Source organism: Eumetopias jubatus, unplaced genomic scaffold (assembly GCF_037043125.1).
Source record: "Eumetopias jubatus isolate StellerSeaLion01/CBP00866 unplaced genomic scaffold, mEumJub1_p1.0 scaffold_15, whole genome shotgun sequence".
In the NCBI taxonomy this organism is placed as follows: Eukaryota; Metazoa; Chordata; class Mammalia; order Carnivora; family Otariidae; genus Eumetopias; species Eumetopias jubatus.
The window spans coordinates 91,199,359-91,402,809 of record NW_028274821.1 but is presented as its reverse complement, the minus strand read 5'-3'; the positions used below and the strand labels follow the sequence as shown (position 1 = coordinate 91,402,809).

The window sequence follows — 203,451 nt, the reverse complement described above, 5'->3', positions numbered from 1 at the left end:
ATGAATCCGTGCATGCATCATTCTCTCTCCATCTCTCAGCTTTCCTTTCTTCTCTGGGGCTGCGATCGCCAACACCGTCAGCCGTAGTCTTATCATCTTAGAAACACGGGTGGAAAGCAAGCCCCTTCCTCTGTAGTTTGAACAGGAAGCCCCAGAATGTCTCTGATTGGCCCAGCCCAGTCACAAGGCATCACCCCTGCACCAATCACTGTGGCCGGTGGGAGGGATATGGGTGTCTCATTGGCCAGGACTGCCCAAACCTCGAAGAGGCAGGGTTGAGTTTGGGGAGGAAAGAGCAGTTGTCACTACGTAGAGTAAGGCCACAGAGGTGTTTGGGCCACGGCTTCCACTTTCCAAGTGTCTTCTTATTGCCGCCTGAATATGCCGCGTTCTTTCCCGCTGGAAACCAAATCCCAGCCCCTGCCTTTGCCCTTCCTGTTCCCCATGTCCAGAACGTTCTTCTCTTCAGTCTCCTCCTTTGCAGCCCAGTTCTGCTTGCACCTCCTTCAGGAAGCCTTCCCAGATGCCCGCAATCCCTGGGGCCACCCATGCAGCCCTTGGAGTCTTTGTCAGCGGGCACTCAGCTGCTTCTCGATGGGATCAGCAACTACCTTTGGGTGGGAATGCTACGCGTCCTCTCATGGCACACACTGACCTCGGTGATGTGGCCGAATAAGCGAGAGCAGCTGCTAGAGCCTGGCAGTGTGCAGAGCCCCTACCCCCCGTGATGATACCTCAGGCAAGTGCAGGCGGGCTCAGCAAGCGGCGAGGGAGAAGAGGGGGTGCTGTGCTGGGCGGGCGGCAGCAGGGTCCAGGCTGCGGTCCCAGCACCAGCTAGCATTGGCTGTGTGACCCTGGGCACCTTTCTGGCCTTGGCTTAGAATGGCCACAGAATGAAGAATGCAACAAACATGAGCTGAGTCCACCCATCCCGGAACTTGAGGATGGACTGGGTGGTCCTCACCCTGGAGTTGGGGGTGCCCAGCTGGCCGCTGCGCCCCTGGGCCATCTTCCTCTGCCAGAAGAGCTCCCATTCTCTGCCACGCTGCGACTCCGTCGTTTTGGGGGGGAGATTGTGGAGCTCTTTCCCAGCCCAAGCTCCTTCCCAGGAGCTGCAGGCAGTTGAGGTGGCGGGAGTCCCGCTTGCAAACGCAGCGTGCCCCTGGCGCAGGGCAGTGCCCTGCTGGCCAACAACCCCACGACTCAGGCGCCCCTGCTCTTCCGGCGGAAGCAATTCACCAGATCGCCGCACGGTGGCGCTCTTGCCCCCTTTTCTTCCGGCGAAAACCTCTGACCCGTCAGTCCGTCCGTCCATCCATCCATCCACCCACCCACCTACCTATCTAATTACTGCTTAAATAACAAGAGTGATATATGATCAGAGTAGAAAGAAAAAAGTAAAAGAGTATTGATCTCCCCCTGATGTGTATTCTTTTAGTTTCTCTTTCTCCCCCTCCCTCTGACTCCGCCCCCCAGGCTCCCTCTCCCACTCTCCACAAATGCAAGTGTGCCTATAGTGTTTTTCAATTCAAACAAATCTTTACTGACCCTTTGCTGTTGAGTACCACACAGTCAGGCTATGCCTCCCCCAATCTGTGAGCTCCCCCGTTCTGCCTCCATGAATCTCATGATGGGGACGGGACACACCCTTTGGAAGACCATGAGGCCGGGTTCTGGGGTACACCCACTTCACAGGGCGGTGGGTTCGCCTCAGACAAGCAAGGAAGGAGGGGTGCTCTGCTCAGGCAGGGGGTGTGGGCGAGCAGCCTGAGGGCCTGCATTCCTGCCCTGTGCCTCCCAGCAACTCTGGCAGGGATGCCGAACAGGGCATGTGGGGACCCCGTTCCTAGGTTTAGGGAATAACAGACCACAGAGAAGCCCACCTGCTCTATCCATCCCAACAGTGACTTCTCACTGGGAACCGTCCTCAGAAAGTTTCCAACAATTCCCCTCGAGCAAATGTGAAACCCCATGCTGAGGACTGGAGAGGCAGGGGGACCACGGATCCCCCCAGTCAGCCATCTGAGGTTTCAGAAGGGGAAACTGAGGCCTGAAGAACCCTAAGAAGCAGAGCCAGGACTGGGACCCTGGCCTCCCAATCTTCTTGAAAGCCCTTGATAACGGGGACCATTGTTTTATCATTTCCAACCTTAGGTGTGTTACCTGTGTCTTGTAAAACATAACTCCAGAGAGGATGTCTAATTCTCCAGTCACTGGGGTGAAATGGAAGCATCGTACTGGCATCCAGACCTGGGACTGCAGCCTCGTCTTGACACCCACCAGCTGCAGGACCTCGAACAGGCACTCACCTCCCCCCTGGAGCCTCAGACATTACTTCTGTGAAATGGGGCTAAGGATAATGCTTTCTCGGGGTTGTTGTAGGTAGCAAATGAGCAAATACATGCAAAAACATTTATAAATGCTAATACACTCTATAGCTGTGAGTTATCATTTCTCAGCAGAAACGCATAATAGCTCGTGAGAGGAGTCTTCGATTTCTCTCTTTAATGAGACACAGTCAAGAGCAGCCTTAGCTGCTGGGGACATAAAAGAAGAAAAAAAAGAAAGAAAAACAGGGCAGTGTCAGCCTGATTGCTATCAGGTGGGCTGTGCTCATTTACATGGCAGGTTGATTATTAGTGAAACACCTGACATTTGGTTACTGCTCCGCCAACTCCCGATGACTTCTGAGTTCATGTCCCCCGGATGCTCGCAGGAAGCTCACTCAGAGGCTGCAGACAGGAGGACGGGACGAAAGCTTTGTGAGCATCTACCTGGGCCAGACAGGGTGCAGGGGCTTTACAAGCCTTGGCCCTTGAGTCTGTGGGAGCATTTTGCCACTTGGAATTACTGACCGGATGATGGGAAACTGAGAACCAACCCCAAGGTGCAGCTGGCACCATAGCCAAGTCCACCGATCCACTGGGATGGACCCCCCACTTTTACTCCCTAGTGTTTCCCCAATGCCATGCCTGGCACATCACAGGATCATTAAGGGTGGGATGCATGAATGCAAGTCTGTGCAAGCTGTGCGTGTGTGTGTGTGTGTGTGTGAATATATGTGTGTGTCCGCTAGCCAGCCTTAGGAGGGTGACGAGCTCCCAGGGGGTCCTCACCTCCCTAGTGAAGACCCAGCGAGGAACATCCCCTGCAAGTGATGGCCTTGCTGCTTCGGTAGAGGAGCCTGTCGAGGCTGCCAAGCAGGGAGAGGCCCTGTCTCCCCTGAGCAGCCTACCTGGCCCGGGGGGACTTGCTGCAGCCTCCAGACCCAGGAAGCAGGGAACATGGAAGCAGGGAGTCAGAGGAAAGATATTTGGGAGCAGGCACACACCTTTGCAGAGGACTAGAAATTCACACCCATCTGGGAAAGAGCCCACTCTCCATTGCTCATCCGCACTAGGAGCATCCTGCAGGCGACACAGCACAGAATCCACAAGAAAGAGGCTTTCAGCTCCTGGGATTTGCACTCAATTTACATATAATTTGCATATACTGGCCACCTTCACCGATTTCCAAGCTACCGTTTTATCGGAGCCCACTGAAGGACCAGGCTTTTTTTCCTCCTGTTGCTTCTTATCACCCCATGAGCCTTCAGAAAGGTGGCCTCCACCTAAGAAGGCGATCTAGATGCTGGGCAGAGGGGGGTGACCCAGTGCCCTTGTGACTCAGACAGTATGTCCTTGAAAGGTGGGATGTCCATGCATTTCTGCAAAATGAGTGGTTTGTAGATTAAAAAGGACACACACATGTCCTCCTTTGGAAAGCAGGAAAGGATTCTTTACAAACCATCCCAGATCCAGCCGTTTCACTTCTGGGCATACACCTGAAAGCATCCAAAGGAGGAACTCAACGAGCTATTTGTACTCATGTTCACAGCCAGAGTATTCACAGCCAAGCGGGGAAAGATACACACATGTGTATTGACGACAGGTACACCAATAAACATAGTCTATGGGGCACCTTGGTGGCTCAGTCGGTTAAGTGTCCAACTTTGGCTCAGGTCATGATCTCAGGGTCCTGGGATCGAGCCCCAAGTTGGGCTCCCTGCTCAGTAGGGGGTCTGCTTGAGGTTCTCTCCCTCTCCCTCTGCCCCTCCCCACCTCTCTAAAATAAATAAATCTCTTTTCTTTTTAAAAAATTTACTTATTTTTATTTAAATTCAATTAACATATAGTGTATTATTAGTTTCAGAAGTAGAGTTCAGTGATTCATCAGTCTTATATAACACCCAGTGCTCATTACAACCCATGCCTTCCTTCATGCCCATCACCCACTTACCCCAACTCGCCTCCAGCAACCTTCACTTTGTTTCCCATGGTTAACAGTCTCTTATGGTTTGTCTCCCTCTCTGATTTTGTCTTGTTTTATTTTTCCCTCCCTTCCCCTATGCACCTCTGTCTTGTTTCTTAAATTCTGCGTATGAGTGAAATCATAATTGTCTTTCTCTGATTGACTTATTTTGCTTAGCATAATGCCCTTAGTTCCCTCCACATCATTGCAAATGGCAAGTAAATAAATAAATCTTTAAAAAAATAAAAAAATAATCATGGTCTATCCATATGGTGGAATATTATTCAGCCTTCAGAGGAAGGAGATCCTGGCATACGTGACAACATGGTTGAGCCTGGGGGTCGTGAAGCTGAGCGAAACCAGCCAGACACAGGACACATCATCCTGTAGGATTCCATGCATCTGAGGGACCTACAGAAGTCAAGATCATAGAGATGGGAAGTAGGATGGCGGGTGCCGGGGGCTGGGGAAGAGGAAACGAGGAGTTCATGTTTACTGGGGACAGAGTTTCAGTTTTGCAAGATGAAGGAGTTCTGGAGAGAGATGGCGCTGATGGCAGCCCAACAATGTGAATATGCTTCCCACCGCTGAACTGGGCACTTGAAAGGGGTTAAGATGGTAAATGTTGTGTTATGTGCCTTTTGCCACAATTTACGGACAAGCCAGCCTGCTTAGCCCCTCGTTTCCACAGATGGGGAAAGTGGAGGTGCAGGGAGGTACGGACAGATCCGGAGTCCAGAGGACTTCATCATCTTGGGATGAGAATCACAGATTTTCCTTCACTGCCTTTTCCAATTACTTTTTGATCTTCAAATATTTTTTCAAGTTTTTATGATGAAAAATTTCAAACAGGAAAGCAAATGATAAGTATCTAATGGACACCTATATATCCACCACTGTTCTTCAACAGTAGTTATATTTGCCGAGTGTGGTTTATCTCTCTAGATGCATATGTATGTTTGTCTAAATACATTTTGTTCTGATAAAATATTCTGAAGGTGTATTACAGACATCATGATGCTTTACCCACAAATACTTGAGTGTGTATCCCTGAAAAACAGATTATTTCTTGCAACATCATGTAACTACAGTTATTGAATTATCAGTAATTCCCCAATCCCATCGAATATGCTGCCCATGTTCACATTTTTGCAGTTTCCCCCAATTTTCTTTTAGAGTTGCTCTTTCAGAATCAGGATCCTGCCCAGTTTCGAGCGCTATGTTTGCTTGTTTCTTTAGTCTCCTTTATGACACAACAACACCCACTATCCCTTTCTTTTGACATTGATTTTTGTTGTTGTTTTTGGGGTTTTCTTTTTCCCCTATAAGAGCCCAGACCAGTCTAATGGAGGGTCCTGCATTGTGGTTTTGTTTGATTCCTCATGACCTTCACCCCATGACGACTGGAAGTTGGGGCCAGGGCTTGAGTAGACTTTGGTGGGATGTTTTAGGATGGAGTCCCTTCACTGGAGGTTGCAAATGGTGATTCTTCGAATCCTACCATTCCTCCTATGTTTGTTATCTGGCATTTTTTTCCGTGAAGAAGAGCTTTCCTTCATAAAGTGTGAATGAACCACAGTTCTTCCAACAATGAGAACAGAAATGATTAACTTTTCCCGTTCGTTGCTGATTTTCCTCATAAAGTGTTGGCATAATTGGATCTTTTTGCTCTTCTCTCTTCTTTTTTACCCTTACTTTTGAGTATCGCTATAGAATCAGTGGTTTTTATTTATTCAACGTATTATTAAATTACAGGAATTCCTTTTTATGGTCAGTATATCAGTTTCTGAGGGCTTTTGTACCAAATGACCCCAACTAGGTGGCTTCAAACAACAGAAACTTATTCCTGCTGGTTCTAGAGGCTAGAAGTCTGAACTCAGTCATGTTTCTTTTTCTGTGAACTTTCTGTTCATGTGTTTTGCCCTTTTTTGGTATGAAATAATGGTGTTTTTTTTTTTAAAGATTCTTAAGAGTTCTCTGTACATATTAGGAAGCTTGTGCTATACGTTGCAAATATTTTCTCTTCCTCATTTATTTTCTGACTGCTTATTTTCTTCCTGCCATGCAAAAGATGTTTTGTTTTGTTTCCTCTGGGGAGGCTGTCTAATTTGTCAGCCTTTTCTTTTGCTGCTTCTGACTTTTTGGCCATTTTTAGAAAGGTCTTTTTTTTTTTTCACCCCCGAATACAAAAAATTCACTCATGCTGGGTTTTTTTTTTCTTTTCTTTTCTTTTCTTTCTTTCTTTTTTTTTAAGATTTTTTTATTTATTCATCTGAGAGAGAGTGAGCACGAGAGCATGAGCCAGGGAAGGGGCAGTGGGAGAGGGAGAAGCAGGCTTCCCGCTGAGCAGGGAGCCCAACACGGGGCTCGATCCCAGGATCCCAGGATCACGACCTGAGCAGGAGGCAGACACCCAACTGGCTGAGCCATCCAGGCACCCCTCATGCTGTTTTCTTCCAGCACTTGTATGGTTTCACTCTTGACACTTAGAGCTCTGGGTCCCTTAGGAGTTTATTCTTGCATAGGGTGTGAGTTAGGGATCTAAATTTATCATTTCCCAAATGATCACTGCATATTCTTCAGAGGAGGCACAACTAACATAGAACCTCTAATTGTGGATACATGTGCTTTGCGGGGCACGGGAGGGGGCAGGGTCTCATGGTGATCATGAGGCTAACATGGAACACTCTGGAATGTGGCCCTGCACGCTGCATTGCAAGGAGAGAAGAGAGGTGTGATGGGGATTTGCCCAAGGAGACAGCCAACCCACCATTTCAGTTAAATTAGCAGGCATTAAAGTCAAGATGAAACCTTTGACAATATTCAACAGACAACTCTCAAACTTTCAGGGGCCCTTCATTGCCTCCAGATAGAATTCAGGCTTCTTATTTAGCTCAAGGCCCTCCAATGCTGACTTTCTTATCTTCTATTTCACACATAGCTTACATCTGACCATTTATCAAGCAAACAGCCATAGGTGGTCTTGCTGGAATGCCTTTGCTCAAGCTGGGTCTTCCTCCTGTACTGCCCCTCTGCCCCATCACCATTTGGCAAATTCCTGATTGAACGAGAAGCAAAGCTCATAACCCACTCCCACCATGTAAGTTGCCCTCATTACTCTGAGTACAACCTCTTTGTCTGTAGCATTTTGCAGGTTGATCCTGGGCTGGACCTGATTCTGAGTCACAGTATGGTCAATCCCTCTCCCATCCCATCTGCTGGATTCTATGCTCCTTGAAAGCAGGCACAGGGGATTGAATAGTGTCCTCCCCCAAAATTCACGTCTACCTGGAACCTCAGAATGTGACCTTATTTGGAAAGAGGGTCTTTACAGGTGTAGTGCAGTATGGATGAAACCATACCGGCTGGATTAAAGTGGGCCTTAAATCCAATGATGGGTATCTTTGTAAGAAGAGAAGTGACATACAACAAGAAGAGGGCCATGTGGGGGCGCCTGGGGGGCTCAGTCGTTAAGCCTCTGCCTTCGGCTCAGGTCATGATCCCTGGATCCTGGGATCCAGCCCCTCCCAAGCAGGGAGGCTGCTGCTCCCTTTCCCACTCCCCCTGCTTGTGTTCCCTCTCTCGCTGTGTCTCCCTCTGTCAAATAAATAAATAAAATCTTTAAAAAGAAGAAGAAGAAGAAGAAGAAGAAGAAGAAGAAGAAGAAGAAGAGGGCCATTTGAAGACACCCAAGGAGAAGGTCACATGGAGACAGAAGCAGAGAAGTGAGTGACACAGTTACAAACCACAGAACGTCAAAGTCGGCCGCACCATCCCGAGGCAGGAGAGAGGCATGGAACGCACTTTCCATCAAAGCCTCCAGAATGAACCAAACCTGCCTACACCTTGACTTCAGCCTTCTGGCTTCCAGGACGGTGAGAGAATACATTTCTACTGTTCTCAGCCACCCCACTGGTGGTAATTTGTTAGGGCAGCTGAGGACACTCATACGGCAGGTAAGAGCAAAAACAATGTTTATTGACGCCCACACTGTGGCAGGTGCTCTGTGTCTCATGCTGGACTGTCCCAGCAACCCTCTGAATCAGGTGGTTAAGGTATGGGCGTCATCTCCATTCTCCGGGTGGAGAAACTGAACTTGCTCAGTGACTCATCCAGGCCACATGGCTGGGTTGTAGACCCAGGATCTGAGGGAGAAGCAGGCTTCCTGCGGAGCAGGGAGCCCGATGTGCGGCTCGATCCCAGGACCCTGGGACCATGACCTGAGCCGAAGGCGGACACTTAACTACTGAGCCACCCAGGTGCCCCTTGGAAAGGGCATTCTTAAACAAAACCTCAAAAACCCAAAGTGTAAGTCTCCAAAAGAAAAAAAAGGAGATGAATTTGATAACATCAGGATTAATGTCTCCTTTCCAATGAAGTACGATACAATTATTAGTATGATAACAGACTGGGGGAGATGTTGGGAATATCTGTAGCCGACAAGGGACACATTGCTAGAACAGAGGTGCTCCCACAAATCAACAAGGGAAAGATAGTAACTCTACCAACTCTACCGTGAAAATGGTAGAAAGATAAGGAAGAAACCCACAAGCTTAACAAGAATATGAAGAAACGCTCTATCTCACTGATAGAGGTAAATTAAAACAAGAACGTGTCACTATAGCCCTACTGTGCCGAAAAAATGAAAGAGCTAGTCAATGCCAAGTGTTGGCAGGGATGTGGGGACTTCTGTGGATTTCTAGTGGGGAGCAGACTGGGGCAGCCCTTCTGGGGAATAACTTGGTGGTAAGTCTGTGCAAAATTTTTGGAGGTGATGGGTATGTTTAGTACCTTGGTTGTGGCAATGGTATCATGGGTGTATGCATATGTCCACAGGCATCCAGATATGGACAATTACATGTGTGCAATTTTTTTTGTATATCAATTATACCCTAATAAAGCTAAAACAATTTCTCTAAAAACAACCAAAAAAAAAAAAAAAAAGTAAGCCCACCAGTTTTACTCCTAGATATGCATCCCAAAGAAATTCTCATTTGTATCCATAAGGGAACAAGGACAGTGATGTTTCTCACAGTGTTGTTTCTGATGGGACTGTGGGTGTCATTCCCTCGGAGAGTGGAGAGTAGATCAGGCTAGAGCTGCATCATTGAACAATTGTCAGCAGTTAGAAGCTACTGGCTAGATGAATACAAAGCAACGTTCATGGAGCTCCAAAACAATGGTGAGTGGGGAAAAAAGTAAGAAAGAGATTGCCATCTGAGACATAAACTATTCACATAAATTAAAAGTACATGCTTATATATGTATATAGTCATATACGTATGTAGTGTAGACATGTATCATCCTCGTCTTTTGGACACAGTGCTAGACAGCGAGGGGCTGCTGATGAGACCGGACTCCAGGGCTGTGGAGCCTCCCGCCAGAAACAGGGGCTTGGCCCTGCAGGAGACCTGGAGGCAGGTCACTGGCATGAGGCTGCCATACAGAAAGCTGAAAGCCGAAGCAAGAGGACCACGCAAACGGATGAAGGAGAAGTATTTTGAACTAGTGGAGTCCTTCCAAAGGCCTTCAGATCTCATTGCATCTGGGAGAATCCTGTAACCAAACTAGCATCGGCAAAAATAGTGGCTGCCTCATGGAACTTGGGAGGCCAGGGCGAATCTAGCCTCAGGGACTCTGAAAACTCAGGAGATAGCAAATTAGATTTCTTTTTCTGTCTCTGTCTCTGTCTCTGTGTAAGTCTTTTTCCATCTTTTGGCTGGATTTCTCTCAGAGTTGATGTAGGAGATGGGGAAGTAGAAGATCAGAGTTTCTTCATCCCAGTTTCATGACCCCAAGGGAAAGGCAACCTCTCTTTCAGCATCCATATATAGACCCAGGGAAGCACCCTGATTGGTCCAGCTCAAGTCACATGTCCAACGGCCAATCACTTTGGCTAGATGATGGGGATCTGGGATTGGCTAGGCTGGGCCCAGGTGCCTGTGGCTTGAGGGTGGTACTGTGGTTGCTCCAGGAAGGCAAGGGGGAGACTCTGCATAGACAAATGCCGTGGATGTCTATCATCTACACCAAGTCAGCACCACCTGCCAACATGGGCGCAGCTCATTTGTTTCTTGTCACGTTCAGGGAGGCGGACCATGACTGTTGGAGAAAGCCCAGCTGGGGAGCTCCTGCCACAAGGAGGCTCCAGGATGGCACCTGGAAGGTAGTGGTCTCATTAACAACTTTACGGCAAATGACAAAACTTAATCCCAGAAAAGGAGAAAATACCCAGGCAGCCCAAACTGAGAGTGGCAAGGGATGGTGGCCTCTGCCTGTGCTTTCTGGCCTCTTCTCTCAAGCCCCTGGTGGTCCATATCGAGAGAACAATTACCATTCTTCTTCCAGTCACTGCATAAACAGTAACAATGTGGTTATGGCCCCCTTGAGGGCCAGCAGCTGATGAGCTCCATGGATCATTGCTCCCTTCCACGGAGGAAAACATTCCAGCAGGATGAGGTCAGAGAGCCAAGGAATATTGGGGGTAGGGAGGGAGGTTCCTGGGTCAGAGCTCTGGAGCAGTGCCTGGCCCCTGACTCCACCCCTTAACCTGAGCACTCCAGTCACTGGCCTCAGAAATCTCCGACTGCACTTGGGTCCCTACGCTGGTATGAATGCAAAGGCAGTAGTCCGTTCCTGTGAAATGGTTTGTGGACTGGCAGGACTGGGAGAAACCAGATCCTTCCCATTCTCCCCCAAACTTTTCATCTCCACCCTAACTGACTATATTTGGGTGGCTACACAGAATTTAGCATGTGGTGGACCAGCTCCCGGGAGTGATGGATGCCGGCCATGAGCACAATTAACACAGTAACAAAAGTGACATTTATCGAAGTAGGTTTTACCCCAGTTATGTCTTAATGTCTCACTGATTCAACTTCAAATCCCCACTAGGTACGCATTATTATTCCCTATGTTGTGGATGAGGAAACGAACGCTAACTCAGTTGGTGCAATGGCAGAAACCTGCATTCAAACTTTGATCCATTTGAATCAAGATCTCTGGGCTTCCCCCCAATGCCTCCTTCACCACGTTAGACTGGTTGAATCCCCAGCTCAATGCCCACCTCCCTCATAAGCCAGCATGATTATAAAGGTTGTGCACTGCTCAGGGGCCCTCAGGAGGGTTCGGGGCGTGAGGGTAGGGGCTGAAATACACCCTGGGCTCTGCTCATAGCGGCTATGGGCCCAGAAGGGGTGTCTCTAATTCTCACAAAGGCACCGTATAAGCTAGCAGCAGCCCTACTTGGGACCACTCTGGGCCCCTCGGAATTCTGACAGCACCCACTATGCTGGCCACTCACACACCTGGCCCCTTAAATCATGGGCTGACTTGCATTGTGACCCAATTGGTTTCCATGACAAAACTTGTTATTCCCCTAAGTCATTCAGCATTTACTGCCTCCAGGCTCTTGCTTCCTTGGTGCTTTTGGCCTGAAATGCCCTTTTCCTTTCATCCACCTCTCCATTTCTATTTCAGAAAACGTACCTTTCCTTGAAAACCTAAGCAGATGCCCACTCCTTCAAAAAACCTTTCAAAATCCACCCCTAGACTCATCTCACCCTCGGCTCTCACTCTCTTTGTACCATAGTGCTTATGGCACCCGCCTCTGATGAAGAACATCACCTGTTGAGCACTTACTATGCGTGGGACTTGAATCCTCACTTCGGGAAGGCTATTATGCCCTTTTCACAGAGGAAGAAACTGAGGCTCAGAGGACTTCAAGACTAGTTAGGTTCACATACCTAAGAAGTAGGAGGAACGGAATTAAGGCTGCTTATTTTAAAAATGTCTGCTCTGATCAGGGTGGTTTCCCAGAGCTGTCGTGACCACGTTCCCAGTGTTAGCAAGGTGGGATTTTGCAAATATTCTGCAAAGGAAAGAAGGCTGCCCTGGTGCAGCTTTTCCCTCCTTGCCTGGATGAGCTGCCACTCCTCCAAAGCTCCAAGGCGGACCCTTCACCCACGCGGGCCCCAGTGGCTCTTTGGGAAACACGATGGCAGCTCTGTAGCGGGGCAGAGAGAGACCCTGGGGGGGGCAGCCAGGACTGCAAGTGCAGGAACGGCAGGAGGGAAAGCAGGAGGCACCCCAACCACACCCAGCTTGGCCACCTTGTTTACGCCTCTTGCACGGCCCCGCCCGCCGGGCCGGGCACGTGACCTCCGCCCCGCCCCTCGCTCCCTCGCGTGGCTCCTCCCGCCACGCCGGCCCTTCTTTTCTCCTCCTTCGGAGTCACAAGATCTCTCAGCGGCCCCCTTTCGGGATCCTTCCGCCCGTCCCCGCCCCCCTACCTTCCAAACTCTCCTGAGTCCTTTCCCGAACGGCTCGCATCATCAGTAATGAGCAGGAGGGCCTCTTCCGTCCAACCGGGCTGCCGGCCGCCGTCATCTGTCACTGGGGTCGAGAAGGAGGCGAGACCCAACTGGGCACTCTTTTTCGTGGCGGAGGCTGCAGCGACCGTGGACCTTTCACGACGGGGGGAGGTGCTGTACGTCCAAGATGGCGGCGCCCTGTAGGCTGGAGGAACTGTGAGGTAAACAGCTGAGGGGGAGGAGACGGTGGGTGAGTATGGGGGTGTCTCCCCCTCCCTTTCATGGGGGCTTCTCGGGGCAGCCCTGGCACCATGGCCCTGGTCTGCGAGGCCCCGAGGGACTGGGGCAAGGGGCTCACTTGCTGGAGAGGGAACCCCGGGAAGGGGTGTTCGGAGAGCTTACCCCTCCCTCTTATTACGCGCTATCTCTGGCGGGGCCCCGCAGAGCTGGCGAGTCCCTGGGGAGGAGAGGCGGGCCGGACCAGCACTTCGTTCCTCCTCGGCGGCCTAGGGGACGGCTGCACCCCCCGGGGCGCGGTGCTGAGGGCAGGGGTGAGGTGGGCCCCTTCGCCAGCCCCTCACTTGGTGGGGTGACAGTTTCTCTCGGGGTGCGGAGGGCAGGAGAGACAGCCTCGGCCGGAGGGGAAGGGCCTGTGGGGGGAGGGCGGCTGGCTCTGGGGCTTCAGGAGAGGGGTCAGCGGTGGGGAGGAGAATGAATGGAGGCTGCCTGTGGGCATCGAGGACTCGCCTGGACTCGGTGTCTCCACTGAAATTGGCAGGACTAGGGTGCCTCACTCCGGGTTTCCTTGTGGGTGTTTAATTGATGGTGAAAGACAGTTACCTTAAAGTCAGCAGAGGTGAACCTTAGAAACAGCAGAGCCACTCCTAGACGCTCATTCATTCATTTGAGGAACTGGGGGATGAAGAGCCCGCAGTCGGAGAGACCTTTTAGAATTAAAGCTCTTTGTGTTTTCTGTTAAAGAGTTTTGCTTCGTGTGTTTTGGATTTGGGGGTTGGGGAGCTTGGGAGGGGGCGCGGTCCCCCTAATAACAACAGCTCACGTTTATGGAGTACTCGTTATGGAAGTGCTTTGCAGTCATCATCTCCTTTAGTCCTTGCGACAAAGGGAAGAGGCAGCCTCTGTTAATACTTCCATTTCCCTGGTGAAGAAACTGAGGCCCAGAGAGATTAGGGTTACTTGCAAGGTCACACCTCTAGGATTATCTGAGCCAGGGCTGGAATTGGGGTCTAGGACTATGCTATGGGTTCCAAGACTGTGCTCCTGCCATTATTTATACTCACATTCATCTTTTTATACTTTCATTGATCTGTTATTTGACCAAAGCCAGCCTGTCATTCTAATTAAGTGATTAATCAGTTGGCCAGAGTTTGTGCACAAGTGCCTGTGTGTGTGTGTGTGTGTGTGTGTGTGTGTGTTTAATTTTGAAGAGGGGTACATTTGCTTGTATAGACGCATAGCTGTAGGTGCATATGCACTTTAGCCTTGTTTGGGATGGCAGTGTTGTGCTTGTAAATATGTTAGTCTAAATTAGGCTGGCAAGTATTTGATGCTTTTATAAAACTGATGCGTTTACTGCAGAAAGAAGGCTTACTAAAATCCTTGCTGTTTTTTTTTTATAGAAAGCATAGAAATAGCACTTCACTTTACATCGAGTAAGCTGTAAAAGTACTAAAATAGAATAATACTCTTCTGAGATACTTTGATTTATAATTTTGGGATCAACTTGGAGTCATCTGAATTCAAACATGCTGGCAAAGTGGAGCTGTAAATTTCAAGAAGCATTATAAAACTGAATCTTCTGGGAGCCCTTGATTTACTGAGCAACCACCTGTGATTCTTAAGTTGAACATTCCTGAGTAAACCTGGAATATGCAAATGTGAAAGCTGATTTAGGGTTATGCAGGGAAATGTACCTGTAACAGTCATGCATCAAGCAAATGAGGCTCCTCAGAAACACTGAAACATTCTTTGCTATTGCCCTGGGGAGCTGCAGAATCTTCCTCTAAACACCTGGTGTAAACTTAAGGGGTATTTATAGAAGATGTAAAATGAAAATATCCTCTTACTAAAGTTAATATCTTATCCAAAACACTCTTACATCACGTGCCTGGAAGGGTAGATGATGTAAGCTTTCTTCACTTCATGCATTTCCTGGTGTCATAAAGACTTGGTATGTTTCTAAATTCCTAGTTAGATTCTTAGGCGGCTCCCAGCCTTCTCACTTATCTCTGTTAAGTTGGAATGTCTCAAATCCTGTGACTCAGTTGTACTCTCTCTTGCTGGGCTAAGAGCAAAGACGTCCCATACTGCTACTGTTGTGGTGCAATCTGATGCCTTTTGTGCATGCTTGGTTTCAGTTGTGAGCTGAAACTGAAGAGTCTTACTAGGACAAATCAAATATATAACTGTTTATGTGGTGTTTACAGAATAATGAAATTGCCGGGAACAAGAGATCTCAAGCAGTAGTGTTCATCAGAACCTCCATGCACAGATGTCTAGCCTCACAGTAGGTGGACCTACATATTTGGTATTCAGGGATACCCTGGATATATATTTTGGAAGAAGTCATAGGTGATTCTGCTGTACACCAGAAGTTGAAGACCAGTGGCTTCAAGTATCAATTTGGCTATTTTTCCTTTAATGTATAATTTATAGCAGAGGCATTTCCTAAAATAGTCTCTCAACTCTGGTGTGGGTAGTGGTGGGTGAGTTTTGGGCTCTGACTTGATCTTGCAGCTCTTTTTTCACCATTTGTTAGGGTACAGGGATGCTCTTTTCCGGGTTCCAGAGCCATAGTGGAGTAAAATTAGCTTTTCCTGGAATTAATTGTATACTCTTGGATGCAAATGAGCCAAAGACAGCAACACATCAACCATTTTAAGCTTTCCTAAAAATCAAATAGTTTTTGACTTTTAACAAGCCATTGAAGTTCTCTGAGCTTCAGTTTCGTCATCTGTGAAATAAGAGAGTTGGATTGTGAATTAGAGGATTTCTGATAAATTTCTGGGATTTCAAGTCCTCCTGGGGCTTCAGCTAAACATTCTGACTAAATTGATTGAATCTAAGTGTTAATGGCTTTATAATAACTAAGCAAATTGGTGACTCTTAGCCTGACCTGTTGAGTGAAGACTTGTTTATCCTTTCCTTTATATCACATGATTTTTTAAAAGGTAATTCCCTCTAAGTTCATTATATTTTAAGTCTCTCTTTGGGAGATTAGTTTTATTTATATTAGTTTTGTTTGTCATGTAAGTAGCTGAAATTAAGCATGAAAGCAAAATGTACTCAATAACATTCAAACCTGTAGCTTTTTGCTTTAAAAAATATGTGTGTATAATTAGCATACATTCACACTTGAGTTTTTTCCCTCACTGCTTAGTATAATTTAGTTTGCATGACAGTACTAAATTTTGCCATTTAAATTGGTCTGAAAGAGGTCTACCATCAGCAATTTGAGATTATTCTTTTCTGATTTACTTTTTAAGCCTATAGTTACAAGAAATTAGTCATTTTTTAAAAAATTTTTTTTTAAGATTTTATTTATTTGACAGAGCACAAGCAGAGGGAGAGAGAGGGAGAAGCAGCCTCCCTGCTGAGCAAGGAGCCCGATGTGTGACTCGATCCCAGGACCCTGGGATCATGACTTGGGCTGAAGGCAGCCACTTAACAGACTGAGCCACCCAGGCGTCCCAAGAAATTAGTCACTTAATATCTAATGTCTGTGTTTTTTTTGGAGGGGGTGAATAAATAAAAAAAGAGTTCCCCCCCAAAAGGGTGAATACCTTTTTTTATATAAAAAAGGTATATGATGTTAAGACCTTGCTAGTTTCTTCTTGTCCCTTGTGCAGTGCTAACTTTTGTTCTGTCCAGGGAAGTAGCAAAAGGTAACAGATGAATGAATTCAGATTGTCATCTAACCGGTAAAATGCCTTAAAAACCTAGCTTTGATACAAAACAAGGCATGGTAGTTACTGGCCTAGAACTCACAGGTCACTTTCTAAAGTAAAGAGACCATGAAGTATTTGAGTAACGAGGGACAATTTTGTCTTTCTGTTGGTGATGGAAAGCCCAGTAGGGAGTGATAAGGAAGAACAGATGTAGTGACCTTAATGTCTGCATGCATTTGGTAAGACCTGTGTTACTTTGAATGGTTCACAGAGCACAGTAGCAAACATGGAGTGTATCCATTTTAAATTATGGAATGGTTTTTTTTTTTTTAAAGGTTTTATTTATTTATTTGGCAGAGAGATACAGAGAGAGCACAAGTAGGCAGAGAGGCAGGCAGAGGGAGAGGGAGAAGCAGGCTCCCCGCTGAGCAGGGAGCCCGATGCGGGGCTCGATCCCAGGACCCTGGGACCATGACCTGAGCCGAAGGCAGTCGCTTAACTGACTGAGCCACCCAGGCGCCCCTAAATTATGGAATGGTTTTATCAATGTTTCACATACAAGTTGTTACATGGAGACACTGCTAAGCCTTATGGACCCAGCAATAATACATTTTGTTTAGTAGCAATACTGTTATAATCAAGTTTATTTTTGGTACTTATGTGCCTAGCACTGTGCTAAGTGTTTGACATGCATGATCCCTGTGAACTCTTCCCACAGCCTTAAGAGACAGGATAGGGAGATGAGGAAACAGGCCTAAGGTCACTTACTCAGCTTCTGAGCTGGGATTTGAACCCTGTTGGTTGACTTCAGAGCCCAAACTTTTCATCTTTCACTTTGATAAACAACATGAACTGCTAATTGTAACTAATTCATAGGTCAGTGGTTCTTAACTTTTGGGGGGGCCTCAGTTCCCCTCTGAAGATCTGTGGAAAGTTTTGGATCAAGTATCCCTTCCTGTCCCATCACTACGAAACAGTTCATACAGATTCATTCAGGAGCTTTATGGACCTAGCTTGCCGCCCAACTGATTATTCTAGATAGATTGCTCCTCTTAAAAATGGATTTGGACTTTATTAAAAACAATTTTTTTTTAAACGGGTAGATAGGAAAGGCCCAAGCCTTTTAAAGATGGACCTGTGTGCTATTTGTGTTATAAGTCATTTTGTTAAAATTTTATATTGAAAGATTCTTTACACTTCCCTGGGAATTCAACCTTAAATGCCACATTTTTAAAAAATCAGAAGTGGAGATCTCAGGTATGGAACTTGCTAAATGCTTGTCAGGCCTGGCATTGGGTCTGTGCTGGTACCTTTAGCACCTGGCAGAATTCCACTGGGTTTTTTCCCAAGGTTTATGCACTATGTATTTTTTTCCCTTTGAACCCCAAAGTATTTATAAAATTATGTATTAAATATATGTTTTTAATGTTTCTTGGCATCATCCTTCTTCTTCCTGGACCAGTGGTTCTCAACCTTTAGTGGGCATCAGAATGACTCAGAAGACCCCACCCCCAGAGGTTCTGATTCAGAGGTGGTTCCAGGCCCAAGGGTCTGCATTTCTAACAAATCCCCAGGTGATGCTGCTGTTGCTGGTGTGAGGACCACATTTGAGAACCACTGTCCTAGACTATCAATCAAACCCTATGCCTTTATTCCCTAGGGTATTTCTATTTTAGTTCTATGAACTTGAAACTTGAAGAAATCTTAACAGTTTGCTCAGGTTTCTTTTAGGGGAAGCTCTGTAGAGTGACTCTTTGAAACATACATGGTATCTGTCTGACCTGTATTTTCTCAGTAAATAATTTTGTTCAGGCTAAAAGAAACATTATTTGTAGAAGAGATACATCTTACTGAAATCCAGCTCTGTCTCTACAGGCAAGTTCGGCAAGATTCACCTTTGAAATAGGGTATAAGCTTCAGCAAGTTGTCCTTCAAGGTCCCTAATGGCAAAAATTCTGAATGGCGAATCTGGAGCTCCCCTGCCCCAGTTCATGTGACCTTGAGAGGGCCTGCGGCTGCGAGACCGTGGAAGTCACCCACGACTACACATTTTGGCAGGTTTTGCCATCAGCTGCTTCACTCTGACATATAAAGTAGTGTTTCCTACCCCCTTCTCCTTCTGTATATCCGTGGGAAGAGGGAATCGGAGCTAGTATCTTATCCTTTTTGGATGCTTTTGTGCTAACGGTAGCTTTGTTCACTTGATAGAATATTGTCCTAAGAAATCACCTGAGACCGTTACTGAGCCAGAGCTGAACACAATAGTGTCTTAGTGTATGATTATTACTATTATCTTTGTTGTTAACATAATGGTGTAATGGTTCTCTTCTACTTGTACTTCACTTGATACTGAAATTGTCCATCTGTGACTGAACCCGTATCTGAATTGTCTTTGAATTTTTAGATGAAAAACCTGAGTAGAGACAGCAGGTTACGGCAAAGGGTATCTGCCTGCATGTATACGTCATATACAGGTGTGCATGAAATCACCTCAGGCGATGTGGTTTGCATTTCCGAGGAGTCCTAGGGTAGAAGGCCACACACAGTACTGGCCTTCCAAAAGTCTGAATGTTCAGCTGATATTTTCAGATAAAATACTTTCTAAAGGCATTTTCGGTGCCTGCCACTAGCATTTCATAAAGGGCTAGGAAGCTTTGAGCACTCTCACGGCTTGTAATGCATCTCGCCTGGGACAGAGAAATGTGAAAACATGTGTATGGGTCCTGCCAATGACAGCTGTCCGTGGCTGTTAAGCTGGAGTTCATGTGTAATCCTAGGTATATAAGCCATCTACCTATCTGCAAACACCTTAAGAATGAAATTAAGGTGAACTATGAAAACAAACTGACCTGTGCTCTTTCTCTTTAATCTCAAAATACTAACAGCACAGAGCCCTCTTCTTCTTCCTCAAACCTACCCTTTATTTATTTATTTGTTTGTTTGTTTATTTATTTATTTATTTTTTCCCAAAAAGACTTCTTGTAGGAAGTGCTATCACAGTGTTGCTTTTAGGTGAGAACACAGCTTTTGGGTCAGATATGAAAGAGGAAAAATCTAGATCCAGGGGGCATGTTTATTCTTTAATTTGGCTCTTGAAGTTAAGAATGTGGATTGACCCTGTTATGCTCTGACAGGTGCTTCCATCCACACCCCCTTTGGGGTACACATCTTTGAGGGGGGTCTTCTTCATTCCTCACTTCCTTTCAGAAGTTCACAGGTCACATCTCACTTGACTGACCTGAATGATTTTAGCTGGTAGTACTCCATCGGACAGGGTTTAAATATAAATAAATAAGTAAATAAACAGTTACAAATATAAATAATGGCAAGTAACCTTTGACAAGCCAGCATTAGATTGATGACAACTTATTACCATTAACCATTTTTTTGGCCTAGCGATAAAGAATTTAAGAAGTCTTAATGTTGAGCATTGGACAAAAAAAATTCCGATTTCCTGGGCCAGTCCCTTTGTCTAGGATAGTGATCTTGGCTGGGCGGCTATGAGAGCTCATCTTATATATATCCCAACTTTACCCTTGCCTTGGATATTCCTTTTCAGGTAAAAGATCCAACTAGGATTAATCATAACAGGACGTCTATATGTCTCACTGGACTGACAGCTGATGTTAAGGTTGTGAATATTAGAGGCCTCTGTGTTTTAATTCCAGTTCTTTTCTTGATTGACTGTGACCAGGCAGGCACTCCCCGTCTGAATGATTTGGCTGGCCTTTCTGAGAGGCCAGCCCACCTCCTAGCAGTGGACACACTTGGAATATGCCACTGAGGACCATTGGTGTTTAATGCCTAGAATGTGCTCCACAAGGAGATATAATTACCCGGTCATCTGGGGCACAAGATTTTAATTGTTAGAGAGTTGCTCCATCCATGAGTTCGACTTTGAGCATCATAGTATAGTGAAGGGCTTGTTGGCAAGCTTTCGCGTGCTAACTCACTAGACAGACGCAGTGTGTGAGGCTCAGCTTCCATACTCTACATCCCACCCTGGAACGACGACCAGAGAAGTTGGTGAAACCTTTGCTGGTTTGCACAGAGTATATTTGCCTCTTGAGTGCCAGGTGCTGCACTAGGCCCGGGGTGTCCACTGGGGGACCAAACAGATGGTCCCTGTCCTTGCGGAACTTACATCTAATGACCAGACGATACCTAAATATAGTTTGAATGGCCCACATTTTAAAGGCGAATTGGAGTGTATTTGTAGAGACTCATATTTAATATGAGATCATTTAGACAGAAAGTCTGGTAAAGAGGGGAAGAAGGTAGAGAAATGATAGCTGTCCACAAATATTTTATGCTTGTCCTGTGGAAGGGTCACATTAAGGTCACACTGTTTTGAAGGCAAGATTCAGTTTCATATGTTTATTTAAGAACTATTGTAACGGCTTCCATATTGTCAGCAAGTACCAGACACTGTGATAGTTGCTAGAGCTCTGGTACTGACTGAGCTACTATCTCTCCTTGTGTGTAGCTTCTGTTCTAGTGAGGGAGACGTGTTCAGTAACTAATTACGCTTATTTAATTGGGTTGTGGTAAGTGACACAAAGAAATAGAGGCTGCTAAGCAAATATAACAGGGGACCTGACCTAGTCTCGGGCACGGGAGTGGAGAGAAGTGAAAGCTTCTCTGATGGGGCAATTTTTTTTTTTAAAGGATTTTATCTATTCATTTGAGACACAGAGATACAGAGAGAGAGGAGAGAAAGCATGAGCAGGGAGAGAGGCAGAGGGAGAGGGAGAAGTAGGCTCCCCACTGAGCCAGGAGCCCGATGCGGGGCTTGATCCCAGGACCCCGGGATCATGACCTGAGCTGAAGGCAGACGCTCAACCATTTGAGCCACCCAGGCGCCCCCAATTTTTTTTTTTAAGATTGATTTATTTGAGAGAGAGTGAGAGAGTGCTAGTGCCTGCCCATGCATAAGTGGGAAGAGGAGAAGAGGGAGAGAGAATCTCAAGCAGACTCCTTGCTGAGCATGGAGCCTGACGTGGGGCTCAATCTCATGACCCTGAGATCACTACCTGAGCTGAAACCAAGAGTCGGTTGCTCAACCAGCTGAGCCACCCAGGCGTGATGGGGCAAATGTTTAAGCTGAGATTTTAGGGGTGAATGCTTAGTTTAGGAGTGGGGAGGTGAGAGGGGCAGGGCTGTAGGGAGGGAGGGGAAATATGGGGGGTTGGCGACCAGTTGTAGGCCCACTAAGTGCTTTGCACCCGGCACCGTTCCTGCTGTCGGGGCTTGTGTCCCAGGGCTTCTTGAGTGATGACTGTGCCCCGGGCTGCGCCAGGGCTCCAGGATGCATCGTCTCATGTAACCCCACACAGCCTTCTGAGGTAGAGGCCGCTATTCTTCTCACTTTCCAGATGAACTAATAAGGTCAGACGTTAGGCACCTGAGAGAAACTGCCACAAGTGGCCCAGCTAATATGTGGTAGAGCTGGGATTGTACCTCAGGACTCTAGGACTCGAGAGCCCATCCTGCCCATTTGTTTATAGCTTCAGTAAACAGACAGCTAACAAAAGGCAGAGATTACAAGTTCAGCACAATATAAAGAATTTTCCAGCAACCAGCTGTTCAGAAATGTAGACAGGGAGAGGCACGTGCACCCACTGTTGTAAGTGTTCATTCCTGTGGAAACTAGCTGGCCACCTGTCAGGGCTGGGGCAGGAAGGAGGTCGAACCAGGTGAACCCTAAACTCCCTCTGGGTGCATCTGGGATTTCACTTCATTGTAAGATTATTGTATACATTATATGTGTTTTTTCCCTTCAGTGACCATGAAAGACACCAGGTTGACAGCACTGGAAACCGAAGTACCGATTGTCCCCAGAACAGGTAAGGTATAAACTCAGTCCAGTTGGGGGGTTGGGGGGAAGACAGAAGGGAATCGTTCACCTGTACAGTTGTGTAGGTGTGTATGTGTTTGTTTGCAGTCAGGATTTAACAGTTCTCGTTTTAGCTACTTACTAGGAACTGGTCCTTCTGTGACATGAAGTAATTTTGTCAAATTACCCATGATTTATTAATTGCTTATTCAGTGCCAGACACTGTTAAGTGCTTTCTTTATACGTGTTACTCATTTTCTTTTTCACAGCCACACTTTTGATGTAGCCCCATTTTACAGATGAGGAATGGGGCTCTGAGATATTAGCTGAATTTCCTAAGGTTGTATAGCTGCACCTGTTGGATCTGTGACTCAGATCAGTTGTGTTCAGCAGCGAGGTTTGGTTTTTGCCACTAAATGAAATCGAAGACTTTGTGTTGGAGCGAGGCATTTGACTAGTGCAGAGGCTCTTAACCCTGGTTATGGAAATCCACTTGGATCTGTAAAAAAAACCAAATGTGCTCTCTTGGCCCCACCCCTTAACCTGTTTTGGAGTGGGGCCTGGGCTTCAGGATTTTATAAAGGTAATTCTAATGTACATCCTGGGCTGAGAACCCCTGAGCTAGGGAATTAACATTTATATCTTAACTTGGCTTTATTTATTCATTGTCTTAATTAGTGTTTTGGGGTGAACTATATGCTGTGACAATTTCTAGGAATTGGAGGATTCTCAAGGTCCCAGAATATATCCTTCATAAATATTGAGGCTTTGGCACTTTTGTGGATATGAACTTGGTCTTAGTGATGTGACTTATCACTGAGCTGTAATTTTGAGTTTACTGTAAGAGTGCCCAACGCAGCAGCATCGTGTGTCTGTGGGAAGGTGTGGGGAACATAGGGAAGCTGTTTGGTTTGCTCTCTGTGTGTGTTTAGCTCATGGGGTTCATGTAATGGCTTACTGGTTGCCAGTTACTATACTCTGTCACCGCCTGCCTCACCTTACCTCATAGGAATTGTGAAATAAAGTAGGGATTTTTACCTTCAAGATGGATGTCTGGTCACAGAAACTTGGTACAGCCTGTAAATTATTTAACAGGAAGGCAGAAGCAGCATTCTCTCACAAGTAGGGGGAGCTGAGTGTGACTTTTCATTTTCAACATTTTTGTGTGTACTTCACACTGTCCCTTCTTTAGAAGTCCGCAGAATGTGAATTTGAATCCAGTGTCAAGTGGTCGTGTTCGTATCATTGAGGCCCAAGCTGAATAACACACATTGTGAATTTCAAATTTTATTCCACATTTTTCAGTATTGCAGTTGTATGACATTTCAGTAGCTAGGTTTGTAAAGTTTGGAGTTTTAATGTAGAAAAATGACTTTGTTAGGACTAGCAGCCAGATTGCTCCTGTGGTCACCGTGTCACATGTGTAATGCTGAATAGATGCTCGTCTCCGGCTGCCTTAGGCAGTCCCATCACTAACCTTTATGGATAAAGCGAAATGTAATTTTAGGGAAGTTTCTGGGAGATTGTTTTCTAGAAGGAACCTGTATCTGGGATTCATAGGTTGGGCAAGCCTCACAGATCCTTTGTCTTTAGCTACTAATAATTGCTGGCGACCTGTAGCCATCATTTTGACAAGCTTTTTGTTTACATTTTTAACCTTCATAGACACAAAACTACAAGACATTGTCTTTCTAAAGTATTTTTGTAAGGTCTGTTTTGAAATTTGATTAGTGACTGTAAAATGTGTTAGGGGACTTCAGTTTTTCACTAACATTGTTTTCTTTATACTCTTTATATTCTTTATATTTGACTCGAAGATGATTTATCATGGATGTTGGTTGACTGTGATTTTGGACTTTTTCATGTCATAAAATTGAGGTGACAGGTTGACATTTTATTTTTTATTCTTCACGAGATGTGAAGTATTCCCAAATATGACTTTTTCTTGAAAGACTACTAATTAAGACTGTGAGTTAAACGCAGTTTTTTTTTTTAAGATTTTATTTATTTGACAGAGAGAGAGCAGAAGAGCATAAGCAGGGGAGAGAGGCAGAGGGAGAGGGAGAAGCAGGCTCTCCGCTGAGCAGGAAGCCTGATGTGGGACCTGATCCCAGGATCCTGGGATCATGACCTGAGCTGAAGGCAGTCGCTTAACCAACTGAGCCATCCAGGCACCCCTTAAATGCAGTTTTAAAAGGTTATTTTTGTTTGTAATAAATGTTACAAGACAATTCTATAAAATTTAGAATTAAAATATAATTTAATTTTTTTCTATTTAGCCATCTGTTATTAAAATTTTTATAAACATTTGGCTCAAAGAGTAATTACTCTTATTTGTAAAGTTATCTATCTAATCTACTTTTAATATTCATATTGTTAATTAACTTATTTAGCTATTTGAAAGTTCTTGATTGTTTTTGAACATAAAAGTCACATTGATCAACTAAAGAGCTTTTATTTTTCTAATTAGTATACATTTGTATTTAAACTGACAAGAGTTTCAACTTATAAAACATAAAACTTGGATGTTACAGCTAGAGTGTCTTACCTTTATTCAAAAGTGAATGTTCAGATTTTTAACAAATTCTAAACACATGCCTTGTCCACATTACAGACATCATGTAGGTTATGTATCATGGTAATGACACATAGTTGATCACACACACTGAGGGGTGCTAGAAATGCTGCTGAAGTAGGCAGCTGACAGTTTTAAGTTTCAAACATTCTAAAGACCAAAGCCAGATGTTGGCCAAATATGGAGACTAAAGTCAAACTTGGGTGAATCCCTGTTTTCCATGCATGTTGAGATCATACTAAGTATTCTGTTCGATTGAATCTGATGACCAGTTTTAAAGTTTCAACTTGGTTTTTTCAAAGGTGGTAACTAACAATCCCCCTATTGCTTTCCATTGGGTGGTCAGGAGAGACCTCTTAGAGATGGTGACATTTTGAGCAGAGACCTCACTGACAGTCAGCCATGCCAGGATCTGGGAGAGAGCATTCCAGGGAGAGAGGCAGCAGCAAGGGCAGAGGCCTTGAGCAGGAACCAGTTTACCTGGCTTTTGGGAGACGGGGACTAGATCTGAGAAATGATGAGGCAGAGTGGCGTGAAAGGAAGCGGACGGAGGCTGGGGGATTCACACCTGGCCAAAGCACGTGGAGCCTTTAGGCCACTCATGGGGTTCGGCTCTTATTTCCTCCGTGGGAAGCCATTGCATGATTCTAAACAGGAGAGGGATGGATTCGGATTTCCATATTTCAGAGTCTGTGGTGTTTTGGTGGCAAATGCATCACAGGGGAACAGGATGGGAGGTGATGGGGCTTGGACTGGGCCCAAAACAAAGGGGATATAGCAAAACCGGGGGGTTTGCTGACGGAGGGGGGGTAAGAGCTGTGGGGAAGTCGAGGACATCGCCTCAGTGTTTGCTTTAGCCTGATGGTCGTGTTTTCCTGAGATCCAGAAGACTGGCAGAGTGACAGAGTTTGGGGTGGGAGTGGTTCCCTGTGGAATAGCTGTAGCACTGTACTGTGGGACGCGGCCACTGAAGATGCCACTCACCTGAGTGGAATGCTGCTTTGGCATATAGGGTACAGAGCTGGACTAACCTAGGTATGGACTTTGGGCTTCTCCCGACTCCTGTGTTGTTTTTTTTTGTTTTGTTTTTTTAAAGATTAATTTATTTACTTGAGAGAGAGAGAGACAGAGAATAAGCAGGGGGAGAGGCAGAGGCAGAGGGAGAGGGAGAAGCAGAGCCCCTGCTCAGCTGGGAGCTGGACGTGGGGCTGGATCGCAGGACCTGGAGATCATGACCTGAGCCAAAGGCAGACGTTTAACTGTCTGAGCCACTCAGGCGCCCTGACTCCTGTGTTCCGTACTTGGTGATTTCCAGAACGGAAGAGAGGCTTCCACAGCTGAGCTGTAAGTTGATGCTGCCTGTGACTGTGGTGCTCACCTTCATGTGACTTTTCCTAGCCGGTCTTCCCCAGGCTAGAAAGTGTGTCTAACATGGGTGTGCCTCACCTGCCCCGACCACGTGCAGGTTGAGCTGGCCCCCTCCCCACTCGGTGCACCCACTGAGCCCTGCCCACTTTCTCCTCCCATATCCCTTCTCCACTGTGTGTGCTAAGTCACTCAGCACCCTGCATGTAGCCCCCTGAGAAATATTTGAATGAGTTTTAAAAGAAGAGATATTCCAATCATGGGAATGATTTCTAAAAGCTCATGATTAAATTCTTGGGAGGGCCTTTTTGAATGTCAGAATCCTTGAACTTGGAGCACTTACATGAGGAACCTCACGTGAAACCCAAGATTTATATTTTTTTGGGAGGATTAAAAAAATATGGTTGAAAAGTAGAATTTTAGAAAATTTAGAGAAAAATTTTAGAAAAGCTTTTGCCAGAAATGTACTAATGTGTTGTAGAATGAAACCGTATTTTTGGTTTCTATAAAGTATCTGGAAGGAGCAGGCTCCAGAAACCAGACTTTGACACCTAAAGTGACATTTAAAAACTGAAAAGCAAGCGAGGTAGCCTAAGCTGGTCAGCCCTGACTATGGCCAACTTGACTGGATGGGCGCCATCTTTGTTTGGAATTGGACTCCTGTCATGTGTTCTGGGCTGCCTAGATTTGGGGAACCATCTCTGATGTTACTGTCTTCTGAATATACAAAATATAAATTCAGAGTCTCACTAGATTGAGACTAGGTGGGTAGCAGTTTTACTGGAACAAAACCAAACTTAGGGACAAAAATGCTTTTAAACCTGAGAATCATTTGTGATTTATCTGAAGTAGAAAGGAATGTGAGGGCTAGCCAGATACATCTTGAAAGTGGTGGCCCCACGATTTTTACCTGTTTTCTTTTTGATAATATATGGGCACTGCTCAGGGAGTATTTATTTGTGCCGAGTGTATGCATATGGTCTCTAATTTAATTCTCTCCGTGGACAATAAATCCTGACAGGTTGGTATTTTCTTCACTTGTAAATTTAATTTAATCCAACTCACAAGGTGAAATTTGTGTCTATTTTCAGCTCTGAACTCTTTTACAAGAAAATCTTACCAGTTGTAAGCCCTTTGATATGGACTCCCTTTGTGATTTACCTATAAGATTTATATTCATAGGTGTGAGCCAGCAACTTCCTACATCATGATTAGCTATCAAAAATGCATGCAGACATTTTAATTGATTTTTTTTTTTTTTTTTTTGGCTCATGAACTTCTGATTCACCGAGAGCCAAATCAGTGGCTGTTGCTGGGTTGTAATTAAACAAGAGCATATATAATAGTTAATACTCTCCAGTTTCTGGGGCCATTGGAGTTTAAATTTGGCATTCTTGCAGGAGGAGCTTAACTCTTTAGTGGACTTTTTCTTTAGCATAATTTTTCCTTCCTTAGGTGCTTATTAAAATGCAAGTTCCTAAGCCCCAAGTCAGTGGTGGAACGGACCAGGAAATTGCGTTTCTAAGAGGCACCCCAGGTGGTCTGGGTCCACACTGAAGCAGGAGGGCTGCTACCCCAGCCACTCAGAGCAGCGCTGGAGGAAGCAACATGGCGACCAAGGACAGATGCAGCCATGGGCCTGGGAGTTGAGCCGTCTGAGTTCTGCTTTACCATGTGACCTTGGCAAAGTTACTTGTCCTTTCTGAGCCTCCATATTCTCATTTGTAATTGAGGGTATCTGCTTACCTCACAGAATTGCTGTGAGGATCAAAACCATGTCGCTTGATGTCACGTTGAAGGGCTCAGGGCTATGCAGTCGAGCAGATCTGGGTTTAAATTTCAGTTCTCTGGTTCTGCCTTTTGCTAGCTTTGTGACCCCAGGCAAATGGCTTCATTTCTGTTTCTCTCCCCGCAAAATGGGGACAGAAGAACCAACCGCATGATACTGGTCTAAAGACTGTATTCACTGATGTTTGTAAAAGATGTGCAGTTCCTGTCTCTTAAATGATCATTGGTTTTGCTTGTTTTTTAAAATATACCTTTAGACACCCGAGTGGAAAGAAAACCGATTGTAAATGTGGATAGTGATACCTGGAGAATGAGCTGTTTTTTTGTATATACAGATAAGGCAGTGGCTCCATCATCAGGAGGAATGGAGTCTTTGAAGGGGGCAGATTTGCCCTTGTGCCCCCACTTCATGCCTCTTGCCTGTGACCAATGGCATTTGAGTGTGACAGATGTCTGGGGGGAGGAGTTTATATGAAATATCAAGACGTGGTCCCTGGTTCAAATGAGGTATTGAAGTATTGAACGGATGGTCCTGTGACCTAACAAGCTAGACCAGCTTCTAGACATTGATGGGAGTGTCAAGAGGAAAATAGCATGTTTTTAGTTCTTCTGAAAATAGTTTGTCTACTTTTTATTTATTTATTTTTTGAAAGATTTTATTTATTTATTTGACAGAGAGCGAGACACAGCAGGGGGGAGTGGCTGGAGAAGCAGACTCCCCGCTGAGCAGGGAGCCCGAACTGGGGCTCGATCCCAGGACCCCGGAATCATGACCTGAGCCGAAGACAGACGCTTAAATGACTGAGCCACCCAGGCGCTCCTCATCTACTTTTTAGATGGATGATTTGAAACGTAAACATAATATTAGCCAGAACCAAAGGCAGAGTCAGAAGTAGAAATAAAAATAAAAAACTTTGCTTTGGTCCTGGCATTAAGTTGCCACGATGGTTCTCACTGGTAGCAGTGTTTCCCGTCTCTCTCCGGTGCTTGCATTCCATAGACCTCTTCTTCACAAATTTGTCAAATGTAGAATTATTCTCACACCCTAGCTTCTTTCATCATCAGAATTCTGGACAGGCTTTTCACTGCATTGAACATATGTGCTGGCTTCTCTTGCAGGTAATTTTTTATGGGAAGAAATGGGGCCATTTTGTCACACTGTGTGTCTTCCTTTTTCTCAGTCTGGTAGTGGCACCAATGGAGAGCCTGCAGAGTCGCTAGTGCACGTCCTGGACCTGGCGCAGCACAGTCGTGTAAGATAATGGCCCAGCAAGCGAATATCGGGGAGCTCCTGTCCATGCTGGACTCCCCCATGCTGAGTGTGCGTGATGATGTGACAGCTGTCTTTAAAGAGAACCTCAGCTCTGGTAAGCAGGGTCGTGCCCATTCTCACTCATCTGCGCATCAGAAGAGACTGACCTGGGGGTGACTGTAGTCTGCTGATGTTGGTTTTCATCTTCTAAGGAGAGTCTCCAAAACCACTGAGAAAAGAGCATCAATTGCCAGATTCACTCTCTGTGTGTGCTTTAAGCTTTTGATTGTGGAAATATTCAAATAGACACACAAACTTATTAAGTAAGAATTACATAATGAACCCATGACCCAGCTTCAAAGTTGCTGCCTTTTTGTTTCATCTCTCCTCCCTTGCTCCCCCCCACCACCCAAGTATTTTCAAGCAAATGCCATGCAGAAATCACATATGTGATTTCTGGTATAAAAATGCGTGACCTCTCCTTAATCAGAGAAACAGGAATTTCAACAGTACCTTTCTTTGCTTACTAGGTTGACAAAAATCAAATATTGATTACAGAATTGGGCACTGTTGGCAGGAGAATAAATTAGTATTCAGCCTTTTTGGAGTATCCATCACCCATTAAAAAGCATGTACCATGTGTCCCACTGACAAGAGTCTGTGTTTCATTATAGCGTTGAATGAAGCCTAGTGAAAACTGGGAAAACCCAAGTATCCTTCAGTAGGTGACTGGTTCACTGAGTCATGTAGAGCCGAGCAGTGGGGCTCCAGGTCAGTGAGGAGACTGAAGTAGGTCAGAGGTGGACATGGGAGGGTGTCTGCAACACTTTGTTAAGTGGAAGAAAACACACACACAGGCTGCGTGTAAGTGCGTGTCGGGGCTTTGTGTTCGCATGCGCACATGTGTGGTTATCCAAGTAGGAAAAGGTTTGAAAGGACGTGTACCAAACTCAAGGATGCTTGTCTCTGAAGAGTGGGTTGAGAGGCTGGTAGTGAGGAGGACTTTCATTTTATGTTCTTTCACATCATCTGAGTTGTTATCAGTGGACATGGTTACAATTTTATAACCAAAGAAGGCAATAAAAAAAGGAGATAGCATTTCTATGCTTTTACTGATATTTAGGCAGGTTAATTTGGTATTATCCTATTGTTAAACCTAAATAGATTGAAGGGTAGAAATAGAATGCTTCACATAACTTTGGGGAGCCACTTTCTGGATTTCATGACCGGCAGCCATTTGAGGTAAGTTTAGAATATTAAAGGAAATAGTTATTTCCCTTTCCTTTGTTCAGACCGTGGTCCGATGCTCGTAAACACCTTGGTGGACTATTACCTGGAAACCAATTCTCAGCCGGTATTGCACATCCTGACTACCTTGCAAGAGCCACATGACAAGGTAACTGCTGGAACGTAGTGCTGGGCCATTTGGTCTGGCCCCGGCCGGTGTGGCGGCCTCTGTGTGCACCCCTACCCCGTGCCGTATGTCCAGAGCATGCTCCTTCATCTTCTCCGTGCTGCAGATGATCCTGTTCCCAGATTGCAGCCACATGGAAAAAGAATTTATGGAACCCATGTGTCCTGCAAAGTTTACAAAATAAAATGTATTCTAGAGTTTATTTTTAAGCTTTTGTTGTTCCAAGAAATCTTATAATTCCAGTGCTGTCATTGTACAGTGACAGTTTGACACGTAAGGTGCCCATCTTTAAATCCATGCTTTGAATAGGATTTTGGACTTAATCAATTGTGGGAAAATCTATAGGTCCAGACAGCTGTGGGGCTAACTGATGAGTCCTGTTGCCCAGCACCAGGCGCTTGGAGCGCTCCTTAGTGTTTTATTTTTGTTGGTGGTAAATAGCTCACAAAACATTGTAGTTGCATACTTTGGTTAAGTGTTGAGTTTCTAAATGCTAGTGGCTTCAGTAAGATTTGAAGGCCTTGCCGTTGTGTGCCTTTTCCAGTATATCTTGTTCTGTTGTTTTCTGGGCTGAATTTTAACTTCTAGATTACCCGATTTATATTTGGGGCCAAACCATGTAGACTGGGCTATGGTAGCAATAAGCAGCTGCTACCCTCACAGCTTCAACAACCTGCCACAGGCTTAGGACCAGCAGTTTTTGGAAAAAGTGGCTTATTTGTACTTAATGAGACAGTCCATGAGTGAGTCTGCCCCTCACCCTCCTGGCCTGCACCTGTGTATCATGGGATCCTTTTTCAGGACTTGCCAGCTGGCTGCCCTCTCTCAGGCTAAATGCAGCAGTGTTTTGTGTGCCAATGTGGTTTTGATCTTTCGTTTGATCTCTTTACCTGGTTGGTCCTTGCTTCACGTCCGTGGAGACTCGAGGAACTGGCATACATCCTCGCTACCTCTGTTTGTGTCACCTGCTACGTTCTCATGAGAATTTCCCTTGTTTCCCTTGATTTCCTCCCCCCTCCCTCCTCCCCCCAGCCTTACTGAGACCTATTTCCCCTGTTCTTTTACGTGTTTAGCACCTCTTGGACAAAATGAATGACTGTATGGGCAGAGCCGCCTCTCGGCTGCCCGCACTGTCGCTGCTGGGGCACGTCATCAGGCTGCAGCCACCTTGGAAGCACAAACTCTCTCAAGCACCTCTTTTGCCTTCTTTACTCAAATGTCTCAAGGTACGATGTTTGCAAGGGTTTGAATGAAATGGCTTTGTGAATATTATTTCTGAAGTTCTGGGTAACTTTAAAGCAAGCAAGCTAGATTTGAACTCTGAGAATTTAGAAACTTTTAGTGTTTGGCTTTCCTCGAATGTCATGTCGTCCAGAGTTGGTACTTAGTAAATTCTCAGTGCATCCCGGTGACTGGCAGGTGGCTTTTGTCCAAGCAAATAAGGTTCAACGTGACATTATTCCCACCTCTTGGACTCCATCATTGTCCAGTCTTACCTCCGTTAAAACATCTGGTTTCTCTTTCAGGGAAGCCCAGATTCTCTTTTAGCTAGGAGAAAGATGGCTAACAGCTCTTTTTAACCATTCAGGACCACGTTCTTATTGCAGCCATAATTAAGGTTTTGTTGATACAAGGCCTCCTGAATCGCATTCTGCCTTTTGCACTCTAAATTTAGTGTATTTTTCTCCACAGTGAGTCAAAACCTAAGTAGAACTTTGTGGTTTAGTTTTCACAATGGCTTGCTGAAATACTCCAGGCTATTTGCTTAATCTGTTTTAATTCCTGGACTTCTTTCCTATCTATAAAATAAGAAAATGTGGTTAATATTAACTGCCTGTACCTCACAGAGACGCGAAAATACCCAGTAGCATTTGTCCCAGGATGGCAGTACCTCTGGATCATCTGATACAGCACCCTGCAAATTGATTTTTGTCTCTGCCAGCAAGGGTAACTGTTTCATTACCCCTAGAGGTGGGAGTCACATTGGTAGGGTATCATAAAAACATGCATTTAATGTTGAGAAAAAAACAGGAACAATTGGTACAACTTACTTTTTTTTAAGTGAATGGATTGGAGATAATATAACTCAATTTTGAAGCCACACAATTCAGTTCAGATTGTAAAACACTTTACTTTTCCAAAAGGGTAAGCTTTGGCAATTGCTCATGGAGCCATTGGTTAGAATAGTACCATAAGCAAAATTAGGGTTAGTCATTTTTACTGGAACTGGTTATGTGTTCTTGATTCTCCTGTCAATATTTTACGTTCTTCTTACTAGATGTCGGCCTTGACAAAAGGCTTAGTGCTTAACGTAAAAACTAAATCTATTTAAGGCTTTATTTCCAGACTCGAAGATTTTCTTTTTTTTAACAGTAATAATGAATGTCTTAGCCTGCGTGGTAGTCTTTTGATTAATATCTTCGTTCTTAAATCTGAATTCCAGTCACTTGGCAAACATTCACGATCTAATTGTGGGCCAGGTGAGCTTCTGTAGCTATCCAGAGTTGATTCATTATCCATTGGGTGTTAAGTATCTTCAATTAGCCTGAAGTTATATGACTTGATATTTAAACTATAGACATGGTCAGAGGTCACCATATCTTCTTTTATTTGCTGATCTATAAATGCTGCTACCAAGGTGAACTCTTAGGGAGATTTGTTAGCACTATGCTAATTTCTTCTTAAATTACACTTCTGTTGTAATCTTTTAAAAAATACTGAATTGCTTGACATTACTTGTGTAGTGTTTTTTAAATTGATTAACAAAAAGTAAATATTTTGAGGATTTGGTTGAATGAACAGAAACTGTCATGTTCCTTTGTTCTGTTAAAGGCATCTCGTCACGCTTCTGTGCCAAGTGCCATAGGCAGAGCGTCCCCAGGTCAGGTTGAAGTTTCTCTCCCAGATAGGTTTGTCTGGGGGCAGCAGAAGTGGTCTTTGCAGATTCATTATGGTCAAGTCTGATCAGTGTTGTTTCCCTCAAACCTGAGGGTGAGGAACCTGAGTCTATGAGGGGACCTCTAATTTGTGATGCCCTTAGCATTTAGAGCAGCCTCTTGGTGTGCTGCTAGTGCTAATTCTAAGGCTGTGCCTGACAGGTGTTCTTCCTGCTCAACCTTTCCTTCCACAGGTGGATACCGATGTCGTCGTCCTCACAACAGGTGTCTTAGTGTTGATAACCATGTTACCAATGATTCCACAGTCGGGGAAGCAGCACCTTCTTGATTTCTTTGATATTTTTGGCCGTCTTTCATCGTGGTGCCTGAAGAAACCAGGTAAAGATGTCCTTAACATACCTGTCATTCCCGGGCGCCTGGGTGGCTCAGTTGGTTAAGCGACTGCCTTCGGCTCAGGTCATGATCCTGGAGTCCCGGGATCGAGTCCCACATCGGGCTCCCTGCTCAGCAGGGAGTCTGCTTCTCCCTCTGACCCTCTTCCTTCTCGTGCTTTCTATCTCTCATTCTCTCTCTCAAATAAATAAATAAAATCTTTAAAAAAAAAAAACAAAAAAAAAAACATACCTGTCATTCCCTACCAGGTGAATGCTTTCATTAGTGATTGATAGGTCATGAGCTGTAAAGGAAAGACGTGTAGACTTTTGTAGCTGGAATGGGTGGGTTTCACCAGCCGGTTGCGGAGTGCCTTGGGTGTACTCACTGTAGGCATGACTATTAGATGCCTTCCTCATTCTGTTGGTTTAAGAGGATTAGTTTTCAGAGAAACTGGTAGGATGTAAAACTTCCTAATTGTCAGTAAATTTCAATCTATCAAAATACCTTCAATCCATGTGGTAGCAATACAGGACTAGGCTTGGGGCACCTTTTTGTCTTACTTTGCTGGTCTGTTGTGACAGAACACAAACCTCTGGTTCTGAGAACCTGTCTTTTGTATGGAGGAGGAGGGAAAATGCAGCGGGTCCTAATTAGTGTCCTCATTTTAAATGTGGTGGGATTTTTCCCCATACTGGCAGGGAGTCCAGCTCTATGAAAATGATTTCAAAGCTATAAGCACGTGATATTTGGAATCTTTTGGTAAGGCCAGCATGAGCTGTTCATGTTGAAAAGATGAAGTGTGTAAGCCGTGTCACACCAGGTACTGTAGCTTCCTGTACGGGATTAATAACAAGTGCAAGATCCATGTGATGCTGGTTATTTAGTAGGTTCTTCTGGGGAGGAAAGGAGTGGTCTGTCCATTATTATGGAGGAGCTGTACAGATCCGATGGACTTGGGGTTTTCCATGGGGTCTGGGTGAGGCTCGATGAACAAAGTGTTCAGTTTCTCCCACTCTCAGCTTCTTAAGCTAGTTTCTAGACAATAGTATTTTTACTCTTTAGTTACAAATCTGCATAACTAAGACTACACACGGATTTCAAAAGGATCTCTCACATTTGTTCTGTAAATATTTGAATGTTCTGCACCAAGCACTGTGCAAGGCACTAAGGGTACAGAGGTTAGTAAGACGGTGCAGTAAGAGTGTTCAAGAAACTCAAATTCATGCTAAACAGGACAGTGGAGAAGTATCATTACAAATTTTTGGGGGGCACCTGGCTGGCTCAGTTGGTAGAGCATGCAACTCTCGACATCAGGGTTGAGTTGGAGCCCCATGTGTGGCGTAGACTTTACTTAAATAGGGAGAGTGATTATCATGAGAAAGTTAGGTCAGTATTGTGAGAGTGTCGAGTGAAGACAGGAGCGTAGGATTGGATCCGTAGGGGCCTTTATGGGTCATTCTAAGTAGATTGGAGTTTATTCCAAGGCCGTAGGGAGCCACTGATGGATTTTAAATAGGAGTGTTTGGTGTGTTAAGATTTGCATTTTAGGAAAACACTCTTGCTATCTGTGGAGTGAGGTGGGAGCATTCGACCACGGGTCATGCTGGCAGCCACGTGCTCATGTTTTCTTTGCACAAATCCTCTTGTGTCTGGCTGAGTCTCCTGTCCATGATTTCCTGTTTTAGGCCACGTGACAGAAATCTATCTTGTCCATCTCCATGCCAGTGTTTATGCTCTCTTTCATCGCCTCTACGGAATGTACCCTTGCAACTTTGTCTCCTTTCTACGCTCTCACTACAGTATGAAGGAGAACTTGGACACTTTTGAAGAAGTGGTCAGGGTAAGTGAAGACTGCTCATTTGAGAGCCTACATACTGTGCGCACAGGCTGTGGTTGGGACCCACGTATTCAGTGGGAGACAGATTTTGAAAAGCAGTTCAGCTCTCCCCATAGCCCCAGGCCTAGGCAACCACTGATCTCCTTTCTGCCTTTGTAGACTTGCCTCTCCTGATGAGCATTTCACAGACATGGGATCATATAGTACGTGGTCTTTTGGGACTGATTTCTTTCACTTGGTGGAATGTTTCAGGGGTCATCCATGCTGTGTAGCAGATGTCAGGACTCCATTCCTTTTTATTGTCAAGTAATATTCCATTGTGGGGAGGTACCATAGAAATTAAGCCTTTTGTAATTTGTCAACCCAAACTCTTCTAGCCAATGATGGAGCACGTGCGAATTCACCCGGAATTAGTGACTGGATCCAAGGACCACGAACTGGACCCTCGAAGGTATAGAAATGAAGCTAGCGACTCAGAATTTTATAGCATCTCTTGACAGATTAATGTGCTGTAGGCGATGTCCCTACTGAGGTATTATTTGGGAATACAGGTTCTTCTACTTATAGAATCACTCTGTTTTGAAGGACTTGTACAGCTAGAACTTGGTTCAAGTCTGAAACATACTCCTCACAGAGAATTAACCATTCCTCCAGGGGAGCGGAGGCGGTTGCCGTGCAGACGCCGGCCCCGCAGAGCCCCAGGAAGGCGTCCAGCTTGGGGGTACTGGTGATCGGGGGTACCAGTGATTGCACGAGGCAGGCTGAGCAGCATGTAGTTGAAAACAACTGGGTTGTGGGAATTGCGGGTGTCGAGTGGGGAGCCTCCCCCTGCAGGTAGCCAGGCAACGGCCGGCCGGCCTGCAGGGGACCCTGAGCAGTCTCTAGGTTTATTCTGTGGAGGAAGTGCACCTGCCAGGCTTCCTATTTGAGGATGCCAGTCGTGGGGCAGGTGGAGCTAAGAAGGGATGAAGTTCTCTGCACAGAGCTGGGAGAAGCTCAGCTCCCTCCTCTGCCTTCCCTGGCTGGCAGCTAGGCCGATGCCCCCCCCAGCTGAGGATTGAACCCTTTTTGGGGATACCTGTCCACAGATAACTGACATTTAGGGATCTCCCACTGAAAAAGCTGGTTCATGCCTGATCTCACCTGACAAGCTCTCGCTGTGTCATACAGAGCCTCAGTTGGCTCAAAACAACTTTGTGTGAGAGAGATGGTATTTGGAGAGGTATACGAATTGTGCCTGTAAAGTGTAATAACATCATATGAGTACCTGGGCACACAGCCGCCGTCCAGCTTCTCAGCTGGAACATTGCTACACATCTTTCCCCCTGTTCCCTGTCCCACTTCAGAGAATCTCCTGTTCTTGCTTTTACGTTAATTGTTCTTTCTTTTTTGTAGAGTTTTACCACGTGTAACGTTATGCTTTGGAAAGCTAACTGGGAAGCCAAGCCAGGCTAAGGAAGGGGCAGTCCTATCACTATTAGACGAAGGTTCTCAGGAGGCGAGGGGAAGAGCCCAGTGTTTGCGTCTTCATCCGGCTTCCCTTCATTGAGGGTTTACAGGAGCCCCAGGGGTGGGGGGGTGTCAGTGGGCAAGGTCATTCACGAGTAAGACCTGAGACATAGAATGCTCACCCTAGTCAGAGCATCTCACAGGGCCTGTAGTGAGGCTGGCTTCTGGATGTGCTGCTGAAATGTGGCAGAGGACAAAGACTGCTCGTTTGCTGCTTCTCAGCTCATGGTGGCCCACTTCCAGGAGCAGGTCAGAGCAGCTTCCATCTGTGGAGCTGATCCAGGCGGAGAAGGGAGAGTAGGGCCTTCATCAGTGCTTACTCAGGACAGACTAAGTACAGACAACCTGTCCGGGCTGGGATCACCTGCACACTGCATCCCTCCGTTAAGAAGATAGTGCGGTGGGGAGGCTGGGAGGCTCAGTTGGTTAAGCGACTGCCTTTGGCTTGGGTCATGATCCCGGAGTCCTGGGATTGAGACCCACATCAGGCTCCCGGCTTAGCGGGGAGCCTGCTTCTCCCTCTGACCCTCTCCCCTCTCGTGCTGTTTCTCTCTCTCTCGAATAAATGAATGAATAAAAATCTTTAAAAAAAAATAAAAAAGATAGTGCGGTGGCAGTGGGGACGAGTGTGACAGCCTGCCATGTGCCTGTCTCTTGGCCTGCCTGTCGGATCTGTGCCTTGTGCACGGTGGTCTTCTGCATCTCTCCTGTGCAGGACTGCCCATTCCCTGTGTCTCCTGTCTCTTTTCTGGGTTTGCTTTTGTTTGTGTGGAGTGTACCCTCTAGTAGCTCTCAGAGAAAGGAAGCAGTTATGTGGCTGGGTACAGACTTCCGGTCCCCCTCATTCTGCAGCCTGAAGACGTTGTGCCAAGGCATCTTGCTGCCAATGTTGCTGTTGAAATCCAAAGCTCTTCTCATTTCGCATGTCTGTACTTGCCCTGTTTTTCTCTACGGGAGCCGTAGAGCCCTCTCTTCATTCTCCTCTTATTCCGACATTGCCTAGTCAGAATCTGTTCTTCTTTAATCTGGAAACTCTTATCTTCAGGCTCTAGGAAATTTTCTTTAGTTATCTCGTGTTTGATTTCCTTCCTTCCATTGTGTCTGTCTGTCTTTCTGGAATTGCTGGTATGTAGATGGGGACCTCCTAGAGTGTCCTCTGCTTTTCTTTGCTCTTCTGTTTTTTCTCTCTACTCTTTTGTTCTTTCTGAAGGTCTCCTCATCTTTAGCTTTTAATCCTGTTGTAAGTTTCCCTCCTAGAGCCATGTTCTTAGCATCTAAGAGTATTTTATAGGTCTCTGAATGCTCCTTCTTGTAGTAGCTTGTTTGGGGTTTCATGGGTGCAACCTCTCACATCCTCAAGAATGCTGAGAGCCGTTTGTTCCCCATGTAATCCATGGACTGCTGTTCTTTTGAAGTCTTCTAGGCTTTCTGCAAAGATCTGATATCTGCTTGTGTCTGGGTAGGGAGACCAAAAAGCTTTCTTCACAGGGGTGGGACTTGTCGCCTCTGAGCTTGCCGTGTGTGTGTGTGTGTGTGCGCATGCACGTGCGTGCCCACGGGTCTGAACGTCTGTTGGAGATCCTGATGTCAGTATCGTGTTCCTCCTATCGTGTCAGGTTTTGTAGAGAAGGATCTTCTAATCGCTAGTCTGGGGAGGGTCTGGCTGCTGCTGGAGGGAAGAGGCTAGTGGTGAGAGAGGTTAGTGGTCTTGGCATTCAGAATGTACATGCTCACTTAAATCCCTTGCTTGAATGGTACTCATATCCTCAACTATTTCTGGAGTAGCTCGGTCCCGAAAATCTGTTTTACTCTTTCCAGAGAATAGCCCAGATTTCTGCTGCCTGGGAGCATAGAGTCGGGGAGGAGACCCTGGGACTCTGACCCTCAAATAGTTTTCCCCCTGTCTTCCCCAGGCTAGCCATCCTCATCTACCTGTTGCTCATCTACAGTTCCAGAAGCACTTGAGGTGCGAAAATTCTTTAGCTTTTTAAGGATTCTGCTGTATAAGTCAGGGTGACTTTTAGCTTTGAAACAATGGGAGCTTAGGATTCTGCGTTCTTGGATTTGCTACATAGGTTGCCTCTGGCCTGTCTGCTTTCTAGTTTCAGGAGCCTGCAGTGCCGATCTGTCTTCCCCCATTCTTCTCCTTTTCATAGGTTTATATTTAAAAACAAACGAGTCCATACTGTAGATTTGGTGGATTTGGGAGGTTATACAATTGGATGCCTATGTTCAGTCTGTCAGACTAACTTGGAAGTCTCCCAGGCCAGCTTAGAGAGCCTCGCTTCCCATGGGTAGGCAGGGGTCATCTGGCTTTTGAAGAAAGCTCTAACACAAAAGACAAGAGACCAACATAGGGGCGCCTGGGTGGCTCAGTTAAGCGCCTGCCTTCGGCTCAGGTCATGATCCCAGGGTCCTGGGATCGAGCCCCACGTTGGGCTCCCTGTCAGCGGAGAGTCTGCTTCTCCCTCTGTCTTCCCCCCCACCCCAACTTGTGTGCTTGCTCTCTCTCCCTCAAATAAATAAAAGCTTTAAAAAAAAGCGGGGGGCGCCTGGGTGGCTCAGTCATTAAGCATCTACCTTCGGCTCAGGCTGTGATCCCAGGGTCCTGGGATTGAGTCCCACGTTGGGCTCCCTGCTCAGCGGGAAGCCTGCTTCTCCCTCTCTCACTCCCCCTGCTTGTGTCCCCTCTCTCACTGTGTCTCTCTCTCTGTCAAATAAATAAATAAAAATCTTAAAAAAAAAAAAAGACCAACATAAAGAGAAAATGGAGTTAGAAAGAAACTGATAATACAGAGAGAGGAGGAAAGTATCTGTAGTAGCCACTGAAATGGGGCATTTGAGCACATGTAGAGGTCACAGTGCCATGGGGGGGAACATTCAGAGACAAAAGCCTTGAAAATGAAAAATGAGAGCTGAAGTCAAGACTTTAACAAAAGAACTGGAAGATAAAGTTAAGACTATCTCAGAAAGCAGAATCAAAGGATAGAGATGAGTATTCTGGGCAGAGTGATAAGAAACTTAAAATACAGGAAGTCCAACATCCAAGAAAAAAGAGCTTTAGAAAGAGAGGAGAAGACTTTCTTGGGGGAAGAAATTGTAAAAGACATAATAGAAGAAAATTTCCAGTATAAGTGTGAAAAATACAAAGAAATATAACAATGGGAGGATTGAAGGACACGTGTTTCCAGATTGAAGGGTCTCACCTGGCGCCGAGCTTCTGTCAGTGAGAGAGAATGCTACCAAGTCTCAGTGTGGTGAATCTCAAAACACCAGGGATAAACCTTTCAGAGAGAGAAGACCAAAATGCTTAATAAGAACCAGGTCAGAATGGTATTAGCTTCTGAAACTGATTGAGACAAAAAGGTCTTCAACATAGAATTCTAGACCCAGCCAAACTGCCTGTCAAGTGTGACAGTTTTAAATATGCAAGGACTCACATTTACCTCTCATGGACCCCTGCTCATCTAACTACTGAGGCATGTGTTCCATCAAAATGAGAGTGGAATCTGGTGAGACAGAGTCCAGGAAACAAGGGGACTTGACTTAGGATCATGGTCACGGGAAGTCTTAAGGTAACACTGCACAGCAGCCCTCAGAACAAACCAGTCTCGACAGAAGTGGAAGAGAGAAGGCTCCAGAAGGGAGCTAGTGGGGGGTGGGGGAGGAATAATTCCAGTAGCTTATTTGCATATCGTTATGTAAAAATTATATCAGGCATTGTTTCAGAGCTGTTAGGGTAAGTTTAGGAAGAATTATAATAGAAACACAGAGGACTGAGGAAAAGAAACAAAAATCCAAACTCCAGGACAAACTAAATCTAACAGAAAAGGAAATCTTGTAGTACACTCTGGCTCAGTCATGCATAGTATTTGCATAGTCCTAATAATCATTGAAAACTGATTTTGAAGAAAATGAATCTATGATACACGTCTGTTGAGAGCATCAGGGAGGAGGGAGAAGGATATACGGAAGTGGCCTGCATCCTCACTGACTGTAATAGAAGTCAGTAGATGATGGGTACAATCTGTGTATCTGGAAATTCAGAGCGTAGGGCGTATTCTTTAAAAATATGCAGGCAGGGTACCAGTTCAGCCAACAGATCGGAAGCAGCTGCCAAAGTGGTTGAGGGGAATGGCATGGGAGGGACCTTTCAATTGACTTTTTAAACTACCGTATTTCATTAAATGCAAGATGCCATGGAGTACTTCTATTTTATGTCCGTCTGAGAAAGAAAAAAATGCCACAAAAACTAACACACACACCTGATTAGATATGACTTCCCAGTTTCAGAGACATTAAATGGGAAAAGTCCTTTTAAGAATCAAGGAAATAGCGTAAAAAAGTGCATATAAATCAGACATTTAATGTATTGCTACTGTATTGTGAGTTTCACTTTATTCTCTAAAAGCGTTGCTCCTGTGGGTACATAAGCATCCTGACCCTTGCTCTCACTTCATCCCTTGCTGGTTGTGTCGAGAATACTTGGGGAGGCTACCGCCCTTAACACACACAGGTACCCCAGGCAGTGAGCACCCATGCAGACCAGAGGTGCGGTGCTGATGTCAAAAGGCTTTTCCCTTAGGAATGCTGCCCATGCTCGAGGACTCTCTTGTTCTGTATTTGATATCATATTTTCAATATCTCAGATTGAATGATGAGTTTTCTAGAACAGTTGTGGAGGAGTAGATGTTTTGTTGGGGTAAACCCATGGCATGCCCTTAGTCCTGGGCTGTTTTTCTGTGAAATTTGGAACATGAAGATGAGAGTCTTGCTAGATTCCTACTTACTTAGAAACCTGGATAGCGAAATTATGTTGTCTCAAAAGTTTATACTTGAGCAGGTGCATGCTGTATTAATTACTAGGGCTTTTGTAGAACATTTGGCAAATACTAGAAAGGAAAAGAACATCACCCATAACTTCAGTTCTTTTAATTTGAACACTCAGTGTCGTCATCTCTCTCTGTGGGCATATCTCTGAGTAGTTTCGAATCCTTTATTCATTGAAGCTCATACCCTGACCATCTTACATCACTGAATCTTTGAAAACATGATTTTTTAAAATCAGCTTAGGAAGATATAGTTGACATACAATAAGATTCATCAGTGTTGTTGAGTTTTGACAAAAGTCACACTCATGATAAAGAATGTATCACTGCCCACAAGGTTCCTCTCTGTCCTTTGTGGTCAGTCTCCTTCCTGACACTTGGCAACCAGTGACCTGCTGAGAGCATGCTTTTTCATGATGGTGTAACAATTTTTCTTCTATAGAATATATCCCTTTGGTGTGACTTTGGGTTATTTCTTTTTTTCTGTGACAAGCTGTGCTGAGCATTGTTGTCTGTCTTGACGTATGTCGATTTCCACAGGCTAAATCTTAGAAGTGGAACTGTGGATCATATGACAGGAATCTTTGGCTGATTTAAAAAATGTCCTTGTGGGCTTTCTCTAGGTTTGAGTCTTTCTGCGCCATATTTCCTGTCTAGAGATGGATTAGAAGCCCCTAGGCTCTGATAGACTATAAATCCACCTCAGCTACCCGACATTTTCCAGGTCTCCCTGTTCTTTGATAACCTTTGTTCTGAGGGAGAAGTCCCCCTGGTGACTGCTTGGTGTAGTTTGTGCCCTTTTGAGGCTATGCCCAGTCATTTGTTGATGACATTTTCAGTTCAGGTTAGTTTCTGATAACCTGATATGACCATTTTAGACAGGGAAGGTAGAGGTTTGTAAAATGAATGGCTGATTCTTAATATACCAGTACTGTTTAATACTTGGGCTGGCAGGGTTCTGCCTTGTCCTTCGCTAATCCTAGTTCCATGCCTGGCTTTGCGTTAGCATTCTTAAGGGTTTGGTTGTTTGAGTAAATGGATTCCAACTTGCCTTTCTTAATTATCGTTGCCTCTTCCAGGTGGAAGAGATTAGAAACACATGATGTTGTAATAGAGTGTGCCAAAATCTCTCTGGACCCCGCAGAAGCCTCGTACGAAGACGGCGACTCCGTGTCCCCGCAGGTGTCCGCGCGCTTTCCTCATCGTGCGGCCGATGTGGCCGCCAGCCCTTATGTTGACACGCAGAATAGCTGTGGTAAGAGTGACCTCAGCACTTACCTGCTTCCCAGCTTCGTCTCTGGAAAGCATGGCTCATTTATGTCAACTTTATTTTCTTTTCCTGGGATAAGACTCACTGTCGCTCCTAGGAACTATTTGCCAAATATTGGAAATTAGAATTTGCCTCCAGTTTCTCCTGATTAACCCCTCTTTCAAGTTTAATTCAGAGCCTACCCGACAGTATGCCAGCGGACTTGGGGGTGGGTTTTTAACACAGAAAAAGGAATATGGACTTGAGGATTCAACTTCCCGGCAGCACCCCATCCGAGTCTTTCTATGTTTTAGGTGCTTGCAGTGGGGCCTCCAGGCTGTAGTACTCACTGATACAGTTTGAGTCTGGACAATTTAGAATTGGTTTCTGGAAAAGGCGGGCTTATCTGTAGGTAGTACCCATTAGAGGTGTCATCCAGGCCGGGCTGTTTCAAGTTATTCTGAAGCTTAACTTGACATTAAATCTTACTGAACTTGGGGAGCCTGAGTGGCTTAGTCAGTTGAGTGTTTGACTTGATTTAGGCTCAGGTTGTGATCTCAGGGTCCTGGGATTGAGCCGTGAGTTGGGTTCCACACTCAGTGGGAGTCTGCTTGAGATTCTTTCTCTCTTCCTCTCCTTCCCACTCTGCCCCTCCCCCCCAAAATAAATAAATAAAATCTTAAAAACAAAACAAAAAAACAACCTTACTGAACTATTTCCAAAGAGCATTTAAAGAGCCATTCAAATGTTACTTTGTCCCTGGGATGTCAAGAGTTCCCTGACATCGATAATTTGATAATATGAACATTATCGAACGGTTTAGAGGGCCATAATTTTTTTTTTTTCCAGAATAATCTAAAATCACACACTAATCTCACGTGCTCTTTCCCTTTCATTTTAGGGAGTGCTACCTCGACCCCTTATTCCAGCTCTTGGCTGATGTTGTTAAACATGCCCGGGCAGCCACCTCAGACTCTGAGTCCCCCATCGACACGGCTGTTGACTGAGCCGCCACAAGTATGGTGTTAAAGAGTGTGCCTGCTCGCTTTCCTGCTTGCTGGTGAAGCTGTTTGGGTTGGGATTTAGCATACGGTTGGGAAAATCTTACACTGCTCAATTTAGGAGTGGTTTTTAAGGGTACATGGTATTAGGAAGGTTAGTTACTATTGCCACTTGGGTTTCTCTTGGAGTCTAGATTTACAAAATGCATCTTGCCTCATTATAAAGTTTTAATATACCTTTTTCCATTCGCTCATGAATATAAGCCTTGGGGATGATTTGGTGTTAATTTCTTATTGCTGACATGCCTTATTAACTTCCCAGGCTACTCTTTGGAGCCCATCTATGGTTTGTGGTATGACCACTCCTCCAACTTCTCCTGGAAATGTCCCACCTGATCTGTCACACCCTTACAGTAAAGTCTTTGGTACAACTGGTATGTATGTCTGAGGTGGGATTCAGTTGGTTGGTCTGGGCCTGATGTGTATGACAAGGAACTGTCTCTTAGATCCAACAGTGAGTTTGGGGCTGCTTACAGTAGTCAACCTGTTTTCAACACTTCATGCAAAACCCTGGGGTTTTTAGAACCTAGGAAGTTCTAAACCCCCCCCTCCAAAAAAGATGGCTCAAGCTCCCTAGAAAGTTCACTCTAGCAGCTTTCTTCATTGTCCCAGGCAGGCTGAAAAAATTCAGAGTTTTTTAATAGGCTTGCTTGGTGATGGTGTATATGTTGTCCTTGCCTGTGAGCAGGTGGAAAAGGAACTCCTATGGGAACCCCAGCAACGTCTCCTCCTCCCGCCCCACTCTGCCACTCGGACGACTACGTGCACATTGCCCTCCGGCACGCCACAGCCACACCCCCCAAGAAGGTATGTGCAGGCATGTCTGCGCTCCCTCTGCCCCAGCATAGTGACCCGTGTGTGGCCTCACTTGGGGAAGGAAGCTTGTTATGTCAGATGGAATTTGGACCTGAGATGTGATGGGTTTGGAGCAGGGCAACTGATAATAGACTAGCCAGCAGCTCTCACAGTGTTATCTGCTTACCCCTGGGGCTCCAGAAGCCTTTCTGGGGACCCAGGAGCTTGACCGCTTTCATAGTAATACTAACCTCTTTGCCCTCCTGACCACGTTGGCGTTTGCTCTTATGGTGCAGAGCAGTGTGGCGGAGAAGGGCTGGCCCCCAGCGCAAATCAGGGCCGGCGCCAAATTGCCCGGGGCGCATCGCCTTCTTCCTTGACGTGTGTCTTCAGTTTAAAAGGATGAAAGATAAAAAGCCCAAAACACCGGTACCTTAAGAGTGTTCCGTGGAAAACAGTAAAAATGATTCATTTTATTCTATTGCGACCCTTGAGAACATACATGCTTAATATTCTTTGAGCTAAAGTAGGGGATCCATCACAAACCTTTGTGCCATGACTTGAGTTGATTGCTAGACCAGCTGCATTTTTCGTGAAGGAACAACTGACTGACAAACGATGCTTATTTAGACCCGGGTATGGGGCAGGCTACTGCTTACATGACCAGCTGTCACTTCAAAACAAACAACGGACGGTGTTTGCTGCTGATGGTAAAATTCAGGTTTCAGGTGAAATTAGAATATGAAAAACCCAATCTCCGTCACTGTGAGCTTGATAGTGTCCCCGAGACTTTTATGAAGAGGTTGAAAAGTCCTGGGGAGCTTGTTGAATAATCGAGTTTTTGATGTCATGTGGTGAGTATTTCCACACTGGGAAGCCCTGCCCAACGTGGCTGGCCAGGATCTTCTAAATGTCCAGTGTGCGATGTTCCAGAGCCGCCGTAGGTGAAAGGTGCATTCAGAGCACAGAGTACACCAGCGGTCTTGAACGCAGCATGAAAGGTGAAATGTCCTGGTTTCAGATTCCACACTATAACCTCTAAGAAATGACTCCTTGTCAAGTCGTCAAAGATTAAGTCTTTTTTAAACTACTTGACACTGGGGCTCAGAAGTTCCTTCATATACTTTAGCCAAAATAACATATTGCAACTGACTGAGTGCAGAGGCAGAGCTGAGCATCCAGCGTTCTTCCATTAGGCCAGACACGGAAGAGCTGGCACAAATGTAGAACAATTCCACTCTTCTCACTAAATTTGTTTTTATTGTCTTGGGAACTGTAGTTATTTTTCATAAGAATATATATCACTTATATTTATGGATAATGGGTTTGTTATTTTTAAGTGAATTGGTAAATATTTTTAAAACGTTTGTTTTGATTTCTAATGTAACTATCAGTAGTTAGAACCACATAAATAAAAGCTCAGGGGACTCTCGGTTTTTAAGACTAAGAAGGCACCCTGAGACCAAACAGTTTGAGAACCACTGAGCTGAACTTTAAACTCCTTTATAATGTTAAAGTTTTAGATTTTTAGGATATGTCTCTTACACAAGAGAATGCGTACACAATATTCTGCCTTGTGACGTAAATGGTACTATCTTTTCAGGAAGAGAAAACAGATTCAGCAAGGCCCTGTCTACACAGACAGCACCATCTTCCAAACGACAGAGGATTAGGTAAAGTCTCTGGGTAACCCTAGACCTTGCTTGTCTCCACTTGGGTTATGTGTGCAAATAAGAAAATTCAGGACCACCACAAAACGATGAAGCCCAGATATAATGAGGAGTAATTAATTCTAAAAACCAACCTAATAATAACATCAAAAAAAGCTTTTAAGCGATTGCAGTGAAGTACCTGTTACCTGTGTTTTGAGCTGGTCAGACTGTGGTGTTTATCTGATCTCTGAGATGTTAAGAATGGAGGATTTTATTTTTTGTGGGATTATGGTTTTTGGTCCCTTTGCTTAGACTCCTTGTGGTAGCCTCGCTTTCTGGGGTTGCTCCAGGGGAGAGCCGTTTCTAGCCTCCTCCCTTCACTCGGCAGGAAGAACCGTTATGGATGTCATCACCGCGGGGCAAGTGGTTTCACAGTTGTGGGGGTTACCTGTGTAGTTCTTTGACTTGAATTGTCTTTGTTTCTCTTTAGAAGAGCTACCTGGCAGCAAAGGTTCTGTCACTCTAAGTGACCTTCCAGGGTTTTTAGGGGACCTGGCCTCTGAAGAAGATAGCGTTGAGAAAGCTAGAGAAGAAGGTAGTGTGTGGGATTCCGGGCTTGTACAAGATTGCTGCGAGATGGAAAAGCTCTCACTGTGTCCTGAAGCCGGGATTTAGCGTCAACACTCCCAGGCTCGCTTGGTTTTTCTCCTCTTGGGGGAGGGAGGTGGGAGTTTTATTCTGGGTCCTGTGCAGGGAAAGGGGTGGCCCTTGGCAGCACACAGCCCCGCACGGCCCGGCCTTACCCAGATGGCCTGTTTACAGTGGTGTCTCTTGTCTCCCTCCCTCCTCTCAGCGGCGATATCTAAAGAACTCTCCGAGATCACGACGGCCGACACCGAGCCCCTGGTTCCTCGAGGAGGCTTTGACTCTCCCTTCTACCGGGACAGTCTTCCGGGCTGTCCTCGCAAGAACCATTCGGCCACCTCTGGTGCTCAGGGTGCCAATGTGAACCCCGAGCCTTTAAACTCCTCCCTGGACAAGCTTGGGCCTGACACACCAAAGCAAGCCTTTACTCCCATAGACCCACCCTGTGGAGGCGCCGACGAAAGCCCTGCTGGGAACAGGGAGCACCAGACTTCGCTGGAGACCAACATCCTCACTCCCAGCCCTTGTAAAATTCCACCTCAGAGGGGAGTGGGGTATGGAAGTGGGCAGCCTCCCCCTTATGATCATCTTTTTGAGGTGGCATTGCCAAAGACCGCCCATCATTTTGTCAGCAAGAAGACCAAGGAACTGTTAAAGAAAGCAAAAGGAAATGCAGAAGAAGACTATCCGCCCTCAACCTCCCCCGCGGAAGTCCTGGATAGACTGATCCAGCAGGGCGCAGATGCGCACAGCAAGGAGCTGAACAAGTAAGGCCCTGCCGCCACGTCTCTTCCCTCAACATTCCCTCAGGGTGAAGTCTGGCAGGTGCAGGGGACTCGTTCTCCACTCAGGGGGGCGGGGGGCTTCCCTCTGTCCTTCCAGTCGTTACCTTTGCACGCGTGTGGGGCTGTGCCATGTCTGCACTGGGCCGCCAGTCCCTGGCGCTGTCCTGCCAGGGCACTCAGGCGTGCTCACCCGTGCCCCGAGAACGTGAGGGTGAGGCTCTGGTACTCAGGGGACCTAGGAGTCTCTGTCCCAGTGTGTCCTTCTCCACCTGCAGGTTTGTTTTTTCTGTTTAGGTAACATGGCTCATCAGATGGAAAGTAAAGTCAGCAGCATTTCAGGGCAATCCGGGGGGCCTGCCCACCCTCCATGCCTGCACTTGCACACAGGATTGCCTCTGAGAGGCCTGTCTGAGCTGCTGTTCCAACCCTTCTACTCCTGCCCTTTTCACTGGTTCTCTAGGAGGGGGGCAAGGGCATCACCAGTTCCTGAGCTTGAATCCTCGGCTCTTGCTAAATAAGGCCTTGGTTTTAATTTTTCTTCAACGTAATAACCTCAGGTGGAATTTGACAGAGATTTCTCTCTTTGAGATTTGGTATAACGGGCTCAGGTACATTACCTCCTTTTTCCTTAAGCTTGGCTACCCCCCATGTATTTCGGTGCAGAGGGTTGAAAATAGCTGGCAGTCTGTTGATCACTCCGTCGCCTTGGTGAGCCGAGCAAAGATTGGCCCCGGCGCGAGCTCTGAGGGAGGGCATCCGCACCCTGAAGACTTGGTCATGCTCGGTGGGGGTGCCGGCCCTCCGTCCGATGCGCATTGCCTCCTCTAATTCCCCGTGGACCTGGGGATTGAAACTTTCTTACACAGTTGCTGCTTTTGACCGCAAGGAAGTGATCTGGCCTTGCGGCAATGCACAGTCCAGAGAAGGTTGTCCAGGCAAGCTTGGTAACTTTGTTCCCCCAAACCTTTCTTCCTAGGTTGTCTTTACCCAGCAAGTCTGTTGACTGGACCCACTTTGGAGGTAAAGTTGTTACTTGTGCTCCAGACCGGCCCGTGTGGATCCTGCGTGCTTGTCACCTTTTCTGTCCTCGAAGGAGGCGTGCCCTGTAGGAACAGGTTCCCCATTTGCTGCTGCTCTAGCCAGAGTCTGCTTGGCCCCTAATATCTCAAATGTTGCAAAGCCAGGATTTTCTACTTTTGAAAAGTGGCATATAGCAGGTGCCCGAGGCTGAAAACGCAGAAAGCACTGACCTCGTGCTGGGCTTTCTTAGAAAAGACGCCACGAGGTCGGTGGCTGGGGCTGTGCCTGGGGGAGGACACAGCATAGGAGGGAAGAGAGGAGCCTTGACTAACTGGGCATATGGTTTGGGTCTGTGGGAAAAGTCCGTGAAGCTCTCAGGAGCCCTCCTACATTCTAGCCTTTTGTGCTCCTTTAAAGGAGAGCTAGATAGTCGGTCCTCTTCCCCCTCTCCTGATGCATGACCGTTGCTGAGACCCAGGTGACTGTTTGCAGAAGGAGTGGTGGCTTGTTTCTGAGAGAATTGTGTTTCTTAGGCTAGCTAACCGTGGGAGGGTCTTGATGGAACCATCTGTAAAAGGCATCTCTGCCACCCTCCCTCTGCTTTAAAATCAGGCTCTCCTCCCTCAGATGAGATCCGCACCCTCCGTAACCAGTTGCTTTTACTGCACAACCAGTTACTCTATGAGCGTTTTAAGAGGCAGCAGCATGCTCTCCGGAACAGGCGGCTCCTCCGCAAGGTGATCAGGGCGGCGGCGCTGGAGGAACACAACGCTGCTATGGTGAGTGTCGCGGAGGCTGCAGGAGGGTGCATTTCGGTGTTTGTTGTTTGGTGTCAGCATGATTGTTGGTAAAGAGCAGCCACTGAGCCGGGGCCCAGTTTTTCAGTCCTAGCTCTGCTCTCCACTGCAGCTCGGGGTGGTCACTTGGTCTCTGCGGCTGATGGCACTGGCCGGGTCTCCGAATGGCCTTGCCGCCCTTGGAAACCATGGGACAAGTGATTTTTGTGTGTGTTTGTAATTGCCCATGATGATCACAGAGTCAGAGGCATTATTTTGTTTCTCTAAATACGAAACCAGCTCTCCTGAAGCTATTTTATGGCAAAAATCTTGTAGCACGGTGGAGAAGCCAGTCAGACCTGGAGGCTGAACCTTGGCTCTGCCACTTCTCACCTTAGGAAAGTAACTTAGCCTCTTGCAGCCTCTGTTACCCGTTCTGTAAAACATGAATAGTAACAGCACCCACTTTCTAACCATGGTGCCTAAAGAAGTCACATAACCACTTGCTCAGCGTCTGGGTAGGCAGCCAGTAAACGTTCCTCATTTTTAGTGACCTGGATGGATACCGTTTATTAGAGGTCTTATGCCAGCGCTGGTGGTTAGGACTTGGGAAGGTGTTGGGAGTAATTGGCGCCTGAGGAAAGTTCTTCTAGCAGCTTACGACCCATGTGCTGCTGTGAAATTGGTAACCCTTGCCCGCCAGTCAGGCTGGACAGTCATGAGCTGACGGATGCGGCGCCTGCGGTTACAGCTTCACGCCGTGTGGCTGTCGGCCTGGGTGACACTGGCACCTCCCCACCCGCATTGGAAGGCAGCTAAAATGATCACGTCTTTGGTCTCCGCTAGAAAGACCAGTTGAAGTTACAAGAGAAGGACATCCAGATCTGGAAGGTTAGCGTGCAGAAGGAGCAGGCCCGGTGCAGCCAGCTGCAGGAGCAGCGAGACACGATGGTGACCCAGCTCCACAGCCAGATCCGGCAGCTGCAGCACGACCGGGAGGAGTTCTACAACCAGAGCCAGGAGCTGCAGGTATGCGCGGGGGTGCCAGGCCCGGGCAGCCGGGAGAGGGCATGAAAGCGCCTAGCTCAGCCCGGCGGGATATGAAGGGCTTTTCTCTCTGACGCGGCGGCACACAGACGCATGTAGGGCAGAGGTTCCCCAGCTCTCGGGTTGTGTGTAGCTTCCATGGTGTTCGGTCACTTCCCTGGCAGTCTGCAGCCAAAAGAAACACCTGATGGTTGTGCTTATTAAGCAGATCTAAACACTTAGTATACGTCCGACAACTCAGCAGCTGCTTGCAAACAATACACCTAAATTTAAGGTTTTTTTTAGGTTTTGTTTTTAAACGACCACAATAACTTACCAGTGCTGTGTGTGTCCCAGTTGGGCACCACAGAGAAGCTCAGACCTTGGAGTCACATTGGACACTGACACTGGTATTCACTGGAGTCACATTGGACACTGACACTGGTATTCACATGGTGTTGGACACTGACACTGGTATTCACTGGAGTCACATTGGACACTGACACTGGTATTCACATGGTGATTTGTATCCCAGCAAACACCCGAACCCTGCTTTGTAGAACGACATATCTCACACACACACACACACACACACACACACACACACACACACACACACACACACACACACACACAAGCACGTCCGCCACTCACTATATAAACCGTCTCCAGTTCGCAGTTCACATGACGACCGACAGGTGTCACTGCGTTTCCCTCAAAAACTTAACATCTCCCCGTGGCACCCCTGTGAGTTGGCTGTGTAGCCCCGGGGCTCTTCGGTGCACAGTTTGGGGACAGCCGATGTAAGATCTTCTTGTTCTTTTGCTAAACAAATCAGGAACTCAGAAATCAGCCTTAACTTAATTTTTAAAACTAAGAAACTAAATCCCAGTGGCCCAAGAATAGTAGAGCAACTGAGAAGCTGGGCTTCCCCACTTGTCCGTGGGCCGACGGTCTGGCGCCCTGGCGGGGGCTGCTGTGTAACATCCCGGCATGTCTCCTTGTGCAGACGAAGCTGGAGGACTGCAGGAACATGATCGCAGAGCTGCGTCTGGAATTGAAGAAGGCCAACAGCAAGGTGTGCCACACCGAGCTGCTGCTCAGTCAGGTGTCCCAGAAGGTAAGAAACGGGCCAGGCTGGGCCTCTTCTCGCACCTCTTGCTGACGTCCTTCCATCAGACGGGCGAGTGCGTTACCTGTGTGCCTCCAGCTGCGGTTCCCAACCCGGAGCGAGGTGGCCTCCCCGCTCCACCCCCCAGGGGACAAGGGGCAATGTGTGGGGGCAGTTTTGGTGCTACTGACATCAAGTGGGCGGGGGCCTGGGTGCTGCTACCCAATCCACAATGCACAGGACAGGTTCCGCAGTGGAGAACTACCCAGCCTGCACCCGGGTCTGTGGGTGCACCCAGGGCACTCTTTCTTAAATCCTCATTTACATAAACATGGGAAGTTTGTTCACACAAAGCTCCTGAGCTAGGATCCCTCCCTTTTTGGGATTCACCGCACTCTGTACGGCTCAGTTACGAACAAGTGCATTTTCCTGGGCTTGAACCCTGGACCTTGTGTCCCTGCAGTGATGGTCACACACGCCCGTCCTCTGCAGGCGTTCTGGGGGTGGCCACTTTGTTGTAGCAAATCTCCGCGGCTTCCCTTTTGCACAGCACCATTTTGAAGTGCATTTCTGTCCGTTGTCGTTGCCTTTGGACGCCTTCCTCCCCACCAGCCGTTGTGTTCGGGGATTTGAAACCGTGGGAGTTTATTGTCCCCTAGCAGTGGAACCCGGAGTTGCTAGCAGGCCCCCGTGTATGCCCATCTGCCAGATGTGGGCTACGGGGACCCTCACTTTGCCCGCCCTGTGTTTTGGTTAGCTCTCAAACAGTGAGTCGGTCCAGCAGCAGATGGAGTTCTTGAACCGGCAGCTCTTGGTCCTTGGAGAGGTCAACGAGTTGTATCTGGAACAACTGCAGAGCAAACACTCAGACACCACAAAGGTATGTGGGGGCTCGGGGAGCGACACCCCGGGGCAGGGAGCCCGTAGGACACAGGCAGCGTGCCTGTCACGCCACATGGAATGTTTCCCGAGATGTGGCCTGGTGGATGAGCACACTCTTCAGCCGTCACGCAAGCTTGTTTCCCGTAGTTGGCTCGCTTTGAGATGAGGTCAGCGGTAAGGGAAAGCACCTCACGGTAATTGGTACAGAGTAGCTGATAAAGGGTTTGTCTTCTCTTACCGGGGCCGGCTGCAAGAGAGAGACAGAGAAAGAAAGGATAGGGAGCCAGTTCTGTTGAACATAACTCTCGGGACTGTGGGTATACACTAGTATACATATTTTTTCTTCCGTTTAATGTTGCATTTAATTTCAGCAGATGGTGGTTCAGTCCTGGCAACAAGGCCAGCATGGGGATGATCTTACACTAATTAGTGTCTCACCAGTGGTGTTGAGGCAGAAGTTTTATGTCACTTTATAAATACCCTCGGGTAATGTTAGTGAATGAGTTGGGAATGAGTTGGAATGGAATTTTAATAGTAAATGCTCAGATGCTGCCTGTCACTAACTTCTCCATCACACACAGGCTTTCTTTTTAGGATTTCTTGGGCTTGTGCTTTGTAAAGCTTTTTTGGTCAAATGTAGAAAGTAGTCTTAGAAGTAGAGACGTGTAATTTTCATAATAGAGTTACTCCTTATTTCTCAGCTCCTCTTAGCTCTCAGATTCAGACTCCCTTTAGAAGGATGTTAAATGTGGAACTTTCTAGAAACCAGCTAGCACTCATTTTGGAGGTTTAATGGGTGTGGAAAAGAATGAGGAGAAAATAGGCCAAAGAGACAGGAGAACCTCTGAAAATGCTGACTGAAACGCATTCCTCACATCTCCTGAGAGAAGGCAGCTGGGCCGGCCTCTTCAGCTGGAACACTTAAGACTCCTGGGGCCTCTTGGAGCCACCTGACCTCTTTGGGCCCTGTTTCACGGTCCCTGAATGGACGTGATGACCCTGACTTGTAGCAGTTAGGATGCCTATGGTTGTAAGCAGGAACAACAAATCCACTAACCCAGCTTAACAATAAGTTTTGCTATCTCACTTGACAAGAAGTCCCAAAGTAGGTGAGTTCCAGGTTGGCCAAGTCAGCGGTTTAGGGACAGCATCCAAGAGCCCAGTTCTGGGGCGCCTTACTGGCTCAGTCCATAGAGCATGCCCCTCTTTATTTAGAAATTTTTTAATATTGGGCGCCCAGGTGGCTTAGTCGGTTAAGGGACTGCCTTCGGCTCAGGTCATGATCCTGGAGTTCCAGGATCAGAGAGTCCTGCATTGGGTTTCCTGCTCAGCGGGGAGTCTGCTTCTCCCTCTGGCTCTCATTCTCTCTCTCTCTCAAATAAATCTTTAAAAAAAATTTTTTTTTAATATTTTAAAGTTTTTTTTAAATTTTTTTTTAAATTTATTTAGGTAATCTCTATTCCCCACGTGGGGCTTGAGCTCACAACCCTGACATCAAGAGTACGGACAGGAAGGAGCATGTGACTCTTGATCTCAGGGTTGTGAGTTCGAACCCATGTGGGGCATAGAGATTACTTAAAAAACAAAAACAAAACACCCAGTTTTTTCCACTCTTCTGCGCCACCTGACCTTTCCTGGCAACCTTGTCCCCCAGCTAGCTGTGCCGATGGTTGCAAGGTGTGTGCCGTAGGAATGGCAGTCACAGGTAGACACCATGATTTCCCCTGGAAGAGGAGAGGTCGCTTCCTGCGGGTCTCTCAGTGAGGAAACTTTGCCAGGAACCCTCCCCCAGACTTCCCACCCTTGCTGTTGGCCAAGATTGTGTCTTATGCCCATCCCTAGCTCAGTCATTGCCTTGAAACTGTCAGGATTTGCCCTTGGGCCTGGAGTCAGGCTTCCTCTTGTTCAGTCAAATGGGGGAGGCAGGGTGGTATCTGAGAATCAGGTTGAGCACGAGGGGGGGTGGGTAGGTGTTGGGTGTAACACCTTCTGCAGTAGTTGTGAGGGTTCATGGAGGCACATGGATGTTCCTAGTTCAGTAGCTGGTTTGAGTCTCTATAAAGAGCTACTGTCATTGATGACAAAGGCCCGGTTCGTTCACCTCACCTGTGCTGACGTCTGGAGCCCTTGAGCACAGCTAGAATGGCCACATGATCCGGTGCCCAGTCCTGAGCCTAACTCTGTGGAGTTCCACACCAGGAAAGCATTCCCTGGTCGTCTTCGAGGCAGGGACACCTCCATGGAAGCTCATCTCCTTGCTTTTTATGGTTTGTTTTCTATTCTTTTTTTTTTTTTTTAAGATTTTTTATTTAGTTGAAAGAGAGTGTGCAGGAGTGGAGGGTTTGTTATCTTTATTTTTTTTTTAAAGATTTTATTTATTTATTTGAGAGAGAGAGAATGAGAGACAGAGAGCACGAGAGGGAAGAGGGTCAGAGGGAGAAGCAGACTCCCTGCTGAGCGGGGAGCCCGATGTGGGACTCGATCCCAGGACTCCAGGATCATGACCTGAGCCGAAGGCAGTTGCTTAACGAACTGAGCCACCCAGGCGCCCGGTTTGTTATCTTTAAAAAAAAACAACAAACCTACGCTGTTTTATGTTACGTATACCTTACCACAGTGAAAACGCACAATACAAATGTAACACACGCTTGTTAGAAGAGTGTTATTTCCGTGTCTCTTCTGAGCACGAGTGCACACGTGCTCTGGGTATCCAGCTGGCTCAGTCTTTGGGCAGGCAGGCCGTCTGCCTGGCGTGGTCTGCGGGCTTCGGGGCGCCTGATCCACACGGGCAGTGTTGCCCGAGCAAGCCTGCCCCACTGCGCTGCGCCTGCTAGTTTTCCCTTGGTGTGAGGGGAGAAGAGTCTAAAAGAAAACAAATCACCTAAGACACCACTATGTTGAAATAACTGAATATTGGTATAGTTTCGTTTGGTGTTTGTGAATGTCAGTGTTTACATAGTTGGTCCTACTGTTCACGTGGTTTTATATGAAGTTTGCTTTTTTATCTTTTTACTGATACATAAACTGTAAGTTTACTAAAAACTTGTAGATATAAAATGTATTTTATGTTCTCACTTAACTGTTCTCCAGGCATTAGACTTAACAATGCTTCCAGTTTTTTGCTCTTCTAAACATGATACAATGATTATTTTTGTGCCAAAATGTCTAGTCGTGTTTCACATGATTTCCTCGGGGGCAGATTTCAAGGAGGGGTTGCTAGATGAATGCTTCTTGCCAGCTTACTTTGCAGAAAGTTGTACAAATTCAGATTTCCAGCAGCAGTGCCCCAAAGTGCCTTTTCAGTGCTTAGTGCCTTGCTTTCGCACAATGGAGGTAGCACACTTGTTTTCTTAGGGACTAACTCCGGCCCCTCTTGTAGGAGGTAGAAATGATGAAAGCTGCGTGTCGGAAAGAACTAGAAAAAAACAGAAGCCACCTTCTCCAGCAGAATCAGAGGCTCGATACCTCCCAGAAACGGATTTTGGAACTGGAATCTCACCTGGCCAAGAAAGACCACCTTCTTTTGGAGCAGAAGAAATATTTAGAAGATGTCAAAGTCCAGGCGAGGTAACTCTGGTGGGCACGGATTTCTGCAGTGGTGGGTTTTTTTTGTCAGTGGGGCTTCCTATATTCTGGGTGGTCTGTGTTTCAGAGGACAGCTGCAGGCTGCAGAGAGCAGGTATGAGGCTCAGAAAAGGATCACCCAAGTGTTTGAGTTGGAGATCTTAGATTTATATGGCAGATTGGAGAAGGACAGCCTCCTGAAGAAACTTGAAGAAGAGAAAGCAGAAGCAGCCGAAGCGGCAGAAGAAAGGTAGGAACAAAGAGGCGGGAGCTGCAGCCTTGTCCCTGAGCCGCCAGCCGCAGAACAGGGCCCGTGTCTCGGGCTGTGAGAAGCCGTCTCCACTGGCTTGGGCAGGGCCGCCCGGGGGTCTCTCTGCATCCCTGTCCTTGGCCCCAGATCACGGGATCGTGGTCACAGGAAGGGCTCACATGTGCGATCTCCATCTCCCATCCCTCGTTGAGACTCGGTTTCCCTTGCCGAGACCTCCCACTCAGGTTCCCCACTCAAAAGCACAGAGTTCAGTGTCTGCGTGAGCCAGTGTCGTTGCACGCCTCCCACACACGCAGGCACTGCCAATGTCGCCCCTCTTCTCCTCCCTGGATTTCTTACAGGCTTGCCTGTTGCAAGGACGGCTGCTCGGATTCCCTAACAGGGCACAGTGAAGACGCATCTGGCCACAACGGCGACACCAAGCACCCCCGACCTGGCGGCAGCGCGCGGGCCGGCGGTGCGAGTAGAGGGGGTGGAGCTGGCCGTGGTGGCAGCAGCAGCGAGCTTTCAACCCCGGAGAAACCCCCCATCCAGAGGGCCGGCCTCTTCAGCAGTCGGTGGGAAACTACTGTGGGAGAGTCTGCCACCAGCATCCCCACGACTGTCGGCTCCCTTCCCAGTTCAAAAAGCTTCCTGGGCATGAAGGCCCGAGAGTTATTTCGTAATAAGAGTGAGAGTCAGTGTGATGAGGACAGCGTGACCATCAGTAGCCTTTCTGAGACGCTAAAGACAGAACTGGGCAAAGACCCGGGTGCGGAAGCCAAGACCCCCCCGAACCTCGACGGCCCGCACCCCTCCCCCCCGAACCTGGACAGTGTTGGACAGCTGCACATCATGGACTACAACGAGACTCATCATGAACACAGCGAAGGATGACGGTCACTCAGTGTTAACTTGCAGGTTGCTGGCGTAGAACAGGAGGTGTGAATGCACGTTCCCAGGCTTCCCTGTCTCCAGGGTCTGGGTGGCTAGCTCACGCGGTGGAAATGGGATGGAGGTCCTTTTGACAGTTGACTGAACGCAGAACGGTTTTTGGATCTGGCATTGAAATGCCTCTTAACTTTCCCCTCAGCCCACTCCCCAGCCTGTCTTTCATTTACCCAGCGGTGTGGACTAATCCGAGGGCCGGTTTGCACTCCTCAGTAGCTTTATTTTCTTCCTTCCCCACAATGGTCGCACCCTTTGAACCTGGGCAATAGGAGGCCAAATTTAATCTTTGAGTCTAACACACCACTCTCTCCTTTCCTGAAACTCGGAGAATGGGTTGGCTCTCCGTTAGCCCAGGTAATTGGTGGTGTTGCAGGTAAGTCTGGTCTTGTCCCTTTCCACAGGGATGTAGCTTGCGAAGCTGGTCAACTTCATGTGGAAGCTTTTCACATGAGACTTTGTCACTGCTTTTTGGTTCTGAAGTGCAGCCTCTAAAGCAGCAGATCTAGAGAAACAATTGTTTATTCTCCCTTACGTTCTTTTGGCAGTTCTGATAAGCTTCCTAGAAAGTTCTGTGTGAACAAACGTCTGTTGTTAGAGGAGTCTGGAGCTGGCACCATGGAGACCATCCTTTTCCTTTGGGAATGCTCTGTCCCGCCTTCCCCGCTACCTCTTATTTATTTGGTGTTTGCTAGAAAGCTGGGACTGCTCTGACCAGGCTGGCGTAGGGGTGGTAAAACCCACTCTCTGCAGGAGGGGAGGTTGGTGGCTTGAGCAGTTGCCTGAGAAGCGCTTGTGGACGAGGAACTGCCCCTTGGGCAGGGCTGTGCCAGCTGAGCCTCGGGGTTCACCCCCCCCGCCTCGGTCTGTCTGCCTCTCTCCCTTCGTGTTTCCATGAGCCTCTCATCTATGTCAGCTTCTTGGTGATGCTGCTGCGGAAAGGCTCTGAAGGCCCAAAGAGTTTCTTCAGCATTTAAATGACCATTGCTTCTCAGGCTGGTAGAGCCACCTCGCCGTTGCTGATTCTAGACCACCAAAAAGGTAACAGCTTTCTCACACCAACCTAACTTTCCGGGGCCGGCCCTCCAGGGAGCTTGATGCTGCTCCCTTCCCACACATTAGTGGTGGCCGAGCAGTTCAGAGCAGAGTCCTGGCGAGCGTTGACAAAGGCGGTCTGATGTGCACCCTGGGCTGCCTGCACACGCTCAGGGGAGGTGACCCCAGCACAGCATCTGAAACTCAATACAGGCTCCAGAGGTAGATGCTAGAAGCCTAAGCGCTGTTGCTTAGTGTCCCAGCTGAGGCAAGGAGAGACCGGTAGGAAAGAGCCGATGAACTTGGTTTTTCTCTTTTTTATTCTTTTAGTTAAAAGTATACGAGGGGTTTCAGCCGTGAGGGGGGAAAAAGACGGACTGTAATGGTACGAAATCTTACTGCTTACAGAAGCTTCCAGCATGTGAGGGTGAAGGTCTTGTCTTTTAAGTGTTGCAGTAAACATTCTAGCACTCCTGACCAGAGGGGGCGAGGTCACGAGAGACACTGTCACCACCACTACACTGGCGCGAAGCCTCGTCCAGACGGGATCTTCAGTGTGCTTGACTGTGCCCGGCCCTGCCCGGCCGGGCAATGGCTGCTGGATGACCCGTGTGGACTAGCAATAACCACATGTGGTGAATTCAGCTTTGTCCAAAGGAGAGCTTAAAATCGAGTATGTCCTGTTTCCTAGTTCAGTTTTAGGAAAGGAAAACACGAGCAAATTCAGAAAGGAAGAAAATGTTAACTGGATTCCTACTGAAACCAGGTCAAAACGCTCACCCTTCCCCAGCCCGAGACACCTGTGCCACAGAACAAAGACACCAGGCGTTTAAATCAAAGCCTTTTTCCTGATTAACTGGCAAAGGCAGAGGCCAATGTAAAGAAAGAAAAAACATTTTTAAGAACTGAGAAGATTGTAAAAATACAGGGCAGAAGGGGGAGGCAGCGTGGTGAAGTGGGCTGTGGCCTGCGCTGGAGGCTCTGTGAGTAGGTCTCTGGGCCCAGGGCCCTTGGCACATCGCTCGGCCCAGCCGGCTGCTTAGCTCGACAACCATGGCCAGCCTAGGGGAGCTGCGCTCAGCTTCCTTTGCGTTCTAGGGGGCCGGGCTTTTTATTCAGCCAAGGCTGGGGGACTGAGGCCTGGATGCCTGTTGAAGTTACCCAGCCTAAACATTTAGGCTTTTATGTTGCAAAGGACTCAAGTCAATAGTAAGGTTTAGTTTGGTTTTAAAAACAATAAACCTGCCAGGGGCCAACAGGTCACCGATTGCGCAGCAGCGAGTCTTTTTAAGGACAGAAAGGTGATAGATAGTAGAGGGACACTACAGAGAGAATTCGAGCCTGGGAGCTGGCAAATGTATTAGAATAGTTACAGCATCAGGTCCAGCAGCTTGGGCAGGTCAGGCTTGCCTGCCTCAGAGCTGTGTGGCCAGTGTGCGTGACCTGCTCTGATCCCCACTCAACACTAACCAGGGTCAGCACAGGGCCTGGGGTTGCAATCTGCTTCTTGGGCAGCATGAAATTTGTTTTCAAAAGGAGCACTACAGTATCACGGGGGTGGTGGGGCCAGGTCGGGCCGAGTGGCAGCATGGTCTCCATAGAGAAAGCACGTTCCCGAGTCCACTGCAGGACGGAAGCACACGGGCCTCCCAGACAGGACTTTGAGGGATTTTTAAAAAGCTTTTGACAAAGGGTTCTGCCATAAAGTCTACAGAAATTGTTAGTGTAGCATTGGAAGAAGAAGTACCTAGTCACGAGTAAGAAAATAAATCCAAAGGCAGGAGACAGAGGTCGTTTCTTGGGTCAGGAGGTTTTTAAAGGCTTCCATGAGCCGAGTGCCAGGCCCAGCCGTGGGCAGCCAGTGGGCGGCCATGGCCTCCCTAGCTTGGTCAGCAGAGTGTTTCAGCTGCTGGGGATTCTTAACCAGGCTCCATGGGCGCAGAGAGAAGCGATAGGTCAACTGCTGTGTTTGCCTTGTGGAGGGGAAAGGGGCCAGCTCTTCCGAGCAGGGAATCTGGGAGCCGCTGACACGGATGGTGAGCCCACTGTGCAGCTCTGGCCCAAGAGGCTGACACATCACGGGGCAAAATCAGGACGACAGGACGCGAAACTCTAGACCCTGGGCTGTCCCCATTTGCCACAGCCCGTGTAGTTTCTAGAGGTTTTGTCACAAAAGGCCAAAGTCTTATGGTTGTGCAGAAGGGGGTGGCTGATACAGCGGCCGCGATGAGGGCATCCCCGTGAGCTGGGCTGTAGGGGTTCAGACTCACAGTTCCGAATGAAAACTTGGGTGTTTCTGTGTAGAGAATATAGCATGTGCTGTGACTAGCCAGTGGGAGTTTGTACCAAATACTAGAACATGCCACTTGAAGCCAGAAAGAATGGAAGAATGAGTGAGAGGAAGTGCCACGTGGAGCGCCAAGAGATGGGAGGAAGCTGTGCAGGTTAAGGAGAGTGTGGGCGGTGCGGAGGCTTGCTCCGGAGCCACGGTCCAGGCAGAGGGCCACCCCAGCCTCTCTCAGAGGGGTCCTAGGCCGAGCCCGATCCCACCCACGTCTCCTGCGGGGAAGAGAGGGGCTCATGGAATGACCCCCATCAGCGCAGCTACCTCTGCTCCTTTCCACTCTGGAGGTGTACGCTGGAAACTGATCTCCAGCCCCACCACATCTGTATGTGTTTCTGCCCAGACTTCTGTAACTCGAGCCCTCCCTTCCCTTCCCTACCCCTCCCCGGTGTGGCAGAGGAATTGGTTGCCCTCAATGACGCTTTTCTGTATAGGTGAAAGTAAGTGTAGGTCGGGGCCCGGCCCCAAGGCTGCTGCTGTGACCCTTGTCACCATGTGGCTCGTGTCCCCATCAGGACTCTCTGACGTGTGCAGGGAGAGTGGGTTCCCGTCTTTTCCATGCCGTCCTCCGGTCTGTACGTGCTCACCTGAGAGGAGAGGGGCTGTGGCAACCAGGGAAGCCTGCCCGGGGTAGTGAGCCCCTGCACCCACCACTGCAGAGGAGCCCTCTGCCCCCCTTCCCTTCCCTTCACCACCGAATTGTCCGTCTGGGATGAGTAGGCCAGTTGAACCGTTGGAATAGATGTTTTAGAGGAGACCCCTGAGAGTTTGAGACCCACCCCCCATCACCCCCTCCTCCCTTCCCCACCTCGCTACAGTGTTTGGACAGGAGGGTACGGCGCTGCTGGATGCAGCAGATACTCTGGCTGATCAAAGAGGCAGCCGGGCATTTTGCACTAGGAAGAATCAGTGATCACTTTTCAGAAGACTTCTATGGACCATAATAAGTATATTACGGAGGAACAGATTTTGTTAAGACGTAATCTAGTTTTGTAACTCAATTATGGATCAACCACATGTGGCTAACTTGCAGTTTAAAGGGATCCCATCAGTGAAAAAAAAGATTTTTTTTTAACTGACTGCTTTTAGTTAAATTTGAGAAAGTCCTCTTGTCAAAAGGTTTAAACCTTCCCGCCTTGATCTTAGAAGCATGTCAAACAATCCACGTCAGATGCCATAAACAAGAACTGCGAGAGAAAATGGTACAATCTTAGTAAATGGGAATTGGAATCAAAAGGGTTTGCTGTCCTTCTTAGAATGTTCTAAAATGTCAAGGCAGTTGCTTGTGTTTAACTGTGAACAAATAAAAATCTATTGTTTTGCACTATTCTGCTGTGTTGACATGAAGTGACTCACGCTGGCCTCTGAGGGGCTCACAGGTGAAGTAGGGACCCGTCCACGGATGCGGAAGCCTCCGGCCTGGCCTGGTTGGTCACCTCAGGTGGCTGGAGGAGGTGCTGACAAGTAGAATCTGGCTTTCGTCTCTCTAGGACCCTTTTTGTTCTAGCCCATTCTGTGGCCCACAGCCAGAGATCCTCCCTTTCTCTGCCTCGGATTCCTGCCTTCCCCCCCCGAGAGTGGCATGGTGGCATGGAGCAGGTGACGTGAGTCATCCCCACCCAGACTCTCCAAGCCGGACGGCCTAAAGGGACTGCACTGCTGTCCCACCTCGTGCTGGGAGTATGCTTGCCTCCCTACGGGTTGGCTGGCCGTTGGCTTTAATACAGTCCTTTTGGTGGCACCCAGGTGACACCGAGGTCATCGAGAGCTTACCGGTCATGTTCTGTGAGCGTGCCAGGGAGAAGGGCAGCCGGCACCCACCACCTTCCTTCCGTTACGTTGTCAGGGTTTTGGAGGAAGGCAGGAAACTACCTCAAACAATTGTTCGATCCAGCCTTGCCTCACCATCTCTTCCTTGGAACAGACATTTCCAGCTGCCCCTGCAAATCGGTGTGCTTTGCCCATGTTAATGGTGGAAGCAGCTCTTTGAGAGAAAGACTCAGAGGTGGCAGTTTTTGATTTCGTCTGGAAAATTCAGATGTCTATTCAGATTCCTGTCTGAACAGCTTCTAACTACGGAAGGCCAGTTACGAGCTGGTCTGTGGGTCTTTGGCATGAACCCCCCGAGGGCAAATGTCTATAGTGGTTGCTCTTTGCTCAAGGTTTTGCTTGTGAGGCTACTGGCCAGTGTCCTCTGAGGTCTCAGGGTAAATAAAGAAGGGGTAACTCCCAGGAAACCAAGCCAGGCAGAGAGGGGAGAACACTTTTTATTCTTGACGGTCGCCCCCGAGGAAGCAAGAACACAGAAGCTAAGTCGCCCCCTGTGAAGGGAAAAGCCAACAGTCAGTCAGAACTTCCAGCAAGCTCAAGAGCCAGAGACACATTCTGTAATGTCGGGGCCTTGACTGTGTTGTGAAAATCAGGAAACTGTCCTTGCACAGGAGCCATAAAATCAGAATTCTTCCGGTTTCTCTCATGGTCTCCCCTCTCCCAAGTAAAGGAGAGCAAAGGCAGGTTCGCTCCCCTTTGGGTTTTGGTTCAGAGACCTAATCACACTGAGGAAGTCCACCGTGCCGGCCCTCAGCATCCTGGCAGGCTGAGCAGCTGGACCTTGCAGGAGCTGAGCCTTGCCTACGGTTGCCGCTGTGGTGGGAAAGGAGCTGGCAGGCCTCCGGCTCAGCGGCTCGGCCCAGAAAGCCGGACCTGCAGCGTGGCCGGGCCTGGCAGGGTGCAGGCTGGCAGCTCCCAGAGCACCTGGGCAGGCTGGTGACCCCAGTTCTCAGCAGCCTCCCCGGGACACCTGCTCCCACCAACACCGGAAGTGGGGGTCCTCTTCATTGGCACAGAGCCTGACACTCAGAGGTGAGGAGAGCTTAGAAGTGAAAGTGAGAGAGGAAGAGAGGTTCTCAACAGTATATTGGGCAGGCCCCTCTGGGGTTCATCCGTGGTGGGGACTGTGGATGCCAAAGAATGGATCAGCCAGTGGAGACCAAGTTAAGTGACCAAGCACGCTACAGGACACAGCAGGTTGCCAGCTATGAGTTACAGTTGCCCACCAGGCGGTCTCCAGGGAGGTTTGAAACATCCTGTGTCATTCCCCCTACGTTTGGGGCTGTCTTTTGTAAGTCGCCTACATTTGTGCTTTCTTAACCGAGGCTGGGTGCCTGTGGTCCAGGAAGGGCGAGCAGCCACCCCGGTGGCTTCCTGGCGTGCCTGGGGCTCACTCACATGCTGCAGGGCTTTGCGGGGCAGCTTCTCTGAGTGGGCGATCCATTCTTTCATCAAGTCCAGGGTGATGGGGATGAGGCTGACGACACCTCCGTAGTGGTTCCTGGCCTCGTCACAGCTGAGGTGGTTCACCACGTCGTGAGGGTACCTGCAGGGCAGCAAGAGGGCTCCATCCAGGCCTGGGGCAGGCTCTAATCCTGGCCGCCCCTCAGAATCCCCTGGGGAGGCTTAGGGCCGCACGGGCCGAGCCGCACTCTCTACCGGACCGTGGTTCGGCGGGCTTGCGGCCCAGGAGCCCTGGCTAATCCAGGTGTGAGGGGCAGGACTCTTGAACCACTTGCCTTTGGTTGTAGAACCCCGGATCAGGGGCCGTGGAAACCTGCCGTAACTGCTCCAAAACCTGCTGGTTAGTCCCTCTGCCTCTTCACCCCGAAAACTAAACGGCGTGCTCCGGAACAGGGCACTCTGTGCTGAGGGCTCCCAGGGCACAGAATGAGGGAGCCGCACTGGCGGTACTGGGGCTTCTCCGTGGGCTTCTGGGAACACGTGCCCTGCGACGCCCCCTTCCCTTTGTCCGGTACCAGCTCCACCCTACCTGCGGCCTCAGCAGCCATCGTTTGCACTAAAACAGTTTGTGGGGTTGGCCCTTCCAGTAAGTCAGTGGGCCTGGGATTTCCCACCAGGTAAGGGGGTCTGGACAGTCGCCACAGGATCCACCCGCGGGGATGCACCTGCCCTGTCCGCAGACGCCTGCCTCTTCCTGCGGGTCGCCCCCTCTCCCTCCCCGCCCCGCTGCCCTCCATGCTCGGGCCGCTGGGGCCTCCGGAACAGGCCCAGAAGGGACTTACTTTGCTCTGAGGCTGCTCAGGTCGTTGCTTTGGCTAACCATGGACTTGCATTTCTCAAGCAGGTTGTTGGTGGCCGGGGTGCCGGAGTGGAGGGCTTCGAAGTGCTGACACAGCTTGTTCAGCTCTGCGCAGATGTCCAGGAACATGAGCAGAACGCGCCGGTCTGTGGAGTTGTTGCAGTAATGCTCCGTGTAGCTCTGCACCTGTGGGGGCCGCACGCTGGGCGCTCAGGAGGCGGAGTCACGGGGCAGACGCCAGTCACACTGAAGCGTCTGCATGCAGACGCCACTACCTACAGTCACGGTCACGGAGCGTCCCAGGCGCTGGGCCAAGCGCCGTGCAGGCTGGACCTCACAGCTCTCAACATGCTCATCTAAACCCCACGGGGCGCCACGCACCTCAGCCAACACCCAAAGCAAAGAGCGCCGCTCCCTGACCTTTCGGGACACAGTCCCACTCAGGCCCCACTGAGGAGCAAAGAGAAGGCACTAGAATTCTCTCAAGTTACCTTGTCCTGTGTTTCCAAGGTAGAGGAAGGAGGGACAAAGGGAGCCAGCAGAGGCATCACCCATAGAAGGTAGTCTGTACCTCACACCACACACTGACACCAACTCTAGGATGAAGATCTTAAATGCCAAAACAAAACAAAAGCTCTCCTGTGAACGTGTTCCAGATGCGGGAGTCGGGACGCCTTTCTCAAGTCATTAAAGGTGTTCAGAATGGTGAGACGGCTGAGCCACGTTCAACCCCTCTGCTTGGGGGGAATGGAGGTCCTTCCCGGGCAGGGGCTCTTCCTCTCTATCCAACTTCACCCCCCCGCCCCACCCCCATCACTGAATCTGAGGTCAGGCAAGGCGGGAGGCCTGGCCTCGGGCTGAGGAGAAACTGGCTCCGGTTTAGGCAGGATTCACTGGCCCATTTCCCCAACGCAGGCCCCACCCGTGGCAGGCCGGTGGCTGGGGACATCACCTCCCTCCTCTAGCAGCCAGAAAGTTCTAAGTCGAAACCAGGTTGCCTTTCTGTAGCTAGGGGATGTCCTCCCAAATGATCTGAGTGGTTCCAAGTCCAGCAGCTCTGGGGGGGCTCCGGCCACCTCCATATCTGCTACGGCACTGCGGAAGGTGAGGAGGGGCCTGCCCCGCGGTGTAACTACAACACAGCAGTCACTGGGCTACCGGGTGTGTGTGCTGGTTACCTCTGGATAACCCAGGCTCAGGGAGGGCAGGGTGAGGCCAAGAATCGAAGCTTCCCATAGAGAGTCAAACCCTGGGGCCGCTGTTTACCAAGAGCCTTTGCTGAACCTAAGACCAGAAGGCCACTCCCTTGTGCGGGTGAGGGGGGTGGGGGTGCGGGTCTCAGATGCTCCTTCCTGATAAACCTGTCCAGTGGCCTTGGAAGTCTGAGCCTTTGGGGAACGGGCTAGAAAAAGGATGTAGCTAATTGACTTCCAGATAGTTCAGGGGAAAGAGGCTATTTTCTGTAGGTTTAAAAAGTTTTCAAGTTAAAAAACCAGGAGAGGCTTTTACATATATTAGAAGAAAGGATTTTTTTGAAGGATTCCGGCAGGGTTGCTATTCCCTGTGGGCCCATGCACTTCTCCTAAGCAGTTCTGAGCTCTGGAGGCCGCACCCGCCCCATGCCCCCATGCCGTGAGCCACTGGCCTTCCACAAGCTGACTCGTGGGCCCGAGGCATGTGTGCAGTTGGAAGGGTCCCACCTATGTGTGCTGCTTCCTGGAAGGCGTGTTCGGTCTTTGGCAGAGCAAACTGGGATAGAGCTAACTCAGGAGGACACCGGGTTAAGTGAAAATGTGTGCAGACGGGGGTGGGGAGGGTGGGGGGGTGGAGCAATGTGCTTGGCACCTCGCTGTTTCTCAGATCCCAGTAGGACCTAACAGCTGGGACCACAGGCATCAGACGCTGGCTGAGAGTCTCCCTCATGATCTCCCTAAATCTGCACACTCCCTGGAGGTGCTCACTCTACAGAGTAGACCACTGGAGCACAGACAGGTGACTCCCAGCTGGAGGTCACAGAGGGCGTGTGGGGCTGAGCCGGGACCTGAACCCTGGCTGGCAGTCTCCAGCCCATGTTTGTAAGCACTTTGTTATTTACTCACATACCTGGGGAGGGGATGCCTGGCTCGTTCCACTAGTTAAGCTCCAAGTCCTGACTCTGGCACAAGGTGCTTGCCCCCTCTGGGCCTCAGTTTTATCTTTCAAGCAAGGTGTCACACAGGAATCTCTGGGCCCCGCAGGCCCCTGGGAGCCCGGCCGCCCGCCCGCCAGCCCACGGGGTGCCACCTGTCCGATGCTGGCGATGGGCCGGGTCTTGTCGTGGGCGTTCTCCCTGCAGTGCTCCAGAGCGGTGATGAAGGTGAGCTGTTGCTGCTGGAAGAGCCTGTACTTCTGCTCAATGTTTCGAAGAGACTCCTTCGCCTCATTCATTGTCTTCCTCAGCGGTCATTCACAGGAGGAGGGGGCTCTATGGGGAGGGAGAGTGCAGGGCTGAGGCGCTGGGCACAGACTGCAGGCCCAGCTCTGGAGCTCCAGACCAGCACGCCCAGGCCCCGCTTGGGTGAGAACCACACTCACTCCAGATGCCCCAGGCCATCCAAGACAGTAGAGCCTGACCCAGGTCCCTTTACCCTCCAAGGACACGTTCTTTGCCATCAACTGTGACTTCCTTGCCTCAAGTGTGGATACGGATTGCTCTGGTCCTCAGTTTCTCCAGACCTTGGACGGACGGACGGACACACACACACACACACACACACACACACACAGCCTCCATGCCTTCCTGCGCCGTCAGCAACAGAGGGGAGCACGGCATATGTCATAGAAAATAAAATCTGTGATTATCAGTTTGGACCAAATCATTTTAAAACATCTGCCTCTTTGCAATTGGTGGGAAAGTCTAAGGATTGTTTCCAGTGGGCCAAGCAGGGGAAGAGCCTGTACTGGATTGTCGAGTGCGAGAAGATGCAGTTTCCCTGCCCTGTGCTTGGGTCAGGAGCCCTGATCTCAGGCTGGCACATTCTCAGGGCAGGGGCTGGCCTGATGGGAAACATTAACGCCATGGGGAGTGCTCTCTTTTGGTGCCTCACAGACTGTCCCTGGTGTGTGGTTCAGGTAGTCCACAAGGCATCTAGAATCTTCTGTGAGCAGAGAAGGCTGTGGGTTCTGCTCTCTGTGACATCACAGTTTTGCTGAGCCTGTGCAAGATACCCAGGTCCCAGATTTACGGAACTCCAGAACTGGGAGACCTCAGTCGGTCAACTCCCCTTAACTCCCGGGGCGGGGGGGGTGGGGTGGGCAGCTGAAGTCCAGCGTGTCACAACAAGCTTGTCGTGGACACCCTAGGTCCCAGGCTTCCTGACATCTAACCAGAGTCCTCAAAGCTGTCCCAGCCGCCACGCCTCCACCACGAGACACCACCAGCACTTCATGTGCCCTGTGTGAGCGGGGGTCAGAGGCGGCTGAGCCAAGCTAGGGTCCAAGCGAGTTGCTGCAAGGGCTGGGGTGGGGCAGAAGACATTCCAGGCTTCCTGGCAGGCCCCAGGTGGAGGAGAGCAAGCCCAAGGGAGACGGAAGGCCATTTCTGCTGTGTCTCCCTCAGCATCCCGAGCCCATGGCAGGGCTGGAGCAGGGAGGGCATCTCCGTGGCAAGAAGAGGGATGAAAGGAAATGCCAAAACAGATGAGAAGGTGGCCTCCAGGACACGACGGGGGCAGCACAGCAGAGAACTTGGGGAGGGCTGGGAGCTGAGCCGCGACAGGATGCGCCCTGATAACGGCGCCCCATGAACCTCAGTGGGTGGAGGAGGACATGCAGCAGCAGCGCCCAGCGCCGCCGCCCGCCCCCCAGGAGCCACGGGGCCTGTTTGCTCACAGCAGCTGCAGCTCTATGGGGGTGGGCCTGGGCCAGGGCTGGGCTGGGCGCCCGTGTCCTCCCCACTCAGTCCCCTGCCCACTGTGGGCGAGCACAAAGGGGAGCCTGGGTTGTGGGGATGCAGTGGGGGCCCACTGTTTGTCAGACACCTGGAACCCCTGCCAAGGTCCCCCTACCCCCTGCCAGGCAGCAATGGCGGACGCGGTAAAGGGGGGCAGGGTTTTGGGTTGTGCCTCCAATGGTGCAGGCTTACCAGGCAGGTGAGGCACTCGGTGTGAAACTGAAGGGGGCACCACAAAGCCCAGCAATCGGGCCAGGTAAAAATATTTAACACACTATTTGAAGAAATAAAAGTCAACAGCAAAAAGTCCACAAAGTGCCTAAATTTTAAGTAAACACAGAATGGGATCCAGTGCGGGGCCTTGCTGTACAGGAGTCCGAGGCAAAAGGAACAAGTAATACTGATCCCATCTTTAAATTTTTAATAGTTTACTCTCAATGGTTTTTTTTTTTTTTTTTTTGCATTAGTTTTGATGTTTTTAAATGTTATTCGTCCTGATGGCAGGGGTTTTTGGCGCCCTTCACATTCTGCGCCAAGGCAACCACTTTACTTGCCTCACCTAGTTTGGGCCTGGGGCTTACAAGTGACGCGGGGGCTGAAGGCCTAGAAAAGTCGGAGCCCAGCACACAGCGGGGCTTCGGGGGAGGAACAGGGGCATGTGCTTTCAGTCTGGCCTTCCCCCATTAACGCTCGGGGCTGTGCTGGGTGGTTAAGAACCCAAGCCCGGGAGTCCTATAGTCCCGGCTTTAAATCCCGGTGCCGCCGCAGGGCGAGCCTCCGCGTCCTAACGTGCTATTGGGAGAGGACAGGGCCAGCCTCCCAGCCGTGGGGTGAGGACCGCGGCAGGTGGCAGGTGTGGCGCCCAGGCCCTGGAATGCGGCAGCGCCCGATTGTCGGGGCAGTGAAAGCAGCTGTGATTACACGGTGTGCACACAATCACGGGAGTGGGCCACGACAGGCACAGTGTGCACCCGGAAAGCAGCAGAGGCTGCTGAGGACTTGACCTCCCAGAGAGGAGAGGTGGGGAGGGTGGGGCAGAGGGGTGGGGACCCTGGCTAGAGGCTGAGAGGGGGTTATGTGGAATATTGTGAGCAAGCACAGAAGGCAGTGGACAGAGTAAGGCCGAGGGACCTAAGCATCAGACAAAGCTAGGAGAACCACTGAAGGCCAAAATAAGAAGCACGTCATGCGTTCATTCATTCATTCATTCATTCATTCATTCATTCATTCGGCAATGCCTCCCCTACGCCAGACACCATTCTGAGTGCTGGGCTATACACGGCATTGAACAAAATAGACAAGATCCCCTTCCCTGGAGGGACTTATCTTTCAGAGTGGGAGGCAGACAGTAAGGATGAGTGAATGAACCACGTTTTAGATAAGGGCACTGCTAAAGAGAAGAGGAAGCTGGGCAGTGGGTTGGGAGTGTCGGGATGAAGAGCTTCACAGTCTGCAAGAGGGTCCTCTGCAGGGGGTGGGTGGGTGCGGGGCAGGGCAAACTAGAGCCATGCTCCAGCCTTCAAGGAGATCCTGAACACCCACCCCAACCCTCCTAACAGCAGTTACTCTCTGTGGGGCCCTAGGAAAACCCCGGCCATGCCTTAAGTCCTCACCTATGAAGGTACCACGATTATCCCATGACAGATGACAAAGCTGAGGTTACCCAGCTAGGAGAAGTGAGCCAACCAGGATCTCCCACTCAGCTCTGCCTGACTTTATAAAGTCTGGGCTCTCGGATAGCTCCCTCTCCCTCTGTGATGGTCCATAGAGACAGACATGCCAGACATCAGATTGACCAGAGCTGGGAGTGGGTGGGTGGGGTGGAGGGGATACCAAAGGCCCGAAAAGCTGCTCAAACCCTCCTAGGGGTCATGCACTGGCTGGACCCCTGGGCCTCATTTCCACTCCCATGAGACTGTTCTCTGTTCCCCATCCCCTAAGGGGCCGCCCTATGTGTCTGACTCCCTGCCACCCTCCTGGGGCTTCCTGGGGCTGTCAAGTTCTCTAAGGTTATAGCCCTACCTCGGCTAGTGGCCCCAAGAGGCCCTGAGAGGAAAACTGACTTGGCTCTTGATCCTAGAGACTTGTGACATGCGAGCCAGGAATGCTGTAAGAAGAGCTGTAATAAGCTATCCAAAGTGTCCCTTGAACGAGAGTCACTGCAGCCAAATTAGTGTGGATGAAAGGCACAGGGTGCAGGCACTTCTCGATCTGGGGAGGAGGAAGGAAAAAATGATTACCCAATAGGTTTTAGGCTTTAATTGATTTGTATTTTTCCAGGCTGCTAAAGAAGATTAAATCATGGTATAAAAATCGCCTAAGGCTTAAAATAAATGAGGAGAAAGGCAAGTCATTTCAGAAATGTCCAGGAAGCAAACTGAACCTCTCCAGTGCAAATTGCGGGTTTGGTTGTTGTGTTCTTTGTTCAGGGGGAGGCAGCTTCCTTTTCTTCCCCAGCTGTCTTTGCAGTTGTCTTTGACAAGCCAACCAAGGTGTGCACGCTTTGAGGAAGCGGCTCTGAGGGGAAGAGGCAGAACTGCAGCCTTTTACATTGGAGGGCATGTCTCTGGACAAGTGGCTGGTGGTGACGGCTTTGGCTAGGAGTCAGACGTCAGCCCTGGCTCTGCCTTTGCTTAACAAGTGAACCTAGCCAAGAATTTTCCCCTTTCTGGGCCTCCGTTTATCCATCTGTAAAATCAGGGGGTTTGGATTAGAAGATCTTCAAGGGGACTTCTGATTTTAATGCTTCACGATCAACCCCTGATGAGGAAAGAGGCCCAGAAAAGGGAAAAGACTTTTGCCAGAAGTCATTCAGCCACAACCACCTTTCACCATTCTGATCCTCCAATTTCTCATCTGTAAAATGGGAATGAAGGTACTTATTTCTCAGGGCTGGTGCAAAGATTAAACGAGATAATATAACTAATAGTAACCCCTATGCATTGTGCACTTACTACATGCCAGTTACCAATACTTCAGGTGTATGAGCTCCTGGAATCCTTCCCTAATCCCCACTTCACAGGGGAGGAAAGTGAGGCAAAGAGCAGGCTCACAAGGCCAGGCGGAGCCAGGAGCTGAACTCGGGGCAATCTGTCCTGACAATGCCGGACGTCCTGTCCATAGTGTACAGACCCCATAGTTTTGTTAAGAACACTGAGGGCTCAAAACCAGGAGTAGCTAGCTCCTCCTAAAAATGGCAACAGACAGAAAGCTAGAGCTCCTAGTTCAGCGCTGTGTCTGATACCAGGCTGCCCTGTCCCACTGGGCACTGGCGCAACTCGAAGCGCTCCTTCCCCCCACCATGTCCCACCCGACCCGGGTCCGGCACCAGTCATTCCTTTCCCCCCAAACCCCAGGGTCTGGGTAGGGGTGGGCCCGCCCCCGCCCGCGCCCCCGCCCGCGCCCCCGGCCCGCTTTAACCTTGCTGGTCCTAGAGCGGCCTTCACTTACAGAGCGCTCTGTGGAGTGCCTCCGAGGCTGTGTGGGGCCCCGGAGGGGCGGGGAGGCCCTTCCCAGGGCTGGGGAGGCGGGTGGGTGGGGTGGGGAGGTCGACGAGAAGGGGCGGGGCCGCGGGCCCGATTGTTCCCGTGGGTGCCATAGCAATCGGGTCACGTGGCTGCCCCGCCCCGCCCCGTGAGCCTAGGCCTTCCCTCCCGCCCCAGGGACTCCCCTACTTTTTCAAACCGTTCCCCAACTTCTATTCATTTTAAAGATGGGGAAACTGAGGCCCAGAGAGCAGAACTGAGCCGGCCCTCAGAGCTCCCAACGCCCGGGTCGGGGTGCGATGGCGGAACCAGCTCAGGACCCGCCTCCCGTCCCCCCGGTTGGCGTCCCAGCACCGGGGGCCCTCCCGAGGCACCTCTGGTCCTAGAAGGCCACTGCTGGAGCGGCCTGAGGGGTCCCGCTGAGACGTGCAGACTGCGGAGCGAGACCCGCGCGCGGAAGCACGTGCCCCTCCCCGGCCCCGGCGGCTGGTCCCGCGGGCCGAGGAGCCGGGGACCAAGCCCAGCCCCAGCCTGGAGGGCCGGCGGGCGCGCGCTGATGACGCTGCGCGGCGGCCCTAGCGACGGCGGTCTCCAGGGAGCGGGCGCGCGCTGATGACGCGCGGCGCGCCGGCCCTAGCGACGGCGGTCTCCAGGGAGCGGGCGCGCTGCACCGCGGCATGGACGCGACCACCGCCCCGCACCACATACCCCCGGAAATGCCCCAGTACGGGGAGACGTACCACGTCTTCGAGCTGATGCAGGTGACCGAGGCGGCCCCGCCCTGTCGCGACACCGGGCGCCGGCCGGGAGCCTCCGTCGCGATAGGGTGCGCGGCGGCGACCCCGCAGCTGGGGGCTGTCCGACTCCTGTACCGCCGGGACCCCGAGGGATGACTCGGTCGGAGGACGCCCCGCGTCGCTGCCCCGCGGACCCAGGAGGGAGGAAAGGGGTCAGGCCACCTGGCCAGGATTTGGTCATGGCTCTGGGCCGGCCAGCTCAATGGCCTGGACCAAGTCCCCTTCTTTTCTCAGTTCCGGCAGCTGGCATTTGGGGGCCCTTCCCGCGCTGACAGCCCCCAGCCTGTCTGCAGTGTTCGTTTCTGAGCTGGGGAGTGTCCGCGTTCAAGGTGACATCACCGTCCCCTGAGATGGCTGCGACCCGGGACAGCAGCCCTGTGGCTTGGGCGGCAGCATTTCCCACATGGCCCTTCTTCATTAGGGCAGGAGTTCGGGGCTGCTCCCAACCTCTCATCCTGGGTGTCTGACTTGACTGGGCCCTCTCTCCCTGTGTGCGCTTTAGCAAAGCCCTGCCCCTACTGGTTGCCCTTCTGCACCTCCTGGAGAGAAAGGCTTTCAGGAGCTGGACTGAAAGAACTCTCTGTCGCTCAGAGGTTGTGAGGGCCAAAGGGAAGCTGGAGCCCAGTTTCCAGAGCATTTGCTCCTCCAGGTACACCCTATCACCAGAGGCACCACTGTGGTGACCCCTGTGCTCATTTGAGCCTCTGACCTGCACACCTGAGAGCAGACCTCAGACTCAGAAGTGTCACCATCTCTCCAGCAAACACATGCTTCCTTTGGAAAGTGTTAACTGGCAGAGGCAGGGAGAGAGAATTCTCTAAAACTGGGTGGCCAGTCTAAAAAGCAAATGGCCAGCTGAGTTGTAAGTCATCCGCTGGTGGGCAGGATGGGGCCAGCTCCTGGGGGCGCTGTGGTCTGCTCTAGAGAGCCTGCTGTATCTCAGAGTGATTTTTGGACGGAACAGTCTGCAGAAGCTTTTAGTTCAGTATTTCCAGTCCTTAGTCATTTGTGTGTGTTCCCTCCGTGGATCTTACCATTTTCATTACTTACACTTTTTATTTTAAAATAATTTTAGACCCACAGGATATTACCAAGATAGTACAGAGTTCTGATGTACCCCTCCCCAGCTCCCCCTACTAAGACCATCTAACGTCACTCCTTGACATTCACAGTCCTACAAGACAATTAACCAGATGGAGGCCTTATTTGGATTTCATCTGTTTTTACCTGCACTTCTTTCTTTTTCTGTCTGCACGGTTCTATGAGATGTTATCACATATATCGATTCATATAACCACCACCACAATTCCACTTTTGCTTAGTCATTTCTTTAAATCAACCTACTTAAAAAAAAAAATTCAACCTGTTTTACCTCCTCCTGAGCAATATCTTTGAAATCCTAGGTTTCCTAATACACAATAGATAAAACTGCTTAAAAGCAAAATTAAAAACACTCATCTGTAAACCAGCTAGCATCATCTCACGTTGTCTCCTCAGTGAGAGCTGACCAGAGGCCTCTGCCAGTCGGGCCCTCCGCCAGCTGGGGAAGCTGAGGCTCAGATAAGGGAAGGGACTTGCTGGTGAGGTGCAGAGCGGAGCTAGGACTTCTCACAGCTCCGAGCGCTCTACCCATCCACACGTCCTCTGCCCCCAAAGAGCAAACACCCCTCCCTGGTTGTCCCTGAAGGATGCTCCTTCCTGCACCAGCACAGCTCCTATTATCTACCCAGTTCCTTTCTGTGCCTCTTGTTCTGGAACCATGGAAGCTGGTTTTCCTCGGAATTAAATGGTCAGACTAGCCCAGGACTATTTAGATACTTGGCTGGTAAATACTCTGCCCCACCCCAGAGGGACACGGGTAGCAGTGATGGCCATGCCTCCCAGCAGTTATTGGCATTGGGCACCTACTGTGAGCGTGCCCAGCACCGGGACAAGGGTGAGGCAATAACAGCGAGCTGTAGGAGCATATGACAGGATTTATCTAGTGAGTGTGATCAGGAAGGTATGTTTCCATGGAGACCGGAGGACTCAGGGGGACAAGTGTTATAAGCTGAGGGAACAGCATTTGCTAAGGCTCTGAGGGGCACATGAACATGGTGCATGAGGAGAACTGAGAGAAGGCTGGTCTGGGAAGCACAAAGGGGCTGAGGGGAGAGGACCCTGGGCCCGCCTGCTCTGAGTCCAGGGGCAGTCCCTCCAGGTGCCTCCCCGGTGATACCCACACGACCCTTCCCTCATGCCTCTGCTCATGGGGACCCAGGCAGACAGCAGCTGGAGCAGGGGCTGGATCCCAAGTTGAAGGCGTGTTTGGTGGGTGTGGTGGAGAGATCAGGCCCCATAACCGGTATTGGTAGCAACCAGGGTTCTGGGCCACCTGAGCCCGAGCCCAGGGCTCTGGATGCCCACGCAGCTGTTAACCACCTGGGTGTCTGCCCTGTGCCCACAGAACATGCTGGAGCAACTCCTGATCCACCAGCCCAAGGACCCCATCCCGTTCATGATCAGTCACTTGCAACAAGACAATGATAATGGTGAGCATTCGAATGGGCCTCCTCCCCCTCCCCCTCCTCCTGCCTGACAGCTGTGAACCGCTCTGTCCTCCCTGTGTCTGAAGGGAGGGCTGGACAGGGTGGGGAGGGGTTTTGACAACTTGGGGTGGTGTCTGATTGAAAAATGCCTTAATTTCTTTGGGGGGCACAGCTTAAAATTTCTCTTGCCAAGTTATTAAAACGAAAACCTCCGAACGGCCCGTGGAATCAATTATTAATGCTCTCGCGGGTCCCATCTGATCTCGCCTGTTGGGTTTAAGCTCTGTGATGGCTCCACTTGTCAGGTGTAAATTTGGTTTCTGGTCTGCCTAGACAGGCAGCACTTGGGTCTTCCTGATGGTCTCATGACTGGTGCCCGTTAGTGAGTGCCAGAGTTCCCCCAAACCTTGGCCCAAGTGCAGGTCAGCTGGACCCAAAGCCACAGCTCAGAACCAGGGAGAAGGGAGGGGTGCTCCGTTCCACGGTCAATTTGCCAAGTGGAGGATCATTCCCGTCCTGTGTGAGCTGTCAGGGAGAACTGGTGTCTGGGAGCTTTGATGTTTCTTTCATCGGGGCACTGGCCGCTTTGAAGGAGATACCAGCACACCAGTGAAGTTAGCACTTGGCGCAGCTGAGAGGGGCAGAGGCTTGAGATGCCCCGCGGTGGGGTTCACACGCCTAAGATGAGAAAGGACGCTAAGCAGTTTAAAAAACAGCCACAAAGAAAGGTGGGAGGGAGGAGACCCCAGGCCTGCAGGTGCACCAGGCACAGCGGGCCTTTTCGGTGTGCCCCACCCCCAGATCCTGGCCCGTCTCAGGCTTGGCTGCAGAGCATCAGAGTGAGGGGCTGCTCGGGTCCCAGGCCATTTCACCAACCCAAGCAGAGTGGCTCGCAGAGGGCCCAGTTGTGCCCCTTTCTGAGCCTTTGGTCAGGGAGAATCGAAAATTGATGTTGGCTGTGAGTCCATTTGCCCCAGGTGGACATGGAGCTGTGAGCACGGAGGGCCAGGAGAACCATCTTCTCAAGCTGTCCATCTGGCCTCCTTGTGTTCCTGGTGGGGTTCACTGTGCCCCACAGAGACGCTTCTAAGAGACCTCCATTCTCTGATTGGCTGTTTATTACCTGGCATGGGGGTGCCTTCCTTCCTGGGGGTCCTGCTGCAGACTGCAGCTCACCAGCCGTGCCTCCCCCACGGGGCCTCCGTTTGCCGTTTGCTGGAGGCACAGGTGTCTGTCTGCCTTCCCACGTCCGCCACCCGAGTCTGGCCGGGGATCAGTGTTCCTGTTATCCAAGGACCACTTTCTCGTACTGCCACCACCCAGTAACAGCAAAACAAAGTGAAAGCAGAAGCAAAAGTACGGGAAAAACAAAGCAAAAGTAAAGTTAAAGTTGAAAGTAAAGTAAAAGTTAAATAGGAGCAAAGTAAGAGTGAATGTGACATGAAGGTGAGTTTGGTGAAGGGGCCCTTCCTGCCAGGCCACGTCAGGGGCCCTCCGGCCCACTGCGCTTCCCCACTCTTGCCAAGCAGCGAACGTGGCCCAGTCTGGGCCTCGGTACCCTCGTTCATACACCGGCCGTGCTTGGGTTACTGGGATGGAGGCCGGCGGGGCGCTGGCTGGTCCTGGTGCCTGGGCACAGGGAGGGCGGCTACGGGGCCTCTTCATCCTGCTGGTTTGAAACATTCTGCTTTGGGGTATGCGTGCCAGGCCACATGTTCTCCATCTCTGAGCCCCAGAGCTCAGCCAGCCCCCCAGCTGGAAATTCAAGAGCTGAAATGTGAGGCCAATTCTCATTATGCTTTCATTTTGCTCCTCTGTGTGCAGATTTGATTTTCAGTGTCAAATTGCCCACTTTACCAGCATCTTTCTGTTTTAGACTCAGGGCAGCCAACAACACTGGGGGCTGGCCTTACCGCCCCCCCTGCCGCCTCCACTCTCCCTTCATCCCCTTCCATCCTCCTTAGCAGCCCCTCCGTTCATTCATGGTCTGCTTTCCAAGGCCACCTGCCATGGAGCCTTGATTCCTTCTCCACACTACCCCCGCCCTGTTGCTCCCAACAGGGGTGAAGAACTCAGACCTGCCTCGTCTGGCTGTAGCTGGGGCTGGCCTCCTGGCCTCCTCAAGAGCTGGAGTCGGGGTTTTGGGCCCGATACTCTCTCAGGGAGTAGACGTATTGGATCCCAGTAACCACACTTTTGGGAGCCCTCCACTGCCTCTCCCAGGCCTTGGCTGGCCGCTCTTATGGTTGTTGGAACATCTTTGCCCTTTTTGCTCAAGTCCCAACCACTAAGTGAAGAGCAGAGAGGGACATCTGCGGGTCCCCCCACCTCCCGTGCCCAGGCTTCTGCCAACAAGTGAAGCAAAACATGGGGGAACGAGGGGAGGCTGGGCAAAAGAGCATGCTTTCATGAGTTTGTTTGGGGTGGAGGAAGCCAAGAACAGTTTAACCCCACCCTTGTGTGTTCTGGAAGAAGACAGTGGACAAGGGGAGGCCCTCTGAAGTCCAGTGAGCATTTCCACTGCCCTGGGTCAGTGAGTAAGGTTGTCTCACCTCCTTCCAGGGGCCTGTGTTTACTGGAAACTGGGCGCTCAGTGCTTCTGCTTACTGGGCATGATGTGGTGTGGGCAGTGGCTCACATGGCCAGTGGCTAGTGTAGAGGGAGAGAAGGCTCCAGACTCATCCCAGTGAACATGTACAGGAGGGAATGAGGGGAGCCCCCGGCACATGGCTGGCAGCCCCTTCGCCTCGAGAAAAGCAGATTTAGTACAAAGTGAGCATTTACAGTAGCCCTGGGCAATATTAAAGCAGGTGATGGTGTATATAATGGTATGTTGCGTTTTTTATCAAACGTTTGTCCAAGAAAGCTGTGTATTAGAGCTCCAATACCTAAGGGTTTTCTTGTGAATTTTAAATCATGCTCCTAGTTAAACCTCAAAAGGATCTGTGGATGGAAAGGTTTTTTGATTTCCTTTGAAGTGGTTTGAAGAAGTTGATTACTCTTGGCAGTCAAGCAGCCTTTTATGACACTGTTTATAAATAATTACTCATGAGCAGAGCTGGAGTTTCAAGGTGTTAGATTTTAAGAAACTAAAATTAATCACATAAATGTGTGCAAGAAATTAGGTGGGGAGAAAGGCCGTGAATGTTCCCCTTTTAAAGCATTTTCAGAGATGTGTACGATTTGGGTGCCACTTATTGGAGCCGGGAAGGGGAGGGTTTCCTCAGCAGCCTTTGAGCCCTGCAACTTTGTCAAGATGAACGCCTGCCTTGGGAGTCAACTCATTGCCCAGATGTTCTTGTCGAGGTGCAGCCCCTTCTCCTTGGGCTCCGCAGGCCCTGCGTCCCATTGGGTCTGGCCTGAGTTTTGAGGAGCTTGAGCAGAGGCCTGTGGCTAGAGTCCCAGAGAGGCCGCTGGGCAAAGGGCACGGGAGCCGGGCCAGTCCCCCTGCTGCTCCCTTCCTGTGGCTTTGGCCCGCAGAATATTGGAAGCTGTGTCCGCGAAGCACCCCAGCTGAACCTGCCTTGGAGAGGAAAGAGCATGCAGAGGTTTGCTGAGCTGGAGCGTGGCAGCATTAGCCCGGGCTGGAGGAGGCGCCCCTGGTGCTGCCTTGTCCACAGCCCTCCTGCCCCTACATCCCTGATTCACATCACCACCAACGGGAAAGACTTGGGGCTTCCAAGAAGCAAGTTCACACATCACTGGGGCTATGGACCAGGTTTATAAGTGTTTAGAAACGTAGGAAACAACAGTGCTCTAAAGCAATTAGTTGGGGACACATAAAAATCAAAGAAGCAATGGAAAGCCATGATATGTGTCCAGGCTGTCATGTTCTCGAGGAGAGGGCAGTGCCCCCGTCGGGGACGGGCACGGAGGCTAGCCGCTCCCCTTCTGTTTCCATCTAACGCACTCACCCGTGCTCCACCTTGCTTTGCTTGGCAGCATCCCTCCCCGTGCCGAGCAAGGACGAGGTGCTCCATGAGTGAATCAGTGAATCATCTGAAACCTTCCCTCCATGTTTTTCCTGAAAACGAGAAGGTGCTGTGCATCTGGACAAAGGTCTATATTTACACCCACTCAGCCTGGCTGAGTCATTGGTGTGCTGATGATTAAGTCATGGGCCAAATGGACACTAGCTCCTTCTCTGGGTCCAGTTCCAAACTAAAAGATCATGTGTGTCCTTTGTCCCCTGCTTGGACGAGGTCCCCTTCCAGTGGCCTGGCAGGAACGGGCTCTGCATATAGATATCAGAGGCTGAAGTAAGTGGGAGTATACACCTGTTCATCGTCCCCTTGGCTCAAGGGTCAGGCCAACAGCGGTGAGGGGATAGTTCTGCTTTCCCAACGTCCGTTCCGTGCTCCTGGTTCCCCGCATTTAGGGGTGGGGGTGCGGCATGGCTCAGTCAAGGTGGCACTCAGAGGAATCAGCATGGATTCATGTTTCCAGACACCACGTTCTGATTCCTGTTTTGACCCAAGATCACAAGCCTTCCAGCGCTTTTCCAAATCTGCTGGTCTGGCCTTTTCCAGTGGGCCAGCACCTACTCAGTTGTCCAGAAGCCGCTTTAGGAATTCTGTGGGGCCAACAACCTTCCCGAGACTTCGAGCCTGAAGTCTCCCATGGAAGCAAGCCATTTGCATAGAAATGCCCACATTTGAAAACAAAGACTTTTCCTATCTGGGGTTTTATAAATCTGGCCTATACATTCCAGGCTTTTCCCCATTATTTCCCTCTGTAAAATGATGGGGAATACAATTTGCTAAATAAAAAAAGCATATATATATATATAGCTTGAAAGATCTATTTACATAAAATACAGCTTTATTTGAGAGCGTGTCCCCAAGACAAAGTCCCTGTTTAAAATGCTTTATGGTGTTTGAAATCCCAATTGTTCCTGATATTTATTAGTTTGGCAAATAAGTTACCGTGTCCATGTCCCCTTGGAGACAGAAAAATAAACCATCTCAGTGATCACTTACTTCTCTAAACATAGAGAGTACATTCGATGGTGAGAGCATCTCAGAGCCCCTGGGTTACAAACGACCGTGTCACTAACAGAAAATGAAATCTGGGAGAGGAAGGGGATGAATGCCCCCTGAGCACCGCAGGCCCGGGGGGTTGCTCTGTCATAGCGGGCGGTGACATTCAAATCTTTCTCTTCCACAGTGCCGAAGATTGTGATATTAGGTCCACCCGCCTCGGGGAAAACAACCATAGTAAGTGCATCATATTAAGTGTTGTAATACCGTAATATCTCATTTACCTGCAGAGCTGGAATGAGGCTGCCCCTCAGTGGGTTTTGAACACCACTGAGCTTTGCTTCATTCTTCCCCTCTCCTGCTTCTTAACTTATTTTCTTATTACGAGAAGTGGCATGCACGCTAGTAGAAAACCTAGAAAGCTCAGAACACAAAAGTATCATCCCTCGGCCATCTAGGGGGGAGCATTATTTTGGCAGTTGGGATATACCTTCCAGGGTGTTCTCGGGCTGCACGGACACCATCCTCGCACACCCTTAGTTCACATCCTTAGCATACATTTCTAGAAGCAGAGCAGAGTCGAGAGACTTTTGACACGGACTCTTCAGAATCATTCTTAATGTTTTAATTATGAAATAGTTCAGTCCGAAAGGCATAGAAACTGCACTATAGATACTCACGTACCCGACTCCCAGATTTTACAGAATTTATCATTTGGCCATATTTGCTTTGATGATTCTCTCTCGACTTTAAAGGTACAGCAAATACCTCATCCCACCCCACCCTTCCTTGTCTTTCCTTGGAGACAACCCCAGTCCTGACGCTGATGCGTCTCCTCCTGCTGCAGTTTCAAAACTTGTGAAGTTGTAAGTGTCAAAACTTGTGAAAATTGCAGTTATCTGAGATGGAACTCTGTCTTTTAAGAGCCTGGCTAGTGAACATCAGTTACCTCGTCCTTGATGAGCTGACACTTCGCTTTATTCAGAAAAAGAATTAAGATGGCTGAGCCTTACCCAAGCTGACCTGCATCTGCTTTGCTCTGGTATCATTTATATCCTAGCATTCTGTCTGTCTCTCTGTCCACCCATCTGTCCATCCCTCTATCCTTCTGCTTGTCAGTCTCTAGTTTTTCTATTGTGCTTCTCAGGATCAGGCTGCCAGCTCTCACTCCGGTCTCCTGTTTCACTGTAGAAACCAGGGGCTCCCAAGGCTGGCAGCCAGAAGCATGACCAGGTGCTTTGGAAGATGCAGGTTCTGGACTTCCCTCCAGACCTGCCTGATCAGAATCTCCTGGGGAAAGGCCCAGGGAGCCTGTAGAAGCCGCTCCTGAGGTGGTAGCCTCTGCACTAGACAGACAGGCTTCCAAGCCATATTAAGGCCAAGTCAGGTCACTCAGGGTGAGGGGTCTCCTCGGCAAAGGGCCTTTGTCTTTGAGATGTTCGGCACTCTGGGCCCACTGCGCTTACCCCCAGTTCCAGCTCTGCCCTGGCCTCTGGCGAATTTGCTGTGTAGAGTTCCTGAAGCGTCGTGAACACAGACAACTCTCATCAAGGCCCAGCTTGGCTGAGGCAGTCGACTTTGCCTCCTGGTGAGGTCAGGGCCCACAGCGCTTGGCTGGTGTTTGACCTACAAGCCTTTTGGTGAATTCGCTATCCCTGCCTCTGACCGCTGCCTGGGGATACACAGACTCTAATTTTGCAGGAAGATGACACACAGTAAAATCCAGACAGAGCCCTAAAGGGCTGTCATCACTGACATCTGCCAACACGAGCAACAGAGAGAATTAAGGTTCATACTTGCCCTGGGGGACTTAAGGGCCTTCTGACTCATCCTGATGCTGAAATGGTCATCAGTATAATCTTGGCATTAAGAGCATTTTATTGCATTCTTATTCCCTAAAAGGTATTCATCCCTGTAGAGTATACATAGCCATTAACGAATGAAACATTAATTTGGCTAGACCAGGTCATGTCCCGATCTAAGGAAAAATGAACGAGTATGCCTGGGCCCCATGTTTAGGTCCTATCCCTCATTTCCTGTTGTAAACCTTCCGAGGCCCGCAGAGCTGGGACAGGCATGCCCAGGGCGGCTACACACCTGGCCTGTCTGTAGGTTTTCTAGTAGTCACTGGCTGCTGGAAGGAGAGAGGGCATTCAAGTGGCATTCTCGGGCTGGGAGGGACCCTAGGGGCTTGTCCCCCTTGGTGGCCTCCTTCCCCCCGGAAATCATTATGCTTCCAGCCTTTTCTAGTCGAATGTGGAAGGACCTGGGCATTTGAATGGAGTGCCCTCCATTACAGCTTTCCCTAAAACGCTCTTGTCCTCTTTCCTCTCTTCAGGCAATGTGGCTGTGCAAACATCTGAGCAGCAATCTCGTCACGGCGGAGAACCTGATAGCCAGAGAATTTTCCTCGCTGGATGAGGTTGCCGGGAAGCATTATCAGAAAATGAAGGTGGGACTGGCCCTGGGGGCTGGGGGGGGAGGGGTGGCGGGCAGGAAGGTGAGACGGGGTGACAGCTTCCACTGCTCCCCCCTCTCCCCACGCCCCCTGCTAGTTTCCATTTCCTTGTGGATTAAGTGAGGGAGATGCTAGGGTAAGATGAGGTAGAGGCACGGTGCGATGGAAGGGAGGAAACAGTTCTCAAGTAGGGTGCGTCCTGGTGGGGGTGGAGGCGAGGGCTTTGTGGCAGAAAGGATCATTCATAGAGCGAGGAAGCCGCTCTGTGCTGATGGAGTGACCTGGGCTCACTCCTTTCCAGGGTCAGCCCCATCACGTGGGTGCCCAGGGGCAGGGACTCCATCCACAGATGATGGAGCCCCCATCCAGACGGGCACGGGGTTTAAGGGCAGTCCTCCAGCTGTCTCTGCCATGGAAAGACCAGCATGCTGCACCTTGGGGCTTCCTCCTGCCGTCCGTGGTACTCTGTGGCACTCTGTGGTGCTAGGGCCGCCCTCCCTGTCCCCTCTGTCTCGCTTACACATAGCTGTGGGTGGCATCCCAGGGCATTGGGTGTTCTGTTCCTAAAATTTCACTAACCCCATATTTTAAAATTTTTTTAAATAGGAAATATAGAGCTTGATTATGCTGTTTCTCTTTAATACACACAGAAACTTCGAAATGTTTCTTCATAATCTCCTCTGGACTATAGGCGGATTTCTTAGTCCATTTGGGTGGCAATCACACACTACCCCAGACTGGGTGGCTCGGCAGCACAGGATTGATTTGTCCCAGTTATGGGGTCTGGGAGTCTGAGGTCATGCCTCCAGCAGAGGCAGTGTCTGGGGTAGGCCACCTGCTTGCTGTGTCCTCACGTGGTGGAGAGGGCAAGGGCGCTCTCTGGGGTCTCTTTTTTAAGGGCACTAATTAATCCCATTCACTAGGTTTCCGCTCTTATGACTGAATCACCTCCCCAATCACCCCCAGCACAATACTATCACCTCAAAGGTTAAGATTCAGCATATGCATTTGGGGGACACAGGCATTCAGACCACAGTAGCAGGGACGTGCCCTCTTGGGCATTCTTTATGGAGACTTTGGCTTCCTCCTGTTTGTAAGGGAAGCCGGCTGAGAAGGGTAGGAATCTCTGTGTTTGCTGAGTGCTTTCCAGGCCTCCCTCCTCACCTTGTAAGCTCCATGACTTCTGTGACCTCCATGCACAGTGTGGGCATGCCGGCCTCCCCGGCCTGTGGAGGTTAAGTAACGGCCCAGGGCTCAGGCAGATTCAGGCCTAACCCGGAGCCCGGCCAGCAGTTGAAGTGTGTGTGGGCAGGGGAGGGGGGCCACAGTGGTGCCTGAGGGCCGGATGGATGGAAGCAGCACCTTCCTCCTTGGCTCTGCAGCCAGAATTGGGCACCACCAGGGGCCACTCTCTGCCTCTTTGAGGCTCCTTCATCTTGTATTTCCATCCTGAGGTTTCTCTTCTGTCCTTCTTGGCCTCCACCCTGTTCCCTGCTTCCAGCCCCCAACAGAAGCAGTGCCAAGGCCTCAGGGAAGGGGCTCTGCCCAGGCCAGCTGGTCAGGTGTCCCCGGGGCCCGGGCAGCTCTGGTGAAGGGTGGTGGGCTTGGCAAGGCCACCGGGGCACCGACATGGCTGGGAGGGCCCTGGCAGGACGGGGGCAGTTCTCAGGGATGAGGCGTGGGACTCCCAACCCCAGGTTTGCCGGTTACCACAACCTGATGGAAGGAAGACCTCATTCAGCAAGGTCAGCCACTGCCACGGTGCACCGACTCTAAATATGCTCAATCCAGAACACTCCCTGCCCCCCATTGCCTGGTGGGGACTCTCAGGGGGAACAAGTGATGCCCCGCTTGCTCCCCGGCCCTGCAGTCTTGCAAGGAACTGGTGTGTGCTTATGGCTGGGGGGATACCAGCATTCGGGGTGGGAATACGGTTTTAGAAAGAAAGTGGTTATCTCATTTTCAGATAGCTTTTCGGGGCGGGGGAGGCAGGCTTATTTCTAGGGTAAAGATGCTTTTATCAGGTTTATCAAATTCAGCAGAGGGGAGGATTTTAAGGAAATTCCTCCTGGGTTTCATTACGCTAATTATCCGCATATTTCAGACCACATCGAAGTGCTTTCAAGGGTGTCTGGTTGGGGTTCCCTGGTTCGGAAGCACGGGGGAGGGAAGATGAAAGGCAAGGCCATCAGGAGTATGATCAAGGAGTAAAAGGTTCCGAAGAGCCGGCAGGGGTGCACGTCGGGCGGCTGCGTGTGGCCTGGCCACAGGTGGCTGTCGCCAGACATGGCCTCTCGTGAAGGGTCGTCTCTAAATCGCCTGCGGATCTGGAGCCTTTTACAGCTCTTTTTGCAAGTAGCGATAATACCTTCACATCCCTGATCTTCTCCTGCTCATCTCGGCTCTGCCCTCCTACTCGGAATTCTCTTGCGTTGCTGGTGTTAACCAAGACCACCTCATTTTAGGCATTTCCAGACGGTTCCCCAAATACTTCCTTGTCCCCTCCTGTGTGCCACGCACTCTTCCTGCAGTGCCATCCATGGGAGACCCAAAGGTGAACTCCTTCTCCTGGCCCCTGGGAACTCCGGGGGAGGTGGGGGTGTCCAAGCTAAGGGGCTCGGAGGCCTCGTGCCGTTGGCAGCTTGGCTAATGCACTCACCCCCCGAAGCATCCTCTGAGCAGTGACTGAGTCCCAGGCACTCGCTCGCGGCTGGAAGAGCGGACGGGCTGCAAGGTTCAGGGGCTCACACTTAGAAAACTCACTAGTCTTTCTTTGGTATCAGGTCTCCCTGAGCAGACACCTTTCTCGTGGTCCTCCAGCCCCTTGCCCACTCTGCCCGGCCTCAGGGCACTCTGGGTGTAACCTCGACAGGGTGTCTCTCGTCTCCTCTCCACCTTGACCAAGGCCACCTTCGTTCTCAGTTTATCCTGTTTTGTCGCGTCTTTTCCCTCATCTGCCCACTCTGATCCGCTCCCTAAGCCCGCCCCATTCGCTGTCACAAACGCTGGGTAGGGGAGCCCTGGGGGCAGCGTGGGGAGCAGGAGGGAGGCCCGCAGGAGCCCAGAGCACAGAAGTAAAGGAGGCTACTGCTGTCAGGTGCCGACCCTGCACTTGTACGAGCCTGAGAGTGAGGGCCTCCTTCGATTCTGGCCCAGGGCTTCTGGAAGCCTAACCCCAGGCCAGGACCCGCTGGAGTTTGGGAAAACCTAGTGCTATGGGTTTCTAACCACATAGGAAGTGGTAGGAAGAAGAGGTTCCCTGGTGAAAGGATATTTCTCTGCAGCAGGAGCTGGGTGTGATTGCTCTGGAATGTTTTAATTTCTAAAGAACTTTATTATTGAATCCCTGCAGGGAGAACACACACTCGAGAAACCACCTGGTCCAGAAGTTCTCAGTCTTTGTGGCACATGAGACTCGCCTGGGCCCTGCCAGACTCGATTAGTCTGAATCCCTGGGAGTGGGGCTGGAGTTTCAGACACTCCCTAGGGAATTCCACTGTGGCCCCGGGCCCCCAACCGCCACTCCCCTTTCCCATTGTGGTTGTTACTCTTACAGCACAATTATCGCCAAATCAGGGTTTCTTGGGCGTGCAGCTGTCGTATGAGGGCACCACAGCCTGTGTTTGTTGAATGAATAAGTGACCCAGGTTCTGAAGGCCGGTCAGGCAGGAAGGAGCCAGAGCTGGGTTCTTTCCAGCTCCAGTGTCATTTACTCCTTTCAGTTCTGTTGACAAAGTTAAAATCTGGTGGAGCCCAGTGCACCCAAGTGCCCAGCTGCCAGGGCCACCATTTTCTTTAACATCCAAGGGAAAGAACTTGTGCCGTCGCATCCTGCCTCCATCTACACACAGGGAGGGAGGGCTCTCCAGTGTCGCTGAGGATTTCTGGGGTTGCCCTGGTCCCATGGTGGCCTCCATCCTCTCCGGCCGTTCCCCCTCCAGCCGTGCCGCTCCATGTCCTCCTGTTCCGTGGCGCTGGAGCCCTCCCGCTGTCTCGTGTCCCCTGCCCGCCACTCCAGGCGGCGGCGTGAACGGGCCTTGCGGAAGGTTCAGGGTTGTGGAGGTTCTGCCTGCGGCCCACGAGGGGGGCCCATAAGCCCGAGGACCATTCTCCCTGTAAAGTTCATCGGCCTTTCCCACTGCAGGGTCTCTTCCGGGCCCCCCCCCCTCTGTGGGCCTGTCGCATGGCACGTGGTCAAGGGCGTGCCCTTCCTTCAAGGCCTCCTCTCCCATTCTCTCCCTCCTGCTGCCGCCTGTTGCCCGGGCCCTGCCTTTTCAGCACCGTGTGAGTGCCTTCCATCCAGACCTGCTCTGACAATCCTGGACACGGCAGGAACTTGGAAATGAGAGTTGTCTTTAAAGATTCTCTGACCAGTTCTTAAGTGAGCTCAAGTCCAAGTTCGGGCTCCCCACCCCCACCAGCAGCGCGTCTAGGAGGAAGAGGCCGGACTGGGCAGACCAGATCTCAACTGTTGCCCTCCCGACTCTGCTCCAGGTGGAAAGTCATACTGTAGATTAAAACGCCCTCTGCCTCTTGAGCAAGCGCCGCCCAAGGTGACACAGGGACAGTAGGGGCCCTGAGAGTGGGGCCTGGTGATGGGACCGCGCCAGCTTGTGTCATCCCAGTGAGGAAGCCCAGGTGTAAGAAGTGAAGGCAGGTGCCCCAGGGGGCAGAGCCAGGGTTCCACCTGCCACCATCCCTGGCTGCCTATGCACAGAAGCAAACCAGCGGGCCACTCAGTGGTGGACGGCACCTCCGAGGTCGGCAGATCAGTGGGCGTTGGGAGCTGGCCGGAGAAGAAAGGTCCACACAAGAGCCGATGCAGCCGATTCTGCCCTTGATGAGAAGAAAGCAGGGAGACGAGAGGCCAGGGCCCTGCATCTGATCTGGGCCTTCTCTGTGACCAGTGGGGTGTCACGGGGCTTTACCAGTTTGTCCCTGAGTCTCCCCACAAAGCCAGGCCTTGGGGGGCTGGGGTGGGAGAGCATGGCGGAGCTCTGGGAGGAGGGAGCCTGATTCCTACAAAGACAGTTTGGCAGGACTCTGAGAGGCGCCCCTGGAAGCCCCGCTGCTGACGTGACACATCAAAGCTGGCAGTGAGACAGCGCCAAGGCGGGGAGCAGCGGGGGGCACCCGGGATGGGCTGTGCTCAAAGTCATGGGCCTGTCCCCTGCCAGGCAGGCCCCCGGCGGGTGCTGTACCCCACCTGGACCTGTCTCCTTTCAACCCGTGTTCTTTGACTGGCTTGCACCTCCCCTACCCCCATCTCCTCCTCCACCTCCACCCCTGCCCGTCCCAAGACCTGTCTGAATGCTGCCTCCTGAATGGGTGTTATCAGGGACAGGAGACTAATCTCAAAGGGAAATGGGCCTCAGGATGGAAGCTGGCTCTGCCTGGGGTCGGGAGGGGACATGAGGGGACAGGAAAGAGCTGCTCCCTGTTGACCCCTTCCCTCACCAGCTGGGGGAAGTTTCCCAGGAGAGCTGGGAGGATAGGGCTGGGGCAGAAAGGCACCCTCCCATGTCGGGGAGGGCTCTTGGGTGCTTGAGTTTTGCTTCTAAGACAGGAGTTCTCCAGGTGTACTCCCCGGACCAGCAGCCTCAGCATCCCTACCTCGAGAGATCAGGAGGATCCGAGCGCACAGGAGCTGAGCCCCCTTGGGGACTGTTCCCCCACCCCCAGCTTCTCTGCCTGTGCCAGTGCCCTGTTCCCTGTCTCTGAATTGCTCTGTGGGGGAGCTGACCTAAGCCCATTCACTGAGACATGGCAAACATCCATAGTTAGAAGTGGTTGAGCACCCTCTGTTCCCCACACCCTCGCTGTCAGGACATAACAGATGTGAGGCATGGACACATTCTGCCACGTGCACCATTTCTCAGCCAGCCCGGACAGGGCACGGCCTGTTGGAGAGGCTCTGGTGTCCCGGCTCTGTCTCTCTAGGTGCTCCGACAGCCCTCCAGGCGGACATGACAGCATTCCCGAGGCAGGATCTGGTCTCCAAACCCTTACAGATGCTGGCTCTAGGATGAAAGATCCAGACTCTTCTCCAGTGTCACTAAAATGTCACCAGGGCCACCACTAGCCCTAAGGATACTTTGGGAAATTGCCCCGCCCCCCGCCACCAGGCTGACATGGTCCCACTCTGGGGTTCCCAGCCTGGGAAAAAGAGCGTAAGGTAGATTTCTTGCCACCTGGACCCGACACCTCTGTGTGCATCCAGTGCACACCCAAGGACCCTCATCTGCACCTCGCAGGAGCCCCTCCCCTCCTGGGGGCTGGTTCAGCCCTGACATAGCTGGGGATGTGCTGTCCGGGGCTGGCCTGGGAGTCTGCTTTGGCCAAGCATTGGGGTGTTTATGGAGAAGCACCAGCTTTTAGTGATCTTAGGTCAAGGGGACATGAGGGAGTGGGTTTTCCAGGCATCAGCTCTGGGGCATTCAAGGTTTTGTTAGAAAAATAAGACTTGAAAATTAGGATGTTGATTCTGGCCAGAGAAAGTTCAGAAGAGAGACAGAAGGTCGGCCATCCTTAACTTCCTATCTGCGCACCGCTCCCCCAACCCCACCTGCCTTTGCTGGGCCCAGGGAGAGCAGAGTGCTGAAGAGGCGGGGCTCTGGCTGCCCTGCATGGGTTCAGGTTCTGCCTCTGCTCCTCCCTGCTCCTATAACCCAGGGGAGGGGCTTCACCTCTCTGAGACTCAGTGTCTTTATCTGTAAAAAGGTGATAAAAATAGTACAGATTGTCCAGAGTTGTAAACATCGAATAATGTAGCTGGGCACAGTGCCCAGCACAAAGGGTATAATCAACAGGTCATTATTACTATTTATTGAATGTGTTCAGGAACATGAAGTTTCATTAACTCATCAGCTGGCAAGGGCATCCTATTTCCTTGGCGCTGACTTGAGGCTGGGGCAGAGGTGCGCTGGCCAATATTTAACAACCAGCTCTCTGGGGAAAAAAAGCCCATCTTTGCAGCATTCGCCCATTTCCGTGGTGTAAGTACTCCTACCATGGCTGATTTCAAGCTACCACCGTGAGGTCTCTGAGAGCCGAGTTGGGAAGAGATGGGCATCATGGCCCCCTCCTGCACACTGTCTGGGGTACAAAGATAGTAAGACTCGGTCCCTTCCCTCCAGGAACTTTGAGACTTCCTGGGGAGTTGGACATGTGAGCAGACCCCTGGAAGGCCTTGTGGTTAGAGCAATAACAGAGTTCGCCATTGAGGATTATGGCGACCCCCAGCCAAGCCTGGGGAGGGTCAAGGAGGGCTGCCTGCAGGCGGTGGCGCTTGGGCCAAGGCTCTGAGGGAGCGTGGAGTCACTCAGGAGGGGTGAGGGGAGCATCTGGGCGGGGGCACAGGATAAGCAAGTGTGGAGGTCGGTGTGCACGTGTGGTGGGGAGCTGTCAAAGGGGTGGTTGGTGTAGAATGAAGCTCAGGGTAGGGGTGGGGGCTGCAAGGTGGGCCCTGGCTTTACAGAGGCCCCTGGACATCAGTCAGGGCCTGGGAAACCTTTGTGTCCACACAGCCAGCTCCTCAGTGCTCAACCGAGCCCCCTGGCCTGCCAGTTACGTGTCCTTTTTGGCTCAGTATGCGAGTTGGGACCCTCATTCTGCATGTCGTCTTTCCTTTAGAAACTGTCCAGCACACAGCTCATCAAACTGATTCAAGAACGCCTGAAGGAGGGTGACTGCGTCAGGCAGGTAAGATCCCCTGTGCGCGGCGGCTCAGGGGCTCCCAGGGAGAGGGGCTCTGTCACCAGATAAAGGGAGGGTGAGGGGCGTGGGTTCAGGTCCTAGCACGGAACCTGCAGAAAAGGAGAAAACAGACAAACCAGATCTCAGTGAAGTTCAGTCTGTGGACATGGATTTCACCTTGGATGGAGCCAAATAACCAGGTGGAATCTGGGGTATCCATCAGGATCCCAGGACAAAGCTGGCCTGTCCCAAGGGGTGACAGGAGAGCCTTTAAGGAAAGGGTGGTTGTGGAAGTGGGGGGTAGTTGAGGCAACGCATAAGCACTGCTGAAGCACCTGAGACCAGCCCCACAGGGAGCTGGACACTCCTGGACCTGGAGGGGCAGAGGGAGAACTGGGGGGTACCCCAAACTCTCCTCTGCCATCCTCTGATCTCCTGCCATCACCCCGTTTGGCCAGACCCAATGAAGCCAGAGGGCAGTGTGTCCAGGTGAGGCAGTCCATTTGTGGAGGTCAGCCTCCTGGGGCACGGAGGGGGATGGAGGGGCAGAAAGCAGGCAACGGGAACCATGGGCACCCTGGGAGGGCTTTAGACGCACGGACTCCTTGGATCCTCAGAGGAACTCCGTTGGGTGGACCCCATGACTCCCTGATTTTACAGATGAGGAAACAGAGTTGGCTGTGCGATTTCCAAATATCTTCTCCTAGTCCACAGCTCGTCTTGGTGTCCTCAGATCAGTGGCTTTCACAGAGCAAACAGTTTTAATTTTAATGCAGTCCTATTTATCAATGATTTGAACATTTTAAAAGTATTCCATTTTCATTTATCTCTTGTGGGTTTTTTTTAAAGATTTTATTTATTTATTTGAGGGAGAGAATGAGAGAGAGAGAGAGAGAGCATGAGAGGGGGGGAGGGTCAGAGGGAGAAGCAGACTCCCTGCCGAGCAGGGAGCCCGATGCGGGACTCGATCCCGGGACTCCAGGATCATGACCTGAGCCGAAGGCAGTCACTTAACCAACTGAGCCACCCAGGCGCCCTATCTCTTGTGTTTTTAACGATATTTCTGTATAGCTTTTTCAAGCTATGATCTAGTAATAACGGTATACAGACTTACCTTTTCTCAGTCTGTTCAGAGTCACTTCTGTGCCATCTGGAGCAGGATGTCCAGTAGAGTCCCCTCCCCTCCTTGAGTGTATGTCCGCCCTGTGTCTTACTGTGTGTGGACACTGAAAACCCTGGCAGGCAGCCTTACCAGCTTTGCTCTTGGTCATCAAACCTATTTTAAAGAACTCAAGGAGAACCATCTGTTCTGTTTATCCAGGCATTTCCATTTCTGATGATCGCTCTTCGTTCACGACGCTGTGCATGGCCCCTTCTATCTGGAACTCTGGGCAGCTCTGACCCCAGTGAACTCTCACAGAATGTCTTTATTGCCTTCATTCTTGAAGCATATTTGTCCCTGGATTCAGAATTCTAGATCCCCAGCTCGCTCTTCTTACACATCGGTGTCCCACTTCCTTCCGGTCCATGTGATGTCTGGCAGAAGGGCAGCTGCCCAGACTCCTGCCCAAGTAGCGCGTCCCTTTCCCCCCTGGCTTCCTCTGACACTGTTCTCCCTGTTCTCAGTTTCCAGCAGTTTAATCACCATACGTGATTCATTCGGATTTATTCTTTTGGGGGTTTGTTGAGTTCCTTGAATTTGTAAGTTTACATTTTTCACCAAACTTGGGCAGTTTTTGGCCATTATTTCCTTCTGTGCCGTTCTCTCCCCCGTGTCCTGAGCCTCCAGGGCTGTGAGCACTAGCTCTGTGGTTCCCTCCATGGTCGCTGAGGCCCCATCCTCTGTTTCTTTCCCCTCTGTCATGGATCGGATGAGGTGCACTGAAGCGTCTTGAGGCTCACTGAGGCCTTCCTTTCCCGTCTCCATTCTCCTGTTGGGCCCATCCAGGGAGCTTTTAATTTGGATTGCTGTTTCTCAGTGTTCAAAATTCCACTTGGTTCTTCTTGCTGTCTTCTGTTTGTGAGACTTTCTATTTGTCCATGCATTTACTTGTTTGAGCTCCGTTGTTATTACTATGTCTTAATACCAACTCTGGTGGCTCAGTCGGTTGAGCATCCAAGTCTTGATCTCAGCTCAAGTCTTGATCTCAGGGTCATGAGTTCGAGCCCTGCATTGAGCTCCACACTGGGCGTGGAGCCTGCTTAAAAAACAGAACAAAACAACAGCTGCTTCAGAGTCTTTGGTAACTCCAACAACTGAGTCACGTCAGTGGTCACATCTGAGGTCTTTTACCATGTGAGCTGAGATTTTTCCTGGCAGTCCTTGTGTTGCATGATTTTGTATCCCAGACATTTTTCATCTTGTTGTGAGACTCCAACCTTGTGTAAATCCTATGGTGGATGTTGGTATTGTTGTCTTTGCAGACCACTGATTCATTTGGGCTCAGGCTGCAAGTTCCAGCCACCTTCTCTGTGTTGTGGTTCCCATCTTGCTTCTGTCTTCAAAGCCTTTGCAAGTTCTGTGCGGTGCTCCGCAGCTCTGTGCTGTGTGCGCCGCTCAGCGGGGCCTGGGCAGCAGTCTGTGCTCTGCTTCCTCTCTCAGTGTCTTTAGAAAGTTGTCTGGGTCACACCCTTGTACGCACAACTTGGGGGGAGCCCACGAGTCCATAACAGTTTCATTTGGTTGCTGGCCTGAGCTGCCCTCTCTGCCATTTCCATGGTAACCTCCAGTTCCCAGGTGCTCCTCTTTTTGGTCCTCGGGCCAGAAAGCTGGGACTTTGTTTCCCGCTCTGTCACAGGCTTCCTGAGACTGGGGCCATGTGGCAGGAGGGCAGAGAGAGGAGAAATGAATGGGGCTTTGCTCCATTCTCTGGGGACTGCAGGGGAGGGGCCCCTTGTCCCCTCAGAGCTGCCAGCACCTGCGGGCACCCTGTGTCGCTGGTGCTGCACCATGGTGGCCCGAAGCTAGGGTATGAGAAAAACTCACGGAGATCTCCCCCACCGTCTGACTGTAGGAGTGCCCTCTCCCGCTGCGTGAGCCGGACATGAGGGCCCCTCCTGGGCCTCTCTCGGTCCCCACCTGTCACCCACTGTCAGGTCTCAAGGCTGCCTGAAGCCCAGGCCGGGGCTGCTGGCTTGGTGGTATTTTGAATTCTGGTCTTCTTTCCTAATTCACCTACTACTGTGTACTTTTCTTTCTTTTTTTTTTTTTTTTAAGATTTTATTTATTTATTTATTTGAGAGAGAGAGCACATGAGAGGGGTGAGGGTCAGAGGGAGAAGCAGACTCCCCGCTGAGCAGGGAGCCCGATGCGGGACTCGATCCCGGGACTCCAGGATCATGACCTGAGCCGAAGGCAGTCGCTTAACCAACTGAGCCACCCAGGCGCCCCTACTGTATACTTTTCTGATTCCTCACGTGGCTGCCCCGTTGCTGCTGCCCCCGCATTCGAGCTGCTTTCCGTGGGAATGAGAAGGGTGGACTGTGCCCACTGTGTGTTCCTGCCCAGAACCACAGCCTGTGTGCTTACATTGTTTTAATATTCACCTACGTGTCCACGTCCACACTCTCCCTCTCTCTCTTGCTTAAAATTCATCGAGAGGCCCAAATCTGGGAAGATCCCCAGGCATCTCTCCAGAGTGCTGGTGAACAAGTAGCTCTTCTCGCAGGCTCGGGCGTCACCGTCCTCAGCCCTGTGAGTCTAAATCACAGGAGAGCCACAGATCAACCGTGGTCTGGGTTTCAGAGTCTGGTCTAAACAGTGTGTTTTCCTTCGACCTCGGGTTGTTCACGGTGAGATGATAGTCTCCCACTGCCCAGCACAGGCCGGTGCCCAAAGTGCAGAAGCCGTTCTAAATTGGGGGTAGGCAAATGTTCTGTCAAGGCCAGAGAGTAACTGTCCTAGGCTTTGTGGGCCATATGGTTTCATGTTGCAACTACTCAACTGTGATGTAACATGAAAGCAGCCATCACAGTGCATAGATGAAAGGGCATGGTTTGTCCCAATAAAACTTTATTTACTCAAATAGGCAGCAGGCCAGATTAGGCCCAGGAGCCATAGTTTCCTGACCCCTGTTCTAAATGATACTTCCATGTGGTCATACAAACACTTCTGCCCTTTCTCTTCAGTTCTGAATAAAAAACCAACTTTCCCCCTCGCTCACCACGGACCCCACCCCACATTCCCTCAGTTCCCCAGGCTCCCTATCCACTGTCCCGCCGATCTAGCCCGTCCTCTGGGATGGGGGCAGTGAGGTTTAGGGGTCATGTGGCCCAGTGAGCCAGGAGGAACTAAGGTCCTATAGGAGGAAAGTGAGGCAGGGCTTGGGCTCCATGTCCAGCCTGGAGGGGGGAGCCCTCACTCCTCCAGACCCAATTCCCACTCCCACCCCCGGCCCCTTGGGTTAAGTCTCAACAGAGGCCAGCCTCAACGTCTCCTTCCCAATAGGCCTGGGGCAGCCCTTTCTTGACCCAGTCCCTGTCCAGGTGCCAACCTGCTGCCCTCTGTCGAGGACCTCCCTCCCGCCCCACTCCCAGTGAAGTAAAGCCTCCTATCCCCACTCCCACCCCCACGTACAGAAAGCAAACTTCCACCTTCTAGCAGTGTTAGAAGAAAGGCCACTGAGCCATAGTCTCATTTTACGTCTTGTTGCCCATTCCCAAGCCCACCCCGCCCCCAGATGAGTGCCTGTTACAGGCACTGCATGGTCCTTGCTGCTGGGACCCTTCCCCTCTTGCCTCAGCCCCCCACAAGCAAGGTGGTCCCTTGGCCTTGAACTTACCACCTGCAGTGGGAGACAGCCTTGCATGGCCAAAGCAGGACCAGCTGTGAGAAGGGCCATGAGGGCCACTAACCAAGCCGGGAGAGCCAGGTTGTTCCAGAAGCCTCCAGAGATGGGGCTGGGGTGGTCTGTGGAGGGGATGGCAGGCAGAATGAGGCTCGGCCCCCCTCCATGCTCAGTTCAACCAACCTGTGATCAACTCTTCTTAAAACTGGCCCATCAATCGATCACCCTTTTGAAGGTTTCCTCACAGTGCTGGTCCCATTTGGCCAAATATCAGGTGTTACTCCTTTGGCATGAGTGTACCCAAGTCACCCAGACTGGAACCTGCCAGCAAGATGGGGCTACATTTAAAGGCAGAACCAGGGGGCACCTGGCTGATGCAGTAGAGCATGTGACTTTTGATCTCGGGGTCATGAGTTTGAGCCCCATGTTGGGTGTAGAGAGTACTTAAAAATAAAATCTTAAAAAAAAAAAAAAAAGAAAAGGCAGAGCTGGATGGACACAGCGCTCCTCACATGTGAAGCAAACTCAGTGTGCTGAGAGTTCCTGTTGTTCCACCAGCACCAGGACTGTCGGCGTCGTTAGCTGTGGCTCTCAACACAGTAACTCTTCACTTCCTGCCCCAGGACTCTCACTTGCCCTGAGGATTGTGGGTTACTCACCCACACCCTGGCCAAGCCGCTGTCCCAGTGGGGGTGGCTCCATGCTCCGTCTGGCAGGATCTCCCCACGCTTAGTTCAGATTTCCTTTTAAGATGCTTACGATAACCAAACCACCTCATGATCCAGGAGCTCAAGCCGGGACTGCCATATCCTGGCTGTTCTGCTCACAGGTCAAGTGTTGGCCTTCACTGGCTACCTCGGTGCAGGAGAGGCCCAGAGCTGCAGCCCAGCTGACCAGGGAAACAAGAAAGGCACGGGTCCTCCAGGCAGGTGGGCGAACCCAGCCTCTCCACTCAGACCCTCCGCTTGGCTTTGGGCCAGGCTTTACCCATCCTTCCATGACCCAATCTTAAGACATACAGAACGGTGTTATTTTGTGTAAGTGATTTTCATAAGTTACTGCATGTTTCTGGTGTGTAAGCATTCAACCTGGAATTCAGAGGCGTGGCCTCATGGGGTTGGGCCGCTGGGCGCGTTCCGTGAGGGAGAGACACTGCCTGGAACTCATGCCTCAGAGATCCAGGCACTAGATCCAGACACAGGATCCAGCTGGACTGGGCTGGTTTGTTCATGTAATTTTTTTAAATCTCTGTGAGTCACTAAGTCATGGTTTCTGGGGTAAAGATGGTGGTTCTCTCCGTGATTTCAACTAGACGTCCCAAACTTGCCCTCGGTGACCTAGAATAGTCTCTGAAACATGCATTTAGCTGGTATAAACCTTCTTGAGCTTATCTAAAAGTTTGGTCCACTCAGCCTCCCTGCACAATGCACCTGCGGTGTGAACAGTGTGAGACCAGGCGTCCCCAGTCCTTGCCAACAGCTGCCACCATCATCAAGATGGTAATAATATTTATTATTAGTGTTATTAGTGAGTTATATTATAAGTGATATTATTACTAGTTATATTGTACTGTATGACTCTATTGCATGTTATAATTAATACTCTTGGTTGATTTAATTCTATTTATTTAGTACTTATAATGACATTAGTGATCATCATTATTACTATGTTGATGATGGTGGTTAGATGTCTGGACTCCAAGGAAGTGGGGTGCCTGCCTGGCTCCTTGCTCACTGCACCACATTGCAGGGCACAGGGCCCTATGCATCGAGGCTGCAGTCGTTATGCCGTCGATGGTGACCACTGGTGGGGCTGTAGGGCTGAGGGTGGCATCCATGACCTCATTGATTTTTTTTTTTAAAGTTTTTTTTTTTAAAGATTTATTTATTATTTATTTTGAGAGAGTGAGAATGAGAGAGAGAGAGAGAGCACATGAGAGGGGGGAGGGTCAGAGGGAGAAGCAGACTCCCCGCCGAGCAGGGAGCCCGATGTGGGACTCGATCCCGGGACTCCAGGATCACGACCCGAGCCGAAGGCAGTCGCTTAACCAACTGAGCCACCCAGGCGCCCGACCTCATTGATCTTGATAGCAGCCCAGTGGGGGAGGCACTGCCCTCACTGCGTTGAGGGATGCAGAATCTAAGACTTGCAGAGGTTGTGTGTCCTGCTCAAGGTCCCGTAATGAGTCCCAGAACAGAAATGCAAACACAGAGTTGTGATTTGGCCACTCCGTTCTTGTCTCACCAATGCACAGTGTCCCTCCAGGGAATGCTTCGCTTCAAGAGGCCCCAGGTCCCCGTCCGTAAAAGGACAGGCTTGGCTGGAGCTTTGAAGCCCCTTCCGGCCTCACAGTCTGATTCTGATCCTGACCAAGCCATTGTTACCTGCAGAGCAGAGAAATATCTCCTTTAATTTGTTTTAAAATTTCTTCCGAGCTTCAAGGGGCATCCAGTACCTTTTTCATCTCTTCCCGGTGGAGACGGGATTTCAAAAGCCAGAGGTGAGCCTCCGAATTTTGTGCTTTGGTTGTTCAGAAACAAAACAAACCCTCATCCAAAATAAACAGGCTTTCTTGCTTTTAGGGATAAAGATGACACATGCATATTCATTTATATGATAATTATTATTATTTAGCTACACAGGGACTAGAATTGGTAATTTAGAGCACGAAAAGGAAGCAGGGAAGAGCGTTCGGGGAAAAGTAATGCAATCATAACCCATCAGGATTCTGTAGTTAATGTTGGGGTTTTTTTCTTCTCTTTTCCTTTTTTTTTGCTCTAACGCAATCTCTTTGAAGATTTTCTTTGAAGTGACCATCAAATGCATTAGAGAAAGAGAAATTAGCACTTTGTATTGGAACGATGAAAAGGAGGTGGGCTCTACCTGTTGGGGACCCATGGCCTTTCTTTAGGGACAGCCGAGGTCCTGATGTCCGAGAGCGCTTCAGACCACGTCTCTAAGGGCAGAGGGAAGCTGAGAAATGAGGCGGTGGGCTCAGGAAATTTGAGAGGAAAAGGCTTTAATAGCAGAGAGGTGCTAAATCGTACTTCAGAGTCACATTTGCTTTCCAGGGTTTGGATTACTGAGGTCCCTTTCCTTCTTTTGGTCCTAATCCATCCTCGCAGCTACCCTGCTCTCTTCCTGGCCCCTTCTTCATACCGCTGCCACGGGGATTGCTTAACATAAAATGAACGATTTTATTTTTTGACTGCAATACATTTGTATGGTTCAGAATTCAAAAGGTGCCCAAGTCCGTTCACACTCCTGCCCCCCAGCCACGTGCTCCCTTCCTGGAGGCAACTGATGTTAACTCTCCCATGAAAGAACACCCCTTGGAAGGATGTTTATATTTTATGCCTACAGAAGTGGCCATCTTTTTGAAACAAATGTTATGGTGTCCTCCACTGCTGAGAACCTTCGCTGTTTCCCACGCTGCCTGGCTGCCCAGTTTCGTCCCTCTGGCCCCTTGTGCCCGCTGCCTTTCACACCTTCTCCAGCTTCACCTGCGTGGCCCCTCCCAGGGCCTCCGCACACTGAGGGGAGGGACTCCAGCAGTTTCCCTCCCCTGGTGTCCACACCTCGTGTAACCCTCTCCCCTTGAGTGGGAACAGGGCCAACAGAGGAGGGCAGAGGTGAGGACGGGTCATTCCTGTGATGATGTGACATGATCTAAGACTGGACAGTCTCCTTACTGGCACGACCAGTAAGCTGCCGTGTTGGAGAGGCCCCTGTGGGTAGCCTCCAGCCAGTGAGAAACCAGAGCCCCCTGTCATACAGCAGCACAGAAGGGAATTCTGCCAGCAGCCTGATGGAGCTCGGAAGCGGATTCCTCCTCTGTCCAGCCTCCGGATGAGAAGGCAGCCTGGCTCTCTCCTTGATTGCTGCCCTCTGAGACCCCAGCAGAGAACCCGGCTAAGCAGCACTCGGACTCCTGCTCCACAGAAACTGAGATAATAAATGTGCCATTTAAGCCACTAAGACTGTGCATTCGTTACGCAGCAATGGAGACCTGATACACCCGTGCTCTTCTTACTGCCTGAGGCCCCCACCCCGCCACGGGGCAGTGCCCCTCCTTCCTTAGGCTCAGGTTAGAGTCACTCCCTCGGGAGGCTCCCCGAGCTTGCCAAGCCCCAGGGAGCCTGGGGGCCCTGTTACATGCCTTCATGGCCTCTTGCTGTCCTGCTCCTCCAGACCTCCACAGTCAAGGGGTGGGGGCAGGGACCCTGTCTGTCCCAGTCAGCGCAGAACCCCCAGCTCATCACGTGGTACCTGGCATAGACATCAAGCTCGGGAAATATTTATGACATTCATGAATGAGAGAACGCCATTTGGATGATTCCGCAGTCTGTACCACCAGGGCAATGAAACCCTATCCTCACTCGCTGTTGGCCCAAGGAGGGGAAGGTGCTTAAAATACAATGTGACTGTGCAGTTGAGTCCGAACATCCTAACAACGGTTTCAACAACAGGAACATGCTTGTCCCAAGGTTTCTTGGGGAAAATATTTTGATGGTTGCCCTGGCGTGGTTTTAGGTAACTTGTGGGGAGACCTGTTGAGTGACTTTCCTCATCACATCCTAAAATTGTTTCCATCATCAGTGCCTTCAAGGTCCCCCTTTGGCCTCGGTCTCGTACACCTTGACCAGGTTCAACTGCTGTGTTCCAAGAGTAGCATTGTGCCCCGAGACCCCAGGCCTCAAGGTTTGAGAACTATCTTCCAATTTGATCATGGTACCCTGTGCCAAGACTTCCTGTGTCCTCCCTCATCATCTCTTTCATCAACTGAAACAAGGGTCAGCCACCAGGACGCTGGATTTTAAAATATTGAGCGAAGGCCTATCATAAAAGCGACTGTGCCCTTGTGGAGGAATTCTAACTCATCTTACCAATTTTTTTTATAACATTGTCTTTAGAAGTCATCCTACCTAAAACCTTTTACAGAAAGAGAAACTGAGGCCCAGATGGAAGAGGGACTTAGCTAAAGTCAGAGGACCAGTGGCCCAGACAGCAGGTTCGGACAGGCCCAGCTTCCACCAGGGTCTCTCTGATGTCGGGCCAGGCCCTTTGACAAAGGCACTTTTGTGTCACCAGAACCAGACTAAGTTGGAAGGTCATGGATGAGAAAATATCTAAGAGGAGAAAAAGAAGAAATGTTTTGATGTATGGTCGCCTCCGTCCCCCAGCTGTGTGGTGGAGAAGGAAAGCTTTGTACCCAATTACCATGGCTTGTCAGATGGTGGGAGTTTATCACCCAGGAAAAGGCAGAGGCCCCCGCGCATCAAGGGTGTGATTTATGGGCCCCGCAGATGGCTTGTGTCCACCTCTGCTGGCCGGAGCTGTCCCTGGCATGTCTGGGCTACTGGGCAGCAGCTAGGAAGAAGGCAGAAGGGACTCGGTGGGGAGAGCCCCCCAGGCTATAGCACGTCTCCCTGTGGGAGCTCCCTGAGGTCCCAGACAGGCTGCGTGCATTCCGAGGTCCACAGGGCTGCCTTGCTCTCCCTATTTAAGGAGATGCTACAAGCAAGTGCTTAGTACCGCGCCTGGCTCTGAGGTCCACTTAGGCAGGATGAAGACGCTTTTCCTGTGCAAGAGGAGCAGGTGAAAACAGATCAGGTATGGGTGGGAGAAGACTGCATTGGAGTCCTGCGCACTTCTGGGGGAGGCGCATGACCTGCCGCCCAGCATGCCGTCGGCATCATTACTCAAGTGAGTTCTGGAACATCCCACCGCCCGCATGGATGAGAATTGGCAGACTTTTAAATGTAGGGCCAGAGGGGGTAAAAATCAATGAAATTTAAAAACCAGCTGGAGTCCATCTCTGCTTCTGTCCATGCACCTTGGTTTTTCTTTGATTCTGTGAGCTTCCACTTGGGATGGAGTTCTACTGCTCGGGAGGTGAGGGCTAACTCGAAAGGAGGCCGAGCATGAGGCCGAGCAAAAGCCAAGCACATAGAACTCGCTCCCCTCGAGGGCTGCTCTGGGCTATCGGGCAGGCATCTTTATCATGAGTGAGGCAGGAACTGGCCCCCTTGGGCTCAGCGGGTCGGTGCCCTCCCCAGTCGTGTTCTTTGTCACAGCATGGTCTTTCTGCTTCCCAAACTATGATGCTCAGAGCCCCAGCCAGGGGGACGCTGCACTCGAACGGACACTAGACTTCAGCATCCTTGTGTTTGCCCCTGGTGCGCCCAAGGGCAGCCTGCGGGGACACCACCCCATCCGCATCCAGGTCACCGCGTTCTAGCCAGCTCTGCCCGGTCCCCAGCAGTCGGTCGGGTCTTCCTAAGCCCCCCACCAAATGCCTGGAGTGGAAATTGGCACCTGTCCACCAGGACGTGTAGTTGGCCACATGGGATGTAAACAGGCCTCGGCTTCAGTGAGCTAAGAAAATATCACCTTGTCCCATGACCCGTCAGTCCTGTGGTCTTGTTGTAGTAGATCAGGAAGAGTAAAACCAAAACCCGAGCACGGGCAGCAGAGAGCGGAATCGGCCCATCAAGATAAAGATACAAGTAATGGTTAGCCAGCACTTAGGAGCACATGGTCTGTTCCAGACACTGTGCCAAGCTCTGAGGCATTTTCTGATGGGAGCCACACAACTCTCCCGTGAAGGTGTCAACAACTAAGACTTATGGGCATCTACTGTGCGCCATGACCTCTTTTCAGTCATGTTGGGGACAAAACAGAACAAAGGAAATAGTGCCTCCTTTCATGGGCATGTGGCTAGGGGTGCACGTGGGGAGCCAGCGCTGCGGGTGGGCGGCCAGAGCGTCAATCTTCCCCTCTGGCCGAAAAGGAGGCCGCAGCACCAGAAACCCGCTGTGGATCCAAAAGCGGGATACGTGCACTATCTAAAGGAAAACAGACCTTCCAGAAGTCTGTCACATTCAAAACATCTGGCTCCACATCATCTCCTTCCTTGGCCTGAAGAAAGAGTGTCATCATCAGAAGCCAGACTTTGGTCCACCAAACGCTGACCTCGCTCCCCAAGTTCCCGGGCAGGAAGAAGTTCTGTGGAGCTCGGTGCTCAGGGAGGAGGGTCACGCCCACCTCGGGGGATGCTCACCGCACACAAAATGCAAAATTATGCTTTGTGTTCCCAGGAGGACCTCTTGTTTAAATCTCACTTAGTGTCCTGGCGGCTCTCAGTTATTTTGAGAGAGAGGAGGTGATGAGGCGGCATACTTTTGACCGTGGACCCTAAAGTTTCAAATTTACTTGGCAGGCTTCTGGAGCCCTTTTCGTTCTCCCTTTTTAGGCACAGATTTATGCTTCCCTGCCCATGATGCGAATCACTATTTATAGTGGAAATGCTGACAGAGTCGAGGAGCCCGAGTCTGGGCCGCAGAACCACCAGCTGTTTGTTTTATTTCTCCTTGCGGCGCCATCGGGCTGGCATTCATCACCCACCTTTCATCCTCTGACGGGAGGAACACTGGATTTTCTTGCCATTGTTTTGACACTCACGGGTTTATGGATGTCACTCACATCCTCTGAGGAGCGCGGTTTTATTGATCAACAGCTCTGCGGAGCCCCTGGGCTGTGTGTGCCTCTAACACAGATGCGGTTAGGCTTGCAGGGCACCGGAGGGGCGGTCTGGCCTCCACTTGGAAAACTTACGGCATGCGTCATGGCAAGGCAGGGCTCTGGGGGATCAGGTGAGTACACCCTCAGGGATCCCTCCTCTGAGGGGGTTTCTGGCCCCTCGCTGGAGGCCATGGTTGGCCGGTGGGTGTGATGCGGGACCTGCGGACGGCATGCGGGGCCCGGCTGTGTGCACGCAGGGCAGCAGCCCCCCGGGTGCTCTGCAGGTGGCAGGTGCACATGACCATCCCTCTCACTGTAGGCGGGAGGAAAGACAGGGGACGGGATGCAGCCGAGTCTGATGTTTGAGCGTCTGTAACTTCGGTGCCAGCAGAGAGAGGGGCCCAGTGAAGCTAGAAACAGGGCTGGACGTGGGGCCACCAGCACATCACCTGGGCCGGCTTGAGTGCCCATTTGGCCGTGGACCTGAGGCTTGCCTCCCGAGAGGCAGAGACGCCGGCCAGTGGGGCAGAGCAGAGGGCGGCAGCTCCTTGTGCCCTCCTTCCTAAGCTCTTCACTCCTTGGTTCCTCAGTGAGCTGCCCGCTACGAGCAGCAGGGCATGTGCCAGAGGCGGGAACGCAGGCTGGGCACCCCCACTTCTCCAGCACCTGCGTCCGCCACACATGGTGCTAGCCCTTCATGTGCGTCCTCACATCGAACCCGAAACACCAGCAAGGGCGGGCGCTCCCAGCTCTGCCTGCCTTGCAGACAGGAAGTAGGTACACAGCTGGGAGGTGGGGGCCCCAGGGTTCCCATCTGGCCCAATGCCGTCAGTCTGTAGGATTTGAATGACATATGGAAAGTCACACGGGTGGTTTTTAGCTGTAATCTGTAACATAGTCACTACCCCCAACTTTAATTATTAAACAGACTACCTCTACCATTAACTACACATCAGAGTATTGGTCAGAACACGAGAGCAAATGTGTATTTCCTTGGTGTGCCTTTTCTTTACTGAGACTTGGTGGCATTCACTAGCACCGACACTGGTGAATTCTCATTCTCTGAAGACATGATAGATGTTCTCACATTTTCCTTTGCAACAATTGGTTAGGTTGGGCTTTTCCTGGAGCAGCGGAAGGGCGTCTAGTCTCTGGAAGCAGATCGAGGACTGGGGTGAGAGGAGTTTAGGAAGACATGAACAGTGGGCCCGGCCTCCCAGCGTGTCGGGAGTGAATGCCCCTGGGGAAGTGAGCTGAGGCAGAAGAACGTGTTGACTGGGAGAGAGGGAGTAAGGGCGGGAGGGGGCTTTCTCAAGGGAGACAGAAGGACAGAGGGGCCAGCACCCCATGGGGACGGGGCGGGGGAGCCGGAGGGACAGCGGCTCCTTGTGGAGGTGCAGCCCCATGTTGCGCAGGGTGCTGCCTGCCTTGTGGGACCTGGCCTCACAGCTTCATAAAGTCAGCCCTCTGTGGATTCAGCCTTTCTAAGTCTTGTGGAAATGCGGTTGCCCTACCACCCCGATTGCTGGTGGGGGAGAGGAAGGAGCGGGTGTGCGTGAAGCGCCTCCTTGGGGCCCGGTACTTGACCTTCACACTTGTTATTGATGACCTCTTACTGCCCCCACTGTACAGACGAGGGCACTGAGACTCGGGGCTCGTTGAGATGACAAAGCTGCAGGGTTAGAGCCAAGATTTGGACCCAGCCACAGCTCCATCCATGGCCAGTGCTTTCCCTGCCCGGGGCCCAGATGGGCCGCGTGGGGGTCCCAGGAGAGAGATGGGCAGTGTGGGGGGTCCCAGGACGAGGGGAGAGCTCCAGCTTGCAGGGAGGCGGGAACAAGGGCCAGCTGCCTTGGTTTGGGGCTGTGCCTGGCTCAGTGGACTGGCACGGAGAGGGAAGCATGAGGTCTGAGGAGCCGCTTGGGGTCTGTGGATGGGGGGACACTGCAGCCTCTGAGAATGAGGCCAGGGGCATTGGTACCCAAGCTCGGACGCAGCGCTCGGCCTGTGCGCTCTACTTGGGAATTCCCCAGAGAGGAGTGGTTTTAGTTGTTGATCCGACTAGGTTCCTTGTCAGCCCCTCTCCAGTGGCTGCCCCTCCTGCCGCGTGGGGGTCCCCCCTTCTTTTCCTGATCTCAGGGAACTGGCAGAATCATGTAGGAGAAGCAGGCTACATGGCTGGAAGTAAATTATGTCATAATGTTCGAAGATCATCAGAGGCAGGCCAGTCACTCGTCCTGTTGATGCCTATTTTTCCTGCATGATTATTAATAATGTGCTAGCCACTCTTCCACTCTTAAGATGTCTTTGTTGGACCATAAATCTTAACAGTTCCCCTACTTAGAATCACCTGGTCCATCTCTCTTGATTCACAGAGGACGTTCAATGCCTTGTACAAGTCAGGGGCAGCTGGGAGAGGAAATGAGTTAGGACAGATTTGGGGCAACAGGTGACAGTTCGTCCCCCCAGGTGCAGACCCTCTGAACTGTCCAATACAGAAGCCCAGGGTGGTGGATAAACACCCCAACGAATTAATGAATTGATGAGGGAGTGAATGAAAGAATGGATCTTACCCCTCTGTAAAAACATGACTGTTTACCCATGTGCTGGACCCCGACCTGTGGCCGGTGTGGCTCCTACCCATTTCCAGAGGAGCAGACTGCCCTTGGGGAGGCCCCTGGGCCAGGCGATGGCAAATGGTCCCGAGCACTCTGGAGCGGGTCCACTGTAGCCGAAGCCACTCACCAGACTCCCCTCGTTGTAATACAAATGTGTTTCCCCTCTATAATTGGAAAGCTTTCCTCAGTTCCTATCTGGAATGCCCGTTATTCTTCTTTCCAAGGGATCACCTTTCTACATGAACCCTTTATATTAATTTCTACCAACTTGGGACGCCTGGCTGGCTTGGTCAGCGGAGCATGCAACTCTTGATCTCAGGGTCATGGGTTCCAGCCCCACATTGGGTGTAAAGATTACTTAACAATAAAATCTTTTAAAAAGGGACACCTGGGTGGCTGTCAGTTGAGCGTCTGACTCTTGATTTCGGCTCAGGTCATGAACTCCAGGTCGTGAGATCGAGCCCCGCATTGGGCTTTGTGCTCAGTGCCGAGTCTGCTTTGAGATTCTCTCTCTCCCTCTGCCTCTCCCTGCACTTGAGCTCTTATGGACGCGCACGCTCTCTCCTTCTCTCTCAAATAAATAAATGAAGTCTTTAAAAAAATCTTCAAAAAAAGTTGTACAAACTTAAAAAGGATTCCTTCTTGCAAGTAGGTAAAGAGAAAAACCTAGTTCACCTTTCTCAGGATTATAATGATAAAACTAGCCACTTCTTTGTTGCTAGATACTATGCTTGTTTTGTGGGTGTTTGCCTAGGGTCCTTATTTAATTATCCCAACAACTACGGACTAGACTGATATTATTGCCCCACTTTACAGATAAGGAGAACAAGGCTGGTGGGGGGGTGGTTGAGGTGACTGGTCGGAAGTCACCTGACTGGCGGTGGCAAGGCTGATTCCAACCCCCCTGCTTTTCACCAGCAGATAATCTGACACCCTAAAGGGCAAGTCTCCTTTCTGAAGAGGTGTGCCCACACCGCAGACATGCTGTGAAATGTTGGAGAAGAATGGCTCCGTTAACTGGATGTTGTTGGATTATCCATGTCATTCATTTCCAACCAGAGCCACTGTGTCTGAACCTCAGAAGGAGATGTTAGCCCTTCAAGTGCATTATCTCTCTCGTGGGCTATCTTGGTGTCATCCCTGCCTTGGAGATGGGATGGGACTGGTCCATTTGGGGACAGAACCGGATGGCCTTCAAACTGGGTTTTCTTCTGCAGAGCAGCTCCAGGGGCACCAGCGACATTTAATGTGAATTTGACTTTAAATGTATTTTTTTTTTAGCTATTTGGGAACATGCACATCTGTGCTGTACCAAATTTTAACACCCTGGAGCTCGCTAGTCTTTTAACCTGCAGACCTAGGAGTACCGATTGTCCTGGATCTGCATGTTTGTATGGGATGCCACGCTTGTGTCACTGATAAGCAAGAGTGGGACTCAGCACTGTTGGTTATTGAGAGGAGTCACTCGTGCACGTCCAGCCTTTTTGGAGCAGGTGCATTGCTGCTAGGCTGGGCTCAGAAGGCCAGGCAGAGCCCACGGCGTGCCTTGTTGGTGCAGAGCCTGTGTGTAGGAGCAAGTTAAGGAATAATCCGTTCTGCTCCATTAGTATACTTGAGTGTGGTCAGGAATGCCAGCAGGTGTTGCGTATTGGTTGAAGTTCAACTTTGAAATAAAAAGTCTTGTCGGTCATCCTTCAGATGAGTTTGACAGGGAAGGCAGCCTAAGATGATAGGGCAGGCTAAGGCGTCCGTGGTTTTGTATACACCGAAGGAACTGGTACTGGGGCAATCCGATGTCAACTTTTGCGTGTTTATCAAAATAGTCTCCTTGTTCTCACAGACTGCCTTTACAACACATTAGTTTGCCAAACTCAACCTTTTCAGATGCATTTCTTTCCTTTCCTTTTTTTTTTTTTTTTTTTAAGATTTTATTCATTCATTTGACAGAGAGAGCACAAGCAGGGGGAGCGGCAGGCAGAGGGAGAGGCAGGCAGAGGGAGAGGGAGAAGCAGGCTTCCCCACTGAGCAGGGAGCCTGTTGCAGGGCTCGATCCCAGGACCCCGGGATCATGACCTGAGCCGAAGGCAGACGCTCAACCGACTGAGCCACCCGGGTGCCCCTAGATGCATTTCTTTCTGGCTGGTAATATGTCTCTTTTTTCCTTCTTGTATATGTTGGGAAATCACAGAATACTTCATTAGAAAGAAGAGGGATAGCTGGTGGGGCTAGGGTGCATCTCGTGATGCTTCCTCTGGTTCGGACTTGAGCTAAGTGAATCTGATTCGTCAGGTCCAAATCTTCAGCCTCAGATGGCCCCCTCAGGACTACAAGGAATCCGCATTCGGCTCCCGGGGAACGTCTGCCGTGGAGCCTCCCACATCTGCAGTTGGAGCTGGGAGCCAGCAAAGGGGGCCTCCCAGGGGAAGCACCCCACTGTGGTCTTCAAAGGAAAGGGGAGGAAACCAGGGGCAACGCATCAGAAAAGCAGAGGACCCAGAGGGCAAGAGTTTTACGGCGTGAAGTTGCTAATTGTGCTTTAATAATAGTCAGGAGGGCAGAAGAGGCCAGTGTTCGCACAGAGCAGGACAGCCCGCTCGGCGTCGGGCCGCGCTCTGCTGGGCCTCGCCAAGTTCCCTGGGCTGGCTGGCTGCGTTCTTTCCCTTTTTTTCATCTGTGACATCTGCTCGGTGCTTGTCCCTCCTGTGATACCGTACCCCTTGCAGCTGTGCAGACCTCCAGCTCTGCGCTGCTGCATGGAGTGCCCTGAGCATACGGCCTTTTTGATGTGTGATAAAACAGAACCAAGCCACGGGGGTATGGCGAGCGAAGGCATCAGAATATCAATTAACCTGCTCTGAACAAAGCTGCGGCTCCAGAGTGGAATAGACATTTCACTGAAGTGTCAGGAAGATGGATAACGTATTCTAATTAGGGGTTGACTGATACCTCCGCATCCAGCCACTCCTGGTAGTCAGACCCACGAACCTAACGAGTGTCCCATCATGGCACTGGCCAGGTGCTATTTACTGATTTATGACTCCTTGCTTTGCCAGAATTTGCAGCCATTAACTTGCCCTCAACCAAAGCTGCAGTTTTCCCTTGAAAGTGCAGTCCATCCTGCAAATGGGTGGTTGCTCATAACCTCTATAAATGCCAGAGCTCTGGGAAGGAAGATCTTTTCCGAGCGCTAAGCCTGGTGCTTCCGTCTTAAGGATGCCCCAGGCCCCTACGCTCCCTGTTGCGGAGGCCTCGGTCACTAGCCTTCCTTCCCAGGAGGACTGACCTGGGCCCGTGTGGGGATGAGGGATCTCCATGGTTGCCTTTCCCACCGAGTGTGGGCTGCCCTAAGGGGTCCCTCAGGGACCTTAGTACCTGGGTGATCAGACCATCCCCTGGAGTCTGAAAGAGCAACCCTGGAGAGCCAGCAGCTTGGGATTCACTTCAGAGCCCCCCACCTTCTTTTAAAAATTTCACATCCACACCAGAATGATGCACCGGTGAGGCCAGGCTAATTAGGGAGATGTTCCTCATTTTGCTGCACTTTTCCCGTGTAATTGGAAGGCCCACTTTCTCCAGCAAGAAGTCGGTGAGAGCTGTTCCCCTGAATCGCTCTAAAAGCTTTGGACCACATACTGATGTCAGCTGCAGTTTATGGGTGAGATGATAATAATTGCTCCTTAATGCAATATTAAAAGCAGAGGTCTTTCTCGGTGCTGAGTGGAGATGGAGCTCCAGCCTTCTTTCGGCTTCAAAAAGGAACTCGAAACAATCCCCAGCCCTGGTGCCAGAAGCAATCAGTGGGCTCCCAGCCCCTCCCTCCAAATAAAGAAAAAATAAGGGGGTCTGAACGTAGCTAAAGTTCAGAAAATTTCGGTTTGGCTTCCAGAGCTGCAAGCGGGGAGTTCTCAGATGTGGCGCCTCCTGGGTCCTGTGGTGGTGCGCACATCTGTGGGTGTTTGCTCTTCTTAAGGGCGGCAGCCTGGCTCCGGGCTGGCGGTAACAAGGACTTGAGGGAGCAAAAGGCTGTTAAAAAACTTTTTTTTTGCACTTTTGCTTCATTAGCTCTAGAAACCAGGGTTCCATAGGCTGCGTGTTTTCCTGCATAATTTAAGAAATTAATGAAAGCATGCCTGATTTTTCCAACGCTCTTTACTCTGTAAATTTGTTCAGTTTTTTTTTTTTTTTTTTTAACTGTCAGTGGAGGCCTTTGGAACCTAAATATTTTAATATTGAAGAAATGCAGGCCCTTTTCTGGTTAGTTCCTTTTTAGGAACACACGGTGTTGTGTAAATCAGGTGTTATGGGTTATAAATGACCTTGACTCTGAGTTCACCCCTACAGGTCCATCCTCTGAGCTTAAAGCAACTAAATTCTCCTACTGACATGAGGGAGGGGTCTATGGCAGGTGGTGCCTTTCTGGGGGCCAGTGTCAGAAACTGCAGCTTCCAGAGTGGTCTCCTGACCGCCTCGCTGCAGAGGGCAGACCTGAAGCTGTTTGCTGCTTTTTTTCACTCTTGTAAAGCTCACTTTACCTAAGTGGATCTGGACATCAAATCTGAACCATTAGGAAGTCTGTTTGTGTAACTCTAGACTCCTGGCCCTTGAAAGGACTTTAGAAATTGTTTAATGTGAACCTTGCTGAGGGACATAAAAAAAATCAATTTAAACAAATGGGAAGGTAAGGCAGTGAGATTGTGAAAATGTCACTTCTTCATACATGTATACATTTAATGTCATTCCAGAATTCTAGTGGCGTTTCTGTTTTTGAACTTGCAAAATATTTTTGCTGCTTACTTGGAAGAACACATTTTTGAAAACAAGAAAAAAGGAGGAACATATCCTATTAGATGTTACAAACATTATAAAACAACATTTTAAATGGTGTGAGGGGGCGCCTGGCTGGCTCAGTCAGCGGACCGTGTGACTCATGATCTCAGGGTCGTGAGTTTGAGCCCCACGTTGGGCGTAGAGTCTACTTAAAAAAAATTTTTTTTAAATGGCATGAGGGTGATTCTAGAGTCTACGGGCAGGAAGATGCCAGAGCCAACATGGTGTCAGCATTCAGACAGTGACAAAAATGACATTCAGAGGGGAAAAGATAGGCTGTTTCCTAGACGAGATTGGGACATTTGGTGAGCCACAAGGAGACACATTAGTTCACAGCCTCACGTCATTTTCAAAATAAAATGTGGCTCTATTAAATGTTTACATATAAAGAGTAAAATCCTAAGAGAACACAATCGAAATGCAAGTGGCTATCTATCAGCCTTTGCAATGGGAAAGGCCTTTTTGCACAGCCACACAATGCCAGATCCAAAGAGGAAACAGCACGAATTGATATGGCCCAAAACTTATGTGTTAAAACAGCCCCTACACAAGATTAGAAGGTCAAAGACAAACTGTAGAAAATGTTGGCAACGTTGTTTGCCTCGAAGGGTCTGTGGTAGCTTTTGCCAAAATGGGTTAATTCTTCTTATGTAAAGAACTTTTGTAAGTAAATGAAAGGACAAAACTCTTAAGAGGAAACTTGATAGATGGTATGAATTGACATTTTGGAAACAAAAAACTTCAAATAACCAATAAACACATGGGAAAAATATGGAGCCTCACTAATGATCAAAGAAATGTAAACTAAAGCAGCAATGGTATCCTCTACTTTGCTGGACAGATTTTCCTCCAAGATAATGCCAAACATTGACAAGGATACAGGGAAATAAGTGATCTGAGGTTGGATTCATAAACTGGCCAGGGCAGTTTTGTAGAGAGCCATGGCAGAATGTATCAGAAGTCACAAAAGAAGGTGCCAACTTTTAGAAATCTATTTTCAGGGGGCCCCTGGGTGGCTCAATTGATTAAGCGTCTGACTCGATTTCAGCTCAGGTCATGATCTCAGGGTCATGAGACTGAGCCCTGCATCAGGCTCCAGGCTCAGCAGGGAGTCTGCCTGGGATTCTCTCTCTCCCTCTCCATCTGCCCCTCTCCCCTTCTAAAAAATTTAATTAAAAAATAGAAATCTATTTCTAGGATATTCTGTGTGCATCAAGATGTACTTACAGTGGTTTTTAAAATAATGGTGCAAAACAGGAATGAAACTAAATGAACAACAACGTGAGATCGGTTAACATTTGTCAGGTCAGTTCCTGTGGTGCTCGGCAGCTGTGGAAGCTTCAAGGAGAAGAGCATTTTGTCACATGGGAGAATGTTCCAGAAATGTTTTTGCTGTATGAAGAGTACAGACTACAAAGTAGCATGCACAGTGTGATTTGTTACCCCCCCCCCTCCCCGGGAGAAAGATCCCAGTATGTGAAGGCTGGAAGGAGTTACAGCAAAGCGTTAGCTGTGGCTAGTCTGGGCCGGTGGTGTTCTCAGTGACTTGCACCCTCATTTCAGCTTTCCAGTATCTTCCACATAGTGTACAGCAATCATGTGTTTCCTTCACAGTTGGACTTAAATGGAAGGACTTAAATGATTAATAAAAATAAATATGCTAGACCAGTTCCCTTGCTGTACCCAGAAGGGGCTGAAGCCTGAGAGATTTCAGCCCTGGAACAAGTTCGCTACAGAACAGAAATTTGAACCCAGATCTCTCTCTTTTAAAATATATATATATATATATTTATTTACTTGAGAGAGAGAGAGTGAGCACGAGCAGGGGGAGCAGCAGGGCAGAGGGAGAAGCAGACCCAGGGAGCCCAACGTGGAACTCGATCCCAGGATCCGGGATCATGACTGGAGCCGAAGGCAGACGCTCAACCAACTGAGCACCCCGGGCGCCCTGAGGCTTGTTCTTAAGAAAAGTGGGGTTTCATGTTGACTCAGGTGGTTCCTCCCAGGATCCCCCATCCAAGAAACTCCCTTTAGGAAATAATCCACAACGTAGGAAGAGCCATACGCGCAGAGCTGTTCATCACAACATTATTACGATCATGAGAGTTGTTAGCGGTTGAAATGTTCTGTCATGGGGTATGGCTAAGCAACTATGGCGTGCTCACTGGGTGGGACGTTGTGTAGACACTGAAAATCGTGGCAATGCAGAGGCGTGCTGATAGGAGGCAGTGTTTTGGTAGCCATAATGGGTGATGGACAAAATCAGGACATCAAATATCTATGTTGTGATTATAGTCATAAATGTAAGATTCAGAAGGGAATGTAATAATAGGGAGTACTTGTTAAGCTGGGTGATGTGGCTATCAGAAACATTTACTTCCTTTTGTTTTAACAAGTTCTAGTTTCTCTATAAAGCTGTGTTATTCCTTTTATAATTCCAAAAAAATCTAAAAAGTAAAAATAGATGAGCACCTTTCCAAATTCTCTGCCTAGGGCTGGATTCTGGATGGCATCCCTGAAACTCGGGAGCAGGCCCTGTCGATCCAGACCCTCGGGATCACCCCCAGACATGTCAGTGAGTAGCCTGCGAGGGGCCCTCCGGCCAGGGTGGCAGTCCCCACACCCCATGAGTGAGCACCCTGCTCTGTATCACCTCCCAGCGCCCGCCCTCAGCTCTGTACCAGCCAAGACCCAGCAGGAACAAGGACAACACAGTTGAATTTTTCATCAAGCTAAAGGCATTTGGGGATTGCTCCTAGAAGAATGGGGTTTTGTTTTGACCTGGTGGTTCCTTGTTCCAGGAATCCCACATCTGAGAGACCTGAGGAAATAGTCCAAAATATGGCCAGAGCGTTTCGCACAAAGACATTCCTCGGAGCGTTATTCCAGTGAAAGTTGTTAGGTGAAATATGCAAGCGTGGGCTGCCCGCTGTGCTGAGAGTATCTTCGTGGTTTGGTGCCGCGATCCCTCTACGGGACTCATGGGGGTGGGAGATGGTGCTTGTGTTAGTGTCATCCCACAGCAAGGGAGACCTAAGACAAGTTATCAGCCCACGAGATTCAAATGTCTGGGACCTGCTGCCCAACATGCCTGGTGGTGCTGTCTTCCTTTTCTGCCCAGTTGTGCTGAGCGCTCCAGACACTGTCCTGATTGAGAGAAACTTGGGGAAGAGAATCGACCCTCAAACGAGAGGTATGCCATCTCCAGCCCCACCCTACTCCTTGGAGCTTCAGAGATGATCGCTGATCCGTGATCATCACCCACCGTTTACTGAGCCCTTTTCCACTTGGGGCGCCCGCAGAGGGCCCCGTGGGGGCCACAGAGGCTCAGATGCTGCAGGCTGGGCTGGGAGCAGGAAGTCACTTGGTAGGGGATAAACTCCAGCAGAGGAGGAGTTGGAGGTCCCTGGGGCTGAAGGAGGAGCCCTGGAGACGTTGAGCTGGTTGAGCTGGGTCTCAGCTCTTGAAGACCAGACAGTTCAGCAGGGGCCCGGGGCCCTCGACCTCTGGCCTCAGGCTTTGGCAGCAGACAGCCCTGGGTTCATGGACCCCAGCCCCGCCCTTTCCATCTGTGCGATGTGGGATGAGTTGCCTAACATCGCCAAGACTCGGTTTCCTTACCTGTACCTGGGGTGAGACCTACCTTGTGCTCTGACTGCTGTGAAAACAAGCGCATGCAGTGGCCCAGCAGAGTGAGCACTCAAGAGCCGCAACTGTCCTTCCTGTTGTGCCGAGAATCCTCGTTCCTTCGTTCTTTTTGTAAAGATCTATTTATTCGTTTTGGAAAGAGAGAGAGCACGAGCGGGAGGGGCAGAGGGAGAGAGAATCCCAAGCAGACTCTGCACTGAGCCAGAGCCCGATACGGGGCTTAGTCCCATGACCCCAGGACCATGACCCTAGCGGAAACTAAGGGTCGGACGCTCAACCGACAGCGCCACGCAGGCGCCCCCTCATCCTTTTGTTATTGTTTTTTTTAAGACTTTTTTTTTAAAGATTTTATTAATTTATTTGAGAGAGAGAGAGAATGAGAGACAGAGAGCACGAGAGGGCAGAGGGTCAGAGGGAGAAGCAGACTCCCCGCCGAGCAGGGAGCCCGATGCGGGACTCGATCCCGGGACCCCATGATCATGACCCGAGCGAAGGCAGTCGCTTAACTGACTGAGCCACCCAGGCGCCCCATCCTTTTGTTATTGTTAAGAGAGGCATAAGAGCAGCTCCAGAGCCAAAGCGCATCCTGCACAGCTTAGGGGGGCTGAATACCCCTAGGACTCTCACAGGCTTCGGCCCCTACATGGCTCACCTCTGGCCAGATGCAGCAGTGGCCTTGGAGCCCTCTGGGCAGGTGACTCTGACCACGTACCTCTCCCCCTTGCAGAGATTTATCACACCACCTTTGACTGGCCCTCCGAATCTGAAATTCAGAACCGACTGATAGTGCCGGGGGGCATCTCGGAGCTAGAGACGGCACGGAAACTGCTGGAATATCACAGGAACATCATCAGGATCCTCCCCGCTTACCCCAAAATCCTGAAAGTCATCAATGCTGACCAGCCGTGTGTGGACGTCTTCTACCAGGGTAAAACACAAACAGCAGTGGGTTCCCCATGCACCTCAACCCTCCGCATCCCAGTGTCAACCCGCGGCACACCTCAGGGTCTTGAGTCCATTTAGGGCAGGGGTAAGCAGCCCCACCCCCACCACTGCACTGTTGTTGGAGCAATAGCAAAGGTTCACGGGAAGTGGCTGGAGCAGGTGCCTGCGTGTGCGTGCAGGTGTGCGTGCGTGCGCGTGCGTGTGTGTGTAGGTAAAGGTTGAGCCCTGAGACTCTGGAGCCAGGGGCCCTGTGTTCAAATCTCATCCCCACCGCACATCAGCTGTGTGCTCTCCGGCAAGTCTCTTACCTCTCTCAGCCTCAGTTTTGTCATCCCTAAAATGGGAACAAAAATCGTGTCTTCCTCATCGGCTTGGGTGAGGATTACACGGGAGTCTGCAAATCATGTATCCACAGCCATGAATCTAGCAACTGGGACAGAGAAGAGCTCAGTAACGTCAGACGTCAGTGCTACTGGGACTCAACGTCCTGTCCCAAAAGGCCAGGGAAAGCTAGAACCATTCTACCCCAGAGCAGCTGAATTGTGGTTTATAATAGTCTCCACACTCAGGTATCCCCTTCTACGCAATCCGGGTAAATGACACAATAAAAATGTCGGCGCAGGTGTCTAAGACACTGGACCATGGACAACGGTCCTTTTTGGTATATTCTCTCAAATCTCTTTAAGAAAAGTTTTGTTTTGGTGGGGAGGTGCTTCTGAGCTCCCTGGCCTGGCTGTTCCCTGGGCCCCCGTCTGCGGGTGGACTTCCGCCGAGATCCCAGGGGCGGCACAGCCTCACTCCCCGAGGGGGTCAGTCAGCCTGTGGGGCGGTGTCTAGAAAATATCGCTGAAACAGCCAGGCTGTGGATACCGTACCGTTTTCCAGCGGTTTTGCATCTCGGAAGGGTCTTTAGTAGCAAGCACTGCGCTCTGAAGATAAACAACCACCACATTTATCTTATGGCATGATTCTGAATTTACACATTAATTACTTCCAAATTACTTAATTAAATTTAAAAGTTCATATGATCGTTCATAAAGAATTCATGCCTGGAATTGTAAATAAAAATGTGAGTGTCTGCATATTAATTATTATTAATTAATAATGCAGACAGATAAATTGGAAATTGGAATGCAAAATTCTCTCTGTGTTGTTTTTTTTAATCTCTCTGCAGTGCATCCAGCAACCACATATTTTTAAAAAGAATAATTAGATGTTGAGACTGTCTGGGGGATCATTACTTCTAATTAACTTAGTTATTTACTGTAAATTAAGCATCATTTGTAAGCAGGCTGCTTTGCCGGTAGTGTTTGTGCATTTCGGATGTGCCGGATCATGGCAGTTCTGGCGGGCTGGAATGCCTTCCTCCAGCTTATTCTCGGGGGCAGAAAATGTTACCCAGGCAGTGGGTTTTGGAGAGTGCCCCCAGCCCTGCCAGCTCTCTGTCGAATGGGGCAAGAATAATACATCTCTCGGGGGAATGTTGCACCACTGGAACGAGATAGTGCCCGCAGAGTATTTAGCTTAGCAGTTAACACAAGCTGGTGTGTATGACGTTATGATGATGATCAATATCACAACCTTTAAGACAGTTGATTAACTTACCTGTGCCCTTAGTTCTAAAGATGAGGGGAATTGTATCTATAATGATCCTTCCAATTAAATATCCTACAAAGATTCGAGAGGTCAAAATCCATACAGAGAACATCCCAGGGCTTCTCGCTTCTCGTTTGCCCCTACTCCCACCCCGGGGACATCTGTGGTTGTCACAACTCAGAAGTGTGCTCCTGGCACCTGGTGGATGTGCCCCAAATGTCATGGGTGCGAGATCAGCAAACCCCGCAGCCCCTGTCCCTTGTTTGAGGGGGGCCAGGTCCCTGAAGGTGGCATGGTGGCTCAGCCCCTTGCCAGGGTGGAACCCATCTGAGGGCAGGACAACCATCAGAGGGCCGTGCATGGCTGACCTTGTGTAGGATGGTCTGGGTCCCTGGCAGGAGGCGAGGCTGGGGGAGGGAGACCCTGTTTTGGTGTGGGTGGCTGGGGAGCTGGCACCAGCCCTCGGCCTCAGCAGGTGCCAAGCAGCTGCCCCATAACTGCCTCCTCAGCTGCTCAGGTCATGGTGACCTGTTGGATGTTCCGTAGCTTTTGGCATCCAGTGCCCTCCATGGTGCAGCCACCTCTGTGTTGGGGACGCTGGCCCCATGTGTCCCTTCTTCTTTGTTCATCAAATGCCGGGACACGCCATGGGCCAGGTGCACGGCTACATCTGCCCACGCCCGGGACCTGTTTGATCACTGCCTCTTTGGAGACTCCCGACAAAGTTGGGAATCAATGGAGCGCAGCTGAAATTATTCTCTACCAATTTCCAGGTCCTTTAGGAGTCCCTGTGCGCAAGGCTCCCGCAAGGCCTGTTGCATTTATCAAAGTCTGCATCTGACACTGGGAGACCGGCCTGGTCCCGGGCTTCAGGCTGGAGGTGCAGCCCGGATTCAGTTTGGAAACATCCCAACCCAACAGTGTGTGTCCTGTGTCTTGGGACCAGCCACCCGACAGCACACCCCGCCCCCCTTCAACCAGGAGGGAAATGCAGGGTGGACGGTGCTCCGAGGGTGGCTTCTGGGGATCCATGGTCCCGTCCGCCTTTGGGCCCAGGCCTGAATCGGAAATCCTCCCCCTTCCCCGCGGCCCCGCCCCATGGCCGCTCGCTGCCCCACAGAGGGTTTCCACCTGTAAGTGAGAGAAATCATCACTGCCATTAAAAGAGCCTGAGCACGGGTGATGTCAGCTGCTTTCCCTTTCTTTAGGACCTGAGTTTACTATCTTCACATCCTCTCTTTCCAGCTCTGACCTATGTCCAAACCAACCATCGATCTAATGCCCCGTTCACCCCACGGGTGCTGCTTTGTGGGCCCATGGGCAGTGGGAAAAGTCTGCAGGCGGCCCTCCTGGCCCAGAAATACGGCCTTGTCAACGGTGAGTGCCCCGGCTGTGCCCTGTTTCCAGAAACTTCCCCAGCCCCCCTGCCCTCCCAAGCTTTCCAGCCTTAGGAGGGTGGTGAGGAGATCAGTCTCGCTTCTCTTCTTGCTCTCTGCTGTCAACACGTTCAGGTAGTCCATCTTTGCACGGAGCAGCTTTGTTCCTCACAAAGAACATGGCCATAAAAACATTAACCACTAAAAACGTGTTTGCCGCCCAGAGAGCCAGCACATTTTCCAATCTTCATTTGTTCTAGCCTTTGGAGCAGTGGTGATTCTGCACCAGGGGCTCTTCCCCCAGCCCCCTCGGCCTCCCTGCAAGCCACAGTTCTTGTATAATCCAGTGCTGCTGTTGATTTCTTTTCTCTGGTCTTGTTTGGCTACCCCCCACTCCCCACCCCCCAGGTCAGCGTGCTTGTAGGCAAACAATTTCTGAACCAGACGATGACGCCTGGCTCATACAGTTTCAGTAAATATTTTACCAGGAAGAGAGAAAATATTGAAATCAGTTCTCCAGGCCTGTCCCGAGGTGGTCCCAGGCAGGCGGGGATGCCAGCCTGCCTTCCGGAGGATAGGAGGGGAAAGGAAGAAGAAGCAAGAACCACCCTCGCCACCCACACCACTTCCAGGAAATGCTCCACAAGGCCGAGTCACCTCTAGTTATGAAGAAAAAAAGAGTCCTGTGCCCCAAATATAAAAACATGCATATATATGCCTCCAAATTCTGCAGATACACCATCAAATACATGTGTATACAAACACACACGAATATGTATGTGCCACCCCGGGAGGATCAAGTTTTCAGTAAAGACACTTTTCAAGTGGGTCTCCTCCAATATAAAATCCCGAAGCCACTGACAGGAGTCAGTAACAAAAATCGTACCCCTAACATGAAGCTAGGGAACTGAGTGACTATTCTGATTAGTAATGAAAAACAGTGTTAGTCCTATTAGTAGTCTTGTGAAAACACTAAATAGTCATACTCTGGTTCGATTAGCATGGAAAAACACTCTGGGCACCTCAGGATGAAAAATGCTTTTGCTTGCATGGATTTTTTTTTTTTTTTTAATTTAAACTGAATTATTCAGGTAATTCCTTCTTTGGGTTTTACCTCTTGAAGTATTATAAGGCTGAATTTGCAGCTGTGGTTGTGGCTCCTTTGGTAGGAGTGAGCACTTGCCTGCTTGCCCCTGCACCCACGTGTATATGGAGGGGACTGTGGCGCCAAGGGCGGCAATGGCGGAGGGGCACCTCTAAAAGCCTCAACCCTCAGCACAATACCTAATACGGCACACAGCCTTATTTCAGTGACCGTTGAGTGCCGTATGCTGTTTATGCCGACAGTCATTCAAGAAAAACATTTTTCACTTTACATTGTTTTCCGCATACCAATCACGAAAAATGAAATTATAGGCTTAGATTTCTTCCAAAAATGAAAACAGAAACGCTTATCTCGGTTTCTGCTTTGTAGCTAAAGAGCCATTTGGGGGCTTTTTTTCGGTAATTGAGCTAACTCAGAAAGTTCACATTTCTCGAAGGCGTTCTATGTAAGGACAAGACATCACGAGAATTCAGTAAACCCATCTGAGGGAGCTCCAGTTGGCAGAGGCGCTGTCCACAGAGGGTTCTCTGCAGAGGCCTGTGTGCGCCCAGGGCTCCTGGAGCTGCCTGCTCCCCCGTGGCCACCCCCAGCTCGGCTCCTATCTCCCCATGTGACAGGAAAACAGCTCTGAACAAGCAAGCAACCCAATGTTCACGCCAACAAGGTTGATCGGAAGACTTGGGTTTATAATCGGTGAGAATATAAAAAGGCACAACTTTTTGGAAGACAGAGGCACCGTTGGTGTGAACCCCGCAAATCCTGGGATCCAGTGACTTCACTCTGTGGATTCGATTCTACTGAAACCCTCAGACATTGAACAACAGATGTGAGGGGGCATCATGAAAGTCAGGGCAACCTGAACTCTGTTAATAAGAGGGATAGTTAGGTAAGCTGTGGGAAACCCATGTACTAGAGCACTAATTATGTCATTATTAGTTAAAACGAAGAGGCAGCTCTTAAAAAGAAACCTGTAAAGTGACTCGATGTCCGTGGTCTGTTGTTTAATGAGGGAGGGGGTGGAGAGCCAGTCATTCAACAGTGTTCAGGGGATGATCTCATTTTTGTTTAAAAAGTGTGTTAGTGTTCGCTCAGAAACCATCTGAAGGAACATCCACACATCAAACTGGCTGTCTCTGTACAGTGGCATGTTATACAACTCTGATTTTTTTTTTTTTTTGCAATGAGCATGAATTTTCTGACCAGAGACCACCATGAAGAATTTTATTAAAATATCATGATCATAGGGGCAGCTGGCTGGCTCAGTTGGTAGAACGTGTGGCTCTTGATCTCGGAGTTGTGAGTTTGAGCCCCACGTTGGGTATAAAGATTACTTAAAGTTTTTTTTTTTAATTAAAATACATATATCATAATCATCCTCATTGAATGCCTATTCTACGCAGTGCAGGAAAGGTGTAGAAAGAACCAGGGTGGAACATAAGGATCCATAAGTGCAGGGCTGGGCTGGGGGGGGGGGAGTGAACAAGATGAGATGAGTTTACCCAGTGTAGTTCCAGGTCTGACTGTGTCTGGAGCCATTAGGAGAGAGGAGACTGTTACAGTGTTTTCTTCACAGGACATTGTGGAGCGAGGTGGTTGTAGGCAGGAGTTTTAAACCATTCTTTCCTAATATAAGCCCTGAACACTCCACATTTTCCTCTAAGCCCTTCTTTAGCTGCATCTCACAAAATTTTAATGTGTTGTGTTTTATCATTCAGTTCAAAATATTTTCTTACCTGCCTTGTGGTTTCTTTTTCTTTATTTATTCATTTGAGAGAGAGAGGGAACACGAGAGGGAGGGGCAGAGGGAAAGAGGATCTCAAGCAGACCACGCTGAGCGTGGAGCCTGACGTGGGGCTCGATCCCATGACCCTGACATCACAACCTGAGCTGAAACCAAGAGTCAGACGCTCATCATGGTTTCTTTTTTGACTTAAGTATTATGTATAAGTGTATCGCTTAATTTCCAGGTATTTGGGAATTTTCCAGATTTGGGGGAGGAGTATTGATTTCTAATTCTATTGTGCTCAGAGAACGTACCTTATATGGTTTCAGTCCTTTGAAATTTACTGATACTTTTTTATGGCTCAGCATGGGGTCTCTATGGGTGGATTCCATGTGCACTTGAAAAGAATATGTACTCTGGCCTCGGTGGGTAATACTGCTCCACCAATGTCAGTTAGGATAAGATGTTTGATGGGTGTGTGCAGTTCTTCCCTGTCCTTTATGATTTCTCACTACTATGATTTCAGTTACCGAGGGAGATACATTAAAATCTCCATCTCTGATTGTGGACGAGTCTTCTGCTCTGCCAGTCTCTGCCTCATGTCATTTGAAGCCACGTTACAGGGAGCATGTACACTGAGGACTGCTGTGTCTTCGTGATGAAATGACCCCTTTCTCCTTAGGAAATGCTCTGCCGTGTCTCCGGTAATGCCCTTGCTTGAAGAGTACTGTCTGATAGTCACGGAGCCCCTCCGGCTCTCTTATGATGAGTGTCCGGATGGTATATATTGTCCTTTTTCTTTTAAATTATCTGTGTCTTATATTCTAAATATGTGTCTTGTACACAACGTGTACTTGGGTCTTTCTTTCTTAAAAATCCAGTCTGACATTTTCTGCCTTTTAATCGAAGGGTTCAGTTCATCTCTATTTTAAGTAGTTTTTAGTATGGCTTCAAGCCTACCGTTCTGGTTTTTTGCCTTCCGTTACCTCTTCTCTGTTCCTCCTTTCATGCTAACTGTTGGATTAACCAGATGTTGTTCAGTAATGCATTTTATTTCCTCCATTGCCTTTTCAGCTGTATCTCTTTGCTTTGTTTTGTTAGTGGTTGCTGTAGGGGTCACATAGCATCATTTATTCCTCATGGTGTGCCTTGAGTTAATAACAGAAGTTATTAATATATATATTAATATATATAATTAATATATATGCTATTATGTGTATATAATAATAACAGTAACAGGAGAACCCACAGCAGACGTCTTTCCACTTACCTTGCTCCTCTCCGGTGTGCTATTTTTGGTCATACATTTTATTTCTACATGTTATAAACTCTACAATATATTGCAATTATTTTTGCTTTAGTCATTTCGTTTTTTAAGGGAAGAAATGAGGGGGAAAGGCTCTGTTAGGTACCCACACATATCAACACCTGTTTGTTTAGATCTACATTTCCATCTGATATCATTCTCTTTCCGCCTAAAGAACTTCCTTTAACATTTCTTGTAGTGCAGGTCTGCTGGTGACAAATTCAGCTTTCATCTGCTGAAAATGTCTTTATTCTGCCTTCATTCTTGAAGGACGCTTCTCCTGCACATAGAAATCTATGTTGAGGGCGCCTGGGTGGCTCAGATGGTTAGGCATCTGCCTTCGGCTCAGGTCACGATCCCAGGGTCCTGGGATCAAGCCCCGCGTTTGGCTCCCTGCTCAGCCAGGAGCCTGCTTCTCCCTCTCCCTCTGCCTCTCTCCCTGCTCATGCCCTCTCTCTCTGTATCTCTCTCTCTCTGTATCTCTGTGTCTCAAATGAATAAATAAAATCTTTTAAAAAAGAAAAGAAAAGAAAAGAAATCTATGTTGACAGGTGTTTTCCTCTTAGTGCTTTAAACATGTCATCCCATTGTCTTACGGCTTGCGTTGCTTCTGATGAGAACTTGGAGATTATTTTTATCCTCTGTTCCCTACATATAAAGCATGTCCCCCACCCAGCTGCTTTCAGTATTTTCTCTTTGTCTTTGGTTTTCAGAAATTTAACTATCAAGTATCAAGGTGGGGTTTACTTTATGTTTATTCTGCTTGGGTCGCCGAGATTCTCGGATCTGTGGATTGATATTTTTCACCACATTTTGAAATATTTTTCTTCAGTTTTTGAAATTCTCTTGCCATTATTTTCTCAAAAATGTTTTTCTGCCTCTCTGTCCCCCCATGTCCCTCCCTCTCTCTTCCTCACTCCCTCCCCCCATTCTTCCCTATCCCCCCCACTTCCCTCCCATTCTCTCTCCCTCTCTCCTTCCCTCCCTCTCCCTCTCTCTCCTTCTGGAACTCTGATTACACATGTGAGACTAACTGATACTGTCCACGGGGTCCTATGGGTCTATTCTTTCTATTCTCCCTTAACCTTCTCTTTGCCTCGGTTTGGATACTTCCTATGGCCTGTTTTCCTCTCTTCAGATTCATGGATTGTAGCTTATCCAAGGATTTTTCCACTTAAGATACTGTATTTTCCAGTCTAGAATTTGCATCTGGTTCTTTCATATAGTTTCCATTTCTCTGCTGGGATTCCCACCTGTTCACTCAGTTAACTGTCTTTTCCTTTACAGTTTTAAACATATTTATAATAGCTGTTGTGTAGTTCTCATGTGCTTGTTCTGACATCCATGTCATCTCTTGATCTGATTCTGTAGCCTGTTTTCTCTCTTTGTAGGGATCACACTTTCCTGATTGATTGATTGATTTTTTAAAATTTTTTTATTGTTATGTTAATCACCATACATTACATCATTAGTTCTTGATGTAGTGTTCCATGATTCATTGTTTGTGCGTAACACCCAGTGCTCCACGCAGAACGTGCCCTCTTTAATACCCATCACCAGGCTAACCCATCCCCCCACCCTCCTCCCCTCTAGAATCCTCAGTTTGTTTTTCAGAGTCCATCGTCTGTCATGGTTCGTCTCCCCCTCTGACTTACTCCCCTTCATTCTTCCCCTCTTGCTATCTTCTTCTTTTTCTTTTTTCTTAACATATGTTGCATTATCTGTTTCAGAAGTACAGATCTGTGATTCAACAGTCTTGCACAATTCACAGCGCTCACCATAGCACATACCCTATCCACTGTCTATCACCCAGCCACCCCATCCTTCCCACCCCCCACCACTCCAACAACACTCAGTTTGTTTCCTGATATTAAGAATTCCTCATATCAGTGAGGTCATATGATACTTGTCTTTCTCTGATTGACTTATTTCACTCAGCATAACACCCTCCAGTTCCATCCACGTCATTGCAAATGGCAAGATCTCATTCCTTTTGATGGCTGCATAATATTCCATTGTGTATGTATACCACATCTTCTTTATCCATTCATCTGTCGATGGACATCTTGGCTCTTTCCACAGTTTCGCTATTGTGGACATTGCTGCTATAAACACCAGGGTGCACGTACCCCTTCGGATCCCTACATTTGTATCTTTGTGGTAAATACCCAGTAGTGCAATTGCTGGATCCTACGGTACCTCTATTTTCAACTGTTTGAGGAACCTCCATACTGTTTTCCAGAGTGGTCGCACCAGCTTGCATTCCCACCAACAGTGTAGGAGGGTTCCCCTTTCTCCACATCCCCGCCAACTGATTGATTGATTTTTGCATCTCAAGTAGTTTTTTATTATATACTAGACATTGTGGTTCCCCCATTGCTGAAAGTCTGGATTGTATGGTTCTGCTTTAAGAACATTGAGTTAAGAGTTGAGTTCTAACAGGCAGTTAACTTGCTGCAGGATCAGCTTGATTCCCGTGGAGGCTGACTCTCAGTGTTTGTTCAGGTGCCGCCAGAGTGTGCGTCCTCTTGGGCGCGTGGGCCCTCATACCCGGAGTCTCGGCTGACCGGGCCCCGGCCCCGCCTCTCTCCCCAGCTGTCCGTGCATCAACGACCCCCTGCACTGTGTGCCTCCCCCTCACTGCACAGCCTCCAGGGAGCTTTTCTCTGCAGGGCCTGGGTGAGGGCAGTCTCACCCACCACGTGTGAAGCTTTGCATTGACCAAAGACCCCAGTGAGTCCCCATGAGGACTTCTGAAGCTACTTCTCTGCACAGCTCTCTTCTATTCCAGGTTCCCCAAATCCCAGCTCTCAATCCAGTCTTTGCTTCCCGCTGTTCTGAGTTTGTCTCCCCTTCTCCTGTGCTGTGCTGTGGTTTAAAAAGTGCTTATAGGACATCAAAAACTAATGATGTAATGTATGGTGATTAACATAACAATAAAAATTTTTTTAAAAAGTGCTTGTAGATAGAAATCCAGGGGGCAGGTGGGACTCAGGGTGTCTCCCGCTTCTCTCAAGGGTCACAGCCCCATGCTGTGAGGAGTCCAGTGCCTGAAAAGAGTTGTTTCACATATTTTGGTCAGTTTTATAGCAGAAGGTACATATGACATCTGGCCAGAAATGGAAGCAAAGTGTGGGTTTGATATCACACAGCCATGGGTTAGAATCCCAGCTTGGCTGCCTAGTGGTTCTATGACCTGGGACAGGTTGCTCCATCCCTTTGCATACTGAGCACAGTGCTTGGCATGTAGAAAGGTCTCAGTCCCCGCTGGCCTTCATCATCCCCCCTGTTCCCTCAGCAAGTGGCACTGCCAGCCACTTTCAATGTGATCACTGCTGTCCTTCACACAGTGAGTCAAGCACATCACTCGAAGAGGTGAGGCTTTGGTGATGGTCGTGCTCTTAAACATTCACCGTTTTCCCTTAATTTTAGGAGTGGTGTTTGGTTTCTTTAATATATAAAGAAAACCCCTTGGTCTTAAAGTTAAGAAAAGCAAGACTGTGCAGTCAACCCGTCATGGAAACGTAGCCGAACCTTCCAGCTTGGGCTCTTAGCGGCTCACCGCCAAGGACAGCATAGGCTGGGTTTGTGCAAGCCACCAGCTCTGGCTCGCCGGTGTCCGTGTGGTGGCCACGGCTGGGGTCTGGAGACCCGATGGGGCTCACGAGAGAAAGGCTCCTGTCTGCATGGGCCATACATCCGAAGACGGTTGGTGGCTACTGGCCGGGCAACCCCAGCGAGCTGCCTTAGTTATGAGCGCGGCCATCTCTCCTGTAAACATAGCCGGTGTCCCATGGGAACGCCTGGCCCACGGGAAGGTCTGTGGGGACAGCGAGCTCCCCCAGCCTCCCCGGCGCAACAACGGTGTGGACACGAGCAAACAGGTGGCTCTCCCCGGCTCCGGGCAGAGTAGCGTCGCGATTCCGGGCTGAGTGAGGCCCTGCGGGAGCCCGTGGGTGGCACGTCTCGTCGTGTCCTCCCCGCACCATCCAATTTTAATCCCTTCTCGGCCAAATGCATTCCTTTCATTCTGCACCTTCCTCCTCAGCTTCTTTTTTATTCCCCAGGTTCTTTTTGATAGTTGCTTTCACTTGGACACACACCCACACTCAGAAAAACCCTTTTATATGTTTCTCAGTGACCTTTTTTCCCCCAGGGCTTCTTTTTTTTTCTGGTTCTTCCTTCTGTTGAAAATTTAATGGATGCCTTTCTGTTCCTCTCTCCTCCAGTCCACTGTGGGCAACTGTTGAAAGAGGCTGTAGCAGATGAGTCAAAATTCGGGGAGCTCATCCAGCCCTATTTTCAGAAGGAGATGGCAGGTAGGCCACACATTGCTCAACGGCCATGGCCGCTCGGGCTCCGGGGGGCAGATTGTGCCGGATGAGGCTCGCCAGGCACCGGGGGGCTCGGCCCGGGGACAGTAGCTGGGAAATGGAAACTGGGCTTTCCTGTCAGCAGAGGCTCTGCCTTTGCTCCCCGGCAGGGCCCGGGGCCCCGAGCTGGGCTGGGGCGGGGGAGGGTAGCCATGGTGTGTTATCCCTGGAGGTTGGGGATATTTCTGTTTCTCGAGGATGTATGCTTTCCGTAAGCGAGAACTCTTAAAATTGCGAGCCAGGAGAGGCCACACAGCTGCCCACATCCTTGATTATTGGGCATACAGAATTACTATGGGCCAATATTCTGATTTAAGCAGAAGTCAAGAGCCAGAAAGTTCAGACAGCTTTGCAGATACCAGGGTTGAGTGGCCACTGGTCCTCAGGGGCTTGGAGGAGGGAGGCGGGCCCATATCGTCCTTTCAGGCCCCTCTGTGATCTACTGTCTGGAAGCGTTCTCCGTCAGCCCCAGGAAGGGCGCCCGTGAGATCGTTCTAGGTCAGTTTCCTGGGCCCACAGATGAGCCATGGAGAAGGGGCCAGGCTGCTGAGGCTGCACGGCCAGTTCACATCGGAGCCCCTCCGGACGTGGTGTTCCCTCCCTGGGCAGGGCGCCGCACACACCCTCATATCTTCCTCTCCTGCCTAAAGCACTGTCACTCCCCGGTGCAGTCACCAGGTCTTCTGGGAACGTGTCCTTGTGGAGAAAACCCAGAACAAAAGCTGCCCTGTGGAGACAATGCGTGCCTTGATGAGGACACCCTCCCAGCAGAGGGCTTGTTGGTTGTCTTCTACCATTTTCTGGGTAGAGCAGTTTGGGGGATGAGCCTGAGAACAGGCAGCTTACTCCTAACCCATCAGCTGAGGGCCCCCTGGGACCGTGTCCTGGCTTGGATCTCCCAAGCCCCCTTTAAGACTCTCCATTCCCCCAGCATGAGGTTCAGGTGAGGCGGGGTCAGCTCCTTTGGACACAGTGATCTGCATAGAGGCAGGTGGACGAGAGTCTGTTCATCCCTCCATCACGAGGGTATAAAGCAAAGGCAGTAGAAGCAGGAAGCTCCAGGCAGGAATGAAAGCCAGTGTGCGCTTCGGTGCCACCCTGTCTGGTTCGGATCCCGGAGCTGCCCCGGTGAGAGCCATGCAGCCCTTGTCAGAGCCTGAGGCCTCTCCGTGGTGAGATGGGGACGGGAGTCCCTAGGTTCCCGGGCAGGGTTCCCACAGGGCGGGACGTGGTGTGCACAGCCGGGGCTTTGGCAGGCGTGCTGTCGGAGAGTCCCGGTGCCCGAACACACCCGAGCTGTCTCCTTCCCGCGATGCCACTCCCCATTCTCAGGCGTGGGCGCCGCTGGTCCTTGGCACCCTAAGGAACATTTGTTGAATAAGTGGGTGAATATAATAAGTTCACAGATTTATATCATTTTAATTTTTACTGCAAAATTGTCCCCTGCACGGACTGGAGGACAATTTAATTCCCCACTAACAAGCACGTAATGGTTCAGAGAGAAAGACCGTGACCGGACAGATGAGGCCGCGCTCACGGTCGGCAGATCTCGGGCAAGGGCACGTGGGAGCTCTGGCTCTTCTTGCAGCTTTTCTGTCCTTTTGGGTTTTTTTCAAAATAAGGAGTTACCAAAAGTAAGCATTTAGGTGGTTTCCAAATTTGCCCTCCCTCAGAAACACCGTAATGAGTCCCCTCGTACCTGCGCAGGCTCGCGAACAGCCCTGACGCTGTAGGGTCAATGGGGCACAGGGGGAGAGCCGTCCCTGCCTGGTGCGCTGGATGCTGTCTTCTGTGTCCCTGCCATCTCTCATTTTCTGTCGCTGCTGCGACAGACTCAGTGGTTGAAAACAGCACCTGTTTTGTTACCTGACCGTTCTGGAAGTTGGAAGTCCTGGCCCCCAGGTGTGGGTTCCAGGTGTGGCTGCGCGCCCTCCGGAGGCTCTGGGGAGCATCTGCTTCGTCGCCCCCTCCGGGTCCCAGAGCCCCTTCCTCTGTCCCCACAGTCAGCAGCACAGGGGCACCTTCAGATCCCTTGCTCCCCCGACTGCTGAAAATAAACCCCAGGGTCTTTCCAGTGGTGGGCAAGAGGCGGAACTGGTTTCTGCTTTGGGTTCTTTGGTGACTCCAAAGGAGCCTGGAGACACCGGTCCCTGTAAAGCTGGGCTCTGCTCTCCATTGTCTCCTCTGCGCCCTGCTGTTGACTTGGCCCTCTGTGCTTCTGCGCTTCCCCCAAAATTAAAGACACGACAGCAACCACTACCGTATCTTCCTAACAGAAGCAATAAATTCTGCCGTTTCACTAATCCTGATCTCGCAGGGATAACAAAGAGTGCATTTACATTCATAGCCACTAACGAGGTCTCATCATGGGCCATGCAGAAGCTGCTGAGAGAGCCATGGCGCGGGGCTCACACAGGAGGGGTGCCGGAGCCACCCAGGTCTGGCGGGGACCCACTTGGCCACCAGCTGAAACAGGAAGAAAATGTAAATGATTCTGACCCAGCTCGGTTTTGAAGGGAAGGTCAGACTGAACACTGAGGCTCTGCTTGGCCAACCACGGCCTTGCTTATCTGCCAGTCACTGCAGTTGGCAGCCCTGCCGAAGCCCCCTGAGGCCGAGTCCATCACCCATCTGGGCCCTGGGTGCAGGTCACCTCCCTGCACCCCGAGTTCTGAGCCCAGTGGGAGGCGGACCTCTCTGGGGGCATCAGATGGAAACACGGCAGGGCTGTGAGGGCACACTTGGCCTTCCTGACATGGCTTCCCAGTCCAGGCCTGGGGACTAGCCAGTGGAGACCCCTTCTCCTGATAAATGGCCACACCCTGACAGCAGAGATGGGGAGACCAGCCTCAGACCTTCCCCAGGAAGAACCCTAACTGAGTGGAAGCAGGCATGGGGAGGGCAGCCCACCCCACTGGGGGCAAGGGCCAGCCAGCTGGAGGATGGGAGCCGGAGGGATGGGGCCAGTCCAACCATTGACTCTCCTCTCTGGGGAAGAGTGGGGCAAAGGGCAGGGGAGCAGAATTCCTCCCCCAGATGCTGCCCTGGGCTCAGAAGGTGTCCCCTCCCTACTGAGAGCAACAAGGTACCCCCTCCCCCCAACACTTGCAGCCCATTGGCAGAATTCCAGCAGAGCGAGATAGTGATGATCCTCCATTGTTCTTGGGGCCTGTTGGTTGTCTGTCTTCAGAAGCCTAGGCGTGCTTCAAATATCTCTGCCCCTGGGTGCCAGCAGCATTCCTGGGAACACGAAGAGTGCCTGGCCACTCCCCTGCATGTGTTTTCACATGTGAAATCCAGGAGGTTCAGGAGGCTCAGCTAAAGGGGGCAGAGATTCTCGTCAGGGCTGAGAAGCCCCATCACCCTGGGCAGAGCTGGCCGATGCCACCACCAGAGCATCCCTCCGTGTAGCCGCCCCAGTGCAGAAACCCACTCACCACCCCCCATACTGGGCAGTACCCTTCTGGGTACCAGACCTCCCGTGCTGGGGACTCTGCCCTGTGCCCCTGGCTGCTGGCCTGCAAGCCAGCCCTCCTGCCCGGCTCTCACTGGGACCCTTGCCATCACGGGCTCTTGCCCTCTCTCTGCTCACCTTGGAGCTGCAAGCCCCAGAGACTCGCAGCTTTGTGATGGTGGTGCATCTCGGCCACCCTCACGGTCACCGTCACCACCATCGCCAGCGCAGCAGAATAGATCCAGATGTCATCTTTCCCCTCAATGGAGCCACTTCCTCTTAGTCCCCCCCGCGGGGCCTCATGATGTTATGTCCCAGTCGCAACCTCTGCAGACTTAGTTATGTTCTCTTCCATCCTCACAGGTGCTGCCAACACCTCCTTCTTTGGAATCAGCAGCAAAATTAATAACTGTTGTTTTCCCATCTTTCCACATTTACTGGGCAGAGGGCTCCAGGGCCCATCATAGCCCATCCTAAATCTCTTGATCCTAGGCTCTTGGCGACCGCACCGTGGACAGAAGTTGGGGAGATGCTTCCTCTGTGTCCCGGACTTTGAAATATATAGGTCTGACCTCCTAAACTCATCCCGACTCTAGCTGCAGCGAACAGAACAAATTTATTCCCCAGGGTTCTGCACGCCGTGTTCTTTATGTATGCAGGCAACCTCCATTACAGGCAACGGGAGTTTGGGCTGCGCACAGCACATGGGTCTGGGCCTTAAATCATGCAGGCTTAGCTGCCGGGAAGCTCCTGTCACTTTCACGTGGGTACGAAACAAATAAAAACTATTCTGGGGTTTTGGAAAAAAATCAGTTCTCAGCCGTTTATATACCATTTAAAATTAGATGCCAGTGTGTACAATGCCGATGTGTGCTGATGTTCTTTTTCTCCCCAAAATCAGGCAAAGGAGCCCCGAGATCTCAACTCTGCCTAAATCAGTGGTGACTCACAATGGTCACCACCTCTAACATGAGGTGCTCAGCTCCTTCCCTGGGGTTTCATTCCTATGAAGGGGTCTTGTGGAAGGTGGGATTTCCTCATCCTGGAGGCCTAGAGTGTCACAAGGAAGGCACCTGTTCTGTCTTTGCCCATTGGACGGTCTGGTTCTCCAGTTTTCACTTCACATGGAAACCAGCCTTCCTCCCGGCCTCGACTCGGGCCATCAGCAACAAGTCTGCACTGCTTTATTTTTATCCCTTCCCTCAGGTATTTCAGCCAGAACTCATGGTCCAGAGGCTGGTGGTGGGAGATCCGACCTCCTTCCAGATTGCTAGGTCGAATTAGTGGTACGCGACCGTCTCTTCTGTTCAGAAGGGCTGCCTTCTACCCCGGCTCTGATAATCGTTTCCTTTCTCCAGCGTTGCTTGGGCTTTCTCTAGAGCACAGCTACCCGGGGATGACAGTAGAAACAGCCAAAGGCGTATCTTGTCCTTGCTGCCTTCGGTCTTTGCCCTAAATGTGTGAGATGTTCGCCTTGATCCAACCGAATTGCCCTCAGAACGTGTTGGGATTGTCAGGTCAGGGGACTGCCAGTGCGGGTGCGTCCCCAGTGGTGGCATTTGAGGCAGACTCTAGGAGGCTCTCCAGGAGAGGCACAGAGCTGTGCCTTCCAACCCCTGCCCGCCGGCCTGCCGGCCAAATTACAGTGGGCTCCTAAGTCCCGTCACCTCTGTCACCAACCCACCAGGCTGGCACCCCCAGCAGCTAGAGCAGTTCAGTTCCCCGAAGGCCCAAACTCCTTGGTGCACACGCCAGGCAAATAGGGACTTCCAGGTGAGAAAACAGCTGTTTAATTGGCGTAATAACTTTCCCCGAAGAGTGCCGGTCCCTATGCGGCGGAAAAGTAATGGGGAAGACAGATCATTAGCCAGTGTTCCCTGTGCCCCCTCCCACACGCCCTCCTCTTTCCTAAACACCGCTGTCTGGAGAGGCTCCCTCCTGGCCTGAGCGAACCCAAGCGGAGGCGGGAGATTTGGGGGGCAATTTGAGGCTCATTTGCACCCTTTCCGGCCAGGAACCCTCGCCACAGCAAACGCAGCCCCCGTAACACACACCAGCCACACCAGCCCCAAATTGGCATGATCACGAGCGCTTCCGGAGCCTTCCATGCATCCGCCTCCCAGGGGCCGCAGATCAGAGGTCCGCCGAGCTGCCTGCCGCCCTTTTTAGGGGGAATTAATATTCTCAGCACTAAATGCACACTAAAGATTCGACAATAGACCAGCTTTTCTCTTTTGTTACAAACTTGCAAGGAGTTGCCGAGTTGAAAGACAAAGTAAATCTTCCCGTCTGAGTCGGTAAGCGGCACCGGATTGCTTGTTTTGCTCGGCACAGCCTGGGCGGGCGGCGGGCGGAGGCGGGACCCCGAGGGACCTCTGCCCGGATGCAGCAGGGCTTTGCGCGCCGCGTGTTTGTACCGGCTCAAGACAGCGCGCGGCTCTCTAAATAATTTACCAGTTGATTAATAGACTCACAGGGGTATAATTAGAAGAGGAAGAGACGGTGGGTACAGTAACCGGTACAGTGCTTGGGGGAACAGGAGCCTTTATTTTTTTAAAGAAACTTTCTAGGGTGCTGGGCGTTTGAAGACAAGTTGGGAAGAGCTCAGTGCCTCATCTCTTTTGAAGTGGAAATAGGACAGTTTGAATCCGTCGAGTTTAATTTTTCACAAGCTTTAGGGGCCCCGCAGTGCAACTCCCTTTTTATTATTGAAAAAAAACCTCTACATTTTTCTTTCATTTTTCTACACACACACACGCATGCATGCATGCGGTCCAGGCAGTAAGTAATAAACACATTAATTTACTCTTTTATTCAGCATGTATTTTATTCGCTTCACCTCCCCCGGATGTGGCACCCTGCAGCACCCCCACCCAGAGCTCTCCCGCAGGGGGCTGGGGAGGGGGGCTGCCTATAGGTTGATTAATGGGCACCCCCTGTAATTTATGCATTTTAAAGGAACCCTCACCTCAATCTGACAATGCTTTTGAAGTAGCTCCTTTTTTCAAGTCAAACTTTTGACTTCTCCGCTGGGACTGCTACAAAGATTTCCTTATGGAAACGAGGTAGGAGCCTTTTTCAGCCTGAGAGGAAGCCATGGCTGAGATAGCCCAACAGACCAGCAGGTCTCAAAGTGGCGGTGGCATTCAGAAGCCAGAGGGCCCGTTGGTGAGGACGGTTCCAGAAAGGGGGTCAGCGCTCCTGTTTACCAAGAGGTTCGTGCCCCCAGAGGGTCCGGCTCCTTGTTTTTTCAAACGAGATTTTTGTCGCAGAAGGGTGCATTGGCTCTCTACATTATTAAAACAAAGTTCTGCCAGGGTGTCATCAAAAGGTTTGTCACTGAAAGGTTGAAAAGCTTTTTGTTCAATGGCCAATCCAGTGGGGAAACTAAGGCAGCGAGGGGCTCTTTACTCACTCATGCATCCTTTCAACGAAACCTCTCTCCCCACCAAGGGTGGGGCTTGTCCAGTGCCATTCTTACCACCCACCTGTGTCACCAGAGGGACAGCCACAGATGTTTTTGCTGAGCTGAGTGTTCATCCAGTGCCTGCTATGTGCCGGGCATCCAGATTACAAAATGCAATGAAACAAAACCCAGACATTTCTGCGAAGTCTAAGGTGAGCCCAGAGGTGCATGGTGTCCTTCTCACGCTGACTAGAGCTTCTGGAAGTGTTTCCCCTCCACGGGCAGCCCCGGTGGCTTCCAACCCACTCAGCTGTGAAATCGTCTGCGACAGGCCAGGCCCAGAGGCCCCAGCCTTCTCCAGCCAGGAGGTCTCCCAATGCAGCCATCTGGGCGGCTGCTCACCCCCGCTCCCCTCCCCACCCCGAGGCAGGTGCAGCTAGAGACCCCTTTCCCTCGGAATGTGCTCGATGGGGAGCTGACACGAGCTTCTTTTTCCTCGGGTGGAGTGGAGCCTGAGGTGTCCAGGGGGAGGCTGCCCCAGTGACCTTCTGTGGGTCCTACACTTAGGACAGTCACCACGTCCCCCAAACAGATCGGGGACATGAGCCTTGCTGGGGTTTGTCAGCCAGAAGGCGGGCTGAGGCGTCCCCACAGGGAGCGTGGCACCGCTGTGATAGATGAGGAAAGCGCCAGGCCCACACCTTCAGCCCTGCACCTGTCTACCTGCTGTGCTGGGAAGGGGGTGGAAGGGTGGTGGGTACAGAGGGGATTGGTGGGGCGGGGGCAGAGGGGTGGGAGGTGAGAGGTGACGGAAGAGTATGGAGTCTAAAGGAAAGTGCCCGCGGCCACCTATTCCGCCCCCACCTACTGTCCTGGGGGGTCCAGGGGAGGCAGCAGGTGAGGGGAGAGACGCCTTTCTCCTCCTCACTTCCCACCTCAGACCTTGAGTGCACATATCCAATTAGCCCCTGTGATCTTGACTGCCAGAACTCTGCAGCCCCTGCCTCTGGTCATGCCTCGGCGATGGGGAGGTAAGATGGCCCTCGTCTACCCCAGTGTCTGTACCCCCAGCACCTCACACTGTGTGTTTTTGCTCAGGCTCTGTCGGCCTAGCCAGTGGTTTGCTCCTGAATCCCCAGCACCAGCATAGTAGGAGCTTAGCTAACGTTTATGAATGAATGAATGAACAAGTGAACAAACGAATGAATGAGGGAGCACACAGCACTTGACCCTGGATGGCATGACGCCCAGAAGCTTCTCTTCCTGCATTTCCATTTAGGTGAGACCCCATTCATCTGCAGGAACAAAGGGGAGAGCAGGTGACAGAAGGCAGCCGGCAAGCTGACTGGCTTCCAAAAAAGTGGTCAGCCACGGCCCCTCCTAGATGGTCAGGGGGGCCGCCTCGGGTTCAGGCTCAGGACTCCCACCACTTGATTCCAGTTCAGACCCTGCGGCTTCCCAGCTGCGTGAACTTGGACAAGCCACTCAGAGCCACAGTGCCCTCATCTGTAGGGTGAGCTTTCCACAGCATCAAAGCCGTGGGTTTGCTGGCTGTGGGAATGAGCTTGCGTCCCTGCTGGGTACTTACTGTTAATAATGACAGCTACTCAGTATTCATATCAACAGTGATAACAGTTGCCACCGCCCCTACCACTGATGGCAGTGGTGGTAGGAGCAAGATCCACGGCTACACACGTCTGTTTCTTGGTGGGTTTGGGGTATTCTTTGGGCAACAGGACCTGGCGAAGGCCCAGCTTGCCATACCTCTGCTGCCCCAGTTACCTATTGGCAGCTGCCCGACAATTTAATGGCATAAAATGATGACTTTTATTGCGCTTTTGATTTCGTGGATGAGGGTTTCAGGGAAGGCTTGACTCCACTCGGTGCTGACTTGGACCTTCATTGGTGTGGCTTGACTGGCTGTAGCTGACTGGGCAGGGTCTTGGCTCTGGTGTCACCTTGGTTCCTTGGTTCTGCTCCCTGCACCTGCTGGAGCTGGTATGTCCAAGGCAGATTCCTCCGTCCCGTGCCTGGTGCCTGGAATGGGACCCTTGGAGCTGCTGGGGCTGGTCAGGCATCTGTCTCCACGCAGCCTCTTCACACAGCCAGCCTCGGCTTCCTCAAGGCATGGCAGCCTTCGGTTGGTCAGCCCTTTTGTGTGCTGACTGGCTTCTCCTAGAACGAGCATCCCAGGGAGTCCAGGGTAGGGGTGGAGGGTGGGGTAAGCTACGGGGCTTCTTATGACCCAGCCCTAGAGGTCTCAGAATGAGCTTCCACCCGATTCTGTTTGTCAGGCTAGTCAATGAGACCAGCCCAAGTTCAAGAGGAGAGTATTAGAGCCTACCTCTCAATGGGAGGAGTGGGCATCCCTAGTCTGCCACACTCGGGGAGGCTTGAGGTGAGCGTTGTGGCTTGTCAGGATTGGCTGCCTCTTGGGACTATGTGCAGTAGACAGACAGCCTTCTAGATCCTCAGGAGCTGGGTGGTAGCGTGTCTTCACATGCCACGTAGGGGCTTGCAGATAGCTCAGAGACCTTAGAGTCCCATTCTGTTTTAAAGAGGAAGAAACCCCAGTTGGGAGGTAAAGCGACTCAGCCAAGGGCACACTGTGAGAGAAACACAGAGTGGAGGGCAGAATCCACGCTGCTCTTTCCCCTGAGAGGCAGGTAGAGAGCACAGAGATTGAGCAAATGTCCTAGCTTTAGCAAGATTGCCTGGGTTTAAATCCGGGCTCCCTCAGCTATTAGCTGTGTGGCCTTGGGCAAGTTACTACTTCTCTCTGGGCTTCAGTTTGCTAATCTGTGAAATGGGGCTATTAGGAAGGTCACATGAATTAGTACTTATATTCAAACAAATACATGCTTAGGACAGAGCCAAGCTCGCATGCTTGTTAATGTGCCGCCATATCTTTTCCATCCCAGAAAAACGGGTTCACAGTGTGCCTAAGTGAGCATTTTCTAAAAGTCCTATTAATTTGCTAAGTGAAGCACCATTTATTTATAGAGGAATGTCTATTTTTAAATGGTCTTTTTTTTCTCATCTACAACCTCAGTAGACAAACTGAGTGTGCACTGTGGGAGGCTCTGCCTCTCAGCCATGATGCACCTGTGGGGTGTGGGCACCCGCATCTTGCCTTTGCTTTTCACCCAAGTAGACAGAGAGGGGAGTGATAGAAAGGGGGGCAGCCGTCCTTCGATGGATGAGCGGTGTGCGATATCCTCCTAATTGGTAAGAGCCCCAGGGCTAATGTAGTTCTCCGGACCCGAAAAAAAAAATCCAATATTAAAAAATTTGTTATTTCCTGGCATCAGTGTCTGCCAAGCAACTTTAAATGCTGTTGTTAAGCAGTGTAGATGTTAGGATACGGACTTTGGGAACCTAAAGAGTCTTAGATGTCTGTTCCATCTTGTGCCCACCAAGACAAGAGATTGTCCGGAGCAAGCGACCTGTGTTTACCAAGGAGGCAAACTATCCGGTGGGCCTGCTCCCTGCTGAACACTTGCAGGGTGTGAACAATTCGAACAATCCGGTTTCTCCTCATTATTTCCCCGTGCAGGGTTTAGAAAGGTCCTGTTTTATCATTTTAAGTGCTCACTTTGGGCACAGCTTCCATGATCGGCCAGCAGGTGGCAGTAAATAATAAACAAATGGCATCACTAACGGACCACCTGGCCCGGGTCCTGGTGGGGTTGGAGCTGCGGGTCTTTCTCAGAGGTTCTGATTTTCCGTGTGGTGGTGACAGCAAGGGGGGCTTGCAGGCCTCAGCCGCCAGGAATCAGTACCGTGGGTGGGGGGCAAAGGTCAGCCGGAAATGGTAGTTTAGTTTTGCTGAATTACAGTGACAGTGATTTGGGGCTCTAGGGGGACTAGAGGGACCCACGTCCTGGGCCAAGAAATGGGTGTGGGGGGTGGGAGCCCCGTTTCTTTCAAGCCTTCGTATGAGCTGGAAACGAAAAACAGAAACACACGCAGCCCTTTCTCCTTCACAGTGCTGGTCCTTTCCAAGACCTCCCCCCTCCACCCGCCCCCTTCGGCACTAGCAGGATGCAGGAGTTGGGATGTCGGGAAGGGGGAAGAGAAGCACATTCTGAGTCTGCAGTGAATGCTGACAGCTGAATGTCGCCTTTACCTCGATTTCAAGGGGGGGGTTGAAGAGGGAAAGAAGCTACGGCGTGGTTGTGGGGTGTGTTTGTAGGCCAGGGTGGGCAGTGTGTCATGTACTGGGTGTAGACAGGTGTAGGGTACAGGGTGTACGTGCTGGGCACGGGGTACATATAGGTGTGTGTGGAAACGTGCGTGTAACGGGGGTACCGTGTATATAGTGTAGGTGTGGGGTGTGTCCTAGGTGTGTGGGCAGTGTAGGAGTGTTGCAGGTGAGTACATGGGTATGAGAGTGCGTGTCTCTGTAGGTGTTTGTGTGTAGGGTGCATGTAGGGGTGTGTGTGGTAGAAAGAAGTGGGTTTCTGAGCGTGGGTGTAAGGATGTGTGCCTGCAGTGTGTAGGGCGAGTGATGAGGCACTCAGCTCTTTCTGATCTGCCCTGGTGGCAAGGAGGGTAAAGAGCTTCTTCTGGGCGGGCGCCTGGGTGGCTCAGATGGTTAAGCGTCTGCCTTTGGCTCAGGTCATGATCCCAGGGTCCTGGGATTGAGTCCCGCATCGGGCTCCCTGCTCCTTGGGAGCCGCTTCTCCCTCTGCCCCTCTCTCTCTCTCTCTGTCTCTCATGAATAAATAAATAAAATCTTAAAAAAAAAAAAAAAAAGAGCTTCTTCTGGGCATATCCATCAATCTCAGGTCTTTTTTCCTTATAAGCCCTGAGGGAGCAACTTCCTTTTCTCCACTTTTTGGCCCTGGCCTTTTAGGGTCAGCTCCAGCAGCCCTGGCCCCCTGGTGCCCTCCCCTCCAGCAGAGTCCCAGGTCCGGGCTCTCACCGGCCAGCGAGTGCAGGAATGCAAGGGCGTGGACAGCAGGGGGCAGTGTGGCGCAGCAGGAGGGCGCAGACTGAGCTGGGCCTGGAGCCAGCCAGCCGCTTCTGCCCCTGCTCGGCTCCAGTTTCCCCTGGAAAATCTTGAACTGGCCTAGGTGCTCTGCCCAGGACCTCCCTGACTCCCACTCAGCAGCTCTCTGAGGATGGCAGACGTCAGACCCCCAGCCGGGGGAGAAGAGTCCATCCTTCCGGGCATCTCATGGGTGCCCCTCCTCAATTGCCACTTTCTCCTGTTGGGATTGATGTGCGAGAGGGAGCTTGACTGGGCTGGGTTTTTAACAACACAGCCTTCCTTTCAAGACAGAGGGTAGGCCCAGTGTCCTGAATAGAGTGGTGGGGGACCGGTAGGACCCATGCGGGGCAGGGGAGCCGCTCATCTGTGCCCATGACTCCCCATCAACCCCTGTGCCAAGCACACACAGCCGGCAGGGAATACATGGATGGAGATTTTAATAACCTCGAGGTCAGTGTGAGAGCTGCCGTCTTTTATGGAAGATCTTCAGGAAAACAAAACAAAACAACAACACCCTGAAACCATGTGGTGTGGCCTTATGAAATAATGGGATATTCATATCTTGCACTTTGCTAAATTTAGGGTTGACAGGACCTTCCGGAGAGGTAGCCCTCGGCAGTAGCTTACACGCAGGGTGAGATGTTAACTGTCAAGCCCAGAAATCAAGCCTGAGGCACCTGACTCAGTGGAGGAAGACTTTAGACCACGCTAAAAGTCTCTGTCTGAGATGAGGATAAAGGGTAAATGGACCGCAATTATCAAGGAGACTTTAAACTTGCAGCAGAACACAGCCAGTGAGATCTGTTCTGAAAAGCTGCCTTTTTGCTGAACTGGCTGGTCAGGTCTTGAGGGTTTGGGAAAACGAGTCAATAGCCTTCAGGAAAAGAAAGGCAGCAGCCAAACAAAGGTCCGGGGCCCTGGGGCGCAGGGGTGGGCCCGGGAAAGGCGCTGGAGGTGGGGTGTGCGGGCTTCACCCCCTCATCCCGGGCCTGCCCAGCCCAGCCACGGGAGGCTGCTCAGGTCGAGGGAGGCCAGAGGCCTGGGAGGCAGTGTCCAGAGGCGGCCGTGTTTTGTTTCATCTGCTGGCTGCGTTCCCCAGCCCCCGCTGGGGGAGTACCATGGTCATCTCTGCAGAGGAGACCCTTCGTGTTATGCAGATCTGTCCATGCTGGGACCCTCTGAAAGCCGAAAGCTCCTCCGGATTGACGGGCAGAGCCTACCGGCCTTGTGGGAAACGGGGGTGGGGGTGGGTGGGGGGGTGGAGTCTGAGCAACTTTCTCGGATTACCCAAGAAGGGCTGATCTGGGCAAATAGCCTGCTGCTGCGATGCTTCTGGGCAGAGCCTCTAGGGAGCTGGTGTAGTAATGGGGGGGGAGGCTCCCTCCAGCACACCCTGGTCCCCAAAGTGAGAGCCACTAATGGGGGCAAGTATGGCCTTCCAGGGAGATTGCATCCTTTGTCCCTTTCAGACAGTCTTTCACAGTGGCCATTCCAACCTCCTGTAGGCATTTAAATAATTTCCTTTAAACAAAACCCCACTTTTTAAATGGAAGCCTTTAAACATGCGTGAAAAGTAGAGAATAAAAAAGGAAGCTGCAGGGACCCATCCCAGTTCCATGAACCCACCCAAGCTCATGCCACCTTGCTGTGTCTGAACCCACCTGGAAGGCCCCCCTCCACGTCCCCTGACAGGATTTTATTTTGAAATAGCCCAGACATCAGCTCACATTCTTGGGACTGCCTGCTTGATCCGTGGGTGGGTCATGCTGTAGCCCAAAGGGATGGCTGAGAGCTGGCTGTAGTGGTCTCCCCTTGCCTTGAGACCTGGTTCTGTGCTCCGAAGGACAATCCCTCATTCCACAACAGACACGGAAGGGACCAGAAAGCCTTCTGGTTTTGGAAATGGTACCATTCACTCACTCCTGCAATCATCATCCATTCATTTATTCATTCAGAGTGTTTATTAAGTAACTGCCGTGTGCTGGCACAGTGCCTGACTTTATTTTTTAAATTTTATTTTATTTTATTTAAATTCAATTAATTAACGTATAGTGTATTGTTAGTTTCAGGGATAGAGTTCAGTGATTCATCAGTTGCATACAGTACCCAGTGCTCAGTACATCAATCACCCAGTTACCCCATCCCCCACCCCCTCCCCTCCAGCAACCCTCAGTTTGTTTCCCATGATTAAGATTCTCTTATGGTTTGTCTCCCTTTCTGATTTCATCTTATATTATTTTTCCTTCCCTTCCCCTATGCTCATCTGGTTTGTTTCTTAAATTCCACATATGAGTGAGATCATATGATAATTCTTTCTCTGATTGACTTATTTTGCTTAGCATAATACTCCCTAGTTCCATTCACGTGGTTGCAAATGGTCAGATTTCATTTTTTGATGGCTGTGTAATATTCCACTGTGTATATATACCACATCTTCTTTATCCATTCATCTGTTGATGGACATCTTGGCTCTTTCCATAGTTTGGCTATTGTGGACATTGCTGCTATAAGCATCGGGGTGCACGTACCCTTCAGATCACCACATTTGTATCTTTGGGGTAAATACCCAGTAGGGCAATTGCTGGATTGTAGGGTTGCTCTATTTTTAACCTTTTGAGGAACCTCCACACTGTTTTCCAGAGTGGCTGCACCGGCTTGCATTCCCACCAGCAGTGTAAGACGGCTCCCCTTTCTCCACAGTGCCTGACTTTACTGGGGTCTCTGCTCTCAGGGGGTGGGGTGAAGGTGGGGACACAGGCAGCAGAAAAATAGGCACCAATAATTAGCGGTTTGAAATTATGGTGAGCCCTTCTGAGAAGTGCTGACTTGAGGGTCTGGGTTTCCCTGACTCCTGAAAAGAAGGGCTCAGTCGGAATCAGTGTGCATTCCCCCTTCTTCCTGGAAATGTGTGTCTTCCCCTCCTTGGAGCTCTCAGCACTTCCTGCGTCTCCTGAGTCCTCTGCCTTTCCAGCTGGGCCAAAACAAATATTGGCCCAATCCAGCCCTCACCCTCACCTCAATTGAGGCCTCAACCACCCAGAGTATCACCAGTCAGCAAGCTCATTGACCCAAGACTGGCTTGGGTCCCTGCCTCTCTGGACTCCAGGGCTCTGAGCTCTGTGAGAGATCGGGTCTGATTCATAGCATGTAAGAGGGGCCTCTCCACTCTCTCGTGTGTGTGGAGTGTGTATATGTGTGGGTGTGTGTACGTGTGTGTCTGTACATATTTAAATTAGACCATATCATACACACAGTATGTTGACTTGCCCTTTCCCCTGATCTTCTGTCAGAAGCCTCTTTCCAAGTTAGTATGTGTAGAAATGGTTTGTTGAAGGGCGCATCATATCCCATTGCACAGACGTACCATCCTTTATTTAACCTGTCTCCTGCTGACGGACATTGTACATTGTTTCTGATCATCACCACTGAAAGTGACATTGAGATGGACATCTTCGTGCTCACGCCTCTTCCTGTTTGTGCTATTAGATCTTAGGTGTGAGTTCTTATAAATGCGACTGCTGGGTCAAAAGGCATGTACATTTTAAATTCCTTTAAAAATTTTTTTCAAGATTTTATTTATTCATTTATTTAGAGAGAGAATGTGAGTTGGGGGGAGAGGCAGAGGGAGAGAGAGACTCTCAAGCAGACTCTGCGCCCAACATGGGGCTCGATCTCACGACCCTGAGATCATGACCTGAGCTGAAATCGAGAGTCAAGACACTCAACCGACAGAGCCACCCAGGTGCCCATACATTTTAACTTTTAATGCAAATTGGGAAATTCCCTCTAGAAATCTTTGCAAACTACCCCCCCCCCGCCTCCAACCCCCACAAAAAGTCTCCTTGTGTTTCCATCTGGTCTTCCATTCTTCCCTCGAGTCACGTTTCTCTCCAGTGGAGGTCTCTTAAGCCGCGACCTTTTTAGGCCTTGGTTTCTCAACTTTGAAATGAGAGAGGTCAAAGGGATGACCTTCCAGGGCCTTCCCTCTGTGAATCTCCAGGGCTACGAGCCTTACAAGCAGCCCCCTGTTGCCCCGAGCAGGCTGCAGGTCAGCAGCTCAGGTCTCCCTGGAGCACAGCTTGCTTTCCAATAGGACCTGACTGTTGGAGAAACAAATATTGGCCCAATCCAGCCCTCACCCCCACTCAACTGAGGCCTTAATCACCCAGGGTATCACTGGTCGGCAAGCTCATAACCTAGGGGATCTCCTTCTCCATAGGCAAGCCCATTTAAAACCTACAGCACTCTCCTAAAGTCAGATTTAAGCTCAGGTGTTGGATTTTTTAAATTTAAATCTGAAAAGTTTGAAATTTAAGGGTCACATATTCTTGCCAAAGGCTTCATCCTAGCCATGTGATGGGAATCTGGATAAACTTTGGGAAGGGACTAAAAGCATACCCTCCCCGCCCCAGAGGAAGACTTCTAATGGATCTGGCATCTTGAATGAGTTCATCTACCGGCCTCACAATAGCCAGTGAGGCAGGTGTTACAGAGGAGGACACCAAGGTTCAGGGAGGTCCTGCTGCTGCTAAGCAGAGTCCACTGAACCACCAGGTTCTCAGCTCACACTTGCCCTGAGAAAGGAATCCAGGGAAACTAAGTGGTGAGTTTTCTGGGTTTTATTCTAAGGACTGCTTATGAAAGCAGCCATATCACAAATCCTTCTGTAGCCCCCTCTCCTTGCCCCCTGCCCAGAGCATGCCCACCCACCTTCCCAGTTTGCAGAAGAGACTGAAGTTCAGAGTGTCAAAGGGGGTTGGGGCGGAACCAGGACTGGGAGGGAGGCAGGAGTCAGAGACTGCAGGGGCTGCTGGCCATGGGGAGGGTGACTGCTCATATTCTCCCAGCACTGGGGAGTCACAGCGTGTCTAAGAGGGGAAGAAACAGGATCAGCTGCATCCACTTCTCGCTCATTTTAGGGAGCCAGATGTTCTCGTTAGAGCAAAAGCCCTTTTCTACTCTTTCCTCGAGACTGGTGAAGAAAAGCTGAAAAATGTGAGAAAGAACAAATTCAGGGAAATGGGACTCGCTCAGAATAAAGTTGATGGTCCTTTGGTGACAAGGGGGTAACCAGCACATCATGGCCATGGAGGAAAGCAGCTGTTTCTGCAGCTCTTACCCCTGTGTTCATGTGGCTGTGGCCTGGGGGCCTTTGGGAAGGTTTCATACGTGTGTACCAGAGCCACTTGCCCAGCCTGTGGGTGGCTGGTAGGAGGGGGACGGGGCCTCTCCAGAGAAGCCGCCAAACACCCTCATTGCAACTCTAGGAAACCAGCTTGTTGGGGCCACATCTATAGCAAACACTAGTAATATTTACCAAGTATTTCTTGAAAAATGACTGCAAAGTGCAGGAAATGCAGTGCAAATTGCTAAAACGCAGTACATCAGCAACATAGGACATTTAATGAGTCTGAGAAGAGAGGTATAAATTTCAGGAAAATGTCAATTGTGGTAATGTAAATAAGGGGCTTCTCGATATTTCATCTTCCATGAGACTGTATCATAGTCTCTGGTTATAACTAGAGCTGTAATTCTTGAGATTTGATTCTAGACACCATGGAGGGGAGAACTAGAGGAAGGAGGGAAGCAAGTGTTGCTTGTGCGTTGCAAATTAGCAGAGAGCACCTGGGGCACCAACATGGTCCCATTTGAAGAAAGCTAAACCTTCCCCTCGGGGCCTGGTATGCTGCAAAAACTGGATCCTGGGGGGACGGGGACTGTTCCCATATTGCTGGAGGGCTGGGAACTACCCTGGCGGCTGATGGGCATGGGATCTTGTCAAGGTCGGGGAAGGGTCAAGATCAAGATCAAGGTCAAGGTCACCCAATGCTTTTCCCTTCTCAGGCAGCCACGTTCCTCCAATTGCTGGGACCTTAGAGGGACCTGTGCACCCGCAGCCTCGTCCACCTAAACCCTACTCTTCACCAGTTCCATCCAGAGTCAAGGGCGTTAGGAAACCTATGGGCCGCAGACCCCTGCGGCTCCTCAGACCCCTGTTGGGTCAGGAGCGGTGCCCAGGATGACAGAGTGACCATTTGCCCTCCTTTCTCTGCAGTCCCTGACAGCATCATCATGAAGGTGCTGAGCCAGCGCCTGAGCCAGCAGGACAGCATTCAGAAAGGGTGGGTGCTGCACGGCTTCCCAAAAGACCTGGACCAGGCACATATGCTGAACAGCCTGGGCTTCCAGCCCAACAGGTAAGCTGTCCCCCTCCAGTGGGGCCACAGCCCCGCCCACACTGCCTCCGGGAAGGTCCCTGCCGCTGGGCACCCTCTTCCCAGGGGCTCGGCCGACAAGGTCCATCTGACAGCATGCGGTTTACAAGAAGCCAGGCGCTCCTGAAGTGGAAGGTCTCGTAGACACCCCCATTCTCACCCGCCGGCGGCATTTGCCCTTTGAACCAGGAGTCGAGCTTGGGTTCAGATCCTGGCTCTCACCTTGCTGGCCCTGAGCCTCCTCCCCTATGAGCCATAGTCCAGCCAGCCTTGCCTTCCTCAGGGGATCGTTGTGCCAAGCAATCAACGGGTACTTCCTTCTATTATTTCCGTACTTTGATTTTGTACATCGGAACCTTTGGTGCATCTGATAGTCATTTTCGTGTGGGTATGCAGTATGAGCTGAACACTGTTTCCCTAAGTTCCAAAACAAGTGTCCAAGGCTGTTGAATATTCTGCTCTTCATCTGTGAACTTGAACTTGCGAGCCCACCAACACTGTGTATGTTGTGCAGGTAAACAACGGGATCCAAAGGAAAGCAAGCAGGGGCTCCTCAGCCAGGGCTTGCTCTGGGGAGGGGGTCGCTGCATCGCTTGGGCTCGGTAGAGGCTGGAGGGGGCAGCTGCGGGCATGTCCTGCCAGGGCTGCAGCCTGGGGCACCCTGTGTGCTCGGCCCGGGGAACATAGTTGGCTTTTCTCTGGTTGGTCCTAACCTGACCCTCCTGGTTATTGGGTAGCTCCTGGCTGTTTGGGGTCAATTGTTGCAGACACTGTGATTTGCTTTAGGAGAGTTTTTAAGTTCCCGGGGAGTTGGCGTTTCATTGTCTATTTCAACTCTCATTATTAGGTTTTTATTTTAGTGCAGAGTATGGAGAACTTGTTGAAGTACAGCCTCTAATTAAAAAAAAAATTATCGAACTTTATTCTTTGGATGATTTTTCAATAGGTATTCGAAAAGATGGGTCTATTTTATTTTATTTTTTAGAGAGCAAGAGCACGTGCTTTATTTATAGGGGAGGGGAGGAGGGAGAGAATCTTGAGCAGACCCCACACTGAGCACAGAGCTCGACGCAGAGCTCAATCTCACGACCCTGAGATCGCGACCTGAGTGGAAATCATCAAGAGTTGGACGCTTAACCGACTGCACCACCCAGGCACCACTATACTGCATCTTTATTAATTCTTCTTGTTCTCTTACTTCCTGCACTTTTTGCTTTATATGATTTGGGGCCAGATTACGCAGTTCCCAAAGGCTTCCGTCAGCCATGTGTTCATTGTGGAAAGTCGTCTTGATGGGAGTGACCGTGACGGAGCTGTTACTTAGCCGCATTCACTGTGCCTCCCCTCCCCCTAACAGCACTTCATGCCAGTACACACGAGGTACCCCAGTCTCTGTCACAGCCACACGGGGACGCTGGGGGTCCTGGCCGCCGAGGTGCAAGCACACAGCCATGTGGTTCTTCCGGATGACCGGCCCTCAGGGGGCCAGCTGTGCTGGAAGGATCTCCTTCTGGGTTCTTTTGCCTTTTCTTTCTTATTGTCTTTCCTGAAGTTAATAACCACCAAGACCCCCTTCGCCCCTCTCCCATGAAGGGAGATTGTCTCCGCCTTCCCCAGTTTCCTTTTTCTTGGTTTACTACCTTGTTTTTGGTCAAGCACATCCATCAGGAGCTTCCCGAGAAAGGTTGCCTGGGAGGTAAATTTTTTGAGACTTGGCACATCTGAACCTACCATCACAATTGCTGGGTGGTTTGATTGGGTGAGGAATTAAACTTAAAAAAAAAAAAAAGAGTATTTATTTATTTGAGAGAGAGAAAGAGTGAGCACGAGTGGGGTGAGTGGCAGAGGGAGAAGCAGGCTTCCTGCCGAGCAGGGAGCCCAACATGGGGCTCGATCCCAGGACCCCGGGACCATGACCCGACCCAAAGGCAGACACTTAACTGACTGAGCCACCCAGGCGCCCCGGGCAAGGAATTAACCAAAATCACTCTCCCTCTGCAATTTTGAATTTCCATTAAGAAGCCCAATGCCAGACTGATTCCTGATCTTTTGTCTGTGACCTTTTTTCCTCTCTCTGGAAGTTGGTAGGATCTTCCTTTTGTTCACAGGGTTCTAAAATTTCATTATAAAATTTCACTCATTTCTTTGGTATGGGTCTAATTTACTCCATTGTACCTGAGGTTAATCTGGGAACCCGTGTCCTTCAGTGCTGGGAAATTCTCTTCAATTATTTTGTTGATGGATTTCTTTTTTTTTTCTTTCTTTCTTTCTCTTTCTTTCTTTCTTTCTTTCTTTCTTTCTTTCTTTCTTTCTTTTTCTTTCTTTCTTTCTTTTCCTTTCTTCCTTCCTTCCTTCCTTTCTTTCTTTTTCTCTCTCTTTCTTTCTTTCTCCCCCCTGTTCTCTGGAACTTATTATTTAGGCATTAGATCTCCTGGACTGGCCCTCTACAATTTTAAAAAATACCTTTTTTCTCTTTTATTCTATATCTTTAGTTTTTTTGGTCTGCTCATGGGCATGGTTGGTTTTATTTTGTCTTCTTCTACTTTCTCCAGTTCCTCAACTTTCTCTTCCAACCCTTCTATTGCATTTCTAATTGCGGCTGTAGTGTTCATTTTTATAAATTCAAGAGCTCTTTTTTTGTTCTGTGAACGTTCCTTTTAAAGTTTCTTGATCTTGTCTCATGGATTATTCTATCTCTTGAAAACGTTAGTTTTTCAAGGACGCTTGGTTCCCCTCCTACACTGTTCCTACTGAGGTTTTGTGTGTCTTGGTCTCATTCTTTCTCAGTAGATTCTTTTGTTTGTTTGTTTTTCAGACGTCAGGTTACCCTTGATGGTTTGCTCCTGTATAAGACTGGGGGACTAAGATGCTAATGGACAGGTGCATGGGTGGAGCCCACAGGCTTTGTCTTTATGGAAAGGTGATCTCCTGGGGCCATCTATGCAGAACCCTTCATTAAATTCCTCTGTCCTACTCAGGTTCTGAGCCTCCTGCTGGAGGGTAGAGAGACCAGGGTCCAGGGGAGAAAGAAGCAGGGGGAGGTGGGAAGAGGTGTCGCATGCCCAATGCCATTTGCATATTTCTCACCTGTTTCCCCTAATTTCGGTACAGATACAGGCTCTCAACTATGCTTGGCACTCTTCAGCCCGAACAGCCTGATTATACCACCTCTAGAGAATAAACCTTCCATTTCTACCTAAGTGGAGAAGAGGCATTGCCTCAGCTAGATGGAGTGAGGAAGGGATCTGGGGCTTAATGCCTTCTGAGATGAGTTTCATCCAATCCTCCAGTGCTAGAGTAGTACCTGTGCCTGAGCCTTTTGAGGGTTTGCTGGTGACCCTTGGGTTTTTCTCAGCGTTTCCTGCTGCTGACTTGGGATTTGGCCTTTGTGGGTCTCTGGGGCTGGTTGTCACGGGTCTGCCTGCTTTCCAGCCCCAGATGTTCTGTGGTTGTGTCCCCTTCCTCTGTTCTCTCCATTGTGTCAGGTAGGCTTTCCTCTCCTGTCATTTTTTGGGGGGGCTTTGGGAGGAAAGAGTTTGGGGCATGTTTCCACATGCCTTTCAGACCTGGAACTCAGCCCGTGGTCGCACTCATGTGGTCCTCACTTTTACTTCCAACTACTTTGCTGCCCTTATTTTTTGTCATCATGAGGATGGAATGAAATTGGGCTTAGTATTTTTTTATTCAACCTGCTTTTTTATTCCTTGAATAGTTGAAATTATCCCCCTTATTTTTGCCTTTATCACTTTATTTTATGCTTCATTACGGTTTCCTTTGTTTTCCATCTTTTTTTTTTAAGTTTATCTATTTATTTTTCAGTAATCGCTACACCTGGCCCAGGGCTCGAACTCATGACCCTGGGATCGAGAGTCGCACGTTCCTGAGACTGAGCCAGCCGGGCGCCCATCTCTCCTTTCTGGTCTGTGTTTCCTTTGACTTCTGTTCTTGAGACTGTTCTCTCCCCTTCCCAACAATCCGTGGAGGAGCTGCTCTGGCTCTGGTCCTGCTGATCTCCAGCATGGTTTGCATGTTTCACGTATGTGGCTGGGCTGCATTTCTCAATTCATCAGTTTTCAAATGAAACAGTATCTTGACTCTGTCACACGGAAGAGGAAGGAGAAGGTGCTCCCCTGTGTGCCCCTTCCTCACCCCTGCCCGTCCATTCTCTGCTGCAAGGAGGGGGAGGCGGGGGCAGCAACGTTCTCAAGTTGTTTAGTCCCAGTCTTTCTGACACGCTTTCTTATTTTTAAGATTACTAAGCATTTCTTTTCTTTTTTTTTTTTTAAGATTTTATTTATTTGACAGAGAGAGACAAAGCGAGAGAGGGAACACAAGCAGGGGGAGTGGGAGATCCCAATGTGGGGCTCAATCCCAGGACCCTGGGATCATGACCTGAGCCGAAGGCAGATGCTTAATGACTGAACACCCAGGTGCCCCTACCAAGCATTTCTTTCTAGGAATATAACAATCATGTTGTTTTAAGCAATAATTACTACACTTGTGAGGTTTTAATTCTCTCTCTTCAACTGGATTCAGATTTCAACACCAGCTGTTTACAGAATTCAACCTCCCCATTCACTAATTTTGATTCATCTTTCCTTTGTCTTTATTTATTTATTTATTTATTTATTTATTTATTTATTTGAGGGTTAGAGAGCACGAGAGGGAAGAGGGTCAGAGGGAGAAGCAGACTCCCTGCTGGGTAGGGAGCCCGATGTGGGACTCAATCCCGGGACTCCAGGATCATGACCTGAGCCGAAGGCAGTCACTTAACCAACTGAGCCACCCAGGTGCCCTGTCTTTTTTTAAGAGTGAGTGGAGGGGCAGAGGGAGAGGGGGAGAGAGAACCTCCAGCAGACTCCACGCTGAGCGCAGAGCCCGATGCAGGGCTTGATCCCACAACTCTGAGATCATGACCTGAGCCGAAACCGAGGGTGGGAAGCTTAGCCAACTGAGCCACCCAGACCCCCCTGCTCTTTCCTATGAAAGGACTGACTTTGATTCATTTCAGCTAGGGTGCACACCTGCTAGACTTCCTAACTTCTTACATATTTGAGAGTGCTTTTCTGTTATATTATTTGTGAACGTCTGGCAAAGTAAAGCACTCTTCGATCACATTTCTTGCCCGTCAGCATCCCGTATTGTTTCCACACTATCCTCTGATATCTCTGATTCTGTAGCAATGCCCGAGGGCAGGGAGATGCTTTTCCATTGTGGGTTGTGTGCTTCTTCTGTCTGGGCGCCCATGAGGTCTCTGTCTCTCTCTCTCTCTCTATCTCTCCCCTGAAGTTCATTTACGCTCGGCAGGCCCTAGTTCTCCTTCTCTTGATGAATTTTTCTGGAATGTTACTTCAGGAGGATATTCTTCTAGTACACATCTTACTATTTTCCTGGTTCACTTGCTTGGTTTCCTTCTCCAGGAAACCAATTATGTGTATGTTGGATAGTTACCATCTGTTTTCCATAATTAGGATTTTTTTTTTCTTTTTTCTTCCTTTTTTTTAAAGATTTTATTTTTGGGGGCGCCTGGGTGGCTCAGTCGGTGAAGCGTCTGCCTTCGGCTCAGGTCATGATCCTGGGGTGCTGGGATCGAGTCCCATGTCTGGCTCCCCGCTCAGTGGGGAGCCTGCTTCTCCCTCTGCCTCTGCCCCCCTTGCTTGTGCTCTCTCTCTCTGTCTCTGACAAATAAACAAAATCTTTTTTTCTTAAGATTTTATTTATCTATATGAGGGAGTGAGAGAGCACACGTGTGCAAGTTTGCCAGCAGGGGGAGGGGCAGAGGGCAGGAGAAAATCTCAAGCAGATTCTGCATCCAGCGTGGAGCCATACTCGGGGCTCGACCCCCCGACCCTGAGATCATGACCTGATCCAAAACCAAGAGTCAGACACTCAAACGACTGAGCCCCCAGGTGCCCATAAGATTTTTTTCTAGTAGCTTTTATTTCTTGTTCTTTTCCTGTCTGTCCTTCATCATCACTTCAACTAATTTCTATTGCATTTACTTTCTCATTGCCCCTAGCTTTTCATTTCTGTAATGCTTTGGCGTTTCCCTTCATTTTGCCCCTTAACTCTCTTAGCTTTCATTCATTTCCCCTTTGATTTCTTATGTCATAGAGCCTGTTATTCCTCAATTATGCTGAGTATTGATAAGTCTTTATTGAAAACATGCTCATGTTTCCTGGAGTAATTTTCTTCCAAAGGGTATTCATTGTCTCTCTCTATTTTCCCCCTTTTTGCTTTTCTTTCTTCTTCTTTTCTTTTTTTTTTTTTTTCTTTTAGGACCCTTTTTGGCAGTATCTATCTGTGGGTCCCAAGATGGTTGTATTTTGCAAACCATTTGTCTTTGAATAATAGGCCTGTCTTTTGCCTAAGAATAGTGTGAGTTGGTACATTAGTTTTGTTTCTATGGCTGCTATAATAAATCCCTACAAACTTGGTGGCTTCAACAACAGAGATTTATGGTCAACCAGTGCTACAGGGCTAAAATCGATAGTCTGCAGGGCTGCGTTCCTTCTGGAGTCTCTGGGGAGAATCCGTTTCCTCACCTTTTCCAACTTCTGGAGGCTGCCCGCTGCCCTTGGGTCTTGGATCTCTTTATTTCCAAAGCCAGCAACGTTGTACATGCTGACCCCTTTCTGTAGTCACATCTCCCTCTGGCCAGAGCTGGGGACTCTTCTCAGGTTTTAAGGACCAATGTGATTCGATTGGGCCCCCCAGGAAATCTTGATTTCTCTGAGCCCTGAGGGAGAAAACGGCAGTTTCATTTATTGACTCTCCGCACGGTGCCCGGACTGCAAGACGGAGAGGGGAGGGCGCGGTGTTTCTTCAGAAGCACACGGGGAAGAATATTCAAGAACCTCTTTGATTTAGGGAAGGCTTGCAATATTTCTCCATTCAGCACGGAATAAAATCAGTTTCTAAAGACTTAGTAAACAATGCCAATTTAATTTATTTGACCCCAGGGCAGAGGACAAGCAGGGGAAAAAAAGATGTTTGTTTACAATACAGATTTAATCTTGCACGCTGTTTTAATCACCTTTCCGTATTTCCCTCCCATCACCCGGGGTGTGTTCTCTCCTCTTCACGTCTGACTATCCCATGCCCCCCACCCTAGCTTTCAATTAACATTTTTATGATTAATTCAGAAGGTAATTTTAGCCATAAACCTTCAAGTCCAGATATAGGCTAAGAAAGCGAGAAATATTCTAAAATGAGCCCACCTGGCACTGGGATGAATATCAGGGATGTAACTCTGGTTCGGTTGTGATGCCAATTATAAAGCACTCTAGCTGTGGTATTGCTGTTTTTGACACCAGGAGGAAATCTTGACAGAATTATAGCCTAGAAATCAATCTGGGAATACGATACAGAAATCTATAATTCAGATATGAAAACAATCTACAAAGGCTCTTTTTTTTTTTAGGAGGGTTCGATGAAATTAGATTAAAATAAATTTACATATATATCAATTTTATTATTAAAATATATTCATGCTGGTAAATAGAGTTATTGGAGGAGGAGAAGCTGCTCTGTGTTGGACACAGAAATAGACCTCTCTGGCTTATCAGAAAACAAAGTTATTGTCTTCTTGTCAAATATAAATCTCTTCTCAGAGCTAATAAATGGATAGTGTTCAAACGCAATGTTTTGTTTGACTCCTACCTCATAAACCCATGGCACGTAATACTAAATTATATTCTGCCACGCAGTATCAATCTCTGGATTCCAACATCACAGGGTGAGGGAAGCCGACCAAATAATTGATGTGTTGCAAAGAGGAGAAAAAGTTATTTGAGAACAAATAAAATGGGCTATAAAGTTTGTTAAAACGTAATAATAGTAAAAAAAAAAAAAAAAAAAGGGAGGGGTAGAAGAGGAAGAAGAAAGAAACAAAGAAAGAACTATCCCAGGCTGCATCCAGAAACCTGCCCTCTGCCTAGCTGTAAAATAATTCATTTCATGCTGCAAGTTTGTAGCGCGGTCGTTCCCTTTAAAATTAATGTTTACTATAGAGAGGGAGTATAGGATTCTGATTGATGTTGGGAACTTTGCAGTGTATCAGACAGGCTGGGTTTTTTTGCACCCTCCTTCCCCTCAGTGCCGCAGGGAGGGGCGGGGCAAGCTGTGGCCTTGACCGCCCCCACCCTCTGCACCGTGGCTGGGTGGCCAAGGTCCGGGTCCTGTCCTGTCTTGTCTGAGGGCACCGCCTGCCAGAAGTCAGAGCTGCCGCCACATCTCTCGCAAATCCCTGGGGAAGAGAGCAAAGGAGGGGATCCTGGCTCAGCCTGTCTCCCTCTTTCTCAGGGGGACTAACTTTTGGGACTAGAAAGAAATCACCTAAGGGCCAGATTTCAGATTAGCTCCTTTGTGTCCCAGTTCATTTTGTGCAAATTGGAAACTGCTCCATGGGTTCCTTTGAGAGTGTGGTGCTTTGGGATTCTTTTTTCTTTATTATTTTTTGAACTAGATGGTTGTGATGTCCCATGTCCAGAGGAGCTCAGGAGAGGTTGGGTTGTCCCTGGGAAGGCAGTGACCCATCTCCACTCCTTGCCTTTGGCTCCCAGCTGGTTCTGGGTGTGTTGTTGGCTTTTGCTAAACACACAGCCCTCTCCTCCAGTGGGTGGGAGGGCAGGCCACCGAGGGGAGCTGGCTGGCCAACGCCAGCGCCATGCCAGTAGGATCTGGGAATCCCACAGCCAAGTGCAGCCTCTAGAAGCTTTTCAGATTCCTGGGGGCCAGGCTCTTGAAGCCAGCCCTGGCGGCTGTGGCCAGGATATCTCTGCTCGGCGGTCAGGCCGGTCCCAGGCCACTCTGCTCGTGCGCTGCCAAGAGTCCCCTTCTTTCTTCCTCTCCTGGTTCTCCTGCCTCCTTACCTTGAATTGTCATCTTCATCCTGACAAGAAGGATGATGATATTTGAGTGCCAATTACATGCCTTCTTTACATCTCACTTAATCCATTCAACAGACCCAGAAAGTAGGCTTGTTCAGTAAAAGGCACTTGGCTTGGAGAAGCATCAGGCGACATGGAAGAGACCAGGCTTGAACCAGCTCTTTGCTCTGAACTGTTACTCTGTATCCTTTCTGCAGTGTGATTGGCATTTACCCCAGCTGCCTAGCTTGAAAAAGCTACCTTTAATCTCAGTTTTCCTATCTGTCAAATGGGGCAATAAACTCTGCTCTTTCAACCTTCTGGCAGTACTGTCCTAGAAAGTAAATGGAATGGGTCTGTGTGCTTGATTTATAATTGGAACAGCTGTTCGGATACAGGAAGCCTCTGTGAGCTGGCTCAGTCTGTGGTCCCCAACAGCTTCTCCCGGTGGGGCAAACTCTCATTCAAAATGTAGGACTGAGTTTCCCCTTCCATTCTCAAATGGGTATGCTGTAGATTCGTCTACACGGTCAGAGGTGTGAAAACATGTATGGTAGTCACTCATGTGATTTTGAATTCCTGTTACATAAAAAGAAGCCAAAATGGCAAATATACTTGGAAGGGATGACCTTCAGGGACTAGTTTTGTATCTACCCATAGTGAGTTGGTACATATAACTTACTGTACCTAAAAATGTTTTTTCTCCAGTAACAATCTGTTTGCTTTTCTTCCCCACTGAAGACCATTTAATGACTTGGGGTGGGCTGATCTCGGGGAAGGTGAGTCCTTAGTCATCTGGTGGCATGTGCGATAGGAGAACAACCCAGAAATAGACCCAGACACAGTCTCCCTTTTGTCCAGAAGACCTCCGTGGGGCCAGGCAAGCTGGAAAATCACAGTTAGGGCCTTTAATGGTGTCGATACACTGTTCTGCTGAATGCTGGTTTGATTTCTTGGTTTTGATGATGTTAAATTTTAGAGAATGGAATAAGATGGAGTAAGATGGCATCATGAAAGTAAAAAAACAACGGGCACGTCATTTCTCAGCCAGAGCTCTCTAATTTGATTTCAAAGCTTGTTCTTTTGAGTTCCGTGTGACACTCTGCTCGGGGACAGCACAAGGAAGCCCTTGGATAATGGCTTTGCCTTTCCTAGCGTGTTCCAAAGTGAGAAGGATACTCCGATCTCTTGGGGGGACAGCAGTAGGACCTGAAAACAATTAAAATGCGAGATAGAGGGGATTTCTTGCCTTCCTCCACTCTCTCTCTTTTTTTATTATCACTTGGTCCTTCCAGGAAGCTCTTATATCCCTGCAGCTGATCCTTACGTGGATTAGGGATAATAAACAGCCCATTAATGGAGGCCTGAACCAGGAAATGGAGTTGGAATCAGCAGCACAATTCAGTGGCTGACTGAGGTTAATAACTCCATTACTCCAGCTCTGTGCTGAGCCGCCCGATGAGCAGCATGTTAGCCTTATCTTACTCCTCATTAATTGAGCTAATAGAACCCGAGTGACCCTGCCTCGCTGCCGTAGTCTGAGAGTTTACCAGACATGGGCTGGAATACATATCATTCTCCGTGTGCTCTGCGGGCGCCTTTGTTTTTGGAAGAGAGATCTCTTTTAAGGACTGGTTAGCCGCCAGACCCGTCCTAGCAGCAGAGTTGCTGCACAGCTGTCCGCACCGGGGTCCCCAGGTCCTGCCGACTTTGTTCCACGGGGGTGGTGCGGCGAGGGCCTGCCCCTCAGGCAGAGGCTGCTTGGCTTTAGGGCTTTAGCTTCAAGCCCCACAGCTCTGGAGGAAGTAGCAATGATCTCAACAGGGTGTCTGGGGTCAAGGGCAAAAAAGAAAGTGTGGCCCACGTGGGTGGGAGTAGGGGTGGACCACAGCCTTGCCTCTCTGGCTGTCCTCTGCCCTGCGACACTGGGCAGCTACCTCTTCTGTGCCCATCCTACTTGCCCCGAAGGTGCCTGACAGTTTTTGGCATGGTTCTGACCGCCCTGCTTCACGGCCCGTGGGCCAGTGGTCAAGGGTGCTACTTAACCTCTCTGAGCCTCAGCTTCCTCAACTGACAACAGGGGCAGTGGCCTGTAGGGCATCGGGTGGAAATGCTTGATGACATGATGCAGGAAAGCACTTCATGCAGAGCTGGCATTGCAGGGGCCCCATATGTTTGAACCATGCTGATTCCTAATGTACGGGGGACCCCGAGCCTATCCGTGGAGATGAGAGCTTCTGAAGAGAGATCGGAGCTCACCAAAATAGCAGGTGCAAGGTTCTGTGGCCCTGGCTGGCTCCCTGGCTTCCCGGGACTGCTTCCCTCTGGTCAGGGGAAGGTAGTTCCTTGTTCCCCCGAGGCTGCAGTGCGCTACGGGGGCAGGAGAAAGATCCAGCAAATAGACAAACACAAATCGCACTCTTGTTGGAGACGCCCTGGAGCCAGTGAGGAGGAAGATCTTCAGGCTAGAATAGCCTGGCAGATTGTATGGGAGCTGAGAAACCAACCTGAAAAAAATGGGGATTTTCATCACCGGTCCCCTGTTGTTGTTTTTTTTTTTTTTTTTAAGATTTTATTTATTTATTTATTTATTCATGAGAGCCAGAGAGAGAGAGAGAGAGAGGCAGAGGGAGAAGCAGGCTCCCCGCCGAGCAGGGAGCCCGATGCGGGACTCGATCCCAGGACCCTGGGATCATGACCTGAGCCGAAGGCAGACGCTTAACGAGGGAGCCACCCAGGCGCCCCGCCCCCCTGTTGTTTTTTACGATTTAAAGATTCTTTTGACGGCTGGACACAACACAGTGACACTCCGATGCAAGGCAGAACTTTTTGTTACTTACAGTTCCAAATAGCAGTGGCTGCCACGCGGGGCCACGCTGGGGGCTTGCACTCTGGGGATGGGCAAGAGCGGCTGAGCCGTGGAAGGCAGCTTCTGTATGGCGAGGGGGCGGGGGTAGCTGGATTGGCTAATTTAAATAATTCGGGGAGCTCAGGACAGAGGGGCTGTCCCCAGCTGGAGTGTGGGAGCCCCGTAAGGGGAGTGGTTGGAGTGGGGGCTCAGCAAGCTGTGTCACAGGGGGAATTGAGAGTTCCTAGCCAAGACTTCAAAACAGGGTCACGACGGCGCTTGTGAGACGTGTGTCGCCCCTGTCCTGTGTGGGGCAGACTGACCAAGCCAGCCTGGCCTAATTCCGTCTTCTCCACCTCCCACGGTGGAGGCGCGCTTTTGCTGACAAACTTGAAGAAGTGAGGCTCAGCTCAGAGGCCAGCCACCCCTGCATCCCTTTCATCCACCGTGTAGCGGCCGGCCCCCATCTCTGAAAGCACCTCCAAAGTGTGCCCCTGTGTCCTGGGGCTGTTGTACTGAACTGCCTCGTCCCGCTGTCTTATCCACCGGCCCCCAGGCAGCACAGCCCCACCCGCCCACCCCCACCATGTGACAGAGGCGTCATCTTCCCCTGGGCCACCAGCTCAGGTTCCACGGTGCTTCTCACTGAGACCGGCGCCCAGGACGATGGCACACCCTGCCCGCAGCTCTAAGAGCAGGGTTGTGCTTCCTTGTAGCAAACTTAAATCACAGCTGGTTCTGGGAATTTGGTGGTCGCGTTGGGGGTCAGAGGCGAGTTCAGGCAGTGATCTCCAGAGGCGGTGGCTGGGTTCACCCAGCCAGGAGCGCAGAAGGAGGTGCACCCCTGGGCCTAGAGCCCCGGCTCGTGGCCAGTAATGGTGATGATGGGGCCACAGCCCACAGCCCCTGCAGCCACAGATTTTAATCTTCCAGTAAATAAGAACTGAAGTGGAAAAAGGAAGGTTCTCCCATTATTTTCCTGCCTGGAGACTGTTGACATTTTACCACTTATTTCCAATGTTTGTGTAAGAAAGTCTGATGAGGATGTTTCTGAGCAAATGTGGAAGGTCGGTGCTGCTTTTTTCCTGGGTTAAAACTTAGTTTATGACAGTCTGTTACTAGGTTTGTCATCTGTCTTTGGGAGCATAAGAGCAATTACTTTTGAAGCAACGACATCAAAAATGTACATTACCTTTGAACCCTTTGCCTGCAGCCTCTGGGGTCTTTCGGAGGATAAAAATACAGTGATTCCCAGAGAGAGTGTGAGCCCAGGCGACCACAGGCGTGGCTCTGCTGTCCCAGGTGGCAGCTCGGGATTCTGAAGAAACACTGCTTGTGTGGGTGGCCAGAAACCAGGGAAGCTTCCAGCCGGGAGCCATCGAGAGCTGGTCCGCACTGAGTGTTTGAGGATCTTTACGAAGAGATGGGGCAGACGTATAAAAGGGTTCTCGTGCCATTTTCTTGGTGGGTAATTTAGTTAGTTAAAGACGGACACTAATGGGGCGCCTGGGTGGCTCAGTCATTAAGTGTCTGCCTTCGGCTCAGGTCCTGATCCCGGGGTCCTGGGATCGAGCCTCACATCGGGCTCCCTGCTCCGCAGGGAAGCCTGCTTCTCCCTCTCCAACTCCCCCTGCTTGTGTTCCCTCTCTCGCTGGGTCGCTCTCTGTCAAATAAATAAATAAATAAAATCTTAAAAAAAAAAAAAAAAAAAGGCGGACACTAACGGTCTCACTGGAGTATATTGAAACTCCATTTATTTATTAAGCAGGTAAAAATTTTTTCCTAAGGATTTTCTGAGAGCACTCGGTGGTGCCTGCAGTGTCGGGTAGATTCCCTGTTGTCCCTAAGACGTCTAGGAAAGATTTCCAGGGTCAGTTTGTACCCTCTAGGTTTAGCACAGTGTTCCGGGTAAATGTGTCATTTGGGGAGAAAGTAACAACTTTTCTCCATTTCCTATGTCAGTGTCTGGTAACCTTTACAGTCAGAAAACCCCCTCATGTCCTCCTCTCCTCTACCCCCACCGTCCCTCACTGGCAAAGCACATCTCAGTCTCTTTCTCACCTGTGGATGCTAAGCTCTTCTTAGGGGTCCAGTGGGTTTTACCCAACCAGTAACAGTCGGGCCTACGCCAGTGGTGAATAAAACATCGGAGAAGAGAAACATGCCTTCCCCACCACGGTGATCAGAGATCCAGTGCAATCTCCATGCCTGGGTGGGGAATGACAGGTGACCTTTAACAGAGCAGAGCCCGGGGTAGTTGGCATTTGAGTCTGGTTCTGATGGAGACACCCCCATTTTTGGCAGGTGTGATGCTCGACCGTTAGCTTAAAGTCATTTCCCTGAGAAAGGCAAGAGGCCAAGATGCGGGGATGACTTGCAGAAATCATGTTTGTTTTTCTTTACCCAAAGGAGACTTTGGGAGAAATCAGAGTGTATTTCAATTTTCCATCTTCCTTAGAGGCATAAATAAAGTGCTGAACCAGTGAACCTGCATTGTGCTGTCAAAGTCTGGGCCTCTGCCAGATTTAGGTGGCAGATGTCTAAAAGCTTGAAGCTCTCCTTCCTAAATATCACAGACATTATTTAATAAAAGGAAAACTTTTAAAGAAAGTCTTCCACAAATAGAAGTTCAGCTCTACTTTTTCCGAGATTGTGAAACTCTGGGTATTGCTGCCTTGTTGGCTCTGAGGTTTCTGCGGATTCCAGACCCCACACCCCGCCCCCCGGGGGCAGATTCTCTGGATCCCCCCTCCAACACCCTGTTGCAGCTCCTGGGCAGAGCCTCCATCCTGGGGCCCCGACGTTGCCCCACCTTTCTCTCTTGGTCGCCGTCTGATGAAGCGTGGGTTCTAGATCCCAGGAGAGGGCTGCGTGCCTTGAGAAAATGTCCCAGGGCTGCAATAATGAAGCCCCACAGACAGGGGGCTTCAGTGACAGAAATGGATTTTCTCTACAATCGAGGCTGGAAGTCCAAGATCAAGGTGTTCGTCTCCTCTGAGGCCTCTCCCCTTGGCCTGCAGGCCACCCTCTTGCTGCCACTTCACATGATCTTTTCTCTGTGCTCATGTGTCCCCAGGGTCTCTGGGTGTGTTCACATTTCCTCCTGGTATAGGACACCAGATTGGGTTAGAGCCCACCCTGATAGCCACTTCTTTAAAGACTCTGTTTCAGGGTCCCAGGCTGGCTCAGTTGGTTGGGTGTCTGACTTGTGATTTTGGCTCAGGTCATAATCTCAGGGTTGTGGGATCGAGCCCCGTGTCAGGCTCCACACTCAGCTGAGAATCTGCTTGTCCCTCTCCCTCTGCTCCTCCTCTCTCTCACTCTCCCTCCTAAATAAATAAATAAATAAATAAACATCTTTTTAAAAAAATAATAAATAAAGACCCTGTGTCCACATACAGATTCTGAGGTGCTGGGAGCTGGAGCTCAACACAGGAATTTTAGAGTGCGCTCTCAGCACACAATGGCCTCCTGGGGCCTTTGCTGTGGCAGCCCCAGCAAACTCACACAGGTTCCTAGGGGGCCTCTCAGTCACATCTTCATGGCCACCCCAGTAACAGCCAGGCATTGCTCAAGGAGCCCACGGCTTCCCCCAATGCCCCCTCCGACTCGTTGGCACGGTTTTCCATAGCTCCTGCCCACGCCCCCAACCCCGGCCAGAGCTCTGTGCTTTCAAAACCATGCATTTCAATCCCAGAAGGCCCCTGGGGACCATCTGGTGCATCCTCCAAATTGCACAGAGGGAGAAACTGAGGCCCAGAGAGACTAAGCAACTTGACTGAGGTCTCACTGTGAGTGGTGGGGGCTGGAACCAGGCATCCTGGCCCCGGGCTGGCTGTTGTCTTACTTAAATGCCCTATTCTTTTTACCCAGCCCAGCACAACAGGGCGGTGAGCCATTGCCCACCTTGCTGTCCTGTCCAGCACCTGAAGCCTTCCCAGGGTCCTCTTTTCCTTGGGAGGCTGGTGTACCTGGTCATAGCTCCCCCCATGATTGCTTCATCCAGATGCCCCTCTTCTTGCAGAGCTCTGGGAGCATCCCCCTCTCCTCTCAACAATAATTAGCCTTGTAAGACTAATGGGCGAAATTGTGTCTAATTACCCCATTGAAGGCCCAATTATGTGATTAACATTCGTGGGCTATAAGCTAATGATGAGAAGAGCCTCTCATTTGCATAGCATTAAGTTAATTGAACCGCCAGCCAAGGGGCGGATGGGGTGGCGACGGCAGGATTCTCCTTCTGGAAGGATACTAATGACCAGAGAGGGTGGTTCACCTGACAGCTTTATTAATTAACAGCGATCTGATTACCTAGCAGGAGTGGCAAGTGGCAGTGGGCAGAAAGGCTCGGCTTTGTCACAAATGGGAGATGGGGGCCCTGTCTGCTGATTTTTCTTCCCAGCACTTGGCTGTGTTAGAGTCAAGCTCATGACTGCCTTGAAGAACCATTTTAGAAAACCCTTCCTGCAAAATCTTGCTCAGACCTTTCTGTTACGTGCTCCCGGCACAGTTCCTCCACTCGCTTTATCATTTATTCTCTCTTCCATTCGTTCCACTCACACATAGAGAGCTTCTTCAGAGCAAGGCTGGGCCCCCTGCCTTGGGAGTGTTCGTGGGGTGGGTTCCACTTGGCTAGAGGCTCCCGGCTTCCCCCAGGGGTTTCGGACTCAGCATGGTGTCACCCTTGCAGTTGGTGAATGTCAGCAAAGAATCTCAGACTTTGAAGAATCCTTGGAGATCACTGGTTGAGGTCCCTTATTTTACCCCCCATAGAATAGGGGCTCAGAGAGGAGGAGAACCTGGAGCTGGCGTCCAAGGCAGGGAGTGGTCGGGTGGGGTGGGTGCCGCTGGCCCTGCCCCGCATCCCCTGCCCCCAGAACTGCTCTGCCTTTTCGGCCCCTCCCTCAACCCCTGTGGATGGCATGCTGAGTTCTTACATATTATCTCCTGGGGGAACTTGCCTGGCGCCCCTCCCATGTGCTCCCCATCCCCTCACTTCCCCCCCATGGCACTCGCCTGCTGGCCTGCATTTCTTCTCCATGAGACAGAGACTGTACTTCGCTCACAGCTTAGGTGATTGAACCAACTAAGGGACCATGAAAGTGGTATGTGGCTGGACTAAAACCCAGGTTGCTCTCCAGTGAATTTTAAAACAAAGAATTTTTGGGCGCCTGGGTGGCTCAGTTGGTTAAGCGTCTGCCTTCGGCTCAGGTCGTGATCTCGGAGTCCTGGGATTGAGCCCCACATCGGGCTCCCTACTCAGGGAAGGAGTCTGCTTCTCCCTCTTCCTCCGCTGCTCCCCCCAACTTGTGCTCTCTCTCTCAAATGAATAAATAAAATCCTTAAAAAAAGAATTTTTTAAGCAAAAAATAAAATCATGTATACATCTATATGTAACTTGCTCTTTCACTTAATAAAATATTGCGGACATCTTTATCATTACATAAAGCTACAACTCATTAAATATTTGTAAAGTACACATTTTACAAATATTACATAGTAACAGTTTATATACACTGTTACATAGTCCAGATGTATCATGATGTATTTAAATGCCCTCTGGCAGATAGTTGTGTCCAGTTTTTTTTCTGTTACAAACAATACAGCAACAAGCAGCCCACACAGTCTTTGTCCCTTTGTTTTGGTCTTCTTAGGAAACATTCAAGGAATGGCATTGATGGGCCATTGGGTCTGCAATTAAAAAGTTAATTTAGGGGGACTTGGGTGGCTCGGTTGTTAAGCGTCTGCCTTCGGCTCAGGTCGTGATCCCAGGGTCCTGGGATCGAGCCCCGCATCGGGCTCCTTGCTCGGCGGGAAGCCTGCTTCTTCCTCACCCACTCTGCCTGCTTGTGTTCCCTCTCTCGTTGTCTCCCTCTGTCAAATAAATAAATAAGATCTTTAAAAAAAAAGTTAATTTAATTTTTTAACTGAAAGGAGTCAGAAATTGAAAGAGTACCAGTGGATAGCCAGTGAAAAAAGAAATCTCAGAAGAACAACAACTGAAAATTAATCATCTAAGCCTCTGACTTAGGTTAAAAAGATAATAAATGCAAAAGTGGCAGGAAAGAGACCATAGGAATAGAAATTAGGAATGTAGAAAACAAACTGATAACAGAGCCAAAAGTTTGTTGTTTGACCAAATCAATGAAACTGACACACCTCTGGCAAGATAGAGAAGGTGCAGATAAACAACATTTGACATAAAAAGGGACATAACCATAAATATAAAATATTATGAACAACTTTATGACCATAAATCTAGAAACATAGACAAGATGGATAAATCCACGGGGTGGGGTGGGGAGGGGTGTTCTTGCCAGTAGTGACATAAGAAGAAATAGAAAATCCAAATGGTCCTATAACTGTTACATGCATTGAATCATAACAGTGAGACCTTCCCCTGTCCCAAACACTCTTGCATATGAATGCTTGTGGCAGCACTGTGTGTGATAGCAAACCACCTTCTCAAAGGTGAAGAAGATCCTGGGTGAATTGCAGCAAGCCACATAGCAGTGCACTATGAAGCAACAGAAGGGGATGGACTACAGCTGTGCATATCAATGTGGAGGGATCTTAGAAAAATAATTCTGAGTGCAAATGCAAGAAGAAGGACATATTTAGCACAATATCAAAGCAAGCAAATTAAGCAATGCATTGTTTAGGTACTCTTATGAGTCTTTAATAATTCACGATGGCGTTTTCTTTGGTGGCAGAATAGACAGATGGTATTGATTAGGAGCATCTAGAGCATTTCATCAGTACTGGAGTGATGCATTTCTTAGGTGGGTTCATGGGATTGGTTTTATTTTTTAAGATTTTATTTATTTATTTATTAGAGAGTGAGAGCATGAGTGGGGGGAGGGGCAGAGGGAGAGGGAGAGAGAATCTCAAGCAGACTCTGTGCTGAGTGTGGAGCCCGATGGAGGGCTCGATCTCAGGACCCTGAGATCATGACCTGAGCCGAAACCAAGAGTTAGACGCTTAACTGTCTGAGCCACCCAGGCGCCCCATGGGGTTAGTTTTAATATATATAAGAATGTATCTACCTGGATATAAATTTTTTCAAGAATGCAGTCATTGTTTTATTCACCAATATATCTCAAGCTCCTAAAATAATAATGTCTGGTACAGAGCAGTTGCTCAACAAATATTTGTGGACTGAATGACTATATGTTACATAACTTATTTTTATATGTCAAAACCTGTCAAGATTAGAAATGGGGGAAATACTAAGCTTTCTTTTCATCCCAGACCTCTACTCCCTTCCCTAGAAGCAACTACTGTTCATAGTTTATTGGGTATTCTAGAAAATTTCTCTGCATCAATAGATAAGCGATAAATATATGCTTTTATTTTCCATAGATGGAGACATACTACACACTCTACTTACTGCCTTTTCTCTAAATGCTGTACCTGGAGATTTTTTTCATATAGCACTCCTCATTCTTTTTAATGGCTGTGGAGTCTTCCAGCCTGTGACTATGCAGTCATTTCTTTAACCAGGTCCCTGTTGAAAAGCATTTAGATTGTTTTCTTTCTTTCACTTTGCAAATAGTGCTACAGTAAATGTATGTAGGGCTCTGCACATTCGGAAGACTCTCCCTACAGAGTAAAATCCTAGAAGTGGCATTGCTGAATTATAACTGCATTTTTATTTTCAGTGGGCACTACCAAAGTGCCCGAGAGCTCCTAATTTACTGGTGGAAACAAAACATTGTATGACCAAAGGTGGTGTGTGCTTTGGGAACAGCTAGGCCATCCAAGGGACAAAGGTTTCATTTAAGTTTGGGACTCCAGAGGACACCTAGACAGCAACATGGGTGGTGGCTCTAGAGCCGCCCAGGTTCATGGTACGGTTCAGTGAAACACGCGCCTGCTCAAGCTATGGAAAATGCTTGACGTCATGTAGCTGAAGTTTTAGGGAGCGTATGTTTTTCTTAGGATCAATAATGGATTTAACATATGCCTAAATGTTTCCTTTTAAGAATGGTTGTATTGCCCACAGCGGTTACTTTCTGATTTACATGTAGAGTATGTAAGTAATGACAGTTATTTCACTTTTTAGCTTTGAACCACAACTCAAACATGACAGGCTTATGAATGAACATAAAGGCCAATCATGAAAGAAAGTCATTCTCGAAAGACCTGTGCTGCCTCCTTAAGAGGCTGGAAGCTAATCTCAGTGCCTCTGCTGCATAGAACGTGGAGAGCTGCCTTGCAATGAGGGTGGGTCCCAGACATTTAGCCTTTAGGAAGACAAGTACCTGGAAACTCTGCCCTTGGCTCTGAGGCGGCCCATCCTGCGGCCGGGTGGGAGAAGCATGCCAGGATCACCCGTCCTTTGTGAGAGCAGATAGGCATCTGGGAAGAGCATGGACATCAAGCCCCATCCGGAAGCAGGTCCACTCAGTTCCCCAGGGACCAACTGCTGGCTGTCATTGCCATGGCATTTTCTAGAAATGGTAGGTTTAGTGTTAAAGGCAGGAGCTTTGGAGTCAGAGACAAGAGTTTGTGAATTGGTGTCTGTTGACAGTTGCTTAATGAGCATGTGCTACGTGCTGGGACGGTGAGCAAGACAGCAGCTTAGCCTTGGGGGAGGAGCCCTGCTCTAGAGGGGGAGATGAACAGTAAACAAGTTGATTATAACAGACTGCTTTACTGAGCTCTGAGGCCCCACAGGTGCGTGGGGAGCTGCTGCGAGTAGTTCAGAGGAAGCAGAGGGAACAGAAGGGCAAAGGCCCAGAGATAGGAGCTAGCTCCACGTCCTTCTGGTCACTTCACCTTGCTTCATTTGCAAAGCAGAATTGATAGCATACGTGGTGTAAAGTCACCATTAGGTCCCATGAGGGAGTATAGGTAGATGTGAGTAATGGACTATTCTTGTTACCGGCTTGGTGAACTGCTCTTCACTCTATATTTTGCAGAGGACGCCCCCAGGCACAGCCCTGTGGTTCAGTAAGAGAGTCAAGCCAACCTTTTTTTCTTTTCTTTTTTTTAAGATTTTATTTGTTTGTCAGAGAGAGAGAGAGAGAGAGAGCACAAGCAGGGGGGAGCGGCAGGCAGAGGGAGAAGCAGGCTCCCCGTTGAGCAAGGAGCCCGATGTGGGACTCAATCCCAGGACCCTGGGATCATGACCTGAGCCGAAGGGAGATGCTTAATGACTGAGCCACCCAGGCACCCCTCTTCTTCTTTTTTAAAAAAGATTTATTTATTTATTTTACAGAGAGAGAGAGAGAGAGAGAAAACGGGGAGGGGGAGGGGCGAAGGGGTAGAGAGAGAGAGAATCTCAAGCAGACTCCCTGCTGAGCACAGAGCCCAATGTAGGGCTTGATCCCAGGACCCTGAGATCATGACCTGAGACAAAATCAGGAGTCGGGCGCTTAACCGACCTAGCCACCCAGGAGCCCCAAGGCAGTCTTCCCTCTTATTTCATCTAACTTCTCATATGGCAGGTCTTTCTCTCCCAGAGATGGTGGATTGGAGATGGCCTCATTGGAGGAATGAAGACGGGGGGAGGGGGGGAGGCCCTCCTCAGCTTTGCCTTTTGCTCTGGAATCCTCTCACCATGCCAGTGGGCTGTGGAGATTTCTCTCCTGCCCGTGGTGGTATGTCATTCAGTTTGGCTGCCCCTGGACACATGGTCGGCTGTCACTTGCTTGGTGACCACAGCAACTGCTATGGTGTCACAGAGACAAATGTAGCACCAAACTGGAATTTGATGGATCTGAAATTATGTATTTAGTTCACAGTTGGTATAGGGTGCTCATGAAAGCTTGATCATGATAGAGAGGCTAATAAACATTTGAGAATGTAAATATTTGGCGGAGGAAATGTCTCTGTGAAACATTTAGTTGTGGAGTAGTTAGGAGAACAGAGAAAATCAGCCGGGCGGAACTCTCCAGATACCAATCTGGTGAGTTATATATGTAGGGCTGGTAATGATCTTGAGTGAGCCATTTTATGGGTGTGCAGATGTTAATTTGATGAGTACATGCACGCAGGGCTGCCCCACCTTGGGTAACTGCATCACACCAGGCATCGAGCTGTTTGCCCTTCAGATATCTGCAACGAGGGGGTAGAGGTGCAGCAGGCTGGGGAATGGGTCTGACTGACCTATCTGGACGCTGGTGGAACATAGCACTGAGTCAGCCACAAGCAGCCAGGTGTGCACCAGGATGTGCAGGGGAGACTGCCTGAGTGGAGAACATGCATTGAAGGGCGCCTGGGTGGCTCAGTTGGTTAAGCGACTGCCTTCGGCTCAGGTCATGGTCCTGGAGTCCCGGGATCGAGTCCCACATCCCACATCGAGTCCCACTCCCCACAGGGAGTCTGCTTCTACCTCTGACCCTCTTCCCTCTCGTGTTCTCTATCTCTGATTCTCTCTCTCTCTCAAATAAATAAATAAAAATCTTAAAAAAAAAAAAAAAAGAACATGCATTGAAACCCCTGACCTCTTGTGGTCCCTGTGGCCGGCCACTGTGTGGGCAAGAAACAGCCCCCCCCCCACTAGGTACAGTAGTTAGGGGCCCAGACTGGCCAGGTTCAAATCCTGCTTTGCCATTCACAGGACCTTGGGCAGGTCACTTACCTTCCATACAGAGTGGGCATGATGACAGTGGTGTGAGTGTGGTAAGAAATAAATTAGGTGATAAGTGTCAGGTGCATACAGAAGCTCCAAAGATAGGACAATCATCACCCTCTCGCTTGGCCAACAGGATTTTGGAAGTCAATGTCGGCAGGGTGTCTGCGAGTCTGGTGAAAAGGTGGTTGAGGTTCCCTTTACATTTTTGGAGCGTGGCCCCTGACAGCTGATCCCCACCTACCCCCCCGCCCCTGTCCTCCATGTGGCAAGACATGGATTCGTGGTTGGTGGAGAGGGGGCTTAAAAGGAACTTGTTACCAAGAACAGTGAAAGTTTTAAAGTATGCAAATTATTTACCTAACAAACATTTTTGTAGGTTTCAGGCTGCCCCCTCCCGCCAAGCCTGGCTCTGCTTTTGGGAGCAGAGCTCCACACCCTGAGGGCCTCTCTAGGAGACACCATGTGCTGAATATCATCCTTTGTGTAGCTGCTGAGGAAGGCAATTAGCTTGAGCTACTGGCTTTGAAGCTTTCTCTTTAGAATCTGGGAGCTTCTTTTTGGGAGGGTGATTCTTCTCTACATAAGAGCAAGCAACTGCTTTGGTATTTCCTAGGAGAGGAAAACAAAGGGAAACAATTTAAATGGACCAGTAGGCGGCTGGACAAAAAGAACTTTTGTTGTGTCCGTAAAGGTGGCCGTGAGAGAAGAAGTCACAGGAGACTGAGGAATAAACCTCTCTCCTTGGCGATCTTTGAGTAGTGGAGCCCATCATTGGTCCGAGGCCACTCCGCCCGCAGAACTGACGTGCTCTGGGCTCTCTCTGCCAGGGAGTGCTTCACTGTAACCGTGCCCAGGACTCTGCTGCTCCCGCAGCTGGGGGCTGTGGATCTCAGCAACGGGAAGGTCGTTCAGTCACTCAGCAAACTCTGGTTCAGCCCTGGGATGGGTGTTATGTGCACACGATGCAGGCTCTGGAGATGCCAAGATGAGTGAGGCGTGGTCCTGCCTCCTGTGGTCCCTCCCCCCCGAGGTCCGCGGTTCAGAAGGGGATCCAGAACGCAGACCACAGCAGTGTCTCCTGCGGAGGTTCTCGGGGTGCAGGGTAGGGCTCGCGACACCAGGAAAACAACACCACCCCCCCCACAAGATAACAGTGGAGGGGAAGAGGGTGCAGAGCACACCCTGGCGCTTCAGCTCCCTGACACGTGGAAAATAGGAAAAGGTGTTAAATATTTCAGACAACCAGGTTGTAATCCAAAGGTCCTGGCAGGACGGCGAGTGCTGGCTCCTGTCAGCCGAAGGGCAGATGCTGATAAAAATATCAGCAAGGAAGGGCTAATCGGGTCAGCGGTAATGTTTTGGCCCTAAGGCCTTTTTCCTTAAGTGGTTGGAGAAAAATGGAATCAAATTGTTAACTGTTGGACCTGATGTGAGCCGGCGTGGCTGGGGAGGGGGAGGGAAAGCTGCATTTGGTCCCCTGTGTGGAGCAGGCACAGGACCGGGCAGTGGGCAGCGGGTGGCAGGGGTGACCCAGGTCAAGGCTTGAGCCCAGACGGAAACCTGCTCGTGCAGGGGGCGGGGCTAACGGCACACTCCCGTCCAATCAGGGAGAGGGAGCGGCCCACCCCGGTTGCCTCATTTGCATGCGAACTGTGCTTCCAGGAAAACTTAATCCGAATCGTCCGCGAGTCAGTGCAGATGGAGGGAGCTGGGTGCCCCCTCCTCTGCTGTCGCGCCCTCCTGTCGCCTTGGACCCAGCGCGCATGGCAGTGAACAGACCTCGCGCCCTCCTGGGGCCCCGTTTGTATCTGCCATTCCGCTCAAAGAGAATGAAATGCAAATAGCCTTTGCTCTTTTGAACAGAAATATATCTTCTGCCCGCTCCTGGCCCAGGGCCTGCAGAAACATCACAGAACGTAACCTGCTCAGCGCTTCCCGTTTCCCGACCCCCACCTTGTGCCATCCCGAAGTAGGTGCCGCAGAGATGCGACCCTTTCCTTGCTTCCGCCTTCCCCAATTTTGTGCTGAGCTGGGTGGGTCCTCAGGGAGCGGCAAACCGAGTGTGCCCTCGGTGGGTCCTTTAGAGAGAGGAGCCCTTCTCAGCTGCACTCACCCAGGCCGGTTATTCCCAATCAGACGGACCACCTGACCGAGGGTCCCCGCCTCTCCTCCTGGAGGGAAGCTGCTTGTCCTGGAGCCCGCCAGGGGTGCGTCCCTTCCAAGGAGGAGCACACGTGGGGTGGACTCCTGGGTGGCTTGAGCCCCTTCCCTCGGGGCGTTCCAAGCCACCAGCAACTCTGCGCACACACCCCTGAGCACTTGCAACCAGGCCACAGCCCCAAGCCCTTCCCCGGGTAGAATTTCTGGTACCGCTGGGGCCAGGCAGGGAGCAGTGCCTGCTGACCCCCAAGCTCCCGTCCTGTCCTGCGGGGGCTGCTCGCCGGCTGGCAGGGTCTCCATAGGGCAGGTGCGAGATGAAGAGAGGCGGGGGGTCAGGGGGTAAGGACAAGAACATTCCTTGGGGGGGGGGAGGGGGACTCTGCGGGTGACTTTACCTCCTCAGGGCTGAAAGAGGAGAAGAATAATACTGGCCCCTTCCTCACAGGAATGCTGTGGAACAGGAGGTTGGCAGCCCAGTCCTAGGAACAAGGGAGGGACCCACACGCTGCTTTGTCTGTTCCACAAGGACTGGTTGCAGGCTGCCCTTTGCCAGCCACTGGCCCAGATCCTGGGCCCTCGGCAGGGAACAGAACATTTCCCCAGGAGCCCATGGGCAGGATCCAAAGCAGCACCGGAGGAGGGTGAGGTGGCGGGTTCCACACTGGGGAAGGCCCCTCTGAGCAGGGCTCACAGCTGCGCTCCCAGACGCTCCCCCAGCTCCCGTGCGGGCCACTCTCCGCACTGCGTTGATGGCCTTGGCGCCCGTCAGCCCCGGCACCTGGGCAAGGCATCATTGCGAGAGAAGCCCTCAGGGTAGATGGCTGCAGAACTGGTAGGCTTCTGGACTCGAATAACAGATTTAATTCATAGACAACTATCAAAACCCAGAAGTTTTAAATTGCAGGCCTGTGTCCCCAGCCAAGGATGTGGAAAAGCTTTATCTAGAAACTCAGGTTTCACCTCCTAGGTAGGTTCATTAGGAAGTTTAACCCAGGAGCATACCCAGATAAACAGTTTAACCCTGGGTTTGTTTTCAGTAGGCACTTAGGGGAGTCTTGTCTTGGCACCACTGCAGGGCTGGCCTTTGGGTGAGACCTCCCAGGGCAGTGTCCTGCAGTTGCAATCAGTCAAGCCCAGGGTGTAGTTTGTACCTAAGTTGCATTAGTAAAGCATTTCTGGATGCAGCTGGAAGGGAGCTGCAGATCTGGGAGGGTCTGGGGTCTGAGGAAGCCCCTCTCTGAAGCTGCTCGCATGGGGTGGTGGGGCCGTCAGCAGGACTTACCAGGTGGAGTCTATTTGGTGTGGTAGAATCTGAATCTATGTCTTTGCTGGCCCACAAGTAAGAACTTCCTGTTGTGCTTGGAAATTTGAGAAGAGAGAGTGGCCTTTGGACTGTAGCTCAGAGAGGATTTCCCTGTGATGGAATGTTCTGGAAAGTGCTTTGAATTGTGCTGGGAAGGCTGCAGAGATGTCTCCTGTAGGGCCCCTGCAGCTCCACACTGGAGAGAAAGATGCTTGGAGGAAATGACAGGCCTGGAGGCCCGTCAAGGCCCTGAGAGGAGGCGGAGGATAGGCTAGCTGTGGAGGGGCCAGGAGGGGCCCAGGAGCCTGCACAGAGTGGCAAAACTCAACTGAATGTCAATGCTGCAAGCGAAGGAAGGAGAGGAAGTAGGGCATGGAGGGAATGAAAAGCTGGCGAATGCTGGTCCCCCCCTCCCTGCCCTGCGTGACCACCTTCCTCAGTAGCATGTCCTTCCTGGCGCTTCTCCTGCGGCCTTGGCAGCGGCCGTCCCACTCACCCTTCCAACAGCCCCCAGCTCCAGCCTTCCCTTCAGAGAGTCTCCCTCCGTTCTGAGGGTGAGGATTTTGAGGACAACATGATTTAGTTAACAAACGTTTATTGAGCACCACCCGTGTGCCAGCATGGCTCTCGGAGCTGACTGTAGGGCAGAGAACAACTCGGACGGATCATGTGCCTTCGGGGGCAGACAGTAAACATAATGGTCTCCCACGGAGGAGGGCTTCAAGGAGAACAGAGCCGGAGTGTGAGAGGCCGGGGTGCCGCTCCTTACCGGGGGCACGGGCGGCAGACGTCTCCGCAGCGTCCTGAACCAAGTGGGGGTGGCCCCGTGGCCACCGGGGAGATGCATGTTCAAAGCTCAGGCCCAGCCTGTGCAGAGGGTGGGCCTAAGACAGCAAGGAGGCCATGTGGCTGGGGAGTCAGGGTCAAGGGGCACGGGAGGGGATGAGGTCTGCAAGCCGCTGACACCCTCGACCTGCGCTGAGCATGTGCAAATGTTCAGTCAATCTATTTTGAAAGAAATCACCTTAAGGAAAAATCATCTTAAGGAATCATCATGGAGCTGGTGGAATTACGGGCTCTTGAGTCAGACGCTCCTGGTTGGAATCTGGCTCTGCCCCTGACTGGCATCATGGCCTTGGGCAAGTCCCTTCCTCTCTCTGAGACTTCCATTTTCTCATCTGTAAAATGGGTCCCAAGTTATAGAACTGCTTCAGAAGATTGTTCATGAGGAATAACTGTGACCTCAAAAGCATAATGCTTTTGTGCTTTTGACCAGTCACAAGAGGTCACAGATTGTATGATATCCCTCAACAAAATGTCCAGAATAGGTAAATCCAAGGGGGCAGAAGGCAGACTAGTGGCCACCCAGGGAATCATGGGTGGCTAGTTAGTGAATACTGGCTCTCTTCTTAGGAAGATGAAAATGTTCTGGAACTTGCACAAACAATGAATCATGGAACACTACATCAAAAACTAATGATGTAATGTATGGTGATTAACATAACAATAAAAAATTATTAAAAAAAAAGAAAATGTTCTGGAACTCTAGAGAGGTGATGGTTGTACGACACTGAACGTCCCAAATGCCCCCGAATCACATACTTTAGAATGGTTAATTGATGTTATGTGAATTTCTCCATTAAAACATTAAAAATAAATGAACAAACTTGCCTCCAGAAAAAGAGTGAATACAATAATATAGGTGGGGCACTTAGAAAAGTCCCTGCACTTGGTAAACACTCCCGGATGCTGGAGTCCAGCAGCTGTGGGTCCCAAGTCTATCCAGGTCACTCACCAGCCAGTAAGGGAGCAAGATGCCCCATCTGGAAAATGGGGATGCCACTAACACCTATGTCCCAGGCTTGCTGTGGAGATTAGTGAGGTGGCGTCTACACATCCTCAGTGTGATGTGGAGATGTGAGGAGCCACAGCTTGTTATGAGGTACTCCACACACAAGCATGCAGGGAGGCAGTATACCCAGTGGCCACAGCTCAGACTGGGGTGTTCCACTGACCTGAGCTTACAAAGTCTGCTGTTCCTATGGACAGGACCTTGAGAAGTTCACTAACGGCTTTAAACCCCAGTTTCTATACTTGTCAAATGGGGCATAAGAGTGGTACCTATGTCCCTGGTGTGCCCACTCGTGAAAAAATGCAGTGAGGACTCCGTGATGCTCTTAGGGGTTCAGGCTCAGGCACATGAAATGATCATTCTGTGCATCATGAGATCCACATGAGAAAGTCTGGCCCAATCATATGTGTTATCGCCATGACACTGGTCCATTAGTTTAAAATGGATGCTTTTCCTTTTTAAAAATAACCTTGTTCTTGTGATTTTATAATTAGTGTTTTTCTTTCTTAAAGATTTATTTATTTTAGAACATGAGAGAGCATGAGTGGAGGGGAGGGGCAGCGGGAGAGGAAGAGAGAGAGAGAAGCAGACTCCCCGCTGAGCACGGACCTGATGTGGGGCTCAGTCTCATGACCGAGAGATCATGATCTGAGCCAAAATCAAGAGTTGGACAGGGCTCCTGGGGGGCTCAGTTGTTAAGCATCTGCCTTCGGCTCAGGTCATGATCCCAGGGTCCTGGGATGGAGTCCCACATCGGGCTCTCTGCTCCACAGGAAGCCTGCTTCTCCCTCCCCCACTCCCCCTGCTGTGTTCCTGCTCTCATTATGTCTTTCTCTGTCAAATAAATAAATAAAATCTTAAAAAAAAAAAAACAGTTGGACACTGAATCGAATGAGCCACCCAGGCGCCCCAATTAGTGTTTTTCTTATTTATAGAAATAGTATATTCTCATTGTAAAAAAAAAAGGCAGACATGTATAAAGTAAAGAACATTTTCTTTCCCCTGATCCCTCCCCTAAAATAATCATTATGGCCAATTTGTTGCATATCCTTCTAGATTTACTTCTCTTGTTAAATGTAAATAGGCTCATATGATACGGATTGTTATATATTTTTTTTTTGAGTTAAGGTGTGTCTTAGACTTCCCTCCTGTATCAACACCCTCAATCTACCTTATTTCTTTTTTAAAAGCTGCAGAATGTTGGTATACCACAATTTGTTAAGGCTTCCTGTTTGTGGACATTTATGTGGTGTCCAGTGTTCTTCTGTTATAAGTAATTCAGGAGCGGGAAATCTTGCCCATATATCTTTGCACTTATACTAGTATTTACTCCGAAGAAATTCCCTAACCAAGATGCTTGGCTTCTCTGGGCCTCAGTTTCCCCAATTTGTGCACGGAGAATACTAATTTTTATTTTGCGAGATACTATAACATCACATCTGTCAAATACTTAGGACTGTTTGTTGCACGTAGTAGGCACTTGATAAATGATACTTTGGTTTTTATTTTAAAACAGAAGGCATTGAATCTAGCTCGGCTACCCATTGCAAGTTCACATGTAAGCTTGGGCCCCAAGGAGATATTTTAGGTATTTTAGTTAGCTTGCTTTCTAATCTACAGTTGGCCCTTCTTCCATCCTTGAAGTGATGACAGTTTGGGTGCTCTTCTCCCCTGGGGTCCTGGGGTCCCTGCAGCCCTTTCCTCCTCAAACAAGAGGCTCTGCGGGCTCTGTAGGCCTCCTTATAGATCTCACTGCTGGCTTCTTGCCACAGCTCAGCATCCAGTGTGCAGTCGCAGGTGGAGGCTGGCCCCGAGCTCCGTGAGGGAGAAAAGGGGTGAGTCTAGCCTCCAAAATGGACACGTTGGCGCCTCTGATATCTCATGGTAATAGTCCAGGTTAAAACAAGGTGGGCACTTGTATGCTACACCGCATACTAAGCACATGGGTTAGCGCTTTTAATCCAAGTCCCCAGTGTAGCGACAGGGAACCCAAGGCTTGCCCAGGCCACGTGGCCCAGAGCACGGAGCAGGGGTATAGGTGTCGATTGGGAGTGTGGCCTCTGGTCACTGGCCACTTCCTCCTCACAGCTCTGGGTGCCAAAGTGGGAGCAGAAAGATTCTTTCTGAGGCCCCCACAGGGCGAATGCTGATATTAGCCCGTGTGTGTGTGTGTGTGTGTGTGTGTGTGTGTGTGTGTGTGTGTCCAGCTCATGTGAAATCCAGAGGAGGGCAGAGAGCCATTTCAGAGGACTGGCCGGGAAGCGGAGCTACTGAGATCCCCCGACCACTGAGGCAGGGCTCCAACCATCTGGAGGGGCTGGGGTACATACTCGTGGTCTTCACAGAGTAACTGAGGCTGCTGCTATGAAGGTGGCATCTCTGGGACCTAGACATGCCGCCGCTCCAGCCGGGCATCCGGGCACAGTCACCTCTCGGTCCTCCGTAGCATCATGGAGCATGCTCTCTCCTTCTGAGCACCAGAATAACCTCACTCCTTCATTCCCTCTTCTCGGCAATTTCCTTCTGAGCACACACCAACCTCTGACAACAGAGCCTCAAGTTCGGGTCCCAGTTGGCTACTATGTGTAATGAAGCCCTGCATGGTCACCTTGTACAGGTGGACAAAGTCAGCCCAGAGGAAACCCTTGGCTTGCGCCCACATCCAGGGCACAGGGGCCCCTGGGTCACCCAGAAGGCCCAGACTCCCCCAGGGCATTCACCTTCTGCGGGACCCTTGGGGCCCTGCACCCGGGATGCAGGCATGGTGGGAACAATACAGGGGCTTCAGACTTCTCCTCCCACTTCCCCCGCCAGAAAGGGGTCAGGGCCCCAGTGCTGTCACCATCATGAAACCAGCATCCGGAATTGTCAGGAAAACAAAAGCCGGTCGCATCCTGAGCCCTTTTAATCACCTAATGGCGGGGACATCTGAGGCCGGGGCTCAGGTTCCAAGGCGAGGCCTCAGCCAGGCCACTGTAACTACAGCCAAGTTTGGCCCAGCTTCTCTGTATTACAGCCGCGACACGGACACACACAATTGAAGTATTTGAGAACAATGAAATATGCATGGCTATCAGTGACAGCCCCATAAAGTGCAGCAATTAGCCGCGTAATCCGAGAGAGGGAGCCGGCCCTCGGCAGCCCGTGGCTCCCCATTAGTTAAATGCATTTTGTACGTCCTCATCCCATCAAATCAACTAACACTTCCTTTAATTGGTTCATGAATTATACAGCCGTCCCGCATTATAATTTAATCGCCTGTAAACATTCATAGGGCCCCACTGTAAAGCGTATCGCGCTCATTAATTCGTTAATTTCAGCAGATGGAAGGGGAGATCGGATGAACGGTGGCAGAACAGAGCGCCTTGGGCAATGGAATAAGGAAAAAAAGGTGGGGGGCCGTTTAGGTTTTTTAAGGGCTGTCAGAAACTCAATCTGTGAGCTGTCAGCCGCCCGGACCCGGCGCCCACCCCCTCCGCTCCACCGACTGCGGGAAGTGACTGGCGGATTCATATGGAGGCTTGTCAACCGTCTTTAAACATCAAGCCAGCGGGTAAACCGAGCCCGATGTAAATTAATTCTTGTCTTACAGGCCCCCCTTTCTCTGTCCCCATGAATATTTCATGGCGGGCAGCATAAATATTAATTCTAATAGCTCTGCACAGTGGTTATTATTTCTGTTTTATGACAAATATTCATAAAATATTCAGGACCCTTTTTTAGAACATTTACACACTTGATTGTGAATTTTCCCAGTTTCCCGAGGACACTGTAAACATATTGGGGTTCTCTTGATGGACTTTTCCCCGTTAATTAATACCCCTGGTGATTAATATTTAATCAGATTTAGGTTTTTCGAGAAGTAAACACCTATTAGATTGGAGGGTGGGAGGGGATTGGTTTTCCCCTTCAGTCTGTAAAATGGGAGATTTCTGCTCCCGTGAGTCTGTTTCTCTTTGACACCTGGGTGATCTGACAAAGGCTAACCCCCTTGCCTTTTTATCTTGAAAACAATATCTATCTTTTTTGCATGTGTCTGTTCTCCTCTTACTTTTTAACCCAGAGCTCTGGCAGCAACCCAGCTTACTGTAATGAAATTCTTCGGAAGATGCCACTGCAGTATTTATGCAAGGATTTAACATAATTTTGGAGTAATTAAAGTGTGGGTTTAACAAACACGGTGGCGGATTCCTTAGGCAAGGCAGCTGTGATTGGGGATGAAGGAGCTTCTGGAATCCACGTGATTTATCTTTAACCCTGAAAGGCAGCTGTGCTCCCATCCCCGTGAGGCCCCAAGGAGGGGGTCCCAGCCCCGGAGAGCCGGGGGCCACACAAATGAGGTGGTGGCTTTGGCCCATGGGGGGTCTGAGGCTGGGTCCTGCGAGCCTTGAGGCTGGGGTGCCGGCCCCACCCCACTGCACTGGCTCTCCTCCTAAATTGCTTCAGGGTTCACTTTCCCATGCCCTGATTCTCAGCAGAAGCCTCGTGATTCTCTAAAACCGCAGGGCATGAAGCCAAATTATTTTACAAATAGGAAGGCAGCAGGGAGGGCAGGAAGGAGGGTCCTAGAGCGGCCAGACCTGGAGCCCAGCCTGCAGGCATCACCTAACCTCCTGGGGGCCTGAGAGGTTTTCATCCTTGAAATGGGCAGGATCACAGGACTTGGGTCAAGGGCTTCCTGTGAGGATTACATGGGACAACACGTGTGTGTAACACGCTTCGTACAGGTGCCTGGCATGCAGTAAGTACGTAAACGTTGGCAGGGACCGTGATGATGTTGATGGGGGTGGTAGCTAATGAGAGCCAAAGGCTTAACCTCAAAGCCACGTTTAAAGGAAGAGATTCCTGGAAGAAAACCCCAGCCATGGAAGGGGTTAAAATAGAAGCTTCTCTGCAGTCCCCTAAAACATATAGTGGAAAAGTCCAGAATGGAGGTTCTGACCATGGGCAGAGAAGCGGCGAGGCTGAAGATGCTTCACCAGGGACACATTTTAACACCGTGTTTGTCACCAACGGAGAGTGGCTCTGAGAAAGGGAACCTTGAAATGAATTCACCTGACCCTCCGCTCCCTGTCTTGGGGGGACCGGTGACAAGGAGAGGCACTCATTTCCCAGGGGGCCCAAGGGTCTAGATCTTCCACACCCTGCTCTCTGGTCCTTGAAGCAAATTCCTGCTCCCAGAGCAGCACCAGGGGCTGGCCCGGCGGCAGGTTGGGTTGCGAGCAAAGACACACGAGGAGGCCTCCTTGGCATCTGCCCCATTCCCTGACTTGAGTCCCTTTCAGCTGAGCTGCTCGAAGCGGAGAAAGATGCCATTGACTCCAGGTGGCTCTGAACCTGCGACTCTGTGCAGCCCGACCCCAGGGAGCCACAGCTAAACCACGCCATCAGAGTCTGTGGTTTATGCAGAGAAGTGGGAGGCCAAGCCCTACCTATCGCCCTTCCCTTCCTTCCTCCCTCCATCCCTTCCTTCCTTCTTTCTTTCTTCCTCGTTTAGCAAATTCACAACAGATTGAGGCAGTCAACTGCACAGACACCAGAGCGGGCTGCCTGGGTTTGAATCCCTGCTCGGCTACTGTGTTAGGGTTCTCCAGAGAAACAGAACCAATAGGATGTGTATTGTGTACAGAGAAAAAAGATTTATTATAGGGACTTGGCTCATGCAATATAGAGACTGGCAACTCCCAAGATCTATGGGGTGAGTTAGCAAAAGCTGGAAGGCTTGAGACCCAGGAAGAGCCAGAAGACAGGACGACTTTGATCTGAAGGAGTCTGAAGTGGGGTCCCACGAGCCTTGAGGATGAGGTTGCATAAATGGTGATTCCCACCCCCACCTCATTAGGTCTGAAGAAGCCCTTATCCCCACTTGAAGGCCATCAGAGAGGAGGAATTCTCCCTTATTCAGGGGAAGGTTAGCCTTTTTGTTCTATTCATGCCTTCAACTGATTGGATGAGGCCCACCCACAGCGGGAAGGCAGTCTGCTTCCTTCTGTTCAGCAATGTAAATGTTAATCTCCAAAACACTCTCACAGTTACACCCAGAAAAATGTTTGACCAAATATCTGGTACCCTGTAACACATTCAACCTGATACATAAAATCAACCATCAGGGCCCGGGGAGCCGTGGGGTCAGGAGGCCCGCCCAACCTAGCAGGGAGCTCCAGAGCAAGGCTCACCCACTGACGGTGGCTGCACTGGGCAGGACAGCCAGGCTCAGAACAGTATGACCTTGTTCAGAAGCTTGGGTTAAAATGTCCATCAGCTGGTGAAAGGCTAAACAAAATGAGGTCTGCCCATATAATGGAACAGCACTTGGTCATAAGAGGGAATGAGGCTCCGATGTGTGCTAGGGTGCAGGTGCTATGGTGCTATCGGGAACATTAGGCTGCACGGAAGGTTCCAGGCCTGCAGGCCCACGTGGATATTCTGTTATTAGTATGCATTATAGGCCTTATATGGACTATTGTGTCTAATCCATGAAATAACCTTGTGGGGTACTCCTCTTCTTCTCTAGTCTCCTAAATGAAGACTTGGAAGGCCACATACGGTATGGTTGTATTTCTATGAAATGTCCAAAAGAGGCAAATCCGTAGACCAGAAGCCAGGGGCTCAGGGAGGGGAACGGGAGTGACTGCCTGTGGGCAGAGGGTTCCCTTTGCAGGTGATGAAAATGCCCTAAACTTAGATCGGGGGCGCCTGGGTGGCTCAGTCGGTTAAGCGACGGCCTCTGGCTCAGGTCATGATCCCGGAGTCCCGGGATCGAGTCCCGCATCGGGCTCCCTGCTCGGCGGGGAGTCTGCTTCTCCCTCTGACCCTCCCCCCTCTCATGCGCTCTCCCTCATTCTCTCTGTCTCAAATAAATAAATAAAATCTTTAAAAAAACAATAAACTTAGATCGGGCTGATGGTCGCACAACGCTGTGAATATAGTAAAAATCATTACATTGTACACTTTCAAGGGGTGAATTATATCTCAGTAAATGTGTCAGAAACATGGACACTGGGCTCGAGTCCCTGGAGATATTTACAGCTGGAGGCTGTCAGCGGACCACACTCCTTACAGCTGAGCCGCATATTCTTTCTTAAAGGGAGATCTGATGGAGCACCCATGTGTCAGCCACGCCACGGGGCACTGACAAAGTGTCCACCGGCTCAGATGTTCTTTCAGGACTGCTGCTGACCGGTGGATCTGGACCGGTGTCCACACTGGCGGACTTCGGTGCCGATCAGTGTTGACCAATGTTCCTGCTGTCAGAGGGGCCCTGAGCCAGCAGGTGGTTGGTGCAGCCACAAGCGAATGCTCTGGGTACAAGCTAGAAGGTATGGTGTGGTTAGCCAGTGCCCGAGGAAGATGGTGGGTCTCCAGGAACATTCAGGAACTTCGTGTCATGAGTGCACAGAGAAGACCAGCTGGGTCGTGAGCCAGGCCCCCCTCAAACACAGACCCAGAGCCAAAGGGCGGCCAGGGGAGACAGGAGTGATCCGTGTGGACCCGGAGCACACTCATGGACCCGTGTGGCCGCGCCTGGAGTGGATGGCTGACTCGCTGGGGTGTGGGCACGGGTGGCCTGGGTGAGTGCGCAGAGCGGGGGGTGAGTTTGGGCACGAGTTTGGACCCGGGGCCTGCCTGCAGTCGCTGGCACGGAGGGTGTCCTGGCCTGGAGCACCCGGCCCGTCTTGTCCTGCCGCTCTTGCTAGTGTTCCACTCGCCTCCTGTCATTTTTACCTTCGGCTCATTCGCCTTTCTCTTTGGGAAAAGTTTGCCGAACTTTCTGGCTTCCCATGATTTGCATTTCACAATTGTCAAGGGAGCGTCTGGGTGGCGGTTTGCAAAGGAATTACTCTCTTTCTTCCCAGTGGGGAAGGAGGCAGAAATTTTAAGACAACTTTAAAATGGAGCCCGATTATGCAGGAATTTGATCCCTGGGTCCTTCTCCTCAAACCAGACTGCCGCATTTTGTGCGGGCGCTTGGTAAGCTGCCAGGCGAGCTCGCTAATTTACCAGTTAATGACAGTCCTCGAGAGTGTTCCTCTTGCCCCTGGAGAGATTTTAGACCCAGCCAGGGTAGATTTGCCATTATCAATTATGCACAGTTTTAAACAAGAAATGGCCAGCAGGAGCCTCTTTTTTGAAGGAGTGGGAAGTGGGGAGTGAGGGCAGCCTGCAGCTGCTGCCTGAGGCCAGGAGGCACGATGCATGGGGTTTTCAAATGAGGTGGAGATGTCTGGCCTTTCGTGTTCAAATTGGACACATGTCAGAGTAAAAAATACACAGACTGAAAATTGTACAGGTCTGGCCATGGCCTATTCCAGACGCTGGGGAGGGCGTGTGTCCAAACTCTCTCCGGCGCACATCTCACGACAGCTTTGACGGGGAGCTGAGGCCTGCACCTGTGGCTCAGGACCGGGGGGCCATGCTGGGGTGCTTCTCTGTCAGGCCTCCCCTGGCATCGCAGCCAACATCCGCCTGCTCACTGCATGCTCATCTGGCCCTTAGCACATGTCCTGCACAAAGGTTGCAGACAAGGCAGCCCCAGTGCCTATCCTCAGACAGCTCAGGCCTCGTGTGTGAATCCTCCTGCAGGTGACCCAGCTTTCATTTTTTTTTTTAGATTTTTGATAGTCTATGCACAATTCACTTGCTCCTTCTCCCCAGCCCCCGAAGCAGTTGTCTATAGACACAGATGCTGCCTCTCTCTGCCCTTAGACCAGAAGGAGGTCTTGTCGGGACAAGTCCGTAAAAAGTAGTCACTCCCGCTTTGTGCCCTACGAGCGCCCCACGGGCTGCCGTCGTCCGAAGACTGTTTTGCAACAGCTCCAATGTTGCGTGACCTCTCTGGACGTCACGTGCGCACATCTCGTTAAAGATGAGCAGACCATCCCAAGTGTTAATGTGTGGTGTCATTTTGCGTTCTCTCTGGTTCCCTGTATCAGTGGTGGCCATTGCAAAGATCCCCCGGAGGGAAGACCCCTCAATAATACTGAAGCCCGAGAGAGTCACTGCAGCATACACAGAAGAGTGAGCTCTGCGAGTGTCCCAGCCCCCAAAAGAGGCTGAGGCCAGGTCTTCACGGAAAGCTGGGAGAGCACCACTGCCTCCCAGTGGGCTCAGCGCAGCCCTCCAGGCTCTGAAAGAACTGCGGAAGGAGGAGTTCCACAATTGCGTTGTGTTGGCACCTTTGCTGAAAAGCAATTGGCCATATTTGTGAGAGTCTATTACTGGGCTCTGTTCTGCTCCTTTAATCTGTGTGTCGAACCTTTCACTAACACTCATATTATCCTGACTACTGTAGCTTTGTAATAAGCCTTGAAATCGATTTGTTCTCTTTCCATATCGTTTTACTGAATACAGTTCTCTTCCAGAAGCACTCCCCATATAACTTTGAGAGTTAACTTGTGTAGAATCTTCAAAAAACCTTGTTGGAATTTTGGTGGGAATTGCACCGAATCTATAATTTGGGGAGGATTAACATTTTAACAATATCGAATCTCTGAGTCCATGGATATGGTATAACTCCCCATTTAGTTAAATCTGATTTCTTTCATCAGTGTTTTGTCATTTTCTGCACACAGAACTTATTTTGTTAGCTTTACATGTATTTCATTTTTATACTATTGTAAGTGGTGCTTTTTTAAAAAGAGTTTTATTTATTTATTTGAGAGAGAGAATGAGGGAGGAGGGGCAGAGGGAAAGAGAGAAGCAGTCTCTCCACTGAGCAGGGAGCCTGACGTGGGGCTTGATCCCAGGACTCTGAGATCATGACCTGAGCTGAAGGCAGATGCTTAACTGACTGAACCACCCCAGTTGTTTGTTGCTGGTACCTTGAAAGTCGATTTATTTTTTGTACATTGATTTTGTATCCTGTGAATTCACTAAACATACTTATTAGTTACAGTAACCTTTTTGAAGATTCTTTGGTACTTCTATTTAGATGATTATGTCATCTACAAATAGAGACGTTTGATTTCTTCCCTTTCAATTTGTGTGCACGTCATTCCCTTGTCATATTGCATTAACCAGGATTTCTGGTATGATGCTGAATAGGAGTGGTGAGAATGGACAAATCTTGCCTTGTTCCCAGTCTTAGGGGAAAGCATTCAGTCTTTCACCATTAAATATGATGTTACCTGTAGTTTTTTTGTAAATATCCTTTATTGGGTTGGGGAAGTTACCGTCTATTTCTACATCGTTTCGAGTACTTATCAGGAATTGACGTAAAATCTTGTTAAATGCTTTTCCTGCATCTGTTGAGATGATTGTATAGTTTTTCCTCTTTAATATAGTAGGGTAAAGTACATTGATTTTTGAATGTTTTGACTTTCATTCCCAGGCAAAACCACACTTAGTTGTAATGTATTATTATTTTTATATATTGCTAGATTCAATTTGTTAACATTTTATTGAGTGTTTTTGCTTTTGTATTCTTGAGTGATATTTGTCTATGGTTTCCCGTAGAGTCTTTGTCTGGTTTTGGGTACCAGAGAAAGGCTGCTTAATAAAGTAAATTCTATCCTCTCCTCCTCTGTTTTCTTAACATTTGTGTATCATTGGCATTGTAGTTAGTTTAGAATTAGTACTATCCTATGGTTGATATTCTTTGGTCTATCCATTTATTTGTACACATGTGTATATTAAGAACCTCATTAAATTTTAAGCTTATTCAAGGCCAGAGAACCACCCCTCCCCCTGCCTTCACCATCATGTGTATAAACTACACCATAGCATTTATTTTTTATTGAGATAAAATATACTTAATGTAAAATTTACTCTTTTAGCCATTTTTAAGTATACAGTCCGATAGCAGTAAGTACATTCACAGTGTTGTACGGCCTCACCACCATCCACCCCCAGAACTTCTTTCATCTTCCTCAACTGAAATTCTGTCCCCATTAAATACTAACTCCCCATCCCAACCCCCATCCCCTGGTGCCCACCATTCTATGTTCTGTCTCTCCAAATTTGATTCCTCTACATACCTCACAGAAATGGAACCAAACAATAGTCATCATCCTTTTGTGTCTGACTTATTTCACTTAGTGTAATGTCTTTAAGGTTCATCCACATTGTAGCAGGTGTCAGGATTTCTTTCCCTTTTAAGGCTGAATAATACTTTATTGTGTGTATACACCATATTTTGTTTATCTAGTCAACCACTGGTGGACATCTGGGGTATTACCACCTTTCGGCTACTGTGACTAATGCCTCTGTGAACTTGGGTAGGCAAATGTCTGTTCCAGTGCCCACTTTCCCTCATTTTGGATATACACTCAGAAGTGGACTAGCTGAATCATAGGGTCCTATGTTTACTTTTTCAAGGAACCACCATAGCCTTTTCCACAGTGGATCCACCATTTTACCTTCCCACTAGCAATGCACAAGCGTTCCACTTTCTCTATATCCTCGCTAACACTTGTTATTTGCTGGTTTTTTTCTAATAGCCTTCCAAATGAGTGTGAAGTGGTATCTCATTGTAATTATACCATGGTGCTTTGTATAGAGTTTTGCCCCTAGTGGAGGCTTATTGCTTGAAATCAAGAGGTTAACAAGGGCAGGGCCCTGCCTCTGTGCAGTAGTGGATGCCATATTTATTTAAAGTCAGTTATTGTATATCATAGCTCTCAATTTACCAAATCTATGCGTGGGCCCAGAGAAAGTTCCATAGAATTTAGCTCTGGAGCAGGTGGTAAGCTTCTGGTCCTTTGAGAAAGAAGGCTTTCTTTGCTCCCCAAACAGAGCCCCAGGCAGCATGGCCAGAGGGTGTCGAGAGATCCCAGTTGCCATTGGGTATCAGGCACCAATGCCCTGGGTGACGGAGCATGAGGCCTGACCTCTCTGGGACTCAGTTTCCCCCTCTTGTACACTGAGCAGATTGGATCAGAGTGCTGGTTCTCAGCCTCAACTACACTGTAGCTGCTTGGGGAGGTTTTAAAAATCTCCATTCCCAGGCCTCACCTTGGGCCAATTCTAGCTGAATCTCTAGGGGGGCGGGGACCAGGCCTCAGTATTCTCGAAGCTCCTCTGATGATTCCAGGGTGTGGCCAGGGGTGACACCTGGGATTAGAGCCGTGGTTCCCATCCCTGCTTGAGCACTCAAGTCACCTGAGCTGCTGATTTACAAATACGGGTCCCCCGGCCCCTCCCCTGGAGGTTTTGGTTTGGTAGCTCTGAGAGGGGTGCCCAGAATCTGTGTTTCAGACGAGTCCTCCCAATGATTCTCAACGCCAGACACATCTTGGAAACATGGGAAGGGGGCAGCAGTTCTTCAGCCTGGTTGTGTGTATGAGTCACTGTGGATCTTGTAAAAATGTAGACTCCCAATTCAGCGGGTGGGTGGGCGGCACTGCTGGGCTCCCCATCAGGGACCCCACTTAGCGTAGCGAGGGAGTAGAGGCCTCCCAGGAGGCCTCCACCCCCCTTCGGAGGCCTCCACTGGCCTGAAGCTCTGCAAGCCCCCAAGCAGGTGTAGCCCCTGCCCCTGGTGAGTCCTAGCTCCCCCGTGCCCCCTGCAGGGGTGCTGCTGCCCGCCACCCTGCTGTAGGTATTCTTGGCTGCCTTTGCTGTCTCTGTTCTCCCTCTCCTGGCTGTGTGACTGGAAGTGAGCAGCAGAATGCAAAACCCCGGCCAGGCGCGCCACACCCAGGACAGTGCCGCTCTGCAGAGCTGCCCGGGCTCCCCACTCCACCCCGCCACCCAGCTCTGGCACCGCGGCTCCAGGAGCCTGGCAAATCAGAAGCTTCCAGCATGGAAGCACGGCTCCTTCTCCAGTGAGGCTTCTCCCAGAGACGTGTTTCAAGTACCAATTTGGTGTCCTTGTGCTTCCGATCTTGCCAGCCTTTCAGGAGCCATCCCCTTGAATGATGACAAGCAGACTTGATATGCTGGGTTAAAAATCTTTCAATTGGGGCTTGTTTGTTTATGAAACAGCATCAATTATCAGGGATTTCCAAACTGGCTTCCTTTCTACTGGCGTCGGCATCCAGAGCGGCGCCGCCAGCCGCCAGCCGCGGTGACAGCCGTGTTTTGGTGTTGCTGTTGGGCCTCGCAAGTCTCGGGGGTGGGCAGGGGGGCCCAGCGTGTTTGGAGCGCGAGGGATAAAAGCTCGTTGAAACACCTGTGCTCCCGTGTTCAGACGCTCCCCGATCTCGCATGTTTTATTTGGTGGCTGTTATTTTGCCGCACGTTGTGAATGGAAATCATTTTCAAGAACGTGTGCCGGGAAGAAGTGGGTTTTCATGGCTCCTGGCCCCCCAGGCTGCAGGGGAAACCACTGTGCTCGCTCTGAAGAGGGACAGCTGTGGCTTTCATCAGGAACCAGCGAGGGGCTTCTTGGCCGCTGGGCAGAAGCAAACCTAAGCAAAGAGTGTGGGCAAAGTGAGGCAGAGAGAAGAAAGGCAGGGGGAGAATTTGCCTTGAAGGAGAGAGAGCATTTGGCTCAGGGACTCATATTTTTAAAAAATTTACACATTTTCCAGAAGCAAGTGGCATCGAAGAGACTAGGAGTATTAGGTGTCCTTTGGGGGACAACTGCAGGAAACCCAGCTCAAACCAGCTTAAGCAAAAGAAGAGGTTTATGTATTCATGTCAGAGAAACATTGAGGGGTGTGTCGACTTCAGGTACAGCTTGATCCAGGGCCCCAAACAGTGTCTCTCCTCTCTCTCGGGGCAGGCTTCATTCTCAGGTAGGCTCTCTCTGGGTGCAGGCCCTAGGCAGCCCGAGGTCCCATACCATCAGCTTAGCAGCCCCAACAAAAAGGAAACTCCTTTCTGGAAAGCCATGGTGCAGCCTCTCATTGGCCTGGCTTGGATCAGCTTGCATCCTGATCCAGTTCCCGTGGGCAGGAGGAGCCAGCATTCAGATTGGCCACACCCGGGCCTTCCTCATACACAGCCTTGCAGCCCTGGGGTGAGTTAACTTCAAACATGGCCCAGGGATGAGAGAAGACCAGGGTGGCTCCCAGGGGAAATGAGGACCATTGGCAGGCATCGATAAGCCCAGGGAAGCAGCAGGTGTCTGCGTGAGGCACATGGAGCAGTCCCCTGTGCCCCCTCCTCAATCGGCCATAGCATGTCCTTCATGTCAGTAAAACAGGAGGCTTTGACTCACATCAGTGACTCAGAACCATCCTTAAGGATTGGTACCTCTCGGGGCGCCTGGGTGGCGCAGTCAATGAAGCGTCTGCCTTCGGCTTGGGTCGTGATCCCAGGGTTCTGGGATCGAGCCCCATATCAGTCCCCCTGCCCAATGGGGAGTCTGCTTCTCCCCGCCCCCATTTGTGCTCCCTCTTACTCATGCTCTTTCTCTCTCAAATAAATAAAATCTCTAAAAAAGAAATTGGCACCCCTTCAGGGCACCAGGGTGGCTCCGTCGATTAGGGGACCGACTCTTGATTTCAGCTCAGGTCATGATCTCTGGATCATGAGATCCAGCCCCGCTCAGCAGGGAGTCTGCTGGAGATTCTTTCCCTCTGCCCCTCCCCTGCTCTCTCTCTCTCTCTTTCTCTCTCAAGTAAATAAATAAATCTTAAAAAAAAAAAAAGAATTGGCAGCCCTTCTTAATGTCCAAGATGTCTAAAGAACTCCCACAACTCAATACCAAAGAAACAAATAATCCGATTAAAAATGAGCAGAGGACCTAAACGAGACATTTTTCCGAAGAAGACAGCCAGATGGCGGACAGACATATGAACAGATGTTCAACATCACTCATCATCAGAGAAATACAAATCAAAACCACAAGGAGATACCACCTCACACCTGTCATTATGGCTAAAATAAAAAACAAGAAACAATAGGTGTTGGCAAGGATGCGGAGAAAGGGGTCCCCTCGTGCACTGTTGGTGGGAATGCCCGCTGGCACGTCCACTCTGGAAAACAGGATGGAAATTCCTTAAAATGTTAAAAATAGAACTACCAGAGAACCCAGTCGTTCTACTTCTGGGTGTTTTTACCTGAAGACAGCCCAGTGCCCATCAGTAGGTGCCTGGGTAAAGAAGATGTGGTGTATAGATATACTATGGAATATTACTCAGCCGGAAAAAAGAAGGAAACCCTGCCATTCATGACAACCAGATGGACCTAGAAGGAAGGAGGCTAAGTGAAACAGGTCAGAGAAAGACAAATACCATATTATCTCACTCACGTGTGGAATCTAAACAAAAGAAAACAAAACACATGAACGAACAAACAAAACCCAGAAACAGACGCATAACTACAGAGAACAAACCAGTGGTTGCCAGAGGGTTCCAGGGAAGTGGGGGATGGGTGAAATGGGCAAAGGGGATTGAGGAGCGCAAGCCTCCAGTTATGAAATAAATAAGTCCCAGGGATGAGGAGTACAGCCTAGGGACTACCGTCAATAGTATTGTAATAACTTCTGGTGGTGACTACACTTACCGCAGGAACAGTTCATCATGTAGGTATAATTGTTGAATCACTACGCTGTGCACCTGAAACTCCTATAACATTGTGTGTCAACTATGCTTCAGTTAAAAATTTTAAAAAGTCATTTATTTTTTTAAAAATGGCGCCCCTTTGAGAATTTGAGACCCATGGACCCATCCCCTCCCAGAAAATACACATGGTCAACGGTTTGCCTCTAATTCCTAGGGGACACGGGCCCTGCAAGGGTGCCTGGCACGGAGTCGCTGGCCCGGGTGCCCCCCCAGGCAGTGGACCCCAGGCTCAGGGGAACACTGGACCCCCTCCGGTGCCTGCCGAATCAGCATTTCTGGGCCAGGGTGAAGGCCTTCTTTGTTCTCTAACTTGGAGGAGACAGAGTGGCCATCTTGAAGAGACTCCACCCCAAGAGCAAAGGCAAGAAATCTCATTTGTGTGCATTTTTCTCGCACTTAGAGCTGCTGCTTGCCTGGGTTTACTTACTTGGAAGTGGAACGAACAAGGCTTCAGGCGCACGGGGAGTGCTTGTTGTCACTGATGTTGTCCCCAGTGGAAGGGGCACACATCGGTCATCGAACCCACATGTCCTTGGTGATGAGCCCATTGAGTCCTGTGTTTCAGTTCCACACGGCAGGCTGGTAACCTCGGGAGCTTACTGCAATGCTTGGCATACAGCAGGCATCCAATAAATGCACGCATGGATTAGTTAAAGGATGGATGAGTGAGCAGTAAGTGAGCAATGGAATATTCCAGAAGTTAATTCTTTAAAAACAAACTGGGATGGTTTCACGCTAGAAGACAGGGCCTGGATTAGAGCCGTGAGCAGGCACCATGAACCCGTGGCTCTTCACCCCCCACCACCTGTCCCGCCCAGAGTGCGTGCCCTTCTCCTCTGTCCCATCTGCCAATCCTGGCACCACTGACATTGGGGCTGGATAATTCTTTGTGGTGGGGGCTGTCCTACATGCTAGGATGTTGAGCACTATCCCTGGTCTCCACGCACTACATGCTAGTAGCTCCCCTCTCCCGTTGTGACGACCACAAATGTCCCATATATTGCCACATGTCTTCTTGGGGCAAAATCGCCCTAGACTGAGAACCCCACCCTCACGTTTTATATAAAAAAAAGGGTCCCATTGCCAAAAAGCAGGGACTCGGCCATTTGCACTAAGGATTTAGGAGAGACCGGACTTATCAGGAGTGGGCTCTGGGTCTTTTCTGCTGGGCTCTGGTCTGGGCTGTTTACTTTCGAGGGCCCTGCTCCCTTGGGTCCGGGGCTCCTCTGTGAAAGAGAAAATGGGGTAGCTGAGAACAACCCCAGCTCTGCGGGAGGGCGTGGCAGCCAGGGGGCCTGAACTTTCGGGAAGGCTGTCCCATGACGAGAGGGATTACGTTATAGCCCTACCTGCCGTGTTTGAGCGCCGAGTGTGCACAAACCCCACACTAAGCATGGCACACGCTTCCTGTCGTCAGATCTTCAACACCAGGCAACTGTCATTAGCCCATTTTGCAGCTGAGCAAACTGAGTCTGAGAGAGGCTTTGTGAGTGGCCCGAGGTCACACGGCAGGTCGGTGGTGGAGGTGGATTCTAACCCAAGCTTCCATGGCAGGGAGGCCTCTGTCTGCATCTCTCCCTCGTGACCTTGGAGAGCTTGGTACCCGGAGCCCCTGAAAGATCGCTCCTGAGGCTCCACCCCCGTGCAGGGAAGATGCTGGCCCTGGTGTCAGGTGCCCAGACTCCAGCCCGGGGTCCCCTCCAGCTGACTGTGGTGCTGTTCTCTCCCCATAGGGTGTTTTTCCTGAATGTGCCATTCGATTCTGTCATTGAGCGGCTGACCCTGAGGAGAATCGATCCTGTCACGGGAGAAAGGTTGGTGCCAGGCTCCTGGTGGCTGGCCATCTGAGGGCTCCGGGGGTCGGGCCCTGCTGGGGAGCCTCCCCTGTCCGTCCAGCTGACTGATGATGCCACAGCAGGATGGGTCTGGGCATGACACCAACAGAAGATTCTAGAAAGGGGGTTTCTCCAGTTGGTTCCCCTGGGCAGTGTCTGTGGACCCTCCTCCTGGGAGAGTAGCCAGGGAATGGACGTCTGAGGCGAAAGGTGTGCCCACTCTGTCCCGAGTAGCAGTTCTGACCCACGCATGTGATGTGGCTGGATTGGGCGGACGACCCCGAGACGCTGTCACGGTGACGCGCACTGCCGAGGAGGCTACTATACAAACATGCCCGTGGGAACCAGTCCACCGGGGCGCCCACCCTGAGTCCCAGGAGGTGAATTCTGAGTTTTATCCTGCAGTCGAACAAGTACAATCACTGTGTTGGTGCTGAAACGCAGTCGAAAGTCCCCGCCATCGCAAAGAGGTAGAAGCTTCCACCCTCGCTGGCTCCCAGGGCCGTGTTTCTGGGTGGGGGTCTCAGGAGTGGCGTGGGGAGGGGCGGGAAAGGAATACCAGGATTTTTCTAAACTACAGGTTGATTTCTCATCCTTATGCCGAGGGACGGTCTCGCTGACCCATGCCAAGGCCAGTGGCCTTCACGCTGCCCTGCCCCTGGGGTCCCTCCCCGTCGTGACCACCTGTGGCCCGTCCTGTCCCCTCCGCTCACATTCACTGTTACGATGTCCCACTCCCCCACTCGGCTGCAAGCTCTAGGAGCACAGGGCCAACGTGGTCTTGCTTGCCTCACATTGCCAGGAGCAGACATATTGCCAGGCAAATAGCAGATGCTTGATAAATACTGTTCAGAGGGAAGGAGAAAAGGGAGAAAGGAAGCGGAGGAAAGAAAGGAATTGGGGACTTAGTATCTTCCATTCTGCCCGCCGGTCGCTGACCTGCACCCGCCCCTGGGGGAGGGGCGTGCTCTGCGGCTCTGGGGCGCCAGGGCCCAGCTGAAGGTGTGCACACTGCTGGTGTGCAGCAAACGTTTGCTGGTGGTGGGCACGGTGGCCCACGGGGTCCACAGTGGGGCAGAAGGCCCCTTCCTCTCCTGCCCCCCGGGGGCCAGACCGTAGGTCACCCGCTTCCCCCTCTCTCTCCCGTAGGTACCACCTCATGTACAAGCCCCCTCCAACCGTGGAAATCAAGGCCCGCCTCCTGCAGAACCCAAAGGATACTGAAGAGCAAGTCAAGCTCAAAATGGATCTGTTCTACAGGAATTCCTTGGAGCTGGAGGAGTTCTATGAGCACACCATCACCCTCAATGCGGACCAGGACCCATACACAGTGTTTGAATACATAGAGAGTGGGATCATTAATCCTCTGCCCAAGAAAGTCCCCTAATGGGCTCTGAGCAAGGAGCATCCTGCAGGGAAACAAAGTTAATGCCCTCCTCAACCTCCTGGAACCTCAGCCGAGCCAATAAAGAGTGCTGGGTGCAGTCTTGTGTGTCCTCGAGGTGAGGTGGCGAGAAGGTGGCCTTGTTTTGGGGTCTGGGGACACGGGATGGACAAAGCCCAGGGAGGCAGTGGAGTGCAGCAGGGCTCCAGGACCCACGCGCCGGGCGCCCTTGGATGAGGCGTGGACCCTCAGAGCCTCACCTACAACCAGAGCAGGGGTCATGCCAGTTCCTGCTCGTGGGGCGCAAGGGAAGCTCTCAGCCCAGTGCCAGGCACACAGCAAGCACTCAAGAAACGTAGTTTTTTTTTTAAGCTATTTTTTTTTTAAGATTTTATTTATTTATTTGAGAGAAAGAATGAGAGAGAGAGAGCACATGAGATGGGGGAGGGTCCGAGGGAGAAGCAGACTCCCCGCTGAGCAGGGAGCCCGATGCGGGACTCGATCCCGGGACTCCAGGATCATGACCCGAGCCGAAGGCAGATGCTCAACCAGCTGAGCCACCCAGGCGCCCAAGAAATGTAGTTTTTTAAACGCCCCCCTCTCTAGAGCAGTCCCGTCCCACAGTGCTGGGCATGCACTCTCTGCACCACCCAGCACAGCGGCCACGAGCCATAGATGGTTACCGTCTGATTGCACTTAATATTTACTAATTTAAATATAAATATATTCTAGGGCGCCTGGGTGGCTCAGTTGGTTAAGCGACTGCCTTCGGCTCAGGTCATGATCCTGGAGTCTCAGGATCGAGTCCCGCATCGGGCTCCCTGCTCAGCGAGGAGCCTGCTTCTCCCTCTGACCCTTCCCCCTCTCATGTGCTCTCTCTCTCTCATTCTCTCTCTCTCAAATAAATAAATAAATAAAATTTAAAAAAATATAAATATATTATAAATATAAATTTATATTACAAATATATATGGTCACAGGTGGCTTCCTAGCTGCCGCGTCGGACAGTGCGGTTCTAGACGCACTTAACTGTTGCTTAAGATGCGCTGGAACGCGGGCGCCCGGGCGGCTCAGTCGGTGAAGCGTCTGACTCTGGATTTCAGCTCAGGTCGTGACCTCAGGGTCGTGTGACTGAGCCCCACGCTGGGCTCCGTGCTGGGCGTGGAGCCTGCTTCAGATTCTCTCTCTCTCCCTCTCTAAAAAAATAATAATAATAAAGTGCCGGGACCCCTTAGAAGGCCCGCTCTCAGGCCCCAGGGAAGCAGCCCCTCTGGACCTGCAGAGCCTGCAGTCACAGGTGTGGGCACCAGGGGACGGGACGGCCGCATGCTCGGCCGATGGAGCTCTTGATCTCTTCCATGAGCTCCCTCCTCCTCCCACCTCCCAGGCGATCTCTGTGTCAATAGAAGAGGACCCTGCAGCCACAGAGGGTGAGTGACTTGCTTCAGGTCCCCCGGAGCCCCCTACACCTGAACCTGGTGCTCTGGGACTCTCTGCCTGTGGGGCCTCGGGAGGGCCAGGTCAGCCTGGGCCCCAGACTGCGGTTCCGGCCTCTTGGCCCCAAGGCTGCTCAGGTACTCTGGGCCTCAGGCCTCAGGCCCCTTCTAGCCTGGGGCAGCCCAAACCCCTCCAGCCACGATCCGACCCGGTCCTGGCCAGGCCTCACAGGCCTGGGTCCTCTCTCCAGGGGTGACTTCTGCTGGGCGACTCAGCCATCAACCCTCTCTCCTTGCCCTGTTCAGACCCTGGGTCCCCCCTCCTGAAACTCCCATCAGAGGCCTTTCCCTCCCAGACCCCACTTCTTCCCAGCCCCCACAGGGAAGGGGGTGTCTACCCTGAAAGCCCCCTGACAGTGGGCTCCCGCCCATTGGCCCAGTTACACAGACCACCTGACCTCAGGTTGCAAACGCTCCATGCTTGATGAGACTCTGCTAGCTTACACCCAGCACCCCCAGATTGGAGGAGACAGTAAAGCAAAAAGGTGGCCAGCCCTGGCCTGGCTAGGATTGCTTCCCTTACCCCCACTGCACTCCTCTGCATGTCATTTCGGATCCCACTTTACCAGAACTCTCCCACGAAACAGCATTTGGATGTAAATCCTTAGCCAAAGACACAAAACATTCATTCACGTATTAACGCTCGTCTTGTGGACGCCCTGCTCTTGGGGCCTGGCCACACCATTAGCTCAGAGGTTCTGCACGCTCTGTGCCTGCTCTGTGAGGCCGGTGATGTCCGCCCGGAGCATGGGCCGTGGAACCAAGCAGCCTGGGTCCCCACGTTGCTGTGTGATCTTGGGCAAGTTACCTAACCTCTCTGGATCCTTGTAAAATGAGCAAAATAGTCATTGCCTGGTAGGCAATGCTGAGCAAGTGTTGGGGATTAGTTAATGCAGATTAAGGCCAAAAATAGGGCAGGGCACAGAGTACATGCGGGACGAAGGCACTGGCTCTGTCTCACCTGATTCACAACTCCCCCAGAGGTCAGTGCCGGGAAAAGTTAAATGACTTGCCCAAGGCTGCAAGTGGCAGCAGGGGGTCAGCCCCCAAGTGCCTCTGCGGGTCCCCGAACTCTGCGTGGGCCCGGGGTGGGCACCTGCTGTCCCCATTGTCGCGGCCGGGCTGGCCCCGCGGGGTTGGGGGGGTGCTCCACGGGGGCCCAGGGTCGCCGCGCTGGTCCCTGCGGGTCCCTGCCGCCTCCCGCGCCCGCCAGCATCCCGCATTCGTCGGCGCCTGTGGGCCGGGGACAGCGCGGGCTTCATTGAGATGCACCGGCGCGCGCGCCCCCCCCCCCCCGGGTGTGCGGCGGGCTGGGGCGCAGCGCGGGGTCGGCCCAACACGCTGGGGCTCGTGTAGATCGCTCCCCCGGAAACGAGCGAACGGCCTCGTCTCCTCCCCGCCGCGCCCCCGCCCCTCGCGTCGCTCAGCGGAGCAAAGCTTCCCGGCTCTTCGCCGGGGCCTGCCCGCCGGCCAGGCCCCTCTAATTGCAGCCTCGCTGCAGGTCCCCGCCTGATGGCGCGGCCGGCCTGGGGGGCGCGAGCATCCAGTTCCAGCCCCCGAGACGCTGCGTCTGGGGCTTCCCGGCCCAGAGAGGCCCTGGCCCGAGGCTGGAGGGCAAGCGTCTAGCTAACTTCTCGATCCGCCGCTGTGCTTGAAGTTATCCACCGAGTCTGACAGCGGTCACTTGCGAGGGAACAAGTCGCTTTGGACCTTGTCTTCCTTAGAGTAGCTGCTGGGGTCATTTCCAGTCTCTTTTATCGGAACGTTGTCACCGCAGACTCTCGCTTCTGCTCGGCTCCCAGCGCGGCTCAGGTCTGCCTTCCTGCCTGTCCCCTCCCTTCCCTACTCCCCTGGCAGTGGAGATCCGGGGGTGCCAAGGCCCCTTGGGGTGTCTGCCGGCCCCACCCACAGCCTCCACAGGGGCTTCTACTGTGGGACCGGAGTTAACACCTGCTGGTCACTCTGAGCGGGCAGACCAGCTTCTCTGTCCCGGGAATTTGGGAGGACAGCCAAGGGCAGCTGATGACTCCATTCTTGCTGCTTGCAGGAAGGAGAGCATATTTGGGGTCCCCCTGGCGCTGTGAAGCCCAGCAGGGCAACAGAGCGTGAAGCAGGCAGTGACCACCTCATGCACTCAGCAAGTCCCGCAGGCTTCCTGTGTGCCGGGCACTGGGGAGACAGCAGACGAGGGGGAAGGATGGACTCGGCCATTGCGAAGCTTCTGCTTCACAAAGATGAAGAAAGAGAGACGAGAGACAAAGAGGCGCCATCTTATTTCCGGTGGTTCCTGACTCCCATCGCTGCCCTCAGGTCCCCTGTCCTCCCAGCATGCTCCCCATCTTTGGCCTCGGGCGTCAGACCAGTTTCTCGTGCACAGTGGTGCGGTCAGGACTAGAGTAGACGGGCGCCCAGGAGCCGGGGGAGCGGGCAGGAGAGACTTTAAGTGAAGCCAGCACTCAGGGCAGTCCTCCAAGGGAGGAGAAGGGGCTTCAGAAGCTGAGCTGAGGCACATACGAGGATTCAGAGGAACGGGAGCAGTGACATATTAGTTGATCATGGAACATGCTTCCATTTTTAAAAATAGATAATTATAAATATTTTTATTATTGCAATGTTACTTATAAAATACCCGAACAACACAACAGAAGCATATCACATAGGACATGGAACTCCCATTCTTGCCAGGATAAAACCCATAATTGCCATTCACTAGAGATAAGTAGAGGCAGAAGTTTGGGGTGGATGAATGGACGGGTAGGTTGGTGGGTGCGCAGATGGATAGATAGGTGGGTGTGAACACCAATGTGTTTTTAAAAAAATTGTAGCAAGAACATTAAGCGTGAGATCTACCCTCTTAAATTTTTCAGTGTACAATACAGTATAGGTGAGTATAGGCATGCTGTCATACAGCAGATCTCCAGAAGCTTTTTTTTTTTTAAGATTTTATTTATTTGAGAAAGAGAGAGAGCATGAGCGGGTTGGGGGGGCTGCGGAGGGAGAAGCAGACTCCCTGATGAGTGGGGAGCCCGATGCGGGGCTCGATCCCAGGACCCCGGGATCATGACCTGAGCCGAAGGCAGAAGCTTAACTGGCTGAGCCACCCAGGTGCCCCCTCCAGAACTTTATTTTTTATTTTTTTAAATCGTTTTTCTTATTTTTTTTTAAGATTTTATTTATTTATTTGAAAGAGACAGACATAGCGAGAGAGGGAACACAAGCAGGGGGAGCGGGAGAGGGAGAAGCAGGCCTCCCGCCGAGCAGGGAGCCCGATGCGGGGCTCAATCCCAGGACCCCAGGATCATGGCCTGAGCCGAAGGCAGACGCTTAACGACTGAGCCACCCAGGCACCCCCTTCCAGAACTTTCTTATTGCATAAGTGAAACTTTACACCCGGTGAACAGCAAGTCCTCACGCCCCTTCCCCAGCCCCCCACCCGCCGTTCTGTGTCTGCGAGTTTGACTAGTCCAGGGAGCTCTCTCATGAGGGAGATTATGCAGTTATCTGTGTTCTCGAAACTGGCTATTTCTCTTAGTGTCATGTCCTTCCGTGTTGTCGCATGTGGTGACTTTCTTTAGCAAAACCGTTCTTGTTTTTTTCACCAGTGGTCTGGGTCTGCCAGACAAGCTCTGACCTGTGGGGCTGGCCGTTCCTTCCGCTGGGTAAGAGGGCTGAGCTCAGGTTCACGGCCATCAGACACTTCTACTTAACTGTGAACTGGGTTTTGGTGATGCCCCAAGCGGTAGAGTTTTTTGTATTGCCTTTGCAAATCTTTTCCAGCTGATACTGGGCCCAGAAGCCAGAATGAGGATGTGACGTGTAATTTCCATATAAATAGCCAGGGGAGCACCTGTCGCTTTATTCTCAGAAATGGCAGAACGCTCCACTGATCTCCAGGTACAGAGGAAGCACCCCAAATGCAGACGTGTTCACAGGCCCAGGCAGGACGTACCAGGACCTTGCACCTGCTGCCCCGGCTTCCTGGGGAGCTTGCACCTGGAGGGGTGCAGGCACGAGGACCTCATCTGCAGTGACAATGTCATGCTCTCCACAAGGCCACCAGAAGACGGAACTTCTGTCCTCACGTGCAGTGGAGGGAGATGCACAAAAAGAAACCTTCTAGCCACTTAGGAAGCAACTTTATTGAGATAGAATTCACACGTCATAGAGTTCATCCTGTCATGCAACCATGTCCCCAAATTTTAGAACATTTTGTCACCCCAAAAAGAAACCCTGCACCCATCAGCACTCACGCCCCATCTCCCCATGTCCAGCCTCACCGGCAGCCACTAATGTACTTTCTCTCTCTGGACACTTCCTTTAAATGGAATCCTACAGTTTGTGCCTGGTGTGTCTGGCTTCTTTCACTCAGCACGTGTTCAAGGTTCAGCCGCGGCGTGGCTGGTGTCAGCTGCTGGTGTGGAGCGTTGTCTCCTGCGCTTATGGCCATTCCTAGATCTTACTCTGAGAAATATCTGTTCAGATCCTTTGCCTATTTAGAAATTGAGTTGTGTCTTTTTAAAAAAAAGATTTTATTTACTTATTCGAGAGAGAGCGAGCGAGCACAAGCAGGGGAAGTGGCAGCAGAGGGAGAGGGAGAAGCAGGCTTCCTGCTGAGCAGGGAGCCCCATGCGGGGCTCGATCCCAGGACCCTGGGATCATCACTTGAACCGAGGGAGAGACGCTCAACTGACTGAACCACCCAGGCGCCCCTGAGTTGTCTTTTTATTATTGAATTATGAGTTCCTTATATGTTCTCGATCTAAGTCCTTTATCAGATGTAGGACTTGGAACCATGTCTCCTGTTCCTGGGTTGTCTGTTTCCTTTCTGGATGGGCTATTGTGTGTCACACAAAAATTCATGTTGATGAGATTCCATTCATTTTTTTTAAATATTTTATTTATTTATTTGACAGAGAGAGACATAGTGAAAGCAGGAACACAAGCAGGGGGAGTGGGAGAGGGAGAAGCAGGCCTCCTGCGGAGCGGGGAGCCCGATGCGGGACTCGATCCCAGGACCTTGGGATCATGACCTGAGCCGAAGGCAGGCGCTTAATGACTGAGCCACCCAGGCGCCCTCATTTTTTTCTTCTATCACTCGTAGTTCTGGATCCAAAGTCACAAAGACTTGACTCTCTTATTTTCTCCTAAGAGTTCTATAGTCTTGGCTCTTATGTTTGGGCCAGTGGGTCATCGTGAGTTACTTTTGCCGGATGGTGTGAGGATGAGCCACCTTCATTCTTTCACATGCGGATATTCTAAAAAAAATTTTTTTTAAAGATTTTATTTATTTATTTGAGAGAGAGAATGAGAGATAGAAAGCACGAGAGGGAAGAGGGTCAGAGGGAGAAGCAGACTCCCCGCTGAGCAGGGAGCCCGATGCGGGACTCGATCCCAGGACTCCAGGATCATGACCTGAGCCGAAGGCAGTCGCTTGACCGACTGAGCCACCCAGGCGCCCTACACATGCAGATATTCTAGCCACTTAAGAAGGTGACTTGTCCCTGAGCAGCCCCCGGGCGAGGTGTTCTGTCCAGGGCAGCCAGTCAGCGTCTGAGGATCCTCTGGATGCTGGCTAAAATGAAGAGTCCTGGGCTCCATCCCCAGAGAGCCTGATTCAGCAAGTTTGTGGAAGACCTGGAGACCTGTTTTTCTAGCAGACATCCCTTTGTTGATCAGTGTCTGTGGGCCTGAACCTGCAGGATTGCTGCATTGTTTTTCTGGAAGATCCTCACAGAACACGAAAATTCAAAAGAAGCTGGAGACTTCCATTTCTGGCAATGTGGCAGATTAGATATCCTGATGACCCCTCTTAAAGCCCCAGTGGCAATACTCTGAATGAAATATGGGGGAAAAAAACCTAAAATTATAACCGAGGTGGCAAGAAAAAGTGGAAATATACAGAAACGAAAAACAGTAAGAAAGTACCGATCCTGAGACAGGTGAGGCCAGCACTGCCCGGGGAGTGTCTGCCGAGGGCTGGTGGCCGGAGCAGCTTTGGGAGGGAAGGTCTCTGCGTGGGAGACTGGGAGAGACAGCGCGGAGTCCGCACAGGCAGGGGAGAGATGGGGAAACAGGCTTTGCAGTGCATTTAATTCGGTGGGGCCGGGGGCCCAGAATAGGTAAGGAGCTCCTCCAGATTTCCGAACCCCATGCAGCCAAGTAGAAAAGTGGAAACGGACAGGAGCAGGTAGTTAACAGAAGAAAACAGGAATGGTCAATTAACATGTGAACAATGCTCACCCTCATCAGTAATCATGGAAATGCCATCCATCGCAGCGAGACCTGCTCTGCCCGCAAGCCACTTCCCACCGCAAAGCGTCGAGGGAACGCTCTCTCTCGAAGGTACCGGGGATGGATGGGGCTGTGGGAGGGAAAACCGGTCTGGAGACGTGTGACGCTGTTACCCCCCCCGCCGCCCCACATGCCCACCCTCGGACCTGGACCCGGCAGTTCCTCTCCCGATGTCCTCAGGGGAACTGCACAAAAAGACTCATGCAGGGAGGTTCATGGTCCTATTCATCATTTTAGCCCCAAACTGGAAACAACACCAGTCTCCTTCAGTTGGTTTTGTTTAAGTTTTAGTTTAATAGATTTTTTAAAAAAGATTTTCATTTATTTATCAGAGAGAGAGAGACAGAGGCAGGCAGAGGGAGAAGCAGGCTTCCCGCAGAGCGGGGAACCCGACGCGGGGCTCGATCCCAGGACCCCAGAACCATGACCCGAGCCGAAGGCAGACGCGTTAACGACTGAGCCACCCAGGCGCCCTTAAGTTTTAGTTTAAATTCCAGTTAACATACAGTGTTATGTTGGTTTCAGGTGTACGATATAGTGATTAAACACCTGCGTACCTCATCCTGCGCTCATCACGGCAGGTGCGCTCCTGAATCCCCATCACCAGCTTCCCCATCCCTCTGGTCACCAGCAGGGTGTTCTCTATGGTTAACAGTCTGTTTCTTGGTTTACGTCTCTCTCCCTCTTTTCCCTTTGCCTGTTTGTTCTGTTTCTTAAACTCCACCCACGAGATCAAACGGAGTTTGGCCTTCCCTGACCGACTTATTTCACTTAGCGTTGTATCTTCTGGACCCGTCCATTGTTAACGGAAATCAGAAACAGTGAAGTCACCCGTCGGGGGGTCCTTGGCTGAGACCGGGTGCTAGGGGGCCTTCTGGGGCCTTCTGGGGAGGCCTGGTGTTGTCTGTCACGGCGCATAGTGGTCACGCTCAAATCGTAGCCACACACGTATGGTTTGTGGCCTCTGTGGGATGTGTTAACACGTTCATGGGTATTTTTTTTTAATTTTATTTATTTATTTGACAGAGAGAGACACAGCGAGAGAGGGAACACAAGCAGGGTGAGGGGCAGAGGGAGAAGCAGACTCCCCACTGAGCAGGGAGCCCGATGTGGGGCTCGATCCCAGGACCCTGGGATCATGACCCGAGCTGAAGGCAGACGCTTAACGACTGAGCCACCGAGGCGCCCTACGTTCATGGGTAAAATGGACTACATTTGAAATCGGCCTAAGTAGCAACACACATGTGACTGAAGAGAGACACAGGAGAAAGATGCAATCAGGTGTTTTGCAGAAGGAAACGTGAAAAGCTAATTCAACACACAAACACAGCTCAGCTGTGTCGGTGGCCAGGAAGTGGCCGCAGTGACCGGGTGGTGTCACTATGACACTGGCAGCGATGGGAGACCTGCCCGGGCCCGTCGTCGGGAGAACAGAGAACGTGCAGTGCAGGAAGCTGGGCAGGGCTGCGTGGGTGGGGAAGGTGCCGTCGCCGTGGAGGCCGGTCGGGTTCACCTGGAGAAGTGCGGCGGGTGCCGGTGAGCTGATGGGCCCAGCGGGCGGCCCCCCAAGTTCCTGCCTCCGTGTGCGCACCCAGGCCTGGGCCCCACTTCCCGCAGCAGTTTCACAGCCACGTGCAGAGGGCGGATCTCGGAGCGGCAGAGTCCAGGAAGCAGAGTTGAGTCCCTGGAGCATCACCCCTGACGCGGGGCCCCCAGCACCGTCGCCGCCTGGACGTTGTTAGGGTGACGGTCACCCTTACGACCCACCAGAGTTCCAGTGTAGCTTCCGCTGAGTCTCACATCTCAGGTGGAGGCAGCGGGTTCGGGGCCTCCTAGAAGGGTCCAGCTGCAGGGGCCCGACGCTCAGATCCATCCCGAAGGTGGACTCCGGGATTGGGGGAGGGCCCACAGAGCGGCTTGGTAAGCCCCCTGGCTCCCCATTTTTGGTTAAAATCAGACACTACCCTCATTGTCTGCCCTCCTGGTCCGTTAGCCACAGAGTCCGTGTGACAAGGCTGTCGCCTGCCGGGTGTGGTAAGCAGAGCTCCCGAGTGTTAGACCCGCTGGCCGGGCCTCCGCTCTGCCCGAATCCCACCCTGACACCCGCAAGGCTGGTTCCTTGGCAGCAACTCTGACAAGTCCCTCCTGGCCTAGGAGACAGTTACCACCGAGCTGCTCAGTGACCCCAGGGCCCCGCCGTTGTCTTGAGCCCGAGGAGCGTCCTCTGGGGTCTCCTGGGGAACGTGGGCACTGGGGGGCTCCGGCCTCCCAGAACCCGTCCCAGCACGCTAGCGACCTCTGCCCTCCCGGGGAGGGGGTGCTGGCGCCAAGCACCGTCATCCTTATGCAGGGCCCCGTCCAGGTGTCCCTGCCGAGGCCCCCAGAGTGCTTCCACGTCCTAGGCTCCCCGTGTCATGGGTTCTGCTCTCCTCCCTCTCGGGCCCAGCTCCCTGGTTTCTGCCAGCGCCGGTACCGGGACCTGTGAGGCGGCGCTGTCGTCCCGCCGCAGGGACTGTCCCTCCCCACGTGGGCGAGGCTGAAACTCACCCTAGTATTGACCCGGAGGGGCCGGGGAGGGGGGCCGGACGAGGGGATATGCCATCCTGTGAGGCTGCAGGGGACCCGAGCGTGGCCCCCTGGCCACCGGAGATGCTCTTCTTCAGCCAGGGGGACGGAACCGGTCTGCCGGCCGCCGGGGTCGGAGGGATCGGGGCATCTGGGCATCCGGCATTCTCAGGTCCCCGCCCCACATCTGAGTTCGTCTCAGGAGGCTGACTTGAGGTTGGAGGCCTTGCCTGCGAGCACACTTGCGGGCAGCTCCCGGACGGCCCGCCGGCACCGTGCCACCTCTGACCTCGCTGGCGTCTCCAGAATCCCAGCGGCCTGCCCTGGAGGGCTGCCTCTGGCCCCGCTCACTTCGGTTTCCCTCCCCGGGAACAGGCCTTGAGTAAGGACTCCCGGTGCGGGCAGGTTGCGGGGGGGAGGGGGGTGAGGAGGGGAAGGGGGAACCCGGACACGCAGGTGAAGAGCTGCTTACCCATCTGAGAAGCTGGCTCACACCAGGGGGGCCTGAGCAGCCGCAAACGACACGGCCCCAGAAGCTGACCCCTGAGCCCCCCGGGGTGTGGCTCCCCCCACCCCGCCGCATGCTAGCTGCTTGCGGCTGGAGAGCGGCCTCAGGCCCCCAGATGCTGATGGATCCCAAGGCAGGAGGCTACGCGGCCAGCCCTCCGCTGGGTAACTGCAGCTGCTGACAAATGGGATGGGAGGATGCACACAGATCTTAGGAGCAGGAAAAAACAAAAGACATTACATGTAGGGAGAAAACAAAACAACGGAGGCCCGAGAACAGTGGGACTAGAATTTTAATGTGCTCAGGGGTTAGGGGGAAATAGATTTTTTTTCCCCCTCACTATATCCTGTGAAAATATTCTCCAAAGATGAGACTGGGGAAAAAAATGCATATAAACCACTTTTTTTTTTTTGAAAGAGAATTAAATACATTTATCAGGCAAACAAAAGGAGAGAATTCATCACCAGCCACGCGATGGCAGTATTGGGGGGCGATCAAGACTAGATACGGTCATGAAGGTGGGGCCCTCAAGATAGGGTTGGGGCTGGTCACCCAGGGGCCCAGAGAAGGGCCCCGGAACGAAAGCCTCTCGTTGGCACCTCCATCTTGCCCTCCCAGCCTCCAGAACCGTGAAGAACAAAGCTCTGGTGTTTGTAAGCCCCCCAACACCCATGTCACAGCCGCCGGAGCTAAGGCAAGCGAGTGCTTAAATCACAGTAACTTTGTCGGGTTGATCACGTGTGTAGAAATCTGTGCCGACATGGCACGAAGCCTGGGGACATGAGTGGGGCATCAGCTACCTTTTCCATTCTTCCAAACTTTCTGGATTTTATATATTGATAATTTTTTAGGCATTTTATGTTTCTCACTTACAAGCGACGTTATCAGTCTGACAATCCTTGCTTTGTTTGGATCACTTGTTCATTTACATTTAATGTAATCAGTGCTGCGTTTGGGTGTAAATCCATTACCTTATTTGCTTTCCATTTCCCCAGCCTAGTCTGTATTAAATTTTTCTCCTTGAATTTTGGGTTATTTAAAATGATGCTCTAATATCCCCCGTTTATTAGCTTAATTATAGACCCTTTTATTCGTCAAGTGATGACTCTA

At 50.4% G+C, this 203,451-nt stretch overlaps 3 protein-coding genes across 11 annotated transcripts; 2 read left to right on the top strand and 1 right to left on the bottom strand.

The window, feature by feature from the left end:
• The first annotated feature begins 12,772 nt into the window (after positions 1–12,772).
• TSC1 (TSC complex subunit 1) lies at positions 12,773–62,657 on the top strand. Of its 5 annotated transcripts, none has more exons than XM_028090516.2 (23): positions 12,773–12,823; positions 22,294–22,356; positions 29,256–29,441; positions 30,619–30,722; positions 31,814–31,966; positions 33,871–34,015; positions 35,698–35,852; positions 36,227–36,300; positions 43,267–43,442; positions 44,338–44,453; positions 44,760–44,871; positions 45,186–45,304; positions 46,896–46,965; positions 47,435–47,539; positions 47,798–48,356; positions 49,351–49,394; positions 50,007–50,173; positions 51,017–51,199; positions 52,206–52,316; positions 53,065–53,187; positions 56,569–56,756; positions 56,842–57,003; positions 57,366–62,657. In XM_028090516.2, the coding sequence occupies exons 3-23, from the start codon at positions 29,336–29,338 to the stop codon at positions 57,898–57,900; spliced, it is 3,507 nt and encodes a 1,168-aa protein (XP_027946317.1). In that variant the 5' UTR covers positions 12,773–12,823; positions 22,294–22,356; positions 29,256–29,335; the 3' UTR covers positions 57,901–62,657. The 5 variants fall into 5 exon arrangements, with proteins under 5 accessions (XP_027946317.1, XP_027946318.1, XP_027946316.1 ...); XM_028090517.2 differs by having other exon boundaries at positions 12,774–12,852; positions 50,022–50,173; XM_028090515.2 differs by having other exon boundaries at positions 12,774–12,852.
• A 933-nt stretch (positions 62,658–63,590) lies between these two features.
• SPACA9 (sperm acrosome associated 9) lies at positions 63,591–73,361 on the bottom strand. Of its 3 annotated transcripts, XM_028090549.2 has the most exons (5): positions 73,214–73,361; positions 71,377–71,565; positions 67,707–67,887; positions 65,407–65,609; positions 63,591–64,706 (listed from the first exon to the last, which is right to left on the bottom strand). In XM_028090549.2, the coding sequence occupies exons 3-5, from the start codon at positions 67,848–67,850 to the stop codon at positions 64,373–64,375; spliced, it is 681 nt and encodes a 226-aa protein (XP_027946350.1). In that variant the 5' UTR covers positions 67,851–67,887; positions 71,377–71,565; positions 73,214–73,361; the 3' UTR covers positions 63,591–64,372. The 3 variants fall into 3 exon arrangements, with proteins under 3 accessions (XP_027946350.1, XP_027946352.1, XP_087874896.1); XM_028090551.2 differs by lacking the exon at positions 71,377–71,565; XM_088018770.1 differs by lacking the exons at positions 71,377–71,565; positions 73,214–73,361 and having other exon boundaries at positions 67,707–68,137.
• Positions 73,362–73,501: 140 nt separating this feature from the next.
• On the top strand, positions 73,502–191,525 carry AK8 (adenylate kinase 8). 3 transcript variants are annotated; one of them, XM_028090578.2, is made up of 14 exons: positions 73,502–73,600; positions 76,083–76,167; positions 81,331–81,380; positions 83,482–83,595; positions 88,533–88,543; positions 91,245–91,302; positions 113,546–113,627; positions 114,174–114,245; positions 115,428–115,628; positions 118,487–118,618; positions 126,981–127,070; positions 145,036–145,177; positions 189,996–190,076; positions 191,247–191,525. In XM_028090578.2, exons 1-14 carry the CDS (start codon positions 73,517–73,519, stop codon positions 191,482–191,484), a joined length of 1,440 nt encoding a protein of 479 aa, XP_027946379.1. In that variant the 5' UTR covers positions 73,502–73,516; the 3' UTR covers positions 191,485–191,525. The 3 variants fall into 3 exon arrangements, with proteins under 3 accessions (XP_027946379.1, XP_027946378.1, XP_087875005.1); XM_028090577.2 differs by lacking the exon at positions 88,533–88,543 and having other exon boundaries at positions 73,517–73,600; positions 91,234–91,302; XM_088018879.1 differs by lacking the exons at positions 76,083–76,167; positions 81,331–81,380; positions 88,533–88,543 and having other exon boundaries at positions 73,517–73,600; positions 91,234–91,302.
• Positions 191,526–203,451: the final 11,926 nt, after the last annotated feature.

What these genes read in the sequence shown, in the direction of transcription:
- TSC1 (XM_028090516.2), top strand. Translation starts at nt 29,336, where the DNA reads ATGGCCCAGCAAGCGAATATCGGGGAGCTCCTGTCCATGCTGGACTCC. An exon ending in CTTTTGAAGAAGTGGTCAGG is followed by an intron (nt 35,853 to 36,226) that starts GTAAGTGAAGAC and finishes AAACTCTTCTAG; the next exon opens with CCAATGATGGAGCACGTGCG. An exon ending in ACCAGAGCCAGGAGCTGCAG is followed by an intron (nt 51,200 to 52,205) that starts GTATGCGCGGGG and finishes CTCCTTGTGCAG; the next exon opens with ACGAAGCTGGAGGACTGCAG.
- SPACA9 (XM_028090549.2), bottom strand. Translation starts at nt 67,850, where the DNA reads ATGAATGAGGCGAAGGAGTCTCTTCGAAACATTGAGCAGAAGTACAGG. An exon ending in CCATCGCCAGCATCGGACAG is followed by an intron (nt 65,610 to 67,706) that starts GTGGCACCCCGT and finishes CGGCCCCCACAG; the next exon opens with GTGCAGAGCTACACGGAGCA. An exon ending in CTGAGCAGCCTCAGAGCAAA is followed by an intron (nt 64,707 to 65,406) that starts GTAAGTCCCTTC and finishes GCTGCCCTGCAG; the next exon opens with GTACCCTCACGACGTGGTGA.
- AK8 (XM_028090578.2), top strand. Translation starts at nt 73,517, where the DNA reads ATGGACGCGACCACCGCCCCGCACCACATACCCCCGGAAATGCCCCAG. An exon ending in GCAACAAGACAATGATAATG is followed by an intron (nt 76,168 to 81,330) that starts GTGAGCATTCGA and finishes TCTCTTCCACAG; the next exon opens with TGCCGAAGATTGTGATATTA. An exon ending in TGTGGACGTCTTCTACCAGG is followed by an intron (nt 115,629 to 118,486) that starts GTAAAACACAAA and finishes CTCTCTTTCCAG; the next exon opens with CTCTGACCTATGTCCAAACC.